Raw genomic sequence first — 280,516 nt, forward strand, 5'->3', positions numbered from 1 at the left:
CCGTGGATCAAAAAACAAAAAAAAAATCGGATTAGGTCAGTAGAAATATGAAAACCCATCACGCCCATCCTGAGGGTCACCTCACTCATATCAGTCAAGAGCTTGATTGGGAGTCTTTCATGAGGGGAATACGACACTTGCGTTGCCATGGTTACCAAAGAAACTACAGTGCCACTGATCACCTGATATAAGCAATTTGGAATGGCATCCCGGAGGATGAATACTGACATTTATGGGCCACTGCATCAAGTCACTCATTTTTTTTTAAGCATGACTGCTGCTTTGTAAATGAAAATTAAGAATCATGACAAAAGATTGGCTTCAATACGTCATGTTTTTTTTTTCTTTCCGGGAAGCGTCAGCTAAAGCGGCCTAAATCCAGCCGTTAACCTTTGAGATGCGCACCGTTCATCACTGCGGAAATGTGGGTGCGGCCCGCCAATGAATTAACAAGTGGTGGCAGCGTCTCGTCAGCCGGTGTCTTCCCTCAGCCTACTGCCAGGCTTGTCAAAAGATTGAGTCATCGCATTCTGACGGCGACGGCGGCGCTCGCTTAGTCTTGTCATGCGACACCTTTGGGGGAAGAAGTATTACACCGGCACTTTTGTCCAAACTAATGTGACATGAGGTTGGACACACAGCGTATGTTTTGGTTGATGGCAATGGCCGTCAAATCAAAGCCAAACCAAAAGACTGACTGGTTGTACCTTTGAAAGGGGAAGAAGTGCATATAGGAACAGAAAACTGAACTCATCTTCACTAATATCGTGCTTTCCCAGTAATTGCAGAGGGAAAACTAGAGTACCGGCTGCACTGGTAAGGTTGGTGAGAATTGGTGGGACAACAAATTAGTACCCTCCCATCTCTCCCACCATAAAAAAAAATACTGGAAGAAACTGCATACACAAAAATGAAACCCAAAAAGCCCAGACTACTCATGTTAGAGGAGATCACAGAGTGAGTGAATAGGTTTTAACTTGAAATCAAGGAGGACCAAACAAATTGCACGGTTGAGAGAAAGGAGCACTTTACAGGAACATAAAAGGAAAAAAAAAAACAGAAACCGGACTGGTGAAGTTAGAGTGGCTGGACACTGATTGAGTGACTTTCAACGTAATATCAAACAGGAGCGAACAAGAACGATGACGCATGTCGAGGATGAAAGGCAGAAACCCTCTACGCAGTCATCCTGGCCTGGTGAGATTAGAATTGCCGGAACACGAGTGAATAAAATTCAACTGAAATCAAAGTGGAGAGAATAATATTTTGAGGTTGAGGTCAAGGTAAGACCTCTAAAAAAGTGCTGGAATGGAGAGGTTTGAAGGTGTACGAGAAATTGGGAAAAAAAAAAAAACACAGTCCATCGTTAAATCAAAAATTACCTATAAAGATAAATGGACACGACCGAGGAGTGCATACAGGAACCATAAAAGCAAGCGAGGATCGACTGGTGAGGTCAAAATGGGTCAGAGTAACACTGAGCGAGACTAAACCTGACATTAAAAGGAGTGAACAAGATCGTAAAGTCAAGGATGAAGTGCATACAACAACATAAAAGCCACACACACAAAAAAAAGACGCTATTAGATGGGGTCGGATAAAGCGCAACGGAGATTGAACGTCTAATCAAAGAGGAGAGAACAAGATTGAACGATTGTACAGTTGAGGGAGGAAGGGGCGCATACGGGGGAACATAAAAGCTAAAAAGTGATTGCCAGTCACGGAGAAAGGCTAAATGACGCCCGATTCCCAGGATACTTTGGCTGCTCTCTTGGGAACATAAAGTTGTTGCTTGATATTGACAATTTCAGAGTCTCCTGAGGGGATTTTTTTTATTTTATTTTTTTGGCGGCGCAAGATGAGCACACAAGCCTCTCCAAGAACGACAGCCCATCCACACGTATCATCCTAGAACCGTCCCAGGCAATTAACATAAACGGGCTTAAACGGGAAATCAAAAGTATCCAAATGAGACTCAAGTGCACCAAAAAAATAAATAAATAAAATAAAGGAAAAAAAAAAATCCTGGCGGATGCCTTTGGAAGCAAAATCAGGGTGGAGGCGTTGTAGTCGGTAGCCAAAATGTTCAAAAGTAAGGCTGGAAATATTCCTGTTCGATTCATCCTGGAAATGAACACAAACGAGGCAGCTTTGGAAAAGGCACAAAGTGAGTTGAGTCCATTCGAATTCGCAGTCGGGCTTCATCAAAGAAAGCACAAGACGACACGAGAGGAGATGGGTAGCTTATGAGCTAGCTCGTCTTTCGTGAAACAATGCTTTCCAAAATCTATTTGGGAGAATGTTAAATCGGCAATTTTAATGCTGTTTGTTCCCATAAAAAATATTGATGTGTTCATTTTTGTCAGCATGACAAATCAAAACATCACAGAATTTTTATATAATATATAAAAAAAATATATATACAGTATATACAAGGGCGGCCCGGTAGTCCAGTGGTTAGCACGTCGGCTTCACAGTGCAGAGGTACCGGGTTCGATTCCAGCTCCGGCCTCCCTGTGTGGAGTTTGCATGTTCTCCCTGGGCCTGCGTGGGTTTTCTCCGGGTACCGGGTTCGATTCCAGCTCCGGCCTCCCTGTGTGGAGTTTGCACGTTCTCCCCGGGCCTGCGTGGGTTTTCTCCGGGTGCTCCGGTTTCCTCCCACATTCCAAAAATATGCATGGCAGGCTGATTGAACACTCTAAATTGTACCTAGGTGTGAGTGTGAGCATGGATGGTTGTTCGTCTGTGTGCCCTGCGATTGGCTGGCAACCGATTCAGGGTGTCCCCCGCCTACTGCCCAAAGACAGCTGGGATAGGCTACAGCACCCCCCGCGACCCTCGTGAGGATCAAGCGGCTCGGAAGATGAATGAATGAATGAAGGAATATCACAGAACATTTTATATAAGTTTGAAGGCGGATGTCCCGTTCCCTTGAGTGGGCGTTTTTTCTTGAGGAAAATACAAAGTACTAAAGTCCTAAATTGTGTGAAGATGTCGACGTTTGTACTCGCTGATAAATGTGGATGGGATGGAAGTAAACAAAAAAAAAAGAGTGGGCAATATAATTACAAGTAACAAAATTAGCACCCTGCATGAGCTTTGTCATTCTACTCACGCAAACTTATTGCGACCGCATGAATTGCTCTCAAAACCTCCTCACCGTTTATTCAGCTCGCCTATGTGCCGTCTGAAGCCGGCGAATCTTGCAACAAGCCGCCGGGTGATTATTCCAGCCGCAAATGGCGTCCGACTTGACGAGTAGCCCAAAAGGCGTTTCATATAGAGCGTAACCCCCCGGGGGGCCGCAGTTTGTCATAACACAAGGGGGTCGGGGCGGGGGGGGGGGGGGGTATTATGTATGATGCCTGCGCCGGGTGATGACATCACAATAGCGAGATGAAATATACGCCGCGATATGGCGAGCTGATTGCCGAGTGCTGCGAGGGGCTTTCATTAAAAACAGCATATCGCTCATAAAAAGATTAGAGCCGGACAGCTGTTCGCCGATAGCGCGGCGCTTCCTCACCGGGAGGCACACCTGACAAATAGAACGCAGCGCAAAGGCTTGTTTTGCACTCGGTGTCGTGTTTTCAAATATGTGAATTGTCACTGCCCGATGAAAAAAACCTGTCTCCAAATCGCAACATTATTTATCTGTGAAAGCTATTTGAAATGTAAGTAACCGAATTCTTTTCTCTCTCACTGCCGCATGGCACGGGCTCACTCTAGCTTTACGACACTTCTCAGATATTTGAGCTTAAATTGGTCGAATATGAACATTAAAAATAAATAATGCAGATCATTAGGAACAGAATTGTTTTGTTTTCTGGGAGGCCTGGGGTGGGGGGGGGGGCAAATTTACCAGGTTTCCAGCAGAGGGAGACTATTTGTTATTTTGATTGAGCGGCTGCGATGTGATAGGCATGTCACAAATAGGTTGCGGAAAAAGACTTTCACCCCAAATTTTAAGCAAGGCAACCGCACGGTAACAAATTTTTAAAAAAATATATTACACTGGCATTATATGTTAAATATCATGCACGTGCACCACTTTTTGCAAACGAACAAGCGCGGAAGAATAGAGGCGTTAAATATCGCGCGTGCCATTGCTAATTTGGCGGGGGGGGGGGGGGGGGGGGGCTCCGCGACGCGATTCAGCCTCTCTCTGAACATCAAAGGGAACACAGCATCAAAAATAAATAAAATAAAATAGTCCCATGCTGTCTGCAAGCACGTCACTCTCACTTGCTGGGGCGAATCTTGGCATGAAAGGAGAAATTTGCGCTCAAAACCAAGAAAGTGATATTCCTGGAGAAGCGTAGTGTTTGCTCAGTGAAATTGGAAATGAAAGCAGGCAGTCACAGATACACACACGCGCCCGCCGCGCACACACACGCACACACACACCCTTCCATTTAGCAAATTTCCAAGTGCAAATAAAGTGTAACATCTCCGGCGGAATGTGACATTTAAAACGTCAGAGTGGGTTAGAGCCGTGACGAGCACGTCAGATACGGATCCTCGTTTTGGTTTTCTTTGCCGTTTTCAACATCATTGCCGCCTTAGATCACGCACGGACGGGGCTCTTGTGCGATTGTTTTATAGCCGGTATGAAACAACTCATGCTCACGTCAACATTTGGAATGCGAGGGAAGGTGACACTTCGAATGGATGGAGCAATGGTTGCTTGTTGACAGCATTGTTTTAGTTGATGGGGGACCGGTAGAGTGGCAGGGGAAAGGTTGCGATCTCCCCAACATGGCGTAGAAAGAGCTTCTTTATATATATATATAAAATATATTCATTCATTCATTCATCTTCCGAGCCCGGGGAGAACATGCAAACTCCACACAGGGGAGGCTGGAGCTGGAATCAAACCCGGTACCCCTGCACTGTGAAGCCGACGTGCTAACCACTGGACTACCGGGCCGCCCTATAAAAAAAGAATATATATATATATATATATGTATGGGAGAAGGAGGTTGCACATAACAGCAGTGCACAATGGCTGGTGACCCTGAGAGAGGAGCACAGTAACCTCCCTGAACAGAACCCAGTTACCATAACAGTGGCAGATATACAGGAAAGAGTCTCAGATATGAAGAACTGGACAGCACCAGGCCCGGACATGGTCCACACCTACTGGCTAAAGAAACTCACAGCACTCCATGAGCGCCTAGCAGTACAAATGAACCAGCTGCTGAGGGATGGGACTCACCCAGAATGGCTAACCGAAGGGCGAACGATCCTGATCATGAAGGATCCCTCGAAGGGTGCAGCCCCATCCAACTATCGGCCAATAACCTGTCTCTACACAACATGGAAGCTCATGTCAGGCATCATTGCGGCTAAGATAAGTGGACACATGGATCAATACATGAACGAAGCGCAGAAGGGCATTGGTAGAGATACCAGAGGAGCCAAACATCAGCTCCTAGTCGACAGAACAGTCGCACAAGACTGCAGGTCCCGACGTACCAACCTGTGCACAGCTTGGATTGATTACAAGAAAGCCTATGACTCGATGCCACATACATGGAGCACTGAATGCTTGGAGTTGTATAAGGTGAACAGGACCCTAAGAGCTTTCGTTGCGAACTCGACGAGGATGTGGAAAACCACACTTGAAGCCAATGGCAAGCCACTTACCCAAGTGTCCATCAAATGTGGCATATACCAAGGTGATGCACTCTCCCCACTGCTGTTCTGCATAGGACTGAACCCCCTAAGCCAAGTAATCACCAAGACAGGCTATGGATACCGCCTCAGAAATGGAGCTACAATCAGTCACCTCTACATGGATGACATAAAGCTGTATGCTAAGAGTGAAAGGGACATAGATTCCCTAATCCACTCAACCAGGATCTACAGCAGCGACATCGGTATGTCATTCGGGCTTGAGAAATGTAGTCGGATGGTGACTAAGAGAGGAAAGGTAGCCCGCACTGAAGGGGTCTCACTCCCTGAAGGAACAATAGCAGACATTGAGGACAGCTACAAGTACCTTGGTATACCACAAGCCAATGGCAACCTCGAACTGGCAACAAGGAAAGCGGCTACGGCCAAATACCTCCAGCGAGTGAGGCAAGTCCTAAGAAGCCAGCTCAATGGCAAGAATAAGACCCGGGCAATAAACAGCTATGCCCTGCCAGTGATCAGATACCCTGCAGGAATAATAAGGTGGCTAAAGGAAGAGATTCAGACCACGGACGTTAAGACCCGAAAGCTCCTAACCATGCATGGAGGGTTCCATCCCAAATCCAGCACCCTGAGACTGTACGCAAGCCGAAAGGAAGGAGGCCGGGGACGAGTGAGTGTGAGAGCCACTGTCCAGGATGAAACATCCAAGCTCCATGAATACATCAAGGACAAGGCTCCAACGGATGACGTACTCAGAGAATGTCTCAAACAATGGGGAACAGAAGGTGAGGCGCTGGAAGAGGGACCATCATGGGAGGACAAGCCCCTACACGGGATGTACCACCGGACCATAACTGAAGTGGCTGATCTCAAGAAGTCCTATCAGTGGCTAGAGAGGGCTGGCCTGAAGGACAGCACAGAGGCACTCATCCTGGCTGCTCAGGAGCAGGCCTTGAGCACCAGAGCCATCAAGGCCCAGATATACCACACCAGACAAGACCCAAGGTGTAGGTTGTGCAAAGACGATCCAACACATAACTGCAGGGTGTAAGATGCTGGCAGGGAAAGCCTACATGGAACGCCATAACCAGGTGGCTGGCATAGTCTACCGAAACATCTGTGCGGAGTATGGACTGGAAACCCCAAGGTCAAAATGGGAAACACCTCCGAAGGTGGTGGAGAATGACAGAGCGAAGATCCTGTGGGACTTCCAGATCCAGACTGACAAGATGGTAATGGCGAACCAACCAGATATCGTGATCATAGATAAAGGGCAGAGGAAAGCCGTTGTAGTGGATGTAGCGGTCCCAAGTGTTGGAAACATCAGGAAGAAGGAACATGAGAAACTCGAGAAATACCAAGGGCTCAGAGAGGAGCTGGAGAGAGCCTGGAAGGTAAAGGTGACAGTCGTGCCTGTGGTGGTCGGAGCACTCGGGGCAGTGACCCCCAAACTAGATGAGTGGTTGCAACAGATCCCGGGAACAACATCGGACATCTCAATCCAGAAATGTGCAGTGCTGGGAACAGCAAGGATACTGCGCAGAACCCTCAAGCTTCCTGGCCTCTGGTAGAGGACCCGAGCTGAATGAGGGACGGACACCACCCGAGGGGTGAGATGAGGATTTTTTTTGATTTTATATATATATATATATATATATATATATATTATTTTTTTTTACAGAGAGTAAAAGTGCTTTCCTGTGGAGCTGCAAACCTAGAGCCTTGTTTCCGGTTTGCCTAAACAGGATTTATTTGCATGAAGAAAAAAAAAGGGCATTATGGAGGAAAAATTTGTTAGCATGTCTATGGCATTTCACATGTTAGCATTAAGCTCGTGGACTTTCATGAGATGAAATGACATGGTTTGGTTGAACATGTTATTATTCAATTAAGTTTGATTCCCTTTAATCTTACGGGTCATATTTAGATTCAACTTAAAAGTGGGGTGACAAACAGCTGGAAGCGCACGCTCTTATTTGGGGACGTGTGCAAAAGACCGCGCGAAAAAATGCCAGTGACCACTTTAAAAAGTGAGTCATAATTTATTCGTTTGAACGACTTGGCGTTAAATGATTCGGGAGGTGTAAAACGTTTTGATATGGTCGATCAGATTGTCACCTCTTCCTACTTCAAAGGCCATATGACTTTGAAGTCAAGATGGCGCCCGAGTAGGCAGCCGTCAGCAAGTGCTCTCATGAGCCTTGCTTTTTTTGTTGTTCTTGTGTTTCTTTTGTCACTTTGTGTTTGTTGTTACGTCGTGTGGACTTGATGTGGACCTTTTTCAGCATTTTTTGGCCACGACATTCATCAAGGAGGAGACTCTGTGCTTGGTGGTTGCGCCTTCTCGGCAGCATGGGTATACCAGCACTGTTTTTGACTGGAGGAATGTCGGCGCCATTTGACTGTCGTTGCTGGACAGTCCCGGGGCGCTTGTGTCTTGCGCCTGTAATGGGCAGCATTTTTCACAGCCCCGCTTTGTTCAGCGGAGAGATCGGTGCTGTTGAACGGTCTGCGGCTGGATGGATGGAGGTCTTGAGGAGCCGACGATGAGAAGAAAGGAGCGTTGGCGCGGAGTGCCGATGCGGATTTGGAGCTGGGAGTCGCGGCTTGGAGTTTGAAGCGGATTATGTGGGACAGGAGAAGTGAACTAATCTCTTTTCGTCAATGGACGCTACAGCTTCGTGTTTGCTTTCAAAACTTAGCTTGTAGCAGACGTGTGCACATTTTCAGCATGATGTCTCTGATCCACTGGTGAAAGGACACTTTGATCCTCTTCTCTTTCATCTATAACTGCTTCAGACAACAAAGTGTATGCGGAAAAGTGGTGAAGATTGCACGACTGTCTCTGTCCTATGTGTTGTCATTTTTGTTATTTTTTACTTCAAAATGGCGCCGCAAGAGTGGCTGCCTTTCCAGCAGCTCCTATTTTTTTGTTGTTCTACTTCTTCCTTTCATAACTTTGCTGCTGTGAATCTGGAATTTCTCCATTGCGAGACTAATAAAGGTTTTCTTAATATTGTCATTCTGAATTCAAACTGCACAGCTGTGATGACATTTGAGCGCAGTGCAGGGCCAAAGTTGCAGCCCACCCCGACTAGCCACAGAATTGCAAATTGAGCCGTTGAACCGACTGATTGGGAGCTGCCCGTTCCCCTTCAGACCTGACTATTAACGCTGGCAAAACTTGGAAATTGGCCCCGATTCAAAACTACCTGGAGACTTGACTTTGGAGAAAGTCAAGGACGTTTGTCTCAATGACAACTATTTTGAAGTTTGTCCGACAAGAAATTGCCCTATTAAGTGCTCCCCCTCCGACTGCACCGGTTTGATTTAGCTCATCTCATCGTCAGCTCTCTAAACTGTAACAATCTCCGCTATGAAGATAAAGCCAAACAGCATGGAGGAGGAAGGAAGAAAACAACCAAAATAAATTGCCTATGTAGATAAGCGGAGAACTGTCCGGAATTGAGAAGAACGATAAGGCGGCGGCGGCGCAGGCGGATAAAACGGGGGAGGACAGACGAGGAGCGACGTGACCATTACAGGTGCGCTCATCACAGAAGGGGGCATGTGTCGAGCGGGGAAGGAAGGGGAAGTCACGGCGGGAAGACAATGGCTTCGGACAGCCGCACAATAGCTTCATTAGGGTGGCTTCGCATTATCGGCCGGCGGGAGATAGAAGGGAAATATCAGAGCGGACACGCGTCGCCGATGCCCCCGGCGGCCGGGCCTGCCAAGTTGGCGAGCGGCTAATCTGATCACCCGGCCAAGGTGGCGGTGACGTGGAAACGTGACGCAGTCACGGCGGCGCTAACATCCAACTGCGAAAGCATCCAATCCCCGTCGAGCCGTCCGTCAACTAACGTACAGGACGTGCTCCGTGCTCCATCCCGAGAACAGATACAACACGACGGTCGTTGCTGTGACCTTCAGCTTGTCCTTATATACTGTACGTTCATAACTCTTTATAAAATCGGTTTCTTCAGTGCACACAGCTTGAGCTCTTCGTGTCACTCACTAAGTCACGCCCCTTAAAGGCACACTGGATAAGATAAACAACATCTTTCAATTAAATGCAATATGAACACAAAATGGATAAATCGCAGTACTATTTACAATTTTCCTTCACATCATTTAATTATTATTATTATCATGATTGTTATTTTTCATTCATCAGCCTGACAGCAGTCGGTAGGAACGAGCGTCGGTATCTCTCCTTCTTGCAGCGCGGGTGTAACAGTCTCTGGCTGAAGGAGCTACCAAGTGCTGTCAGGGCGGGCTGGAGGGGGTGGGAGGGACTGGCCATCATAGCTTTTAGCTTAGTTAGCATCCTTCTGTTGCCCACCTCCTCCAGAGTGTCAAGGGAGCAACCCTGGACAGAACTGGCCTTCCTGACCAGTCGCTCCAGTCTCTTTCTGTCCCGGGCTGAGATGCTGCCTGACCAGCAGACAATGCCATAATGGATGGCCGAGGCCACCACCCAGTTATAGAACGTCTTAAAGAGTGACCCCTGAATCCCAAAAGACCCAAAATAACCCTCGTGCGGCGATCCAGGACTGCTCAAAGCTCACGTCAAGCTGGTGGGCGCAGTTAAATGGCAACGTCTCAGGTCGATCCACTTAAAAGCGTCTTGGCACAGATGTGCGTGTTTAAGACAATGGCGTGAGAGCGAGTTTCAAATTGGGCTGAAGTGTGTGTGTGGGGGGGGGGGGGGCGGAAGAACCTCCTCGGCCGATTCATTCGTCAGCGTTTATCATCAAGACGTGGTAATGCGGTGCGGCTGTTGCCATTTACGCTGCATGTCGCGGGCCGTAGCCCGTCCGCTCCTTAAATGGAGCCGTCACAACGATACTTTGAAAGGATCACGCTAACCTCCATTTAACAATCTCTTCCTCAAATCCCGCAGGGCGGCGCTTTGATTATGCCCGCAATTAGCAATGTCACAAATTAAGCATTCAGGTTTGCTGTTTTCAAACCAATTAGCCCGCTCTCTTGCTAGGACTTGTTGATTAATTATAGATATTTAGTCGGAGAAAGGAGGCATTAATTATTAATCTAAATTGAATTACACAGCATAATTAAGCGCATCTATTTTGGGCGCGCTGTTGTCATTCCTTCCGTGCGGTCTTCCATTGTTTGTGACGGAACGGCGGCCATGATTTGAACTTGGCTGCTTTATGCGCTTTGCGGGAGTGCTATATAGTCCCAAATCTAAACCAAATCCAAAACAAGATCCTGAGGCTGGATTTCCACTGCCAGTGCCCAATTCCGATTAGATGCTTAGACACCACATTTTTGAGAATTTCGATTTTAACTACATTTCAAGTGACGCATACCGATATAGCCGTGTATATGCATTTTTTTTTTTAATTTACCACTTTTGTGACGGATAACGTCATAAATCAGAAATGTCTCCTGGACCATGCAGTGTGAATGCAGCCTTAGAAACCAAATGAGGACTTGTTTACTACAGTGCTATGAAGTAATGCAATGGGTGTTTACAGGTGACAACATTGAGTCCTTAAACAATATTTACGGCCGCGCCGGCGTCCTTGCACGCTTGACACGGCAGATTGACGGCGGAGGATTGAATTACTGCGTAAAAGGTCAGGAAAAATAACTAAATGCATCGTCGGTTACTTCAGCGCCTCATTAGCATTGACGGACAGCTTATTAAATATCAAGTTAGTGAGTGAAAGACGCCATAAAACTTTGACGGCTGTCGTGGCGTGTGGCTGTTGCCGGGCAGACTTGAAGTTATTGCCTGAACATCAAATCTGAAAAGGTTATCTAATTGTATACGAGTGATTATATAGTATAATGCCATTTGAATGTTGACTTTGTTTACCTGAGTTCTAAAGTAACAGTACCGGGTGCTTGAGTCCAATCATTGTCCACACTACCTACACCTCTGCTTAAGTCTTTCGCCACCACTGAAAAAAAAAAAAAACATTAATATTCCAACTTGGCGGTATGTTTCCATGCTATCAGCATGCGGGAGGGAACACATTTCCGCAGCTAAAGCGTGCGTCGATGAGCCAAGGAGATTAGCGTACTTATCATAATCACCATTTGCACGCGCGCGCAGTTTATATTGCTTTGGGTGAAGGCTTACAACGGCATCTTTTCTAATAAGCGAAGGTTCGGCGCAAATGGCGGCGGCTAATCGAATGCAAAATTCACTCGGGGTGCCTCGAGGAAACGCGGCATGGCGGGACTCCTTTATTTACCTAATAGATTTAACGCCGGTCGGGCTGAAAGGGAAGCATAAGCGCCAGGACAAAACATCGCATTAGACGAAGAAGAAACGGCGTGACCAAAAGTAGTTGCAAAAGACTTTGATCTGTTGTTTCTTTGCAAGCGCGTTAAATTATTTAGCATACCATCCAAAAACAATGAATACAATTGAGGGTGCAAGTACAGATGAACAGGCCTATCAACCTCTTTTTTTTTTTAAATGCGAAATGTTTAAATGATCAAACTTTGACACCATATCAGTTGACGTGGGCAAAAAACATTCTATTTTTATCGTTCTTGCTTCCGAACTGGGTTCATCCTTTGTCAAAGTTTTGTCAAAGCGCAAGGCTCAGGATTCAACCAAAATGGCTGCTTCAAAGCCAAATGGTCGAGTGGAGCGCCTTCTGAGTGAGCTTTGGGGGTTCATGCTCAGGACCCCGAAAGTACATTTGGCAACGATACACACCCTTGAGAAAATTGGTGAGTTTTAGGGCATGTTGAGTTTGGATTTGCCTCACATCGGTGGCTGGTACTTTTAATAAGGCCAGTCTGAAAATGCTTCATTTAAGGTTCAATGATTTTGTTGTTTACGATGATACTAGTGCAGCGTGTTATACCGGAGACAAATTCCTTGTGTGTTCTACATACTTGGCCAATAAAGATGATTCTGATTCTGAACCAGATACAGATTTATTTCTCCATTGTCTGTCGAACATCTTCCAATGGCACAAACTTGTTTTTTATTTTTTACAGTTACTTTAAAAAAGTGCTATGAGTGATGAGAGTGTTAAAATGTGACTGATGAGAAAATATTTTATTTTTGACCGAAAAACAAAAAAAAAACACCTTGCTTCCTCGATTATGTCTATTAGTGTCCTTTAAAAATGCAAGTAGCCTACTATTGAGTTTAATTACAATGTTCCACTTTTATACAGGAAGGATTATCACCGATGGATTTTCAATGGTGCTAATGGGGTGAAAAACGTGAAAAATGACCAAGTAAAAGGTCATTTTTGCACGAGTATTGAAATCAAATAATGGGGCACAATTAAGTTTCTTTCTCCCTAAAATGGTCACATATCAGCTGAAAAAGAAGCATATTTCCAAACGACTGGGGTTCTTTGGCGCCTGTTCCCGTCTTATGCAATCAAGTCATTGTGATTAAAGTCTTGGGTCGCAGTTGTCCACTGCGGGCTACTCAGGCTGAATTACTGGCACGCCATTGGGGCTATCAAGTGTGAATTAGCAATGAACTTTCACAAAACGTTATGATCCCAGCGTGAGTGGCGCATGGAAATGGACCGGGATATAAATACTATTCAAACCTTGTCACACATTTGAACATTTATGACCGTTTTAGTCACTCTAGTGTTCAGGTTCGACAATACTCGACATTATTTTTTGGCGTCTCCGGAATAAAAAGTGTACAAACCAAAGCCATGCCCAATGGCGTGAACGCCACCTGCCAATGCCTCGCACCCACCTCCGCCATAATTCATGACACCCACATGCGCGTGATCATTAATTCAGTCGCGATTGAAAGGAACCGTCCAAGACCTCTCTCGCACATGAGCGCATCTCATTTAAAATGTTACAACCTATATGAATTATGGGTATAAAAATGAATTAGCTTAAATTATGGTGACCGACCGGCAACACCCGCTATGAATTATTACTATGCATGAAAACGTTCTGGGATGAGACACCGCTATATTCCCCTCTCCCTGCCACGCCCACTTCCTCACTTCCAACTCTCCCAAAAAATAAACTGGCAAATAATACATTTAGCTTTCACTTAGCAACATGCAACTTAATAGCCATTGCAATTATGGGTAGACCGCGCACCCCCCCCCAAAAAAAAAAACGTTGAAAAAACATCAGCTATTTTGGTTTGAAATGGTCATGTTAGGTAGGTTACACGCAATTTTAGCGTCTATCACCCATCAGCGAATTAAAAAAAAATATTTGGGTGGGGGGTAACCGAGCAGATTAGAAGATGGACCAATCCATTGAAACAACTTCTTTATTTACTGGACAGACGAATCCTCACCAATGAGCAGAGGACTGGGACCTTGCCTACAGTAGCCAATATTTGCATATACTTGACATCGTTTGACGTATTGTGTGTGTGTGTGTGTGTGTGTGCGCGTGTGTGTGTGTGTGTGTGTGTGGGTGGGGGGGGAGGGGTTTTCAAAGTTGATTTTGTCACGGAGATTTTGTCTCATTGCTCACAAATACGAAGGCCTCAGCGTTTTTCATCACGGCCTGTCGATGAAGTTTGATGACTCGCAAGTAATGTCGTCGCAGGGCAAAGTCACAAAAGCACAAGTATGCAATCCGAAAGCCCTTACAGAGTTGCATCGAGCGCTAATAAAACAGAGGCGCCCCGGTACGGACAGCGGCGTAGACCTCATAGTGTCACCATGGGGCTCCTTATTATTATGAACATCATTCGTCTGGATGTCTGGCTCGCCGCGCAGATAGGCGAGGGTGACATGTTAATAAACGACCCAGGGTGCCTCTGTGGCACGGGCCCTCTTCCTCATCGCTGCCCTCAGCCACATCAGCGACACGAGCGCACATGTGCGCAGACACGTATACAACCATTCCCCCGGCGGCGGCGGGAGGCGGCGATTTGTTTTCCCCGTGAAGGTCCCCGGCGCTCGTCTATTGTTGTTTGCACTGAAGGGGACAAATCCAATTCATTGTGATGACAAGGAGGCTGCGATACGCTGGAGTAAGGAGAGGGAGCGGGGATGAGATACAAGGGAGGAGCCGCAACACCGGGGGGCAGGGGCATAAAAAAAGCCGGCGCGTTGCGGCGTCGACGTCCGTCTCTTGGGATGGGCGAAACTAATCGATGAGCTGATTGGGAACAAATAGTTGGCGATTCATTGGGAACTGCAAAATGGCGGCACTGGGAGATCCCTCAATGAGATCGCTGTCGATGACGTTGACCCCCCCCCGACACACACACACACACACACACAAAACATTACTCTGCTCAATGTGAGAGTCATTACAGAGCTTTCATGGGCAGAAACCTAATACACTGTGTTACTACAGAGAACAAAATTTAAAAAATAAATAAAATGCATGAGCGGGCTGCCCGGTAGTCCAGTGGTTAGCACGTCAGCTTCACAGTGCAGAGGTACCGGGTTCGATTCCAGCTCCGGCCTCCCTGTGTGGATTTTGCATGTTCTCCCCGGGCCTGCGTGGGTTTTCTCCGGGTGCTCCGGTTTCCCCCCACATTCCAAAAACATGCATGGCAGGCTGATTGAACACTCTAAATTGTCCCTAGGTGTGAGTGTGAGTGCGAATGGTTGTTCGTCTATGTGTGCCCTGCGATTGGCTGGCAACCGATTCAGGGTGTCCCCCGCCTACTGCCCGAAGACAGCTGGGATAGGCTCCAGCACCCCCCGCGACCCCAGTGAGGATCAAGCGGCTCGGAAGATGAATGAATGAATGAATGAAAATGCATGAGCTTGAGCCGAATAGAGGATACCGAATAAATACTAAACTTTTCAAAGATTGCCGTATTGGTATACGTTTGTCTATTTACCAACTACTTCCTGGTTCATAATAAGATAACCTTTATTTGTCCCACACTGGGGAAATTCAAAGACGTTCCATAGATGGCCAGTGACTAATTGACACCAACCCCCCCCCCCAAAAAAACTGTGTGCTAACAGTAAACCCCGCCCCCATAAACCCTGAATAAATAACTCATCTGTCTCTGCATCAAATCAGGCAATGACAAATGACGTCAATCTTTCTGCAATCAGATCCCAAGAAAGCAAAACGAGCCCACGCGAGCGCTCCTCTTCTCCGAGCAGTCGTCCGTGAACTTGCCGAACCAAGAAAGCGTGTGATGGAGAACACTTAGGCCCTCTCATCCATTTCACATTTGTTCCAATCAATTATTGAAGTCGACAGCCAATTACAAAGCAGGAGGATTTGAGCGCCGTCTCCAAAGGCTCGCATTAAAGGTCCGCCGGGCGGTGAAATAAGCGGTGCGATTAATTTACTGTTGGGCACGAGAGGTGTTTTTCATCCGTCCGTCAGCAAACAACCCACCCGCTATATGATTTCAAGTATTAAGATCAGAGAAATGGTGGGGGGGGGGGGGGGGGGGGTGGGTGCAGAGAGGTGGGGTGGTGTCGGGGCTCATCAGCCGGCGATAACAGGTTGAGCTGAAGTTTTAATTGTGTTTTGATCCCTGCGATTACATACAGCATTCTACTTCTTTAAAATCTGTAATTACCGCCTCCTTTGTCCCCCTAATTGGGCCGGCCGAGCGGCAGCGCATGAGAATGAGGATCATTGTAAAGATCTTTTGATGTATTTGCCGCCTTAATGAGTGAATATGGAGGAGTTTTCCCATCTCTGGGCTCAATTCAGCCCATCGTTTGTTCGTGTGGGATGATGGAAAGCTCATTTATTTGCTCCGTACAAATTCCCATTTATTATAAGAGCGGATATGAGCAAAGTCGATTTGCAGTGTGCGACTGTCCCCGAGTACGGCGGCATGAAGGAAGCACAGGTGCAGCGGATTGCCGCCGCTTTCATCCTCATATTTGCTTGAGGGCAAACGTTGCCATGGAAAACGGCACTCGCTTCGTGTTCCGGTCGCCGGACTAGAGCAACACGGAACAGAAGAAAATCTGAAACTATTAGCATTCGACGCAAGGTTGCCCTTATATGAAACGGAGCCGGCCGGCGTCTCATTATTTTTAAAATGCTCACAGTGAATCATTTATTGCGGGAGATGCATTGTCGAGGCGCCCGGGATGGATGAAAATTCAATGTCGGGAATATATTTTTCTTTAACACCCCACCGACTACACACACAAACACACACACACGCTTTAAACACATGAATATATACAGTGAAACTTATTAAAACGCGCTTGATGAAGGATTTCCGAGCACCTGTCCTCAGTGGTGCTGTCAAGAAGATGGGAGTAGCATCACTCGTTTGAAATAAAACCCACACAGGTCCAAAAATAAGACACACGCTTGCTTCAAGCTATTTGGCAAGAAGTTTACTGTCAAACCGACACGCGAGACAAAAGTCAACGTATGTGTACATCGTATATTTAAAAGTAAGACAGGCAAGCAGAATGTAGGATTATATTTTCTCTGCGGGATCAATCAGCTTCCCGCAGCCCACTGAGCGGCGAACGTCGATGAGGGCAGCGGATTGATTTTTTTCTTAGGGTTTATTTAAGGCCGAAAATGTTCACCTGCACTTTTTCTTTGAACAAGAAAAAAAAAAACCTGCCGGAGAATCTTTGCAACCTTGAATGAACCCCGGCGCAAGCATTCGGCCAGCGGGGAGACCCAAATTTGGTTGCTTTTTTTCATAGTCCTGATCAGAGTACGCATGTGTGTTGAAAGTCCAATTTTGCAACCCGACGAGTTTGAACCAGACAACCCTGCGTCGCATTTGTCCTCTGCGTCTCATGTACCGTTTCCGATCAGCAAGAAAGGATGCCGTCCCCATAACGCATGATGGGAAAGAGGAAGCAGGTGCGGGGGGATTATCCACCCCACCCTCCCGGCATGTTGAATAATTGCATCGACAACCTCGTCTTTCCACCCGCCCCGAGCTTGCTTAGCGAACCCACCCAACCCCTGCGAGGCTCTGCTAGCGACGGGTCGCATCCACCTGCCAAGCGCTAAACACGAGTCCATCCATCACGGCGGCACTTGACAAATACATTCCATAATAGAAGTTTATTTTTTATGGGAGGCAGAATCAGAGGCCTTCCCGTGCATACAAAAACGTGTCAACGTTATTTATGGGACCCGATGAGAGTCGCAGTATGTCATATCAAACTCCTATTTTGCCTTCCCTGACGCGGCGGCGTCGCCTGTCAATATGGACGCCGCCATCAATAATGTGGAACACCGGTCGAGATAAAAAAAAAAAAAACCTGCCATGTGGAGCGCCAGGCAGGCGGGAGGCGCGGAATAATGTCCTAGCGCAAGTGCGCTGATAATGGCATATAAGTAGTACACGGATAGCGCCGCACGTAAGCCGCCACCCTGATATTGCCTTAAGGACAGTTCTTACTGAAGTCCATCACTCAAATTCTAATGTAACGAAACACTACTTATTGATGCTTATTAAAGTACAGTTAAAAAAACAAAACAAAAAAACTACGAATTTAATTTTGTATTTTCAAACAAAGGGCGGCCCAGTGGACCAGTAGTTAGTGCGTCGACCTCACAGTGCAGAGGTACCGGGTTCAAATTCATCTTCAACCTCCCTGTGTGAAAATGAAGTTGGCTAGCTTAATGCTAACATATAATATGAAACGCCACAGATGGACTCACTGAATTTGACATGAATGTTAAGGCGCTCTGAAATATTCAAACGGAGAAGGAGAAGCAATCTTAAGCAATCTATCAAACTCATTCACACAGCTGACTAAACACCTTGTCCGGTATTTGTATTTCTTCGAAGTCAATTTCCCTTCGCGCGTGACAATGCGCCGCGCAAAGGTCTACTGGCCAATGAGCCCCAGGACAAACTTCTGCACGTCGGATTCGCACCACCACTGCAGCTGAACTGATTTAAAGTTCTTCAAAACAACATACATTCTACCTTGTATTAATACGTCAAATACATCAGTGTTGTCGGGGGGGGGGGGGGGGCCCTCCCGCCGACCTCTCTATTTACATTAATGAGACCACAGGGCAGAGCTTTCTTCAAATTAAATGGCCTTGGGCCCCCGCTTGACACCCAAGTGGTTGTTCCTCGAGAACATCTGTTAAAGCTCTGGTCTTGCTTACAGGGGAAGGGAGACACTCGGTCCAAAGCTCTTGTCAGATCCCATATGCGCGACTGCGGCGTGACCTTTCGAGTGAGCATACAGTACGTGCGTGTTATCACTCCTCTTAAAAAGTCGCTTACTGGCACCAGAGACTGGCGCTAGCCCACAGGCTGATGTCGGACCGCGGCCAGAATTCTTCAAGCTTGGATGTATTAGTCACGTCTTGGCACCCGAGCCCATAGTGCAAAATAAAGGCAATCGCTGCGATATGTTGAACGACGACAGGATTGGCCCAAAACGCTCTCCTTAAGGTTGTTGACGGCCGCGTGTCTTTCTATCAGTTGTCAAAGCCTCTGGTTGCAGATGTGGACTGTTTTCGCAGATGCATGACATAACTATACATATGGTTTTCAGTGTTGTTAACTGATTCCTTTGCGCTAAATATATCTTTTCGAATCACGGCCAAAAAGTTGATCATATCACAAAACATTTCCCCATATTTTTGTTGTGGGGTTGGGCAGACTTTCTTTTGTTTTTGCACATTATAATTGTAGCTCAGACATATGAAGGATAAGCGAGATTATTGTCACATGTAAAACAGAGCCGGTTGCGGCTAAGTGCTTTTCTTCTCCTCTTTGAACTCGTTTTGGAATTTTCAGGTCATCAGCGCCCTGTCAGTTGAAACCACTGCGATGAAAGTTTGCCGTTTTGTCGGAGCAGCTGGGCAACTTGGCGATCTTCCAGCGTCGACGGGAGAAGAACGCCTCGCGTGACTGTGATGCGCAGCTGACTCGCGGCCGTTATGAGTCACGTAGAATTCAGGAGGCCAATGTTTCCATGCAGGAGCTTGCTCCAACTACGCAGTGTTGCCAAACACGCCGACATCTGTCTGGAGGTGTCATTTATCGACATCAAATAGTCATGGACTACCTCACAAATCGGCCGCAGTACGTGAGATTGCAGAGCTGTGAGTCGGACCGGCTTCTCTGCAGCACTGGAGCGCCGCAGGGGACTGTTCTGGCTCCATTCCTGTTCATCCTCTACACCTCGGACTTCAGACTCGTCACTCCAAACTGCCACCTTCAGAAGTTCTCCAATGACTCTGCGATTGTTGGCCTCATTACAGAAGGGGACAATCGGGAGTACAGGGGACTGACAAAGGACTTTGTGGACTGGTGCCAGCAGAATCTCCTCCAGATCAACCCTAGGAAAACTAAGGAGTTGGTTGTGGATTTCTGCAGGAAAAAGTCCTCACCAGCATCGATGAACATCCAGGGTATGGACATAGAGAGGGTGACCTCCTACAAGTACCTTGGTGTTCTTCTGAACGACAAACTGGACTGGTCTACAAACACGGACACCCTAATTAGGAAAGGACAGAGCCGACTCTTCCTACTCAGGAAACTGAGGTCTTTTGGGGTTCAGGGGTCACTCCTTAAGACGTTCTATAACTCGGTGGTGACATTCTTGCTGCTGGAGGCTGTAAATTTCCCCAGTGTGGGACGAATAAAGGATATCTTATCTTATCTTAAATGAAGTTGACACAGTAATAAAGAATGACTCATTTCAAATAGTCTGTGTGTGTGTGTGTGTGTGTATTTTGAGTCAAAATGAAATTTCAGCGTGAACAAATGACATTCATGGCATTTTTTATTAACTTCCAATCGGGTCAAATTGAACTTACATTGTACGTATGGGGTAGGACTATGAGCCATTTATCGAGACGCGAAAGAAACACATCCAGACAATCGAGCTCGCATCGCTTTGGCGCTATGACAATGTTGCATCGCGGAGAGGGAAACTGCTGGGGATCATTTCATTGCCTTTACCCACTCAGGGCCCGAGTCCTGTCAGTCAACTTGACTGGCACGTCCTTTTCAGGGTAAAGAAAAACCCAAGCAAATGGGGTCCCCAGATAAAAGCTGACAAACCAATCAAAAAGAGACAGAAATTAGGCTGGCTGACTTGAGAAGTGCCAGTCACAGTGATTGACGGAGCTTTCGCAGGTGACTCCTTGCCAAGCGAGCGGTGGGAAATGTCTGCTTTAGATCATACTTCATGCAGAAAATGCAATTAGCGTTCGCCGCTGATTTCGCCGGTAGATTTCTGATTGGCTTACGTCGATCGAAAACGATGGAGCGGTGAGAAAAAAAACTGGGCCGGTTTCGACGGGGTTGCGGCTCTTGCTTTCTGGGCCACCTGTGTGTTAAAGCAGCTGTTTGGAGCTGAAAATCAAAACGAATGCCAGTCAATACAACGTGCAGTATATAAAAAAAATATACTATGTATTGCACATGTACATAATCCTTCACTCATGACAAAAAGGAGATCGACGGCATGACGAACCATCAACGCACAGAAATTGTTCCATCGACAACTATTGCCATCCCTCATTTCAACTAATGAAGTCACGCTCGGAGGAAGCTGAAGGACTCAAATGAAGCCAAAGACGTGCTGCTAATAGCAAGATAAATGTAAAAAAAAAACATCAAGTGACAAAACTTGACTGTTGGATTTTCTTCCCTAAAGCCTCACATAATGATCTGCAAATCCCATTAGAAGCATGGTGACAGAGCATGAACTCGGCTCGCTTTTATGTGTTTAATCCTCGCATCGGGACTTGAAAGCAACAAACCATCTGATGGCGAGATGGGCCCAATTGACTTCGACTCTGATTAGCCGCATGCGTCTGTAAAGGAGGTCGGGGTTTTTTTTTTTGCGTACAAACTCGAGCAGAAGGGATACGAACGCGCGGCTCGTCACGTCATCGCCGATGCCCCGAGCGTTGATGTGCCGTGCCAAGCGCCTCATTCATAACTTATGATACCAGCGGCGCTAATGGCGCCGGCGCTTTAGCCAAACAGAATGAAACGCGATGAGTAAAAGGAATGAGAGATGCGCGGCTGTCATTTGCGCGCCGCTTAACGACATGAAAGAGCAAATCAAATGTCGGGATTCCTTGACGGCGAGGCTAAGTGGATCCCCGGATTTAAAACAATCAATAAAGCGTCAATTACCGGGCACTCTTTGGAGCAAAAGACTGGCAGATGGGGGAATTTGCTTGATAAACAGTCTAACATTGAGCTTCTTAAACTGGTGTTTTTCTCTCAGAGAAATCATAGACATCAATTTGTACACACATACGGCGTGGCGTTGCTATCAACCGTCATTTAAACACGAACTAGACTTAAATCATTCACAACTTCTAAAAAACAGTCGCATTTGCGCTCAGGGCGGGGCAACGTTGTACTGTAACCGTGTTAAGTTTAGATTTAAACTCTGTCGCGCCTTACATTCAAACCCCAAAAATGCTTTGAGTACAAATTCGAATTTAGTACCATTGGCCTGCCAGTTTTGACAAGCTCTTTAGAAACTATTTACAGTGGTCACAGTTGGTTTAAAGTATGTCATGCTATAAAATATAGCAATAATTAAAAAAAAAAAAAGTTGACAAGAGTAGTATGGTGGATGGAGTTTGCCAAACGCAGGCTTCATTGTGCACACACACACACACACAAAGACCAAGAGTTAGCATAGTTAGCATCAAGTCACTGCACAGTTTCAAAGGAAATGTGAATGCCATCCAAACAAAGCTGTGACCTGTGTCCAAAAAAAGAAAAGAAAAAAAACGATCTAATCTCTGCGACAATTAAATCCAAGCTATTTCGCTGAGATACAAACACTATCCCTGGTGTCACACCATATGCATTTTATCAGTCGGACTAATGCTGGCAAAATCCCCGAGAAGACAATTGTCATCAGTATTTTATCAGGCCGCCCAGAGTAGAAAACGTCATCCATCAGCAGTATGCGGAAATCCGGCTGCCGACGCGGGACAAGCTCTGCTTTCATGGCAGGTGGAGGGCGCATACGAAACAGAAGAAAAGGAATTAAAAAAAAAAATCCGGCCAACGTCTACCTGTCAATCAATCGTCGGCGGGGACGCGAAGCTCTCCCGCTTGGGCGCTGACGGGAAGGAGCAGATTTGATCCGGGGTGGGATGCTTTGATGGCCATCATACGTCGCTTGCTTTTAAGCTGATGGCACACGCGTAGCAAAATGTGTCGCTATCTGTCCCGTTAATCTATGCCATTACGACTCATTTGCTAGCGACAATTGATTTTTTTTTTTTTTAAACTCATTCCCCAACTTTTAAAAGAACATTCGCTTCGAGCACGGAAGTGACCAATTGGACTCTTACCGACAGACTGTGTATTATTCAATCCACGTATTTCGCGTGTATTACACTTCATGGAAATATGTACAGTAAAAGTGGCGGGCTTATCACGAAGAAGTTCCGTTGTGCATTTCAAACCTCTTCAGAGAACAATATCCTTTGTTTCACCAAGTGGTGACAATGTCAATTTGCTCGTGAGCGTCGACCACGCCCTCTGGTGAAGCAGCGCTCCGTTTTGAAATCACAACAATATTATTCCACTTAAGCGCGCTTGGTTTGAGGCGTTTAAACATGAGATCTAAATGAAAGCCGACAAATTAATGAGCATGTTAATCATGGGATGTGTCCCCTTTGTCCTAAAGTTAAATTCGCTGCACGGGACACCAGTGCTCTGCGTGGGCTTGCTTGGGAAAGGGGGGGGGGGGATAAAAAGTGAGCTACTTCCCGGTTGCCCTGGGCAACAAAAATGTTAATTGGCCTTCTAATACACGATTTTGCTGGCCACAATCTGTAAATACTACTTCGCATCATGGCGATTAACCAAGCAGACGGACTTGTGCAACCACTCAACAATATTTCAACGCCAATCAGAGTGCTCATAACGCCATCGTGTCAGAAAATATTTTGAAATATTTCAAATGTGCACAGAAATATAGAAAATCAACATAAATACTTTTATCAAAATGCAAAAGGGTGACTATTACAGGTAAATAATACATTTGATTAAACAATCGGATTTCATTTTCTGTGAGACTGCGGAAACAGGCTGACATTCCCCCCCCCCCCCCCCGCTTCCTCTGTAAATTAATATTTAATTTAACAACTTTTGGCAATGACTTTAGTGGCACTTTAGCACTAAAAGTTTGAAAAGCGCCGAATTGTAATTGCTCCACGTTAAGCTGGTGGAATGGACGCAGACAGACATGCATTATTTTGACAGTAATGCACTAAAATGGCCTATCAACAGCAAACAAGCATCCGGACCGGCGCAGACAACCTATGTCAGTTATTGCCGTGCATTAGGACCTTAAAACGCTGCCAGAGTCGCATTAATCCATCTCATTGCATAAAATTTCCATTTGATTTGTATGCGGAATTTTAGATGACCGGCAGAGCGGCGGAAAAACCCTCATTATTTCATATTCAATCAATCACTCATCGGCGAGCGCCGCGGCGCGGTTTCATCCTGATTATGGAGATTGGCGTTAGCGATCGCGAACAGGCGCGGCGGCGCCCTCGCGCATGGCTGTTCTTGAGCGTCGCGCGCTTTCATGACTATTGACAAGCCGCATGATAATGTACTCGTGTCTCGTCTTGCAGTCAAACGCTGCGAGCGCCGCACGTGTTTGGCTGTGTACGGTGGGTCGTATGTTTGCGGATGTCACCGTGCGTAAATCGCGGGCTAGCTCGGAATCGGCGGGCTGTTGACGACGGGGTAATATTAGATTTGATTTAATTGAAATTGGCTTGGAAAAACAACAATGTCTACATCGGCGAAATGATCTTTTTAATGAATAATAAACATGTAACAATTGACATTTTACTCTGACGAGACTGAATTGTTCTAAAAATCGCTCAACATTGTTGTGACTTTCCATTTTGTCGGAATTTTGTGGGAGTGATCAGTGACTTCGACCGAGAACATTTTTAGATGTCATTTGAGCAAATCTGGTGTTTGATTGTTTCAAACGTGTAGCCCTTCAAATTGATCATTCGCAAACTTTTTCAGCTTCAAAAGGGTTGATGACATCTGCTGTACGGAATAAAAAGTGTGTTCTCGTCAGTTTAAATATTTTAAAGCAGATGGGAAAGGTGAAATTATATTTCAAAAATAGTTTGAACAAGCTCTGTTAATTGTGTGCAAGGAAAACAGCACCGTTCTTCAATATCCCCCCCACCGCTACCCCCTGCCCGATTTATCTCATTATACAGCCATTCTAAGAAAGGACCTTTTTAGCATTTGACTGCCGAATTCAGCTGTCACAAAACAGATGTGACGATGGACAGCCTCAAACTTTTTTTTCCAATTTCACTGTCAATTTCCTGGGAAATTACAGCGGCTTTTATGACACCACCGAGGGACACGCCACACGGCGAGATGGAAACGCCGTTCCCCGCTTTCGGACGCCAATTCCCACATCTCATAAGTGGACCCTGTCACTACCACTGACCCCCCGCGGAGTCAACTCAACGGAAGGCTCGGACGAGCGGATTGATCGACATTGGGCCGGTGGACTAGGAATGCGTCTTTAAAAGGAGATATCAAGGACGACTGCCCTTGAGCAAAACATTGCGACGTATGCAGCGCTGTGGAGTGGCCACGTCATTGTCTCCACATATTGCAACCGTTTTTTTTTTTTTTTTATGGGCTATAATGTGATGAAATGAAGTCCTATTCGTGTGCCCTGGAAATTGGATGGTTTTCCATGGCACACGAATGTTTTAGATTGACGGGGCCCTGTTTGAGGACACGTGGTGCATGCTAACGAGGTTATTCGGAACTGAGAGTTGGGCGTCCCGTTACTTTTGTCCATTCAGCGCACAGGAATAGCCTCGTGTTTCGCCCGTCGACATCAAAGTCCGTCTCAGTGGAGAGTGACGGGCGGCGGGTCACGGATGGTTAAGAGCCATCCGTCAAGGCCTCTTAATTCCTCCACCAAAACGAAATCTTTCCGTGTAAATATGTCAAAAGGGGAATGAAATTAGCATGCTCTCTTATTGACTGTGATACAATCTGAAAGGCAGCGCGGCGCATAATTACAGACTTGTCAGAGTTGTAAAAATTAGCTGCATTAACGCACGCGGAGCTTTTTTGTATGGCTTCATTTAGGTCCCGACGTCTTGCAGTCGGAGGCCGATGGCTGCACTTGAACGGTTCACGCTCTCGTGCGACGCCATCTTGTCAGCGGCGACGGAGACCACGAGCGTTTTTATCCCCTTCACGACACTGGGCAGCACGATGAACGGCCCACTGCACAAGGTTGGAGAGCAGCGTCGCAAAAGATGACAAAAGGATGACGAGCACACGACTCGCACTCGTCACTCTAGATCACGCTCTATTAGTTCAAATTTTTGAAGAAGCACTCTCTATATGCACCTAATGACTGCGCAAAGAAAAGCGGATATTGGACTGTTCTTGTTGGGGGCGTAAGTGAGGGTAAGGCTACACTCTGAAGGTCTCCCAGCATGCTACACATACCATAAAGGCGAAAGGCATGTCTTCGCTTTGTCACAGATGATCACATCCGTCCACAACAAGCCTCTTGCGCACCGTAGAGGTTCTTCCGGCGTATCGTCGGCAGTTTTAAGGCTAACATTTATTGAGTTTTTCATGACTATTGGCTGCTATTGTGCCATCTTTATCCCCCCTCATCCCCCTCCCTTATCCTCGTCTCAATTATCGTCTCGGTCACATGTCCCAATTTCCACTCATATCACATTTACATCAAGTCGATAATGCATCCCCCGGCACTAAATTATTTAGCGAACAACTCGAACTAGAAGAGGAGGTGATTCATATTTAAAACAGACACCTATTCTTAATGGCAGTTTCTGCTTAATCCTCGCGGAACGTACTCCACGCTCGCCTCCTGATACCGAGAGCAAGGTGGCAATGAGAAAAATAAATAAATCCTAATTTGTTTGTTTACCGATGAATGAAATTTCCCAATTGTCATTTATGGTTCATTCACATAAGACAAATACAGTCAAATTTCAGTTTTCGAACGTCTCTGTCCTCGACCAAATCGGTTTTCGACCAAAAATTTTGATTTTATTTTTTTTTATGCCTTGGATTACGACCGAAAATCAGTTCCCGACCAAACTGAGTGCACTTGAATGCGCCACTTGACTCCTCCGGCTTTCCTTACGCGAGGAAGTGACGTTTCCTCAGGTAGACGAGGAAGTGACGTTTACTCGTGTAGCGTTCTATTGTGAGCAGATGTGCTCAATAAATACTCTTAAAAAAAGAATGTGGTTTCGGTTTTTCAACAGCCTTCTGGAATGGTTTATGGTTGAAAACCGAGGTATGACTGTATATCCCATTTCCTAATCAAGAAACTGAAAAAGTGTCGATAAAGTGTATGTAACGTTAGTTCGTAAATGCTCAAATTTACACGTGGACAAGAGGTAAGCCCATTTTCCATGTTGGTCATCCAAACAGCAGCACTTAACATACACGCACACACACACACACACACACACACACACACACACACACACAGAGAGGCCTTTAGAATGAAAAACTTGTGAGGACTGGCCTAAATGTCCTCACTTGTCAAAAATGTCCTCACTACGTTGGTCTGATAATCACAGTGGTCCTCACAAGAATAGTCATACAGACACACACACACACACAAACACACACGCAAGCACGCACTGTACTATTGTAAGACATATGTTACGCTATGATATAATTCATTCAATACAATTCATTTCATGTGCTATTTTAAATACGGTTGTGCAGAGAAGCATGCTTTTGCACCTCCCGCCAAATAACGATATCACTTATCGGTTCACCATCGCCGCAAGTGCCATCTCAAAGACACTACCAAAAGGCTGTCCCCAGTGTTAGATTGCGCTCACTTCCACTCACACTCCACTAAACGCAATATGAGAACGAAGCCCTAGGTACACTTTCGCCTGACTTTAAAACAAATGATCGTATTAAGGCACAGGTTGTTTTATGAAACGAGCACAAAAGCTTCATTTTCTCAAACGGTAGCAACGTTCGTGAGGATGCCTCACCCTGCAGGAGTACCCCTCAGAGAATCGGCGTGCTTGTTTAATGAAGGGATCTCATTACGCCGGACACAAAGGATGCGGCCGAGAACTAAGACAGAAGACGTTAAAGCGGGCGGAAAAAAAAAAAAGTGTCGTCGATGGCTAGCCGCATTGCTAATGAAAGCGCTAATGGCGATTCCACTCTTGAGAAAAGTCGCCTCCCCGGGTTGTTGGAGTCGTAAAAAGGAGTTTTCTTCAAAACACACCATTTGTTTTCAATGGCTCCCAAGGGTGCTACGACACATAAAAACGCAAGTTTCTACGGACGGCAAAGCCCTTTTGTGTTACACCGTGCGGCCAGGTTTAAATGGTTCAAATGGAGGATGACGACTCTTTTGCAATTTCATTATTAATAGACGTTGCTATTACAAATTTGATGTGGGATTACAACGGTACAAAACGAATATGAACTTGACTTGTGTACGTACTCGCAGGACTTCGGGGAAGAACTTTTGTAATTCAGTTATGCCCTGATTTTCGTGAATAGTGTTCGGGGGACTTCATCGACTCAGACCTGATCTATTCTTTTGTTTTAACACTAAATGTGACTGTTACAGAGAACATTGGCAAAACATTGTTCATCATAAGCACTCTTGCTATATCAAGTGTGTTTTTTTTGCATCGTACGGGCAAGTCAGAATTTAGAGTTGCAATGCAATTTTGCACAATATACCGGGAGGCAAAAAGGCCAATTAGAAGAAATGCAGCAAAATTAACAGGAAGACCAAGTGCCCCTTCAGTGTAACACAGCGTTTTAATCCTCATAAGCTCTGACAAAATATCATTGTAAGCTCTAGTTGGAAGGGGTTTTCAGTCACTGATGCTAATTTCCGAGATCATCTTTGGTGTTTCACGATACGGCGTGATCAAGCTAGCGGACCTTATGGCGGTATATAGCTTGGTCGAACATCTTGGTGTATAAAACTGCTGGTATAATAAATAGTGTAGTGATGTTTTCATTAATCAATATATATCATTGTATTAATGACTATTGTGTTTAAAGTTTGTGTATTGCATAAATGCTTGAATAACATGTTTTTACTGAAACTCTTGAGACACATCCTGTTATTGCCGAAAACTCATGATTAAAAGCAGAAGTACATCTGCTGATAGTATGTGGAAAAAGTACAAAACAGGATGTTCTCATAAGATATGCCACTTGGTTACACAACAAGAGTAATGTGGCTGGGGGGAAGTGAGAATGGCCACTCACCCCCTCCCCAGCACACATTATAGAATAAAAGGAGGAGGACCGAGATCATTCGGTAGAGTCTGCTGCGGGTAGCGTACGGACGCCCAGCGAGTATCGAAGCTCACTCTGCTGAGGATGTTGGCTCTGCATCCCACTGGCATACGGTAAGAGTATATCATTTTTAGCTTCATACAACTTGTTTGAACTGTGTTATCATTTCTGTGTGGGACCAATAAAGTGCCTATTGTTGGTAGCCAGAAGTGTCTTGTCGTTATTTCTGAGTGCCTATCTCCGACGATCCTTTACAAAACTTGATATTCATTCAAATTGAGTATCAGAAGTGTTTCAAAACAACTGCGAAGATGAATTCTTGGTTCCATTATTGTAAATCAGAATTCCAGTCCGGGATGCGCGACAGAACGCACTGTTCATTAGAATTGTAGAGTTGTTCATCCTTCTCAGAACGCCACCTAAGTTGTCATATGTGACGATGAGCTTTATTAGACGACAAATTATTTGTCTTGCGATGTTTACGGCGACATGGTTATTTATTTCGCGCGGCATCCTGGCACCTTTGATCACTGACCGCGGAGCCCGCCAGACAGTGATCGGCGTTCCCACCGGGACGGCGGCTTCCATTAGACCCAACACAAACAGCTTAAGTGCGAACCAAAGTGGCGGTCTGTCTGCCGAACGACAGCGCGAGTGTGACGTGTCAAACAAAACGAGCTCGGCAACTTTTATCGGGCCATACGGCTTGCGGATGCTCAAATAAAGCAACGCGCCGTTGTCCGTTTTTGATGTGAACGTCAGCTTTGGGGAATAACACCGCTCAAGAACCTTCTTCCCTTCTGGAAAGCATAAAATGATGACACAAGCATCTACGTTTAATTTATTCCAGCGCGTGACAAAAAAAAAAAACATGCGTCAAAGTCAACAGCGGACTAATTAGGCGAGGACGCATTGACAACGATTTTATGTCGGTACTTCAACGTGCGAAAGCGATAAGTGATTAGTGACCGGCGTGTCTTAAAGACATTTGTCAAAAACAGGAAATGCACAGGAATGACTTATTGTCGTGTGAGAAAGGCCTCTTCCATTTATTTGCCCTTTACAACTGTGACAGAAAGCTGGAATAAACTATTTTTAAAAAGCCCCTCTCTGTTTCAGATGGCCGTCCCCCCCCCCCCAGATCCCTTCTCTCCCTCCTGTCTAATTACCACAGAGGTCTTTTTTCCACCCCCCGAAGCAGACCACATGCAACTCTAATTGCCTCCCTCATTAGTTATGTTTTCACACCGCCGCATAGGGGGGGGCAATAAATTTTATCACTTAATTTTGTCAGCCGTACTTCCACTGGCTGCATATTGATGTGTCCGTCGCTGCCGGGCCCAAGCCTCGGAGGAAAATTAATTGGCAAAGCGGTAAAAATTTATCAGCATATCACCAGATTAGGCGACAAATTGACGCAATGAGGGGAATCAATTTCGTGTCCGTCAATTGAGGGGGGGCGGACGAGACAACAGTGAGGACGAAGCGCGAGAGCGACTTGCACGGCAGGTGCGTTGATTTATGTTTTTATTTGGACAGCAGAAATAAATCATCCCGAGTTGCGAGTCCGCCGCAACCGCCCCTTCGACAGCCGCCCAAGTTTTTCAAATCGGCAGCAAAAGTGGCTGAATGCAGAACAAAGGTTGCTGCAAATCAATAAGAACAGAGTAAAAACACAAATGAGATTTTAAAAAAATATTTTAAAATAATGGCAACTTGTCAATGCATAAGTGAGTCTAAACAGCTGTTTGATTTCCTTCTTCTTGATATGTTTATGCTAAATGCTAACTGGCTAATGATAGCCTGCTAACTATAGGCTAATCCTTTTCGCCAACTTGCAAAAATCAGCATGCTAACTTCAGTAATTTTTGTAGATCTGTACTTTCTAGAAAAAAAAATTCAACATACATATTTAAAAGACTGAAAATTATTTATGGTCACTTTTGTTGTTCTTCTCTTCTTCGTGAGGGTTGAATGAAAGGGAAACAAAAAAAAAGTCTAAATGTGCAAATGCAGTCCATAATTTTCATGAGACACTAAAAGCATATTATCTCCAATTTTACAATAAATGAGTATATAAAAGTCAATGAGTATGTAATATGGAATATTCTGTTGTATTTTTGTAGTGTGTCAAGGACACAAAAGTGACGAATCATCACGAGCCTAGCAAGCAAGTTCATGTTTCAAAAGGAACGAGTCTTCCGTGAGACCCTGTCAGCACACGGCGGCTTTACATTTGAAGGTTGCGACCCACCTGCTGAGAAAGAATGTCCGTCTGGAACGCATGACCCCCCCCCCCCCCCCGTCCCCCTCCACACACACACACACACACACACACACACACACACACACACCCAAGCCGGCCCAACCCCCAAAGGTGTTTGTATTTCATGATTGGCATACATACTGTAGCGTTGACAGTCCGCCCCATCAAAAAGCACTACCTTGACCTCAACATGCTTTGTGAACAAATTGAGAACAAAATAGCCACAAAGTGTCAGCCCTTGGTGGCATCCACACTAGTGGGGCGGCCATTTTATAGTAGGGAGGTGGGGGGTTCGAAAAGGCTCGTCTGGAGGGGCGAGCGGGAGAATTGCTCGGGCGCCGCCACTGTCACGTTTGTATAAACAGCCATTGATTTTTCTGTCCAGTCCCGCCACCTCGGCCATTTATCCTCGGCGTCGTGGTCGGGGGAAAAATTCTGTTACAGTCCGTCCGGGCCCCGGGGGCCTGTGCGCGAGAATAGATTCCACCTGTAAATCGGGCAAGGGGAGCCGCGGCCACTTAACAAGGGTGGGCGGTGTCACCACAGGGCGGACGGGGGAGGTCACACTCGACGGGTAATGACACATGCTGGGGTGGGGGGGAGCAAAACCAGAATGAACAGATAACTTGCCAGCCATTGTTCCAGGAGGTTTTTGGTCTCGGTTTGTATGGTTGTGAGATCATACGAAAACAAATTACAGTAATGCCACACTACTCATGAGAGATCAGAAGTGAGATGTGTTGAAAAATGTTTATACTTGACTATTCAAATCGTTTAACAGGAATTATAAAAATGATCATTTGAACCTAAGGTTTGACTTGCACATGATTTGATTCTGAAAAAAATAAAATAAAATGCAAGGGTCAATGCACAAAACAGATGGCCAAGAGATTTCCTCACTGTTTTGCAAGAACAAAGTCCATCCAGTCATCAGTTTTCTGATCCACTGAGTGAAACCAGCAATTTTACCCCCATCGGGTGTCTGAACAAAGGCAGGATGTCATCACGGCATGGAATAATTCACTACTGTCCGGTCGTGTTGAAAGCAACTGTCCCTTGCCAAAAGTGTTTTATGATATGTCACTTAAGTCGCTGGCATTGGAATAGACCAAGTCTGAAAACACGTTTATAAACGTCTTTGGGAGTGAATGAGTTAAGCCGCTGGCATTGGACCAAGGATACCGTCCGTACAAGTCTTCAAAAACGTATCCCAATTGTGGCAAAATCCAACTTGACAATTAGATGACTCACTTGACTTTCTGGAACCGGACTTAAGTTGCCAGCTTAAGGATTTGGGACAGTCGGCTCGACCTACTTGATTTCTCATTCATAGAGAGCCCCCACCCCAAAAAAAAAATCTGTTGTCTTTTGCTTGCCAAAGTTTTGGAGCCTGATTTAACAGCCAAACGTGTACTTGAGAGGAAACATGCGCCGCCTTAACGGAGCGGCGCAGCAAGAAAGTGAACAACCTGTGTTAAGTTCCTCACGGAGGGTGACAGTAATGATAGCGTGTTAAGGTTAATTCGCGGAGGAACCAGAGCGCCGCCACTGCCGCCGAACGGGAAGGGAAGGTTTGAAAAGTACTTATAGCAAAAGTGGAGGAAACGGCAACGGTATAATGAAATCAGTCTGTGTTACCGACAAAGCACACCTACAAGCTTGACAGGAATGTTTTTTTTTTTTTTTTTGCTGATACTCCAACCTGCCCATGAGGCATATGTGCCAACAAATGAGGTGGGGAAAAAATTTCAGAACAGTAGGAGGAATGCAAAAGAGCTATTATAAGCAAACACTTGTTTTCGCCACTCGTTCCCTCGAGTTAACTGCATTTTGAGGAAAGCCATGCAATTTTAATGAACGCCAGCACGACCGCTTGTGCGTCGATGCTGCCCGCTAGCCCACAGTTTTGTTTTGTTTTTCGCGCAAAACATCGCCTTCTCTGTGATCAATATGTTAGCGCCTCGGAACGCTAAGATGGGCCTTAATGTTGTTTTAGCCGTTCCTTCAGCTCTGCCGTTGGGTCCTCTTTGATTGGGTTCATTTGCATATAATGTCTAGAAACCCGGAAATTTCTCATGTTCAAGGAACTTTGTACTCTCAAATTTTAAAAAACAACCAAAAAAAATGCTAGTTTTTGTCATTATCCGTAAACATCCATCCGTTTCCATCAATCACTCAACTATTTTAGAGGGCTGAGTCTAGCGCGAAGCGCAGTCTGCACAAGGGTGGAGTTTTTTTTCTTTTTGTTGTAGAGGGCCACTTGCGCCGTCGTGGGAGTAAACACGGCACTTGGAGATCACCTTCCACTCCGATTCTTTGTTTCTGTTTGAACCTTCCTCTGCGCATAGATGCGTCACAGCCAATTGTTTATCTTTATAACAGTTAGTCTCACGTTGAAAGGTATTAAATGTATAAAAACAAAAATCAGCGCCTCTAAAAAAAAGTCCCACACTTTTGGGCGATTTTAAAGAAGCCAATATCTGCAGATTGAATCTGCTCTGTTCTCAAACTTACTCAGCCAGTGATTTATCGCCTCGGTGTCCAATCTCAAGTTCGCATGCTGGACTAAATTGTCCAATGTGACTGTAATGAGCATTGCTATATCGCTAAACAGGATGACAGCGACAGGATAAGAAAGCAAGGAGAGGCCAGAGCAAAAAATATCCCTGGGCCGTGCGGCTCGCATTGCTAATTGCCTTGCCTTCCTCAAGAAAAAAAAAAAAGCCCCTGCTGCAGTAAATAATGAAATTTTAATTTCTGTTCTCACCACTGCATTTGGAATCGTACAGGACTTTTAAAGAAATGTGCCGAGTTGGACCTAAGTGTTGGTGATGGTGCGGCGGAAAACAATGAGACGGAGATAAGCTGAATATGTATCCAGCATCTATGAGTGGCGCAACAAAAATATGTTGATTGGGTATAAATATCAATAGTCAATAAGTCCAGTGGTCCCAATTTTCAATCATGCATGGAAATTTCAAATGATTTATTTTAGTCAGAATATGCATTGCAATAAAAACATACTTTTATTATTGAACAAAACACCCAGTACAAGTTGACCAAGTGTAGGCGGGGCCAAATGCAAAATATCGAGCTCTATGTTCATGCTACCGATTTCATCAAATTTTCTACATCCCACAGCAACAAATTAAATGATTTTAAACAGGTTTTAGAATCTGAAAGACATAAATATTATATTAAAGCAGTGGAATTATTTTTTCCAAACGCCACTACAAAATACTGTTTTATTTTATTAAGTGTAGTTTTTTAACACAAATTCCTGTACCAAAAAAAAAAAATATATATATATATATGTATATATATATATATATATATATAAAATGAAATGTTTTTGTGTCGATTTGAATAAATTTGACTATTTCAGTCATATAAACCACTTTCATTCCATACATTTTAATAAAATTGAAATGAAAAAACATGACTTATTTTTTTTAATATTTGAAATTGTCTTGAAAGGAAAATACCGCGTTGAATGAAAATAATTTTCCTGCCAACTTCCTCACAAATACATTTATTTCTTTGCAAAAAGTACATTGAAATCATACGTAGATTTATTTTGGATTTCACAGAAGGAGAATAAAAGATCACTGCCACTTACTGGATTTGGGATAAATTTGATTTATATAGTGCCAAGCTATGACTTTTAACGCCCCCAACCCCCTGGGTTGAACCGGCATAAACCATCAATAACTACTCGAAACAAAGATGCCAAGGAGCAAGCGAGGACAACGCCTGGCTCTTGCGTACAGTGGTGGCAAAATTTGAAAGAAAGCCTCATTTATCTAAATCCGGCGGCAAACACAATCAAATAAATCAACAGCGGGCGAATATAAAAATATTTGTGTTTCGGACAGATAATTAATGAGCACAGCTGCGCGAATTAAAAGCCATCTGAGTTCCATTAATCTTCCTTGTTGGGGAGTCATGTTCTTTCTCAAAATAAATAAATAAATTAAATAACGCCTCTTCCGACACAAATCTTCGTCCTTGGACTCATTTTTCAGGTGATCCGGAAGAGCGAACGCCATTAATAACTGCGCGCAAAGACTGGATAAAAATGATGACTTTTGTCGCCTTTGCGCAGTTGCCTTTGTGCCCCAGCTGTCCCGTTTTGTTCAGCAAAGTCTCAAAAAAACGTACGCGCAGAATGCTAACAAACTGGTATTTATTTATTTATTTTTTTGTCACGCACAGGACAGTTTGAACAAACAGTATGGACTTCACACACATTTTCGCCCATTTCCAACTCGGCACAATTCTTTGAAAGTCCTGTAATGACTTTTATATTTCTTCAACTTCACCTTTTGGAAACAAAACCACACACATTGCTTTCTAAAGCTAGGTTTACCATTTGTACGCTCTAAATAATTCACTAAACACACACACACACACACACACACACACAAGTCGACGCACAGTACATAAAAATTGCGGATGGTAATCACAGGGGCAGCGGCCGTTAAAGCCGTAATGTGGCTAATGTTTGCCTAATCAAAGTTTTATGGACGGCAATAAACTCAGAAACACGTCTTAATTAGCCTTTAATTTGAGACGTGATATTGGTGTAATCTCTCATTGGGAAGAGGCGAACAATAAGGTAACTACCCCCGGGGACTGTTATTGTCTTCCATATTAAAAAAAAACAAAAAACAATGTTTTTGCAATGAAAGAGTGGGGGGGGGGGCTTTGGGGGGGTGATGCCCGCAGCCCAATTAGCATCGGTAATTGTTATGATATAAACATTCATCATGCACAATTTTTTTTTGGTCCTGCTTCACATTTTAATTTCTGATAAGGTGCTAATTGCGTTAATGTTGTGACATTTACAATCAGAAGATAGGCGGGAGGTACCAATGGTCCGCTTTGTTGTGGAATTTATGAAGAGTGAGCCGCTCAAGTGTTTCATGTATCCTAATAATGATTCATTGGATGTGCAAATGGCAACGGGCACATGCTGAACCCCAAGACAAGAAAATGTCAGCGCGATGCGCAAGAGGTGGAGGATACGTCGGCGTATTCCCACCGTACAGTATTTAACATTAACCGTTTTCAACAGCACCACCCAGGCACTAAGGCAGACATTTTGAGCGACTCCATTAGCCGCAAAGGATTATTATTCTAATGTGAAAATGGAACTAATGGTGCGCCAGATGCTTTTTGCACAATTACCTGTGAAAACAAGTCTCGAGTCAAAGTCGCCAGTTATTATTTGGTCATTTTTCAGAGACCCTTCAAAATTGCCCAATTATCATCTATTAAGGCAAGGCCAAGCCTGTCAATCAAGCGCAGGCGCGTCGGGGCCCCCTGCCTTCAAACGTGTAATGGCTCTCAGAAGTTTTCATCCCGCTGAGGCGACGACGTGGCTAATAAAGTTTGTTTTTCTCCCGACGTTGGAATATCGATGACATGAGCAACGCGGCGACTGATTTAGCGTCACTTTAAAAGGTTGAGAAACATGATGTGCGTTGAAGAAATGAGAGCAGACCTCCACCAAGGCCGTGTGACTCACTGGATTAATATAAAAGGACGACGTTGCACGCGGCTCCCGTAGTTGTCAGGAATGCCCATGACAAGTCACACATGGCAAGCTTTTTTTTTTTTTAAAAGCCTTGGCTCCATCTGTTGGATCGGGTGAGTAACTGACCCACTTGGTGCCGATACCAGTCGACGATAGCCCATTTCCGAATGTTTGCACCAGGATACTTCCAGGTGGCAGAACGCGAGTGATTAACATCGATCAGAAGTAAAACAATGACTAAAACTTGTTTGCCAGTCCTTCAATGATCCCAAACCGATGTTAAAGCAACAGTTCATCATTACAGTAAATATATTTGCGGGACAAACCTAGCCACGCCCAATTTACAGATGGCTAACGGCTTAGCAATATATCGCTAAAGTTAATCCGAAACCATTTCCGACTAATAACGTAGCCATGTGCATTATTTCATGATTAAATCCATTCCCAGGTCTCTTAATAACATTTGCGACACTCTATTATTAAAATACCGCAAGGATCAATCATTTCCCTCAAGGTGGCTCTTTATTTTTTCCCAAGAATCATCGCCAAAATCAAAATCATAGAGCACGACATACATGATTTGGATGGATTATATGCAGCTTCATGAAAATATCACTTCATACGTAAACCTTGTGACGATGCTTCAACACCTCCTTCCTGCATTCCCTTCTTTGTTTTTCTCTCGCCATCCCTCCCCTCCCAGCCTCTGTCGAACACTATCCGGCTCGAGCGCCAGCATATGTCTGCAATCATTTCCTTCTAGTCGCCCCCACCTGCCACCCTCGTCCTTCCTCGCAGATTTCCTCCCCTTCCCCTCCCATGTACTCAGTTTCATCTCCCCGTGTCGGGACCAGAGTTACGACTGGTGCAGTTCTCAATCACGAGAGGCAAAACCCTGTCACAGGGAAGACTCAACCGAGGGGCGACCGTCGTCGGCACTCGCTTTTATCTGTCTCTTTCCTTTAACAAATTTGTTACAGTTAATAAGCACTCCCAAATGACCCCCCCTCACCCCCACCTTCCTTAATTAAGCACAGGCAGAATGTTGGGAAATATGATAATTAATGATGAGATAAACTCTCTCCCAAGGCCCTGTCATAAAAGTGTGACACCATGTTTGGCAGTTTGAAATCACGTTAAAACGCCAAAAGACACAAAATATTATTCGTATTATTCCCCCACGGTCATTTTTTTTTTTGATCAGGCAGGGGAGAACATAATTCTGCATTCACATTTCGGAAATAGTCGCTAAACAATGCCATGTTACGTTTTGTGAAACAAGAAGTGCTTTCACGGGAGACAAAGTGCTTACCACATTGGGGCGATGCTATACGCTAGTCCACAAGGTTACGAGTTAACTTGTTCGGCCAGCTGAATAATGAGTGACGCGGCTGCGCTGGACAAAAGTGGACAATCGTAAGCAAATAACAATCGTAAACATTGGAGAGGCTGCAGGCAATGATAGCCCCCCAATCATTGAGAACAAAGATTTACATTTTAAGACAATGTACTACGGAATTTTGCCAAGTAAAGTGAAGGGTCAGTCTTTTTTTTTTTTTTAACGTAGAACGAGAGACACACTTTGGGATAAAAACAACCATAATGTGAACAAAGGTTTACACTTGTACAAAAAAAAAAAAAAGTGCAGATAATCCACCTTGAAAGACTCCGCCTCAGCCCCGCTGTGTATACGTTGTCAATGCGTGACACCAGTCAGCTATCACTTACACAATACGTCACTTTGGCTGACACCACAATTATCATTAAAAAAAACACACACAGCAAAGTGGCAGTAAACTATTTTTATCGAGCGAGGCGTCCGCACGACTTGATGATGACAACTACATCTTTCCTCACTCTCCTCAAATTAAATCCACACTGATGACTTTGATATCCACCGAGTGAGTGTTTACATCCCTGCGGACCGAGTGGAAAATAAATAAAACCAAACGATCACACCGGCAAACAAACTAAGCGCAAATCTGACATATTTACCATAACGGCTGTGGTTGAACTTTGGTCCAAAGGAAAGGCATCCATAAAATCAAGTGTTTGTTGCGCGCTGCCGTTTGAAGCCAGATTTGTTTTTGCTCTTTAATGATTTCTCTCGTCTGATGATGATGGAAGCCGTGCTGACACCTTCTTTTGCTTCATCAAGTTCTGCTGCACAATTACATGAATTTACTTTCAATAAATTACCATCTTTGCATACATCAGTCAAATCACCCAGCTGAGGCCTTCGCAAACAATATGCATTATTAATTTCATTGTCAGTGTTTATTTGGTGAACTTGTACGCGACTTGGACAGCCCCGTTGCCTTGATGATGCATTAAAAAGCATCAGGGTCGGCTTTTAGCGGGGGATGACATGCTTCCGCGCATCACTCCGCACCCTGCTGAGGCCACGGGGCGAGGGGGGGGGGGGAACAAACGTGTGAAGCTCAATGAAAGGCCAATCAAATAGTCCAAAAACATGCATCACAAACTGTCCAACCCGAAACAAGGCAATCGGGAAGATCATGCGCATCACTGCGATTCCTGGTGAGTGGCTGCCCGCGTTGATCGAGTACGCTGCCCGTAAATGACTTTTGCCTGCCGAAAGTGCTTAACTGAAGAAGCGCATGCTACTCAGGAGAGGAAATAAAACAACGTTCGGTAGGAAAGGAGCAGTTTGTTGATAGCTGCCCCCCCCCCTCGGAAAGGAATTGAGCAGCATTTTGCACAAAAAAAGTGATGCACTGTGACTAATGGACCATCTAATAGTCCAGAGAAAAACACATTACCGTAAAGTTTGGACTGTAAGATGCAACTTCTTTCCCTCAGCGTTAAACGCTGCAACTTGAACCTTGATCTGGTTTATTTGCAGAATCTCCTGATCCTCAGAGCGTCATGTTCGTCTCTCATTTTCAGCTCTCTCTTTATTGTCGACGGAATCCATGCTCGAGTGTTAATCGGTCGCATTTTTCAATCAAATACTCCCATATTGACACCTTCAAATGGGTATTCAGATCCGCATCAAGTGCACACCCTCACCGGGAAAAGACTTGTTTCGACTGTCATGGTTTTGTCTCGTCGTAAATTATCAAGTGAGGCACAAAGTGCTCCTCTTCGGGTTGACCGCAGTGATCGAGAATTAAAACCCAAAGTGAGCAACAGGAAAAGTTCAGGGACAAGAACATCGAAACAGCCTCCCGAAGAGTGCAGCGTGCTAACGCCGGGAGCGACGCAGTTAGCGGAGACAAATCCGAGTGAGGAGGCGCCACGTGGCAGCCATCCGTATCGCCCTGAGGGCTCCCGGAGCGTGCCGCGGTGGCAGCTCTCATCTGCCAGCCGTCGATCATGACATATGACAGCTCGGAGGTGCGCACTCGCAGCTACGCCGTCAGTGAGGAGGCTGGAATTTTACATACAACAGAACAATAAGAAATACTTTGATGATGCGGATGAACAACTGAAGTACTGGCATGTAAGATCAAGAAAGAGTTTTCACAGTCATCAAGGTAACACACAGAAATGGGGTGTGAATACTGTCTTTAAGATAACTAGAAAACATCCGTTGAAAGAGGTTTTATTTTGAAAAGTACAGTATTTTCGGATACTTATATATTACACGAAGCTACTGTAACATAATGCGCAATTTTCGCATCTATACTGGACTTGTACTGAATTCAGAACACTAGAAAAATGGACTTCAAGATTCAATTAAAATGTATTGCGCGTGAGTTACTTTACCTTAAATGACAATGCATTCAAGTTCATTCACTCATCTTCCGTACCGCTTGATCCTCACTTGGGTCGCGGGGGGTGCTGGAGCCCCTCCCAGCCGTCTTTGGGCAGTAGGCGGGGGACACCCTGAATCGGTTGCCAGCCAATCGCAGGGCACACATAGACGAACAACCATCCACGCTCACACTCACACCTAGGGACAATTTGGAGTGTTCAATCAGCCTGCCATGAATATTTTTGGAATGTGGGAGGAAACCGGAGCACCCGGAGAAAACCCACGCAGGCCCGGGGAGAACATGCAAACTCCACACAGGGAGGCCGGAGCTGGAATCGAACCCGGTACCTCTGCACTGTGAAGCCGACGTGCTAACCACTGGACTACCGGGCCGCCATGCATTCAAGTTAAAGGGTTAAATTCAACTGAACTGGACTTGGGCAGTATTTTTTTTTTAGTTAAAAAAAAAACTCTGTTCTAGAACACGAACTTGTTAAAGCTGGCGTCCGCAGATAACATGATAGTCTAACATTGCACAGGGAACCTCTTTGCGACATTGAGTGTTACTATAAGTGCAAGTGCTGCTGCTTTGGTTAGCGATAACACTACGGCACAACCAGACCACCACTTCAGGGGGCGACCAGAATGCTCATTGCTGTTCAAGATAACCTTCTGCACATAACATAAAGATTTTTAATAATCTGCAGGAAGTCATTGGCAGAATGCAGTAAGAAAGACTTCACCAGTGATTATCGACATGCTTTGATAGTTGCTGCTGCTTTTGTTAGCAACAGCATTCCAGAGCGACAACAAACTGAAATACAAATACTGTACTGTAAAAGACCACCCCCCCCACCCTCCACATACACACCTTGAGCCACGCGTTAAGTCTCTCCGACTGTTTAAACCGTAGGTTTTTCTGTCTTGATGAGAACATTGCGGAGTGACCGTGCAGTAGTGTGGTGCTGCCATTTTGGTTAGGAGCATGCTCAATAGCCTGGCGGCTAATTGTCGGACAGCCAAAATTAGAGGAAATATTGAAAGTTTAGTTCATATTTGTTGTCTTTGTCATCACTTGCACTTTCAGAGGTCTGACATTTCACATTTGTGTGCAATGCAGCCTGGTTGTGATACATATTTGCAATTTTTTTGGACCACCTGCCGCTTCGAGGCCTCAGCTGGAGCTAACTCAACGTGAGGTTCCCATGTGGTCCATGTGATTGATTTTCTTTATGTTTCCATGTACTACGTGTCACACTTTCATTTTCCACACATGCTTGAGATGCCATCCTAAGGAAAAAAAAACAAACTCCACCCATCTCCCTGCCGGCCACCCCTCCATCACCCAGCCATCATTTCTTAGTGCCTCATTGCCCTTATGGTCTTTTTATGGTCCGTGGCAAGTCATCTGCCCATGTCTGTTCAAGAGAGAATAAGTCGATGAGTGTGTGGAGAGGGAGGGGGCAGTTAAGGACTGCATTAAGTCCCCCCCTCCCTCACAAAAAAAGCAAAAAACATCATGTCAAACTGCTGCTTGATGACCTCGGCCGCTGAAGCTTGCAGGAGTCTGACTGGGCATCCCCATCTACTGAATGCTGATCTATATGAAAACGTGATAGCCGATTATATATGACCCCCCGCCCCCTCTCAAAAGGCTTATTGAAGAAACTTTGAGAAGCAATTTTGGCAAACATCTGACAGACAGCTGGTAAAAAGAAAAAAAAAGTGACCACAAAGACCAACAGCCTACTCAAATATTTGGAATCCCATCGCCTGTTCTTTGGACGCTGTAAACAAACCGTTTGGCAGTCTCTTATTCAAAGTGTGCCTGCTAACGAACGAAGACTTTTCCAGCAATAAAAATAGAAACAAACAGCTCACTGACACATCATCTCCAATGTAGACACCGCACATACTCCATTTGTCAGCAACTTCAGCACTAATAAGAATCCCTTCAACTCCCTAACAAGCCTTTTGGATGGCTCCGATCACGGGATCTTACTCCGAAACCCCCCTTCTTCGTCTCCCGAGGACGTGCACCGGCGCAATGCGAGCAAAACATCTGACGGCATCCGGGTTGCTCTTGTTTTATAGAGGATGATGGCTTGGCTGCTGAAATGCAGGACCCAATTGGGACCGGGCCAGTCAGATCTGGTCAGACACGGTACGACCGGATGAAACGGCGCGTCCGAGGTCTGACGGCGCAGGTTCGCCTTGAAAAAGACAACATGGCGTGAGGCCTGCCAAGACGCAAGTACCCCTGGGTGCATTTAAACGAGCGGGGAAAATTATTTATTCAGCATGTTTATGGTTTATATTTGACTTATTTTACCACCATTTTACAGAGAAATCAGATTGTAATCCCAAAGGTGGGGAGCTTCATATCGCTGTGAAATTTCATGTCAGCGCCGATCACCTGTTAGAATGCTGAAAGTCTTGATTCAAGTTCTATTTCGCGAGCTTTTGGGATTCGGCAAATGTTTTTGGCATCACCAATGTAAAAAAAAAATTGGGGCTTGAACGGCAGCTATGAGAGTTGAGAAAACACAGCAGATTTTTTCACGGATGCAGCTAGTTCAGGGCCAATTTTGCAGGGCCAGCGTCCCAGGGCCAGTGAGGCACCGCATTGGGTGACAGCATCACCGAAAGACACCGGGCCCAAGATGGCCACTACAAATTTGTAGGGATGCACTCAAAAATTAAGTCGATTCGTCAAGTCCACACAACACAATCAATCAATGTATTAAAATTCACCAAATGAATTCTCATCAAACTAGAAGGTATGTTCTACAAAGTACAACATCGTGATACTGTACTGAATGTTTAGACACAGTCTCAAAGTGTCCACTATTAAGCGAGTAAATAACATACAGAAATAGAACATATGCAAATAAGGGTGACTACAAGGCGACTTGGCGATGCAGCAGCGATTCATCACGGCGGGCTGTGGTTTGCTCTCCTTAGATTCATCTAATGAAGCCCTCCGTATGCAAATGACATGCCCTTTTTGCTTGATTTCTCCTCATCCGTGCACCGTTAAAACGTGCGGTGGGAATATCGGAGCACGGCTGGGATAATGTATGTATGCAGGTCACAATGTATATTAAGTATAACACCGGCCATTGCTGCTGGCTCCTGATTACTCGTACACGACTGTGTCGTATGCGGCGAGATGTTTGCATCTGTATTGTATGTATTTGTCTCAGAACTCGAAAACAGTTTAAAAACAGCTGTTGACCTTCTAAAGGAACACTTGAAAGGGGATTCGGGACGCCATCAATGGGTCCGTTGCTGGTTTTGAACCTGCCTTTATAAAAATAAAACAAATATTACCCGCACTACAGCTAAATTCCCAAATAGTTCAAAGTATCCTCATTGGGAATGTGAAATTTGAGTATAAAATTCAAGCTTTGACTCAGAAAAAGTAACATGACTCAATAGAGACTGAAATTGACTAAACAGGCCATGCATTCCAACCCGCCGTGTAAATCACCTGCGGCATAAAATCAAACCAAACGATTTAATTGATGACACCGTTTTCTTTGGGGTGTTGCTGTTGAACTCCAGCCCTGGACTGTTGCTAGTTCGCGTACGTTTCAAACTGTTGAAATGCACCAAAACAAGCCTGTTCAATAGACTGCGGTTTGTCGCGTCATAAAAGTGAAACGACGAAAGTTGCTGTCGGAAAAATAAAAACAAAAAAAACAAAACATGAAAGCCAAGTCCGGGAAGAAGAACTTGGGGAGACGTAATTGGAATAATGTGCATACGTACAGCATTACATGACTGTAGCCCAAGCGTGGATAATGAAGACAGAGCTGAACAGTTGGACAACATATTGCCAGACAGCAGCCATTAGCCAGAAAGCGGCAAAAGCACATCGGGGGAAAACTCAAGGAGATGGAGAGGCAACGAGGAACGGCAGGAGGAAGAGGGGAGAGTCGGGCCGTGCCCGGCGTCACAATAAGCGGGGCCGACAAGCCGCGAGCGCGCCCCGTGCTCCGACACTAATTGCCCGTGAAAGGTGACCCGCGGTGAGGCGGAGGCGCTCAGCTCCGATCGGCCTCGCCGCGCGACGTGCGCGTTGATCGCACGCGACACCAGACAGCCGAGCCGTCACGCCGGCCACCAGCGCCACCCGCTCGACAGCCGGAACCCATCCGGCAGCGGGGAGGCGGGCCCACGCCGGGCAAGGAGAACGACCGACAGATGGAAAGTCAAAATGATTTTGCTTTGACTCTCTTACCTGACTTAAGTTTGGACTTGGAATGACGCGATGCCGCACTGCTTGGCCAGGACTATATTATGGAAGCGCTTTGGCTAGGAACAACAAAAGATGTCAACCGTCCTTGACCTCCCGAAATGGCACAACTCCCGACGATGCGGACGTCTAATAGATTTTTCTCACTGTGACTTTCAACATCTTCCAACAAAAACAAGCGGTGAGCTTTTGCTGTGGACAGTGACACAGACATGATCGATTTTGCTGTGAAAATAAACGGACGACAATGTGAAATTATATACTGAAAATCCCATAAAAATGCTACAATTGACCAAAGAAATGCTAGCCTCCCCATAAAAATGAAACATTTTGCCATGACCTTGCGGTACAGCCACAAAAATGCTTACATTTGCTATAAAAACTTCGTTTGTCACAACAATTCCATGTTCTCCCAATGCAAAGTTTTACCATTATTTTTTTTTTCATATTTTGCCAAGAAATGCAATACAATTTGCTCAAATAGTAATTTTGTCACGGCAATGACAATTTCCCTTGAATATTACATTTTTACACAAACGTTATATTAAAAAAAAAGCAAATCAATCTGCAACTAGGTTCTATTTTGCAAAAACCTCAACTAGATTCCCCCAAAACAAGTTCAACTCAACTGGATTTATAGAGCACTTTCAAACAGCCATTGCTGCATACAAAGTGCTATATGGCTGGAAATGATTTCAGCCATTGATGACACGCATGAGACTTTTGTAGAAATACAAACGTGTTGTATGGTGAAAGCTACCTCACACATATACATCAACTTGTTGGCTGCCTTTTTATTGATTTTTTTTTTGGGGGGGGGGGTGTCAGCGGGGGTCTTCTTTTAAGAGGTTGTGAACGTGAGGCCTGGATCTTTTTACATGCTGGAGCCAGACAGCTCGAGCCCTGTGACGGACTCCCGGTGGGATGGTGGTGGGGGTGGGGGGGAATCGAGTGGGACGCCGACGCACCCTCTTCCCAGAACATATTACAACGCGGTGGACATTAATAACTGCTACACTGGCATTGAAATCCGCCCCCCCCCCACACACACACACAAACACACACACGCAGACACACGTTTATTGAACGCTGTGAGTGTGTGTGTGTGTGTATGGATGGGTAGTTATTTAAAATACGGCGCTGACAAAGTAAAATACGTATTGCGCTAATGTATAAACAGTAAGTCTCAGGTGCCTGTGTGCATACTCTAATAACTAGAAAAGTGATTTTAGTTTGTGCTTAGCGCCACCCTTTGGCAGTGAACATTGTTGCACTTGATGACATAATTAACCGCCATTCATGTTGAGCTCCATGGGGATTGAGAACCATTTTTGTTGAGTGATTGAGGCTAAAATATACATTTACATTTCTAAATAGTACGATAGAAAAATAGTAGTGACTCAAAAAGACCTCTCCCTAGTAAAGTAAGAAAAAAACAAAAAATGGACGACATATGAGAATTTACTCAGGTGAATTTGAAAGTAGCAAATACGTTCATTAAAAAAAGCTGGAAATTACTTTTTTTTAACCACATGAAGAATTTCCAGACTATTTCTGATGAATCTTCAATGGAAAGGCTTACTTTCAAAAATAAGGACATTCTAATCAAACTCCAAATTTTTCAACGGCAATAGAGATGCTGTCCAAACCTCAAGCAGCATTTTTTTGTGCTTGAAAACCATCGACGACGAACTCAAAAATTTGTTTACTTCCTTCTTGCTGCTAACAAGCTTTCTAAAAAATAATTCCTTCATCTGGCTCAGAGTGATCATGGGCTTGCTCTGTCGGCCTCTCCAATTAAGAACTCAGATGGCAAATGCAGTGGCGGTGTTTTCCAAGTTGAAAAGTTCCTAGGCACCCCTTGCTCCCGGGCTCCCTGGAGACCAGCCGCCCACCCACTCCCCCCACCAAAAGATATCCCTTTGCGCATTTCAGCAAGACGACAAAAAAGTGGCAAGCGATAGTGCAGTTTATGACGCTAACACGGCGCAATTAGCATGTGGCCGGCGTTAGCGGGCTCTCATCGGGGCCCCGAGGGCTCCCTTCCTCGCTCTTTTAGCGGGCGCCTGACAGGCAACTGCTTGGCTTTCTAGTTAATTAAAGGGAAAAACACGGCCTTTGCTAAGCGCGCTGTCGCGCCCGGCCTGCATAATGGAACGTAATTAACTTTGCCCCGCGTCGTTACTTCACTTCAAAGGCTGGCTTCTGAGGCAGCCAGCGCCACGACTCGTGTTTATGCAGAAGGCGCGGACGTTATCGCTTCTGGTGCGGCATAGAGACCGATCCGTCGTGGATGCATCTGACGGTCGTCCCGAACTCGGACCCAAATACATTCAAGTTGGATGTCGACTGTGTACGAACATAGTAAATGCAAATTTGGGTTCACATACTAAAGTCTTGACTCGCGATTTGTTCGAAAAATGGCAGAGGCTTGCGGTACTTGTTTTAAACGTCCATGTTAAAGGATACCATCAATTTGTTCTGGGAATTTGGTTTTTCAGGATTGATTATAATGATCATAATTGCAATCTTTTGGCACTATGTCAAATGGTTGTCTATGGAAATCGTTGTACATCCCCGTACGATCCGACCCCGACGGCGTACGGGATCCAAACACGAGCCGAATGGCGGCCATCTGCAGTGGTGGCGGAGGGGCACCTCAGGTCACACTTGAGTGCACGTGGAGCGAACTCGGCCAGGCGAACGCGCACATTGGCCTTGTCGCGGTGGCTCCCTCCAAAATGAATTTGCATGCGTGCCAATTAGGCCGGAAGAAATGAGTGGCTGTTTGCGACATCGTGGTAAAGAGCTTCCCACATATCCCAATTCAAGAAGCTATCCTCAGTTTGGGTGTCCACGAGCCTCGGTGGACGGTAATGCGGCGGGGCGTGCCACATCGCAGCATGTCAAGAGATGCACCTTCGCTGTGTCGCATGTGATTTACTGCAGGTCGGACCACCTCGCAACCCCCCCCCCCCCCCCCGCCGCCGCCTCAAGCTTTGAGTGGATGCTTAGGTGAGAGGGTGGGGGTGCATATGCTCCGAGTCGAGATCCGTGTATAAACACTGTGTTTTCGATGTCTGTTTTTGCACACGGAGTTTCTGCCTAATAGCGCTTGTAAAAATAACAGCTCGGCCCCTTGTTATTGCTGCTGCGATGCGGCGCTGCCAAGAAAGCCGAGTTTGATGTCTGAGGCTGGCAGGCCACACTGTGGGCTCCGACAACAACCCAATACAAGCCTACAGGGTGGAGGGTGGGACAAGTGAGCCCTAGCATATGGACCCTACACAAACACACTCGCTATTAAATCCATGAAGCCCGTTTCTTTAAAGTCGCTACGGATGCGCAGCTCCAGAGGCCATTCTGTAGCGCCCTCGGTTACGTTTGTCACAGCCGATCGAAATGACGTTGGCCCGGCACAATTTTTTCAGCTGGCGAGCATAAAAGTGGGTCATGAGATCTCGCGAAATAAAAGGAAAATTGTTGATTCAACCAGGACGAACAACTCGCAGACAAGGTCGCGCTGGATTACGTGGTTTGCAACCTTTTGGCGACACCGGTCGCTGACTGAAATCGTACACATTTATGCTAACATTAGGAAATACATGATTAATTATTAACATTAAAAATATTTTATATTTATTTATTTTTTTTTGTTCAAGGGATAATTTTGTTGAAAGTTTTACACAAACTTAGTCACATTATAACATAGCAACATGTTTGGGAAACATTTTGAAATATTCCCCCCCCCCCCCAACAGTTAAAATCCGCAAATAAGTGGAGTACCCCAAAATGATTTGTGATTTCCTATGGATGCCACAAAAATATCAGCAAAGGAACATTTGCATCTAAACGATGTTCCTTACCTCACTTCAAATAGTTTTCTTGGCACCAAGATGCCACCTATTGGTGCACAAAAACAGTGCATGTGGCAATGCCAGAGAAATCATGTCTTCATGTAAATTTTGTCAGAAAGCGAAAGAAAAATGTGTCATGACTACAACGGGCAGCGGAGGCGCCGTTGATTCTGCCTCAACAGTTTTGTAGTCGAAAGAAGGACAAAATTACATCAACTATGCGTCTGATTTTGTACTAATTATCGTGCTTTCAATAAAATATTAAACACGTCCAGTCAATTATACAGAAAAATTTCTTCACCATTTTCTTATGCAACGGTGCGAGATGTCATCAAATGGCAGCCTGTTGGAAAGGTAACAAGACAAACGAAACAACCTCTGTTTTCAATTTTCTTTCGAAAACTTCTGAGGTATCTGACATCGTTTGAAAAGAAGAAGGGAGGAAAAAAAGGAAATCATCCAATTTGCAAAAAAAAAAAAAAAGTGAGAAAAAAATTGAAGCCCCTCCCCACCCACAATTATGAGTAATTACTACTTTGGCTCTCAACATGGTGGAATGATTTTGGTGCCTTTCACGGGGTCGTCTGGTTTAGCTCAACACAGACGTGAGAGTCTGCCTCGTGTTAGACTGCGGTGAAAGCCATCGTTTTGCAGAGATAAAAGCACTCCCCCCCCCCAAAAAAAATGAAAGACGTGGTGGTTGAGCGGGATGTGCAGGCGAGAAATCACAGATGCCGGTTTGGAGATGAAGAGCAGGTATTCATTCGCAGGAATGAAATGAATAGAATGGAGGGTGGCAGACTTTTCACTTTTTTTTTCTTTTTTTAAATTAACGAAGCCCACCGACAGACGTCGCGTGTGCAAAGAGTGGAAACAAGTGCTCTTACTAAAGTCTGCAATTATTCAGTCGAGTGTTACACACACTAAAAAACATGCAGCCTTGTCTGGATCGAACGTGTCTACAAGCTCCAGACAAGTTAGCTTGTGACTCGCTCGTTAGCAGCCGAGTGAAACTTCTCAATCTAAATGTCCCAGAACAATTGGAAATTTGAGCAAACATTTTTAAAAAACTAGTTAATCGTGATTTTAGACTGCAAACCCTTTTCTAGCTAGCTAGATAGTTTAGCGAGCTAGCTAGCTGCTATACATTGTAGAGACATTTTGGAGTGTCACGGCCAACTGTACCAGAACTATCACAGAGAAACACACGGACACGCACACAATATTCCATCTAACTTGCGCTGCCGTTTGTTTGATGGATCCCACTCACACATGACAACGCATTGATTTTGCCGTCTGTCTCTGAACTCCAGCATGGAGAAATCCATTAAGGCTTTCCAGCGAGTGACTGACAGGCCTTGACGGGCCGGCGTTCTCGGGCCCGCCCGCCTCACTGATTGGCAGCTCGACACTTAAACAAGCCCCTGTGCCCGCCGTAATAGTTTAAAACACTTTCAATTACCCGAGTCAAACAAATCCCAGGACGCGAGCGATACGACACCGCCCGCCGATGGTTTGCAACGTCTCGCTCTCGACATCCAAACAGGGTGGCGTAGGATGGAGCGAAAGACGATGATAGCTGCTCACGTCTCGAAACAATGACGCGGTGGGGGGTGAGTTGGCTGGGGGAAGAAGTGCATTTTGTTCACAAATAATGTCAAGTGTACAATTAGGGCAGTTATTTTATCAATTATGAAATTAATCGGTATTTGGAATTCAATATTTTCATGAAGACTTAAGACTGACTACGCAGCTGGATTTTAATGGTGGTCATTTTTATATATATTTTTGTTTGTTTTTTAGGTGGTACTTTGTGTAAAAGGTTTGAGAACGACAGAGAGGGTATCTTGTAAAAATAACATTCTTCTTATTGCTTATGCGGGTCAATACAAGCAGGCGCCACATTGGGCCGCGTCATGTAAAGTGACCCCCCACGCCCACTCCCGCCCCTCCAGAGCCATTGATTTGTGTCCCGGTGAGGACGCGACGGCCATTTAATCAAACATGGTTGCCGCGTCATGTCGGACACGGAGGAGCTTCTCTCGCACATCGATTGGTCACGCCGACCGGCTTCAAGGCCGAAGGGGCACTATGTGCACACATGCGGACAAGTAGCGCTAGCCCAACAGTGCAATTTGCTCAATAGCCTTCATTTTGCTCATTAGCATGAGGAAAATAAACATGGTCGGTCGGATCACGACTCAAGCTATCAGGAAACTGTCCAAGAGAGGCCACAGAGACAAACAATTCATACAGATTTAAGCGCCCTCTTTAGGCTGTACTTAGAATCGCATATTCAGTCCAGCACTGTACTGCAGTACAGTCAGATTTCTGTTCATACTTGCACACTGCAAAGTTTAAACTGTTGCTCCTTGACGGCAATGTGTGCCTTCATCAAAAATGCCAACGCCACAAAGGAGCATTAGGGCCACAGTAGAAAGACACAGTAAGAAGAAGAGTGGAATTATGACAAATGAAGAGAGTCATTTTGATGAGTACTTTTCCATTTAAAAGGCTTGAGTTACAAAGAAATATTGGTGATTTTGTTGAAAAAAATAAAGGTTAAAATCACAGGAGTGCATTTCGATTTGCAAAGGACAAGCTCCAAACGTTGAGAGAACAAATAAGTGACGGGGTGAGGGAAATTATTATTGAAAATATTTTCTTGAGATTAAAGTCACAATGAGTAACTACAGTATGCAGTATATATTCACATGTTTTTCGATTTTATGAAAAACAAATCTGATTATTTGGAGGTGAAGTCAAATTTAAGATGAAACTAAGGGTCGGGTGACAACACAGAATTTGAATCACAGCATGACAAAATTACCACACAAATATAAAAACTCATTTTAACTTTATTTTAGAGAGATAATATTGTTTTTCTTGAACTATTTCTTGTAAAATTATTACCCCCTCACACACACACAAACTTCATTTTGGTTAAATATTTTCTCTTCATATGCCTGTGGGTCACCACAGACGGCATTAAATAAATATGAATCATAGAACACATAGAAGCATCAAATACAAGCAAGTTATGATGTGACAAAACAAATTCATAAAATTAAGTACACTTTTATAAACGATTGAACTGATTTATCATGGGGGGCTAGCTTCAAAAAAGCTTTTCCTCTGGTTAAATATTTAAAGTTTATTCTTTGTAATTTTTCTTTATTTGTTTAATAAATTGTGTATTAATTGTTTTATGTTGAGAGGGAAGAAATGTCATCTGTGCTGTATGTTACACATACGTACAGCACATTTGACAATAAAGTTGTATTAAATTCAAAGTATACAACCGAGCCATGCTGTTTCTAAATCCTATTTCCAGATCTCCCGCTTTAAGAATGAAACATTTCTACATGATATTCCCTTGAATAAAAAAAGAAAATATATTCTTACCTAGTCCTGTTGCACTTTGCGGCGTGGAGAGTCAACCACGGGAACCGGAGTTCTCCATTTGGATCTGTCAATGTAAAAATTTAAAACAAAATTATTAAGTAAAAATATGTACATGTAAAAACAACTTTTAAAATGCTTTTATTCATTGGAATAGACCTCATGTTTTTGTCATGTACCCCCTCCCCCACACATACACAGTGTTTTACTGCTTCACTGTCAGGAATGAAGTACCGTCTTGTATTGGTCTTTAGAGGTGTGCTGGCCCCATCTGGTGGCATACTGCTGCATTACACTCTGCATCGTTGAGAAACGGTTTTGTGTCCTGCAAGCAGCAAGTCGAAAAAGACGTTATTTCGTGTATATATAATTTGCCGGTCGTAGTTTTGTGTTTTGTTGTGTGCACTGAATTTATGTTGTTACTTTAAATGGTATTTATCTTTTTTAATGCATGTCTGATGTGTACACTGTTTTTTTCAGTTCAATATTTGTTTAAATACGGTGGAAAAACAAAGTAATGTAAAATACATGTTTGATTGTAATTTTCTTTGACAAGTTTGACAAGAACGGCGTCAAAAAACGAGAAACTACATATCCTACACAAGTACTGCAGCGTCATCTAGCGACAAGAAACAAGAAAGCACTGCAACAGTTCCAAGTTTCTGGATTTCAATATGGAAATTAGAAATATCAACACACATTATACTGTATGAAATGCAATGAATGTAAAATTTTAAATAACACAACTATTAATATTACCTACTCATCCATGTACATTTGGCCCACAATTAAAGTATGAGCCTTAATGGAGACTTTTTTCTTTTCTGATTGATATAAAAAATGATTTAGTAGATATAAACACATAACGGGGTAGGACTAGATAAGTTTTTTACTTCATCCTACTCCCTTGAACATAATAACTGTGTTGAATGAAGACTGATCTCTTTCTTTTTACTTTTTTATCTACCTTATTTTCTGTCAAATATTACTGTGTTTTATGTTCAATACACAATAAACAAACAAAAACAAAACAAACAAACAATTCATAATATTAGGATGCATCAGCTTTCCTGTTAAAAAGTGGCATTTTAACTAAAATGAGCCGTAAGAATTCGTTCTACAACACAAAACGTATCAGGGCTTAACATTCAATAACGTCGTTCTTCGTTGAAACACAATGTTCGTTAGTTTTGGAGCCCCGAAAACAGAAGAACAAGACACCCGTCGGACATAAAATTAGCAGAATTTAGCAACACTTTGGAACACGACGAACACGTTGCACTTCACATTTGACCGACACAAAAAGAGAAAAATGAAATCTTCTCACCTTTCTTTAACCATTGTTGGGAGACGTCGTCGACAAGAAAAGTTGCTCCCTTTCAAACACAGGAAGAGACATCTTCAACCAGCGTCGAGGATTGCTGGGAAACCTTGTCGTCACGTCAAAATGACGACAGCAAATCCTGAATAACGTCGCTCTATTTTGGATATTCACAAATTCATAACTCTTTGTCATTGTCATAACCAAAGAAAGAGATTGAGATTACTGTAGTAATTTAAATGGAAGAAAAATGAAATAATGTCACAGCAATTAAACGAATGTTAAATTCGTCGATGCATGGGATAAAGAAAACTTGTATGTTCGCTATGAAACTTTTTCCAACTAAACGTTTTAGGATTTAGGTTAAAAACAAATACAAACAAACGATGAATAAATAAAATGTTGCATTTTAGGTGATAACATCTCCATAAACAGAACAGGCCAAAGTTTGGGGACTTTATCGCAAGGTGAGATAGCAACACTCTCTTTGGCCTCTCAAGTGTAAGTTTGTTTTATTTATAGTCAAACTTGAACTCAAGAGCAACTTTTTAAAGCAAGAACCAACCATCCCAGAACACAATGAAAAAGACATGTTAATTACCAAAGCGCAGTAGTCTTTTTTTAATGTTACATTGCATTGAAAATTTACATAATAGATTCAATACATTTTACAAATAATCTCATCATAAAAATAGATTTCTGTACAAAACATTTTGTTTAGTTAGGTATATATATATTTTTAACCATAATTTCTTCTTTTTTTAATTCTCAAACGGAATACTTCCAGTGTCCGTCGAGGGGGGCGAAGAAGGGCTTTAGTCTTCCAAATCAATCTTATTGCAGTCACCGACAAAAGCTTGTGGCAGGGGTTGAAAATGCCTTTGAAAGTGGAATAAGGATGTGTAGAAGGCAGAGTCCCCAAAAATGTTTGATTTTTGGTAGGCACTGTGTCAGACTCATTGTGAAAACTAAACGACTAAAACCACCACAACACAACAACTACGTACATACGACGACAATCACTCCAACCTGTCCAATTGAACATGGAAAAAACTGAAACGCCAACAAAACTTCCTTTGGGCAACATCCCCGCAAAAAAAAGAAAGAAAAAAAAGAAAAATAGACGTGTGGATCACTTTAAGGTCGACAACTAAGAGGAAAAAAAATCTGAAAAAATAAGGGTTGTGTTTCTTGAAATGCGTGGTTGGGGGGAGGGGGGGACAACAACAGAAAAACAACAATGTATTCCACGGGGCATCCAACTGTTTACGATAGAGGTCGTTAACAAAAGATCTGAGAGTGAGGAAAAATGTTAAATAATCTCAATTGAAACTCGACTCCTGGCCCAAGTTTTCAAATGTTAACTACATTTAAACAAACAGACCTGCACAAGAAGAAATGATGGACTGACTGAGCTCAGAACTGAAATATTTCACGGGGAATTTAAACATTTGCCCCCCCCCAAAAAAAAAATTCTCCAGGGACTATTCATTGGATTGCATCAATAGTGCCTTTCACACAAATTTCCCAGCAGACAAGAATATAGCGGTTGAGCCGTCATTTATCCACCAAAACACGGCCTAGCCATTTCCGAAATGCGTGCTCATTCAGCAAGTGCGGCTTTTTTTTTTTTTAAAGATAATTACAGTAGATGCGTGCTGATGTCTGGGCCACAGTGAAAAGGAGAGCAACAAGCTATCTTTTTGGCCATTGTGAAAGGGGCTCATCAGCAAATGCCATAGTGCCTTGCATCCTGAACGCTACAGGAGTCAGACCACAAAGAGGCGTAACACAAAAAAAGTGGTCTGTCGGATCATCCGCCCCCCCCACCCACCCCAAATCCAATGCTATAATCTGCTGCTAGAATTTACCGTTGCCCTTGCCGATTGGCAAATATATACCGACGCACAAAAATAGTGTTCACGAAGATGCTGCACCTTTTTTCATTGAGATAATTAGATACAGGGTGACGTCTGTGCGACGGTGACAAATGCTTTTAATGCAAAAGAGCATGGGCAGTGAGTCTGGGTGGTAAAAAGCCATCTTTGAAGGCCAGCGTGAAAATCGTAAACAAAAACCGTCGCACCTCACCACAAGCAGACCACAAAAAGCGATGAAAGTGTACGACTTCACATTCTACGAAGGAAGAAAAATTTAAAAAGAAATAAATGAGAAAGGGACATATATGTGGTCAACTGGATATCGCCCCCCCCCCCCCCCAACAACGAAAAAAACCCCACATGATCTGCTGCTATGGTCCATCCTGGCCTCGCGCCCGTGTCAAATACGAGCACAAAAATATAGGTGGTAACCACTCCCGAATATATATATTTCTATATATTCGCAATAGAATCACAGATCAGAAGATTCTGCAGTCGTAACAAATAAAGGAGGAAACACTCGCAGAGTGCAGGATCTCAGTGGAACCACGGTGGCGGCCCACGTTGGCAGGGCAGCAAAAACCCCGCTTCTGGTTCAGTACCGACGGGGGGGGGTGGCGGTGGTCCGTCCTAACCCTTCCCGTCAAAGTTCCCCGTTCTCCAGGGCAGACAGGAAGCATTTCCTGTCCGATGTGCTTTAGTGCCAGAGCCGGGAATAGCTTGTCTCTCTCGGTCTTAGTCCGCCTCGCATCGGAGTCCGTTTGGAATTCACTGTATCGGGGAACAGCTCCACATTTCAGGTTTGCTCTGATTAGCTACAAGGGGATTTGAAGATACTAACCCCCCCCCCCCCCCCCACCCCCTGCTTCTCTCGAGACGATTCGCTTAATCGACTTCCAGTTCAGTTCGGGGTTGTCTGCGTCTCTTCAGCCTTCCCGTCCACCGGAATGGGAACGAAGCGGTTTAAGCATTCCGTGTGTCAGCCTTCCTCCTCCTCTCATCTGGCTCAACCGGGGCCCGGGCTCCCCTTTTGACTTTAATCCGCCGTTCACTCAGGATTAAGGACGCAGTCTCCAGGGCTGCCCTCATCCCTTCTTTTGCTTATGATCCCCCCCACCCCCAACCCTCCCCGCTTGTGTTACAAAAAGTTTTGCTACTCTCTGCCAAGTGAGATTTCAGAACGGGCGGCCGAGACCAAAATGAATGCCGGGAACTGTTTTTCCCTTCCGGGTTTCCTGTCCGTCATTAATCCTCAGACCATGGTGCAGACGGTGTTAAGATTGGGGTCGAAGCGGACTGCCTTGCCCTCCACCGCCTTAGCGTTGGTGTTATACATGGGGTTTTCAAAGGCGGCCTGCCCGTTGTTGTTCTCGTGGACCGAACAGCCCGTGTATTGGGTCTTCGGTGTGGTCCTGTGTGACAAAAAAAGAAAAAGAAAATAATACGACAGAGCGGTAAGACTACTACAATACAATACAATACATGCTGATTTATATAGCGCTTTCACAACAGCGGCAGCTGTAACAAAGCGCTTTACAAAACAGTTAACATAAAGTAAAATAATAAACACAACACATAACATAAAACACGGACAGTCATGCAGTTCTAACCACTTTTCCATCACAGGCTTTGTTGTTTGAAGCAGTTTGAGATGAAAGAGGAGAGAATCAAAGTGTCCTTTTAACCAGTGGATCAGAGACGTCATGCTCAAAATGTGCACACGTCGGCTACAAGCTAAGTTTCAAAGTCAACAAGAAGCTGTAGCATCCAGTGACGAAAAAAGCGATTGGTTCACTTCTCCTGTCCCATGGAAATCCACTTCAATTCCAAGCGGCGACTCACGGTTCCAAATACGCATCGGCGCTCTTCGCCAACGCTCCTCTCTCCTCATCCTCAACTTCAGCGGCCATCCATCCAGCCGCACCAACGCCAACTGTCCAACAGCGCTGACATAGCCACTGAACAAATCGGGGTTGTGAAAAATGCTGCCCATTACTGGCGCAAAAAACACAAGCGCCCCAGGTCTGTCCAGCACCGACAGTCAATGGCGCCGACATTCCTCCCAATCAAAATCTGTGCTGGTACAGGCGTGCTGCCGAGAAGGCGCAACCACCAACCACAGATACTGCTCCTTTGACGAATGTCGTGGCCAAAAAGCGCTGAAAACAGTCCATATCAGGTCCACACAATGAAACAACAAACAACATGTGACAAAACAAAAGACAAAAACAGCAAAAAAGAACAAAAAAGCAAGGCTCTTGAAGAGCACTTGCCGAAGGCTGCCTACTCAGCGTCACTCCAAGTACTCACCGATACTGAGCACTGATACCTGTCATACTTTTGATAGATCATATTTCAAAGACCTTTGTTTGTAGAGATAGAAGCCAAAGCCGGTGAAGATGAGCGCGAAGAAAGGCACCAGGATCGCGATGGCCACCGAGCTGCTGTTGGTGCGCAACTGAGGCGGATGTGAATTCTGACTCTCCGACATGTTTAGACCTGCAAAGCAACCAGGAAGTTAGCCTCGGCCATCATCATCATCATCATCAAATCATTCGGCGAGAACAACTACCGAGTCGCTGCAGTCCAAACTGTCCGTAGTCTTTTCCCTGAATGAATCCCTGGAACACGTAACTGGAACCGTCGGGTTCGGCCGACACCTGCACGGGTGATTAACCGAATTCAAGATAAAGTGACAGATTTGCACGGTATGCACATGAAAAGGAATATGAAGATGACGATGAGTTAGAAAATATTTTTCAATTGTATTGGGATCACAGTTTGTGGTATGTTGACAGTTGAAACTATTGTCGAAACACAGCGAAGGGTTGCCGTGGATTTTATGTGATCCCGCCGATGCTTACGAATCCATCCATGGTCCACGAGTCTTCTACGATCTTGGCCGGAGAAATGGTGGAATCTTTGAGATGATTCCCCTGCTGCACGTAGTTGACGTGGTACATCAGCAGCAGCAGACGCGCTTCGGATGTCTTGTAAAGGCCTGGAAGAGGAGACGGACGTGTCACAGAAGAAGAAGAAGAACAGATGCGGGCTCTCTTTGTTTTACAATTATTACTTGGGGTATTTGTTTTAAGGTAATATGTTGAACAAGTACTCCAAACATTTCAGCCGCTTGTATCCGGGATCTCGTTCTTTCGGTCACGACCCATAGCTCGTGACCATAGGTGAGGGTTGGGACGTAGATCGACCGGTAAATTGAGAGCTTCGCCCTTTGGCTCAGGTCCTTCTTCTACGTCCCAACCCTCACCTGTGGTCACGAGCTATGGGTCGTGACCAAAAGAACGAGATCCCGGATACAAGCGGCTGAAATGAGTTTTCTCCGCAGGGTGTCCGGGCTCTCCCTTAGAGATAAGGTGAGAAGCTCAGTCATCCGGGAGGGGCTCAGAGTCGAGCCGCTTCTCCTCCACATCGAGAGGAGCCAGATGAGGTGGCTTGGGCATCTGACTCGGATGCCTCCTGAGCGCCTCCCCGGTGAGGTGTTCTGGTCACGTCCCACCGGGAGGAGACCCCGAGGAAGACCCAGGACATGCTGGAGAGACTATGTCACCCAGCTGGCCTGGGAACGACTCGGGATCCCCCGGGGAGAGCTGGAAGAAGTAGCTAGGGAGAGGGAAGTCTGGGCTTCCCTGCTAAAGCTGTTGCCCCCGCGACCCGGCCCCGGATAAGCGGTAGATGATGGATGGATGGATGGATGGATGGAAGTACTCCAAACATTTTAACAAATTAAATGTTATTGTCATGAATCACTGCTGTCTTTTAAAATGTATTTTATTCGATTGCCTGATAGCAGCAGCTCCATGTTGCCGTTGCTCAGGGTGACGTTGACTCTGCCCGTGCTGGCGTTGAAGCTGGTGATGCTCAGCGTCATGGGCTGCTTCCTGCCTCTGTAATTGTACGAGCCCTTCCAAATGTAGTTGGGGGCAAACACGTCATCTGGGACTGTGGGACAGAGAAGAAAAAAAAAATTCCGGTTTCCTCCCACATTCCAAAAACATGCATGGCAGGCTGATTGAACACTCTAAAATTGTCCCGAGGTGCGAGTGCGGGATCAGAAAATGGATGGATGGATGGATATCGGGCCGAATCTGCAGCTGCAGCCTCGCAAAAAGTAGCCCCGCGTGAACTCCAATAAATGCAGTTTGATGTGATGTAGATGTAAATCACTGGTCATTATGCGGCAGACGTCGCTGGTTGTTGGTGCTAAACGGAAACATTTGTTACAGCTGCGACTTCACATTTAAAAGTGTTTAGCTCCTCGCCAAAACGGTGACCTTTTGAGAAATTAATCCAACAAACATGGCGCGGTCACACTCCGTGCACAACCGCCGCTCTGCTGTCTTTTGGACTGCACCCACCAACAAGGAACCAGCACTAACCGTTCAGTTTGGGGCTTGGAGTTCCCGTTGCTGGCTTCACAGCTTTCTTCTTCTCGCCAGCTGCAAGCATATAAAGTATGTAAATCCACATTTGGCTCCGTTACAGGTGTGGTGGTGGTTGCCGACGACATAGAAATTGGTACCCAAAAAATGGCAGTGTAGCAGATGTAGGCTTAAATGTCCTCTCCGTGCAGGCAGCAGAAAATTTGAACTCACTGCTGGTCACGTGATTAGCACTAATTGCTGACTGAGTCTTTGGGGAAGGGTGAGTTGGAGGGGGTGTTGCGGGGGCTGAGGGTATGGGTTACTTCAGGCCACGCAATACAAACTGAATTCATGTCCGCACTAATTTTATCAATTTCAGGTCAACCACAGTTGAAATGAAAGTGAAAACGGTTGCCAGCACCACCGAGGTGAGGGCCAATTTCAAAATAAAAGCTTAACAAGGCATTGATGTGCATGTACAGCGTTACTTAGAATGCTTTTATTCTTTTACTTTGATTTAAATACGCATTTCATCCCATGGTCTCCTAATTTATTCAAATACATCATCATACAGTCCGTTTTTTTCCTGTTCTAATTTCGATGTATTCATTTATTTTACCTCGACATATCGGCATCTTTCCGGTCCAGGTGCCGTCACTCTTGCAAACCCTGTGTTCGGAACCCCCGGCAAGGAAGTAGCCGGGCTGGCAGCTGTACACCAGCGTGTAGCCAAAGCCCGCCAGGTCCATGCCCACCACGTCCACGTGGAGTGCGCTCTCGGGCTGCTTGCATGCGTGGGCTGTGGAAGGATGACAAAACCAAAAGGAAGTATGAGACCAAAAAAAAAAGAAATAATAATAACTAAGAATAAGGGTTTTCTCCGGGTGCTCCGGTTTCCTCCCACATTCCAAAAACATGCGTGGCAGGCTGATTGAACACTCTAAATTGTCCCTAGGTGTGAGTGTGAGTGCGAATGGTTGTTTGTTTCTGTGTGCCCTGCGATTGGCTGACAACCGATTCAGGGTATGCCCCGCCTACTGCCCGAAGACAGCTGGGATAGGCTCCAGCACGCCCCGCGACCCTCGTGAGGATCAAGCGGCTCGAAGATGATGAATGAATAATAATACTGGGTTCCTGAACATGCAGAGGACGGGACGGCATTGAATTGGACTCTTACGTATACACTCGGGTTGCGTCCCACTCCATCTCAGGTCCGGCTGGCAAGTTCTGGAGGAGGAGCCCTGGATAAGGTGACCCGGCTGGCACTGGAAGGACACCACGCTGCCCACCTGAGACACGACAAGACACAAGACCATTTTACACAAGGAAATTGCCGTATCACAGCCATAACATGATGTTCTACAGGGCAGAAAGTCACCCCCACGCCCCCAAAAAAACAAAACTGCACTCTTTTGTATGTGTGGCTCCCTCGTTTGTGTTAAGTAGCTGTTTGCAGGTTTCGAACTATTACCTATGCTAATTTCCGTTAGCCCGCCTATGGCATTTAATATGATTATGTTGCATTAAACAGACTTTGATGAGAAAAAAAAGAATGGATGTTTAAATATACACTATTTGATGTTCTTTCGTTTTTTTTATGTATCAGTTTGACAGTATTCCATAACTGGGAGTGAAGCAAGCAAGCTGTGTTGGTTACAGAGTCTTCATGTTATGTAGGCTCTGTAAATGGCGGTTGACTATATTACCTTGAATCCAAAAGTGCGGTTGAGGGATCCGTATCTGGGCGTTCCCGGGTTGTCACAGCTTGTCTTGGTCGGCTCTGCAAAAAGGACCGCAAGCGTTACTCCCTCGCTCCTCTCCACTTGGTCCCCGTTGTCTTGGCAACAGAGGCTGCGCTACGCGGGCACAGCAGCAGGGGGTAGCAGAGTTTTGTCGCAAAGCCTCGCGGCAAGATGAAGCAAGAGAGGGAGCTACGAGGTGCCGTACAAACCCTAAATAACATCTACCTCTCACGTTTATCAAAACCCTCTCACATAAAACACATTTTTAAAAATCGTGTCCAGCGAAAAACGCACTCACTAGAAAACAGACCACATTCAAAACCTCGCACAAACAAAATTCCTCCCTCTCACATTAAAACAACTTACAATCGCCATAAATTTCACCTCAACCTCCGACGCTCCAAAAAATGTAAAAACCAAAAACAATCACACTCACACCAATAACTCTCAAGAGCCAAAACCTCCACCACCACCACCTAAAAACTCTCTAGGGGAGAAAACGTCATTGACCTCTCACATTCACCCAAAAAAATCCTTTCATAACTCCCTTCATTTCTCTCTCCATCATTCTACTTAACATCTTCGACCCCATCATGCTGTTTTCTTCTTCCAAATCTCCACCGTTCGCCGACCCCCTTTTTTTCTACTCATTTCATTCTTCTCTCTTCCATTCTCCTCTTCCCTGCCATCCGTCCATTCTCGCTCCTCTGTCAACCCCTCCCTTTCCTCATTCACACATTTTCTTTCTTTTTCTCCTTCCCCATCTTCCCCTTTCCCTCTGGTCAAGTACTCCTGCCTTACATCATCCCAGCACAAAGATTGAAATTGTGTCTGGGTATGTTGAAATGTCATCAAGTTGTCCCAGCGTTCTACTTGGAGTCACCGATGAGAGTGCCGAAGAATGTATGTGTGTTATTAAAGCAACACTCGGGCATAATAATGAGTCAGCGCATACTTGACGCTGAAGCACCTACTAGCAAATCACGGTGGTGTCACAAGCATACTTCAGGGAAAAATGCATTACAAAAAACAACAAATGGGGATTCCTGTCCAAGTTTATGACCGTGGGCAGCTAAACCCAAGCTAAAAAAGCATAGGGGAGCCTCTTGCGATTCCGACTGCGTCAGAAACATGATGACTGCTCAGTGTGCAAAAAAGTCCCTCCTCATCAAAAACCAAAGCGGTGGCTAGTCTTTTATCCCACCGCCATCATTTCCAACATGCTTGTCTGGTCCTCCGTTACTATTCCTGATACGCCTGTGTGACTTTTGCTTTGATGAGCGGTGGCCAACTTAACTGGGAGCGAAAGTCTGCAAAATGCCACATGTGGGTGGCCTCTTCAATGCCCTGCTCGTTAAGGCAGAGGGGATAAGAGACAGCAGCGTTAGCTTGCACCTCCCCAAAGAGCAACAAACAAGTCGGAAAAAAGGATCTGCAGCCCAACATAAATAATGTCTCACAAACCCGCACAAGCATTCGGAAGTCACCTGAATACATTCGCAACAACAACGTGCGTCTTTGAATGTCACAATGATTTAAGTAAGACTAGAATGAAACGGCAGACTGCAAAGCAAACTCTGAAGAAAAAGAAAAGAAGACATGAATGAAAGCAGACCTTGTTTTCCTGTCTGATATTGTATTAGAACTTTGCTGTAAGATAAAGTAACATGTCTGTAATTAGGGGGGCGTCAGACAACTGTTTGTTCATGGGTGCATATATTACATCGCCTAAGGACAAATTGACACTTTTTTAACCAGCCAACAGGTTGTATTTGTCTCCTTGCATGCTGTTTGTTGATTTAAAAAAAGAAAAAAAATGAGAGATAATATATCGCTACATTCCTTCATTGTTTATCTTTGTGAAAAGTAATGATCATGGTTTCCACTTCAGATTTTTTTTTTAATTTAATTGTATTATTATTATTATTTTTTTTTACCTCATCCAAGAGAAAAAGAACAAAACAAAACTGTTTACCTATACAGCGGGGCTGTGTCCCACTCCAGCTGCCGTCACTTTGGCAGAGCCTGGTTGCCGCGCCGACCAGAAGGAACGGCGGCGAGCAGGAGAAAGTGACTTCCGATTGGTAGATGAAACTCCGGCCCTCGCGGGAACCACCCGCTGGGGTACCGGGGTCGCCGCAAAACTTGGCTGTAAGAAAACAAAACACAATTGGCGATGTGGACTCTGTCTGCATGGCAGGTGAAAGGCATCGTGGGTTGCGAGCTTACGTAAGCACTGCGGCAGCATCCCGCTCCAGCTTCCGTTGGCCACGCATGTGAGAACAGCCGGGAAGGACAGCTCGTAGCCTGGTGAGCAACTGTAGCTCACGCTGCTGCCCCACTCAAAGTCGCTGCCCTGCAGGACCCCGTTACTGACGGCGGGGGGAGTCAGGCACGTGACCGCTAGTCGGGATGGGTTGGGGAGGAAGAAGTACCCTTATGCTTCTCGATGCCACAAGTAGTATCGGTGAAATAATGTGCTCGTATTGTATTGTGAGTCTTTTTCAGTTCGGAATCTATGGTTTCCTTACAAAACATTGATGATCGGGCAATTGCCATCCCGTGTTAGGTCTGACATCATCAAAACCCATTTACAGTATCCTGTTGGCAAAATATCACGATAATCGCACTGGTCATTACCTGTGCATATGGGCATATTTCCGCTCCACGTCCCATTCTGAGTACACATCCTGGTGGGTGAGCCGTCCTCCTCCATCTTGTATCCGGGTTGACACTGGAAGGTCACGTTTTGGCCGATAGTGAAGTCTTCACCGTAGCGAAGGCCATTTGCCGGAAGTCCGGGATCGCCGCAGTTAATCACTTGGAAATGGCAGAAAAAAAAGATCAGGGCTACAGTTAGGTTTTGGAGTAAGGATAGGGTTGGGGTCTGGTCCATTCACACCGCCTGCGTTAGCATGGATCTCATTTCCTTTAGTGGCTTCAAGTCAAGTGATATCTGTGAGTGACAGAGGTCCTCTTGGGTCTCTCTTTGGAATCGCATTAACATTCTCTTGACTGTACCTGTCAAGTCCTGTCCTTCATAGCCTAATTGCTATTTGAAATTCCGCGAAAGCCGCCACCGGATGCGTACATGGCTATTAATAGATGTCCTGTCATCTTCTGCCTGGAAGTCGGGCGTGAGGATCCTTTTGTCCTATCAGAGGCCGTTTTGAGTCCGACTAAAATTTAGCCCCAAAAACAAAAAACAAAACCAAAAGTGAGTACCATATTTTCCACACTAAAAGGCGCAAGGGATTATGAGGCGCACCTTCAATGAATGGCCTATTTTGTAATTTTTTGGGGGTTCACCGCTTTATAAGACGCAATCTACAATGCATCCACTAGATGGAGCTGCGCTGAAGGAAATGCCAACTGAACGCTACACTACACCCTGATTGATGTCAGTACAACTTATTTAATCAAGCAGCTACACAGTTCACTTAAGTGTAGTGAGTCAGTGAAGAGCTGAATCAGTAAAACACGGGGTTACAAATTTGGAATCCAAGTATCAAACGCCTTACTGGTGCAGTTTGGCTGTATCCCCGACCAGGTCCCGTTGGCCAGACACAGCCTGGTGGCGGTGCCAGAGAGGAGGTACCCGTCCATGCAGGAGTAAATGACCGAGTGGGAGAAGGTGGTCCCGTCCAGGCGAAACACTCTGCCGTTGCTGGGAGTACCAGGATTACCGCACTGGATGGCTAGAAAATACACATATATAAAGTACAAATAGTTTCGATTTTTCAGGTATGCGTCAGTTAAAATGTAAGCATTTCTCTGAGCGCCTCCTCTTACGTTTACAGAAGGGCTGCATTCCCGACCAGGTCCCGTTGGGAAAGCACATCCTTTCGGCCGAGCCGATCATTTCGTAGCCCTCCGTGCAGCTGAAGAACACCTTGGAGCGGATGCGGAAATCCGTCTGTTCCCTCGAACCGTGGGACGGGATGCCCGGATCGCCGCAGGAGCCGGCCGTATCACCTGTGTGAGGGTTTGGAAGAAGAGAGAAAAGAAAAAAAAAATTCAGACCCTTCATATGAAAACATAGCACTCAAGTACACGTAACAAGTGTGTTTGCGATCGTACACTTGAACAGAGGCTGAAGAGTGTTTGTATGTGTGTGAAAGTGAGTGTGTGATCTTTGCTTTGTCCTTGGAGAACTGCACGGTCAGCAAATTGTGTGTGCGCAATGTCTCACACAAAGACACACAACGTATATGATACATCTTACTTTCATATTGCCGCTGCTTTACGACATATCACATATTGACAGCGCCAAAACGATTTGAGGCTCCAAACACAGCTGGCCAAAAGATATGATTTTCATTCCAACGTAGGTTTTTTTTTTTTAATTTTTATGGACTTATTTATTTATTTTTGCTTGAGTGCATTTTTGTTTGCTTTACGAGCGATACGGACGCAACGCTGCCAAGTTCATTTCCAGTAATCCATTATGCAAGCGCATTTTGCATGTGAGTAGACATTCTGTGTAAAATGAATGCGATACAGTCTAAATGATAGCTCTGAAATGTGGCCTTTGAGGTAAATTAAAATCAAAGGACTGTTCGGGACACTAAATTACAGTGCGGGGAGAAGAATGATTGAAAGTGCAACGTTATAATAGAACTTTCACGTGTTATAATAATATAATAATATGGTAGGGGTGGGAAAAAAAAGTCCTTGAGTAATTCGAGTATCTCGATATGAGAAAATGCTTGTGGATTTTTTTTTCTCCTCCCGTCTAGCATAGCATAGCAAAGATCATCCGGTATATCTTTATGGGCAAACATCACATCTTACTTTTTTTACAATTCGAGATGACCCTCTTAAAATGATGATTGTGTTTCTCAAAACTGTAAATTGATGATCTTAAAATTGCAGGTTCCCTTTTTTTTCCCAGATAATTACGCAGCTCACATTTCATCCATAAATACTGAAGATGGTAGAATGAGAAACCCTTCGAGGAGTTCACATCCTTCCAAGCGGCACTGGATGCCGACGTGTTGTACGCTCCCCTTTGGTGCGTTGCCGCTCCCCGAAATTTTTTTTGGAGGGTTTAGAACAGCTGAAACATCAAAACTAATTTCCGTTTTACTTTGGCCTTAAAAGCAAACAGACTTTTGTCAGAGAAAATCATATCGTTTGGTGGAACATTTTAACAAGTCTCTTTTGCTTTATGCGCCAGTAAAACGGTCAAGTTCAACTGGAAGCGGCGAAGGGTTCCGAGCAATCACACTTCACTTCTTATTTGGAGAACTGTGCAAGTGAGAGAGACCCCTCCCATTTCTTGAGCACAAGAGAGTGACAGCACGTGCTAAGGGATGCCCCGAAGGCATGTCTTTCAATTAATTGAAGTGTGTTTTTAATCAACAAATCCATACAATTCCTCTCCATCTATTGATCTGATGGACCCCGCGCTCTGTGTGTGTGTGTGCCTTTCATAATTTACCAGAGCAAAAGGGCATGGGGGCGCTCCACATCCCATTGAGCTGACACATCCTGGATGACTCCCCCTTGAGCTGCCTGCCACCCAGACAGGAGTATCGAACCGTCGAACCAAATGTAAACTTATCCCCGCTTAGCACGCCGTTCGGGGGAGAGCCAGGGTGGCCGCAGTCAACAACTGGGGAGGTGGAGAGAGAGAGAAAGAGAGAGAAAGAGAGAGAGTGTTGTAAAGACACTGATTGATGGAGCTTAAAAGGAAACAGATGGCTGTGGGACACTGAGGATAATGTTTCAATGACGGCAAGTGTCACCGCTTTGGCTTTTTTTTCTGACGCAAAGGCAATAAATTGACATGCTCTGTTTTCATTTTGATCTCTATTGAAAACAAAATGACTCGGGGTCACGCCGTGTTTGCCATTAGCGGCATGCGGCGTTTCCAAGGGGTCTTCAAAAATGCACTTTGGGGTAAAGTGCAATCCGGTTGATTGACTGTTGGCATAGTGAAATCTATAAAGTGCAACGGTACAAAAGCGAAAGGATTTGAGGGTGCCTTTATCTGCTTTCCATTTGAAAAATGTCAAACTCACGAGAATAAAGAAGGATGCCGTAACGCTGAGAAAACTGTTGAACGGTGGGATGATTTCCATCAAAAAGGAATTTGAGGATATACCGTCGTCTTCATGATAAAAACAAGATCAAATGAATATTTTGCAACTCCGTTAATACTTTGCTGAATAAAGTTGTGTGAGAAAAACATTTTTAAAAAAAGTTGAAATGTTACAAGAAGCCCTAATTACAAGATGAAAGGCAATTTTAGGAGAGGGGGGGAAAAAAAACAACAACCAAAAAAAAAAAAGCAAACACATCTTGGAGGGTAACAATCGCGCTATTTCGATAACCTTGACTGACTGGTGCTGTTTTGGTGCATCCCTCACCGATGCATTCTGGCAGCGGCTTGTCCCACTGCCCGGTGGGCTGACAACTCAGCACAGGCGAGCCGAACAGATCGTAGCCAGGGTTGCAGTCGTAGAACACCACCGTGCCAAAGGTGAAGTTGCCGTGCTCGATTTTGCTTTGGCGGATAGAGTTGGCCGGGATGCCGGGATCCGAGCAGTTGACCACTGCAGACGGACGGACACACGGACACACAAACGAAAGCATGTGTTATTTGGCATTAACCTGACAGGCTCCTCCCCCATCAACGTGTCTGAAAGAAACACGAGAAAGGCAAACAAATGCAATGGGGAGGTGGGTCCGTCATGCCATCTATTGGCTATCGCAAAGGATTTTCTTTCTTTGTGCATTTTGCGACCAATTGTTGCATGAAGATCGGTTAAGGATGGGGCCTACCACTTAAAAATGGGGCAAAATTGAAGTGAACATCAAAAGTTGTTTTTCATTGAGCATAAAGAATAAGCATCTGAGTGTTGTTATATTGCCTGTCTACATGTCTTGCACCGTCTCACGTGTTCAAATATTCGTTGTTTGAAGGGTTACATTACAATGCTACTTTTACTAGCCCATCTATGGCGTTTTGCAGTGTGTGCGTTAACATTGGGCTAAAAGACTTACATCAGACAAAGTGAAGTGGTTTCGTCAAATACCAAATGTGGAATTCACTTCAGTATGACATAACATTAAAAAAATGTTTGAAAAAATCTGCCAAACAGTTTTTGCTGGTTGTAAAGCTCGCTGTTGCCGTTAGCACTCCTATTGACAATTTCCAGGGTTCGGGCAGAACGATATACAATGACTTTGCTCCGAAGTACAGTTAGGAGTGAATACACTCAACTTTTCTCCCCACCTTTACACGTTGGGGGCGGGTGGCTCCACTGGCGGTTGGCCTGGCAGTGGGCGCGGGCCGGCCCCTCCATCTGGTAGCCCCGGTTGCACACGAAGCTGACCACGTCATTGAGGTTGAAGCCGTTCCCCACCGTGCGGCCGTAGATCGGGCTGCCCGGGTGGCCGCAACTGATGGCTGAAAGAAGGACAAAACGCATGGCGCCATTTTCTCTCATAATAGAATTCCCAAAATGTGCATGTTTTTAATTTCATCATGGATTGTGTGGATGTTACTTGTTGGACATTTTTTTTTCTTCCCCCATACAGAATGCGTTCAACGTAAGTCTTCCATAAGGTGCGTATATCTTACTTCCTAATGAAGCGAGCAACTGGCAGCGAGTGTGGTTATTCAAGAGACACGTTGATGATGCTTGTTCTAAATGTTTGTGCTTTCATTAAGCATGACTCCATTTCCTCCTTCTATTACGTGATTGGTTCCTCAGAGAGAGAAACTAATTATACGGCTTGAGGGACTGATGTCTGGAAGAGCATAAAAAAAAGAAAGAAAAGAAAGAAAGAAAGAAGGCTCACGTGGCGCCGATTCGTCAACATTCATCAGTACACAGCGGCAAAGGCCTCACGGGCAATTTACGGATGTCATTTCAGGAAATATTGTCCCACGCCATCCCCCCCAGTGATGGTTGTGAGTGTCCTGCTCTTCGGCGTGGCAATTATTCATCCCTTAGCTTGATTCAATGGGGCTGCTTTAAAAGTTTTAGCGCTGACGAGGCAGTTTTTGACATTCGCACGAGGAGACAGGTCGAGAAAGAAAGCGGAGGGGGATGATAGAACGGGGAAAGAAACGAGCGTGGAATGCTGATGAGGGAGGACATGAGGGAATGGGACGCATTTTTATTTTTTATTTTTTTAATTTGGGAGAATCACAAGTGTGCGCGTCCAAATTTCACCTAATGCCATCAGACACGCACGTGTGAATTTGTGTGCGCCACTAATCTTCCGTAATGAAGGGATCATTTGCCTTGCAGAAACAAATTCAAAAAACATGTTGCACCGAGAACAAATTCATTAAGTATTTCAAAAATCATATTTGCTTTTGGGTCAGCTCCCCGCAAAGTTGCAGCGGGGCTGACAAATTATGGAAAACCACGGTGGCCCTGAGTCCTGCCGACGGGGAAACATAACTAACATGTGCAACTCTATAAAAGCCACGGGAATTATTGTTATTTAAATTTTTTTAATGTTCCATTCTTCACACCAGTCCTAAGTTTATGGTGTGCAGTTTGAGAACCACTCCGGCGAACAGAGGATTCCTTTCACATCACAAGTCAACTAAGACTTTAGATCCGAGAGCAGCAACCGATTGATTTGAGTCTGTTTGCAGATTCAAGAGCGCGGCAAAAAAAAAACAAAAAAACAGGAAGTCGTTAGCACCAGTAAATGCCTTCTATGACAAGAGTATGCATTTTGATTGTGTGGCGCAGTGAGTGCATCAAGCGCCGCATAAGCATGTTCCTTATCCAGATGGAACATAATGTGATAACGAAGCCTCTGCAGACGCGGCGTATTGTATACATAGCCACGCGTTGTCTTAGGAGCTCGGTGGCGGTTTGGCTCAAAAGGTTGTCATGGAGACAGACCCTGATGAGATTCATCTTTTTTTTTGCTTACGTATGCAGATGGGAAGCTGCCCAGACCACTGGTTGTCCTGGAGACAAATCCGAACCGAAGAGCCTATGAGTCGGAAGCCGGGAAGGCACTGGTACACCACTGTGTCACGGTAACCGAAGTTCTCCCCGATCACTTGGCCGTTGACGATGCCCTCCGGGATGCCGCAGTGACCAGCTGCAGAAACAACACCATACACAAACACACACGCTGGGTAAAATCCAACTAAATTCAAGGCTTATTTGCCGTGACAGTAGGATACGGCGATTCTAGGCTACTGCGGCTTTAGAACACAGGCAGCGGGGCCGACGGACCATTCATTGGTTGAAAGTCCCTGAGGTGATCAACGTGGTAGTTTCTTGGTGACCCTAAGAATGAAAAAGAAGTACCGTATTTTTTTGCACTAAAAGGCGCACTGGATTATTAGGCGCACCATCAATGAATGGGCTATTAAAAAAAAATATTCATATCTTGCACGCACTGGACTATAAGGCGCAATCTAGAATGCATCCACAAGATAGAGCTACAGCCCTTTATTTGACTCGAAGCCTTCTGCTTTCATAAACTATTTGGGAATCTGCGAAAAAAACTCAATTATTTAGCAGTTTAAAAAGGCTCAGATGGTCAATTGGCCCGCAAGCACTTCTACAGATGCACCGCGGTTCTTTGTGTTGTTTCCAGGAGAAGAAGAAAAAAAAAAAGGGAGGCACACATATTCTTTTGAAGATGGGTTGCCTAATTGGATTGGGATTTTTGTCCTTTTCAACTCGCACTCTCCGACTCGATTCGCTCAGTTGCACGCAAGGCAGCTAATGAAAGACGATGAAACGCATTGTTTACAAAAGGGTTCTCAGAGTCAGATTCGATGATTGCGACATGTCAATTTGGCTGGTTGGGATTATTTGACATTTGTTGGGTCTGATCATAAATTCTTTTTGATTGTGATTAAACACGAGGGCACTGGGTACCTTGCAACACTCCAGAGCACAAAAAGAGGAATCGTATTGTATCTCGTATTACAGCTAGCTAGCTACTAGTATAGAATTTCCTTTTATTCAGTCTAAACGGTGGTGTGCTGACCCCACCAGGTGGTGAGTGAGATTGAAAGTGTCATGTCAGTTTGCCACAATAACAAAGAATTTGTCATATGAGTTGATCATAATTAAAAATCGAAAGGCGAAGTTTGATGTAATAACAAATCATTGGTATTGGGTTTTGATCATGATTAAACACCAGAGGGCTGGGATGGCAGTACGTCTGTCTAGACGTAAAAAAAAAAAAAGGGGGCGTGGAGAGGGGGGGAGATTGCACCTTGCAACACTGGAGTGCCACAAAGTTTCTGGAATATTCTTCGAAAGTCATGAAAAGTCATGCAAACGTCAACCTGACTTGAACACGGCCTCCAAATAAATATTTGATCCAGAGTCAAATCACGTAAAACACTTGCAAGTGGTATTTTCTTTTTCCCCTTCGCCTCTTGGAGTAGCTGGAACGAGCGTAAACCACCAAGGACAAAGGAGCGCTTTCCTTCGAGGAAAATTCAATTTCTTTTTTTTTTTTCCTCATTGATCTTAAGCTAAGTCTGTTTCGGAGAAAGAAAAAAAAACTGGTATTGAATCTAAATGCTGTTTACGTGGCACCGAACAGCTCTTGGGTGCCGTAACATCTGTCAGTGCCTGGCATTTATTTTGAAGGTGGAAGTTTGGTGGATTTACCCCAGGGGGTCCCTCTCAGCTACTTTTAATACCCGTCTTCATTTGACAGTCAAGAAACATCCAGCTTCCTCTCAAAACGGGCGAGCCTTCTCTGCTTGTGAAGTGATGCGCTAATTAGCGTTTACATCCACATACCTAAACAGCGCGACTCGGTTCCGCTCCACAGCCCCGATGACAGGCACTCCCTGACGGCCGAGCCCACCAGCATGAATCCGCCATCGCAAGCGAAAATAGCCGTCGCCCCGAAGGTCGTCTGTGTGCCGATCTTCTTGCCGCTGGGCGGGGACGGCAGCTCGCCGCAGGAGATGACTGACAAAGACAAGGCGCAGAAATAAGCAATGGCCGCAGGAAAAACGTCTTCCGGGGTGACTCAACCACCACCTCAACCGCAAAACCTAAAAGGTATTGACTCACTCTGACAGTGCGGCCTCTCGTTCTTCCAGCTCCACACGCCATTGGGGAGGCACTGAATGTGAGCGGGTCCTAAGCGGTAGTAGCCGGGGTCGCAGGTGAACACGATGCGGGTCCTGTACTCGTAGTGCGAGCCGTTCACGATCCTCCAGCGGCCGTGCTCCAGGGAGAAGGAGCCGATGCTGGGGCACACCACCACTGCACAACAGAGAAAGTCACAAACCAAAGTACGGTGACAAACGGCGGTAACGCCAAGAGGGTTTTTTTTCCGTTGCACCGACCCGAGCACCGCGGGATCTTGTTGTGGTTGCTCCACGTCCCGTCGGGCTGGCAGATGGCCGACGTCAGTTCTTTGCTGGAGAGCCTGTAGCCGTCGCTGCAGAAGTAGGAGACGCGCGTTCCCACCGAGTAGTCGGCTGTTACGACGCCGCCGTTCGCCGGCGCCTTGGGGGCTCCGCACGAGACAGCTTGGGGAGGACAGAAAGACGAGCGCACGTTACACACAGTGGTTCAAATGCGGACTTAATGCACCGTTGATGTCTTTCAAGCATGCCGGTTTGATGTCTTCTTTGCTTGGCTAAAAACAGATGGCACAGGACGACGAGAGTGAGTGAGTGCATCCTGCTCTCAGATCACTTCAACTGAGCGCTGCTATTCATGTTTCTACGTTGTTGATTTTTTTTTGTCTTTAAAATATTTTCTTGGCATTTAATTTGCAATCAATCGCATCGAATCAAGTACTGGTCCCGCAGTGTTCAGTTTTTAATTTTCCCTCGCACACACCTTGGCACGCGGGCACCGGCGAGTCCCAGCCATGGTGACCGAGCGGCGTGCGGCGGCAGGTGGCCGTGGCGTTGCCGACCAGGCGGTGTCCGCGGTCGCACGCCCAGCGTACCACGCTGTTGACGTGGCCGCCCGTCTGCGAAGAGATGGAGCCATGCAGCGGCGAGTCCGGCGTGGAGCAGTACAGCGCTGCACGGAACAATTCCAAAAAGGGACGAGTTGACGTCACGTGATGAGAACGACTTGAAGGAAAGCGGTTACTTCGAAACACCGTCAGCGGCTGTTAACAACCTCGAAGCTTATCATCATTAACACCGTAACAACTCTGCAATGACACGAACAGGCTAATTGTGTCAAGAACTTTGCTGGCCCGGTTTGATCATGTTGTACTTTTAAATAAGTCCCTTTGGGGTTTGTTGAACAGGAGTTTTATTTTCATGTACTTTATCAGGCGTAGCGTTGCTAAACAACTCGGTGCTAATCAGCATGTTTTTGTCACGTGCCACTTGTTAGCAATTAAAACTTCACCTCAGTGACTGTGTGCTTACGAACCTAAATCGAACCTTATATCAGCTTTGAAGCTTGCTCAGAGGCAGCTAACTTCATAAACAGATCGAGACGATAGTGGGGAAATAATTAAAGGGCGGGATTTGGAGTCCCTCCGCAGGTTGCATAGCCTGAAGTCTGCTGGAGGGCAGCTTACTTGTATTTGGAGAAAAGTTCACTCACGAATACAAACACCTGAACACAACGGTAACCTCAACCCGAAATAAGAACCTGAACCAAAACCTAAGAAATAACCCCAACTGAAACCCTGTAAGATACATTCTGATTTGTTCCTACATACATTACATTTGTGTGAAAATAACTGCTGGAAACTGCCATTATGTAGTACTCAACTGTAGCTCAATACGCGTCCCCCCCTCCCCCACTTTTCCACAGATTTTTGGGGGGCGTAGCTTAAAGCAGAGGCCCAGTGCACTTGGGCCTCGGCACGAGTTGTCCTTGCCGTGCTATTTCAGAACTTCAGCGGCATTGTTTGCATCAGCAGTTCTCCAGTCCAATGGTAACGCGCAGTGAGCTAGCTAGCTAGCTATGCCAACATCCCGAAAAAACATCTTCCCTTTGGACAGTCCGCTGGTGTGGCTGCTCTATAGGTCCAAATATATATATATATATATATATTTTATGATCCAACTATTTCAGTTCCAACTCATTATGCTCTGCTGTACTGCAAGAGTTACCAAGTGGGGACGTCACAAACATCTGCTCCAACTCTCCTCCATCACGAATAAGAGCATGAACTGAAAGGTCGGAGGAACTAACCAGGTCTCACTCTCATCATTTTCCCCCCTTCACTGTCAAAAAAATCCTTGACTAAAATTCCATTACATGAGAAAAGGGTCCTCAGCGGACAAAACATTCCAGTCCAACTGTCTAAAAAAAAAGTGGCGCCATCTGTGCTCCGCGGGATCCGCTTGGACAGAGAGCGGACCTTACACAGTGCATTCAACTGCTTGAGAGGCGGTCAGAAGTGAGGCTAATGTGCTCAAGTAATTTTTAATAGTCATATTCTGCATTTTTTTGCAGAGAGTTTTCTCACAAAATTACATTAAAAGTCTTTCAGGAGCCATTTTACAGCCCACACCTTCGCTTTGAGAACCGGTCGTCCTTCTGTCTGCCTCTCCGATAATCTTCCATGCAACGTGATAATGCTAATTAGTAGTAAAATAAAGTTGGGATACATACTTTGGTACTCACCAACATAGCGAATTCTGAAGCCTCTCTTGTTGGTGCCGTGGTCCGATGACCAGCGCACCAAGAACTGGTGCCCGGAGGTGGTGATGTTGAAGGGCGTCGGTAGGTCACCGCTCAGCGTGGCCAACGTTGGGTCGTTGGCGGATGGACCTGAGGTGTGGAAAACGGACGGGAAGGGTCTTGATCAACTTTGAGTGATGGGGTAATGAGAAATACACTCGTTGTTCATTTCAGCGATGGCTGCACGGTAAGACTTTCGTTCATATAATGTAGAGTAAAAGCAGCCATGTTTGCATTCTACGATGTTCTAACGCCAACTTTTTTTTTTTTTACCATCAAAAATTTCCAACACGTCAAACTCTCTCTCCGTGTGAAAGCTTTCAAAGGTGATGGTGACGTTGTAGCCCTTTTCCACGCTGATGCTCCACGAGCACATCTGCAGATTGGGATAGCTTTCGGGCCAACCGGGACTCAGGATGACACCCGACGAGTCGTATCGCACGTCGTGAGCGGGGCACTGAACTGAAGACGAAAGAAAAAGAGCATATTTGATTGAAATCTTCTCATAGGTGTGGCACGGCGTAGAATATTCCAAGCAGGGACCTTGGCACGTCGGCGGCGGCGCGTCCATCTGGAGCCGCTCTCCCAGGCGGCAGGTGAGAATATCGCTGCCGACCAATGAGAACCCAGGATGGCACCTGTACCTGATGATGTCACCTAAAAGCAATTAGGATGCAATGTTAAAGCAATGGACAAGGAAGCGATGGCATGAGGTGCATTTCACTTTTTTCAATTATACTAAACTGAGCATTGTTCTCTTTGATTTTCAGATTTTTCGATTACAAGTTGCGATTCCGCACCGCTATGGCCCGGCAAGTTATTTGTTCGTGTCCTTTGAAAATAAATCGTCTTCCGTGGTCTTCAGAGTGTCTCGTTTGCAGCGCGCTATCAAAGTGACATGTCCGGAGGCGGGAGAGGGGAAAAAAAAACAAAAAAAAAAATACGGACGGATAGGCGGACGACTCACCTATCTCCAACTCGCCGTCCTCCATCAGCATGTCAGCATTGGGCACCTCCGGAGGGGGCTGGCAGACCCTTAATTGGTAGGCTAGAAGATGGATGACACACAGGGCCGAAAAGGGGAGCAGCAGAGGAAAATGTATGAATGTAGAAGGCACTGCAGAGGTTAAAATGCACCATTTATTTTGCTTTATGCTTTACTTAACCCTCCGATTGAACTCCCTATTGCGCCTGTGGTTAGGTCAGTAAGGAAGCCGGAGCGGCCACACAAATACATTGCTTGTCTTGAATCGTAAAAAGCAACAGCCACCGGGCTGAGAGGCTGCAATCGATACGACTGCAAGACCATAGATCACTTAGTAACCCGGCTAGCGAGTGGCCCAGAGAGAAAATACAGAGAGGGAGAGCGCTGAGGGCTTTAAGTCAGGATGAAATTGACGATGAAAATAAAAAATCTGCCAATAAGTATCTGCTGCCCTTGTGCATATCTGAAGACTCAATTTTTTTTAATGAATGCACTGTGTGTTTGTGTGTGTGTGCGTGTATGTGCGTGTGTGTGTGTGCGTGTGTGTGTGTGCGTGTGTGCGTGTGTGTGTGTGTGTGTGTGTGCGTGTGTGTGCACGACATCCCTAAGAGAAGCAATTGATCTCACTGATCTCAAAAGCATTTTCATAGCCTGTTCGTTGTCTTGAACTGTCCTTGAAGAGCGAAGCGTTTTCATGTTTTTAAGGCGAGTCATCAAACTTCGCCGCCCTGCTCTGCCCACACGAACGATGAGAGAGGCTTCAGAACGATGAGCAATTCTGCCTCGCTCGTCTGTCTTGTGTACGTGGCTTGACATTTCGTAGCAGTCCAACAAAATCTCTTTTTCAAGTTAATTTTTGAAAGACACCAGACAATAGCCATACTGTCTGCTTCAAAATGGTGGGCTCTTTTTTGATGGTTTTTGTGGGTCTCCTCATGAGGGACTCAAAATGTCATGATGCCAAGTTAAATTGTCTTTGGTGCCTAAAATTTGGTAGCAGTCAGACAATCTTGAGGTCAAGGTAATGTCTCCTCCCTTTTAGTTTAGTCTTAAGGAAGTGATAGTCATGACGGTTCTAGTGTTACTGAGTGAAACAGGAATCAGGGGTTCAACATTTGATAACAGGCCGAACAAAAATCTAGGACAAGTTCACCTATGAAGGATCCTTAAAAATGGGCAATCATATACCAATATGACTGCTTCAAACAAAAATGGCAGTTTGTTCGGACATGGCCTACGGAGATTTGCTTGTTGGTCTGCTCATGATTGACACGTCGACCAGAAGTCAAGCCGGTTGTAAGAGGTGAATTATCAAGAATGTCGGGATTAATCACATTTTAGAGACAAAATTAAACTTTCCAGTCTCTGCTTCAACAATAAGGCACAGTTTGTACACCACACAAATTAAGTGGAGCATCACTTTTTTTGTGTACAGAACGCTAACAACCACTGTCCTATTTTTCAACCATCTGCAAGCTACTACAGTACACGACCACACACACAAAAAAAAACAATCACTCTAAACCTTCCAGCAGATGGGACTTTTTCTCGACAGTCACAACCTACCAAGATGATTCATTATGAGTCTGACATCTGTATAAAACAGTGTCGAAGAAAAAAAAACACAATTACATGGAGGAGCAATCACCACAAACCTCTGGAAATTGCTGTGAGGAGAGGACAGGAGATCATCATGTATATGTATGAGAGTGAGAGCGAGAGAGAAGGAGAGGCTGTGTGTGTGTGTGCGTGTCAGGAAAGTCACGAGAAATGATTGTGTCAAATTAAAAATTCCACCCCGAAAGGCATCTTTTGAGGAGGAAGAAAGAACCCCCTGCTCCCAGTGCAAAAAAAGCAACAAAAAAAAAAACCCGTCAACATATTAATCTCAGAGATAAATGTAATGGAATTCAAGAGATAAACTATAAGCTTTAAAATGATGTTCAATGTGGTCTTCAACTCGTTTTCTAGTCAATGATCAAGGTCATAGATATAGTCGGGATAACATTTACTGCCCCTTTTCTCGCTAGCTAGCTGTTGATTTGTTTAGCTAGCTCGCTAAATAAATAAACAAATAAATAAATAAATGAATAAATAATAGCTAGCTAGCTAAATAAATACATGAATAAATGAATGAATAAATCATTTTGATTTGGGCAGAACCATAAGAAGGAAGATGTAACTCTACTTGTTGTCTGTTAAATGGAGAGTCAAGGATATGGACATGTAAAAGTGGCACTCATGCGGCGAGTGCCACTACGGTAGATTTTCTTGTGCGCTGTCGTCCAGATAGGGGGTGTCGAGAGCTGGTTGGTTGGGAATCTGAGCTTTCTTGATGTTGATGTCAAGCCCCCAGGAGCAGGTGGGTTCTGACAAAAACATTCATGACATTTTGAAGGTTGGCTTCAAAGGGAGAAACTCGCGTGTTGTCATCCGAACGCTGGCGCTCCGTGATACGGGATGTGAGCGCCCTTGCTTTTTGTTCTGAACGTATTCGTATTGAAGAGCCGACCGTCAATCCTGCCCGGGAGCTGGTTTCCCTCAGGCAGGTTGGGGCTGTTCAGGTTGAGGACGATGGTGATGAAAACGGCCGACAGAGTCGGTGCAATAATAACACAGGCATGCTTGAAAGAAGTTTTGCCTTTGAAAAAGGGCTGCGGGATTTTTCAGTCTACTTTCGCTTGAATATTCGTGGTAAGAAGAAACATCTTTTACTCCTTCCCACTGAGCTACGCTACACTCTCAACTTTTATTCTTCCACATCCATGATTTGGTTTGTCAGAATGACTTTCACCTCAGGTGATGTCACATGACTCTTTTCACCAACCCAAGGCAACAATTGGTGACGCTCGACTTCAATTTCAACAATCAAAGGGGAGCCAGGTGGTCACATGACCCGGAATCAACTGTTTCCAGGCTCACACAGAAGCAAAGTGACGACTTATACGGAGCGTTGCAGAAAGAACAGAGTGTGCCTCACAGTCAAAAGAGGCAAAACACCCCGAGCACCACACTCAATATGTTGACTTTTCAGATTAAGAAAAAATAAAACGGCTATTGTACATCACGCACGTCGAGGCCACACAAATTGTCAGTCAAGGATGTAGCAACTCAAACAACAATTGTTTGAGAACATGTCAAATGTCGGGGGTTGATGAATTATGATTACAGAACCAATGTTGTGCCGTGATGGGAAGTCACAGCCATTGTCTACCTTTATATAGAGAACTTTCAGAAGAACGTGCTTTTATTGAGTTGACAACCGCATTGTGAATGAATAGATCTAGAAAAAAAAAATCATGATTAATGCCGAAGAGGGTTGTCTTAATGAAGTCAAATAGAATCACACGGGAGGGTTGATTTTTAAGACCGGTATGATGAATTCAGAATTACACATATTGTTTGTTGGACATTTTTGACTCAATGGAAAAGACGGACTTGGGAACAATCAGAAGAAAGGACAGTGCAAAAAATTTTATTCCAAGCAACGGTAATGCTCTGCTGTGGTGGAGATCGCGAGTAGAAATGCAGAGACGTAAGTAACATTTGTTTGAGGAACATTTCGAATGTAAGATGTAAGTCAAAGTAATGGCTGCCCAACTAGTTTTCGACTTTAATGAGTCGTAAAGGATATTATAAGTCTATACACAGTATGCGTGGAGGAGTAAGGCAAAGTTTGCTGCCACACAGACGCTCTGCGGTTACAAAAACAATTCATTTCACTTCTTGGCAACAGCTAGCAAACGGCGCAAGGAACACCTACCCAAGCGGGTTTCGATCTACTCTAACTTTAAATTGTTCTTTGTGCAGCCGTGCTTCAACCCTCTCAAGCACAACTGCGAGTGACCTAACGAGGATGAAGCTAAATAATCCACAACATCGACAACACCAAAACAGATCGCAGTCACGACTGACAACGTCGTCGCTTACCGTGGTAGCTCAAAACAAAGAAGCCAGCTCCGGAGAAGTCCGAGTGGAATTTGATGAGGATGATGTTGGAGGTGGAATAGACCGACTCCAGTGCTGTGTTGCCGCTGAATTGGCCAATCTGAGGAGACGACTGGTCCGGACCATCCCTTCAGTGAACACAGAAAAATCAGTTACAATTTGCTCCGTAACATCATCATAAAGCGTTGGGGCAGAGGACACCCGCATCCAAGTTATTGCACTCATTAAGTGGTCATTTGTTGTCAGGAAATGGGCAAGACATTAGAGTTGAAGAGGTTTGATGATATTTACGAGATAAAAGTTGGAAAGTGCTGCACCGCCTCGATAGATACAAAGTGCCCTTGTGTGGATGCCGCCAAAAACCATACGCGGGGACAAAGTTCAGGGACATTGTACTGTTGTTCTCCGACGGCATGAAATTGGTTTGTTTTGTCAAAATGTCGAATTGGCAGTTATTGAAGGCTGAAATCCAAATACAAACCCACTTGGAAGCGAGCATTTTTTTTTGGGGGGGGGGGGGGGGTGTCTCTCGATGACGCGGCGGTTCAAACAGAATTGGCAATCATGAACTTCCGTTTTTCGGAGGCTGTCTTTGAACGCCTCTCGAGTTGAACCAGAAGAGAAAAGGCACGGAGTATAAATATATATAAGTATAAATAAAGTGTACGCTTTGAAGAGCTGCAACATTTATCTATACTGTATGTGTACTGTATATATTTGTGGCTCTGGAGCCATCGGTGTCCGGGACGTGATTTTCCAGTGTAGCCTCAGTTAGCATGCAGGGAGTCATCTGTCAAACCACCAGGCCCTCTGCGGAACGCAACAAGCACCTGCCGACGGGCCGCGAGGACGAAATGGACTAAAACAGCGCGCAGTGTCCGTGATTTAAAAAGCGTCATCATGACATCCCACTTCCTTCTGCTATTTTCGGGGAAAAGCCATCCGTTTCCCTTTGATCCATATTAAGAATCCGGCCTGCTCAACCGGCCTGCGGATGCAGACCGTGAAGCGAAGACTCAGCAAATATGATCGCTCCCTGTATGAGACCAATTAACAGAGAAACTCGAGGGCTGGCATCTGGCTCACTACCTGAGGAGGGCCGCTGTGCAAATGGCACTCCCCCCCAAGCCGACGGCACTTCCCGCCGAGAGACAGTTTTGCCGCGGCAGGCGCGATGATGCGAGTGTCAGCGCCTTTCTCTTGATGTGATTTCAGCAATTTGGTTCACGCGTATGCAATTTCGCTCAGCTAACCGCTCACGGAAAGACAGAATGGCTAATTACAGGGCAGCGCGGGACACAAGTCAAATATTTTCAAAAGATTTGTTTAAAAATTCGGGATGTACACTCGCAGCCAGTGTCGAGTCCAGTGGCTCCGGCCTCCTTGAGTGGAGTTTGCATGTTCTTCCCGGGCCGGCGTGGGTTTTCTCCGGGTACTCCGGTTTCCTCCCACATTCTAAAAACATGCACGGCAGGCTGATTGAACACTCTAAATTGTCGCTAGGTGTGAGTGTGAGGGCAGATGGTTGTTCGTTTTTGTGTTCCCTGCGATTGGCTGGCAACCCGTTCAGGGTGTCCCCCGCCTCCTGCCTGAATGACAACTGGGATAGGCTCCAGCACCCACCGCGAACCTTGTGAGGATAAGTAGATCGTCGAATGAATGAAAAGGATGTCCACTCATGTCACAAAGTTCGGCATAGCGGGCGTTTTGGGTGAATTTTGATTAGTGAAGCAAGAGCGCCACAGTGTCATCAGCAGGTTGCAACAGAGCTACCAGGAGACTGGAAGAGTCAGTGAAAGGCATAAAAGTGGATATCCTCAGGAAATAAAAAACAAAACAACCGCGTTAGGGATTTGGCTTTTTCGCTTCTGCTACAGTACAAGATTGATAGTCGTCTTGTTTAAACCTGCACAATTTTTCTGGGATCGTCAGTCTTGGTTATGGCCTGGTTTTGAGTTGCACAACTCATATCAAGATTCAGGGCTAAATTTATGGGCGGACTTGTTTTAAGGTGTTAAGGCTTTTGGTGGGATTTGAGGATGTTCGTTCGAGCTGTGCCGCTTTGTGCTATTTATCTTGTTTTTCCGTTGCACAACTTTTGTTGGGATTATGGTGGCCACAGTCAAACTTTTGACATTTGTGGATGATGTGCAATTGTTTATTCGGGATGTGGGAAGTCGTGTGAGCTTTATGGCAGTCTTACTTTCAAGCTGGGCATCTTTTAAGGGATGCATGGCAGTCTTGTTTTAACCCGTGCAGCTTTTGTGTGATTTGCAGTAGGCTCACTTCAAAATGAAAAACGTACAGGAGATTTATGGTCATAATATTCACCATTGTTGTGGAATTTATGGTGGTCTCAAGTTACGTTACACCATTTGAGATTAACGGTACCGCTAGTTACAGTCTGATTTGAATTTTTGACATTTTTCTGAGCTTGTAGGTAGTTGTGTTTTGAAATGCATTTTTCTGGCGGGGAGATTTCTGAGAGATTTTAGAGATTTATGTTCGTCTCACTTTCGGCTGGGCATTTCTCATGGCATGCGCGGTCGTTTCTTTTTAAACTATGCGGCTTTTGTGAAATTTACAGGAGTCTGACATGAAGATGGATGACTTTGGGAGGACGTCACAGTTGTCATATGGAAGCTGTGCAACGCTCTTGCAATTTATGTTTGTCTTGTTTTACGTGTACTTCGGAAAGATTTATGGTAGCAGTGACTTTTGCGGAAGGTGCGCGAGTCTTATTTTACTGGATTCTTACTGCGAAATGTATCACTTTTGCAAGATTTATGGTCGTCCATTTTTTTTTTCAAGCTTTGTAACATTTCTGAGATTTATGGTTGTCGTACTTTAAGATGCAAACAGATCAGCAGAGGAAAAAAAAAAGCCATTTGGTGATGTTTTGGAACCGGACCTCTTTAAAATTGAAGTTACGCTCCAAAAAGCGTCAATAGCTGCGATGACACTATGAGGAAGGGCCACCTACCACACGGTGATGTAGTCATAAATGGGCTCCGTGCTCAGTACTGTGAAGTTGATGTAGATCCCGTGTCCGGGTGGGACCCTCACGCTCCACACGCAGTCCTGGAAGTTGGGGTATTCCTCAGGGTGACCGGGAGAGTAAATAGTTCCATTTAGTGAGGTGATGTTTCCACCACAAAGAGCTGTTAAGGATGATAATAGCAAACATTATGCACATTTTTAGTGTTATGACCACTGGGCAATACGCTTTACTAAACTTTTTAAGCCAAGCGGTGTCTTCAACCTCATCAACGTTTGTATTTATTTCCATTTTTTGCAGCTCCCCAATGGTGTTTAGCTGGATTATTAGTGTTGGTTTACCACCCCAAGAGGGAATAATGCACATTAAGGGACATACAGTAAAAGCAGAAGTCCTCAAAATTGCCACTCGAACGGTACTTGGATAAAAGTCCTAATAAAATAAGACTATAATAGCTTAGAGATATGTTTCTTCCACGGCAATTAACTGCAGTGGTATCACAACACTCTTTTTAGTGCCTTTTCGAATAAATCTTGTTTTCTTTTTTTGTTTTTTTTTGTAATGCTACAGGTCACACGTGCTCCCTCTAATTGCATTTGCCGTTATTTCTGCTATTATTGCGGCACGTATCCATATCAAACAGTCCTAATAAAAATTGCATTTGCCGGGTTCTGAATGGGAGTCGCTGTGCATATCAAACAGGTAGCACTGCATAGTGAGATAAAGCTAATTGAGCGGATATTAATTACAATATTATTGTCACAGCGTTTTATGTACTTATCTATTTAAAAAAAAAATGTAACCTGCACATCGAGGTAGCGGGTGATTCCAGTTACGGCTGAGTCCATGCAAACATGTCAGGGAAGCGTCCCCGATGAGGGAGTAGCCAGGAAGGCACTCGAAGGACACCGTCATGCCAACGCTGAAGTCGGTGCCAATCACGATGCCATTCTGGAACGGACGGGGGTCTGGGCAACTCTGGAGCTGATAGGCTGTTTAAAAAAAAAAAGTACTACAATGGCCGAGATGAAAACATTAATTACAAGTTACAGTCAAATAACCTGTTTGATTTCAATAACCATGCGACCGGTTTGGCTGCGGTTTTGAGCAACCGTTTTGGCTTTGATTACTTCGATATGCAACAAGAGAATAAGTCATAATATCGTGATTAAAAAATATAAATTTAGTGCGATTTGATAATGTGATTTTGATGAACTACTCCCAACTAAACTGTTTCATGTCTTCGAAAATAGATTTTTTTCTTCATATACACATATTTGGAATTGACACATTTATACTGTATTACATGTTTTCACATCTATAAATACTTGAATTTGTACTGTATCACACGTGGTAGCTGGCATCCATTTTATTGGAAATCGGAGCCACATTTTACCCTGGAAGGTGATGTGGAAGCCGGGCTTGTTCTGCGAGTAGTCACTGTGGAAAAAGAAGCTGGTCTGATGCGTGGTGCTGAACAAAGCCCTGGGAATGAGCGGACCGCTGAAGCGGTCGATGACTGAGCCCGTCTCCAGGCTACCGCTGCGTATTTCCAAGTAGTCGTGGATGGCTTCCGTGGAAAAGTTTACAAACTGCAGATGAATTCCTACGCAAATACGAAAACAAAACTTGATCAGATTGACTACGAGGCCCTGGGCATGTGTGGTATGGGGGATTAAAATAAATAAAGAGGCCACAAGTTTCTCACCGAAACCGACAGGTAAATTGACGGTCCAAGTGCAATCTAATCCACTGGGGTAATTGCCTGGGTAACCGGGGCTGAGGATCACACCGCTTACATCCGTCAGGGCCCCGCCACACTGAGCTGCAAGCGCACACGCGGAACACACAGTAAAAATAATAGCAGAAAGGACCTTTTGAGTTGTTGGGGGTTTTTTTGCATCTTTTTTTTGAATGGCAAATGAAGTCTTTAATGGATTCTTCGTCACACTCGCGCGCAAAAAAAAAAAAAAGTGAAGCGGCGCAATATCCAATCCAATTAATTTGCAGCGCAAGGTCAAAGATAAACATCCAATTTCGATGCATCAGTGGCAGCTCATGGGCAATCACGCTGACCAAGAGCACTTATTTCCCCTCGCAGCCTTTAAAATTCACTCACACTGAGAGCTAATCACGTCGCACATTGCTTCACGACTGCTGCTTGCATTATTCAAAAGTTGAAAATGGACATTCGAAACAACACGGACAACAAGCATGCTAACAACCTTTTCGCAACTGTAATGTGAATTGGGCAACCATGTTGGGGTGACTACGAACTGGAACGCTATTGATGCTAATGACCGATTTAGAGCAACGGAACCTGGGTGCAGGACTCGACTTAAAAAAAAGATATATTTCCCATCTTACTTTCAATAATAATAATAATAATAATAATAATAATAAATGACCTTCTCACTTGATGCTAATCATATTTTATATTATAAGAATGTTGAAATAAAAGATAATTTTATAGGAAAACAATTTTATGCAAATAAAGATATATTAAAAAAAACTAACAAAAAATAAATAAACTGATGCATTTTCACAAGCATGAAGACATAATTGATGAGGAAAAAAAAATCAAGTTTGTCCATAATTTGTAGATAGAAAAAAAGATGTTGAAACAGCACTGGATAAAATCCACATTTTACAAACTAATAAGATCTACCCGAATAAAGAACAGTTATTAGGACAATATCACGAGTAGTTATTTCCAACTAAAGGTCTCTATTTGATTTTTCTATTTATTATAGAAAATTTCCATTTTATCCATTTATATCTATCTATCTATTTATCTATATATATTTGATTTTTTTCTAGTCTATTCGACCCTACCCTATGGCATTCTCGCAGCATAGGACGGCAAGATGGCATCTGCTGTGGCCGGTACCGATGAAAACGTGTTACCTACCAAGACAAAGAGGGACCGGGTAGTTCCATCTGCGAACTGGTCCTGGCATGCACGTGATGTGAGCATTTCCCTACAACGATTAAACAAAAAAAAAAAAGAAGAAGAAATTAAGTTTGAAAGCGTAGCAAACCTGATTAATGGCATTTGGACATTTTCTCTCACCCACAGAGATGAGGTAGAGACATGTATTATTCATAGCAGAGTGGATGTAGTGACGTTTCTCTCTGATTCACTGTTTTAAGTACTTTTGCTTTGTGCAGCCGAGGGGATTAATAAAAGCGAGGGTGAGCTGAGACATTGAAAATATTTTTCCTTTTTTTTTTAAAATTAATACGGGGTCTAAATGTGCTCTTTTTTCTTGAGTAAAAAGCACACAGGCTCACCTGGAGAGAATAGCCTTGGAGAACTACACAAATACATCCAATAAAATTGTCTTATAAAACAGAGACATGAGGATGATATCTTTGTTTTACATAAAAAAATAAAAAAGTCGGCTATTTTACAAGAATGAATTTGAACTTTTGGGAGGATAATGTGAGAGAAACAAAAAGAAAAAAGTCAATGCGGACATACCTGAAGAGAATATCCTTGTTCACAGGAGAACTGCACGACGTCGCCCACCATAAAACGATCGCCCTGTCTTGTGCCAAAGTTTGGAGTCTGGGGCTCCGGACACGACTCCAGACCGATAGCTGAAAAAGGCATTTTGTGCACATAAAGTTGCTTAACTTTATATGACTAAAATTATTACATGAATATAAATTTAAAAAATCCAATAGTTGTTTTTGTTTCCATTTATGAAAATGAAGCATTCATTTTGCAAGAAAAAAAAATACATCAGTTCCTTTCCCTTTCCATTTATCACTTATGAGACATCATCCACCTCAACCAGCGTGAAGCAACAAATTTCATCTGTGGCTTTTGAATATCCGACTGTAAAAAATATGATGTGTCACTGTGATGGGCTACCTGTATATTCTAAATGAAAGCCGGCGGCGGATACACTGATGTCGGAGCTGAAACTGAGGTAGAGGTTGTTGGACGTGCTGTTGAGCAGTGGTGGGATGGTGGTGCCTGGGAGAAGGGGGGGGGGGGGGTAGGGGTAAGCATGAGAAAAAAAAAGACACCTGATCACACTGATGACAACCTGGCAGAAAAATAAACAACAACAAAGACATTCGCTCCTCCTTTGGAAGGAGATGCAAGGGTATCGCAAATTGTTGTTTCATTTGAGGCTGATGTTTTATTTGAACGTTGGCCTGACCTAGTTGCGAAGTAAAAAAAAAAAAAAAAAAACAACGTCTGAAGCCAAGCTGTCACAGTTCACCGTGTTTCTGCCTCGTGATGCCCTTTCATGTTACGGAACGCTAAGCTACTCAGTACGAAAATCTCACTGCTGCGCATCCGTGTTAATATTGCTCTGTGATATTTGGCAACCCATTTGACGATGTCAGTGCATTCCTGTTTTTTGTTACTATTGTTCTTGTAAACTGATGATTGGCTGGCGTGATTGAGGGGAATTAATTAGCCTCCCGCTGTTCCTTTTTCCATTCCACAGGAAAGCTCATTTATTATCACGACAGAGCATTATAAATATATAAAGATGTTTTTCCTTGCTGAATGAATAATGGATGACGCAATGATTAACGGTGTGAGTTTTACGCTAATTATTATTTTGCAAGGATTTCATGAAGAGTTGTACATTTGTGGTACTCTTGGCTGGCCAGATTAAAAAAAAAACAGTCAAATGTAGTTTTAAAATAAAATCAAGATGGAACTAAAAAAAAAATAATAATAAAGAAAATCTCCTGTAAAATCATGTACTTTGATTTGAAATGTCTAGATTACAGAAAAAAATTCACAAGAATAAAAAAAGGGATTTTATGTGAATAATCGATCTTTTTTCTTGTCCTATGGTTGCATTTTTATGGTGTGTTTTGTGAACAAATATGACGCGAATAAACTGAATGATCATGTCTGAAACTCATTACGTCCTCGCTTTTTCCCGCCCCTCCAATTTTCTGAGGCATCAAACAAGATTGCCCAGTTACATATTTATTACTCATCGTTAAAAATAACTACCGGTCGAGTCGATTCTATTGCATGGCCTAAACAAAGGCAACGTGCATTTGGTTTGTAGACAATCCAACTGCAACGTCATATGCGATGCTACCATTTTTTAAAGACTTGTGTTTCTTGTATTCCCTCAAAGGTCTCGAGCGAACATGAGCATGCCGGAATAAAATGTCTTACCGGAGTAGCTTCCCAGCCTCGGCGCATGGTTGTCCGCTCCATCGTAGAAATCCAAAGAGTCCCAGTTGTGCTCCGTGGCGAAACTCACAACCTGAACCTGAACAGAGAGAACGTTGGTCATAAATCTGTGAAAAATTGTCACAATATTACAAGATTGTAAGTTGCAATTTTACAAGATGTACTTCTGTTAAAAAAAAAGGGGGCGGGGCATCTTATCAAGTTCAAACCAAGTTGATGAAATAAACACTATTATTCTTTACTAAATCGAGATGGACAAAAAAATAGAATGAATAAATAACATGAAGAAAAAGTGGCATCGTGTCATGCAATTTGTGTCTGCCCAATACAACCTCTCTTGATTTGACACGCGTGGCAGTTTATCTCTGAAGTGCCTTGAGAGTGCTTCTGTTTGCCACACAATCGGCCGTTATCTCTTTCGTATGAGACGTTATCGGCTCGTGCTTGCTCACCGTCCGTCCCTCCCTCCATCTGTCCGTCATCCCGCCTAATAATCTCTTATCTCCTCTCGGCGTCCCTGCTTGCTCAGCTTTCGAAGTCAATGATACGCAAGGTCAGTTACCTGGATTCCGGCGCCTTCGGGGACCGACACCTTCCACACGCAGTTCTGGTTGTTGTCGTACGGTTCCGGGTAGCCGGGCGACAGGATGGTGCCGTGACGGGAGCTCAACACACCGCCGCAGGGAACTGAGAGGAGGATATTATTTTACGAGAATACAGTTGACCGAGTTACTACGACAAGTGCATTGCATTTTTTTTTTTGGGCTTGCTTAGTTACCAATACAAGTGGGCAAGCTGTCGTTCCACTGCGCCAGGTTGTCGGGCACACTCTCACAACGGATGGCGGAGGAGCCGTGCAAAATGTAGCCGGGGTTGCACTCAAACTGGACCATGGAGCCCACCGCAAAGTCGTTGCCCAGGCGGTGGCCGAAGCGCGGCTCTGGGACCGAGCTGCACTGAGTGGAGCTGGTCCGCGGCACGGCTGGTGACAATGACAGGGAGACAATGCTGCTTTTGACTGATTCGATTATCTGCAGTCATCATAACGTTAAGAAGACATTAGAATGTCATAGGAAGCGTGCTTTTTTTGGGGGGGGGGGGACAGACTGACCTTGGTAGACAAAGTGGAAGCCTTTTGCCGTTTCCGGTCCCACGGTCGTAAACTTCACGGTGATCTGATTGCCCGAACTCAGCGGTAGCGACTCTCCTGGAACGAGATAACGTTTCATTTGTTTCCAACGCCGACGCCCCCTCGGCCTCGCCACCACGACGCTTTCATCCATCGACATACTCATCCATCCGTCCTTACCGGAGTGGGACCCGGAGAGAGATGACAGCAGCGTGCTCTGCTGGGTGGGCCCGTCGTAGATCTCCACCACATCGTTTAGCGACGTCTGGAAAAGCACAAACTGGCCGAAGAGAACTGAAAGAGGGACGATGGGAAAGGGCAAGTGAACAGAGAAGGCCATCACGTTATTCTGTGGCCAAATCCAGAGGGATACAGTCAACCAGGATTCCTTTTTTTCCCCCTCAAGAAAAAGCAGTGATTTTAAGCAAAAGTTGCAATACGACAGTTAAAGACTCCAGAATAGATGTGGTAGCCCGTGAATCATACATCACAAGCCGTGTTGGCTCAATACAGCCATCAGGAGGCTTCGCGTCGGTTTTAAAATCAATCTGGGCTGCAGGAGCCGCTGGCACTTGGTGGTTAATTACCAGCTAACGTCTAAAAGGACAGCGCTTCTTCTCCGCCTTGGTATATGATGAAAGGTGTCGCAGTGGAATGCGAATCGCGCCCCGGACACCCATATAATTCGTCATCAGGCGCCGACAGGTATGGCAGCCTCGGTCACACGCTCCCTAGTATTATCCCTGTTTTTGTTATTTTCGTTTGTTTTTGGCGACCCTGAGCGGCTTACTTACACGAGGGAAAAGTTGCTGCGCATTGGGGAGTCTACGCTCGGTCTTTTTTCACCAGCACACGAAAATCCACAAGGTTTTTCGGAGCTAATCGCGAGCGGAGCGGCTGCGCTGTACGGAGCATGGAGACGCCGCCGGAGGAGGGGGAAGCGAGCCGGCGTGCTCGTCAAGCTCAGGCAGCGCGGATTTCGAACCCCGCTCCCATCGATCCATCTTGCTAATCTACGATCTCTGCCAAACAAGATGGACGAACTTATTCTCCTCACAAAGACCAACAAAACATTTGCACGTTCTGCTGCGCTCTGCTTCACTGAAACCTGGCTCAGTGACCGCCATCCAGATCCCGCGCTACATCTACCCGGCTTCCGCCTTCTCCGAGCCGACCGCGACACGGAGCTATCGGGGAAATCGAAGGGTGGTGGGATTTGCTTCTATATCAACGAAGAATGGTGCACTGATGTCACGAAGCTCGACGCACACTGCAGCCCGGACCTGGAGTCGCTGTCTTTAAACTGCAAGCCATTCTACTCGCCACGTGAGTTCACCTCCTTTTTACTAGTCGGTGTTTACATTGCGCCACAAGCTAACGCTAACACGGCGATACAAACGCTAGCCGAACAAGTAAACAAACTCGAACTAAAATACCCAGAGTCACCCCTGATCATTTTGGGCGATTTTAATAGAGCACATCTTAACCGTGAACTTCCCAGATATAAGCAGCACATAGACTGTTTCACCAGAGAAGGCAACATTCTAGATCACTGCTATACAACAATCAAAAATGCATACCGATCGGTCGCCCGCGCAGCATTGGGTCTTTCTGACCACAATTTAATCCACTTAATACCTACATACAGACAGAAACTCAAATGTGTTAAACCGGTTGTTAAGACTGTGAAAAAATGGACAGATGAAGCAAAGCTAGCTCTACAAGAATGCTTAGATTGCACTGATTGGGGCGTCTTTGAAACTTCAACGGGCACACTGGATGAATACACAGACACTGTAACATCATACATCAGTTTCTGTGAGGACATGTGTGTACCAACGAAGTCCTTCCGCTCGTTTAACAATAACAAGCCATGGTTTACTCCCAAACTCAGGCAACTCAGGAAAGAGAAAGAGGCCGCATTTAGAAGTGGAGATCGGGCACTGTACAAACATGCCCGAAACCAATTGACAAAGGAAATTAACATCGCAAAGAGAAGCTATGCAGAGAGGCTGAAAAACCAGTTCTCTGCTAACGACTCTGCATCTGTATGGAATGGCCTGAAAGCAATCACTAACTATAGAATGCCATCCCCCCAAACAGTGAACAATAAGGGTCTTGCTAATGAACTAAACATGTTTTTCTGCCGATTTGAAAAGGACACCCCCATTTCCCACACACACCCACCTCTACCAGAAACCACTCTACCTAGCCCCCCACCCTCTTTTTCTCCACTACAGATCCACGAACAGGACGTGAGACGGCTCTTCAAGCAGCAAAAGATCAAGAAAGCTCCGGGGCCCGACAAAGTGTCCCCCTCCTGCCTGAAAGTCTGCGCTGACCAGCTGGCTCCGGTCTTCACACAAATCTTCAACAGATCCCTGGAGCTGTGTGAGGTCCCATCCTGCTTCAAACAGTCTACCATCATCCCAGTTCCCAAGAAATCGGCAACATCGGAACTGAACGACTACAGGCCTGTCGCCCTGACGTCTGTGGTCATGAAGTCCTTTGAACGCCTTGTGCTGAATCACCTAAAGAACGTCACTGGTCCCCAGCTGGACCCTCTCCAGTTTGCCTACCGGGCAAACAGGTCTGTGGAAGACGCAGTCAACATAGGTCTGCACTACATCCTCGAGCACCTCGACAGCACAGGGACCTACGCAAGGATTCTGTTTGTGGATTTCAGCTCTGCGTTCAACACCATCATCCCGGAACTCCTCACCCCCAAACTACTCCACCTCGGTGTGTCCCCTACGATCTGCCAGTGGATCCTCAGCTTCCTGACGGGACGGACACAACAGGTGAGACTGGGAGCAACAACATCATCAATACGCACTACCAGCACTGGTGCCCCACAGGGATGTGTCCTCTCGCCTCTGCTCTTCTCTCTCTACACAAACGATTGCACCTCAACAGATCCAGCTGTCAAACTCATAAAGTTCGCAGACGACACCACGGTCATCGGTCTCATCAAAGACGGCGACGAGTCTGCGTACCGCCAACAAGTGGAGCAGCTGGAGCTTTGGTGCGGCCGACACAACCTCGGGCTGAACACGCTCAAAACTGTAGAGATGATCGTGGACTTCAGGAAACATTCTTCTCCTCAGTTGCCCCTCACACTATCCAACTGCCCTGTGTCAACCGTCGAGACCTTCAAGTTCCTGGGAATCACAGTCTCCCAGGACATGAAGTGGGAAGTCAACACCATCTCCATCCTGAAAAGGGCCCGGCAGCGGATGTACTTCCTGAGGCTGCTGAGGAAGCATGGCCTGCCACAGGAGGTGCTACGACAGTTCTACACTGCAGTCATCGAATCAATCCTGTGTTCTTCCATCACGGTTTGGTTTGGGGCCGCCACAAAAAAGGACAAAATCCGACTTCAACGGACAGTTAGGACGGCAGAAAAAATCGTTGGCACCGCCCTACCCACTCTTGAGGACTTGCACACTGCAAGAATCAAGACAAGGGCACGGAAAATCCTCCTGGATCCCCCGCACCCTGCCCACCACCTTTTCCAGCCACTCCCCTCAGGCAGACGCTACAGATCCATGCGCACCAAATCCAGTAGACACTTAAACAGCTTCTTCCCTCTAGCCATTAACTCCTTAAACAGTCACTGACGTAGTCACTCTTCTTGCACCACAAAATGGTACTTCAAAACTAGTGGTTACTCTAAAATGGTTCAATTATTTTGTTGTTTACGATGATACTAGTGCAGCGTGTTATACCGGAGACAAATTCCTTGTGTGTTCTACATACTTGGCCAATAAAGATGATTCTGATTCTGATTCTGATTCTGATACCCGGAAAAGCTCGTGCTGTATGTCGGCAGGGACATCCTTAATGATACTTGAGGAGGGCTGCAATGACATAGCGAGACTATTTTCTGTACGATGAACATGTGCTCTATGCGGATTTGGAACCTCAAAACCGAGCGTTTTAATACGTTTCAAATGGTTTAAAGCTTGTGAGAGGGACAAAATTATCGACAATATTTTGATATGGTCACTTTTTGAGGATTTTCACCTAAAGTGAGCGTGTCTTGAATGTATCCCCCCCCCCCCCCCCCTTGCAGTATACACATGAATTCCTGCAGCGGGAATCCATAAGAATTAAAGTCAAATCTGACTAAGACACATGCTCCGCTTTAATGGAGAAGCTTATTTCATGTTGGAATAATGCTGGCAAAGAGGAGGCGTTCAACCATCAGTTTCCCTTTTTTGTGAATCGCAAACCAAAACTAATCCTCCAAAAGACAGCTCATTTCCAAAAGAGAAGTTCCAAAAAAATTATGGGATATTGACTTTTTAAGTGCCTGTCTGTACATATTGTAAACCCAGGAGTACCTCATTTTGTTAGATTGCACAGATGAAAGTTTGTTACCAAATGATTTACTGATTATTTTAAATGCTTGCTGAAGCACAAGATGCAAAAATTACCTGAACTGCTTGCAGATGATAAAAAAAAAAAAAAAAGGGCTGACTGACCAAGGCTATATGTACGAGAAAAGTTAATGAACGTTTCCACTCATATTCAGTGTGGGATATCATCAAATAAAAAAATAACCTTCCAGAGCACAAATTGTAGACGTGTGTACATTTCTTTTTTCTTCTTTTTTTTTTTTTATGAGCACTGACAGCAACAACAAAAACACGCTGCTGCTGAGCGCGGGGGCGGATCTGGCCTTGAATATCCAGGCCGAGCAAATGCTAGCGTCAAAAGCGTCGTCACAGAGGCGATGCGACGAACAACGCTCGCTAAATGGAATGAGACGGGTGACCATTGATGGTCTTTGGGAAAGATGCTATTTATACACAGCGCCGGCGGGCACAATTGGACCCCGTCTCAAATAATTACTGGCTGCAAGTCAGAGTCGGTTAGCTAATATTCTGTCAGACAACATATTGCTAGCATGCGTGACATATATATACAGTATATATCTACCCAGTTTATAGTCGGATCCCAATCTACCAATCTAGGATTTTAACTAGCGATGCATGCCATAATATGGCAACAAAGCACTGTTTGTCCCCCCCCCCCCCCCCCCGCCCCCATGAGACAAGGTTATGACGTGACAAAATCATCAACAAATGAGCCCCAATCAGCAGCTGGTATGCTTGACATATTGTAAAGATTTTTTTGCAGTCACCATCTAATGCGGGCAGAGAATGGCGTGAAATAGAATCCACCGTGAAAAAAGTTCATCGGGGCTTGCAGCTTTAATTCCAAATATAATTAATCTCAATGGGGGCCGTTTGTCATGAACGCCAACCAGGTGCAGCTGTGGGGGGAATGTACAATATGGCAAGAACCTCAAGGGATTCCCATACAGTATTGTTGATGTGGGGTGAAGCCAACAAGTTGGCAGGACTGCATCAAACAATGCGCGCGTTGGCCCAATTAGCTGGAGATGGAATGGTCTATACGTGGCTCGAACAAAGGAGCCAAAATGGAAGAAAAAGGCTGCTACTCTTAACAGTCGTGCTGTAAAACAAAAGCTGACCGGATCAGAGAGAAACAAGCATCATCTTTCAGCCACTGCTTCACTGATGAATCCTGACCTGGAAGGAAATGACTGGACAGGCAGCATCTTTTGATCCAGCTCTTATATGCCCACGGCTTTTATCCTTGAAGGTTAAAACATTCAAAGGTTTGATCTTGGGAAGTCAAAAATGAACTCATTGAAATCAGGTTGAAAAGGGAAGAATTGTCATCACACAATTAATGAGTGCTTTTCACTCCAACAACCAAGGCTATGCAAAGTGTGCAATTTTCGTGTCTGTAACCTATTTGCTGTTTTCTTTGCCTAATCATCCTTATTAAATTGTACACAACTCACAAAAAGCCAAAGTAAATGCGCACACACTCATCAATCATCACGACAACGGGGAGCCGTTTTCGATTTTATCCGATTCGTGGAGCATTTTCTTGGAATTTTATCTCATACTCTGAATCGTTCAAGTTTGGGGCGTTTTGTGTGGACTGTTGTGTACAGTCAGTGGAGCGCTGTTTATTTTGTAAGCTACGATAGCTTTACGAAACATTGCTCTCATGAAGCATATATTAGACCATTTTATGGCTGATTCTGCACTCAGGTTTGTATTTGTACATACTGATCCGTCCACTTGCGCTGCCGTTATGTATCACATTTGGACCTTATCAATTGTAATTCAATTAAAGCTTCTCAGATGCTCACCAAATTCGCGCGGTACAGCTATGGAGTAGACGCAGGTTTGTCCGGTGGTGTAGTTTCGAGGGAAATTTGGAGATAAAACGGTTCCTTCTGATCCTGTGGAGCGACTTCCACAGGGGGCTGGAAACGGAAGGAATATGAGGTTATGGAAGAAGTTAACTTGAGCGGAAGAATCTTTTTGGTCAGTCTCTGACAGAAACGGCATTCCTACCCTGACAGCTCGGCAAAGCCCGGTTCCATCCAGGTCTGCCATCGTCTCCCATGCTGCAGGTTAGAGTAGAGTAACCCTGAGGACAAGATAAAACATTGAAGGCAAAAAAACCCCCAGACCTACTGATGATGATGATCCTTGAGCCAACTGATCATCAACCCATCAGATTCTCTATCCATCCATCCAACCAAGTACCTGCAGAACATATCCAGCCTCGCAGTAGAAGGTAACCGTGGAGCCCAGTTTATAGTCTGATCCCAGTCTGGTCCCGTTCAGCACCACTCCCGGGTCAAAGCAGGACTCCCTCAACTTAGCTGAATGGCAAGGAAGCAAGAGGTCAAAGGAATATTGACTTCTCAACATCCCCTCTGCCAGGATGATTAGCGGGTGCTTTCACCTTTGTATTCCAGGTGAAAGCCGGCATAGGACACAGAGCCGTCGCTTCTGAAGGCCAAATGCATGGTGTTGGAGCTGCTCTCGATCCTTTCAGGCAGTTTGCTGTCTTGGAAGCTGCCGATCAGGGGGCTGTTGCTGTCCGGACCGTCGTAGATGTACAGGAAGTCATAGTTGGGCTCAATGTTAAAACTGGCCAGTGGGCGGGGGGAGGATTTAGGAGAAGAGAGCTCAGGTTAGTGTATTATCGTTTCTCCCGTATAAATCTGACTGACTTTGCTGCTCTTTAAACTCTGGGGAAAAAACTTGCACTCTTGCTGGATTTGCACTCTCCCAAGGAAAGCCATAAAGTATGCCAATAAAACAAAAGATAAGTGAACTTTTCAAGAAAAAATAAATCGGTACCTGATGAATGCGAGCGACAGGACATAATCAGGATTGACGGCGATGAGCCAGTCGCAGTCCTTGGAGTGCGGGTAGGGATGCGGAAAGTTTGGGGATAGGATGAAGCCGCTGGAGCCGGTCAGGTTGCCTCCACAGGGAGCTGAATCACAGATAATCAATCAGCGTTTCCCTCGACATCTCCGCTTTGAAGGTAGGACTTCTCACCGATGCAGACAGGCGGGCTGGGCTGCCAGTAGTATCTGTTGTCCACTTGTATGCAGGTGATTTTGTCATCCCCCTGGAGCTCGTATCCCGGGTCGCACTGAAAGGACACCGAATCGCCCGGTTCCCGGCCGTCGCCGCTGCGGGTGCCGTTCATCGGCACCCCCGGATCCCTGCAGGCAGTTGCGACTGAGCCTGCACAAATCAATCGGGTGCATCAGTTCAAGCATGTGGACCTTGTTCAGACATCGATATTCTTCCTGTTGGGGATAAGCAAAGGGCTGGGGGATGATACGCCCACGAAGAAAAGGGGTCAAGCCCTTCGCGTCACTTGCGCTCTTTGCTAGTTGGTTCATTTCAGTTTTCCACCGCCTCAGAAACGCGCTTGAGGTGACGAGCCACCGGACTCGCTAACTGGATTTCCAGGTTCCACTCACTGGAAAACTGGATGGCGAATCCCGACTTGCTGATGTAAAAGTCGGTCTCGAATCGAACGGTGACGGTGTTCAGAGTGGAGTGGATGCCCTCAGGCAGCAGCGACCCGCTGAGCTCGGCCAGAGACATTTCATTGGTGGGAGGTCCGTCCCAAACCCGTAGCATGTCGTGGCTGGCCTCGGTGTCAAACGCCAGGAACTGAAGGCTTCAGAAAATGTAAGAAAAACAAAAACAAGGTACTGAAAACAGTATTCTGGACGAGACTGTTGTTCGCCACGGTCCTTTGTTACCTAACAATGTTTCCAGAGTCCACCTCGATGGTCCAGGTACAGCGGAGGTTGTTGTCATACGGAAACGGGTAACCGGGAGAAAGAATCCTCCCCGAAGACTCACTCTTGAAACGTCCGCCACACTCGGCTAACGCAAACAAAAATGGTGTCATATATCAGAATCGCAAAACATTATTTTGTCCCCTTTGTAGCCACCGTGAGATAAAATCATGACAATTCAGTAGAAATGTGCACAAATGTTTCCGCACATTCCGGTTGAACTGCACTTTTGCAATAAAAGCATCAAGGCCAATTATTAACAAATTACGTACAAACTGATTTTAAGTCACTCAAAATGATGTTGCTGGTTTTTATTTATTCAGTGCTTTTTTTTTTTACTTTGTGGCAAGAAAAATACTAATTTTCCTCCTGGTCGTTGTCTGACAAAATATAAATCGCCCCCGTTCAATCTTTCTCTCCCTTTCCGTTATATTTTCCCACCATTTCCATCCCATCTCCGCTTTCCCTCTTGTGCCTGTGTTTCTATATCCCGCCGGCATTCCTCCCTCACTGGAATATATTAGCTTGAATACGTGCAGCAATTTTAAGAGTCCGCTCCTTACTTTAAAATAAAATTAAAAAAAAGACATAGAAAGTAGAAAATCGAAGGTTTTGGGGGTGTTAAAGACAGAAAGGGGTAATAAAAAAGAAAAAAGACAAAAAAGCAATATAACCTGAAGATGGGAGGGGAGGGTGAGCAACAGTCAGAGTATGTGACTGCTAAAAAATAAAGTCAGAATATCGGCCCTCTGTTTTATGAGCGTTCCATTATTGATAGTGAGGAGGGACGGAGGCTTATTAAGCTGAATTTCAAATCAAGAGCGTTGAGGGCCGGCGGATGAAGGAAGAGAAAGGGTTCTTTAAACTTTTACGTTTGCTGTTCTGCTTATTGCAGCTATCCATCTGTTTTCGAGGCACTTCCCACTTGCTGTCTTCGCTGTAGAGCCCCGATTATTTTGTTTAGCCCAAAGAGATGAAACGACAATGCAAAACATGAAAGGAGACGACTAAATATCGATGCAGATGGATGAAATGTGAGACAAGTAAGTGCATGCACACTGCCAAAATCGATTTTTTTTGACTGCCTCGTGAATTAGGAACATGAAATGATATTGTGAACACTTAAACTTTAAAACATAATCAATTTCAATTGCATCAAACATGTGATGTCTTTTTTTTTTTTGTCATCCATAACAGGGATTATTGCGCAATCGCTGTATCATGGAAAATTGTGTTGATACAGTATTGGGTTTTTTTTGTTTGTTTATTGGGTACATAGCCATCACAATAATCACTGCATTACATATTTGTTCGTGTTGAAATTTGAGCTGAGGCTGTATAATTGGATGCAGGTTTTACATCTACATTGCCACGACACATGGATGTTTTCTTCTTGGTATCACTATTTAGTCCATGGGGGGGGGTAGGGGGGTGAATTAAAACATGCCATTATATTTTCATGGCATATTTCAAAAGCGAAGCCGTGAATTCAACAAAGCAGCCGCCCCTCCTTGAAAGCCTCGCGCTGCTTGGATGTAATTCCCATTGAGGTAAGTTGCATTCTTTTGTTTTTGTCAAAATGCCCAAAGGCTCCACTGAAAATGATGCTTGTGACCCGAGTCAGAGTAAGTGGGTTTCTCAAAGAAACAATTCGGCTTGAAGAGAGATAAATAAAACCATTATTTTCTCTCATTGTATTTGCTTTATCACAGGGGGGCGGGGGGGGGGGGGGGGGGGTTGCAAAGAAACAAATAGATCGGTTTGGGGAAAAAGGTTGATAAGATCTCTGGAATGAATCGGCTTTTTTAAAGTGGATGATAATATCCTGGGAAAACCACAAAGCTATCTGTAAATAAGACTCAGCTTAGTACCAATTCCACACATTGGGTCTTGGTGGCACTGATGCTATTCACCATGAATAAATGACTCGGAAGCAGAAAAAAAAAAGGGCCGCAAAGCACAAAATCCATCCGTACCGGAGATAAAGAGTTGCGTCAAATTGATCGCCATGGTAACGTACCGATACAGGAAGGAAGGGGGTTATCCCAGGCTCTCCTCTCGCCCGTCATGCACTTGACCGTGGTGGCCCCGTGCAGCGTGTAGCCGGGCTCGCATCGGTATGTGATGCTGCTGCCGGAGAAATGTCCTTGGTCGTTGACCTTGAAGCCAAACTGCGGCACGCCCGGGTCCTCGCAATGAGACAGCTCGAAACCTGCAATAGAGACACGCAGCGGACAGGGGAAAAAACAGCTTGAGTCTGGCTAACTTTCTTAGCTATCCTATTTTCAGTTCTCATCGGTATTTAATAAACAAGGCGGTGATACACGAGCAGTTCCACACCATTTTTCATTCAACGTCCTCGAGTCTGTCGGAGCTGTTTCCATGGTAATACGAACACGAGTCCCGTTTATTCGCTCGCAACCATTTCGCGAACAGGATATGAAGCGTTATATAAATAGTGTTTATCCTTGCGAGACCCAAGCCGGTATCTACGGCGTTACCCCGAAGATAAATTGCATCGGGAAGACAATATAATTTGAAAGAATTCAGGGGGGGTGTTCGGAGGGGGGGGGGGTGGAAGCGTTGGAACGGATAAATGTCTGATATATATTCAACACATCACGGAACGGTTGCATCCAAGTCAATCTCCAGACTTAAAACCAAAAGAGGATGCACTTCACACGTATAGGAACATTTTAGAGCGGGATATATGAAGGCATATACTGCTTAAATAATGTTCATCCCTGCAGGTACTCAAAGAGATCAAATATTGCCACAAACGCATTCACATGATACACCTCCGTTCCTCCAATTTTACTTACACAGTAAAATATACATCCTTCAGCCCTTAGATGTCCTTTCGGCACCTTGAGCCATTCTTCACCCCGAGAACCCCCGCCACCATCCCTCTGATCAACACGGTCCACGGCTGCCTTGCAATTTATGAGGCCGCACGACCCAGCTGTCGTACGTGATTCCCCGGGGTCATGCGCCGGATAGCAACGGATATGAAAGGAAACTGTTGCGAACTCACTTGAGTAGACCAATTTGAATCCTTCCCCCGTGGCTTCCGGGTCACTGTAAAACTCCAGCCACAGGTGATTGGAAGTGGAGATGAGAGTCAGGCCCAGCATGGACGTGCCGGTGAAGGCCCCCAGGACATGGGCCGTGTTGTCTTTGCCGTCGTGAATCTGATTTTAGATAAAAGCAGATGACAAGGTAAGGACAGATGACCGTTTTTATTTTTTGGGGAGATATGTGATCAGTGGGAGACGGAGTACATACCTTGAGTATGTCCCCCTGGGCCAGTTGAAACGTCCGGGCAGAAATGTTGATGCCTTTCCCAGCCTGAACCTGTTTAGCGGCACATACTTCAATGTCAGAGGCTAATGCTCAGATCCATGGGGAGAGACGGTGGGGAATAGGAAGAAGCTAGCTCCAAAGCTAATGCTAATAAAAGGCCAACCCGGAATAAGAAGAAGCTAGCTCCAAAGCTAATGGTAATAAAAGGCCAACCTACGTATGCCAGGTAGACCAATGCAGGTACAAATACAGTGACAGTCCTTATTCTATGTGTGTTGGGTATGTTTCTTTTAGTTTACGTTTATTTCATTGTACGTTCATTGCGTATCTTTTCTCTATACGAAGTGCTACAATGCTAATGCTTGTGTATTTAGTGGTTCTATGACAGCTGAGTTGTCATTTTTAGCTACTTGTTGTGCTAATTAGCACAACAAAATGCGGGCCCTCTTCATAAAGTAGTCGCCATTTACCTGGATGCTGTAGATACACTCGTGGTTGTTGTCATAGTTGAGTGGGTAGTTGGGCGAGAGCAGGATGCCTTCGTTGTTCATGACGGAGGAACCGCACTCGGCTTACGAAGGAAAAAAAAGACAAAAAAACAAAAAAACCCACAAATGTTCAAGTATATTACAATAATTTTCCAAAGTGAAGCAATATTTGGAGTTCAAAAGATGAAGTTGTTAACATTAGCAAACACATACACAACATTTGACAGCAAAAATAAGAGCTTCATTTTCGTGATAAACAAGCCACGTTTCATTCGCGTTAAAATGTAAATCGGTTTATGTGTGTCACTCTATGGTATCAATATGAACCCTTAAATGAATTTATGCTCTACCGTAATCGCTGAAAGCTGCCAAAACACTACTTTTGTCTAAATGAAGCTTCTCAACTCATTTGAACAGGTCCTCGGCACTCAGATGCCACCAGATGGTGCCAGAGCAAAACCATTATTACTTTGGCCCGACCACCAAACCATTTGGGAACGACGAACCACAAATACGCGGACGTGCACTCTATGAGATGATTTTTCAATCCATTTTCCTTTTCCAAGAAAACGCTGATCACCTTTCACCCCCATAAACGGTTGAACAGTCCTAATGTGAATTTGTGCACGGCTAATTTAATAACCGGGCTTAAGTGCTGTGTTGTCAGCAATCTACTACCCTCCATTGTGAGAAAATGAGACAGCCGTGCAATTCCAATGAGTAAATTACCTCCAGATTCCCACTTGATTGGGAAGCCACTCTCCACCCTGCATTAGCATGTCCCATGTGAATACACCATCTCCCAGACACCGCTGCGAAACCCCGCCTCCGTGTCGCTACTGGTGCAACAGTCGTATTACAGCTGTCATTGTGTCAATAAATCACATTGTGGCAGCTTTCCATTGAGCAAATTACCTCTCGGCCCCCGCCTCTCATGCTCTTTCTTCTCGCCCTCTTCATGAACAATGCGATTTTACCCTCACCTACTCCAATCACTCACTTTTCTTTTTTTTTTTCCTTCCATTTTCTAACCCATTTATCCACCTCCCGTTCCTTGCTAAACGGAAGATAACGTGGGGAGAATCACAAGGAACAATGGAGGGGAAAGGTGGAGTCAGTGAAACTTTAAATGCTTTATAAAAAGGCACCACTTCCCTCTGCTTGACCTACTTGGGAGCAACAAACACAGACAACCAAGGTAGATACACATCAGATTCTTATCCTACCCTCAATAAACAAACAAATAAATAAATAGTAATGGCTCTGGTCGTTATTGGTTCCCTTTAGTAAATGCTCAGTAAAATGCCAAGCAACAACAAAAAGCCCAAAGTTAGCAACGCGACAATGGAGGTGTGATTATTTGACTTAAGACGCGCAGCGATGCAACAGGAACTAAATATAGCGACGCATACACAAGACGGAGGGTGAAAACCAGCACGCAAGGCCGTCCGTCACTTTGCATGATGCATCGCAACTCACACGCTTCAAAATGACGCCGTGTTTCTTTGCTTTCTTTTGGCGACCACTATTTCATGACTCTTTTTTCTAGTCAATTAGTGAATTTTATCATGTGGATATTCACCAATGCATCATCCATCATTTGTTGATTTTGGTTTTTCATTTTGGGACATTATTCCAGTAGAACGGATGTATCGTTAGTGTATTCTGCAGTGATAAGTATTTTGCATACGTTAATCTGCTATCACTTCCACACACGCTTCCGTTTCAGGTGTTTGTTATGTGTAAGCACACATTTCCATTATGCTGATCCCTTGTCGAGTTTCATTTCATTCATTTTTTTTTCCCCCCAGCTTCGTCTCCAAGACAGCTTTCCGCGTGTGCGCGTTTGCCAGCGTATCTTCACTGATCTACAGCCAACATCCGCAATGTTTGCTCCGAGAACACGCTCTGTAATCCCTACCAATAGACATCTCGCTGATTGGGTCCCAAGGTTGAACGCCATAGCGGAATCCAGCCAAAAAAAAAGAAGCAAACAGACTCCGCCGCTACTGCGGAGGCGTGCAACAAGAATCACACACACATCGGTTTCCGTCCAGGAGATCCGTTGAGACGGGACTCTTTGGCTTCATTAAAATAGATGTGGAGTGATGTAAAGACGTCTGCTGCACTCACAAAGTCAAAAGTCCCAACGCGACACCCCATGAACAGCATCTTACTTTTTAGTTGGAGCCCTTTAAATCTGCATATTTTGGTTGCCTCCATGAATCTTGCCCAAGGCCAAGCGATGTGCCCGTAAACGGTCGGCCGTCTCCCGCAAATCAAACCAAGCTGAGAGGTGCATCGTTGTTCTTTTTCGATTATCCACTAAACGCTGCGCTTGCACTGCTAAGCGCATGCTTGTGGGGAAAAAAAAAAAATCGCACCGCTGAATCAGTTCAATCAAATCTAGCAAGTCCTGGTGTGAATACACAGAGCGTTCACACTAATGCTAATGTGCTTAAAACTATTATCACGCTCAATAGGAGCACCATGGCTAAGTGGAATCAAATTATCGAAAAACCAAATTACGCGGCTCGTTTGGAATGAGTATTTGCCATCCAAATATTTGATTCGATCAAAAATTCTTTTTTTAATGGCTTTCAATGCGGGTTTCCAGTCACTGTACCGGATGAGAATCAACCGTTGAACTGTCAAATGCGCGCACATACCGACACATCTCGGCAGAGGAGCGCTCCACATCCTTCGGCCGCCACCCAGGCAGATTAGCTCTGGCGCCCCCTCCAGGCGGTAGCCCATGTCGCAAGAGAACGACAGTGTGTCGCCAATGCCGAAGTTATAACCGTTTCTCCGACCGAAGCGCGGCGTCCCGGGATCCTCGCATGGCTCCAGCGTGTACTCTGTGGAAAGAGTCGGAATAGAACCCGGGTTTTAAACATGTTTTTTTTTTCCAAGCCCCACCGAGGTGGAAATCTAAATGTATCTTGAAGAGGTAGTGACTGGTGGTGTGTTATGTGACGTAGGAGAGTGTGAACTGTGGGTAACAGCACAAATGCGTTCCTTCTGTCTTCATTGTGATTCACATAACTATGATATTTTGCAATAGGTTAGTATTTAGCGAGCGGACTTTCATTTGACAAAATCATATAGATTAGTTCAACACTGATGTTTAAATATACAACCATTTTCTTCTTTTATGTTTGGTTTAATTCTCCTTTCGTGTGAATTTGACAGAAACCTTCCACTTGAAGCGAGCACGGCATCGCCTTTTAATAAGAGAACTGTGCACGCGAGAGTCTGTATCAAAGTGATATGTGATCATTTCTCAAGTTTCTTGGCAGTGTTAAGAGTGAGAAGAAGTGCTCAGGAATATTTTAAAAGTTTGTAATTGTGTAAAACGTGTAGGTGAGTAAAACCGTTTTACTTTATGTAGTTCTTGACATTGCATAATTTCACTCGACAGTTGAAAGGTAAAAAAAAAACAACAAAAAACCATTCCAAGCTGCACCGGGGATTTATGCAATACAAAAATGGATGTGTTCCATAATCTGGAAAGGAAAAAAAAAACATAATCCCACCATGTCTTGCGTTTGCTGTAACGCAACCGCAATATGTCGGGGAGGAATTCTACAATAGTAGAATTAAGAACCTTTCAGAGCGGCTTTATGTGAGAATATGCTCGCAAAAGGCGAGTCGGATGTTTTATGACACTATTCGAGAGCAGACATTTCGGCGTGCAATCGACGCCATCTGGCAGACAGGACAATTTCAAACTCCAACAGCAAAGCAAATGAAAAACACAAGAAGAAACACCAGTTGTGTTTGTTTTTTTAGGTTGTGTTAACATGAGCTGATTTTCCAAAGGTTTCAGGATGGCAACACCAAGTCACATAATTCATTCGTGCGGTACTTCAATGTGCTGTGAGAATTCACTCTGGAACTAATTAGACTGCATTTGGATCACGCTTCCGCGTTTGGCTGGCGACCAGTCAAAGGTGTAGCCCGCCTCACTTCCAAAGTTAGCTGGGATTGGCTCCAATTGACCTACGATCCAAATGAGTACAAACAATATTGAAAAAATGGATTGATGGACCAATCTAGATTTGAGCTACACTGTCATGTATTTTTGCCTTTCGTCTAACCACGAGGTTTTTGTTACAAACTGAGATTTTGACAGTGAAGTCCAACAGGTTTAAAGACAGTAAAGTGTGAAAAATGGAGATTGGGGTAGGGTGTGGGGGGTAAAGTCTGGGCTTGAAATATGCAACATTATTATCTCTAGCATTCCCAACAGAACATCCTAATACGTCATCTGGCCAGATTCTCCAATCAGCCGTCCCGTTTGTTTTCTTGTTAATTTTAATGCAGCCTGCAGACCCGCACCCCCCGCCCCCCCAACACATTTGGGTTGCCATATCGCCTCCAAGTCTCTTATGAGATATAGGTTGCTTGAAGGCACTCTGAGTCAGACCTCCATTTGTCTAAAATGACGCTTTACCGCCAACACGAACTTGCAACAGCAGGATATGCGGCTGTGTTGTGGCGAGGAGGTGTATTTTTAGCTCGCAATAGCTGTTCACTATTGTAAAAAAAAAATGTTCTCAACCTGAATGCCTGCCGTGGGCCAATCAATCAATATCATGCGGACTCAATTATACACTTTTTTTTTTCGTTCCTGAAAATAATCTAAGTCCTTCAACTTTAAATTGATTACAATTATTTAATGTGAAAGGAACATGTGTGCGTCAGCATTTATACCTACCAGCGAAAAGCTCGATATGAAGTCAGCTACTCTTTGGCATTTTCATTTAGGAAAAAACAGTACCACCGCTGTGCCATGAGAGATCGATAGGTGTGCCATGGGAAGGTACTTAATTTTCCTTAATTGGTGCAAATGTCATTTGCAACAAAAAATGGTTGTCTTTGTTCATCTATCTATGAAATCAACATCCCGTAGAGCACGGGTGACAAAGTCAAGGCTCGGGGGCCAGATCTGGCCCACCACACCATTTTATGTGGCCCGCGAAAGCAAATCAAGCATGTCAAGTTTCACCATGCGAGCTAAAGTCGGAACCAAAATTTCAAGTCGTCATATGTAATCCACAATAACAGTCAGCATTTTTTATTTCAGATTTTAAAATGAGCTATTCATCAATTTGTTGTGCGCCGTGTATGTAATATATAGAGGTGATTCAACATCTATGGTTTCCCAAAATTCATAACGGCCCTCCAAGGCAAACCTTAACTACAAAAACGAGTGTGTCACCCCTGCCGTAGAGTGACAGTAAAACAATCAAATGATCTTTCACTCGATGGCAGAAGGTACAATTCGCTTTTTTCCGAAAATCTCCAACCGCACCGCGTTATGAATGACGAGACTTGAACGAGAGATGGGGACGAGCCAATGCAAAAGTGGCGAAAGGGTATATTGAGAGACCGTACCGGTAAACGTTATGTTGAAGCCCTCGTAGGAAATGGAGAAGTCCGAGATGAACCGCAATTGGGCTTTGAAGTTGCCATAGAGACCGGCGTTGATGTTGCCAGGCAACTCATTGCCGGTCAGGCGGGCCAGGGGTTGCAGGAAACTCCCGTTCTCCGTGACCAGCAGGTAGTCGTGTTGGTCCTCCAAGTGGAACGAGTTGAACTGAAACTGAACGCCTGTCCGACGCACAGAGACAGCTTCTATCAAGTCGTTTCTTCGTACCGTTTCTGGCATATGCAAAACACTTGATTGACTCTTGCCTTTGCCGTGACTGACTTCCACAGTCCAGGTGCAATTGAGGGATGACGGGTAGCTGTCCGGGTAGCCGGGACTCAGGATGGTGCCCCAGGGGCCTCGGATGTCACCACCGCACAGAGCTGCACAGATGCAAGACTTGAAGTGAAAACACGCACGGGATGTCACAGATTTATTGGTAAAACAGCTGGCATACAACGCATTTTCATTGGCGGAGGGTTTGATTTACTCAACTGCAAATGGGATGAGGCGTCTATTGGGGCAAGGCCTTTATTTTAATGACCAACATCACAGTACAGATGGACACTTGAAAATTGGCAAACAGCGACACATGACTTTTACCAAATGTGCATAAGGTAGCATCGCATTGGAAGTTTATGGTGCGACAGAAATTGCTAGCGATGAGACAAACTCATACAGTACATACAAATACCGAGAGTGTTGAATAGGGGCGTTATGCTGAGAAACATATGGATTTTTATTTTTATTTTTTGGGAGTATGGCACACTGAAACTGAAGCAACGTATTTCCGGTTTATAGAACAATAAATACACAACTACGAATACAAGGCAAGTCAGTACCGTAGCGATGTAATTGTTACATGTCATTACGGGTTACAATCCATTTTATGGAGCTTTGATGTAGATTTCAAGGCAAAGCGGTTTTATTTGTGCATTTTACGAGGCGGAATGACCCCGAGGTGACCCGGCAAGTCATTCAGCCACACACATTGTTATGCATTCGGTGGCGCTACCGAGTTGAAACGAGGGGCCCTTCTAAAAAAGATGTGTTGCTCACATTATGCATACTAATGCAGCATATGGGCGCCGGCTCCATTGCGGCTCGCTCCAGTTGCTCCGCCTTACAGTCGGACTAGTCGCCTCATCATTCCCGTCGCAATAAAGCCCCACTGGAAATGCCATTAGCCTCAAAAACTGCAATGCCGGCAGAGAAGTTTGGCCGCCATCAGAGCTGTGCCATAAGGTCGGGAAGTAGCAGTTGAGAGGAGGTCCTTGGGGAGGGTCACAGACTATCGCAGACCTCCGGAAGACAGAGGCGCAAAATATCTGACCAGGATATTGAAAAAGCGCTTAGACTACAACAAAGCCGAAGCGTCTTCCAGCTCATTCATGCTTTTTTTTTTGTTGAGCAAACCATTTGCTGCTTAAAAACAAAAAAGTTGCAGCAAGTCGTGAGAATGAATTCACGTTGCAGAAAATGGCACACACCCAACACTTGTCCTCCGACACTCGCTCACATGCGCACATGGCACTGCAACGTTACTTATTTATACGTTGCAGCTAGGAAGCTCTGAATATTGAATGCCGAGCTGGGTAAGAAATTTGGATTCTGATTGTCTTGTGTTTTTTTTTTTCTTCCCCCCACTACTTTTCCCACCAGTTGGGCTTCAATATCTGCTGTCAGTTATGACGTCTATCCTCACTTTCTTTTCTCAGGCGAAACAAAAAAAAAAGGGGAAAAAAACCCCACTCAATATCGCATTAGCATCATGTCAAGACAAAGAGTCTTATTGCATCAATCAGCTTGCAGGGAACGTACTAGAGAGCCTGAAAGACATGTTTTCCAAACAAGGCATCGGGAACCTGCCTCATTTCCAGTAATAACAACAGAAAAGGAAAAAAAAAACAACCCACAACAGTAACAGGTTTCTAATAACTCGAGTTTTCTATTGCTACTCTGACTAAATGAGGAAATGTGTGTTGGTTACCGTCGCAAGTGGGTAAAGCGTGGCTCCACCAGTGGTTCTTCTCGCACACCAGGGGCTCCTCGTGGCTCAGCCTGTAGCCCGAATCGCAGCCGAATGACACCGTGGACCCAATGGAGAAGTCCTGTCCGTAGCGGATCCCGTTGACGGGGATGCCGGGGTCCAGGCACGAGTAGCTGTCTACCGTGACGCCTGGAACATAAAATAATCCCGGTGAACGCTGACAGAAGGTAACAAGGTTAGAAACGACGTCCGGTGGGTTACAGATGTCATTACAAATCGCCATTGTGAGGTCAGCCAAGGGCTTTTAGTTCAGTATATATTAGTGCTGTCGAACGATTAAAATATTTAATCGCGAGCAACTGTATAATTTCGTAGTTAACTCAGAATTAGCCACTATTAATCAATTAATTTTTATCTATTATAAATCTCCTTTGATTTCTTTCTCGTATTTTTCTTTGTTTTCTTTGTGCAAAATGTAAATATTTACTGAAACAACAATTTTGATTTTCAATTTTACATGAACATTTTTCATTCAGAGCAGTTATATCTTATATCTTATATATAAGATATATATATGAAAGACCTTATATAAGATATAAGGTCTTTGAATCTTGTGGATTTTACATATTGCATGTAGGTCTGGAACCTAACGCCCCCCCCCCCCCTTCCCGCAATCAACAGTGTTTGCGTATTTACTCTCATATAATATCTTGAAGCCAGCATTGGAGCGGCTGTTGTCGGTGGTGAACAGCAGGTAGAGGAAGTTGGTGCTGCTGAACAGGAACTGCGGCACCTGGGTGCCGTTGAAGGAGCCGACCAGTGGAGACAGGAGGTTGGGGCCGTCATGGATCTCCAGGAAGTCGTAACCCAGTTCTGTCTGGAATCTGTGGGGAATGATTTCGAGTGCCGTCAACAACTTTCGACATAGGGTATTGGGATCTATGGTGTTTTGAGGCATATATTTGCATCGCGTTGTTTTACACCACGCACCTGTCAAAGGTGACTTTGATGGATCGCCCGGGTTCTGACTCGATCACCCACTCGCAGCTGAGGGAATCCTTGTAATAACCGGGCCACCCGGGAGACAGAATCACCCCGGTGGGAGCTGAATAGTGTCCACCGCATGGAGCTGGAGGAGGGAAAGGGACAATGGCCATGAATTGTGAGGTCACCACAGCTGCTAGCCCAGTTGGGACATGCTCCCTATGAACTCCGCCAACTGTTGGAGACCACAGAAGAAAAAAAAAAAACCTCATTCTGATCCCTCCGGTGTTGGACCGATTTCCACGCAGCCTCTTCTGGATTTGAACAGAACTAGCCACCCACCCGAGTGGCAGCGAGGCAGCAGATGGACAGTGACAGAGTTGCTTTGTTTCGTAACGCTCATACTGGTGGGGGCGTGTGACGGATAGACCCAATCTGACTAAAGCCCAAATCCAAATATCCATCTCGGCATTGCCTGCAGCGAGCGATTTCAATCAAACTGCTCACTTTTCGGTTAGTTATGCAAGCGAGAAAAAGACACAACTTCAGTTAGTGAAAGGCAATGCTCATATTTAACGACACGAACCGAAATGAGCAGGTGACATCAACACAGCAGTTGAAGTGCTGGCAAATGGCATTGATTTAATTAGCAATAGTACACATTTAGATTAGACAAAACGGTTGCCAGGAAACCCTTCACGTGCTTCACAAAGAATGTACCATTTTGCTCGATAACATAAATGAATCAATATGTTGACAACAAATGAATTGGGGGTGAGGGGAATCACCATGGCAACAAAACAGGAGTTGAGAACATTCATTAAGTTCTCATCCCTTTCCAAATAATATTTTAAAATAAATAAATGTCAATTTTCCACCGCGAGTCGCTGAAGAAAATCTTTCAAGGGCAAACGATTTGGCGTCAACATTTTACCTTCACATTTGGGGATGGGCCCGCTCCACATGACCTTTCCTCTCTCCAGCTGGCAGGAGATGGTCTCGGTTCCTTGGGTTTTGATAAAGCCGTCTTCGCACACCACCGAAATGGAGCTACCCAGCTGGAAGCTGTCTCCGAAGCGGCGGGCGTTGATTGGAATGCCAGGGTCCGGGCACTCATTGTGGCCGAACGCTTTAGGGGTGAAAAGTTATAGGGGGACGCAGACAGAATTGAGATACCACAGTTATTGGACTGTGGATTGAAATGTAATTAGATGGTATAAAACTCGTATTTTACAGGCGTCTCCACTTTGATTAAATTTGGCCTCATGACTTGAAAGCATTGGCCTTGAAAAATATGTCCTCCCTTGTAATCTGTCTGTTCTATATTCGAGCTATAGTCCTTTTTAGGATTTTGCTCAAATGCCTACTCGCTTGCTTCGATGGACTCCGGCAAAGCAAATGGGGCCGCTGATAAAAGTCATGCAAGCGTGCCCGCCTTAGGGGGCATATGGTTCACTTCATCACATGAGAATCCCGTCCAGTCCTGACTGTAAAACTATCCCGACAAGGCGAGGAAAATGATGAATGAAATCAAATGCGTATGAGCTGGATATCCAAGACTGAACACGGGGAACAACTAGCATGTTTGGAACATAACTTCAGAGCCATAACAGCAAGAAGGTGGCAGTTTCTCATATTTCTGTCCTCAGAACAAAGAGCAGAAATCAGCAGTTTTTTTGACATACTACAAAAGTCTTTCAATGGACCGTGACAATTAAACTCGCAATTTGGCCACGCATGTTTTTCATTAGACTGTTGATCAAGACTGCCATCCTCAAATTGCGGCTGTCCCAACGTATGCCATTTTGAGGTTTCCAACTACCATACTGGCCCGAATATAAGATGGTATTTTTTGCATTGAAATAAGAAAAAGTGGGGGTCGTCTTATATTCGGGGTCTAGACGTTATACCCATTCACGACGCTAGATGGCGCCAGATATCGAAGCGAATGCTGAACTCGACTCCCCAGGCCAAAGCGAACCCCCATCACAAGAATAAAAAAGAAATTAGCATCAATATTCATCTTTGAGAAGGGAGAAGAAGTGCGACATACTGCTATAGGTGATGTTAAAGCCTCTCCCTGACATGGAGTGGTCTGCTTGGAACTCCAGCCTCAGCGTGTTGGTGTTGGACGTCAGGTGCGAGGGGCTCTCGGCTCCCGAGAACCTGCCGACCACGGCGGCGTCGCCCGTCTCGCCGTCCTTCACCGTGAGCGCGTCGTAGGGCGCCTCCAAGTCAAAGTCGTTGAACGCCAAGTGGATACGCGAGCCCGGCTCCGACTGGATGAGCCAAACGCAGTTCATGTTGTTGCCGTAGCCCTCCGGATAGTCAGGCGAGAGGACGGTTCCAGACGGAGCCGTGAAGTTGGACATGCAGGGGACTTTGCGGAAGTGAGGCGGGGAAGACACAAAGCGGCTTCCCGTTAAATATGCATGCGCACATCATTGCCGGTCATCATCTGCTCCGGGCCGGGGTAAACTCGGTCACCGTGGAGACCGGTCCGATTGAATGTTATCAGCGTCGTAGCACACAGCGAGAGTTGCGAAATACTCACATATGCATATAGGGATGTTCGCTGACCACTGGTTGTTGTCCTGGCAGGAGATGCTTTTCTCTCCAATCAGCTCAAACCCAAACTGGCACTCAAACCGCAGGATGCCACCGTTCAGGAAGCTGTCGCCCTCCCTTATTCCGTAGAGAGGCGTCCCGGGATCACCGCAGGTCTCCTTGTCTATTTCTGTCAAGATTGTTGACATTCTTGCATTAGGGCCAGTTAGTATTTCATGTTTGAAAGGGGACATATTAGCCAACAGTGACTTTTGTTTGACTTGTCGAGAAACAAGCTGTTTATTATTATTTTTTTTTTAATGCGGTGTCATTTCCTGGCGTTGGCATTTCCTAACTCCCATGATGAATAAGGTATCACTGTAATTGGATCTGTGCATTACCTGCTTACCGATCAACTGTGAAATTAAGCAATCTGCCCACTTCCAAAAATGTGTCTTGAATCAATCTGTTTTGCTCTTGTGCCCCGCCATGACGGCGTCGGTGGATTTTGCTTCTCACAGGGGACAATACGAAGGATGCACTGCCCCTTTTTAACGTTTTCTCTTTTTAACGAGATGGCACACCTCACATTCGTCAAGACGCGGTGTTGAAAAAGCACTTAGAGTGTGACTCACCCTTCGTCGTCTTTTGCCCAAGCAAGCGACAAGGCTGCTTGTTAAAAACGTCGCGCGTTTGTGTGAGAAATGTAACCTTCGCCAGGAATATGTCTTTTCAGTTTAAAAAAAAAATTGCCACAGAAATGTGGCCATTATTGACGATGAAGAGCGAAAGGGCTGAGAAAAAAAAAAAAAAACGATGTTTTTGCCAAAGGCAACATAGACCAAAGTCATTTCTAAATCCAATAAAGAAGGGGATATAGGGCCCATAAAAGCTGACCGGATTTTAGTCATTTTCTTGTTAACTTCCCAACTAATGCACGGGGGTACATTTATAATGCTAGCTGGGAGCACTAGTCAAACTGTTTGTGGACCATTAAGGTCTACGGGAAGCAACTGCAACATGAGATAAATTTGCTGTGGAAACGGTTGCTGAAAGGATCTGAGGGAACCGTCCAAGGGGAAAGAGGTGAAGTGAAAAACATTCCGTTGTGGAAGCGGATCAGAGGAACCGCTAGATCAGGGGTGTCCAAACTTTTACGGAATTTAATTATTTTTCTTTTTTTATGAACTTATTAAAAACACGAAAACCAATCAAGCGAGTAAGCAATTACACGTTGTTTTGAATTTGTTATTTTGAAAATCTGCTACGTCAAGGACTTGTTGTTAAAGCTGAGACGGCAAATAATATTGTAGTGACTCGCGGCCCTGCATGCCACTACAATAGATGCGCAGCTCCACTGAGCAGCAGCTGAATGTCACCCTCACATTTAGAACCAAAGCAACGTGCTGACTTTTTCGACGGTCACACTTCCAACATTGTTATTTTTTGTACGTTCCGCGGGCCATTAAAAAACAGTGGGCAGGCCATAAATGGCCCTTTGACTGAAGTTTGTACACCCTTGATCTATGTGCTAGATTTTCTAACCACTACGCTATAGTGTATTTTTTCATCAATCCATTTATTTTATTTATTATTATTTTTTTAGTAATGTCCTCATGAGAGATGTTTTTGGAACGTGGGCGGAAGCAAGACTCGAAGCCGTATCATGTCACCTGCACGGTAGACATACAACCAGCGACCAGCCTACAGCATATTTCCACGTCACATTCAATCCTATCACTCTCCCAGCGTTGAAAGAATTACGTCTGCGTTTGCTGCGTCAGACGAACGACTCTGGGTTTGAATCCATCACTTCCCACGCGGCGTTTCGAAAAGAATTAACGTCGTGAGCCTGGCGATAAGGTTAGACGGATCCCCGTTTGAGTCCGCGTGAAATGCCACCGTGTCGCCATCCGTCTTTAAAAAGTCGGCGGATGGCATTTGTGTGAATGTATTTGGGCTGGGATTCTTCTGCGTCACCATTCCTACTTTCACTATCATTTACAGGACATGGGGGAGGGGGTGATGTGCTTTTGCTGTATGTTCACTTTCCATGTGCGTTTTGTGATGTATTGCATTAATTTCCGCCATGCCACCCACCGTCTTTATGAGAGACGCCCACTCCACCAATCACGGCACCCAACGCACAAGAATGGAAAGGGAAAAAAAGGACTTTTGGAGGAATATTTATACAGTACGGCACACCCACGGCGTGGGTGTAGCGTGTATATACAGTATGCAAAAAAAAAAAAAAATGCATCTGGGGATTGTGCCAGCCGTTCGCCACTCATTTAATATTCCATCACGCCGGGCTGAGTTGTTCACGCGAATACAACATGCAATGCGTGCCAGTATAAATTGACACTTAAAGATCCAACAGGGAACGTAATGGATTTTGGGAGGATAATAAGATTTGGGCAAAGGGGGAACAGGAGAAAGAAGAAAAAAAATGGTGGTGGTGGGTGGGGGGGAGGGGGCATGCACAAGTTGCTTTTGTGACCATTGTGAAATTGATTTGGCTTCTGGGATGCTAAAAGCATCGCGTACCTGCGCACGCTGAGCTTTTACTCCATGCAATAAAATATCCGTTTTCCCTCGTCTCTTGTTGCTTTTACATGCTCCAAACAAAGGCCAGTATGCATTAAGAAATTAAGTTAAACAATCTATAGACCACTTTGATAGCCATTTTTTACATGGCCAGTGAAAAGCCGTGATTTACTTATACGAAAAAAAAAATCATATCCTGTTGACGCCGTTGTGATGAAGTAAGCGTTTGTCCTTCGCAGGTTACCTCTACATCACAAACACAGAAGCCCAACGGGAGACTTATCCACTGTAAAACAAGTGAAATTTATTGTGACGCCATGGCTGCATATTTTATAGTCATATTTCAGCATCTTTTGCTGTCCGCTAAGCGTGATTTTGAAGATATGCATAATTAGGGACCTTCGCTTACGGCACTTTTGGGGGCGCCCTGAAGGGACCCAAAAGCATTCACACAAAGTTGTTTTTCTTTGCATGTCTGTGTGTGTGTTTTACGAGTGACAAGCGGCTCTTAATGAGCTCAACAATGCTCATAAAAGATTTGTTGTCCTCCGAATTATACACCGAGTGCCAAATTAAATTAGAACTTGTCGGTCTCTCACAGACCGATCCTCCTTGTTATTAAAATGATACCACGGGGCATCATTTTTATTAGTTTGGACAAGTCAGCAATAACATTGACCTACCAAATTCTTCTTTCAAGAGGGATTTGGGAGCAACACGGTTGGGTCTATAGAATATCCGCCTACCCATCAAAAGCAAAATTGACAAGGAAGGAAATCTTTTAGGATTTGCCGATTCCTGAAAGTGTCTCTGTGAGCGAGCCATTCTGAATCTTGCCGTATTGTGACATCACAAGTCAGCTCATTTTTCAGAAGACATAACACGCTCACACAGTATTTACTGCCGATGAATTGGCGGATGGGCGGGGCCAAGATCTATTACTCGCAGAGTACTTGGAAACATGATCATATCAAAACTAAACAGAGCCACAGTGTTGTTGGATGTACCTCCCAAAACAGCCCACTCTATACAAGGACGGTCACCATAATCTGTTAAAAGACACATTGACATCTCTGGGGCTAAGATAAGAAATGACATGTTAACAGCAGATGAAGAACGTAAAACAAAAGCTCAGAAGAGATGGAATTGAGACGAGGAACTGATGGAGATAGAGGAACATCCCCAGGAATTACGGTGTCGTAATATGAGATTTTTATCTGTCCAAGATATGACATATTAACCAATTGAAAGAGGAATGTCACCTCAAACCCACGATAACAGTAGATGGATTTGTTTCACGACAAGATCGCTTTTTAATGCCATGAAGACTGCTGAAATCCTAGAGCGCAAATTCATGCATGTGCTCGTCAAGTCAAGTCAAGTCAACAGTATTTATAGAGCACTTTCAAACAGCCATCGCTGCATACAAAGTGCTGTACATGGAGCGATTTAACATATACAATAAACAGTAAGACGAATCAGTAATAAGTAATAAGTAATAAGGCGGTAGAAAGCACCAAGCAGTAAAACCAATAGCAAATCTAAGTCATGCTGAGTCAAACGCCAAAGAATACAAGTGAGTTTTGAGGAGGGATTTAAAGATGGGCAGCGAGGAGGCTTGCCGAATGTTCAGTGGGAGGTCATTCCAGAGAGATGGACCAGCAACAGAAAAGGCTCGATCCCCTCTGAGCCTCAGTTTAGTTCTTGGTACGTCTAGCAAAGACTGGTCCACAGACCTGAGGCGCCGGGCAGGGGTGTAGGGGCGTATGAGCTCAGAGAGGTAAGGTGGCGCGAGATTATTCAGAGATTTGAAAACAAAGAGGAGGATCTTAAAAATAATTCTAAAATGAATGGGGAGCCAGTGAAGGGATGCCAAAGTAGGAGTTATATGCTCCCTCTTACGAGTACCAGTCAAGAGGCGAGCAGCGGCATTCTGTACCAGCTGAAGGCGCTTGATGGAGGACTGGCTGACTCCAAAGTACAGGGCGTTGCAGTAATCGAGCCGGGATGTGACAAAGGCATGAATTACTGTCTCAAAGTGTTCATGTGAGAGGAGAGGTTTTATTTTGGCCAGCTGTCTAAGGTGAAAGAAGCTGGATTTAACAACGGCACCAATTTGCCGTATATGTCTCTCGTCGGCGCAATTCTATAGGTAGCTGAGGAGCTCTATACAGAATGAACTGTGGTAAGGATCCATATTTCAAATTCTACACGTAGGACTGTGCAGGCCGAGTGACGGATGGGTGGATTCATAGTCCAGGCACAAAGTCACTGAATCTTTAATGCAAATTTTATGTCAATAATGTTGCAGCGTAGCCTCAAATCTATAGCGAGGGGTGTGTGTGTGTGTGTGTAGCTGGCAGCGGAAACCAAGTGTTGCCAGGTGGGTGAACTTTGCTTTAATAATAGATGAAAGGAAACAAGAGGAAGAAAAGAAGGGAGGAAAATCAGACAGAGAGAGTGAAAGCGAGAGAAGCAGGAATAAAACTATCAAGGGAAGAGGGGCAGGTTGCTTACTGGACGACAACAGAGCACAGGACAAAACAAAAAAAAAACGCAAAGACGAATACTGGTGAGGCCATATCCTTAAGGGGATTTTGTACTTTAAAGGTTCTTCATTCAAGGAGATGGAAATTGGAGAGCTTGTGTACTTGAGGATGCACATTTGACCGCAGGTACTGTGAGATGAAAGAAGCATAATATATGAAAAGTGACGCATTGTACTTGTAAGGTTGCCTACGTGGAAGACCGTCTACTTGTGCCGCTGTCCGTGCATGTCGATATGTACTCATAGGATTTATTTATGGACGTTTTTGACGTCGTCTCCTTGCGAACATGCGTACTTACCTTTGTAGTTGATCTTAAAGCCGATGGATCCGACGCTCTCGTCCGACTGCAAGTGGAGCCACATCTGGTGGGTCATGCTGACAATCAGGTCAGGTACGAAGCTACCCGACAGACTGCGACACAGCAAAGACATGATACTTTCACTCTTAAGATTATTTCCTCGACGGTAATGAGACGATCATCGCTGCTCGTAATCGCCTTTCCGGTGCGGGATATGAAGCGATAATGGTACTTACACCTGCAGGATGGTGGTAGGATCCCCCACCTCGCCTCCGTCCCCGATGGTCAGCGTGTCGTAGGCGATCTCCAAGTCGAACTCCTCAAAGTTAATCTGGATGACCTGGTAGGAAACAAGAAACCATATACAACGGTAGGATCGGATTTCTTCATATGTCAACCACACGTGGACGACCCCTCGTGTTTAGCTCGGACTTGAAGCTTCAGGAAATTGAAAATCAACCACTTGTTCCTCAAGGCAATCATGTTCTTTTGAGCCATGGTTAGAAAAAAAAAAAGCATTTAGCGTAAGACGTATTCAAAAATAAAGCACAAGATGTCACAGAATTAAAAAAAAAACAACAGCCCAAGGTGTATTGCAAATGTGACTACTCCAAAGAGTTCATGAATGCATCAAGGTGAGGAGAAGCACAAAGCTAGAGAGACTCTGATCGGAAATTATTCAACGAACGCTTTCTGTTTCATGTGAGACCATAGAGAGACAAGAAGAGGAAACCGGAGAAGGAGAAAGATGACGGTCACCAGGGAGAGGCAGGGTGAAGGAGGGGGGAAGCGGGGGTCTAATAATGAGCACATCTTTGATGCTCGCCGAGAACTGTGTAAGAATATTTCAAACTTGAGTTCACCCTCGGGGAAGAGATCGAAGGGGTGCCTTTTGCTCTTCCTCTATGTTGCTGGAAGGGAATTGTTTTTTGTTCCAGATTTCCAGATTCAATATCCCGTTTGTGGACTTCACAAGCCCTCTCCCCGGCTTAAATCTGCCGTTAAAGAGTGGCGATATTGACGTGACCTGAATGACAACAAACAGTGCAACCTGAGCGTTCCCGATGCTCATTTGCCTCGTTAATGGCGATACGCGCCTTTCACAAATCAATGGATTGTCAGTCTTTTGCACACGTTTTCACCTGGCTCATGCATTTTAAAAACTCCCGTGGGAAAGAAAAAGAAGTGAAATAAACTTCTCTATGTTCGATTTTAAACTCCAGAATATAGTGACATGGCGAAGGATGTCTGTTACTTGAAACATAGCGTGCAAGAAGAACCTCCGGCAATGAGTAGTCTGAAGATATTAAAAGTCTAATTCAAATCGACTGGCCTTGACTTAAACAAGAGCAACCGCCCCCCCCCCCCCCCGCTCCCCCCGAGCAGAATTCACTCAGAATTGGAATATAACTTGCGGGGGAAAAAAACAAAAGCTTATAAAATGAGCCAGGTGATGCTGACCGGAGTCTAAATGAACGATTGAGATCCTAACCAAGAGCTGCCTCCTGATCACATACATCATTGTTCAATCGTATTTGGAACACGTCGACAAAATAATCTTGGGCAATGAGCCACATGCTGCAGCATCAAGTCGAGCGACATTAAACAAGAGGTGCCCCCCTGATCACAAACATGAATCAAGTGTGATGAAATAATGTCACGTCTTTGTTCATCGTAGTTGCTTGTTCTTGCAATCCTAGTGCAGCCTCGACTACACCGGAGACAAATTCCTTGTGTGTTCAACATACTTGGCCAATAAAAAATGATTCTAAATAGGGTCCCTTCTGCAATTGCTCACTCACACTTGCAACATAGCGTGTAAGAAGAACCTCGGGCTGTGAACCACATGCTGCATCATCAAGGCAAATATGTGTGTGAGACGTTTGCGACATTGCGAATGACAGCTTCAAAAAGATGCTCCGTTTTGGGTTGTGCTGCACAACGCGCACCGCAAATGAGTCTTCCCTAATTGCTACAAGGCTGCAAATTCAAATCAAGTTGGAAAGGGAAACCGAAGCCTCCAAGAACCTTTGGCGCGAGCATTTGGTGTGATGGAGGCGTGGCCAAAAAGCAACACCTTATTATTCGCACAGCATGAAACATGGCAAGAACGCAACCACAGTGCACCCGAAAGGCAGGCGGGTTCAACAGGGAGGCCGTGAAGTATGGAGCTCAGAATTCCTTCCGGTGTAAAGTGGGTGTACATATTTCTCCTCCTCTTCTAATTGGTCGCCGGCCATCCTAGCATCCGTCTCTCGCTCCGCCGTCCTCGCTGCCGCCGGTCCGTCACCCGCCTCCGCTTCGACCGTTCTAATTGGCCGCATGCACCCTTGCTTCTCACCAATCCGTCTGCGGACGCTGACCAATGAGCCGGCAGAATTGGATTTCTGCATGACGAAGCGCCGCCTTTGCTCGTGACAGCAAAAAAAAAAAAAAAAAAAAAAGGTGGATTTCGAATCAGTGATGTAAAGCGGGCATAGGAATACAGTGAACTGATAACTTTTTTTTTAACAGTAGCAAATCTAAGTTCACAGCTGGGTACCTTCAGTGTAGTACCACATTGCGCCACAACATGTCAGGCAGCACTGACGACTTTTTAGAAAAGGTGTCATTAACTCTTTCTTTGAGCACTCACCGCCACCAATGTCATTCAGTGAATATTCAACACGGCGGCTGCGAGGCCGAGCCTCGCCGCCTTCCGACGTCGACGGCCGCCGGGGGCGTATGAGAAGAGCGAAAAAAAAAAAAAAGAAAATGAAAAGCCGAGCGACGGAGAGCGGGAGATGGAGGTGGGAGGATGAAGAAGAATGAAGAGGAAGGAGGCAGCACTGCTAACGGCCTTACTGCTCCGCCATCCCCAAGGTTAAATGAGAAGAGGGGCAATGAATTGGCTCTAAAGGCTCATTCCGCTCAAACTAAATGAAGCAATAACGTCAGAGAGCCATAGAAGGCCATTAACACTTAACCCTAGCCGAGGGAAGAGAGAAAGAGGGGGACGGAAAGAAACCAGAGAGGACAAGTCAGCATGAAGAAACATGCCGGTCCTCATCGTCAGAGATGGTCGCACCAGTGGAACACCCTTCGCTTCCTCCCCACGTAATTTGATCGTTTCAGGCTCCTAATGAAGAAACCGAGGAGAATTCAGAAGGGACAATTTCCAGGCCCGGTCGGTGTCACGACCACCGTTTTTTCTCTTCTTCTCCTTCGTCTTATGTTCATGCTCATTTTTTATTTCCTTCTCAGTAGATCCAATATTCTCCACAAGCTGCTCCTTCTTTACCCATCAGTGTGCTCATTAAGAGCAAGCCATCGCATACCCGCTTCCAGCTATTAAATTTATCTCAAGTTGGATTACCACATTTCAGAGAAAAAAAACCCAAAAAGTTCTGTAATATATAGTTTTGTCACTGTAGTTCCATACTTTAAAAAATTAGAATTATCATAATCGGAAGCAATAGTAGCCGATGCAATGCGAGGACGGAAAAACTAGCTCATCACAGGGCCTGCGGGGCGTGGCTTTCCAGAGGTGAATCTACAATCTGATTGGCTAAAAGAACCAGCGATTTTTGTAGTGTATGCGTGAGTGTGTTGTCGCCACATGCACTGTAATATTCATTCATTCATTCATTCATTCATTCATTCATTCATTCATCTTCCTAACCGCTTGATCCTCACTAGGGTCGCGGGGGGTGCTGGAGCCTATCCCAGCTGTCTCCAGGCAGTAGGCGGGGGACACCCTGAATCGGTTGCCAGCCAATCGCAGGGCACACAGAGACGAACAACCATCCACGCTCACACTCACACCTAGGGACAATTTAGAGTGTTCAATCAGCCTGCCACGCATGTTTTTGGAATGTGGGAGGAAACCGGAGCACCCGGAGAAAACCCACGCAGGCCCGGGGAGAACATGCAAACTCCACACAAGGAGGCCGGAGCTGGAATCGAACCCGGTACCTCTGCACTGTGTAGCCGACGAGCTAACCACTGTTCTACCGGGCCGCCCGCACTGTAATATATAGTACATAATTCCGAAAGGAACGAACTATAAACTATGAAACTGTCATTATTTTTTTCGTTTGTTTCATCCCCCCCAAAAAAATCTCCACAACAAAAATCATGGAAAAAAAAAAGCAAAAAGGTGATTCATAAGAAATCACAAAATCATCACATTAGGTGTTTTTCATCTTATCTTTTGTAACAAATGGTTAAAAAGTACAAACCGGATCTGGGTGACTGTGCTTGAACTCACGTTAAAAGTTACTGTATTGTTTCCGAACTTGAATAATGTACGACGTGCCGGATAAGTCTCCCTTCCATTTGAAAGACTAATGCTCTGTGGCGTTAAAAGCTTTCCGGATTCTTCTGCGAATTGAACTCCGGCGGGAAAGCGATGACACTTGACTGACGGCAGTGATACAAAATCCATGAGCAATATGGTCCATTTACATATTGCGATTTAAAACGATGAATCTTTCTTTCACGTGCCAATTCACGCGAGTCTCATATGAATGCAAGAAAAGATAAAAAGTGCGAGGATGTAAAAAAAAAAGAAAAAAAGAAATGAAGAAAGAAGGATATTAGGAGTGAAATTAAAGGATTTGTCACTCACGTGTCATCCTTTATCGTCGGCTGCTTCGAGGATTGTATTAAAATGTCTCCATTTTTATTGTCATTCACGCACGGAAATACAATGACAACTCGTGATTTAACTATTAGGCAAGTTACGGCTGCCTTTTTTTTTATGGTGCAAATTTCCATCTTTTCTTTTTTAAAACAAGCCTACCATATACTGTATCACTCACGAGTTGAAGTTAGAATAAAACTACCACAAATAAATTAAAATCGGGATGACTAATACAGGATCGTACAAACTGAACATACGACGACTGCCTATCGCCCAATGGTTAATACATTTAAAATAAGACAATCCCAAAAAGATGAAGCTCAATCCTCGAAAAGTTGCAAAGATGACCAAAAATATTGAACAAGTCGCCGAGGTTAAAACAAAACCCACCACAAATCTCAATAAAAGAGGCGCAAGGTAGAATAAGAACACCAAGACAATAGCGCTCTAAATCCTGCAAACATTGCCCAAGTTAAAATCAGACTACTGGAAATCGCCTAGAAGATGCCGAAATCGAAATTTAATGAACATTCATCTGGAATTAAGGACTATGAAGCACAGTCGCTAGCACCCAGGTCAAATGAGAGATGTATTTAGAAAGTTGCTTTTACGCTCCAGAGAAAGTGCGTTACGAATGCGTGCGCGTATGAATGCGCGCGCGTGTGTGTCTTCTAAAGCGATTGCGTGTCTGATGCAACAATGACACAGCTGCGCGCATTCCACGAATAGCAACGATATTCCCTTCCAGGCAGCTATGCGAGGCCGAGCAATCACAGAGCCGGACTCGATGTCTATAATCACCGCATCGTACTCGACAAACATTATCAAAGGACATAAAATATGCTGGTATGTGCATTAAAGTTACAGTAGATGTTAACTTGGACGGACTAGCATTGTGTTTCTGCATCGGTAGAGCTCAGTGTATAATGAAGAGTTGCACAAAGACTGCCATGAATCTTCCAAAGGTTCAATCGGTTTGACCATAAATCCCACAAAACGTGTGCAAGTTAGAATAAGTCTCCAGAAAGTGACCGTTGAAAATGAGACGTTCATAAAGCCACCAAAATATACGCAGGTTTCAAAGACTACTAAATAACTCAGAAAAGATGCAGGTAAAAACAAGCACCTCCAAAACTTTACACGGGTTCAAATAAGACCAACATTCATCTTCTCAGAGTTGTTTTGGAGACATGACCGATGCAAAAACTTCCATTTGAATGCCCAGTTAGGTTTTTTTTTACTTCTTAATGTATTGTAGTGGTATCCAATCAGGACTCAATATCAGCAAATACTTAAAAATCAATAACTCAGACTCGGGCATTAAAGTGTGATTGGGACATTCCTATCCACAACAATTGCACAGGTTAAAAGGAGACAGCTGTCAATCTTACACAATAAGCAAAGTTTAAGACGAGCGTATTATTATGATGATGGTGATGATTATTTTTTTTAATGAAGCGACCCTAAATCTCATATGTTAAAATTAAACTACACTAAATCACCTCAATGTTGTACAGTTAAAAAGAAAAAAAAAAGACTATTGTAAAGCCCTCAAACGTTGCACAGGATAAAATAGGAGTACCATAAATCCTCCGAAAGACAACCACAAAACTCCCCAGGTGTGCAGGCTAAAATATGACTTCTATAAATCCCCCTCTCAATTAACGTTAAAATAAGATTAACCGTAGATCCTCCACAAAGTTACACTAGAATGAGACAATATCACACCACCACCACCGCAAATATTCACAGGCTAAAATAATCTGATTTAAAAAAAAAAATGCAAGGACAAGAAGATATTTTCAGTAAATAAAGGGACACTTGCCTTATTAGGGTTTGAAGCCGTGATGATCCAAACACACTGCGCGTTGCTCTCATACTGTATCGGGAAGTTGGGCGAGGTGAAGGTCCCCGACGGTCCCTGAAGGTTACTGCCGCACGTTTTGACTGTGGAAATAGAACAATGGTAGACACTCAAACTTTTATCTGGCTGAATATTGCAGAGCACACAAACGGAGGGGGGGTCAAGTAGAAACCATCGAGACAGTCACCGACATACAGTATCTCCCGATAGTTCCACTTAATTAGAGACTTTCGGCTGCTGAATACCACAGGATTAGCCAGAGTCGCAGTATTGACTCATCGAGATGCCCTCAGATGGAGAGTCAAACGACTTACAGACCAAGTAGTCGAGCGACAATTAGGGACTCGTGTCTAGCGCATTGAGAAGTGTACCACCTTATAGTGGGAGTCTTCAGAGTCTTCTGTTGGAGTACTTTTTGCCTGGCAAAAAATGTTTGGGTGATGATACCAACTGCTACATTAGCGTAATTGCTAGCTAACTAGCCACTGACTGGTTAGCTTGCCTGCCTCACAGTTCTGACGTTCTGGGTTCAACTCGAGGCAGCCTTCTTTGCTTAAAAACAAACAAACAAACAAACAAACAAAAACAGCATAGACCAGCACGGTTTTGTATTTTCAAGTTGAGCTACGAGTGGTTTTACTAATGTCACTCGCAAGACCAGCTATGTTTGTTTCTTTTGTTAGTAGGGTTCCTAGATAGAGTTTGCATGTTTGTTTATGGCTTCCTGTCAAGTCTGTCCCAAATTGTGCGTCAGGTTCTGTAAAGACACAAAATGTTCAGAGCTATGAATGTGATTGAAAAGACTGTGGCATTGGCTCAAGCACGCCCACGAGCCTCATAAGGATAAAGCGGATCAGCTAATGAATGGATGGATGGACGTGCTAGCAATTGGCCGGCGACCAGTTATGAGTGAAGTGCCTCTTACCTAAAGTCAAGTAAAATAGGCTCCAGATCACATGCAACCCCCGAACAAGTGTAAATGAAAACGGTTGAATGGACAGACTGCATTAGTGGATGAATTCATTTCATCATTCAACGTTATGGCACAATAATTTCAACGTTTTAATTCACAGCCGTATGACATAATAAACTAGTCTGAAAATGACACACACTAGTCGTTAACGCAACAAATAAACCCTCATTTAGGCGGCGTATACTGTGACAATCAAGAAGCGCAGCTCACTACGTCCTTGGTTCGTCCCGCGCCGCGTCGGGAGGTAATTTTCTGCTTGGTTTGAAGCGGCGCTTGTTCCTTAATTAGTTCGTTCGCCTGGCGCACGGCTAGTGGAACAGGCACCACGAAAAAAAAAAAGGACATTGTTGCCATGGGGGGGGGGGGGGCTTGTAGTCATATATTGTGATTTATATGATACAGCAAGAGCAAAAGTTAAAAAAAAAAAAAAACTACAATAATTCAACCTGCCCAAAAGAAGAGGGCAACCAGTTGTTTTGGGGAATTTCAAATCTCACACTTGTTTCGCATTTGTCTGACTTTGTTTCAGTCATATATTTCTCTACTTTATTGACCAGCAGAACCTTTGACCCGTGTTGGTCAAATGTTTATTTAAAGTGAGTTTTGGAGTAATTTCTATCTGGCAACAAGTAGCTATGCATTGAAATTTAAAAAAAATAAATAAATACAAAAATAGCACAAACAAATAAACTGGCAAAAATTTGCAAATAATAGACGCTCATTCTAATAGCTTTCAGAAAATTATTCAATGTCAAACCACAGGTATATTTTTTAATTCAGAAATATTTTAAGAATTGCAAAAACCTTTACTGTAAAATACCAGAAGTTACAATCAAATTAACATGGGTTTGCTTAATTTTATTTTGGCGGAAACATTATTATTAAAAAAAATTCAACAACTGATAACTGATTAAAAACATATGCAAAAAAAAATCTTAGATAATTTTTTTCTTCTTTTGAAGCTGTGTAACAATAAAAGCCTCATACATAAGACTGAAATGCCAAATGTTTTTACATGCACAGTTTTCGAATAAAGAAAGTGTTTTTAATAAAAATATATAAAATACATAGGTACACATCAAGAATAATAACATAAGTTAAGGTCGTAAAATTAGCTGTGGGTATAAATACAGTATGTTGAATACAGTAAATTGTTGTTTGGCATCCCACCACCTTTTGACAATTGAGGAGAGAGAGAGAGAGAGAGAGAAAAAAAGAGTCCACAGAATCAACCCACGGGGTGTTTTGTGCCAGTATGTGCGTGCATGAAGTGGCCTCCGTGCCAAATAAGAGACCCATTCAGACGATCGATGGCACCCCGATGTGTCGCGGTGACCCTAAGTCCCGCAGCTTCTTCTCAACTGGCCCCTGACTGATTGTTCTTCTCATACGCAATGCATCTTCTCTAGACCTTCTCCTGCGTTTGCCTCGCCACAATCCGTACACCTGCACGGGCATGTATTTGAGGGTGCGGAAGTGTGTAGGCCTATTTGTACGCCGGCCCGTGTGTGTTTACGCACGTGTGTGACTGCGCATCTGCATGTGACAAAGTATGCATGTGTGCACTTTGACAGCTTAATCAGGGCGGCCTGAATGGATGGCTACACCACCGGTGTGCCGTAATGTAACTGGGCACTGTGCTGCCATAGCAACGGCATGAAAAGAATCACCGCTCTTTCATCTTTGTCTATCAGCCTGTATACGCATTTTTTTTAGATTAAAAAAAAAACACGTTTTTAGATGTAAACATTTATTTGCATTGCATTCGAAAATTAGATGCTAATTATTCACATTTTATGGTTAATTGAAAAATGGAAGGGTCACTGCATGCTTAACAACTTATTGGGTTGAAATTTACAGTTGGGCCATGGAACAGTCAGCTAGCGGCTAGGCTAGACAATGCGAGGCAATGCGCAGACCTGCAAAAGAAGTTCAGGAAACAATGGAGAGAGAAAGCTCATTGGGGGCATATTACAATTCAATATTTTTTTTGTTTTGCGGTTTCGAATGGTGTCTTGTGTGCACTCCAGGTGGGAAAATATGGATGCTATCAATCTATTGTTTATGACAATATCTCAAGTTGTTGAAAGAAAAAAAACCCAACTACAAACGATGGCAGTTTAAAGTGTATAGATGAATATAAAATTTTTGCTGCACCGTTTCTGCCATCATGGTGGAAGGACTTTAAATTTGAACATAGGGTACACGTTATTAAGGACAGAAATGTTTGATTCTATGCTGCCATTTTTTGGTCCTCTCAGGGATTTTCTCCATGCTAGCGGAGAATATATTATTTGCCAAGTGTGCCTCTCAAGGTCCGCATCGTCTCAGCGGGGGGTTCCGGCCTTCGAGGTTAGTAAGTGGTCCTTGAACCTCCAAACCCCTCACCAATCTATTTAATTCAAGTGCTGCAGAGGAACACCAAGGATGCACAACAGGCTTCCTGGGCAAGAACTAGTCACAGAGCTGATTGGGAATCAAGGTTGGTTAGACTCCTGGTCCCAAATGGTGAATCTGTACGTCACGAGGACGATCGATGATTCTGAATTTGGGTGGCTTTGAACTAACGTGTCTTGAAGCAAGTCAAGCAAAATGGACTAATTTGACTGGAGCGTTCAAAAAGCTACCGCGACTTAATAGATGCGCGATGACGTTTGTGTGACGGCACCAATTGCGTCCGACATCAGAGGCATGACAGGTAATTAAAGTGAATGCATTATTTAAGGGCGAACTATCTCATTTCGAGGACATGATAAGTAAAAGCCCGGCAGGTATGCTCATTTCATTTTGAGAAAAAAAAAGCCTTGGAGGGCATCTTTTATTTTTAGGACACACCAAAAAAGAAAAAAGAAATGTCGAGTGAGTCTAACATAGCGGTCTATGTCAGTCGGAGCTTTTTCTTGTTGAACATGAAAAATGGGTTTCAGATTTTTAGGAGAAACACGTTCAGTGGTTTTAGGATGTCAGATTTCGGGGGGGGGGGTGGATAAATGGATAAACAGTTTGAATCAATCAATAAATTTAATGACTTTGCGTGAAAGGATTTTTTTTCCCTCCTAAAAAGAAGACAAATGCAAGACCAACGTATACTGAAAGGGACAGTTTTGCAGCTCGTCTATCTTTTTTCTTTTTTCTCGACGCTAGGTACTCCCAAATGAGGCCTTTGAAGCAGCCCATCGACGTCAGTAGGTACGGACCAATAGGCTCATTGATTACGTCATTAAGCTGGCAAAGGGGCCCCAACGGCCGACTGTAAATGGCTCCCATGCCCACCAAAAACGCGTCTAAAGAGAGAGTGATTCACTTATTTATTTATTTAACACGTTTACAATGAGGCATCCTTCATTGAGGCTCGAGGTTGAAGGAGATCGAAGTGTATTCACACACGCACACACACACACACACACACACACACACACACACCCACACACACAGACATCCACATACAGCTTTGGTTCACTGGCCTTGCCATCTGTCCATTCGTCAACAGGCCACATTTGCTCCCTTTGTCTGTCTGGCTCTAAAAAGTGGAGTCGGAGCAGACATGAGAACGATCTGCCTGGTTTATCTTCGTCGAGTTGTAGAACTACTGAATAATCATGTGCTGTTCTCTTAACCATCGAATTTGGTTTGCTTGTGTGACAAAAAGCACACATGTTCAGTGCGCGCTGGCTTTATTAGCATGTTTGGACGTGATGAGGGTATCGAGTGATTTTTCCAGATGCTTTCCTGACAGATTGCACCTTTTGAGTGGCGGTAACGCACACGAATTTGCATTAGCATTTTGAAATATGGTTTTCGAGATTTCCCGCCACTAAACATTCTCTGATATGTGTGCATAGCTGATGAGACATTTACATTCACCGAAGTCCGCCGTGATGCTACGTGTGCTGACAGTGTAATCCACCCACAATCCCCCCCCCCCCCACACACACACACATGCAGTCGTGTTTGCAGCAACTTAAAATTGCCAAAAGGAATTATGAGCGTTTGCGGTATAATGGAGTAGTTGGCGAGGCTGCTCGATTCTTCGGGTGGAGGCTTAATCTCGACAAGCCCGGTTGCTCGATGTATTAGCCAATCACAAAGGGTCTATTCGCATCACACCTGCATTTTTTTTTTTTTTTTTTTTTTTTTTAGATTTCCAATGTCGGATCTTAAAGTTTCCACCCGTGGGATGTGGGGGCAGGGGGGGGGGGGCATGACAAGCAGAGTGCACTCAATATTCCATCCTCAGCTGGAGGGCTTTGTTTGCAAATGTTGACACTTAGAAAGGGTTGAGCTCGCCCTGTAGTTCAAATACCTGGAAAATCTCATTTTTCTTCGAAGCGTTAACAACAACACTGTCCTTCAAGCAACGCTGGCAGACTCGCATCTTCAGAACCATCCGCAAGACTTTAGATTGCTCAGTGCTTTGTAAAAATAAAAAGATCCACAAGGAGAGGAACCAGTGGTATCAGTTTGGGAAAAAATATTAAATTGACCAAACTTGGATATTGTTTATACTAGATTACATGTTCATGTTTTATTTTTTTTACATCTATAAATGCTCATACCTTATGTGCATCCTCGTTGGCGTTATTGAAAATCGGTACAACAGTTGGATCTCTATTCCATATATGGCATAAATATGATAACACAAAGTGCATATTATAACGTGAAGGAGTATAGCTGCTTAACATTATATGCGGTTAAGCGTTACCAAGAGTATATTATTCCCGCGGTGTACATCGCGAGGCGAGGCCAAGCACATAATGGCCTTGTTACTAAGCAACAACTGCCAGAGCGGCACGGAGCACTTTGTCATGTCAAACAAAGTCGCCCGCTGTGCAGTTGCTCATAATGCAGCTGCTTTATTGCAAACAAATCACGGTTACGCCAACATTCTTAAATTTGGTGGCTTCTCCGGAGGGAGGGGCGCTCAACCGGTCGTCACGCCCGAGACTTAATGGCAGGCGTTGAAACGCTCATTATTTTATCTTTGGTGATGATGATTCCCTAACAGGCGTTAACCATCTTAAATTGCCAATCGTAAGGAATCGAGAAGTCTAATGTCTCTAATAATGACTTGGATGATAAGGTTGATTGTTGTGGACCTATCCGAAACCGAGGGGGCTCGTCATATCTTAAACGTTGAGTTTGGTTTGGGCTTGTCAAGAGATTGAAAGTCAGCCCACATGAGTCAGACCGGTTCAAGGTTACATGACATTGGTCGTGATCAAATTAAATGTCTAATTGCAGTCTGATACACAAATTACTACGACATATTTTCCCTTATTTTGTTTTTGTTTTGTTTTTTGTCTGAGCGTAACTTAGCACGAAAGTGAACATTGTATGATTGCAATGAGTTCCCCACTATTACCTTATCCATATTTGGGCTTCATTTCTGACATTGTGTGCAAAAGAGAAAGGGTGCGCCATCACTATCGATAATTTGAAAACAAAATGTTTGCAATTAATTTATTTTAAAAACATATAACACTTTTAAAATGTTTAAACAAAAATATGTTTTAAGTCCGTGTCCAGGTCTCGGAAAGAAGGCGGGGTGCCAACTCTGCTGGGATGTTTGCCCATTTTAATTTCTAACATGTGACAGGCGGACGACGTCAAAACATTGTCAAAGTCCTCCTGCTATAGCTGCCCAACGAAAAAGCACATATTTTTTTTTTTTTACCTTTACAGACAGGCCTGTGGTCACTCCAGGCCGCGAAGACCTCAGCCACTCGCTGGCAGCTGATGCTCTTGCTGCCTTGGAGGACGTAGTCTTCGTCACAGCTAAATTGCACCACTCCGCCGATGCTGAGCGAAAAACGAAAAAAGACAAGTTAAGCGAAAAAGAATAACTGCGCTTTAGCCGACATAGCCAATGAGTGACGGCTTGTGTGAGAGAGTACCTGAAGTCGTTGCCATGGCGTTTACCGTTCTCCGGCTCTCCTGGGTCAGGGCAGGAGTTTGACGCATGTCGCACACCACCTTCATTTACTGCAAGGACACACGGACAAGCGGGGGACACACATCAAGCGTTGGGAAGCGGCTAGCTTAAAAATACAGTTATGAGGGGTAACGTTTCATGCACTGACAAGCAGGTGGGCGAAAACCCCCCAAAGGTGATTGAAAAATAAATCACTGTGATAAATGACGATCTTACAAATGGTTTTGCCATCCATGGCTTGGCAGCAAAGATGGGTTAAGAGCTGATATTTTCTGTATTTTCTTATTTCAGAAATGAAACACAAACTATTATTACTCGCCATTACGAGTCGTCTTGACAACGCAAAGCCAGGCTAACATGCATCACAGTAGAGGGCTGTGCAAGTATCATCTGCCTGAGATTGGACTGTCAGATTGCAATCATAATTAATTTGTGACTAATGAACCACAAGTAGCTCCTACCTAATTTTTTAGCTTTGGCTAAAGTCTGTATTCTACCGAGTACTAGCTCTGATTCGGTTTTACAATAATATGGGCATGAATCAAAACTAACACTGCCTGAAACAAAACAAAACAAAAGGTAAGCCACAAAGTACACCAACAGGTGGCTTACTGCTGAAAAATTAAACTCAACATCCTTAAAGATTGAGCAAAAACAATCATCCGTCTGGAGAATAGGATCTCCGCGTCGAGGCGAGAATGAGAGATTAAAGTGCAAAACGTGTTTTATTTCCCCCCCCCCCCCCCCTATCTTAAACCTTTGGAATATCATTGAAGAAAACTACTGGAATATCATTGTGTGAATAAATAATAACCCCGTGGTGTGTTGTGTTTGCGATGTAGTACGCCAACACACGTTCTCCCTTCAGGAGAGTTCTAAAAATGTTGGGAAGGGAAAGATGTTGGCCTAATTATACACTTGAAGATCATACAAATGACTTGTTGAAAATAACAATACCTAATGAGGCCCTAAATCTGCTAAAATAGGGCACCATTGAACTGAAGATAAATTAGTCATGGCGTTATGCATTGTATTATATAATCCAGTAGATTATTATTCACGGAATCCGTTTTCGTCATCGGATTCAGTCCGGCTTGTCCTCTGGTACCCTGCGGCTTTGGGACGCAACCCCTGAAGATGCAAGGGCCCCCCCCCCCGTCAAAGCGAATCCAGCGTGCGTGTCTGTCTGATACGTTGCTATTTAGGTAATACCAATGACATTCCAATCAGACGCACTTTTGTGTTGGCATTGTGACGAGTTTGCTAATTTGGCGGATACATGGTCCATGTTCCAAATCCATTGCGGCAGTGACATGACCATGACAAGCAGGCGTCAAGCTGTTTTTAGTTGACGTCTGATTTGGTGTGGCCAGAAAACAAACGCTGCAGTGTAAACTCAGCAGGTGGCGGTGGATGCGTGCGTGTTGTTTCGCCAAAAGGCTAGTTTGTTGCTTTGCTGGAGCGAATAATTTGACCATCTGGACTAATCGAACGGTGCACCCCAGCTTGTGGGCACATAAACGGCGTCGCGGCGTCGCAAGTAGTAAACGCGCGGGTTTACGTATCCATTCAGGTTGGTACTGAATGAGTTAATATGTTTCGAGAATACCACAGTTTTCATGCAGGTCATATTATATGATTTTGTTGTATTTATCTGTCACACCTTCAAGGCCGGTCCCTGAAAATATTGTCTGACATTAAACCGATCCGTGGGGCAAAAAACAATTAGGCGAAAAAGCGCTGGCAAGCACACTCTTGTTAGCATCCTCTTGTATTCAAGCATCTGGAAAGATGAGCACGTCGTCGGAAGTGTGTCACGCGCTGTCCACGCATGACCGCGGAACACAAAATGAGTGTCGATGAAGTGAAAGGACGTCATCATGATTACAAAAATATGTCTCAAAAGAGCATATCTGTGGAAGAGAGTAGGGTGTTGTTTAAATGGAGGAGTCAGAACTTGGTCCATGCTCATTTCAGACCTCCAAGCGTTCATATTTACTGATTTTCAGTTTCAAGTGAGTGATTAACGTCCATTATGACTTGTGTAAGGATTTGGCCTCTGACCGCCCAGCAGGAACGGAAGTACATTGTCATTGGAGGAGCCCCTGTCAGTCGTACTTTGGGAACAAAGATGATGCAGTAAAGGAGGAAGCGAGCAAGAAGCATGGGGGCAAGTTTAAAAAAAAAATAGAAAAAAAAGCAGCAAATGAAGGCTTAACGAGCCGGGGAAAAATTGATCATGCTCATGATTAGAAGAAGACGTGCATAAACTGAGACACAATCATTCAAATTCTGTACACAAAGAACAAAACACTATTCCAGGCAAAATAAGTCACAAAAGGACTTTCAACACGTTTATGCTCCAGAAAAATAGGGCTCAGATAAGCCGCCACAAAAATTGGATTGATCTGAGGCATTAAAGTGTTGAAAAGCCGTTTTTTAAAAGAGGCAAAAAGCAGGCAAAAGAAAGAAAGAGACCTGAAAAAGCGAGGCCATCAGCACACGTTAGTTCATTAGCCACAGTGACATTAAGATGGGAACTCACAGAGTGAAAACTTGCCGCCGGTGTCTTTGCCAGGGAACAATTTAACGCCCCGCGACTTAAAATCAACTGAGCGCTTCACTGCAGAAGAGAACAAAACACAGAGAGAGAAGAAAGAAATCAGAACAGACTGGATAAAGAGGCGTGAATAAGAATCATAATAATAAAGCAAGAGACAAGCGAGGAATAATGGGGGTGGGGGGCGTGTAAGGGGGGGCGATCGTCACCACTCGCAAAGCCGAGAGCGGGAAGAGCGGCAAACTCAGCAGATGAAAAATAAACATCAATTTCAGGTCAGGGTGTCCTGTCGCCGCACTCTCGGAACAACAAATGCGGGTCAAGAAAATTGGCAGTTGTGCTGGGTTAGCTCCACGAGCAAAGATTTGATGATTGGGTCAAAACAAAAAAACAAACAAACAAACAAAAAAAAATCCCCCGTTAATCCTCGTCAAGCCCAGCCGGAAAAAGATGCTGCATAAAAAGACGATTTCCAAGAATGAGGTTAAAAGGTCAATTTTAGGATTTGGTGTCGAGAGGTGTGGCACAGTATTTGATTTCAAGTTATTGCTTCCCTGTTCGGTTATCTTAACAAAACCAACCAGTGAGAATAAAATATTTCTTCCACTCCATTGCTTTGCCAACATGTGATGCATACCACAAAAAAAAAAGAAGCCAATGACGCGTCCGGCACGACGAGCTACTATTTGGGTTCGCCAAAAGGCAACAAGAAAATATGGCAGCGTTAAGTCAGCGCCCTCGCCTCGCGTCCATCTCTAAACGAGTCAAATTTATATCCGCCTAAATGAACTCATTGCTTGTGTTTAGTGCACGTCTTAAAACCTGCGTGACTATGCATCAAAGTTAAACATCCCCGCGGGGATTTTCTCGCGGCAGACGGAGGGCCAGATGTATTGAACTCAGCCATACGTATCGACTTAAGCGCTCGATTTGAAACAAAGAAATGAACAAAACTGGACTGAATTTGAGGAAACGTCACTTTTAATGCAGGACTTGGCGAGACACTTTGACCAAGAAGCAGAAGTTTGAATCAAGAAGTTTATTAGCTCGATGCTAATAAACAGCTAGCGTAATCACTAGCAGACACCCCCTGAAATGTTTGGATTTCGAGGAAGGACACACGACTCGACCAAGATAGCATTTGTGTTTCATACTGTAAATCACGAGCACACTATTGCAGCATTCCTACATCCTCAAAAGACGCCAGTGATTAATTTTTTTCAGATCCCTCCATGAATTTGCATCCGGCCGCACGCCGCCATTTGTGTTCGAATGTGCATCAGCGTCTCGTCTTTTAAGTCTGTCTAACGGGTTTAGGCACGGATGATTTAAGCAAGGTTAAAGTTGGTGTTTTTTTTAAAAACGGGATGTTTACAGGTAGAACGAGAACGTCGCTGGGATCTCTCCCAAGTTTTTAGTTCCGCTGGCAACGTTAAAATATCACGTTCACTGATGTTAATGTTGTTGAATACTGCCCAAATAACACGTTTTTACTTTTGAATTTGCATGGCAGCTTTTATCGCAAAGATTTATAGGGGATATCGAGTCCAGGTCTCACGGTCATAAATCTACATTGGGAGTACCGGGACAATATAAAACGTAGCCATCGAACGTCATTACGTAGAAGGTCAGAGCGAGTGTGTCATTTACACACACGACGATCATCACAATGGTGAGTTCGATTTTGAATCATGTGTTTGTATTTGATCTACGGCCGTCGGGAAACACGTTTACGTGGTTTGCCCACATGTGTGTCATTCTACGGGACACCCCGCCCCCTTTGTTGACTTTCAGGGGAGACCGCTGCCAAGATGCTGTGCTTGGTATCAAATGAGGCCAAGCTAAGGTTTGCAACCATGAAGCAAGACTGGGAGCAAAAGGACCTTAAGGTTGCTTGAATCTAAATATATGGAATCCCAAACACTAGGTCCACACTTTGACTCAGGCTGGTGGTTTCAGTCCAGGTCTTGCAGTCAAAAAGCGAGCACGAGGACTCTTACGGCTTGGTCCTCGGACTGATGTCAAAGACTCTTGCCGGTAGAACTAACAGTCCCAGGGCCGTACCAGGCCAGCCTTCACATACTATTGCAATTCCTCGAGCCTCTCCAGCTCCCTGACATGTGTGACTCACCCACTTGCTCCGCTAGTATGAATAACTCCGGCCAGCGGTAATGACGAAAGTTGACCTATTTCGAGGGAACCTGAACTGTAAAATGTGTGTCACCATTTATTATTGCGAGCCTGTTGACAACTTCCAGCAGCGTACTGCTATTCCGGCTTTAATGGAATTCATGTCCCTTTATTCCCTTTACCGGTGGGAATGCGTAAGAGCCGCAGCCGCCGCCACAGCCTCCGAATAATGCATCTTCATACACCGTCGATGGTGCATTCGCTTCGATGTGATCCGTACATGAATAAAAGATCAAACCTGCGCCCTAATTAACCCACACTTAATAGCTTTTTAAAAATTTTATTTTAACCCTCCTTTTGTGTAATTGAGGCCTCAAACGGGAATACACGAACATCCGAGCGAGGCAAAAAGAACCATAGGTTAGAAAATCACCCTCATTAAAGGTCTTTGAAATCATATTGGTGACATGGTGATCGGTAAAAACTGAAATGGTCTCCTTTTATATTCTACACCACTAATGGACCTGCCTGGAAATCTCTCTTAGCGTGTTAGCATGAATAATAAATAATAATAATGAATAAATAAAAAATGTTGTTTAGCATGAGCAAGTGACCAAATACAGTCGTTAAATCCAATGATTTTAAAAATGACTTCATCAATATGTCTAATTATGAGTTATTTATGGTAGATTCATTAATTATGTTGATATTATCTGAAAGGATCGCACTTATCAGTATATCATTATTTACGATGACGACTCTCAAAATAGAATCAAATGGAATAAATATAAAATTCATTTTCTAATGATTTTTTTCCTTCCTCAAATGCATGTGACTAATAATAAGGATGAGCTTATTATATATATATATATATATATATATATATATATATATATATATATATTTTAATAGATAAATGCAGTTCATGCCCGCTACTTTCATTTCTTCCCCATGACCAGCGGGACCTGTTTTCATGCTTTCTCTTCTCCAGCCTGACACATGAGCACCCCAGGCCAAAGGACATGGAAGCACCACATGCAACTTGCGCCATGCCCCCGTGCCTTCTGTAGCATGTGACATGCGCGTCAAGAACCCCCTGTGCACACATTATTAAGGCTGTCCGAATGGAGACTATTATTCAAAGCCTTATAGATGGAATCGTAATTGACAAGGCCAAGGCCTAAGAGCACATCATTCCCTTTGCTTATTTGATGAAATGGTGGCTGTGCAAGGTACACTGCATGATCCTCGAGGCTATTGACTTATTCATGACTGGGAAAAAAAATAGATACAGTATATCCATCGTAATCTTACACACATTTAATACGAGGATCACTATTATTTTTGTGCGCATGTTTTTTCTAAATATTGCATTGCGCTTGTATTTTAAAATATATTTTCTACTCTGATAGGGAGCTGTGAGCAGTGGGCAAACATGCTTGCGTAATGTCCTCTCATCAATTAAGCATTGAATGTGACAAGTCGACTAATGCTATTTTGAGTTCTGGGCCCTTTGGCTGCAAGCTATTCGACACACTGGAAAAACCATCTATCGCACTCCTACACGCACACATATGCTCATTAGACAATAGTGGACAACAGCGGGGCAAATATTAAGACAAAGACAAGCTTGCCTGGCTGAATGTCATCCTTTCCCAACTCTTGTCTAATTCACAGCTTCGCAATTTGCAGAGCAGGAGGCACAGTTAGATGGATATGCGAGCCAATTGGCTGACCTCCTGTGGCTCAACACACACACAAACACACACACACACACACACACACACTAACAGAGAGTCACGCAAAGAAAGTCTGACCATCTACTTGGCAGTACCAAAGCCTCCCTGGGAGGTCTTAGAGTGAGTGACTTAGGGAAAGTGACGCCTGCCTGCCAAATTACATTTGCTCATGTTGTCTCTCCGGGCAGCGGGGAGTGGGGCGGTGGGGTGGGGTGGGGGGGGTGGGGTGGGGGGGATACAATCGTTTTGATGCTGTGTTGCTAAACTGAAATAACCTCCACTATTAGCACGGAGAGACCGAAGTGCGAGGCAGTGGAAATTTAGACACTTTCCAAGTAACTCTGAACAATTATGTTTGTATATCTCCTCGAAAGCACATTCAGGCAACTCATGGTGTTTCCCTCTCAGGAAGTGGCCTTATAATCAATAAGGTTAATATTTTTGCAGCTGGAATGACTGACAGCTCTCGTTAGGGAACTAGCGGCTGATTAATCAAGGAACTATTTCCAACCGCAAACCTTCATTAACAACCCTGATTAACCTTTTAAAACTGAATTAGGCCATCAATCAGGATCAATTAAACCGACCCGAGGAGAGGCGGCCAGATTGTCAGTCAGCCAATCGGGAGGGAGGCACAGATATACAAAGTATACATCAATTAAAATAGGACAAAAGATGAATAAAATAAACTCAATAAGTTACAAAGAATGTTATTCAGTCTGCCATTTTTGTCTTGTGGTGTCATCAAATTAAATAAAATCATTATTCAGCACTTTATTTTGGATTTAAATCATTAGCAGTATCACCGATGGCTGAATGAAATTAATTAAAAACTGACAGATACGAAAGACACCATGTGTGTTTATAATCAACCATATAAGATATTGGGGAATCAGGATCAATTAAAAAATGATAAGAAATTACTTTCAATTGAGACCATCTGGGCACAAATGAGTGTGTGGAAAAAAAAAAAGTTTGTATATTCCCACATCTGTAACGTGTTAGCCACGAACTACCAAAGCCACGAATGGATATTAATAATAGACATATCACAGGTGATGGAGGTTGGCGGGCTGTAAATATAAAAGAGGGATTTAAGACGTCTCTACTGATGCACTGTTTGTCTCACTTTTTATGAAAAAAAAATGATCTTGAAAAATTAATTGGGATTACTTTATAATAGAATTGTTGGATGCCGACATATCTACGACCACACAGACCTTGATGATCCTGCATGTTCTTCTCTATGCCTCGTCGAATACATTCAAGACAATGTGTTCACATGGGCAAAGAAAATATATATAATAATAATAATGCCCACCCATTCCCAACATTTATTTCAGAAGCAGTCTAACATCTTGTTGAACTCCGGCGACCGCATGAATGGGCAACTTGATCACCACGACACCTTGTACTACTAAATTCATAATAGGGTTGTGCCAATTGTGGGGGGTGGTGGGTTGTTCAGACTCATGTGCTCACTCACCTTGATAGTGTGCGCTAAAACCACGGTAGCGGTGGTTGTTGTCGGTGACAAAATGCAGCCGCAGCCAGTTCTTGTTGCTGACAATGGGCGAAGGCACATTGCTGCCCGACAACCTGCGACACACAAAAAAACCCACATATTTTGGTACTATTGCCATAAACACAGAGGAACACACTCAAAATCACTTTGCTTTTTCACCCATCTGAAAACCGAGAACAAAGAAGTGAGGACTGGAACCAGAGGAATACTTTTCATTTTACTACTAAACATTAATTAATTGCAGCATATTGGAAGTTTGGGGGAGTGATCAAATCACATGAACTATTTTATTCCACAAGACGTATTTGTACGTCTTTTTAAAATTAGGCCCCGCCTACCAAGGACGTATTTGTACGTCAAAGTCTTTTTTTTTTTGTGTCATAGAGAGGAGGAGGGTCTGATGCAATCTGTGAATGAGAATAAGAGGTTTGCATTGTAAATCATGTAAAAAAGCGACCAGTAGGTGGCAGTGGTGCCTCACGTGCTCGGAATGCATGCTTTTACAAAAAGCTCTTTTTCTCCGTTTTCGCCCAGGAATCGCCATTTTCATGAAACTTTGCCATTTTGTAATGCCGATTGCTGAAGAATGGAAAAAGATAGGAACACATTTTTTTTCTGCTGAAAGAAGAGAGTCCAAACTTTATTTTGGTAGGCTCCATGTTTATATAGTATTAGAACCAAATTTTCTGTGGGCCTTGCAAGATCAGTCAAAATCCAGTAAAATGGATTGAATGAGTTAAAAAAAAGGTTTTGCCAGATCTCTTTATTGTGGATTTCCACTTATGGTCTGGAATGCACATCCTGCAGAGAATCCCTGTTTAAAAAGGTTTTCTACAGTTAACTTAAAACCAGGAAATGATCTACATGCTGTTCAAGAATTCAAGATTGAATGATTTGATCACAATCTGGTAAATCCCAGATTAGAGTACATGGAGAGCCTCGATTGCCTGATATGCGAGGCTCTCCTGCCGTGAAAAGAACCGATTATTATGATTAGCATCATTATTCCGATCATTATTTTTATGATGATACGCAGTACGCTCAGATTGTCTCAATGGCACTTAATGAAGGAGCGGATGATCATTTGTATTCATAGTTCTTGCACGGTTTTACCCGGCAGCTGCACGCTTGGGAGGATTTGACCCAGCAAATATCAAAGCGGCGAGTGTCGTTAGCGGTCCAGCTAACGCCACCCCCGCAACTACCGACACTTAATGCAAATAAAGATGATTTAGAGCTGAATCCACATGAGGGAAATGTGAATTTTCCACACAGCGGGTGGTTATGGACCGCTACTATATTGTTAGCTAGTAGTATGTCAAGTGGACGGGACGGCCTTCCTTTGAGCTGCTCTTAACCTTCATTATGTGTCGGTATCAAAAAGCACAATCGCAGGAATAAATGGACACCCTGCACAGTAGCCTTACAACAAGACAATGGCACCTGTCATCTATTTACGGCGTATAAAACTGTATTTTTTGCTATGATAACGTTTATAGGGCTGCCACATGTTAATGTACGCCATACATTACATACATGGTTGTGGATTTCTGCAGGAAAAAAGTCCTCACCAGCACCGATGAACATCCAGGGTATGGACATAGAGAGGGTGACCTACTACATGTACCTTGGTGTTCTTCTGAACGACAAACTGGACTGGTGTGCAAACACGGACACCCTGATTAGGAAAGGACAGAGCCGACTCTTCCTACTCAGGAAACTGAGGTCTTCTGGGGTTCAGGGGTCACTCCTTAAGACGTTCTATAACTGGGTGGTGGCCTCGGCCATCCATTATGGCATTGTCTGCTGGTCAGGCAGCATCTCAGCCCGGGACAGAAAGGGACTGGAGCGACTGGTCAGGAAGGCCAGTTCTGTCCAGGGTTGCTCCCTTGACACTCTGGAGGAGGTGGGCAACAGAAGGATGCTAACTAAGCTAAAAGCTATGATGGCCAGTCCCTCCCAGCCCCTCCAGCCCGCCCTGACAGCACTTGGTAGCTCCTTCAGCCAGAGACTGTAACACCCGCGCTGCAAGAAGGAGAGATACCGACGCTCGTTCCTACCGACTGCTGTCAGGCTGATGAATAAAAAATAACAATCATGATAATAATAATAATTAAATGATGTGAAGGAAAATTGTAAATAGTACTGCGATTCATCCATTTTGTGTTAATATTGCATTTAATTGAAAGATGTTTGTTGTTTTTTTCTCTTTCTTCTTTCTACATACATTCTTGCTGCTGGAGGCTGTAAATTTCCCCAGTGTGGGACGAATAAAGGGTATCTTATCTTATCTTATCTTATAAACCATAATGCAGGCTGTACAATTTCTGACTTCAAATTTGTTAAAGCAAGCATTAAAAAAAAGATATTTTTTTTTTTAATCACTGTATTGAGTTAAAAATGTCAGCAAAATGACTGTGAAGGCACACTGGCTTTGCACCAATAGTGCATTAGCATGCACACTTCTCTTTGGTGTGTTAGCTTTATGTTGGTCTTTTTTATAAATGTGACGGGTGGCCAGAAGATGAAGTCTGGATTCAAAATGGGACTCATGGCTTCACTTTGGCAGTGGTGTCATTACTTGCAGCGCATCATTAAAAGTTCTGCTGTGTGCATTTTTTTAAGCGCTTGTAATATTGAAAGAGGAATTAAAGCATAAATCTATCGCGGTGGCGACTCATCGTGTCGAGTGCATAAAGTTGCGGTGTGACCGTATAATTGGGGTGGAAAGGGGAGTGAAAAAAAGCTGGTGAGAGGGACAGAAGCGAGCAAAAATAAATAAATAGTCACTGATAAGTAAGGAAAGAAAAACGGACTAATCAAACCTAACTGAAGCTAAGCTAAATGAACCGAGCTTGAACCCGAGGTAACGAAACAACTCTAATTGAAGAAAAGCGAACCAAAACGAGCAACCTACTCACAGAAGCCGCGGTAAAGACACTAAAATGATGCTCCCGGGAAGCTTAATTAACCAAACAAAGTGGAAATATGAGACAGAAGATTCCAAAAGTAACTGAAGCGTAAAATGTAGCTGAAATCAAATGAAAGATGAATAAACGTGAAATTCCTTCAATTCGGCTGATTCATTTTTAAGTGAAATTAAGATTGCCCAACTTGGACAGAAGCAAAGAGATATTGCTTTCTTATTGACCATTTCTGTTTGATTTGAGAAATCCTCCGAAATCCTCACGAGGCAAAGCTCTAAAAGCGAACAAGAGCAGGCCCGACCTAAGTGGAGTCGTTTTCATTTCCGCCATGAGGACAAAAGTATTATTAAATCATTAATCTGTGCTCATGGCTTGCGTTTGCGGCGACGCACTCTCCCTTGGTACCGCGACGGCTATTAAAGCACTTCGGGGGTATCACCGAAGACGTGCTTCGCGATGTCTCCGAAGGCAAAGGCGGACTACACGATTTCCATACTAGGACTTCAACATATTAAAAATAAAAGACACGAGCAACCCACGACACACCGTTAAGCGACTCTTGTTGAGACAAGAGAACTCAAAACATTGCAACGGAACTCAGTGAGGAGGCCGACATGAAAGCCTTGACAAAGACTATGAGGGACTTGTCAGCTTTTTCAGTCATTGGACTGCTTCCCCTGTCAATCATTAAATATTCACTTCTGATTGGCCACGTTGTCCACCAGTCGGCCAAAACTACACGGAACACGTGTAGCATGTGTGTCTGCACTGTGGGTACACTCATCAGACAGTCGGGGGGGTGCTATTTAATCAGGCAATCTGTCTTAATAGTCTCCGCTAATTAAGACAGGTGGGAACTGGAAACTACCATACACACACACACACACACACACACGCACACACACACACGCACAAGTATACACACGCCATGAAGTATGCCGCTGGGCTGAACGCAGCATAGGTGGAACCGTCATCAATCAGTTTGCACAGACAGCAGATGGATATGTGTGTGTGTGTGTGTCATTCGTTATCAATCTCAAGTGGGCAGAGGGTAATCAGCGCTCACAACGGGACCACTACCCCCCCCCCGCCCCCTTCCGTTATCTCATCTAACTGTGCCCCCCTCCCCGCCATCTCGGGAAAGACAAAGATGACAAAACACACACGAGCTTGCATTAAAGCGGACGATGTAAGCATAAATCGGAACAAGCCGAGTGAGAATGAATTTGCACGCTGCGGAGATAAAACTCGACTCAACTCTACTAAATTTATAGAGCACTTTAAGACAACCATCGCTAGTGTATACAAACACCCAAGTGGCGTGTGCCTGCGTGGCCTGTTTCACGCAGAGATTGTGAAAAGCGGGCGTTCCGTGGCCGGACCTTGCCTCAGTCTGCAAAAGGGACTTTTTGGTATGGCCTATATTATTTTCTAATGAGAATTATTAAGAGTGCGAATATGCTAACAGATGCTACATAGCAATTTGCGATGCGCAGCAAAACGTCGATTCAAAATAGCCGGTCCTTGTACACGTAGCAGGTCACCAATCTGAATAGATAAAGTCTTTGCAGATGCATAAAGATCTGACATATTGCCCCGTTGCCGGAAGCAATCAATCAAATGTGAAGACGCCAACACCCGGTGTGAGTTTACAAAAACATATCATATTTATTCATTCATTCATTCATCTTCCGTACCGCTTGATCCTCACTAGGGTCGCGGGGGGTGCTGGAGCCCATCCCAGCCGTCTCCGGGCAGTAGGCGGGGGACACCCTGAATCGGTTGCCAGCCAATCGCAGGGCACACATAGACGAACAACCATCCACGCTCACACTCACACCTCGGGACAATTTAGAGTGTTCAATCAGCCTGCCATGCATATTTTTGGAATGTGGGAGGAAACCGGAGCACCCGGAGAAAACCCACGCAGGCCCGGGGAGAACATGCAAACTCCACACAGGGAGGCCGGAGCTGGAATCGAACCCTGTACCTCTGCACTGTGAAGCCGACGTGCTAACCACTGGACTACCGGGCCGCCTATATCATATTTAATACTGTAAAAATATGATCCATCAATGAATCGGTTTTATACTCAAAACTTTGGAAACACACGATGGTAGAAATTATCGCATGTTTGGCGTTCTCAAGGGGTCAGCAAGATGGGTTTATTTATTTATTTTTGAATAACTATTTTAATGAAATAATTACTCCACTGAGACGCATCCAAATGGATGCAAGAGACCCATTAAAATTGTTTTGGCAAGCCACTAAAAAGAAGCATCCAAGTACATACAGACATTTTATTTCCACGATATCTCATATTGCAGTACAGAGACCAATTTGGCAATTTTAGCTTCTTTTTTTTTTTTTTTTTAACAGCTATTGCAAAACTGGTTTCAGGTCATAGGAGTTGATTTTAATTAGTGAGCATCTTGCTTTTATCAATTTTTTATTAAATATTGCTTGAGGATGTATACATACAATGCCAATATTGAATAAGGCTTAGAATAAAGTTTATTTGAGGGTGGGCTGCACATACACATGCTTGAAGGGCACAAGTTACAAATAATGTAAGAGCTCCAATATTACTTGAAAGCCACTATAGGGGGTCCTTGCTTTCAAATGAAAACCAGGAAGTCCGGTGAGGATGGAGAGTGGTTTTCTGTCCCATGTGAGACCTTAATTCTTATACTGTTCGTTTTGAGCTGCTGGTCAAACTAAAAACTTTTGTTTGTCAGGCCCGCCATCAACTGAGGACAGTGGGCCATATATATTTTTAAAGTTTATATTGTAATTCTTAATTAATTTATTAATGTTTGGAGCATCTGTCCTCCATGATTTGCAGAAAATAACACGCCCCAGTTGCGATGAGCATTGGTCCCAATTCCCGCAAATAGATCCTTTCAAATCATTGTCGCAAAACAGAGATCACAATAGTGATTTACAGTATTCTTTCTGATTGTAAATTTCCCCATTGTGGGACAAATAAAGGATATCTTATCTTATGCATTATTATTCCACTGAGACGCTTGTCAAAAACAACAAAAAGTTGTGCCATAGTAGGACTGACCTATTTTGTTTTATTTCCCTTGCCGGTGTGTTTTGATTGCCATTTTCTTTGCATACACAACAACAATCAAATCAGCATACACTAATCTAATTATACACCTGACTTTGATTCTTTCCATTTTTTTCTAATGAGCAATTTGATTAAGCTGCCCCCCCCCCCCCACTCCCAGTCATTTTTTCAACGCACGATTTCAACGCAATTCTGCATAGCAGGTGTTTATGGCCGTGTTGGCCTATAGGCAATATGTCAAGCCTTCCGATAGTTGCGTCGTGTTTACACAGCTTTCCAGATTAATATCTGATCCTGAAAGACAGTAGCCCGAGTAGAATATGGGTCGCGTTTTGCAGCCATTCTGTGCCTAATTTCACACGTGCTAATCCTGTACGGAAAATACATTCGAATCGCTCGGCATCGGATTAGCGCTTAATTGCTTACACGCTGGTGATCTAATTGCAGTATCCTTGCGTTCGGAGTTTCTTGCCCGCTCACGTCCTTTCAACTGGAGCTAGGTCCCTGGGGACCCCAATTGCGCACCCCAACCCGGCAACGTATCACCTCCTGCATTACTACATAATAGCCTCCTCGATTGCCTTCTCGGCAAGGCAGAAGGTGGGTTTGGGAAATGTGAAGGTCGTTGGGAGCCCCGAACTCTCCGGGGGAAATAATCGCAGTCGGAGCTTGTTTACAGTCATTTGGCCAATAGTCCGCGAATGGATTCCCAAGAGACTCCGCGAATGGCTGATGTTTTGCAAGGGCTCATTTTTAGGGGTGAGAGGAGACTACAAAACAACTTCAATGGCAGTTCGCAAGCTATATTGCACATGTTGAACAAAACATTGGGTATCACTGCAATTGTACTTCATTACACAATCACCCCAAAATACTAAATTATTATCGATGCCTGCAAATGTTTCACACCTTTCCCGACTGTCACCGCAGTCCGACTGTCACCGCAGTCCATTTCTGTTGTTGTTTGTCCTGTCTCGTCTTTAGCAGGTAAAAATAAAAATGCATGTGTTTTGTCACATAAAAGTCACTTGCCGAGTGGTTTCTTGAGTTTGGTTTATTTCGTGATCATGCTTTTTACTCAAGAATAATTGAATTTTAAATGATCATCATCTGATCTGTTCCAGCTTCATTGAGGGGGGAAAAAAAAAACTCAAAGCTAAGCAAACCTTTGTAAGGCAAGACCATATGGTTGTTTCAAATTAAACAAACAAACAAAAAAAAGCTTTGTTTTACGTTTAGTTTGACAGTATTCTTCAACTGTGGCAATCAACTGCTTGAAACATATTTTTCAAGAAAAATGTATTTTGTATTCCCAAAAGTATTCGATCCGTTTCTTTTTATGATGGCGAGTGAAATAATTAGCAATTAGCATTCCGGAGCAACCAACTACCTCTGGCACTTCTTCTGTCGCCCGCCGTCAATCCGACTCCCCGATGCCCGACTTGTCACCAAAACTACTCTGGCTTCAGCTACAACCTGTCACTGCTCATTTCTAGGGATGTTAATAACAAATCTCATAAATAAAAATATATATGATGGAAGGCCGACGCGTGGTGAGACAGCGGCGTCACACGCAAGGCGATGGGCTGTCAAGTAGACACGCATAAAGATCACTAAACAGCGGGCTGCTTCCTGACAGATAACAGATAGACGGGACGCGGTTTCAAGGGCAACTGAATGCAAAACAACAAAACGCAACACTTTCACTTCTGCGTGTCCGTTTATGCGCGAGTGTGTGCGTAATGTTAGGCTAGGATTACAGGCACTTAGCTCATATTGATATACTCCTCTCGCAGGCGCAAACACCCCTTCTCTGCATACTGATTAGACAAGCGTGAGAGGGAGGCTGCCAGATCAAGTGCGTGGATGTAAATAGGCCGTTTGTGTGTGCAAAAAGACTGCTGTTGTCCGATAAACACCGAACTCTCGCAGCCGGTCACGGTATTAGCGGCGGTGGCCATTAGCTCTGCCTGTTAATTGCCGGCGGAAAAATCAGCACATTTGAGCTTCTGCCTTCTTCTTCCCCTGCAATTTGCTAGTGGAAATCGGTAAACAAGGAGCTAGGCGGCAACAAACTGACACAGTTTCGATCAAAAGCCAGTGACGACGACAAAAGGTCGTGCGTTTGAATCCTGCAGCCTAATCTAACGGCAAAAAACAAACAAACAAACAAAACAAAACCGTCCTGTAAACACGAGTGAAGAATATTCTGCACTAACAACCATGCATTATTTGCAAAGCACAGTCTAATATAAAAGTGTCGCTTCGGTGCCATCTTGTGACATCTTTGTGCCAAGGAACTATGTTGAAGTTGAAGGAGCAGCTTCATTTCGTCAGCCTGATCTAATGAAAAAGTAGTGCTCTGTAACCACATTTTGGTATTGCTAGAGGGTGGGAGATTTATCACAGTCATTTGATCAACATCTGATCGATTAGGGCTGTATTCTTAGAGTTGTACACGGGGTTCAAATTGGGTAGTAATTAGGAAAAAAAAAGCTGTTTAAGATATCTTTGATTCTGAAGGACGCCCGGCAATAGCCACAACCAAACGGCAGACTCAATGTGACTTTTCTGGCATGGGTTCTTGAGACTTTTTTTTTGGGTGGGGGGGGCCTGCTCATAATAACCATGTCTGCGTGATTTCATGTCGTTGAATTGCTTTTTTTTTTTTCCTTCAGAAGTCTGGGCTGGTTAATGGGAAGAGCAGCGTCAACAAAGCCTCTTGGCAACATGAGGCCTCAGCAGTTTTTACAGGGGACACACAGGACAAACATCCAACTAATTGTAGTGTGTGTGCACGGCAGCCACACCAAAGATTCTTTTACACGATAGTGGCACTTGCTTACACGCTTCTGACTAACGTGGACCCTTCTTATTTATTCCGTGCATGCAAATACTTCAACAGAAAGTATATAAATAAATATAAATTATGAAATATAAATGTAAGCATCTTAAAACTGGGCGAGTGGGGACGAGCCACATGCTGCTTCACAGAGTCTAAAGACAAAAATGCATTATTTGCTCGACCCCCGGGGAGCAACCGGCAGCAAATGGCCTTTGTGTATTGTCAGTTGGTTGACTGATCATATTTCATCGCCCCCAACTGCTTATCGATTTTGGGCAAATTAGGATATTGATCAGGCATTGCGGTAGCCAATCTGGATTTAATCACAGCGCGGGCTGTTTGTAATTGATCTGAGGGCATGGGAAGATAATGGGGCTGACATCGTAGCATTCATGTGCAGGTAAACGTTAGTCATGTGCATCGCTCCTTTGTGAACAGTGCGGCTCGTTGTTCTTGGCAGGTTGCCAAAGCAACAAGTGGCTGTGATGCATCTTTTAGACAATCAAGAGTCCTGAGGAAGAGACGCAGTGGAAAATGCGAAAATAGTGGTCGAATGAGGAATCCAAGTTGAATGTGAAGAACACAAAATCACGACCATATTCCATCAATTAAAGCCTTCCAGCTCATAGACGCCGGAGCTTAAGACAAACTAATGACTCCCTAAAATAATCACAGCCGGAAAAGAAACAACAGTATGCCGAGAAGAGGAGGAATATAATTTGAATACGAAGACATGATGAAGAGAAATGTCTACCTTATGTCTTTACAAAGAGACTGCAAACCACAACAGAGCAATTACAGTCCATTTGAACTTTGCTGTTACCCAAGACGGCTGCACCAAAGCAGAAGAAAATAGTATCTCAGATGAATTAAATAGTGGATAATTTCTTTAAGTTCCTTTTGTAGTTGTACGTTATGCGCTGTCGATCACAAAAAAAAAAAACAATTTTGATCCATTAAGATTCAATTGCTGAAACAATTTGAACTAACCAAAATCGCAGCAACTGCAGAAGCACGCAAAGCCTTTCAGAAGCAGGTAGTCTTTACCACAATTTGAGAACGTGTTCATCCTTTCCCCGGGGAGCCAACAGACTGTTTTGTTTTGCCGAGTCTCGCCATTATTGCAGTTGGTAACCCGTAATAATATCGTCACATCGTCTCCCGCCCCCTGACTCCTATTTGACAAATATAGTACTTTGCTGGTTTTCACCTTCTGTGACCACTGTCGAAACATCTACTTAATTGAAGCCTTTCGATCTGTCTGTATTTTGTTGTCGAAAAAAATCGGGTTGCGCACATAAATGTGTTGACATTTTATTATTAAAAAGACAGAAGTGACTCAGGCTAAACAGCAGACGCGATGTGTTGATATCTCCGGGAAAGCCTTGTTAGTTTACTCCCGACGCAAAATTCACATCTCAACTGAGCCCCCGTCTGGAATTGGGTTGAAAAGTTCATATTTGCTAAATAAATGTGACGGGGCGGGGAATGGGGGGGTTCAGTTCTGAGCCGTAGTCCATCCAGCCAGATGGGTGTGGACTTTGAAACGTTGTTGGCGTCACTTCTGTTTTGTTTTAATTCAAGTAGGCCCCCCCCTTATTGCAAATCCACATTTTGTAGAGTACCGGTATATCTGAGTCATCTAATGAGATCAGAAGCTCTCAAAACGAGTTTGAGTTATAGTTCTATGGCGAGTCATTAGACTTCACGACCGTGCAGGCTCTGAACACAGCCCACAATAAAGAAAACAAAACCTTTGCAATTTAGTGTGGCGTATATCTGTGGTTTAAACTTGGTCTTGGTCTCTGAAGGACCCCTGAAAATGGCCTAATTGACCCCTGAAAGGGATGCTTCAAACCAAAACAACTTTGGGGGCTGATTTTTTTCAAAGAACCATTTTTGGCGAATGATTTCTTGAGGCGTTTTTTTTTTTGATAAAAATGCCGACCAATCGCATCCATTTCAAACTGTCAACAAGGCTGTGTGACACACAAAAAACTCAACAAAAAAAAAAAAAACATGGCTCATTCAACATCTTACTGTCAAATATCCAAACATTGACCACAACTCTGAGAGCAACAGTATAAGAGACCACTCACCAGATGGTTGGGGGCTCTGATCCCTCCACTTCCAGGTAGTCATACTTCTCCTCGGTGTGGAAGTCTGTAAAGACGACAGAGATGGTGTCTCCGGGTTCGGCCAATAGGATCCAAGTACAGTCGGCCTGGTTACCATAGTTGCCGGGGTAACCGGGACTGGTCACCACCCCACTGCCGCCCCGCACAGTGCCCCCACATGTGTCCTCAGCTGTCAATCAAATCAGAGTGACAAATAGAAAAACCTGGGTTAGGGAGAGGAGGGTCTGACAGGTGGACTTATTTCGTTTTTTCCACCCCCCATTTCTTTTTAGACTGGTGGGTCAATTCGGAAAAAATGGAATGGGAAATGGATTTCCTCTACACCGAGCAGGCAAGACAGCCTAACGCCCCCGCCTTTTCCCTCCCAATACATGCGGACTCTTACTTCACACGTATTATAGCTACGAAGTTAGAAATGGGTTTGCCAATTGTTGTTAATGAACATTTTGTCAAAGAAAAGTAGCATTTAAAAAAAAAAATTTGGAGTGAGGTTGTGTGTGTGTGTGGGTGGGGGACGGGGGGGTTAGGCTGTAGTTCCTGTGGTCAACACCCAAATAACATTTGAATCTCTCTCTCGCTCTCCTCAATAGGCAACTCGCAAGGATTGCAACTATTGACTGATTTGCTACGTAACAGATAAAGACACATGGATCGGCGCTGTGCAAACGGCATAAATTATGAACATAATTTATACAGAGGACAGGGTTGGGGGGGGGGCAACGTTGGATGACATTGAACCATTTGGCTTCACTGGGGCATCAGATGTTATAGTTAGCAACATCTGCTTAAATTGGTGCCCCAGTGGAGGAAAAAAACAAAGATACAATGTCAAAAACCATGTTCAACTGTGAATATAAATTATACGCGTATAATTTATAGCTATACACATTAGGGAGGTAACTCAGGTATAGACAAAACATTCTTCATTTTCATCCAAATTAGCAAACAAGAACCATGACCGAACCTCAAAACTATCAATAACAGAAACATGACAAACAAACAAACAAACAAAACAGCAGAAAAAAGCAACAGCAAACAAACGAACATGACGATCGCAAAGAGCAACAATGACCTGACAATGAGTGGTCGGGCTGGGAGTCCTTTTAAACAATTGATAATTACATAACGACCAACAGGTGTGCAGCTGCAGGGGGGGGAGTCCTTCAGTGCCACCTGTTGGTCCCAAACCAAATCATGACACACTGATGGGTGAGTTGACAGAAAGGGCGCGACAGAAACCCTCAAGGCAGCCGCAGGGGGTGGCAAAGCCATGCCCCCCCCCAAAAAAAATAAATAATACAAAAATAAAATCTGCATAAACACAATAAATAGATCAGAAGCACACACTCGCACAGCAGACAGGAAGTACAGCATGTGAGCCAAGAATAGACACGGGGATCACAGGAACAGGTCGGAAAAAACAAAACAAGATGTGGGATGAAAAAAAAGAGCAAATGAAAGGCAGGATTTAAGCATTCGTTTCCAGTCTTGGCTTGAATCAAATGTATTGAAGACGTGCTGCAATATAAAGTAACAAATGTTAAATGTTGGGAAAATGCGTCTGTCGTTCCCGAGACATACTGTTGCCTTGCTATTTACGAACCACCATAAATCCGTTTGTTTTGCTAGCCTGCGGGCTATTTTTCACACCCGTATCGCCACCGATTGTCAAAATGAAATTTCTTTCGGACTCTGATGACAAAAGTGTTCAGTTTCTCTGGGACCATATGGCCTGCAGACAAATACCAGACTGAGGCTCGGTGGTTGGGGAGCCCTGTAGTACTCGTCAGGTATAACCTTAAGATGGCAGCGTTCAGTAAAAATAAATAAATGTGTTCCGTCAATGAGGAAAAGGTCAGGATTGTAATTACGGTATTATTTTTAAGGCGAGATCGAGACAGAACAGCTCACTTCATCCATGTGCAGCATTGTTACCACCAGGATAGTCCAGCGCTTAAAAACACATTGGATGGACTTTTATGAGCCATTTTCACACCTCTCGGCTTGAAGTCACCCGCAATGGCTGTGTGTCAGTGGGAAAGCAACCTGGCAAATTTGCAGAAGGTGAGAAAGTGTCTGACACCGGCAGCAACTCCCGTTGCATTCTGTGTGGACACCACCACCACGGTTTGTTGTATTAGGAAACATCCCCGTCGGTATTTTGGTCTCACAACCAGGGAGGGTGCATGAAAGGAGGTGGGACTGGGACTTTACCACTGTTTTTTTCATGTCAGAGGCTAATGGAGAGTTCATCTCTCAGCAATTTTTTTTTTTTGGGGGGGGGGGCTCTGGCTGCACTTTAGCAATGCACTCGGACTGCACACGGCAACCTGGAGAGGTCGAGCTTGTGTTTCAGCACCTGAGCACTGACCCACAAGATGGAGTTGTGTGTGTGTGGGCATCATTTCACATCACATCAGTGAGCTCCACTTTCGCCCTTTTCTCCAGCAGCCGTACCAGCCGTCCAGCCTCCCCGACCAACGCTGCCCTAACTTGTCTTCTGGCCGTAGAACACTGGGTGGGAATCATCGATCGCAACATTGTAGCTGGAGTGATTTTATTTTTTTAAACATGCTTAATTAGGCGCTGGTTTTCTGGATAGAGAGCAATTCAAAGGAGCACGGGAGTCGATTCTCCAAAACTCATGAGTGCATCTCCGTCAACAGTCTTTGAGTTCTTCGAGAGAACGTCCATTTGAAATCAGTCGCTAACCAAAACAGCAGCAGCTACCGGAACGCAGTCAGTCTGACAGAGAAAACTAAATTGTCGAGGATGTAAACGTGTTTTCCTGAGCATTGTTATGCCATCTAGTAGACACTACCATGGTTGCATGCGAACAATCTCGAGGTCAAGGCAGAGGAAGCAGCACAACGTCCATTGAACTGAATCCCCCAAAAATTGACAAAAAATGTTCCATTTCTTTACAGGCGTCTGTGCAAATACAGCAAAGATTGCTATTTTTCTAGGCTGTATTTTACGGCATTTCTCCATCATCCCTTTCATTTGGTTTTCAAACCCTCGTTTTCACCGCTCATTTCGTTTAATATGATTCCGACAACGAGCTTGCATGACAAACGCGAACCTGGTGACCAATGAACAACAATGAATCCCCGTGGAAATCTCCACACACGTGTTTTCTTCCCATCCGCTCCCCTCTTACGAGGCATTGGGGGGGCTTTGATCTCCGCATCTTCGCCTGCTCATCCCCTGCCTGCGTTTACCATAAACCTCACACTGCGCCGTCATCAATATCCCAGCCATCGGCGTATTCCTTCTTTCTCCCTCTCTGTCGCGCTGCGTGTTTACTGAACATCTCCTCCTCTTTGCTCTTCTTGCCGCTGATTGCTTTGAATACTTTTTTTTTTCTTCTCTACTCCTCACCACAACCGCTATAACTCCATCTCCCGTTGGCATCGCTCATACGGTGAAATTGCAGATAAGCCCCGGCAACACACATTCACAAAACACAGCGGGTTCAATCAGCCAATGTCGGCGTGAAGGGATTACTGCCCATCGATATCAAATGTTTGTTTGTTTGTTTTTTCCTCTTCTACCAACTTCAGGCTGCATCCATCCTTCCACCACTGTTCTCTTATCTACATCGACCCACCCATCAATCAACCTCTCCATCTTATAATGTGCGGTACCGCTCCACGTATAGCCATCAGTCTAGACCAGTACCACTCACCCCTGAGTCATCCAGGGAAGAATTAAATGAACTCCATATATGCGAAGGAGCAGTGTATTTCACCCTAACAGCCCTTTTTATTTTTCTTCTTCACCTGACATAAAAATGCAATGTAACTCGTCACTCCCACCCCAACCGCAGACGAGTAAACACCGCAAACGCCTCCAGACACAATTTGTCAAAAGAACCCTCCACCCCCTCCCATGTCATTTCACTCTCCGCTATTTTCAGTAATAAAGCTTAATGGGTCATTCTTCAACAGTGATTCCTTGAAGTGCCCATCACGACTTCCAGGAAAGACGTCTGTCTCACTTTCCCCCATCAGGGGGTGATCCGTTTCCACTTGGATTGATACTGCGCAAGGAACCTGATGCCATCTGACACCATCTGGCCTTCTCTGCCCCTTCCCGACAAACCACCACCCCCAAAATAGCACATATATGTAATAGCCATGAAATAGAAATATGGTTTAAACTCATCATGATACGCAATTATAGTCAAACCTCAGTTTTTGAACGTCTCTGTTTTCAACCAAAAATTTCAAGTTTTTTTATAACTCGGATGACGACCCGAATTTCGGTTCTCGAACAAACTGAGCGCACTTAAATGCGTCATTTGACTCTTCTCGCCTTCCTTACACGAGGAACTGACGCTTCCTCATGTAGCGTTCTATTGTGAACAGACGTGTTCAATAAAGTTGTTTTTTTTAAAGAGTGTGGTTTCGGTTTTTGAACAGCCTTCTGGAACGGATTATGGTTGAAAACCGAGGTATGACTGTATTTCGATCCATGTTCACCAATTCTGTGGCTTGTACTTTGAGAACTCCCCGGAGGGATTTCACTCAAATTATTTTTTACTTTACGTGTTAGCAAGCTAGTGAACTTTTATTCGACAAAATCACTCTACTCACTGTACTATGTCCTTCTGTATCCAGGTATTATTGTCCAGTATATGTCTTGTAGCTGGCGAGATTTATATATAACTACATTTAATCTGGTCCGTCTGTGTTTCACCTTTCACACGTTCAAAAAGCAGCACACCGATCGTCGTCCCTCGCTCGGCAGCTATATATATCATCAGAAAAATTGGCAGCATCTCTGCCGCGCGCAAACAGTCGGCGCGGTGACCTTCAGCACCGCCCACCATCTGTCCACAAATCAAGAAGCAGCTGCTGTCTGCCACTCAACTAACTCGCCCGACATTTAGCCCAATTAGAGCAGAAGAGCGATGGAACGCTCCATCATACAGCGACGTCAATGATGGATGGCGTTTTTAATTCCGACAGTGTGCGCGCATTTGACCCCTGATTACATTCAATTTCCAAGTCCGATAAAATCCGCATGATATTATGCCGCTATGTTCTCCCCCACCCAAACTATTGATACTGTTTAACGCCCCTTAGTTGTGCGTAATAGTCCACAGTTCCTACAGTTCAAGGTAAGCTAAATTGTAATTCCGTGATTAACATCTCACAACAAGACAGCACCGTTTGTCAGAACCTTTTTCGTTACAGGCCGGCATGATCCCCTTGAGTAAATGAGCCAACGGGAGCGACTGCGGTTGGAAAAAAAAAAATCAATTTGCGTGTCTCCCAACGCTTCATTTCTCTCCGCGTCGTTGATCGAATGGCATCCCTGCTGCTTTGGATATTATCTTCGCCAAGAAGAGCGATAAGAGGCGGGGTGGAAGTTAAGGGTAAACAAAGCAAGGGAGACAAGACAGCGTCTGTCTAAATCCGGATGGGGATCAAGATGAATGGGTGAAGTGCTTCCCCGTTTTTCTCATTTGGGCCTTGCGTGCCAAGAATTTATAAATGATCAAGCCCCACGACCTGCTCGTATGCCTTGCTATTACCCACACACGTTTAAGATGTATTTGTGTGTGTGTGTGTGTTCAGGTGGGGGGGGGGGGAGAGAGAGAGCGACCCTCGTTATCGGTGAGTGTTAAATGTCATCTGTGGAATCTTAAACAAATAGCGACGTGCCGGGAGTTGAATGCTTCAGAGCCTCAGACAGAATAGGAACCACTAATCTGCAATCGCATTCAGACGTTCTTCCTTCCCCCAGAAAGCATCTGCACATGTGATTTTGTCCTAATTCAATCATTCAAAAATATATTGAATTGTTTCAAAAATGTTGGTTTGCAAAATACATAGATAATTAGCTTTTGGGTTATGCATTCTTGATTAAATGATCAGCTGTTGATATTGTTTAAAAGATAAATTGTGAAAAATAAGGGGGAGGGATTGTTTTTGTTTTCCTCTAGTACTTTTATTTTATTTTTATTTTTTTTCTCGTGTTGCTTTTTTTTTTTTTTAAACAACCACCGGAACGTTTCAATTATTTATTTTCATGTAGAATAGATTTCGTTTAAGGTTTTGTTTTTAATTATTATTTAATTTGGTTCGTTTTCTTTTGCTCTTTTTGGGGTAGTTAGTTGTAGTTGATTAATACCGGAGCAACGAAATTGTAGTTTCACGGTAAGTTATCTCAACTGTGAGTGCGAATGCTTATTCGCGGCACTCACAAGGAAAAACGGTTCGGACAATGGATGAATGGATGTATTATTCTACTTTTTTTTTCTTGGTTGAGATAGTTTGCACATACATTTTTAATAAAGCTCTGCAATATTGGACCTCTTCAATCAGAGGCGTTCAGTGTCCGAGTGAGTGAAGCTTATAATAAAAGACAAATCACACAGAACACAACGTTAATCACCACATGACACATTATGGGTTGTTACAAGTAACGTCCCCGGGGTCCCATTAACTTTTAACGGGCGTGAAGAAGAAGGAGAAGAAAGCTTTTGTTGCATCTAAAAAGGTCACACGCGACAAGAAAGCGCTTAGGTTAAAAAAATAAAATAAAATAAAATAAATCAAAACGGCGCGCTGTGAGAAGTGTCACTCCCGTTTCCGACGTGAGAATTCTTAGCAGATTGGTGTCAGCTCGTAGAGCCGCCTTTAATAAGAGGCTGTCACAAAGGATTTGACAGATAAATTCCACAGCTTTCACAACTTAAAGGAAAGGAGAGACAACTTTTAATTGTCTAAACCTTTACATTTCTTTGGAGGCTAGCTATGGTTTATACAGGCTGTAAAGTGTCATTAAAACACAATAAGCCTGCATATAATGTCCTATTTTATTTCATCGGTGTTTCCATTAAGACGCTGGTAAAAGTCACGATGTGAAATGATTCATCTGTGGCTGTTAAGGCATACCACTAAAATATACCGCAAAAAATAAATACATAAATAAAGGGAATGCTTAAACAGCAAAATGTAACTCCAAGTGTTCCTTTTTTTTGCATTTTACTTCTTCGAAACAACAGTGGAACTGGCAACGCCGCACTTAAGCACCAGGGCAAGTCCTTCGACAAACAACAATGGCAAAATCGCATCAACGTTTTCACCATTGGACTTTCATTATGGCGGCTTTTCCGACAAGGCGTACCAGAAGGACATCTTGTAATCCTGACAAGACTGGGATGAAACGCCACCAGAAGACGGACAGAAGAAAGAGTCATCAGTGACTCCAAACAAAAACAAGGTCGCCATTAATACGTCTTGTTCACGGGCAGGACTAAAAAGAAGGGGAAGTGACAGACAACCAAAGCTTGCGATATTGCAGCTTAGATTTTTTTTTTTAATTGTTTTTTTTTTTGGGTCGCTTTTTGACAGGTTTATTGAACCTGACCTATATAGCAGGAAGAAAACAAACCTCTATCATTTTCCTGACTGTATATTTTTTAAAACAGCCTGTCAACCACCAAATAAGATATGATTTGAGCTAGCTAGCTAGCTAGCTGGATGGATAGCTACCTAGCTAGTTACCAAGCTAGCTAGCTAGATGTATAGATAAATAGACAGATGGATAGATAGATGGATGCCCGACGCTAACTTTGCACAAGCGATATAGCAGAAGCTATATGACAAGAAGAGAAGAGAGGGGATGATGACTGATGATTTCAAGAGCGCGGGGGGCTTGAGGCAAGGCAAAAACAATTAGAAGTCAGAGTGGAAGCGGGTGGGCAGACGGGCCACCGGAGGGTGAACGGGAAGCAAGACGGATGGATATTGGATAGAGACAAAGAAACTCAAGACGGTGATGGAGGGGCGGGAGGATTATTGAGAAAACAAAGGGGAGATGGCAAGACAGATAAATAACAGAGATGCAAATAAAAACAATGAAGGGTGGAAGATTGTTTGACGAGGTAAATTGAAGATAGGAATCCCAGATGGTGTGTGCTGAGCTGGCTTGTTTGTTTACTTGCAGCATGCTTGTTCACAATCCGCAATTGACATAACGGATGAGAAGGCTAATAAGACGTCTGACAAAGAAAGCGACGACTTAACCCAAGCACGACAGCTGCATATCTTGGTTTATGCAAACCCATGATTGACATTGTTTAAAAAAAAAATCTCCATCATTTTTAAGAGTGATGCCGCAGTTTATGGGGCAAGGAGCTATTTTATATTTGATATCTTAAGTTTGAGTTCTGAATTGAGTTTTCTTGGTATTCACCGTGAGGAAGATGTAGATTATCATGGTACGCATTTCAGCGCATGTGCTTTCATAACTAACATCACCGGACGTCGTCCCTCAGGACACTGGGACACAACATTTCGCCTTCGGAAATGAATGCAAAAATTGAAAACGCAAGAAAAAAAAAATGAACGCCTACGGATACTTTGCGCAATCTAACAAGCAAACAAAAATGGTGTCGCAAATATGACCAACAGCTTTTATGAGGTTATTGACCCAATCCTTGGGAAATAACCTTAGAGGAACTGTCATGAAATCAGAACAATAAATGATGCAATCATGCTGTCAGACTGTGATCCTTGAGTGCTCCATTTGAGCTGCAATTTGTAGCCCTCACTTCATCTCCTATTCATGTTTCTGAGTCATGACTGAAAGGCGAATTGCATTCATCTTGGTTTTCATATTTTTTTGAATTGTCTCCTTTTCCCTGCAACCTCGCACGTGTTGCGGGCGGTGGCGATTTGGGACTCATTTTCAACATGGTCCTGCGCGCAGTGATCCGTTAGCCTGTTAGCAGCTAGGCAGGCGCGCGCGTCTGCGAGTTAGTTTTTGAATTATTGATGACGCCAAAGCGGCCCGCTTTGGGGGTGAGAAATGCAACACTACTCACACTTCTAATATTCAATACATGTACGTTTAAAATATTTATGGCCTGCAAGAGGTCAACATCTTTTGACGGCCCGCAAACGGACAGGAGGCAGCTATGTTTAATAAGGTAACATGTTTCATCACCACAGCATGCATTTAAAGAGTTGGAAAACTACAGTATTGCCACAAGCTATGGATCAACGGTGTACAGCGTGAAGGATTTACTCAACTGCACGTGGCGCCTTTATTTGCAAAATACATATTAGGAAACGCATGAAAAAAACTGTGGTGGCCCGGTAGTCCAGTGGTTAGCATGTCGGCTTCACAGTGCAGAGGTACCGGGTTCGATTCCAGCTCCGGCCTCCCTGTGTGGAGTCTGCATGTTCTCCCCGTGCCTGCGTGGGTTTTCTCCGGGTGCTCCGGTTTCCTCCCACATTCCAAAAACATGCGTGGCAGGCTGATTGAACACTCCAAATTGTCCCTCGGTGTGAGTGTGAGTGGTTGTTCGTCTATGTGTGCCCTGCGATTGGCTGGCAACCGATTCAGGGTGTCCCCCGCCTACAGCCCGGAGACAGCTGGGATAGGCTCCAGCACCCCCCGCGACCCTAGTGAGGATCAAGCGGCTCGGAAGATGAATGAATGAATGAATGAATGAATGAATGAATGAATGAATGAATGAATGAATGAATGAATGAATGAATGAATGAATGAATGAATGAATGAAAAAACTGCATTCGGGTGTCAAACTTTGTGGGCGTGTTTACGCAATGTCACTTGTGTACAGCTTCCCTTGAGGGTATGAGGGTAGAGATAATGCTCGACACCGACTATTTCCTGAAAAAAAACAACAACAACCCAAAAACCAATATGCTGTATCTCAACATCTCGATGCCACGCCTAGGTGGACAGCTTGATTGCCTTCCTTACTGTTGGTGAGCAACTCATGCGTGTCTACTTGCGATCGACAAACAAGACGGTAACCTCCAACGGCGCGTTTATTGTTCTCGTGTCACATCGTATCACGTGGCGTGTTGCTGTGTGTTCATGCTCGTTGATCTCACGTCCAATCCATATAAAGATTGCGTGCATAGGCATTGAGTCCCCTCGGGGAACGTACATAAGTGCGATTACTTTTATACCGCGTGCGTTGCTGGTCCATGGGAAATGAATATAAATTACTTGAACATATGTGAAAAGGCCACTTGTGCGGCACTTGATCCCTTCCTGTTCGAGGATGGAAGGAGCAATGAGAAAATAAACACAGTAGCACTCAAATGCCTCAACGGGTGATATCAGACGTGTCCATGTGGGAATTTAGTAGAAAATCATAGAAAAATAGGTGTCTTGTCACAACAGATTGGACGGAAATATAAAGGCTCCCTTGAAAATGACATTTTACCCCCAAACTCCCAGCTCAGACCAAAACCTGCCAAGTACCAAACTCATTTTTGTCGTGGTCCACATTGTAGTTACGGTTTCCCTTAGAGGACCGTTATGACTGTGAATTTTGTGAAACCATATAAATGTTTAACCCCCTCCACATGTGACAAACACAGTGACCAACAAATCGATAGATAACTAGTTTTGAAATCAGAAGTCAAGAATAATTTGGTTGTTCAACCATTTGCATTTTTACATTACTTGTGACAATTTGAAATTTTGGTTCAGTATTTAGCAAGCATCTTGGGAGCTGACATGCTTGAATTGCTTTCGCGGGCCACATAAAATGACGTGGCGGATCTCACTTTTTGGATCGCACATTTTTCGCTAATCTCACCTTAACCCGAACAGTCACCCCAATTTTACCAAAAACCAAATACCTACACCAAACCTTGGCTCAATCCCGAAACGTTCACCCTAACTACACACACACACTCACGAACCGCAAGGAGGCCGCCTGCGCATCTCTTGTGTAATGCATCCTACTAAATTTCCATGTAATCGGCATCTGTATAGCACACAAGCAACATGTCGTCTCACCGTGTCGGGTTGTCTTGTTATACTAAAAGTGCATTATGCATGCTGAGGTCGTGCCTCAACAGTGGTCTCTGCAAGAAACACCACACCCCACTCCTCAGAAAAACAAAAATCATATTGCCATGACAACTGGGGATAGAGCAGCCAATCAGATGGGGCCCACCTCCCCCCGGGGAGGGGAAAAGTCTGTGTGGTAAACAAACATAAGTTGACCATTACGCACAAACAAAGATGCATTGAGGTATATTTTTGTGTTAGTGTACACCGCATCCTATGCTTCCTATCAGTCTCACATGCACAAAAAGGATATACATTAAAAAAGAAAAAAAAAACTAGATCACCTTTAACCTATGGTGGTGGCATGACCTGCATCACAGAAAGTTGTTTTTTGTGGTCAGCAGTAACTGCAACTATCAGAGCCATTGAGATGCATCTATTTTTTCGTTGATTCGGGTCTCAACATTTTACAGTTGGGGTGGGGGCATGCTATGACTACATCTCGGCGCATGCAAAGGAGTGATTCAAAAGCAATACATTTTGCGCATGGAGAGACTAGACATTGTGCACGGGGAGACTAGACAATGTACCGTTGTACCATGACGTGATTAAAAAATATAGAATTAAAAAAAAAAGAGGTTCCCTGTTCTGTCTGAAGTACTCATTGAAGAAGTCTCCATTAGCTAAAGATCACCGAGCAGCCTACGCTCCCCTCGATCCAATTAGCTTAACTAAAATTTCCTTTAGTCCTGACAAAGAAAATCTAATTCAGCCCTTTAGATATCTCACTTGGTAATGCTAAAATTTGACTTAAAACAGAGTCAAACGTGTGGAATAGTGCAAGTTCTCATGTGGAAGAGTGATCAAGTTTTCCACTGTCAGTAGTCCCCAATGGCACGCCCTAATGACCATTCGCCCGCCATTCCTCTACCCTCCATCTTTCGATGTACAAATTCCGTCCCTTCCTCACCTTGCTTCCACTGTCAGATTAAACTGTCTATCCTGCTCTCCCCCCTAGAAATCCCCCGTTACACACCACCTCAGGCTGTGTGTGTGTGTGGTGTGTGTGTATGTGAATGTGTGTGTTGTGTTGGCAGGCCAGACACGCTTAGTGAGCATTAAACTGTCACACGTTTTAAAAAGCACGGAGGTGTGCTGCAGGGGTGGCAGCCATGTCGCGAGTAAGAAAAAGGTCATTATCAGGTCTTTGCCAAAGCTGGGATGCATTTCTATCACTTAAGTGTATGAAAATGTGCAGGTGATCACCGTATTTTCTGCACTATAAAGTCGCACCTTCAATAAATGGACTAATTTTAAACAGTTTTCATAATTAGGGCTCACTGCATTATAAGGCGCACAGAATAAAAACGGCAAAAGCGGGTGCGGTTGGGTTATGCATCCACTAGATGGAGCTATGCTCAAGGAATACAATATAATTAAGAACGGCTTTATATATATAGAGAGAGAGAGCTTTCACAGCTGCAGCAGCTGTTAACAAAAAAGCATTTCAAATACCATGTCCAAGAAATCTGAATATTGATCTTAAATCTATAAGGCGCATTGGATTATAAGGCGCACTGTCAACTTTTGAGAAAATGGACAACTGACTCCATCTTTCCCGTTTTCTATGTTCGGATGATCGAGATAGATAGATGGAGCACATCACATGAAGGACATGAGGATAGATCAAAATTTCATCGGATCTCATGTCCTTGTGATTAGAATTCTATGGCCAGGCAAACGGCCATAGAATTTCCATACTCAAAATTGGTTCCTCTGATCTTGGCCCTTACAAAAAAAAAAAAAAATCTCATCTTAAACCTTGCTCTTAACCCCTCTCCTTCCTCCGAATCCCAATTCTTGCACCTGAAAATGTCCTAATCCTCACAACATCGCCATGTTGTCATTGTAACTGCATCCACACATTTGCATTCGCACCGGACACGCACAATGAGATTGAACATCCTGAATCATTTAATGGCTAAATGAGTCCCTGCTGACTCCAGCAGTGCTACTCTACTCCGCTTGAGCTTGCGTGAGAGCGATGCTGTGTGTTAGAGCGTGAATGAAAACTTTCGGCGTGCGAGCGTGCGTTGTGTCCGCATTGTGCGTCCCGGCTGCAGCGTCAGCATCCCATCGCGGGGAAGGAGCCATCGCAGTAAACACATTTTTTTAATCCAATCACATTAGAGTTAAGTAAAGCACACCTGACATAAGCCTTCTGCTCACGCCGCCACCGCCGCACAATGGAGTCGACTGAGGTTTGCCAAAAAACTATCCCCACCCACCTCCCACCCCCTCACTGACAGTGGTGTCATAATGACTTTTCTAGATTCATTTTTACTTCATGGGGGAATTAATTGAAAGGTCGGAACAAATTGCAGGTCGGCCAGATATGTTCGACTTCCAAGGGCCCGACATAATAACGCACAACCAAGGGCTTAATCTCATTTTACTCCCTCCTTCGTACAGCACCCGCTATGACGGTAATGAGAGACGAGAGAACATTAAAGGGGATGAGCTAAGAAGTGGATTGCGAGTGTATGTGGGACGAGGTGTGTGTGTGTGTCGAAGTTGTGGAGTAGAAAGCATAGAGCAGGTCTGCAGGAGCGAGATAAGACCACTTCAAGTGTCACGACAAGACACTACATTGATCTGCGGGACGACGAGGCGAGAAGACGGAGAGGAGGGGCGGGAGGGTAGGAAGCGAGTGTGATTAGTGTGAATAATGGACTTCTAAACACAATTCCACGTGCACTTAAAATGTTCTTATATATGAACTGGGCTCACTATCTACCTGAGGAGTCACTAGCCAAAGGAGTCACTATACCATATTGTTTATGCTAAGTGAGAGGCCTTTATTAATATTCAACGACGGGGAGAGGATATTACAATTTATGTCGCGTTAAACCGGAATTGAAAATCAGATAAAAGGGACGACTGAGGAGAAAAGCAGTAAAATGGAAAGAACTGAGGCAGACAGCGGGGTGGGGTGTGGGGGGTGGGTGGGGGTATAACATCACAGAGCTCGTCAAAACATAATGGACACGTCATGAGACGCTTTTGCACTTAACTTCTCAAGGGGGCTACATAATACCTATTTTTAATGTCTTCAAAGCAGTGATCGGCACCTTAAATGCTGGTGGGGCCACCGTTTTTTTTTTGTTTTTAAATCAGTGCTCCAGAGGAAAACACGCACTTCTGCAGCAGAAGAACCACACACACACACACAAAAAAAAACCAATTCTGATTTTCCTCAAAAATCTGGAAGGGGCAGCGGGTTGTGAGTGTCCATTTTGATATACAAGTTGCGTGAAAGGAAATCCAGCTTCCACACAACATCTCATTAGCACCCGCCGCCATGGCAACCGGCATCAGAGACTTTCCAGAGCAGCCGGCCTTTGTGGACTGTAGAAAGTGACTAATGAGAGTCCTATAGCAGACATTAAGAGTATAACAGGGACTGATTCTTATCAGCTCAGCCAAACGTTTAGAACATTTGGGGACAGTCATTTGAAGGTTTAAATCTTGAAAAACTCATTTCATGGCATGGGATTTTTAGAACAAAGTGGCTCCTGTCTTGGAAGTACAGATATGTATATCCGGTGTAGGGGGGGAAAAAAAACCAAAATGAAAGACATTTTTATTCCTTATTTGGCTTCAATGTGTCATTTTTCGGACTTTCCGCGGTAGTATTGGATGTCCCGCATAAAAAGCATGTTTGAGATATTTATTCAACTGGTTTATTTATTCTCAAGTTGCAAGAGTCACGACTCGAATTTGGTGTATGAGAAATTTTTGAAAAAAGGCTGCAGGCCGCTGCCCCGCATTCGCGGTCATAGCTTAACCCCTTTTAGCCTCGTTGACAAGAGTGACAGAGACATTACTAATCCGCCGATGACAAGTGGCTTTTCCTGCCTCCCAGCATCCCCCCTGTCCTGCTCAATCGCCATGCAGACTGACTTGACGTTGGTGGAAAATACGTCAATACCGAGAGGATGTGTCGATACTAAAATTAAATTCTATTAATTTGGAGTTCGTTATCCAAAAAGGAATTCATGTCTCATGGGATGTTGTTGGACGCTAATCCACCTCTGCTGCATGATGTGTCCAAGCTTTGAACCTTTATGCATCTTAACACGATTCAAAATATGCATTTGGGGTGCAGTTATAACTTTTGTCCACTTGGGGTTGCCACACTCACGCTCTACAATGTAATAACTGTGACTTTGAGCGTGTGTGGCTTTAAAAGATGGGGTTGTATATGTATGTGTGTGTACACACACACCCACACACACACTGTATATGTATAAAACGTTAAAAAAATTACGAGTGAACATTATTGGACAAAACCCCGAATGTCCTCTTCGACACTGCTCAGCCACAACTAGGTTTCTTCAATTACAAAACACGTAATCCTCCTCTTGGTACTCGTTTGTCAAGTTCAAGCCGTTCAGCCCCCAGCGACGTCTCCATTTACAATTCTTTGATCATGTTGGCACGCCACTCCCTCAGCCGCAACCGTTCCGGACCCCCCGCTATCGGCGTGAAACCACCGAGACTCGCACTGCGTCTCCATGATTGACACCCGCTGTGTTCTTCGGATGAATGGGAGCAATTAACGGTCTCGTTTCGAAGATAGACGGGGCATAAGGGGGAGGTAATAAACGAGAGCATGAATCGGTTCCACGCTGCGATTCTTTCTCGAAAACCACGTTGGAGTCGCGTTTATGTCAAGGGGCTGTCTGGTGACTCATCGTCAGTATTTGGTTTGATGCCTCTCAGTCATCAACAGTCATTTTTAATCACATTCTAATGAGGTTGTGTTTGTGTACGACAGTCGTTTTGAGTTGGGAAAACTCGGTAGTGAGGTGGCACAGCATGAGTCCAAGAAGAGCTGACTTCTTTTTTTTTTTTGTTTGGAGTCGTCGACTCATGCATTTGATCCAAAATAACACCTCATGAATGTAGAGATATTTTGTGCGCACGGATTACTTCACATACCTTCATAACACCGGCCTCTATTTTGTGCAGGCTACGTTTATATAAGGGAACAGTTTCTCGTCAACAAGCGTTCAGTTAGAGCAAAAGTTTTGCTTGTTAACAAATCAAAGGTTGTGTGTTGTATTGTTAAAAAAAAGTTCCTTGACCGTGTATCAAAACAACACACTTAACCACATTTTGACAACCAAAGGCATGTACAAAAGACAAATAAAGGGTATTTGGTTGAAATGTGGTGTACTTAAACACAAATGACTTGGTGTGCCATGATGATGGAAGACCACAACAAGAACACGAGATCCCCTCGCCCACTCACACACACATCAAAGGACACGCGCTCACATGCATGTGAAAGCCCCTCCGCCCCCAATCAATTCATTCAATGAAGCCAGAGTAGCACATATATACACAAGCAATCGGGGCGACGTTGTGTACCTCGGCAGACGGGAGCGGGGAAGTCCCACACGGCCGTGTTGCCGGCATTGAGCACGCAGGTGAGCGTGGCGTGGCCGTCCAGGACGTAGCCGGACACACAGCTGTAGCGCACGCTGTCCCCCACGGCGAAGCGCCCGCCGCCACTGAGCACTGCTTTGGGCGGGACGCCGGGGTTCCCACAAGATGTACTGTGGAGTTCTGCGGGTACAGACAATGAAAAGGGGGGAGTCCATTTAACCGGGGGGCGAAACATCGCTGCAGCAGTAAATATTTATGGTGATGGATGAGCATCATCTATCCCTATCAGAGCGCATATACATTTCAATTAGAAAGCGGTTGATGGCTGCAATGGAACCCCGGAGGAGCGCAAAACTGGTCTTAAGATTTTGCGGATTTAACGGCTGGTTCCAATTTAACTCAACAAAGAAAAAGACAAAGCAAACTCCATTATTATTATCGTACTGGCCCGAATATAAGACGGTGTTTTTTGCATTGAAATAAGACGTCGTCTTATATTCGGGGTCTAGGCGTAATACCCATTCACGACGCCGGGTGGCGCCAGATATCATTGAAGCGAATGCTGAACTTGACTCCCCTGGCCAAAGCGAACCCCTGCCACAAAGAATAAAAATAGCGGTAGCACAAAGAAGAAAAATAAAAAAAAATAGTGGTAAGAAAGAAAAGAGAAGCAATTAGTCAAGTAAGCAGCAATTTATCTCGTCTGTTCTGACGAGCACCGTGCACAAGGCCCTGCGGGGAAGTGAGACTTTCACATTCTGCCAAAAGGAGACAAGGCCCGTGAAGACGAGCAGATGTTCGCCTCCGTGTGCCGCAGTCACTGCCAGCACAGACCACCGTGTCCCGCGAGAGCATGTGTGTGCTCTCCGGTCATGGCGGCCAGATGCCAAGAAATGTTCGGAAAGTTTTTTTTTCTTTAAAATTCAGACGCCGAGGAAAGCACAGTCGCTGGGACGGAACAGACTGGTCTTCCCAACTCCTTGACAAGTTTTTCAGGCTCTGTCAAGGTGCAGGATATTTTGAAAGCAAATGGTCTCCCGGGAGCGGGCGCCATTTTCAAAAGCAGAATCCCCGGGCGGGAGTCAAAGATGTCAGATGTCATCGAGATGGGAAACTGGGGAAGGGAGGCCTAAAACGGTTGCCAGCGAGAAGACTCAATGTTCAGCAGCATGGGACGAATTTTCACGTGTTTTATGATGACTCATCAAATTTGTATTTCCCATGCTTTTATCGCACTTTGAGTTGCATTTCCATATAGGAAAAGTGTGAAACAAATCAAATTTGATTGATTGATTAAGAAATTCCACATCACAGAATGCATCCAAATCAGATGCAAATGATCAGTTGGAGTCATGCTGCATTCAAAGTTACGGACGATTCTAAATCAAGATGCATTTACTGGTGCCTATGTTGCTGGCGGATGTGTATACCTGCACTGGAGAGAGAGCGCGGGCAGGGGGGTGGGGGGGGGGTTGCTATGAGCCATAAAGCAGGAGGCTGATGGGAGAACGGGGATTGGCTCTCCTCTTACAATTTCAGCGTGATTGATACAACGATGAAAGTGTGCGGATAGATAGGATTTAAGGGGGGTGGGCGGTGGGGAGCGGCGGAGTGACGATTGAGGGGGGTGACTGGGAAGGAGACAGATTGGTTGTTTTGGGGGAAGAAAGAAGGACGCTCGGTGACCTCTGAAGCTCTTGAGCGTCCAACTTGAACTTCTGAGCGAAGCGCTCAAAAGCAGACAGCATCGCTTTCACGCAAACGTGCTGCAACGAGCGAGGGGGGGGGCGGGGGGTGGGGGGGGACACCGGAGCCAACGTGAGCTTCCTCACTTCTCGTGCGAGCCAGGTTCATTTGCTTCAGTCACTTCGGGTGGCCCGCACGGCTAAGAATAGCACATTGCGTTGCCGCGAGCAATTTTAGCAAGTATTCTTCCCAGTCGCCAGGTGAGAAATTTTGATTTGAAATCAAGCTGCGTAAATTGTGAAAATGTACCTCCAAAATCAAGTTACCCCACCCATTTAAACTGGAACAACAGCTTATTGTGTTCATCGCAAAGACTCGTTAATTCTATACTAATTTTAATAGAGTCGTAGCTATTCTAATGAGGACTCGTTGCCTTAAATGAATGCATGATTTGTTCTTTGCTATTGATGTCGATGGTTAACTATGAAACAGATGCTTAATTACATGGTAATAGATGTAAGTACAGGGACCCCCGCCGAGGAGCCGGTGGGCGGTGACAATTGATTGCCATCGTGCAAATGAACAAATTCTACATCGCTCATTTAACTCGGAGATGCCTCGCTATGGTTGCCGGGGCGACGCTCATCGCTCGCCCAATACGTCCCCCCAAAAAGCTTCCTCGATATGAATAGCATCCATTACTCGGTTAATGAGGGCCGCCGCGCTTAAAACTTTTTGGGGAAAGGAGAAAACGAGGACGTAATTGACTTAATGGCGGGATAAATTTCCCTCCAAACGAGTTTCGGCTCCGGAGAAACCAGTCAAAAACAGAAAGCAAATGAACATACTTTGATGTACGGTAATTAGTTTGGTTTGAGTTTCTCTGTGGATTCTTTCGGCGGGAATGCCTTCGCTAACGACCCCTCGTCGACCCCCCCTTAGCTCAAAACATACACGCGCAGGGGTCATCCATCCTTGGACCAGTGATTGGATGTCGGGTTGTGAACTGCTGGCCTATCGATTTTGTACCCGGCGGTGTTGGGTGACGGGACGCTTGCGGTGGTTTGTCGTGCTTTTGGAGACATATGTAATACGACGCGAACAGTTGCCACATTTTTTTTTAGCAATTTTTGTTTTTTTGTCTCAACAAGTTTGAATTTAGAGTTGCGTCTAAGAAGAAACACCAGAAGAAGAGACAGGAAAAAAAACGCATGTATTGCTGTATTCTATGTTTGCATGCATTGTAGTTCGGACGTGCCGGTACAGTGTAAACACCCCACCAAAATATCAATCGCTTAAAAATCTCTGTATATATATTGTATCCTGAAAGTAAAGCCATCTTTGACATTCCTGTCGGACTTTGCGGCCATTTCATAGTTCCATCACAACACTTTATTCGGTCGCCAGCAGCCACGCTAGACTTTCTTGCGGGTTTACTGCAGCGCGCCCTCAATTATTTATCCTCACCTTTTCTTCCTCCCTAATTACTCGCTGCGTCTTTCTATCACTGCCTCGCGCCAACCTCACCCTCCCGCGCACACCTCCGGTCCGCCACAACCATCATTTGGTCTCAGTCGCTTCATTACAAGCTGCTGCTTTTATGGCCCATCTGTAGACTGATCTGCATTCGTCACACACACGTAGATACGGAGTGGGCCGGGATGCACTCATCTAACCCCCCCAGCGCACACGCTCACACGAGCGTTTACCTGGGCTTTTATTTCTCCCTCGTTAGCAATTAAAGCTACGGGTTAAAATCAACAAATAAAAGTTAAAAGAATGGCGGAAGAAAAGTAAGAACGGCGCCCGTGCTATTAACTCATTCAGTACCAGCCAATTCTGGACCAAGTCTGAAAAGACGTTTAAAAACGTCTTTGGGAGTGAATGAGTTAACAGGTTTTAATAAGATGGATGACATAAAGAAAAAAAGAATTGAATGACTTGGGAAGTGTTTATTTTTTTTCTCCCACCTCTGTCAGCACCCTCTTGGATTAAAGAGGAACCGACTTTGTTTATTTATTTTTTTTCTTCCCTCCTCAACGGAACAGCTCAAAGAACGCATGAAAGATCCATTTAACGTGTGACGGATGAATCCAGCGGAAAATCCATTCGAAAGCATTTTCCATAAAATCCATCAGATTTGAAGGAATATTCAAATGAAGAGCATTCATCTCCTCAGCTGTTCTTAGACTCTTTTCTTTTTTTTACACACACACAAAAAAAAGTTTGTAGTCCATTACTGTCATAAATTGCTTAAGATCGCTCCTACTTGATAGTTGTCAAAATGCACGACAACAAGCGGTTAAATCCCACTTTCATTTGATTTAACAAAGGGGGCAGTCTCACTTGATTTACATTGCAGGCAAGCGACTCGAAAGTGGTGCTTGCATATGATCATTATTCATTTGACATGCAAGCAAGCCAACTTCCTATTGGCCGATAGCAGTCTCTCTCTCCTTCTCTTACACACACACACACACTCACGCACGCACCCACTAGGGTTCAATGTATTTTCATGCATTGAAATAAAATAACACAGCAAATATTTGTAGTCAATCTATGAAAATACAATGAAGCCAAAGCCGCCCAAAAAAATCTGTATTTAAAAATGTCAGCAGTATATGCAACTTTATTTTTTTCCTCGGGGGGGGGGGGGGGGCAAATGTTTAATGTTCATCCTCCAAAGCCCTCAAAGAATTCAATTCTATTCACAATTCCGGCACACATTTCCACTCCAGAGGACCGTCCTCCCCAAGAAGCTTCACTGCCTTCTCTCATCCCACCATGCACGCAAGTTCAAAGTAGCCCTCACTTTGAAATGCTTCCCAAACCACCTGGCCCCCCACCTACTGTTCAAAACTACTGCGTTACTCGAGGTGTACGAATCCTTTACAGTACCGGTAATATTGAGAGCTTTACATTTTCTTTTTGGTTCAAGGTACGAGTTCCCCAAATGGAAATGTGAGGTAGAGTAGTTTGTGGCAGGAAATGTAAATTCCTTGCAGCTCAGTCTCAAGGCAGCAGACTTTGTGAAGTACAGTAAAGCAATGGGGACACACACACACACACACACACACACACACACACACACACACACACACACACACACGCACACACACGCACACACACACACACACACACACACACACACACACACACACACACTTATCCACTGTCAATGGCAACAGCCAACATTTCAATACCAAGGTAACCTTGTGGAAAACAGTGAAAGGGTCTTATGTGTTGCCGCATGCTTGGAATACGGCGTCATCGGATGCAAATCTATCGCTGAAAACTATTCAAAATGAATCTTTTTATTCCCCTTTTTGACATAAGAAGAAAACTAGTCCATCAACCTTAAGCCAGATATCAATAATATTGAATAAATGCTCACAGGGCTTTCCGTAAGCGACATCTTTCCCGCCTTCACCTTGGCGTGAATTCAAATGAGCTTGTGCGCTTCTGTGAATATCAGGCTCCTGTATTAATTAAAAGACGAGTATGCTAATTGGCCCGATCAATAACGGGTCGTTAAGCCCAGAGGGAGGGAGCTGGCGACCAATAGGAACCGACGACGTGCGCGACACATGCACACGCACGCACTTTGAAACGAGCGCCATCCGGAAAGGTGGCGTCGCCTCACGTTGAGAGGGCAGAGGCAGACGGGGGGGGGGGGGGGGGGGCGGGTCGTTAAGCCCAGAGGGAGGGAGCTGGCGACCAATAGGAACCGGCGACGTGCGCGACACATGCACACGCACGCACTTTGAAACGAGCGCCATCCGGAAAGGTGGCGTCGCCTCACGTTGAGAGGGCAGAGGCAGACGGGGGGGGGGGGTCAGCAAAGGCAGACCGAAAAGCTACGGTATGTCCCTAAAACGGAATCAATATCCATTAATAGACCGAACAGCTCAGAGAAGCGGACAGGCTGAGAGAAAGAGATTCCCAAAAGATCAGATGCCGCATTTGACATTGAACAGGGCTGAGTAAATGAATGCGGCTCTTGGGAGCTGATCAATAGCATACGACGCTTCTGCGCTCGCCGCACACGCGTGCGCACTCTTTGCTTTTGTATTCCCAACATCTTCCTCGATTTCGTGTCGGGGTTCCATCAGCCACTGTCACTATGATGTTCAGTGCCGTGGAGATGTTATGCCGCGCCTCAACCTTGGCCCAAGTAAGCCTCTGATCCCTCCGCACAGTTGCTTATCACAATTCCATTGGGAAACATCACAATCACCACCCGTCGTGACTACAGGCCCCCCACGCCCCCCCTCCCCAATGTTTCCCAACTTGTAACAGACATTTTCGACTCTATAACTTTTTCCTGAAATGGGAAATGGACTTTTCACTTGTATGGCGCTTTTCTACCTATGGTACTCAAAGCGCTTCACCCTCATTTACCTCCTGATGGCGCAGCATCAGAAGCAATGGGCGGGAGGGGGGGGGGGGGTGGAGGCACTTCAGCATGGCCACATTGGCCGGGGAATTGAACCCCCAACCTCTCTGTTTGGAGATGGCGATTCTACCACCGACACCCTCCAAATTCTCCTCCTCCCAAGAACTGCCGACTTGGAAAGGTTCTCTCTGCTTGATGTGAATGCAGTAATGAACATTGACGGCTCTAGGAGTCACTGGAGGATGTTTTATTTTATTTTTTTTAACCCCTCCCTTTCAGCAGCCACTTTCAGACGGATATTTGACTTGTTCTCCAAGAAAGGGACAGCGTGTGTGGTGACAGCAGGGTGGAGGCCTGTGCAAGGTTAATGCTGCTCAGTGATCTATGAATCATTAAGCAGTACGCCATGTACACATTAGCGCCCGTAGAGACACGCCCAGCATGTGTGCGAGGCTTCGCAGAAGTCTGTTCGACTCTGGTGAAGAGTTTATTCAAAGTTCGAGTATTGGGGTTTACCAATTGGGGACGATGGCCTATCAACCATGACATATTATTCAACAATAATAAAAGTCGTAGTTTAAAACGAAATAAATAAGCGCCGTATTTTCAAGTCATGAAGTCAAGATGGCGCCCGAGTAGGCAGCCGTCAGCAAGCGCTCTCATGAGCCTTGCTTTTTTTGTTGTTCTTGTGTTTCTTTTGTCACTTTGTGTTTGTTGTTACGTCGTGTGGACTTGATGTGGACCTTTTTCAGCATTTTTTGGCCACGACATTCATCAAGGAGGAGACTCTGTGCTTGGTGGTTGCGCCTTCTCGGCAGCATGGGTATACCAGCACTGTTTTTGACTGGAGGAATGTCGGCGCCATTTGACTGTCGTTGCTGGACAGTCCCGGGGCGCTTGTGTCTTGCGCCTGTAATGGGCAGCATTTTTCAGAGCCCCGCTTTGTTCAGCGGAGAGATCGGTGCTGTTGAACGGTCTGCGGCTGGATGGATGGAGGTCTTGAGGAGCCGACGATGAGAAGAAAGGAGCGTTGGCGCGGAGTGCCGATGCGGATTTGGAGCTGGGAGTCGCGGCTTGGAGTTTGAAGCGGATTATGTGGGACAGGAGAAGTGAACTAATCTCTTTTCGTCAATGGACGCTACAGCTTCGTGTTTGCTTTCAAAACTTTGCTTGTAGCAGACGTGTGCACATTTTTCAGCATGATGTCTCTGATCCACTGGTGAAAGGACACTTTGATCCTCTCCTCTTTCATCTATAACTGCTTCAGACAACAAAGTGTATGCAGAAAAGTGGTGTAGATTGCACGACTGTCTCTGTCCTATGTGTTGTCTTGTGTTATTTTTGTTATTTTTGACTTCAAAATGGCGCCGCGAGAGTGGCTGCCTTTCCAGCAGCTCCTATTTTTTTGTTGTTCTACTTCTTTCTTTCATAACTTTGCTGCTGTGAATCTGGAATTTCTCCGTTGCGAGACTAATAAAGGTTTTCTTAATCTTAATCTTAATTTTGCAGTTACTAGGATACTCGTGTTCTTTGCGTGACGATAGTTGTGTTCGTCGGAAGACCTCGCCTATCGTTTTCCTCTCCTTGATTTTACCCCGTCGCTCTCTATTAGTAATAGAGGCAGCCATTTGAGGAAATATGGTGTATCTGCGCTAACGCCCTCAGTGCACATGTTGCTTCGCTAGCTTTAGGATGTGCATGCCAATCGGCGTGGAGTATCTAATAGGCATGCTTACTGCAGCGTAACTTATCGAATCTCCCGTCACGGCAACCCTCTCTGGGAGAGCTGAGTGACAAATACAAGCTTGCATGCAAGCACATGATCGGTAACATTTATAAAACATTCCAGTCATAGGTCAAAATTACAAGCATACTGTATTATTTGTGTGATATTATGAATGGCTGGACCCCCCCCCCCCCCCCCCGTCCCCCACCCACAGCAGTGAAAGAGGTCAGCGGGTGGAAAAGAATGACTGAGAAATGTCAACATTGTGGCATTTAAGTGGGATCATAAAAATAGACTCGAGTCTAAATGCGAGCATTCAAGTTATGAGGTCGTCCATAACTTGACCCATCCATCAAATCGTTCAGTCACAATTTTTATTCACAATAAAGCCGGTTCTCGAGTTTGAGTATCTGGGGTGGAAAAAAAAAATACTTTTTTTCCCCCCCCTGCCTCGGGTACCCGTTTCTTTATTTATATATCTATTTTGTGTACCCTGTGCTGCAACTAGTATTCATGCTGTGCTGTAACAGTAAAATAACACCGCCGACACGGTGAAAAGGCCAACTCCGACATAAGTTCAGAGTGAGACTGTAAGCTTGTGTAACAGACAGGCCTGAATTTACGATCAATTCATCATGTTCAAGTTGGTTACGATTCCTTCACAAAATATCGTGAGCGTCATTCAGATGAGGTCAATATATCACATCAGATTCCTTTTGTGCTGCCTGCTAGAATCTAATTAAAATACCAAAGTGTCACACCGACAACGGATTTTCGGGGACATATTTCTCGGCGAGCACAAATTATTTTTTTGGTCGTTTCACTGGACGCGACACGTCAAGGCGAGATCCATTTACCACAATGACACTCTGACGTCATCCCACTGATACGCCGACATGCTATCATTACACCGCTACGAAATCAAACTACTGAATCTATCATAGATATTATTGGGGATATGCATTTTTCATCATTTTAAACAGTTCACGTCTCAAAATCAGAAAAAAAAATGACAGCAACTTTTCACCGTTTTATTGCCTTGCTAAAACGACCCTCGCACACCGACGAGTAAATACATCGCCAGATTAGCTTCTCTTGTTAGCCGACTGTACAGCATCATATGCCCTAATTTTACATGAAAACTGATTTAATACTTTATTTTGAAAATATGGGACAGTTAGTTTAAATGAGTACGATCTCATTTGTAAACAGCACTAAGAATGATAATCTCTCTTTTTCGGATCAGATGTTACGCAATTGATCAAACTCTGCTCGTGTATGAGAATTAATCAACCTAAAACATTGCCTGTACAGTTCAAGTTTAGCGATCGTGAAACTCAAGAGTCCAAACGTACATAAATTCCATGGGAATTGCGTTTCTGTGGTGTCACTTTAACATGTACTTTCCACTTGAGCAGATTAACATGGGGGATATGCGACATACATGCATTTCCGTTACGGACGCACACCTCTGCATTCCCATCCAAGGCTTTACACTCCCCGTTTTGTCTCCAGGGACTGTGCTGACATTTTCTCCCTCATTTGAAATGCATGACCCGAGCCACACTCGCCTATATGTGCACAGCCTCATGCGGATTTGCCGGTGCGCTGCATGTAACAGTGGGGGGAAATAAGAGATGGGGGGAAAAAAAGAGATAATAATAGAATAGATGTGAAACAAGACATGCGATAAAACTGCTAGTGTGAGATATGTATGTCATTGTAGTGAGGAAAGGGAGCAGCCACTTTGTCTGTGGGGAACGCAGGCTGTTACAAAGAGTCAGCCTCCAGTTGTGGCAGAACACGTCATCAAGTTAAGCCGATAACTGCCACACTCACAAAAAACAACATTCATTCAACAAAATTTCCTTGATTGACTTTGGGGAAAGTGATTTGAATATTCAAGGAACTATGTTGAAGTGAGGAGCTGTATTTAGAACAGTGGTGTCAAACATACCGCCCGCGGGCCGGAACCGGCCCGCAAGGAGGTTCAATCAGGCCCGCAGGATAATTTAAAAATGCACAAAAGAGACAGAATTAATATTTTTAATAAGGTGCAATTTATTGAGTTCATCTGATCTGTTTTAATCAGAGAAAAAGATGTTTTGTAAAAGATATGTTCATTAAATTTCAACATTTTCCTAATGTTCTTGTGCTTCCTTATACCAAAACAAAGGAAGGACATATTGTTTTGGTTATTTCCAGCATAGTATGGTATCATTTTAATGGTCCGGCCCACTTGATATCTACCGAGGCCGTATGTGGCCCACCATGTGAAATGAGTTTGACACCCCTGATTTAGAAAATAGGCGATACTGTATTTGGACGAAAGTTAGTGTTAAAAATTCAAATGAAAATATCGTCGATAGAGTTAGTTATGGTGTCGTGATGTGTGAGAGGCCGTACCAAAACCGAAATTAATGGAGAAAACAAGCTGTGTCGTGGCTGTTTTTTGCCTCCCTTCTCAGTGAAAAGGCAACATCCATTATGTGACTCAGTGTCTGTCGGTACACACTCAAGCGGTGTCACCGCAACTGAGAAGGCGCCTTGATCACACGCACAAGAGGAGCATGATACAACACTTAAAAAAAAAAGGTATGCTTTTAAGCCTTGGCGATATTACGAGGTGAGGCTGGCCTTTCAGCCAGCAAATCGACATCCTGGTGGTGAGTTGGCAGACCATCTATCTCCTCAAGGAAAGTTAAAGCAAAGGGTTGTTTTAAGATAATGATATTATAATAATAATTGATTAATATTAAATTGTCCCTAGGTGTGAGTGTGAGTGTGAGTGCGAATGGTTGTTCGTTTCTGTGTGCCCTGCGATTGGCTGGCAACCGATTCAGGGTGTCCCCCGCCTACTGCCCGATGACAGCTGGGATAGGCTCCAGCACCCCCCGCGACCCTAGTGAGGATCAAGCGGCTCGGAAGATGAATGAATGAATGAATGAATAATATTAAATCAACCCACCTGCGATATTACAGACGCGCAAAAAAACCCAAAAAACCATTACCGGTACTCAACTTTCAATTAAAATGTCCTTTTTAGAGTTACTTCATCTATTTTATTGAGTTCTAAAACATTCAACTTAAAAAAAATAAAAATAAAAAAAAATAGAGCGGCCATAAATTTCGGAGCGATTTGCAGAGTCCCTTCACAAAACAAAAAAAAAAACAATGATGGAGGAGTTCAGAAGATCCTAAGATGCTCAGAGATGATCTTACGTTTTATTAAAAGACCAAACGCCCAGATAAGGTGTGCTTAAAACAAATACGGCGAAGGACAGCGGAAACGGAAAGAATATATATATTTTTTATTATTCAACATGGCATGCGTGTGCGGGATCATCAGCGATTCCTTCTCATCAGCACAATGTCAAACCGCCTGTGACATGATGCTAAATAATAAATCACTCCCTTCACCCTCCCCTCACTCACTCACTCACTCACTCACAGACGCATACATACAAATACGGTGCGCATGTGTGCCGCCCCATGAATTAATGATGGTCTGGCGGTCTTCACAAGAACAAGCGGGGAGGGGGTGGGGGGGGGCTCGTGTGTAGCTATCCCACAATGAAATCAAAGCAAGGAATTGACAAATCTCTCATTCTCAATCCCCAAAAGGAAAATGGAAGAATCTCAGAAAACACAACATGACCGCACTCTGCGCTGGGTAACGAGTGCCTGAGGCGTTCCCAAACCAGGTGGGAAGCGCTCAGGTAGGAGTCCGGAAAATCTCCACTGACAATGTCAGCGTTGGGCCATGACCTGAATGACTTTCCGGGCAAATGAAAAAAAAAAAAAATCATTTTGGAGCCCATGCAGGCTTTCAATCGATTCAATTGTCGGTCAGCTAGTTCAGAAATGGTCTTGAACAGGCTTCATCTGCACAGTTTTTGAAACCAACCTTTTTTTTTTAATCAACCACAAGATGGAGGACTGCTACTTTGGACAATCCCCCCCCCCCTCACCCCCCCCAAAAAAGAGAAATGCTTTGTCTCTCCCCCTACATCTCAAACAGAGAGTCTTCAGTAAGTGGGTTCAACTTGAAAATGTCCCACTTTCTGGGTGACACCGTGACACTTTTACCGCCCCGACTCGATCGCTCGCAAAGCGGCGCCCGGTCTTGACAGCCGTTTGCTGCGGAGAAGGAATTAAAGTGTCAACTGGTGACAAGCTGAAAAGTGAACGTCAAATTTCTCCAGAACTTTTCTTAGGAGTCCTTCAAAGACGGTGGACCGGGAATAAAAAAAGAAATATTGGAACCCTCGCATGATGCTCCGATGGAAGATCGGCAATGTGAATCGGTTTATTACCGGTACTTGCGTCGAACCAAACTATTTTGCTACAGCATCGTTCGCTTCCTTCACGACGCGATTCTTTTTTTCAGACGTTGCTTTGCTACTCTTGTCAGACATTATCATAATCTCGCCGTTTCTTTTTCGGGATTTGGTGCGGAAATTAGCTGTCACATCCTATGCACCGACTCTGTGCCTCAATTCGAGTTTTTTTTTTGGGGGGGGGAGCATGCGTCAGTGGGTTGTAAAATGTGTGCGTCTTTCAGATTTTGTTTTATCACCCTGCATCTTTTTTTTTTTTTCTCAGCACATTGCATCCAGAACATCACCACGGAAACAACTTGTGCGCCCATCCAGCAGTGTTACTACACACACATACACGCGCGCACACACACACACACACACACACACACACACCAATGCGCGTTCTACCTTCGTAGATGAGCTTGAAGCCGTGTGCAGAGACGGCAAAGTCGCTCGTCAGTCTCAAAGAAAAGACATTCCCAGTGCTAGTGACCGGAGGAGGCACCTGGAACCCTGTTAACCTGCGGAGGAAAAAATAAACACATGAATACTCCAAACACATCAACAACACTCTCACATCATTTCTGAGTGGACTCATACTTGGTCATCAAAAGCTATGAAAACGCAAAGTAAACTTGTGTTGCATCCGTTTTAATGAGCGGGTTTTATGAATGCAATCGACTGTGATCAACGAATCATTGTCATCAAAAAATATCTGAACTCAACTTCATCTGTATAATGCTTTGTTCAACAGCACCAGCGTTAACAAAGCGCTATAAACAAAATATAAAATAATAGCTAGGAAAAAAATATGGTACATAAATAATTACCGGTGCAATTAACGTCAAGCGATTTTTTTTTCCTATCATGTCGAAATGACTGTAAATGGCGTTGAAAGACAAGAGCTGCGCACACAAATTGCCTTCCGGGAAATCATCTTGCTGTTTATACTCGGCCGTTTTGATTACACCACTCTGTGTGTTTGAACCTCGTGGCCTGGCCTCTGAGGTACGACAAAAACAACTTTCCATTACTTGAAAATACATTTTAAAAAAAGGAGGGAAGGGGGTGGGTGGCGAGGAACGCCGGTAGCAATAAAAGCCACAAGTGGATTCTTTTAAATAAATCATGCCGCAAGATTAAATCCCATCGAGTTTTGAAACTGTAGTTTTGCTTGATATACAAACAGGAAAACAACAAAGGTGACGCAGCACTGTTAGATGTTCTGAGAGCGTCCTTTTTTTTTCTCCCCCCCCACCAGGACCGTTGATTGATTATAGAGTGATTATTTTTGCAGCTAGGAAAAAATGAAGTTTAAACACCCTATAATGTGTGTGTGGATGTTTCATATCACATTTACCAAAACTACGTTATACGCAGTTTATTTCATGTTGTGCTATAACACGCACGAAGGTGCACGGGGTATTTACGCTATGACATGCGAGTTCACGAAATGCTACGCTGTGTAATGTTACTGTACTGCACATGTGTTATGATGTACTGGACTCTACTTTATGGTGTGAATTGAATCCGGGTCGCGCCATGCGATGCAATGTGGCGATCTTATTTTACGCTCTTATTTCATATCGTGCTGTGCTACGTCGTACTGTACATCCGTGACATTTCATTTTATGCTCGACGATGCTACATTCAAGTATTTTATGCCATGCGATGTTAAAATGCAGATAGGAACAACCTGTGCAGAAGACGGTGTCGTTTCTCACAGGAGAACATAAATGTTTGTGTGTGTGTGTGTGTGTGTGTGTGTGTGTGTGTGTGTGTGTGTGTGTGTGTGTGTGTGTGTGCAACTCTGAGATGACTCGGTCGTGAAAGTGAGGGTTAAAACCATTTTTTTAACACGACACCAGGAAGCCGTACGGATGGCATGCTTTGATGCAGCTTTTTGTCAGGCAGCAGAGTTCACATGACCTCAGAAGCTAACTACTAATGTGTGAGCATAAACGGATAATTACACGTGTTACTATTTATTTTGTTGTTGTTGTTGTTGATAGAAAATAAGGCATTTATTCACGTTTGATGAACACCTCTGCAGCCCAACACCAACTCATTGGAACTTTTTTTCATCTATGGGGGGGAATGAGGGAGCAGGAGTGTGGTGGGGGGTGGTATTATTGGAGATTTTGGAGTTTGGAGATTTACAATTACTCATGACATTTACACTCATTTCTGTGATGTCATTTTCATCTGCAGCCAATTGTGGCAGATGTATCTTTTTGTGAACGACATTATCACGAAAGTCCATCTCATCCCGACATCTTCCCTATCATTTCCCCATCGCCTCACAGTAATTAACTAGCTCCACAGACACACACGCTACCCTCGTTACGGTCATTAATGGTGTTTTTTTTTTTTTGCCCCACACTTATTTTATTTTATTTATTTTTTTTATCTGACAAACGTCTGCTTCTGTTATTTCAGCACGTTTCATCATGCGGCATCTCGTTAGCATTCCTATCATCATCAGATAAACTCTGTTTGACACAAGCGCTTGCGCACACACCGAGGAGGAGATAAGGTCCAGAGGTCATAATTGTTCAAGTTGGCTGGTGAGTCAAGGCCAAGCAAATTCATTTTCTCTCTTTTCTCCCATGTTCACCACTGAGGACGTTCACTCCGTTTCATCTTTATTCTATGCGCGAGGGACTGAGGAAAAGCAACGGATCCCTCCTCATTATCAGCTCAAAACAAACATGATTGATTAGTTATTCTCGAAAGAAATGCAATACCATCAATGCTTTCTTTTCTCTGTACATCTTGATCTTTTTTTTCTCCCGGTTGGACAAACTTCAGGGTCTGCACTGGTCTGTGTGACATGAATATGCCAAACATTAGATCTGTGCAGGTGACACACTCCCCAAAGATGCTCTAACAGTCCACAGACATGGTGGACATCCCACAACACCGCAGATGATTGGCAGAAATACCAGCGGCCAATCTTTTGCCCCGTTCAAGCCTACCGATTCGCGATTTAGGAGTGATTCCTCCCACCCAGGATGCGAAGCGCTCCGACGGGTGGGGGGGTTGAACAGCAGATTAACCTCGCTGTCAGCCCCAGAGGTTGAGAGGGGAACACGCTGTGACTCAGACTGACAAGTAGTGATGCAAGCTAAACACCAATGCGGCATTTTTTTTTCTAATCCAGCAAAGCGTTTCATATGCATCATCAATTGCACTTTTGCTGTGCGCTCAGCTTCGATAGCAAACAGGTGCCACATTTTTACCACTTGACCCCACCTCCCCCTCCGGGATCTTGGCGACATGCCTCCGTGGGCAAACTCGATTTTCCTGGGGGCATTTTTCAACAACATCTGTAAACAGCGGTCCCGCACTATTTAATAATAAATCATGTGTACATCCGTCTTCCCACACACACACACACACAGACACACACCCCGCCCTCCTCTCTCTTTTAGACACTTCGATAGATAGTGACTGCTGACCCCCCCACTCCCTGAGCTAAAGCTTGTTTAGGCTTCTGGCTATCCCATCACTTACTATTACACTTGACGGTCATGGGGAAGAACATGCAGTGAAAGGGACACACACACACACACACACATGGAAGAGGGGCAAACACAAATGGATGTGCATGCTGGTGCGATCAGTCTCTCGCACGCACACACACACACACACACACACACACACACACACACAGACCTGTGTTGTGCAGATAGGCAGAGACAGATTGCACGCCTCCACTGGCATTCAAAGGGGAGGTGTCAGGGCTGACAATGACTTAAAGGTACAGTCGTTAGAGAGATATATGGGCCGGAGGGGACCGGTGTGTGTGTGTGTGGGGGGGGGGGGTTGGCCGCAGATTAGATGTGGTGCTGAGAAAAGGAGGGAGCGCGTAAAAAAAGAAGAAATATGATGGCGAGGGATTAAACGCATGCGTCAAGCACACGTGGGAGGTCACAAACTTGACAGTGGTTAAGGATGATGTCACAAGAGCGGACTTCCTGAGAATTATGTGAGAAATTGTACAAAATGTTGGTCAGGAAGAGAGTGCTGGCTGACACCGCTGTCAAACAACACACACATATAGACCAAAAATTGGATTGTTGTTTTCCCAAATAGAATGACAGGCTTGGAAATACATTATTTCGATTCAACGCAAAGAAGTTTGCTTTCATGGAAGAGCGCAAATGAGAAACCAAGGGGGGGGGGGGCTACAGCAGGTCTTTCCTTTTGTATTTTGGGACAATTTGTCCTGTTCAATAAATGGCTGAAAGTGCATCGGTGACTGCAATTCTTCTTGCTCACAAACAAGCGCATTCGCGAACCTTTTTTTTCCTCCGCTTGACTCGAGCTGTGTCGTATCTGAAGCTCACTTCAGTACTTGCTCGCAACACAAAGTAAAAAGTCGACCAAGTGACACTCCTAAGTCAAGGTAGCCACCGTACCATTAATTACATTGCAAAGCATCAAAGTCTGAACTGTTCTGATCAAATTTCATGTTGTGCCTTCCCACAAAATCCTCAATGGGGGAAAAAAAAAATCTCAAATAAAATCCGATGCGGTCGTGTCTCTTGTAATCCTTTGTGTTGGCGTCTGTCTGCAGTTCAGTGTGCATCACCCGTGGTAGTAATTACCGCTTTGACTTGTTGACGACAACATAGTGGCACAAAACATCAGGCCCACCCATGCACATATGCAAATGCACACACTCGAAGGCCCTTTTACACACCTCAACACATGACTCGGATGCACATCCCAAAGAATAGTGACACGTGAGGGTTTGTGGGATATCTTAAAAGCTAACACGAAATCCAAGTTCCAAACTGCATTCCAATCTAAAATGCCCCATGGAAATGTAAACATCGACCTTGGATATGGCAGACAGCTTTAATCAGGAAGGTGGCCATATATATTCCCCGGGCTTGGCATCATGAATCACTTTTACATGGGATGTCCTTCCAAGACCAGTTTCAGGCGGCGGCATGGCGCAAAGTGGAGCAAATCCGAGCGGACGCTTTTACAACGTTCAGCGTGATGAATGGCCGCACCGCTGCCACCGTAGCTCGCACTACATTCCGGCACAACGGAACACCTGTGAACGTGGTCTTGGTGCTTTTTCAATACAGAAACAGATTCCAAGGAGGGTTCAATCCAGCCTGCAGTGGTGGGAAGTAACCAGGTTTGATTATACTTGAACAGTGATTCTGTCCACCTGATACAGAGGTTTAGACAACAAAGCCTGTTTGTCTTGATCAAGAATTTGGGAGACGTGTCGATCCTAACCAGATTCACCCCAAAGTCTATAGAAGCCATGTGCGATGTGTAATTTTGGTTTGAAGTGGGCTATTTTTGTGTCACGTTGGCCGATTCCAAAGGTCCTTCAAAAGTAACCGTGTCCTTAATGTTTTGTCAGATTGGAGTTTGGAACATGGATACAAGACAGATGGAGGACGCTTGACTGCCAACGGTTTCATTACGGGTGAGGGGTGAGGAAAAGTGGTCGGTCCTCGCCATAAAACACAAAACTAATCCCGCCGCCAGATCAGAGCTTGACCATCCATCTTGTGTGCATGATCAAGGTCCCACCTTTGAAACACATGAAGAATGCCTGGCATGACTATAAAGATCCAAGAACTCCACTCTGATTTTTTTTTCAAACTGTATTTTGAACATTAGGTCCCCTGTCACTGCTTAAAAAAAAAAGCAACGTCAATGCTATTTTCTACTATTCAAAATATGCACTGAGTGGTTGCCAAAATATTTGTCATGGGATTATTTTGTATTATTGAGGCACGGGCGTGCTTGAGACAAGGCATTCGGGGAACATTCTGTCATCTGGTTTTAATTTTTAAAAACACGAGTCTGGCATCCGCTGCTGCATCATAATACGCATATAATCAAGCTCAATGGTTATTATGAAACCATCGCACGCGTGCACGCACGGCAAATCACAAAAGGATGGCAATGCTCGAGTGAGGAAAAAAAGTCTATAATGGTCAAGTGACAGACGGTGATGAATTGATACGTCGACAAAGGCGCCGCGTCTGTGCGTTAAGGTCACTAGACTCTCTTTTAATTGAATTCTTGTATTTGGGTCTGCGAGGATAATGGAGCGAAGCACTGGAGCAGAGAGGTACACGCATTGTTCTCGTTCTACGCCCCCCCCCCCGGATCCGAAAGTCTGCTCCATTGGCCGCCCGTTCCTGCCGTGACAGCGTTTGAACGTCATTAGGCCACCGACACAAAATCTTTAAACGCAGCCGTCCTCGTAAATATGTGTGCACACCTGAGCGATTAACGATGCTTTAATAGCGATGTTTAACGGGAAAAAAAAATTCTCCTGAATAATGACTCCATTATTTGGGAGCCTCAGCTTTTCCTGGACTTAGAAGCATTTGGTTAAAAGAAGTGACTGCAATTAGAAAAGAAACTAAGGTGCAAAATCGTGTTATTGACAAATTTTGCAAGCGGGCATCACGAATACAGACATGACATCTATTCCATGTGACAAAAATAAGTGAATGACAAATGCGATGGAGTACTGCACTGCCTAATACAACATCATACTGTTTACCAAGACCATAATATCATGAGACACTGAGCGATTATACGATAAGCCAGCCATTATCATCTATGGAACAAAAGCAGGGAATTACAGAGGAACTTTGGGGACGATACAATGTCCCAACACTGCGATTTTGCGATAATGACGTATTGTGGCCAAAGCATCTGTCAATCACAGAGAAACCTGTACTGCACTTTCTGTTTACGGTGTTGAGAGCAATTCTGAAATGCAATTCATATCTTGCGGAAGAAATTGGTATGGTACAGCATTGCATATCTATGGAACGTAACAAATGCAATCTCAAACAACATGAATGCAACGACTGATAAATCTGGCAGTTCATATCAAGTCAAATTGGGACTTGAAAAGAAAGAAAAAGGGACTGTTATGGAGAAATACTGCCAACCAAGAAGAAGTCAGGCTATTTGGGGCAAAACAAATACGTGGCACAGCTCCCTTTAACCATGAATGCATAAAACATCGTGGCGTGACCACATCACATCAGATAGGAACAAAAATTTGCATGAAATAGGCCATTCCTAGATGACCGAACATCATCTTTAATATTGCATAAACATACAGCAAGACCCCACTAGTTATGACAGAGTGGCTGCTGAAGTTTTGGTTGCCAAAGGGAGTTGAAATCGCCTCAAATAATTAGAATGTGTAGCTCATGTCTGTATACACTTTCCTCAAAAGGTGTTTTTTTGTCCTCACTGGACTAATAGTAGCACATGAGCTATTTGGGGAAACTAAGATATACAAAATGGTCACAAAAATAAGCAGGAATCAAACTCTGAAAAACGACACGCCGCTATCGAGTTCCGCGAAGATCAAATCAGCATCAAGGCAAAAAAAATAATGACAAAAAAAAAAAAAACAGCCAAAGTGCAAAGCGCATACAGCCGGACGCCTCTTCTGACGTGTCACACTGACAGAACAATTTCATTTTCAGTTCCGTTTGAATTATCACATCTGCTGTGATTAAAAAAGAAGCAATGGGAAACCACAACAGGCAGGAAGACAAATCAATCACAGAATGTTGAGGTCGATTTGCTGTTGCCGTCTTACTTTTTATTTTATTTTTTTTCAAGAAAAAGTACAAAGTGTGCGTCCTCAGCTAACCTAAGAATCCAATTCCAAAAGCATGGAACAGAACCATTGAATAGATTCCTAAGTCAAGATGGTGGACAGTCGAGCATGTCGCAACCCTCCCGTTGGATTGAGTCACCCCGCGTTTGTGAGTCACGCTCGGAGGAAAGAATTCCAACGACATCAATGCGGGAGAACCTTTAGCCTCAAGACGGTGGTCTTTCAATAACGAGACAGGCGCGTCGATCCCTGCCCACGCGGCTCAATGCTAAGCATCCAGTGGGAAGCTGGGTAGGCGTGAGGCTCAAGAAAGGAACGCTGAATGGAGAGAAAAAAAATGACTTCCCTGTTTCCAAAAAATGTGGGATGATACAATTTTTCACCGTCCTGCTATTCTTTTAAAAAAATAAAGCAACAGTGATAGAACCTTGCGGTTCATAAATTTAACACACAGTTGTTCAGGCAAACATTCAAGTAGTCCTGGATTGTTTTGATTAGTTGTCCATTTTGAGTCCGCTATGCTGTCGGACGTTAATGTAAAATTAAATGAATGCATTTTTAAGTTAATTGAAGTCACAGGTGTCAAAGTCAAGGTGCGGGGGCCAGATCCGGCCCGCCACGTCATATTGTGTGGCCAACGGGAGCAAATCATGTGTCAACTTTCATGGTCCTTGATGAAACCTGTTCTGAAATGTCAAATTGTCACGGGTAATAAATAACGTTGAGAGAGAGGGCATCGGCCCTCCAAGGGAAGACGGAACTCCGAAGTGGCCCGCGACAAAAAATGAGTTTGATACCCCTGATTTAAGTGAACCCCCTAACCCACCCAATCCCTGTTGTGTTGAAAGCAATTGTCATCTTCGTGTAATCTTCTCCGGCCTTTAACCAAACGCCATTCTCAGTTTTGGTCCTTGTCGCCTGTTCGTCTCAATCCGATCCCCACTTGCGATTGTCGGAAGGCGTGCCAAACATCCGCTCTGATCCCTCCAGTAAGGAGGAGGGTCGATGCCAGCTCTGTGGCTCATCAAACTGATCCCTCCCCCAGGGAAAGCGCTCGCCTGACACCTGGGTGACGACCCGCAAGGAGGTTGTGAGTATGGAGAGGCTAATGGGCAGTTTGAGGGGATTACCAGTTTAGCCGCTGGGATTACTGGAAGGCTACACACACACATACAAATGCACACACGAAAGACACACTGGGGAGTGTATTTACCAGACTGGGAAAGTCATCCGAGACATATTGGCTCACTGACTCTCAGTGGCCGGCAATCCAAAACAATTCCGCTTAAATCGTCAAAAGCCGCTAGGATCTTGTAACACAGCTGCTCTGATGTTTCCTGTCAGAGAGACGTCGAACTTCACAAGTGTTTGCTCGTTCCTCCCTCCATTACGTAAAGTCGCCAATACATATTTATGAAAAGCAGAAGATTGAAGACTTATCTTTGTCCTTCGGAAGGTACCGTGAGCACTGCTCTTAAAAGCCGCCATACACGATTCAGTTGTGAGGAACGTTATGCGCCGTTATTAGAGAAAAATCATTCCGAATGCAAGCCTTTTTGTTGTTGTTGTTTTTTTTTTACAATCCTAACGCTTCGCTGTAGCTCACACGCTGGTCAGAAAAATACAAGGAGCACAAAAACCATTGTGTGAATATCATTAAATTTATTTTACGTCATTTACATTTTTATAGATTCATTTTCAACATGCCAACAAAGTTGGCACAACCCCCCTCTTGCCCCCCCCCCCACTCCAATATCCACTGCTCCATTTTATTTTCTAATCATTTAATTGCAACGCATATAACGTGCACGGTATGTATAAAACCTCTGGAGATAACGAAACCCATTTCAAAACTAATTCCTCATAATTCATAATACAACCTCAATAATTATCAAGAGGTTAATCGCTGAGTTTGCATGAAGACTTGTTTTACGCTCCAAACAATAGATTTGTCATTTTTGTCAAGTTATGTCACAAGTAAAAGATTGATTGTGGCAAAGTAGGAAAACCAAAAGACAATGCCAGCCGAGAATCCGTTTTTAATAAACATCAAAACCGACGACACAACGGTAGATGAATTTGGACTCTTTCATTGAATTTTGCACAGCTTTCTTTTGAGATTACAATTGTAATCTGCGGTTGAAAGGAACGGGTGGACGGTTATCGGCAGTGAACAAATGACGTTGACAATATGAGTTGAAACAGACCCGATCGCTGAAGTCATATTTGAGAAGAGAGATGAAGGAGTCCATTACAGGTTCCGACAGAGACGGACTATGCACAGGATGCGAGAAGATAATGGACACCAAGTGATAAGCTCCACGCGCACAATGTATCAAGAAACCTGTGACGGCAAGCTTCACGCTCAAAGAAAACATTTCGTGTCAAAAGTAATTTTCTAAATGTCTCTTAGCAGCTTCCAAACGTCCCTTGAAAGCTTTTAGCTTTTTTTTTTCTCCGCCCCTCTTTAAATATAGCCAGCTGCATCTTCCTGTGTGTGCGCCAGTTCCAACATATCAACCATAATGCTGACCGAGACAAATGTCCTGAGTTCACCTTTGAATGATTTTTTTTTTAACCTGAAGTCTTGTGTATGAAATGTGCTATAACCCGTCAATAAAGTTGCACTATTCTATTTTTAATGCCCCCCCTCCCATTATTGATTTATATTTAGTATTTCTCATCAAACTATTGCATATCTTGTCTGATTGGCTCGGAGTGGTTGGTCAACCTAATAGAGACAGTTTAAAAAAAAAAAGTACATTATTATAATATTAATACATCAGATTTACAAGCGCCTTTCATAACACTCAAGGACACTCATTCATTCATTCATCTTCCGAGCCGCTTGATCCTCACTAGGGTCGCGGGGGGTGCTGGAGCCTATCCCAGCTGTCTTCGGGCAGTAGGCGGGGGACACCCTGAATCGGTTGCCAGCCAATCGCAGGGCACACAGAAACGAACAACCATTCGCACTCACACTCACACCTAGGGACAATTTAGAGTGTTCAATCAGCCTGCCACGCATGTTTTTGGAATGTGGGAGGAAACCGGAGCACCCGGAGAAAACCCACGCAGGCCCGGGGAGAACATGCAAACTCCACACAGGGAGGCCGGAGCTGGAATCGAACCCGGTACCTCTGCACTGTGAAGCCGACGTGCTAACCACTGGACTACCGGGTCGCCCACTCAAGGACACTATACAACCAAAATTATTATTTTGATTTTATTATCAAAGTCACCAAACGCTACCACTGATTTGTGGGTTTCGCACTCCTCGACAAAGGAACAATGTCGGTCAAATGAGCGCCGCAAAATAAATAAATAAAGAAAGAAAAATTAAATAAAGCAGCCTCTTATCTCTTGCCTTACATCCATGATCCCTATGGGCAACGTTATGTGGATCTTAAAGTTCACATACACAAACACAAAAGAGTTGCACGACCTCACACACACACACGCACACCTCTGAAGCACAGAACGGATGCGGCAAGAGAAGAATTATGACAACCTCAGGGGTAAACACACCTCCATTGGAACTCCACACATTCGTGGACAGCTACATCCACACCCCATGCAGTCCCCCGTCCCCCCCCGACAAATATATTGTGCCATCATCAAAAGTGTTTTCATGATCTTTGTACTTGTACGCCGAAGTTCCCCGTGTTTATCCTGACGAATGTGTTTTTTTTTCCCTTTTGTACTGTATTGTGTCTATGTGAGCGGCCCCTGTGTGTCCTCCTGCAGAGGAAAATAAGAGAGTGCCTTATTGAGTGTAAAGGGGCATTGTAGAAGATACACATACGACAAAGCGGGTCAGGACCGTAACACACACACACGCACAGCCGCTTGTAATACAAATACGTTGTGTTGTTTGAAGGCAGCTTTTCGTGCAGTCTAATGAGAACCCCTCCCCCCCCTTTTATTTTTTAAGTTGCATAATGCTGAGCAAAATTTGACATGGCACGGGCAAAGAAAACATCTCGGCAATTTAGTGCCACCCATCTGTTCAAGATTCCTGCTTTCAATTCGGGCTCATTTATGCAGATTGCCGAGTAGGAGTTTGTCGAAGTACAAACCTTGACAATGGCAGCTACGAAGCAAAAAAAAAAAAAAAGGCCGACTTCCTGTTAGATTTCAGGCAGGGCCCTTGAAACGTGTTTTGATTGTGAGCAAGCTTCAAATAAGCAGCGAAGCGCAACCCTGTCACACTGAGCGAGTGCAGTGTGAAAAGGGTCTCGCACTCAAAGAACAAGATAGTAAATGGGCAAGCCGAGCCGGAGTCAAAGCTCCTTGCTGCCACGCCGAAGAGAAGAATAGGACAAAAAACCTCCACGTTTCATGCGATAATAAAGACAAAGTGAGCATTACGATGTTCGTAAAGGTGGAGCCGTCTGCACTCGTAATGGATCTCATTAGACTGTGGCATCGGAAGCGCCAAACAATACAGACGAGTGAAATCAAAACAAACCACAAACATTATATTCCCATTCGGAGTCCAATGAGTGAAAAGGCTGGTGGTAAATCACGTGAGACAAGCAGCCTAAACTCTGCTCACCTTCCTCACCCCAAATGCAATAACTCCTATTGCTCTCTCTCTCTTTTTTTTTTTTTTTTTTTTGGGAGATGCAAAATGGAAGTACAGCCAGCGCAACGCAAATAAAGACACACATCGCGACATCTTAACTTAGTAGGTGAGTGCAGAGACATCTTCGCCCTCTCCTCTCAACAACAATCTCATCTTTACCCCCCCCCCCAAGTAACCTTGTCATTTACCTCGCTGACCCATCCAAAGATGGATGCCCCACACTCCAGCATATATAGCCTTGAATTGATTGGTTTTTTTTTTCTCAGGGCTTCTAAGTTCCTTTGTTTTGGGGGATTTTTTTTTTCCCCTCAACTGACCTCAATTGTACTCCTCATAGCTCGGCGGATAGCATAACATCATATTGATTTTACAGAGTGGCTCACAGCGGCAATCATGACCTCACGACAAACAGAAGTGCACTTTTAAAACCGAGTGACACAGTTAAAACGACGACAAAATGCTTCCCGCGGTAAACTCTCAGGGTGAATTATTTAAAAGTAGACATTTGCTGCGGTGCCGAGTCAAGTCAACGAATTTTTTTGCAAAGCAACGGACTTTTCACACATAATCAGCAAACAACTTCAAGACGCCTTAAAGACTGTAAACTCGGGGTGTACAAATCGAGGATGTGGCCACTTTTTTTTCCACCACTGCAAAAACAGTTCAATTTAGAGAAAAATAATATACTGAGCAGCAATATGACCAAAAGAAAGGGGGGGGGGATATTTAGGATATACTATTTACTATATAATTTAGGTCCTAAATTATCCTAAATTTTAGGATTACTAAATCCACCCCAGCTCATTTCCATAATACAAACCAAAATAGATAAATTTAAAACAATATATTTAATGTGCTAACGACTATACAGTGTGCTGCCCAGAAAAAGTGAAAAATGAATTCCCTGAGGAAATGACCGTCATGGTTCACCAGTTTTCTGGGTTTTGTCATGTATGTGATGTTGGCAAACCAAGCCTTTATGCCGGGGGTTGGCAACCCGTGGCTCAAGAGCCACATGCTGATATTTAGCGCCCCCTAGTCGGTCTTGGGGGACCTTTTTCAAAAATGTTTGATAATGGAAAAAGATGGGTGAGGGAAATATACTTTTTTTTGTTTTAATATGGTTTCTATAAGAGGACAAACATGACAAACATTATTAATGTTTTCCAATGCTGTAAAAATGTGTCGAATAAATATGACATTTAAACATGTCGTCAACGAGGATTTGTGTTATAGCCTGCGACACATGTTTCTATTAGCAGGATGTCAGTCGGGGGGCTGTTGTATAGAAAAAATAAAATAACGGCAAAGAATAGGAATCCGAAAGAAGCCTTTTTAAACGGTGCACGTGGGCTACGATAGTTTAGCACGCTTCGAAAGTGTGTCCCCGTGCCTTGTTCATCTAAGCGGCCGTTATGGGCGTTACTCATTACGGCGTGCGTGTCTAAGTGTGTGCGTATGTTCGCGTGTGCGGTAACGGGTCGATCGCGGCAGGTTGGTTGCAAGCCATGCCTTGCTGAAAAGCAAAATTGACTTAGCAGTACGCTCGCCACATGTGTACAACGCTCGAGGTACCAGACGCTATAAACACATTTCCAAAGATTTCAGCCCGAGAGAGCGGCAGATCGAAGCCAATCAGACGCCTAAACACAACGCACGGTTTGCATTGAACCCCGAGAGTACGCTAGTGTATTAAATTTGTTCTCGCGCAAAAATAAATATGGCCAGCACGCACGCACACACGCTCACACACAATCTGATGAAACATTCACACAGCCGACATGCTCACAGGTGTTTTGCTTGACCGACTCTTCACTTATAATCTATATAAAAAAAATGTGGGGGGTAGGGGATGAACAAGCATTGAAGAAAAATTATTTTTGTTCACTTTAAATGGGATGGAAGAATGTGTTTGAATTTATTTTTTTTTCATTTGAAATATTAAAATATGTTACGTTTCCCCAACGTACCAAATGTGAACTAAACAACATTATGTTTTACCGAGTGAGAGTGCCAAAATGCGTTTTTTTGTTTGTTTTTTTGCCTCTATTTGACAGCGGGTAAGACAAATCTGAGCTTGCATTCTAATTTCGAGCCACACCGAATTGGGGCCGTGTTGTTTGTGTTTTTCAGGCCAAAAGTTTTCCCAATGATCATTTTCTTACAGACCCCTACCATAGTTATTTAGTATGCAGTTAAATGACAGGTCACCACTCAAATCGAAAAACAACCAGAAAGACATCCGTTGCACAGTACAAGTCAAGGCAGGAGGAGGTAAAAAAAAACAAAAAAAAACAAACAAATGTAGGAAACCGTATGCAAATGTGTCAGATTGAATTAGCATGAAAGCTGAGAGGAAGCGTCATCCCGTCTGTCAGTCCCATGAGGGGCTCGTACTGTAAGAAGAACTTTTCCCAGAGTCGCATGAATACATGCAAGGCTAACTTGCCGTCACTTTTCAAACTTGTACAAAAAAAAAATAAAAATCAGCACATAAACAAACATAACGAGGCTGAATTGTCTCGTCCTTGAATCAGTGTTTGCCATCCAAAGTGGCTGAATGCTGCTGGCCAAGCAGACTTTTCGCACAACACCAGCGGCTGTCAGTGGGCCAACTTGGAACTGCTCGATGGAACATGCGGCACAAGCCAGGTGCCCTTTAATTAATGATGAAAAACTTGTCATTAGAACAAATTGTGAGGATTGAAGTACTTAACTCATCAATAGATGGAGCGCTGATTAGGAAAGCTTGGAGTGTCTCTATGAAACATGAACCGACAAAGGTTCGACTTGTTTCATAAATATGCCTCCACGAGTACTCGATACCTTATAACAACCAAAAGTTGACCTGCTGACAGCCGCTGGTGCTGTGCGAAAAGTATCGGGCCGATACCCGTACCTGGTATCGGTACTTGGCCAACCTCTCACGATACTAAACAATAAAACCGTGCCCTCATTGGGGTCATAGGTTAGCTTGTGCCTTTCGAAGCAGAGCTCGAGTACACCGTGGACTGTACAGGTAACCCGTCTGTTCATGTAAATAGGTTTCTTCCACATTTAGTTAAACTACTAAACCATGTATGCATGCATATAAGATACAAGAGGATTATATGACATTGGCGCTCATCTGTATATTACACAGTGAGCCCCATGAGTACTTTTGCACCGATTCGTCATTGTGCTTTTTTGTTTAAAAAGCGGTGCATTTCAGTGTAGAAATCAAATAGCTTTCGATGGATTTCCTTTATGCGGCAAAGCGCAATTATTATTTTTTTTTCCTTTCAAAGCTCACATTAAACACTCCATTAAGTGATCAACAAGGCCCAGAAGAAATCATTTGCGCAGTAAAAGACGCACATACTGACTTTACATTGTTGACACGGTTTGCGATGGCAATGTGGAAGAATAGCGTTCGTGTCGCATGCAGTCGCTCGCTCGGTTAAGCAGGGAAACGCGAGTCAACCCAGGACGTCTCTTACTTTTGCTTTATCTCCTCCCTGGGCGTTACAAAACCAAATCCCACGTTTGCCGGGTTTTTTTTGGCGGCTTCACACGGTATTTGAACAATGAAAGCATTTTGGTTTGAGAATGCCGATTGCATCAGGCTTCTAACGGATGCGAGCCAAAGCGTCCCATGGTGAGAGGACTGCTTTCCAGCAACTATCAGGAGGACTCATTTGCATCTCTTGATGACCTAAATCGCTTCCCCCTCATCTCGGAACCACATCTTGCCTAATCTCATTAAACAAGTCGGACCTTTGCGTGAACCCAGTAGACTGCTCATTCGGGCTGACTCGTGTTGACAATGTAGCTCCAGATGTATTTCCCCGAGGCGGGAACGCAAAGGTGTTAGCATAACTTGGGCGAACCAACTTTTTACCAACCCAAAAAAAATAAAAAGTCCTCGATTAACATCTCGTCTACATTTGTAGTTTTTGACGTTGGCGTAACCTGCCAATGAACTCTGTTTTGAACACAAATCTGTGCATTTCCCGGGTCACAATGCTGGCATCCGCATTCTTTTGCCAGACGGGGTCGAATTAGGCAATGTTTTGAGATATTTGTTGATGACATCACAGTAGCAACAACAGTTTAGAGTTTTTTGAATTAGGTCCATTTTCTTCACTGTATATAGAATTGTAATCTCTATGCGGAGACCAAAAATTTCAAGCAGGAATGATGGGTTGGCCTACCTGGTCCTGAAGTTGGCCGGGTGCGGGTGTCCGTCGTACAAGGACAAAAAGTCATATTCCTCTTCGATGGCGAAGGACAGGAAGATGAGCTGGATTCGGCTGCCTTCCTCCCCAACGATGACCCAGGTGCAGTTGGCCCCGTTGGGGTAGCCGTAGGGGAACCCCGGCGATTCGATGCTGCCGTTTCGGCCCTTCAGTGTACCGCCGCAAGTGTAGATAAAACCTGCAGGGGAGACCCAAAGAACTCTTTTAGTTTCTGCCACGAAATTGAAAATGCTCAGAATGGAAACATGAATGCGAGTTTGCATTCTGACAAAAGTGCAAGAACCAATTCTGGCATGCCATTTTTTTTTTTGAACGCTCACTTTAAAAATAACACAAATAATAACTGATCGCCTTTAAACATACACGTTTCGAACTTTCAAAGGATTTCAACAGAGGCAGAGCCGCTGAGTGAACTTTGGAGTCGTCTGCCAGTTTTGTACTTGAAACTGGCAGACGTTTAAAGTGAGGCTTATATCAATTCACTCAGACGCTCTTTTTGAAGACCGTACATGTTTTTTTTCTGAGAGATGTTCACTGTATTTAATTGTCACAGTGATCAAATAAATGCTTTCGATTGGACCTTATTTGGGTGTATTTTAGTTGGACGTGCTCAAAGATTGAGCATTTGAATTCATTTACCCTAAATGACAAATTTTCTAGGATCATTGGGACACACAAAATTTTGTGCATGAGTTCTAGAGACGTTGTTAAGATAGACCCATGTCCAAACCACTGAATGTTGAAATTGAAATTAGTTATTCTGGCATCAGGGCTTACTATTTTTTTTCATTTGAGTGAGTTTTGAGTGAATTTTCATCTGAAGAAAAACAAACATGGATTCCGGGAGGGTCTTTGTGCCACCTTGTGCTCTGGCCCTAATAACATCGAAAAGTGGAAAGGATCAGAATTTACTTGTCTTTTTTTTTAACCGTCCTTTTCTACTCGCAACGCTTGGGGAGACTCACTGACAAGTCCATCAGGGCTTCATCAGAACTTAATAAATTAGGGGATGTCTTGGTATGAGCTGATGTGGAGTCATTAAATCGCATCAGAGGGTGAATAGCAAACAGACGGACTGGAAGGAAAACAGAGATAAGGATTTTTTCCCCCCCATTCACCGCTCACAGACAATAGTCACCATTGTAGAAGGTGGAGAAAAAAAAATGTAAAAGTCATCAGTCAGTGAGAAGAGAGGTGGGTCGCGGCAAAGAGAGAGAGAGAGAGAGAGAGAGAGAGAGAAAATAAAGAGTCCCCATGGGTAAAAGAGATTTCTAATTATGCTGACTGCCAGACCGAAACTGACAGCTCTCCTCAACACACACACACACACACACACACACAAACAGGACAAACCAAAATAAAAGGCATACAAGCACAGCTACAAATAACCGCACCAACCGTCTAATCATTCCGGGGCGTCCTCGACCATTTGACCCCATCACTCATCGCGTCGTTTCTTCATTCCGCCATCGCTAACCTCAATCGACCTTGTTTTCTAACACTCAAATGAAATACAAACATGAACCGACCCCAAGGAATGTAATACATATATACATACATATAGCCACGCATACACACAAATAAATTGAGACAAATATGCGTGGCAGCGAGTCCAGCCAAGCTGGAAAATTCGAAAGTGTAATGACAAACAGATCCCAGTAGATGGTGGCATTGTATCAGCACAGCTTTTGAGTAGAAGGTAAAGACTGAAGACTGTTCGCCAAACAAGCTAAAATAAGTACACCTCCCCCATCAAGTTAAATCTGACGTAGTCGACCTTGGTCTAACAGATAACTGCAGAGTGTGTCCAAACTAGTTTTGCCTGGAGGATTTACACAAAGACACTAATTGGCAAACTGTCAGAGACTTGTGGAAGAAATTGGGTAGGCAGGTGCAAATGTATGCAACAGAGCTAATGAGGGATGGTAAGGCTTTGCCGGAAAAGAGCATGCCCACTCAGCAAAGACGAAGAAGGGGGGGAAAAAAATGATGAAAAGCCACTTTAAGACTGAAATCTTGCTCTTGCTGCTGAATGGAGGGGATTTAATGATTTATCCACAGTACCAAAGCCATCTGGAAAAGCTCAGATAGCGACAAAGTATACAAAGTTGAAGAGCCCCGATTTGGAGAAAGACACTTTGTTTTTAAAAATAATAACATCTTGAGTGTAGGATTCCCGCTCATATGTGTGCATTTTATTTCATGAAACCCCGACTACGGATGGTATGATAAAGAATGGCTTGTCCATTGCACATGGCCAACCTTCAGTGAAGTGCTGTGCCACCCTTACTACAGTATTTACAAAAAAAAATAAAATAAAATCTGGCAACGCCCCTGCATGGGTGCAGTCTTTATTGAAAGCTCACCTTTTTCTTCTTTTTTTTAGATTGAACAAAAGCAAAAGAGAGTGTCAAAAGCCAAAGCAGGAGAAAAAAAGGAGCGCCAACGTGGGACTGAACCTGTTTGAAATGTCCCCCCTTGGGACACACAAAGCAACCGTCAAACCAAGAATTAGATCGGTCCAAACAAACCCGTGGTCTAGACTATACCCTGGAGTGGTGGAGGCTAAATGAGGGAAATAAGAGAGAGAGGGAACACACCAGGCTGAAAATCAATTTCTAGGACTGTCAGTCAACAGCGGCCGAGATGTGGATGTGAATAAAAATGAGGGGCAAGGTGTAAAAAAAAAAAAAAAAAAAAAAAAAAAAACAGCACATGGAAGGGTATAGTGGCACAAAGTAGATAGATCCAGGGAAGTTGAAATTGAGAATCAGGACTGCAGCTGTGTCGGAGAAAGAAAGAAATTTCACCAGCAAATACACGGCGGGTATGTTGTAGCAAAAAAAAAAAATGATTTCGTGGAAGTTCAACATTGAAAAGAATATACTCACAATTGGACGGAAAATTCATAGGTGTCAAACTCGGGTCCTGGAGGGGCGCTGATTCAAATGATCAAGCAAGCTCTGCGGAAGCCTGACATTGAACCTGTTCATTGTTGCAGCAGGGAGACTTGCAGGACAGCGGCCCTGCAGGCCCTGAGTTTGACACCTATGGTTCCGAAATGTTGGAGGTGAAATGCGAAAGCAAAGTAACAAACGCGTTGAGACAATAATTTACTCAATAGCTAAACTAAAACACAAATCAGGCATTCTGTATGACTGGTAATATTAGGCATCAGCCTTCATTAGCATATTATACAGCTAGTCTGTCTAATTGCACATTGTGTATTGAAAAGATATCCTAATTGAGTTCAATTACCAATTAGGGCTAATGGGCACCAGGCACCAAAATCTCATATGCACTCATGATTTGAATAACAATAAGCCATAATATGTGTGCTTTTATCAGCATGCCGGCCTTGTCGGTAATGGCGGCTGGCAAATCAGATGCTCATAGGCGTTGTCTGAAGGGGGTTGGGGACGCTATTGATTACTCGAGTGTCATCAACGCCGACTTGCTAATGAGACCCAATGCACACAAACAAATAAACATACAAATGAGCCTTTCTGTTTTATTCTGTAGGTAAGATGTTTTGAGCTTGTTACCGGGGAAACTTGTTTAAATCGATGTCGCCATGGTAACATACGAATTCGATTGGCTAGTGGCTCATCATATATACTATATACAATAATGATATCAATATATAATATAATGATCAATGACAGAATACATTTTGAAAGATGGATGAACGTGAAGTAAAAAATAAAAAAAATGCATTTGCCTTTTTTTGGGGGTCGCAAGGGACGGATGGGCGCTTTTTACAGAGCTCTGCCATTTTGAGCTAATTTAATAAGAACGATGACAATTGAACAACTTTTTTAAAAAAAACATATTCTCTGGCCAATTTGACCCATTTTCGTTCAAAACAGACAAAAAGTCTTAAATGAAGTATTAAGTGGACTAGCCAAGCGAGCAGATGCCAAGTTGAGACGCTGCGTGACTCCATCAAAGCACAAACTTCCTTTTGACGAGTTTTCTTAACATGGAATCTCCTAACATCTTTTTCAGCCGGGGGAGGACAAGTTAGCGGGCATTCCTTCATCGGCATCTGTGGGAGCTTCAAGTGGAGGCTGACGTACGGTGCATCCAAGTGTTTATTTACCCCAAAAATCGCACTTTCAAAGAAGCAAAGGTATTAAAAACCACCATCTTCCCCTCCCGTTCGTCTCTATATTTTTAATGGCAAGCGACGCTGCTTTAATTACACACACACACACACACATTCAATATGCTGTTCGGAGACAGAGCCTTGCTTAAAAAACAAAAGCAGGCTCCATTAGGAGCTGAACAGTCATTAGATATCCAACAATCCCGCTGCCCTAAATATGCTGAATCAAGACAGCTTTTTTTTCTCCCCTCTTTCTATTTTGCACCGGGAAGGATTTAATGATTGCATGGCTCCAAATCATATTTTGTCTCGATTAATTTTTTAAGACGGCCATCAGCAGAACAGACGTCAACAAAAAGGCTACGGGGGTTGAGACGTCGCGAAAATAGCATTTGTATGTTCACGTGTGGAGGCAGCATTTCATCGGCACAAGCCATTGAATGTGAAGTATCGCTATGTGAGGTAGTGGAATTAAGACATAACAATTTCAAAACCACTCCATTGCAAACACGCTTGCGGAAATGGACAGCTCAGAAAAGATTTACTAGGTTGTGTAATTTCACACTTGATTAGATGGGTTCAATTCCAGACACCCAACTATTTGAATACAAGGAATTAAAAAGTCAATTTTCCATAATATGCCCCCTCTAAGGCTAACACACACTCATGGACCGAATCACCATGACAACCTTGGCAGCCCGATTCCAAAAAGCAGGCATGTGACCTCATAAACTTCCTCCTGTTGTAAATGTCGCGATTTCGCGGCATCTCAATTAAAGTGCACATTTTTATCCCGTGTTTTAAGCTCTTGTAAAGTGGCTTTGAGTAAAATGAAAAGCGCTTTCAAAATAAATATTATTATTATTAATATATCTCATCTGGATAATTTTGAACGAGCAAACAAAATAAAAATGCAGACGACACAAAATGGATCTTATGGTTGATTTTCTATTTTTTTTCCTCAAAAAAAAAAACAAGAAAAAAAAATCTCCCAACAGATATTATGAACACCCAATACACAGAGCAAGGTTGCCAAGACAAATTATTGGATTCCCTTCCTGTTCTTGCTTTTTTCTGTGCTTTGAATAAAAAAAGTGAGGAAAAGCTGGCTGTCGAATACGCCCGCACTCAGCATGCATTATGCTCAGCGGGAAGGAAGCAAACTTCATAAAGTGAAGCACTTTGCGGGGCAATATTGAATTTAGCCTCCCCCCCAAAGAAGCTCCCGTCGAATATTCAGATGATAATTTGTTAGAGCGTTGAAGTCTGTGATTCCATTCCCACATTTTCCGATGAATATGTATTGCGCTTTACATTTCAAATTAATTTGGCCAATACGCCCTCCAAGCGAAGTATAGCTTGAAGAGTTAAAAGTTGGTTTTCCGTCACCAAGACTACCAAGTTCAGATAACTTTCAAAGGCCACGATTTTCAGAAACGCTGGGTTCGACTCAACAAACCTCAACGTCATGCTCCTGTAGTGACTCCGAGTGTCGAAGGTAAAAATAATAATATCTTTCCCGTCCGAGATCGATGATGTCAAAGTCTTCTCCCGTCTGTGTAACGAGCTTCCGACGGCCAGAGGTAACTCAATCGGATCCCGTCCGGCGAATTGTTCATTTTCATTACCGCTCCCCCAGACACATCAAGCGTGTCCGTGTCATAACTAATTGGCGGGACATGCTTGTCTTCGGGGCTCAGCTTCTTATGGATTAATCATCACCTTGAAAGAACCCATTGCCGGCTTCTAGTCGGTCATCAGTCACCGTAGCGGTGCGCTTTTGTGCGCGCATACGAGTACTGATAAATCAATGGCTGCCATTGGAGTAAAAATGACACAACAATTAATTATGTCGACGCTTTAGATCCAAAAAAACACGATCGCTAATTAATCATAGCTTACATTTTTATTATTTTTTTGGGGGGGTGGGGCGTTGAGTGTTCATTATGGCTGTCCGTAATTTATCAGCGACTCTAGATAAGCCTCTCAAGACCTCGACCATTTGACACAAGGAAGAAAAAAAAAGAGAGTAAGTGGCCCTAAGTGTCATTATTTCAGGTCACAGATAATATTCTTCATAAATGGATATGAAATATTTACTGCCGTGCGCACTTGAACTCTGTTGCTAACCAAAACAGAAACACCCAACCAAAAGCGTGAACAAAGTTCAAGTGGGAGGATTTACTCGATGGGGTAAATTGAGTTCCCAGCACAGTATTGAAGAGAATCTTACCAGAGTTTTAAAAGGTTAAGGCAAATTAAGATGACAACCCCCCCCCCCCCCCACTAACCCTTTATACACACACACACAAACACACACACACACATTCATACAGAGTCCTGTACTTGTGGCACAGTGAATACTAAGTAAAAAGGCCGACAAAGTGAGGACCACCCTTTCTGCTTGAAATAAAATTCACATAATTTGTAAACATTTCTTTGAAAAAAAAAAAAACAGCTAATTATTTCTAACAGTGGCTCTTCATAGAGCAGCAAGGGGATTTGTCATTTATGCTTAACCTTTGGGAATCATTTTGGTCCAGTCCCAAATTTTGACAGTGGCTGCATTAGAGAGCAAAAAGTGTGTGAAATTCTGGCGAAAAATTCTCAACATGGACCCATTTGGGAACCTTTGGGGAAAAGCAGAGGGTACCTTTTTTATATACTTTGGAGTTGATTTAGAGGGTGTCAAAGCGAGGAATAACCAAAACGTCCTCACTTTGGAGAAATGTCCTCACTCGGTTAAAAACTCATGCCGGTCCTCACAATATCGCAAGTACAAGGACACACACAAACACACACACACGCGCAATCTGCAAGCATACGTAGTATCTGCATTGGAAAAAATAAGTGAGAGGTTAAAACACCGCCATCAACAGAAACTAAATCGCCATAATACATGTGGATTGTTTATTTTTGGAGTGTGTTTGAGTCCATTATAACTATCATAACTGTTTGAGCATCCAATCTGGCAAGAGCTCAGACTTTTTTGGGGAAACCATTTCCAGACCTTTCTTCCATCTACTTTTCAGCTCGTCGCCAGCTTTTCGTGCAGCAGAACTTGATATTAAATCACAGTGAGGTTTAAAGAAAAAAAAAGTCAGAAATGGATCACGCAGAGTGCAACCTAATTATGCTTTTCACTTCCAATACAGCATGGTGATGATTTGGGTATGTAAATTGAAAGAAATTGCAAGAAAATGCACTACCAGATGAGAGATCATTCTTTGTTTGCTAGCACACTCTTTCGTTTGCACATTAATGAATGTGTCTTTTAAACCGCGGAAAAATATGAAGTACAAAGGAGCTTAACAAAGACAATCCCGTTTGTTCGGTTTTGTGCTCAGCAAGTCTTAAATGTAACGATAAGGTCACACCGTTTTGCTTTTACAAGTGTTGAGGCGCGTTACCTTGATAAATGTCAAGTGGCTTGACTTATTGTCGGGACAAATGTCACCTCAGCATGCAAACATCCTGCACTGGAACTAAAACACAGAGTTGCAAATCAGGGCGTGCTGGGACATGAGGGATTTTGTTCACTCGTAACCTTTGTCACAAGTCGCCAAGTGGCCTGTTGTGTGGGTGGGTGAGAATCTTTTTTAAGAAACAATAAGGTGATTACCGGGCGCATTTGGAGGAGGCGTGTTGTGTTTCAAAGTACCTCCGAGAGCCACTTTTAGCGGATCAACTCTGGAGTTGTCACAGCATAAATACATAATTTCATGTCATTAATATGCAGGCGGAAGTGTTTGTTCTAATTATAGTTTAAAACAAACACAATTAAAAGAAACAAAAAACAACGTGGTTTTAGATTTCAGAACAGTGCTTCAATCATGATTTCTTATTTACACGGTGTCAAACAAGAGTGCTGCCATCTTATGGTTGACAGAGGAATTATACTCAAAATAAACAGAATGGAGTTATTTTAACATTTCATTATATATATAAAGTTTTTTTAAACAATTATAAACTCGCTGAATGGTTTATTTGCTACAGAAATGACAAAGAAATACAGTAGCATTTCAATCCAGGAGTAAAATTGGAGGTTCCAAAAAAAAAGCCAGAGTGCCATTTCAGGACCATGGACAGCAACTCCGTTGATTCACTCGAGTCTGCTGCTATTCTGACGCAACCACAAGTAAATCAAAAGTGTGATTCATGCAATATTAAACAATTGCAAATAACAAAACAAGAAAAACTTGGAAATCCCAAGCCGTCACTTTGTGAAGACCAACTAATGCAAATTTTAAAACGCGGGACACTTTTGCTCGGCTGGCGGCCCGAATTGAGCAAAATTCTGTCGCTTTGTGGGATTTCCCCTCCCCATCTGAAACCCCCATTCAGTAAAACATTGATGCCGTTCATCATTCATGAAATAATGAACGACTGCAAGGATGGTAAATGCAGGCGGAAGACGCCTAGCCTGTCAGCGTCAATTTTTTTTGGTTTTGTTTTAGATTGTTTTTGCCACAATGCATTGCACAGACAAGCGTGAGATGACATGCTTTCAGACAATAAAGGCCAAAAATCGCAACATTTGGGTTTGATTTGGATGTTTGCGGTTCTCTGTGTTCTGCTCGCAATTGAACTTTTAGCCACACGCAGGCCGCCGCCACTTCATCAACAATTTAAAGGACTTGTACTTACAAGCACAGTGAAGGAAACAACAGCTCTTCGGATGCGGTTTGCAGAATGAAAACTACAGAATAGGATCAGAAAAAAAAACACGCAGGAAAATGCCAACGACTTCATTAAACTGTAAAGTATGGCGAGATGAATGTTTTTTTATGTGGGCGTAAAAAGCGGAGGGAAATGAAGTTGTGGAGGCTTTTGGTTGGAAAGTAGCAACAGTATAACATTAAAACGTTGTCTACAATATAGGAAGTGTTTTTTGTTTGTTTGTTCGTTTTTAATGGTCCTGTTTCAAAGTTTAAAATGACTGTTCCCACCGTAAACCATTCTAGCAGCAAATCCATTTCATGTTAATTGAGTCAAATCGTTTTCACGTTGATATTCCATTTCAACAGCCACCTGTTTAGCCAGGCGATTATTTATTGATTTAGTCAAATATTCACTCATCTTTTGTTTTTAATTTTCAATGGTTCAATAATTACTTCAGATTTATACCACAACCCGCTTTGGTGCAAATGAATTGTACATTTACACCATCTCCATCCTGAAAAGGGCCCGGCAGCGGATGTACTTCCTGAGGCTCAAGACAAGGACACGGAAAATCCTCCTGGATCCCCGCGCACCCTGCCCACCACCTTTTTCAGCCACTCCCCTCAGGAAGACGCTACAGATCCATGCGCACCAAATCCAGTAGACACTTAAACAGCTTCTTCCCTCTAGCCATTAACTCCTTAAACAGTCACTGACGTAGTCACTCTTCTTGCACCACAAAATGGTACTACAAAACTACTGGTTACTCTAAAATGGTTCAATGATTTTGTTGTTTACGATGATACTAGTGCAGTGTGTTATTCCGGAGACAAATTCCTTGTGTGTTCTACATACTTGGCCAATAAAGATGATTCTGATTCTGATTCCGATTCTGATTTACTTTCTTTCAACATTCATTCCTCGTATTCAATACGCCTCCATAACATTGCTCAGGCACAATTAAATCAACCACTTTCCAATGTAATGTATGACACTAATTCTGGCCTTGAATTTTAATTAACCTAAATTAAGTTGCGCACAAAATAGGAGTCGGAAACCTCATAACATTGTCAATCATCTGCTTGCGTGGATTCCACAGGACATGAAAGTGATGCTAGGTCCTTTTCGCCTGCTTCCATTTCCCTCCCCAATCTGCCCGTTTCAAATCGAGCCGACTGTTTTTCAACTTGTTGTAAGACACCCATGACTTCCGGGCGTTTCCAATTTGACGTCCAAAGGCGTAAATCTCCGCTTCGTGCGCATTTGAGAAGGCCAAAGTGTGCTGGTGGGGCGGGGTCGGGGTGCCGCTGCCGATATTGGCAATGCGGCACCTTGCCAATCTCATTAACTTAGCACACAGCGGGCAGCCTGCCCGTCGATGCGTGTCCGTGCGTGTGCACGCGAGCCTGTCTGAGTGGGCCAGCGTCAGGGCCAGTAAATGCCACCACTCAGTGTGATGGTTGCAATAATTGTATTAAGGGGAGAGCTAGAGAGGAGGAGAAACAAGTCGGGGATGCGAGGAGAGAAATTTATGGAAAGTGACAAGTGTGTGTGTGGAAAGATTTTTTTTTTCTTTTTTTCCAAAGCGGCAAGACATGCAACATGCATGTTAACGCGCAAACCAAACAGAAGGCCTTGGCTGGTTGCTAATTACCACGTCGCAACACTTGTTGCTGACTGATAACATGAAATGCAGCTGACTTGAGAAGCGAAAGAAATGCACACCTCCAACAATGTCATGAGCGTGTGAGGTAGAAACGAGCAATAGAGAGGTTAATGAGAGAGCTGCGATGTAATTAGGGGCTTGATGTCCGCTGTCCAAATCATTACAACATCCAGACGGTGTCATAATGTTGCATTTCTGCTTGAGTTGAGTTCAATACAAAGGCAACCGATTTAAATTCACCATTTTTGAGTCGCCAACTGTTGCTGATTCACTTCAACGCCAAGGTAGTCCATTTATTTCATGATCCACAGAGCTGACCTACGCTGCATTATTTGCTACGGTACATTAGTTACATTATTTGGGTGACATCCTAGTAGCGCAAGAGTATATATATATATATATATATATATATATATATATATATATATATATATAATTTTTTTTTACAACTAGGTAAAAGCTGGAAAAGGAAAAAAAAAATGCTAATGTATGCGGGCGTTCCTTTCAATGTAAACTGAGTGGGGAGGCTGTCCACAGGTCCCGTGACCTTTTATTTCACAGAAAAAAAAGAATAAAAAAACGGTCAAGGGAACGAGACGTCACGTCGGCGAGAGAGAAAAAGGTTACTTGGTGAAAACTGTCGTCAGTTTCGTGGGAGCGGAAAAAAAAAGGAGCATTTGTAAGAAGTGAGCCTGAGCCTCATCCGCATATCTGTTCTTTCATAGCCTTCATCAGCACTTCCTCCCTCGCCGCAATCCATCATATTCACCTCCACTTTGTTTCCTCATCCTTCCTTCCTCTTGCATTTTAAATGCCTTCAATGAAAACTTGCACGGCGCCGCGCACTGACCGTGATGTCTTACAGGACGGGATGATGGGATGATTATTTGTTTAATGACTCCATTTGCATCCTTAACTTAATCACCTTCAGAAAGCCCACCTGCGGAGAACACCTGTTCCGAGTGCGCCGAGCATCCTGCCGAGCCCTGGCCCAAAAGATGCTGCTTGTTCAGCCGGAATTAAAACCTCCAAGAGCCCTTTTGCAGAGGTATTTCACTCTATTATCCGTGTCAAAATCTTGCCTAATCAAGAAGTATTGCTCATAGGAGCAAAATTACATTTTCTGGATTAGGTTGGGGGGGAGGGGGGTATTATGATGATCTAATTTGTTTTCAAATGTTCTAAACTCATGTTTCCATGGAACCGAAGTTGGATCAAAAACCAAAAAGATGAGAGAGTGCAGAGAAACTAATAAGGAAGACAAACATGTACGCATTCAATATTGTGGCCTGTCTACTTTTTTTTTTTTTAAGTCAGCACATACTGCAAGATTATCTTGGAAGCATTTATCCATCCATCCATCCATTTTCTGAACCGCTTAATCCTCACGAGGGTCGCGGGGGGTGCTGGAGCCGTCTTCGGGCAGTAGGCAGGGGACACCCTGAAATGGTTGCCAGCCAATCGCAGGGCACACAGAGACGAACAACCATCCACGCTCACACTCACACCTAGGGACAATTTAGAGTGTTCAATCAGCCTGCCACGCATGTTTTTGGAATGTGGGAGGAAACCGGAGCACCCGGAGAAAACCCACGCAAGCCCTGGGAGAACATGCAAACTCCACACAGGGAGGCCGGAGCTGGAATCAAACCCGGTACCTCTGCACTGTGAAGCCGACGTGCTAACCACTGGACTACCGGGCCGCCCTGGAAGCATTTAAAACATGTTAAAATTCGGGACGACGGGATGGTTTAAATTCATGATTTTTCAAAACTATTTCCGAATGCTTTTGAATTGCGACGCTGCTCTTCGATCAGGGGCTATAATTTCACATTATCCAGGTAATGTTGCCGAAACATTAAAAACAAAATGGGGTGCACGGTAGCAGCTAATAATAAAAACGCACGTGGGAATAACAGCTCGCAAACTTTGGCCGAGAGCCATTTCAATGTGTTTCAAGTCTAAATACCCCACTGAAACGTCTACAGACAGAAGTACTATTTAGCTGTAAGTACTATTTAAAAAAATAAAATGAAATTAAACAACCACAAATAGTAATGAGATAACATTCCGACACCGGGCGTGTGTGCCCCCTTTTAGGAGCTAATGCTAATGAAGGTCTCTCATGAAAACTGTTCAACTTTTCCACTGATGCCAATTAGCCCAAGCCTTTGGAAAACAAGATAATGGGATTATTTGTTTCAGTGATGTCAACCACACAATGTGTAACAAGAGGTTTAGAGAAACAAGGAGCTAAGGGATTAAACATCAAAAATTGTTTTGGTGATTTTTGTTTATTATTATTTTGGTGCTCCACATAGACAAAGTATGATTGATAGTATATCATCAGTGACCGAGTATAATTTTTCATTTTCCAGGTATTCGTATCGGGCCGATGATGGCCTTATTTTAAGGTATCGAGTAATCACGGAGGCTGCCGATACCAGCCACCAATACTTAAGGCAAAAAAAAAAAAGACATCGAATCTGACATCGAAAATGTTCTCCGCAGCTGTTGGCGCAGTCATCTGCGTCAGAAAGATCTTTGCTCACAATTTTTGTCATTGTGTTTCACGAAACGTTAACACAATGACAAAAAAGTGATATTGAACATTATCATTTTTTTTTTTTTACAAACTGCACGACATTTTGTATGAAAACCATCATTCCGTGACATTGGATGGCACAGCGGAAGAACGCAAAGCAAATTTTCGTCATTTTCACAAGAGCATTTGAGGTCGACGCCAATAAAGTCAATGAAGTGAGGGGGCTTCTAATTCAGATATGCATTCATTACGCAGCCATTTCAATTACATGCGAGGACACGGCGGAACAGGCAGAATTACGCTGCGTGATGAGCATATATTCAAACAGAGACTTAATGTAATTATCAGATAAGGTGTGAGAGCGAGTTTGGATTCACACGAGCAGCTTTAATTTCCGACTCCTCACATAGAGATAGAGACCCACCCTCACACATACACACTCACACGGGCGCGCGCGCACACACGCACGTTTCGCAAGTAGCTACATGACTGGAGAGCACATGCTATGTTGCCCGCAGCGGCAGGAGGTGCTGGACTTGCAAATGGCAGCAATTGACAGAGTAAAGACAGGCCGACTGCAGGTAAATAAGAGAGCCAACATGAAGAAGAGACGGCTGACGGTTTCAAGATTGAGCTCTTTGAGCCCACCAGCGAGCATAAAAGAAGCGCACGGATAGCGTGAGGCGGACAAAACGGGAGGCAGGGGAGTGATATGGACGCCGACATCAATTACTGCCGGCTCAAAGAGCCTCAGATGTTCCCGAAAGACCAACAGGTGACCGAGGTCCATCCGTCCATCCATTAACTGAACCAAGCCTTCTTATTCTTGGAAACGGTGCAACATGGAAGCGCACATCAGGAAATATTGGTGATCAAGCATTTCTGCTCGAAGGCAATCACACCCCCAATCGGGGTCGGTGCAAAATGTCTTTCACAGAGAAATACCACAGACGAATTTCCACATTTTTTTTTCAAGCAAAGCAGGATCATAGCACAACTCGCTAAGCTCCGCCTACTACCTCTAAAGGGTTAGGGTGACTTATTAATGGGATGACTATGTCGCCTTCATGGCCCGTCTGCGCCGATTATCCTGAAAGGCGGAAACAAGCTGGTTTTTTTACAAGCATTGTGAAAGGTTCTTATGATGGTAAAAGAGGGAAAACCGTCACGAGCATCGAACCAGAAACTTGCCTTAGAGTATTTGGGAATTGCAGTGGTGAAAGGCATACAGGCGCTACTTCGTAAAATTATGTGGAAGCGAGAGTAAGTCGGGATTCGGCGTAATATCGATTTGCTTTTTGAAAAAAAACGAGCCGGGATGGGATATTGCGGTGACAGCGTGAGTGTTGGGCACTCATTGCGGATGACATGCGATTCATTTTCACTTGCTGAAATCGAACAGATTTGATTGAGCAAAAATCAAAGTATGGCCGGTCGTGAACCTCCTTTAAATGTAACTTGTTCAATCGAACAGAAATCGTTTTGGGCCGGGTCATTTCACCCTAAATTTATTTTGCGTATTCATTCGGTCTATTCTCACGCGACGCAAATTTTCAAAGCTTGAAATAACATCACCACAACTCAAGCATCTTCCAAAATCCCGAGCACCCGCCTGCGTTAAACCTGAACACGTCGCCCGCAAAAACATCACCGCAAATCAGAGGACGTCTCGCCTCGAGGGGGGTGGTTGAGGGTTTATTTATCTGTTTCACTCCTAACCGCCGTGCGACAGAGAAGAAAGACGTGGTCGTGGTGGAAGGACCCGGATCAGATTGCGGAGCACATAGATGCCGAAATGACGCAAGGTGGAAAAAGGGAACACGGAGGAGGACAAAGATGGAACTGATTATTGGAACGTTTGTGCGGTGGCCTCTTGAGATTGCGCACAATGACTTAAATTCTATTTGAAACAAAATCGGATTTAATCTGACTCACAGGCACTCGTGCTTGAGTGTGTGTGTGTAGTGTATAAGAGGGTAATGTCAAAAATGCTTTTCGGGGGATGGGACGGGGGGGCTTCACTGAAAAGAGCTCAGACGCTCATCTGTATGCACATGTTTTGATTTTATACATTTGACAGGTTGCCATATCTCGTCACCGATTGATCCTGCCAGATATGCGCGACACACACAATGCTGCAGCATGTATACAAAAGGGTTTGATTTTGTTTTTGTTTTTTTATTCGCCGGGAAGACACGTGCGCAAGGAGACGCGCTCGCGGCGCTATCCTGTGGAACGAGTCACAACAATGTGGCAGAGCTGACAGCTCGCGTTAAAACCACAAGGCCTCGCAAAGACCATGTTTTGTGTGTTTCTTCACAAGAGTGCGTAATGTTTGTGTGTCTTTCGCATCAGTGTGAGTCACTCCTACGGCTAAATGTCAAGGGTTAGCATCAAGTCAATGTCTTGAGAGGTGCCCAAAGCTATTTTTGGCTAGCAATTTCAACCTGGGGTATTTTTTTTAATGTATATTCTATTTACTCATTATTTCAACTACAGAAACCACCAGATGCCATTTTTCTCGACCGATTATCCACATTTGGGTCGCCTACACCCGTCAAGGCAAACAACCACTCAATGTGTCACTATTTATGCTAACGCTCGACGTTATTGCGTATGTTGACAGAGGAAACGCGCAATTAAATGCTACAGTCAGGTGAGGAAAAAAAATCATAACATAAAACATCTAAGGCCAGAAGTACGAGAGGCGAACACCTAATTTCGCTGATTGAACTGTATTTGTTTCCCCCCAAACGGTTGATCGTAAAAAGGCCTCCAATGGAGACAAAAAATTAAAAAAAATAGCCTCGCTCGTACAACAGGCTGAAGTGAACATTAAAATGATCAATCCTGTTAAAACAACAAAAACACGTTAGAAATGTTCAGGGACCACATTGTGGGCTAATTTATAACAAGCTTCATTTCATTAGCGATTCAGTCAGCGGTGTAATTAATAATCAGCATTGTGGTATTAATTGGAAGGCGCTGTGAAGGCCTTTTAAGCAAACTAAGTGTGAGTGGTCCTCTGATTGCTTTTGTTCGCAGGCAGAGTGCTGAAGTTGACGTATGTTGGTTCACATTGGGATGACGATTTAAAAAGGTTTCATTGACAACAAAAAAAATGAAAGAGTGACAATGGCAATTGGACTATTTTCCAGCAACTGTCAAAAGAAATGGATTGCTTGCAATCATGCCCTGTCACTAACTGGTTCCAACACTGACAAAAGATTCCATTAGATTGGTCTTCTTGCTAAGTGTCCAATGGGGTTGCTCTAAATGATGCCCCAGCATCCAATCGGATGGCTCTAAATCAGGGGTGTCCAAACTTTTTGCCAAGGGGGCCAGATTTTATGTGGTAAAATGTCGGGGGGCGACCTTGGCTGACATTCTTTACATTAAACAACAATATTGTTCAACAAATTTTAGTAAGCCAGACTGTTTCACATTTCCATTTTTATTTTAATTTCAACAATCTTAAGAATTTCTTTTGGTTCATTTGAAACAGGTATATCACATGCAACTGCTTATTCACTTGACTTTTTCTTAAACAGAAGTCTCCTGAGTGCAAATTGATTGATTTGAAACATAAAATGTATCACCATGACTTTTCAATAGTCACAAAACCTTTGACTCGAACAACATGGAAATGAACAAGCAATACACATATCCACAACTGCAAGGATCATTTGAAATATGACATATCAGTCAATATAAACACGGAGTGATGTCTTGTTAACTCGTGAGTGATGCCCTCTAGTGTCTAAATGCTATTACTCATTTAGTGAATGCTATTACTCATTTAGCCACTAGAGGGAAGCAGTACTCTATGAAACATCACTCACCAGTCTACGAGACCTCAGTCAATGCAACACGTTGTTCCATTGCGCCCAACCTGCGGGCCAGACAGCACTGATTTTATGACAGGGGCGGAGGGCCGGATGAAATTTGACCGCGGGCCGGATTTGGCCCCCGGGCCGGACTTTGGACATGCCTGCTCTAAATGATGACCGCGGGCCTTCAAGCTCTTGAATCAGCATTGCATGATAGAACTTGCAAAATATCCAATCAGATAGCGCCAAATGATATTCAGATCACTCAACGTCATCACATCCACTGCTCACATTTTGCCGTGCGGCTGCACATTTTTTCACTCTGCGGTGAGAACTCACTTTTTGCACTACTTTGACTAAATTCTTCTAAATTCTTGCAAAAAAAACGACCATTCAATTAATAAAGGGGTGCTTCATGATTCACTTGGCAATTATCACAGAACATGCTGCTGACATTTTCCCAGTTGAGTCAGTCCCTCACGCCAACTGCAACCAAACATTCCACCTCCTGTCAACATGATCCCTGGACAGCCAGTGACATTTTGCCATCTAATTAAGACACCTTACAAGTGTGGCGGATGTTGCACGAAGACCAACTGTCGACTTGTTCTCCGTCGAAGATCCTGTCTTGTCACGACTACTCTTATTTCCCCCCGTCCCCTTCCTATTCCTTTATCGCTCTCCTAGGCCCATTTCCTGTCGTGCCTTTCTTTCATGAATAGTAATGGACTCTTGTACATTTGAAGTTGGTGTAAAAGCTTAATCAGGACAGGGGGTTGACAAATCAGCACTGGCATCAGAAAGTCACAGTCACAAACTGATGGACTGGGGTTGGGGCGGCGGGGGCACTCCCTTTAATCGGAAGAGATGGATTCCTTCACTTTGGAAGGACCGACTCTTGTCAGATGTTTCAAAGATTATCCTGAGCAATTAGAAAGCGGCAGATCTTCAACTGCGATTGGACGCCTTGATCCGATTTTTAAGGGACGTGTTCCGACATCATTGTTTGTGTACAGAACCTGAAGCAACCCGCGTGTCATTCTTGCATCGACTGGAGAGATCGCATCTGCCCATTTATGCTCCAGTCACATCGGTAAATACTCCATTTGGAACAGAAACTTGGTAAAGCGGTGGTATATTAAGATATTTTGTGATGTTTTCTTTAATCAATGTATATCTTTTCAGTGAAAAACTCTTGAACCTGCTTTGAGATGATTGCATGACTTGGTAACTTGCTTGCCTAAGCACTTCAGAGATGGACTCTTGAGCCTGCTTTGACGACTTCAGAGATAACTCTGACGACTTCAGAGATAAACTCTTGAGCCTGCTTTGACGACTTCATAGTCTGCTTTGCTTGAATTGTCGAAACTTGATTGTGATCAATGCCACTTGGTTACACAACAAACAGTGTGGCATAGGGAGAGATGAGAATGGCCACTCACCCCTCCCGATGCACACACTTTAGAGGATAAAAGGAGGGGAGCGATGCTCCTCAGTAGAGTCTGCTGCGGGTAGCCCAGCGAGTATCGAAGCTCACTCTGATGAGGATGTTGGCTCTCCATCCTACTGGCATACAGTAAGAGTATATCACCTTAGGCCTCATACAACTTGTTTGAACTGTGTTATCATTTCTGTGTGGGACCAATAAAGTGCCTATTGTTGGTAGCCAGAAGTGTCTTGTCGTTATTTCTGAGTGCCTATCTCCGACGATCCTTTATAAAACTTGATATTCATTCAAATTGAGTATCAGAAGTGTTTCAAAACAAGTGGGCTGTTATCAGATGGTAGTATCTTCTTTATGTAATATAATAAATAGAAGTCGTCTGAAAAGTGAGGTAAATAAGCCCAATTTGGTGCTTGTCCCAGGCCCGGATAAATAGGGAGGGCTGGAGTCCGGAAGGGCACCCGTACAAAAATTCATCCATAAACTCCGCATTCAATTTATGACATTATCATATGCAGTTTTGTTTTGTTTTTTTAAAAATTAAAAATAGGGCTGCACATTCGACAAAAAAATATTTTATGGGACGGGTCCATTTGTCCAAACATTCTGAACGATTGCTATAGTAACACCACCTAACACATATCACCAAAAAAAAAAAAAAAGTAGAGATGCATGAAATAAAGAGCGTCTGGTCTCAATTTACTCACAACATGACGTGTACAGTGTGAAATCTGAGCCTGTTCAATTGAAAACAAAGCTGATGTCGGAATTGACAGAGAGAATTTTTGCTCCGATCGAGTGAAATTCCCGACAGCAAACAAGTAAAGACTGAATCAACATCAACAATGTACACATGTGCAATGTACATGTTTTTTTTTTTTTTTTTTGTCTAGCTAATTCTACAAATCCCGAAACTGGCAAGTAAAGTCCCTCACCATGCGCTGAAGTAATACCCCCACTTCTGGTGACAAAATGGGGATGACGGCGAAAGTGTTACGTCTTCGGGTAGCGCAGTGGGACTTTTCGCAAACGTCACCAGATAAAGACTTGGCAAACATCGACCGTCTTTATTTTAGTTTTTTTTTTTGTTTGTTTGTTTGTTTAACTGTTGCTCTGTGAGCTACCTCGGCTTTTGCAAACTTGGCTGCGGAAGGCACGGCAGCTGCCAGCGAATTTGACAGCCCGACAAGGTTCTAGCAAAATGTGGCGTCTGTGCGACACGGGCGCTCTTGGCAGCATTATCGTCGGCAGATTTAAGAGACGATACACCTGCTGTGTTGACGATGGGGTTTTTCCACGCATGGATTGTTATGCAGTTTTAAGTCAATAACACAAGCGCGGCACTTGCACAATTGAAGGAGATTCAACAATAAATTCTGCCGTGACTAGCTCAAATATTAGCATGCGCGCAAAACCACAGTTGTGCAAGTTCGGGAACTTTTGGAACTGAGGAATTTGAAATGATGCAATATTGTTGTGGCCAGTGAGTGTAAATAAGTCCACGGCAGACCTCGTTGACTGCAGACGCTCTCTTTTATGAACCAGTCAATTCACATATGCTCCTCCGAGGACTCCGCCATCTTTTTCCGCGTTTCCATTCAATCCTAATTGAATTGAATCCCTCCTATTTAATTCCGCTACTCTCCAGAGTCCTCTTTTCTTCTCACGTTGCCACGGCCCCTCTCCCTGCCTAACCCCCCCCCCCCCCCCCCAAAACCTTAGATTTACCCTTCGGCTAGATTTCATCCTCTTTTTCCAATCTCGCCGTCCTTTCAATCTCTTCCCCTGAATCTCCAAGAGTGGCAGCGAGAGGGGGAAGATGAAGAGAAATTAACAGAGCTAAGAGGAATCGAAACGCTTTATGAGGTGACTAACGGAAGGAACGGCGGAGGTAAATGAAGTAGAAAGTGGGGGCAGACGTTTTCCGAGGCATGGTTCCAGATTGAAAACAAGAGGTGGGCGATGAAGAGTGGTGGTTAAACTAATGAAGAGAGTGAACGGAACGGACAAGATGATGGAACTGGACAACGAAACGAGTTGAGATGCTGATGCGTGAGCGTCCCCCCCAGCATCAGCGTCCATTTCTCTCGGTTACATCGAGCAGGATAACGCGGAAGGTACACAGCTCCTCGGGAAAGCCACATTTTCACACCGGTGTGAAATCAACGCGCGCTTTCTTTTCTTTCTCCTCGCACATTTCGAACTGCCTTGACTTTTGCGGCGTCCGCAATACGCTCAAGATAATCTCGTACTTTGCTGGCTCATTACAAGCCGACCGCATGTCGGCCGATCCCTAAGCCGCCGCTGAGGCAAAACGACACCCCCGGTGATTGGACAACAAGCCGAGTATTTAATTAAGACTCTCGCCCATTGGCCGCTTCCCATTCCCTCGGGCAGGGAGGCAGGCAAACCGGTCCCCCTTTGCACTCTGTGTAATAAATGAATTACCAGAAAAGCAATCGTCCCGCTTGAAGACATGGCGCTAATTTTGCATTCTCACCCGTAGATTTTTTTCTTGAAGTGCTGCATTTGATGGGATGTATATTTTTTTTTTCCCACGCGGAATGGGAGTGAATGAGTTGCGTCCGTGAGAAAGCGTCAAAAGAACCTTCGTATCATACGACGAACGCGATTAGGAGTCGCTGTAGGAGCGCTGGCTGTCTTCCGAGTGATTGTGCAGCGGCGTTGATGAAGCCTGAGGAGTAAAGGCACGGAGGGGGATGGGGGGGTAGGGTAAAAGGGGGCGCGCTCGTCCTTCATCATTACGATTACAACCGCACTCACTGACACACGAACACTCCAAGGCGCGCGCAACCTTTTCTTTTATTTTCTTTACAGTTTCCCCGCATCCAGATTTGATTGTTATTGCCTTGATTGCAGTTTATTTTATCCCCCCTCCTGTAGTTTTTACTACTCGAAGTAGGGCATCCTCGCTCTCTCTCTCCCTCGCTCTATTCCTGAAACACATACGCACGCCTGCGCCTCAAGCGCGACACAAAGTACACCTGGTGAGAGTGACGCAGATATGGCGTAAGAAAAGACAAAATGCAAAGGGGGGGAGGGGGGGGGACTGAAACGGAAAATGGTTCGCCCAAAAATTAAGGACAGGGAGAAAAGATATTGAGGCTCCCAAGAACACATGACAAACATGATTCATGAAGATCTAGTCACAGTTACGCATGCAGAAAATACGTAAGTCGCCGAGCATTAGCTGCAAGGTGCTAATAGCACCACCTAGCAAGCAGCAGTGAAGGGGCAAGCGCGGCGAAACGTGAATCAAGGTCACGGGTGACGCAAGCAAGCCTCGCTAAGCAGCAATTGTGGAAGAAAGCTAGACTAAGGATTCTGGAACACAACTGGAGTAATTGGGCAAACAAAAACCAAAGCGTGAGGGTGGGAGCAACAGACTGCAAAGAGGTGTGTGTTTGTGTGGTAGTCACGAAAACAAGTTGAACAAAAACCAACGGATCTTCATTGGATGTGATGGGTGGCTTGATTGAGGGGAGAGACTAGTCGGTGGACGGAGGGACGGGTAAAAAGATGCATTGGCTGGGGGACGGATGAGTTGCTTTGGAACAGGACGGTTTTTCTAATGCCGCGATGAAAAGTGCCTGTTTGAATGCGGAATTTTTAAAAAACAGGCAACTTTATTGCTTCGGTTACAATTTTTGCGGCCACTTAGAAGTGACACGTGTGTATTCAAACACACCAAAAATAGCACATTGCCAAGACACACACTAGTTACATGAAAGGAAAAGCACTCGTGGTCAGCGAAAAACATTGACCCTCTGGAAGTGGTTGCTATCTCAAGTGTGTGGGAATGTGCGTGTGTGTGTGTATGTGTGTGTGTGTGCGTGCATCACGTAAAACTAGGCTAGTTGATACCTGAGGGTTCAACACAAAGACATGCGCGCACACGCATACGATGCGGGGAAACGAATCGTTGTTCCGGCCAGGCTACAGAGGTCCTTTATCGAGTATAACCCTGATTTGGTTTTGTATGGCTGCAGGCTCACCGTGTGCTGCAGCTCCAGCAATTGAGATATGTCAAAGGTCACGCATGCTGTTCATCCAAAATATGATCTTATATATTACAGATAACGCTTGTGGACAGTTTATGGCTATTTAAGGCCTTCATTTTCAATCAATCCATTCAATGGCTTTGAATGCTTTTGATTGATCAGCGGAAACCTACCGTATTTTCCGCACTATAAGGAGCTTTTGGAGTATAAGAATCATATAAACCTTTACAATTGTAACATCTACCAAGTAAAGATTAATGAATATATTTTTTTTTGCTAAATTGTTTTGCTTAACTATGCTAAACGTTGACCTCCACAGTATTTCAACTTTAGGCAAATATGAACCAAAATTAAAGGTCAAACTGCCTACAGTTAAGAATCTGTTTAAAATTCTATAAAAATATGCCCCCTGTACCTACACACAAACTTTATTGATAAAATCCAAATAAACTATTGCCTTGGGTGGATAGGCATTCACAGAAAAGCAAAGTATAAATAATCATTGTGCATTAACCTTCTATCCTCGCATCTTGGAGACTTTGAATGTCCTCCAGGACCCCCAATCTTCATCGCAAACACACCAAACGGATGTTGACAAAAATGCACGGCTAAGGAAAATACACCTGCCATTTGCACCACATAAACGTACATCCCGGCCAGGATGAAGATGTTTGCGATGGTTCTCGCTGTGTCCATCTCTCAGCTGGACTTTCCACTTTTTAAACTTGACCAAAGTCACTTCAACAAAACATTTGGGCTTGCACATGCACACTCCCTGGTTGCCTTTTTTTCGGCCTCCTGCAACACACTGATAAGAACCATTATGTCTCCCCCTCTGCCTCTCTATTATTGTCGTTTTTTTTTTTGCTTGTTCTCTATTTCGCCCCATTTCCCATGTACGACCTTTGTTCACCCTCCCTCCACTCCTTGTCATGTCACAATGAATCGCACTTTTTCCGCGGATTCATAATCATCCCGTTGCAGATTCATTCACGTAGAGTTGCAATTGTTTTTCACCGATTCTTCTGCATTTCAACACATCTAAACACTGGCTGAAAATGATGTCCTTAACTTTAACGTGGACACACTTTTGCAATTTTTTTGGTCATTCAAAAGTTTAGGAAAATTACATTTACGCGTAGATTTTGTGTGATTAATTTCAAGAAGACAGTAAATTTGCACTGTTATCCGGCACTGCCGACTTGTCATTTCTTTATTTGTTGTCCAAGAAAAAGATGAAACTAAAAATCTTGACAAAAACGTGACGGGTAATTCGACATCTCGGGCTGACTCGAGTTTTATTCAATGCACACCCCCCAGGCTGAATCAAGCAACACAGCATGACTGTTTGGATGCGAATGATTCCACATCATCTTCAAAGCTGTTTGCGCTGCCATGAGTCATCGTGCGCGGCGAGCGATTCTGCCTGCATGGACCAGTTAAAGTGTCATCCCGTCACAGCCGAGCCATCTCACAAATGGACAGTAACCAGTTTGACCACATCGGAATGATCTTGAGCCAAAAAAAGCTGAAAGCCCGACAGGCTTTTTAGCGCCGCCACCATGAGCGACTGATTGAGACGCCGAAGGAACGGCGGGGCGCAATAACAGCTCCGCTTCATTTTGGGGCTTTTCTGAAAAGCTCCGGGTGGCTTAGCGACTCCAAAGACGCGAGCAACAAAAAGTCACGTTGCCCTACAGTTGCCGAGCGTAGTCAGGAGGGAGGGAATGGTGAAAAGCAAAGTGCACAGGGTTCAATATGTGGTCCATTTAAGGCTCTACTTGTACGTAACAAAAGGCAACAGGGCGGAGTGCGCGGGGGTCGTCTGGTTACCAAAATGGTACGTTGCTATGGCGGCAACGAGCCATACAGTCGATCGCCAACCAATGCTGACGCAGCAGCAAAGAGAATTAAAAGTACTTTTGGGCCACAAAACTGAAACATTCAAAAACTTCAAGCAAGGCGGTAACATTCGGAATGGTACAGAAGCAAATTAAGTTCCCACACGTAGCCAAAAACTAACACAGTGCAGCTCAGATTTTTTTACCTCGAGATGCGATACGGTTTGTGTTATGACATCAACAGTCAACAAAAGATCAAGACCCAACGGATCTGAGCCGTCTGCCGAAAGCCATGTTGACGCGCTTCTCGTATCAAAACGGCAAAATCCTCAATGTCTCGCGCAAGGCCTTTTTTTTTTTTTTTTTTAAGGTCAGCCAGACATGTCACTCATTCAAGCAGCCAAACACTATCCCCAAGTCATACTCCATTCCATCTTCTCCTTAACACGGAGGGACGGGCCTTTCGAAAAGCCCCTTTTCTCCTCCGGCCGTTAAGAGACAATCTGCTAATTGCTGCGATAAAGGGCTTAGCCAAGGGATCACTAGACATTAGCAGTGCTCCGTGCACAGATACCGGGTTGCAGGTGCCGAGGATTCTTTACAGCTGTCAGAAATCGAGCCATCGCTGGGGAGCTTTCGATATCTTACAAGTAGAACTCAAACTACTCGTGATGAAGGAAAACAACAACAACAACAAAATAATAATACAGTCAGTCCAGGTTGCTACTGGGGGGGTAATGGGATGGCAATGGGGTGTTTTTAGCGTACTGTACTTGGCCACTGCGGAGTTGGTTTAACGTGGTCCGAGTGACCATTTCGAAAATGTACATGTGCGTCATATAGCTGTGTAAAGAAACAAAAAAAATGGGCATTGATTGTTGTCAGTTTGCAACAGCACCTCTTGCTAATTGATGGGATATAAAAAAGAAGGCTCGTAAAAATTAGAGGTTGGAAATTTTCATGCCATGTCCGTAATATATTCATTCATTCATTCATCTTCCGAGCCACTTGATCCTCACTAGGGTCGCGGGGGGTGCTGGAGCCTATCCCAGCTGTCTTCGGGTAGTAGGCGGGGGACACCCTGAAATGGTTGCCAGCCAATCGCAGGGCACACAGAGACGAATAACCATCCACGCTCACAATCACACCTGGGGACAATTTAGAGCGTCCAATAAGCCTGCCATGCATGTGTTTGGAATGTGGGAGGAAACCGGAGCACCCGGAAAAAACCCACGCAGGCCCGGGGAGAACATGCAAACTCCACACAGGGAGGCCGGGGCTGGAATCGATCCCGGTACCTCTGCACTGTGAAGCCGACGTGCTAACCACTGGACTACCGGGCCGCCTCCGTAATATAAGTCATGAGTTATTCACACAGACAGTTTGGCGCAGTGAGTGGTTTCCATATGTCGAGATGGCTAAATGTGATTCATTACATGTATGGATTATTAAACAAGGAAAATCTTTGCCGACAGCAATCAATAGTTATTTTCAAGGTTACCGGCATTTAAAGCAGTAACGGGGAAAAGTCAGGGCCAATTAAAAATAAATAAATAAATAAAATAAAAGGCTGTTTAAATCTGTTTCGTCGGAATTCCAGAGATGAATGGAATGATGGATCAGTTTAAGCATCTGAACAAGACACTGAAAGAAAGCTTTCCTGCGCTCTCCCTCAATACATGCGCAAAAACTCAATGGAATAAAAGTTCAGGGTCGCCCAGTGTCTGAGGACTGTTGAAAGGCATTTTGTGTTGGCGATCGCTAAGTGGAGTGGGACTAGAAAAGGCCAGGAAAGTAAGAGCGTCATAAAAAGTACAATATTTCAGCTGAAAATAACTTTTGAAAGGCAAGAGAGTGCACAATTAGAAGAAGAAAAAAAAACAACAACAAAAGGTCGATGCTAGCCATGAGGCAAATCCCAGAAGTGGCCGCTTCTCGACCAGGTAGTATTTTAACTTGAAATTCAAAGTCATACACGACTGTAAAGACCAAAGTCCCAAATCTATTTTACAAGGTATCCTAACACAGCAATTGTTTGCAGTTCCTTGGAACAAATACCGATATTTACATTGACACGGAAAAAGAATTCAACTTCACCACTGTGTGCGTGCGACACGAGAGCAACACGTTAGCCATACAGTTGCGTTGAGTACGTTTAATATCATCTACCAGACTTGACTTGCTTACTGCAATTTTAGTTTATTTATTTCATACACAAAAGTCCAGTTTTCCACATACGAATTAAATTTTGTGGATGATTTTTCTACTCTTAAAAAAAACAACAACAAAAAAAAAACAATTTACAGAATGACTCAGGCTTTTTGGACACAATTGCTTTTTTGTTTTGGGCAACGCTTCTAATTCAGCACTTTTAAGTCTCCAGTGACATTGCTCAAGCTTGAAAAATGGTGCGGAGTGGTGTTTTGTTTGGTTTTGTTTGTTTTTTTTTTGGTGGGTTTTCATTGACTTAGGTTATTGTTATTGTGTTGTGTCAAACTTGGACCCGAGCGGCAATTAAATAGCTTTCGTGTGGAAAGGAACGAAAGGAATTACTAAAACAGTACGAGAGAGAGAAACCGCAAGGGAAGACGGAATAGAATGGAGGGGGAAAAATAAGCGCGTGTCGCCACAATGGAGAGATTTAAAATGATGACATGGCACTGGGAGCGACTGGGGAGTTCCATATTTCCCTCCGTGATATTCCGACGGTTGTGGGAATCAAACTGGCTGCCCGACAGCCACTCAGCCGTCGCAGCCGTGACGCCCCGTGGGCACGCGGAGTAATTGAGTGGGGGAAAAAAAAAACGAACGCCGCTTGTTTGACATATAAATCAAGGCGCCGTGACGACACTGTTATAGACACACATATAAATAGCCAGCTTTTGAGAACACGAAAAGAATTATCTCTCGACTGGCCGTGTACTTAGGAATACATTTCGTTATCTTTTTTTTTTAATATGTATGCCGTTTAAAAGTCAAATGAAAAGTATGTGTAGCATATAGGATAAAAGGCGACTGTGCATGTAGAAGTCATGTAGCGCGTTCATATCCCCGCTGATTTACGTGACCTTTCAAGACAGACTTCGAGAAGCTTGTAAGGTCAACCAAGGCAATCCAGATAAACTCAATGTTACATGTTTCTTAGTTTTTTGTTTTTTTTTTTAGACACACACATATACACAAGCACATGAACACACGCACACTGACTTGAGCTGCGTGGCAGGGGTGGCCTTTCACCTGCCGAGTAACAGCGCTTTGACTTCTTTTTTTGGTCGCCAGCCCCACATGTTTGTCACTTTGTTGCCAGACAGGATTCTTTGCTTTCCTCGGAAATATGTTTTGCCATTGATGTACCGGCTTTGAAAGACACGAGAAAATTGGTGCGCATTATTGGATTGTCAGTTACGGAAAAAACAAACATCTCAACCGGTCATAATTACGCTCCATTTGCCGTTTTGTTTGTCTTGTTTCATCTTCGCTAGTTTCATCCATCTTCTTTATGGACTGCATTATGAGAAAAAAAAAAACAACAACCAAAAAAACAAGGGGAAAGCTCTTAATTGGGGGTGTCTCGAGTCGAGCTTAGGAGCCATATGTGGTCCACAGCTTGCATTTTTATCTCGGTCATGTTCGGCTCAACAATTGATGATCCTCTGGAGTGCATTAAACGAAAACAAACAGATTCACAAGGAAAGCTTTCACTCAAATTTACAGATATTAACACCGGAGGTTTAATCACTTCAAAACGGATACGGCCAACTTCATAAAACTAATGCGCTCTGGCTCTCATGGTAAAAAAAAAACAAAAAAAAATTTTTTTAAACTAACCAATGTCAAATATGAGAGCATTAAATTGACTTCTGTAATGAGGAGTGACAGTTAAGGTGACAGCAGCCCAACCCGACACAAGGTTCTGCCTTCATAAATATTGAACTCCATACGATAATTGGTCTGGATAATCTTTGGAGAAAAAAAAAAAAAGAAAAAAGAAAATTGGAATTGATTTCAATGCATGTGTGCCGTGGTTAGTCATTCTGCTTTTTGGAGGTCTGGCTAAGTCAATTGTGAGAAACATTGTAACAAAGCAAGTCTAACATGCTTTCTAGTTTGAGCGATAAATAAACATTTGTCCAGGCCAAGTGTCCCACTTGGGTACTTCGTGTCTTTGGGCTTCCTGACTCTCCTTCCTTCTGTCAGCTCGAGCGCACCAGCTAACTGTAATCATGAGGTTTTCAAGTTAATTAGCAAGGCGCACCCAGCTGTTTCATTCCCGCAAGACAAAAGGGCTCACACACACACACACACACACACACACACGCGCACACACACACACACACACACATTTACCTGGGTGAGTCTGGTGTTAATAAAAAAAAAAGAAATATTAGCTCTGCTTCAGTTATAATTAACGGGAGATTTTCCATTTGTCTTGCTCAACCGAAATAAACCAGTCGAGTGAGGGCCTATATTACTGAAACACATGTAATTTTTTCACGGACAATAAACACAAATGCCTGTGCCTGATAAAAACGCACTCCTGTGAGTGAACGGAAGATGGTCACATCGTCACATGTCGCATTGTAGCTACCGCCTCACCCCAAGTCAGCTGGGATAATCATGAATCATGACTTTAGCACAACAAAATCATCAAGCTACTACAATGTAAACAAGGATTTCACTTGGGAACTCGGCATTTGTTAAAAAAAAAAAAAAGATCAAATATGAAGACATCACAACAAAATGTGGCACCTCTGTATTCATGCTGGGAGGTTAATTCACAATTTTGCCAACAACTAACTCTTTGTGTGAATTTAATAAAGTCCCAGAGCAACAATTAACACATTTGGAGCTATTTTCTTCAACAATGACTCGCTAGTGACACATTTTGCAAGCCCCCCTCCCCCCCCCCCCCCACCCATCACCATCCCCAATCCCCGCATCTTCACTGTATGCAATTTTCTCTGCCAGCGACATCGCTGGCTGCATCTAGTCACATCCAGGACCCAAACTGACGTCAACTCTAGCAATTGGGAAGCACACAGGAAGCATTTCATTCACTGAAATGTCCCCCAAATTGTGTTCTGTTAAGATGAAGACGATGAGATCCAGCATGGGGTCTATTGAGAAGTACCTTTAATGAAATTGCTTCTAAGCAAGAGCACCGGGGGACAATCAAACTAATAAAGTATCTTGGGGGGGGGGGGGGGGGGGGTTATCGCTTTTCAGTAGGTGTCATTACTGTGCATGGCAATCACTTTTAGGTCAGGCGGGGGGATAAATGCAGAAAATAGGGTGCTTGTAAACAAAAAGCCAGGAAGATGTGTGAATTTACAAAACCAACTCATTGCGCTTAGCTACCTTACTTTGAAATTGTGACTGGCAGCAAGCCGATCTGCATTTTTCAGTGTTGTAACGAAACAGTGTGGGGCTAATTTCCATAACACTCAACTCAATTCAACTGCATTTATAGAGCCCTTTAAAACAACCACCGCACTGTACACAAAGTGCTGTACATGGAGCAAAAATATTTCATGACAACAAACAAACAAATTCATAAAGACTGTAGAAAGCACAAAAACAGTCCAACTGAAAATCGAGTCTCATGCTGACTCTCATGCTGAGTCAAAAGCCAAAATTGAGTTATAAGGCGAGTTTTAAACATGGGCAGCGAAGGGACTTGCCAAACATTCAGCGGGAGCTCATTCCAAAGAGAAGGACCAGAAAAGGAAAAGGCTCGATCCCCTGTGAGCTCAGTTCTCGGAACCGCAAATAGTGTTTGGTCCTCAGACCTAAGACACCGGGCAGGTGTGTTAGGATGGAGGAGCTCAGAGAGCTAACTTGGGGAACCAATATTTTATTTCTCTTTCTGCACATTTAAAAAAAAAAACATCAAAAGTAAAAGTGAGTGGCGTTAAAGTGTGCAGAAGTAGAAGATGTGACCCAGGTGACACTAGCCGAGTCCGGTGCGCCGCGTGCTTCAATGGTTTCCAAGTCCGACTCAAAGTCTTTTATTTGGTCCAACCCACCCCCACCCTCCTTATCTCCCCATCGTCTTTTGATCTGGCAAAGTAATTTGAGCTGAGCCGCAAGCAGGTATTGGGGATTGTGACGAGCAGATGCAGCAGGGTTTTTATTTCCTCTATGTTGTGTTTGGGAATAAACAGTAAATTACCTCCGCCAGATTGTGGTCACCACACGAAAGTGGCTTTGACATTTAGTATTTTGTGATATATCCGGGGATGAATTTGTACCTTTTAATGCGTCAAGTGGAATAATGTTTTTTGTTTTTTTTTTTTTTGCAGCAAAGTCAACCGATGCCATTTGATAAAGAGAAACACTCATTTCAGATAAAGACTGCTATATTAGCCACTAGCTAGCTTTCTACTTCCTGTTTTGTTTTATTTCCATCCATTCCCTCTCAACCAGAGTCACTATTGACTGACTTTTTTTTTCTCAACAAAAGTAAAATATTGCCAGGACATTTAAACTTTTGATGACGACAACAGTATGGACTCGTTTGGATGCGCTGACAGCCTTCGAAGTACAACTCTATGTACCGTACCAATTACCAAATGAATTTGTACCTTTTAATGCGTCAAGTGGAATAATGTACTTTTTTTTTGCAGCAAAGTCAACCGATACCATTTGATAAAGAGAAACACTAATTTCAGATAAAGACTGCTATATTAGCCACTAGCTAGCTTGCTACTTCCTGTTGTATTTTATTTCCATCTATTCCCTCTCAACCAGAGTCACTATTGACTGACTTTTTTTTTCTCTCAACAAAAGTAAAATATTGCCAGGACATTTAAACCTTTGATGATGACAACAGTATGGACTCGTTTGGATGCCGCTGACAGCCTTCGAAATACAACTCTATGTGCCGTACCAATTACCAAATGAAAGAACAAACCGGCTTGAGGATGGAGCAGTTTGATTGGAGCTTTATAATAAACAGAAGGGAGAGTAAATCTTTTGGCTTGCATTCAAATCGAATGAGACTTTTTTTATGCCTTTGTGGGGGTTTTGTTCGCACACAATCCCATCAAACGTGAAGGAACACTGGCACTGAGAGGAACACGACGAAAAAGTGCAAGGCGGGGGTAAGCTTTGCCAACAACGTAAACACATTCCAATGATAATTGTTTGTGCGAGGAAACAAACCCAGAGGCACAAATTGTGATGTAAAAAGCCCACCATGTGCTGTCAAACAATTAGCTTAGACTCCCACGTAAAAGCGCTAGGACACAATGCGTGTGAAATGAGCAAACAGGAGTAAGGGTGTTGTCGTGCTATTGGTTGGAGTCACGTCGTGAAAGCATCTGCTCACTGTCTGACCCGCTAACCCACAAGCGAGCAGGTGAGGGGGGAGGGCGAACATGAAGGGTGACAACATTGTGGGTGGGGGAGTGGGTGGGGGAAGCCGGAAAGTAGTTTTTAGGACATCCGTGGACACAAACAAACAACAAGAACGCCATTTAGGTCATAATTAAGCGGCTGTTCATTTATGATAATAAATGTAATTGTCTGACCTTCTGGGTGTTATTTCAGCCTATTTTGCAGCCCGATACGATACATTTTGCTCACTCCAATGATGATGTCAGATCTTCCCAAATATGTTGCACGGCATTAAAAGTTGAATGGCTATGTAGTATTTTGTCCTGTTTTAATCATGTTTTTGGTGAGTTGACTGTCAGCAATAGAAATGGCTGGTTGGGCAAGTACAAAAAGTCAATCCGCATGATGCAGTAATACAGGTATTAGTATTTAAGAAATGAACATTATTTATATTTATACAACCCTCATCTCATAGAATATGGAAACCTGAGAGTGTGATACATGCGACCATTTTATTCAAGGGCTGCCAATACAATTATTTGCAGTTTGGTTTTAATGTTATTATAAAAGGACTATTTATCCCTGTGCAGTGTCCTGACTTAGATGCACTGAATGCCATCCAAAAGATGACAGAGGGGATGTTAGGTAAGAAGGTGACAGCAGCAGCCTCAAGCTGTGAGCTGAGTGCACCTCCAAACGGCCTGACGGGGCCTGCGGGGGACATGATGAAGCATGCACATGCACACCCATATTTTTTATATATATATATCACACACACATACACGTATCTTCCATTTGAAATGTATTTGGAGTGAACCAGACGTACTTTAAATGGTGGCATGGGCCGACTTCAATTAATAAGATTTTGAAAGGGATTAGTTTATTCTGAAAACAGCCATATCTCAGTCTCAGAGGGTGTGCACACTTGTGCAACCACACCATTAGTTATTTAGGTTTTCTTATCCTCGGAAAAGACCTTTTTAAAAAAAAATGGTTGAACAGCGATGTGCTTTTAGTTCTACTGCAGTTGAAACAAAACCGATACAGAATGGTGAGCTTGTAGAATTATATAAAGGCAAACACTGTTAGGTGGCACACGGGCCACGGATAAAAACATGACGGTTTTCTGCGGATCTGAATTTCAACTGCATTTCTCTCATTACAGTCCACTTGCATCGGATCAGGGGGGCCGGTCAGCCACTAAATCTAAATAGGGCGATGGGCATGATGATTTTTCAAGTAGGCGCATCAGTTAGATGCGTTTCGGACCTTGCAATATTCGCGAAAGCTATGAAAAGTTACTTGCATCTTGATTTTTTTGGAGGTAGTTTGCTGACAAACCAGCAAAATTTACAACAGAGCAAATTAGAATTTTTGTTTTCTTCATGCTACATTCACATGAACCGTTTTCATAACTGAATGAGGCATCGTTTCAAGGGTGGATTGTCTTGTACAAACTAATGTACCTTCCCAACCAGCCTGGAGAAAAAGGGAAGCGCGCAATCATTAAAACCGGGACGGTCTTATTCAATGACACCCTGACTCCGGCTGTCAGCGGCGAGCCAACCTTTGACCGACGCCGCCCTTCATTCATCAATCCATCTCTATCTCCTCTTCTTTTTTAACATGCATCGCCACGGTCAAGCAAATACCCCCGATTTGAAGCTTTGTTTCTACTTGGTGAGGAATGCGAAATACCTTCGTAATGCGTACGCACGCAGCCGCGCACAAAGCAAAAGGAGGCACCAGCTGGATATGAAACTGTCTATGTTAATTTCCCATCACAGAGTCAGTGTTTGTCGCCTGTCCCCTATGCATGCGCGTGCAAGTTTGCGGTCACGCCCTGAGGGATGTGCCATCTGGACGTGACCTGAATATTGTTTTTAGTATATTTATGGCGCGCGCATGGCAGAGAGACAAGACGTTCACGTCATGTCTACCTCGTTTGAAATAATGGCAAGGCTATGGAAGACTGGCAGATGAGGCTAGTGGCGTGCATGTTTGCGCGAAATCTCACCTGCGATAAGATTTTTCAAAGTTTCATACTGCATGATTACATTTGTTCGTTAACCACACCTCTGCTGTGCTGCCCGACCTACCGTTAGCAAACACATTTGACACCAATTGTACTCAGGACAACACTGCGTGGCAAAAGGTCCTAGGAGGAAACCATACAAAAAGAAAAAAATGCGCTGAATTGTGGTGTGAAATTGAGTTTGCATGTCTACCATGTGGAGAACCACAAACAAAGGCTCAAGAAGCCATTGCTTAAAAAAAAAAACAGGGAGTCTGCCGCAGTTTTCTCCGCAGGGTGTCCGGGCTCTCCCTTAGAGATAAGGTGAGAAGCTCAGTCATCCGGGAGGGGCTCAGAGTCGAGCCGCTTCTCCTCCACATCGAGAGGAGCCAGATGAGGTGGCTTGGGCATCTGATTCGGATGCCTCCTGAGCGCCTCCAAGGTGAGGTGTTCCGGTCATGTCCCACCGGGAGGAGACCCAGAGGAAGACCCAGGACACGCTGGAGAGACTATGTCACCCAGCTTGCCTGGGACCGACTCGGGATCCCCCGGGGAGAGCTGGAAGAAGTAGCTAGGGAGAGGGAAGTCTGGGCTTCCCTGCTAAAGCTGTTGCCCCCGCGACCCGGCCCCGGATAAGCGGTAGATGATGGATGGATGGAGGGAGTCTGCCATTTTGGTTTGAAGTAGCCATTGTAGGTTCATGCAGGCCATTGTTCCGTCTCCTTTCGAGATGAACTCGCCCAAAAGATTTGGTCAAATTGAGTTGTGTTTCCACAAAAATTGATGTAAATGATGTATAAGGTGTGTCAGAATGATGATGATACATGCTACAGTTGAATTCAAAAATGTGTTTTCTGACGTGTTAAAGCCCTGCCGCAAGAGCAACGAATTCACTGGAGGAATAATAAACAGCGTCTCCAAAAGGGGCTTTGTCATTGTGTCTTCAATGAACAAGGAAACCTTTTTTGTAGGGGGGACAAAGTCAGATAGTGAGCATCCATCTTCCAAACTGACAAAGAAAAAGACAACATGAGGGGAGCGAAAATGGATGCTGTGGCTTTAAAAGGAAATCGAATGGACTGACTCCAGGTGCCACGCTCTCTCATTACAAATATCAAAAGAAGCCATCATCCAAAGAATCTTGAGGTCCAATTTTTTTTTTTTTTTCGGAGGCTACGGGGCTAATTGAATTTAGATCTCTATCTGGCAAGATCAGAAAATTACGTGCACGTGGTCATGTGGAATATATCACTTTAGAAAAAAAATGTTTTCCATCAGAAATGTCTTACACATGAAAGTAAGACTGAGAATGAACAGATTCATTTCAGAAATGCAGAATAATTTTTGAACGCAAGACCGAGCCATAAGAAACCACTTTTTTTTCGAATCCACTCGCAGTGGTATCGACAGAAACTACACCTTCAGGTCACCTTCAAGTTGTCACCTTCTTTCAAAACAAATGTTACTCAAAACACGTTCAAGGTTATTTATTAAATCGAAATCTTTGGATGGGGTGCCAATCCAATGGATTCCAATATCTACTGATGACGATTTCAGCCCCCTCAGAACAACTAACCTGGTATTATTATTGATGATTCAATTTAAAACCGCACAGTTGCACACTCAAGCCCACCTCATCGAACCAGCACATCTTTTCAATGTTCAAAAGATCTTTAAAATCGATGGTAATTGAATCGAATTCTTCAGGATGGAAGCGAGGAGCCTCAGAGCTTACTCAGTCACCATTTCCAATCGACCCCTTTCGAACCCTCTTTCATATATCAACTTCCAACTGTAAAGACAGTATTCATCCGTGTATAAGCAAAGAAGAGCCCTCTTGATGTGTTTCAAGAGTATCCATCGCGAGCATTGAGGCAGTCGTTAATATCACGAATGCCTCCTCGCTGGTCGCGACATTCACACTCCGGTCTATTACGCAGCCCTCCTTCAGGCACGCTGCCTCACGATCCCCCCCCCAATCCCCCTCCCTGCGCAATGGCTCTCTCTCCCTCCTCGGCACGGCGTCATCATTTACAGTATATGATCACCCTCTTGGAGAGAGCCCGCTATAAAGCACGGAATTGAATGCATGCTGATGCGCGTGCCAAAGTGTGTATTGCAAGAACATAAAAAGTATGGCCACATTTTTTGCATTGGTGTCCACAACGGAATATAAATCCATTCATCCATCGAAGTTATTACACCCGCCGGCCCAAACCAATTAAAAAAAAAGGTCAATTATTAGCAATGGCATGCTAACGGTGGACAACGCTAAATGATTCATCAGCGGGCGTCAATCAATTGTCAATATCCGGTGATAGCTTTCAAAAAAGCCGGGTCGAGGGAGGCTTCGTTGCGTTTGACAGCCCGTCCAATTTAAAATCGAGGACTTGCATCCAATTACGCGACCGCGCATGACGGCGACGTTGGATTCGGGGTACATTTGCAAAAAAACGAAGCGTAACATTTTCACGCCTCGAAAAACTAATTTGGAATCACGGGTGTGAACTCCTCGGTCACATGGCGGAGACAAATCGTCTGGAGATAATCTGGATGAACAATCAGAGCTGAATGATCCTATGTGACCATTTTTGGGGGTGCTTTGGACTAGCGCAGAATACGTTAAAGGAGTGTAGGCGGTGAAAGATGTGCGAGTTGACTTGCTGGTGTGCAAGTGCAATGTAGCGTTGTGGAAATTAAGCCTCTGGAGGGGTAGGGGGTGGAGAAGGCGGCAAGCTGAGAGGGGAAATCGTTTTTTTTTTTTAAAAAAGGATAAAATCCTGTCTCTGTTCACAAGCACCTCCTTTGCAAACAATAATTAAGAAATTCACTTGTGGCCGAGTGATCCGAATTGAAATACTTGAAACAGGATTAACAGAACAAGGCCCAAAAAAATGCAGCTACTAAGTCAAATCACTTTGGAAATGATTCAAAATTAATACCTTTTCGTCTTCGCCGAATTAATTTTTTAGTCGTTCACTTTTGTTATGTTGTATTATTTACCATACTTAGCAGGCATACTTCATTATCATCACAAACAAAGTCATTTTGTTTGTTCGTTTGTTCATGAGGAAAAGTTCTGTAAAACATTTAGCCGTCCTTTTATCTTTATTCATTCATTCATCTTCCGAACCGCTTGATCCTCACTAGGGTCGCGGTGGGTGCTGGAGCCTATCCCAGCCGTCTTTGGGCAGTAGGCGGGGGACACCCTGAATCAGTTGCCAGCCAATCGCAGGGCACACAGAGACAAACAACCATCCACGCTCACACTCACACCTAGGGACAATTTAGAGCGTTCAATCAGCCTGCCACGCATGTTTTTGGAATGTGGGAGGAAACCGGAGCACCCGGAGAAAACCCACGCAGGCCCGGGGAGAACATGCAAACTCCACACAGGGAGGCCGGAGCTGGAATCGAACCCGGTACCTCTGCACTGTGAAGCCCACGTGCTAACCACTGGACTACCGGGCCGCCTCCTTTTATCTTTATTGCTCGCAATATTATATTAACGTGAAGACTGCATATTCTCAGTTGAAATATTTTATGGATATTTTCTGACAGGTGTGAAAGAAGGTCTTATCTGTCCACACCGCTTCCTACGATTATGCTGTATCGGCCGTCCCAACAAAGGAGGATGTCAGTGGTCTTAACTGGTTTTACCCGGTCAATGTGTAAGTCACAGCACTTTCGGAAAAAAAAAAACAAAAAACATTTGACCCAGAATCAGACAAAATCACTCAGACGCTTTCTACGAACCGCATGTATTGCCAACTGAGAAGAAAAGCCGAGTATCCAGGCAGTGGGCCGTTAGCGATAACGGCGTACATTTTGGTTCCGATCCAATTTAGGATTGTTTAGCCTTGGGGGAGCGTCTGCATGAGTGCCCCCCCATTGTGGCTCAAAAGAGAATTGCACCGCCTTTCCATTCCATTCATTAACTCCTGCCGTAAAATGTCCTATGAGCCACGGTGTCCTCAAAATGTCAGCAAATGTCATCAAGTATCAAGACGCTTTTCATTATTTACCTCGTTTTTGTTCAGCATCTTAATGAGATTCATTTGCTTGGCTGCTTCACCAACTTCTCTAGTTAAATGTGACATTTTATTCATCTTATTACGAGTCTGCCGCAAGCTTTTTGTTTTGCTTCCTCTTTCCGGTCCGCTTTGGAGGTTTGTGAGGAGCATGATAGCAGTACCCGCAGGCCCATACACAGTTACGAATTTGATCGAGCGCAATTGAGGAAAACCCGTCCGATCTTTGCTCTGCCTTGCAAGTCTAGACCTGACCTAGGAACCTTCAGTTTTTTTTAAAACATTGATATAGAAGTCCTACAAAGCATTGAAGAAATCTACAAAAGAAGAAAAAAACAAAAGGAGAACGTCTAATCATAGCCAAGACCGGCTGAAATTTTTACAAATGTGTCAAAACTAAGCTGAAAGGAGATGCGCATTTGATTTTTAATTTTCATGCAGGAGTTGGAGTACCAACTTAACCTGTTGCGTCACTGGCGGCGGGCAAATTGAGCAGTTGTAAAGCTTCTGTGAAGGACGTTGACTTGTGCCTGGACATGGATGAAATACTCTTGCCGCAAACAACCCACGACCCTCATTTTCCCTCGCCTCGGTCTCTCTAAAGTCTGCCAAGGAAAGCTCAAGACGTTTTTGGAGAACCCTCAAAATTAAGCATCATATCAAGATACGGTCACGCTATTGCGCCAAATTCAAGGAGTCGTGGTCTTATTTCAAAAACTCTTTCCGACAGCTGTCGTCGAGCTTTGGCCTCCCGACTTTCGAGCACCTGTGCATATTTTGCTCTTTTACCAAAGGCAATTTCCATCTACTCTCCACACAACCGTGCTCCAGTTGGCTGTGACAGTGACACACACTCCTCGGCGGCCTCCAGCCTTGAGCTAGCCACTTCCTGCATATGCTCCTCCCCTCCACCGCTTTTTTCACCCTCTCCTGGCAAGTTCTCAGTCGAGCCAAGGTGCCAATCCATTCTTCTATCCCCCGCAACCGCTCTGCATCTTCCTCATGATGCTGTGACAAGTTTGGCCGATCAAAACCAAAAGATGTGACGCCGCGCAGTCAACATTTGAACATTACACTCCACTTGGGAGAAGAAAAGTGGAGGACAGAAGGCTCAGGGGGGAAAAAGTGTAAGGAGGGGGGGGGGGGCAGCACCGCGTTCATTATGTAACAAATTTAAAATGAAATAGGTTGAGCTTTATCTATGGGAGGGAAAATGCTGCGTAAGGAAGTCTGGGAGATGACTGCTATAAACAACACACACACACACACACACACACACACACACAGAATTTGGAATAATCAGCTCACGTTCACGCTGCCACAGCCCGAGAGCTACCGCAAGAATATTTATTGGCTACTGGCTCAATGGCCGTATTGAAGTCAAAGCTAGGAGGGGGGGGGGGGGGGGGGGGGGAGGCAGAAAAAACGAGCAAAAAAAGAAGCGGCAGCAGCTACGGCTCAATAGCTCTTCCTAACACTCTATGCATACACATCAAAGTAGCAAAGAAAGAGGATGGTGGCGATGTGAGGCGGGAGGGAGGGGGTGGGGGGGGGGGGGGTCGGATGCTCAACCAGTGCCACAACCCCGCATGTGCGTGCGTCCGTTCCTAGCCGTACCTTGCGCGTGCGTGCAGAGCAAGACGAGGGCGACGATCCACAGGAAACAGCGCGCCATCATCCCTCCGTCGGTCATGCTCATTTGTCGTCCGCCAACAACCCCCCCTCCTCCTCCTCCTCCTCCTCCTTCCATCAGACGGCGTTCCTTGCCGCTAGTGCGGGCTCCGACGCATCCTCTACGGCAAGGTGAGCGCGAGCCCTCTGAGCTCTTCTCACCGGGCCGCATGCTGCTTCACATCCAGAACACGGGAAAGGAGGGGCGGAGGGCGGTAGAGATGGGAAAGGAGAGAGGATAGGGGGATGAGGGTGGCGGGGGTGCGCGAGTTTTCTCCTTCCTCCTCCTCCTCCTCCGTCTAACATAGAGCAAATAAATCCATCATATGGCGCTCGACGGTGAGAGGAGAAGTGACTTGTGAATCAGCCAGCAATGTTGAGGTCGACTTGGCATGTCAAATCCACATTTTTCCTCCTCTGGGATGCAGCCAAGCATTCTCGTGTCCCACAAAAAATAAAAAAGAATAGATCCTTTTTCTGTGTCTCTAACCCCCTCGCAGCCTCTTCTACTCTTTTCTCTTGAAGTGCGGATGCTGGAATTGTTGCATCTTTCTCCCCGTGGTGGCACAAAACCATCAGCCTCGCTCTTGGTCTCTTCCTAAAAATAAACTTGCCGTGTTGTGTTCAAGCTGTCCCCCCCCCCCCCCCTCTGGATTGAAATACAAAGGAAAAGAAGCCCCTCTAGTCTCGAAGCAGAGGAGATGCACCCCGGTCCATCCTTCTGCCGCGTCTTCCTCTTGCGAGTGAGGCGGGGAGAGCCTGACTGGTGCGAGATGTTGCCTTCGAGTGCTCCTCGGAAGCTCTCGCGTCGTAAGTCACGAGCGTCAGTCGCACGCGAGTCACCGCCCGAGCGGCTCCGTGATTAAAACTGCTCCGGCGCGAGGTGGTGGCGGGGGTGGGGGGAACACTGGCTCACACGAATCCTTCCACTACCCTCCACCTTCGCTGATGGTCTCGTTGGACTGAAGTCAATAGAGGAAGGAGTTTGGGGGGGGCGGGGGGGGGGGGGCAAATGAAGCTCTCCAGCCTCATGCGTGGGTGTGACTACTGGTCAGGGGATGGGCCATTGGGAGTGATGCAAATGGTACAAGAAAAAGTCTGAAGGAGGGGGGGGGGCAAACACCTAAAGAGACAATGATGGTGGTGGTCATGGTGGACCCCAAAAAGGAGGCAGGGGGGAGGAGCAGGGGGGAGGAGCAGGGTGAACTTGAAGAATTGTATTAAAACACAGAGAAAAATCAATCCTAAACAAACAAAATCCTGAAAACAAAAAGAATCCAAAGTAGCAAACAAAACCAAGACTGAAGCAAAAACTAACCATGACCGAAACATGACAGTAGCAAACACACAAAGAATGACACGACACCGGGTGGTTGTGCCGGGAGTCCCTTTAAAGCAATAATTGCATAACGACCAACAGGTGTGCAGCTGCAGGGGGAGCCCTACAGTGCCACCTGTTGGTCACAAACTGAATCATGACATGGTGGAATTACACTAGATTGCACAATTGCTAATGTGGACAACAATCAACAGGTCGTCCAACCTGTTCGTTTTTCTTTCGCATTATCCGAATTGACAAAAAAAATCTCGGCGAAGGTGATTGACAAAAAATTGCTATTTGTTGCAACGGCAAACAGTGTTCAAAGGATGTGCTTTATAATCTCCAGTTTTTGTATTATTCTGATAACCATCAATAAGAACATACTGTAAATTAGCAGTGACCATTTTTGCACCAACATTTACGGGGTTGCTCCAAAATGCCTCCTAGCACCCTTTTCTTTGTCATTTATAGAAGAAAAAAAGGGGTGTGGGGGGGTTCAAAAACACCTAATGTTGGTATGACTCGCGGGGTAACTTTCAGAATGATTTTTTTTTCGTTTGTTTTTAAACGACATTGTTGTTTGTGTAAGCGTCTTTTTCGTGCACATCAATTTTGCATTTCAGCCCGCGATGAGGCCGTCACATCATAATCCATCATTCAGTCATCTGTTTCTCGCTGCATGGCATGAGGTGGTCCCGCAAGGTCACCACACACCGGCGGCGTACTGATATACTGATATTTTGAACCCAATGTCTTGCCCCCCCTCCCTCCAGGTCTTGCTTTTGAGTGAGTAAGACTTTGGAGAGTGAATTAAACAGAGCCTTCTGGGCAATGATGGGAGTTTAAATGACAGGGATTAAAGACTGCATTATCCACAGAACTGTGCTCCTTCATGACAGGAACAAGAATTGAAAAGAGCGAATTGCTTTTCGGTTATTTGGCTGAAAGGTGTTCTCATACACATTTTTTAAAGACTACTTACAGTTTAGCAACTGCGTTAGGTTCGTGTTCAATTACGTCGCATTATTCTAAAATTCCTCCGCGTTTTTAATTAGCATCTGTACCTGGACCGAAAAGCAAAGAAGGTAGCTGAAGGATGACTGAATCAACCTGTAAACTGAATCCAGACGGACAAATAGAATATTTTCCAGGCATCATTGGTTAAACCAATCAAGTTAGCAGTCAATTTCTCACCTTGGTGTAATCGGTTTAGCGATAAATTACTGATGCTGCCGCTTTTGATTCATTCATTTATGCGGTAATACAATATGCGTTTAGTGTAATCTATGCATGCATGCTACATTGACTGATTCAAATTAGGAGAATTTCAACAAGGAATATTCAAGCAAGTGTAACAACGCAAGTCTGTGTGTTTGTGTGTGTGTATTGGATTCATGGACGCAAATAAATGTGTGAGTGGGTGACTGCATGTGAGTGCAGGGCTTGATGAAGCTCTCTCCTGCCATCTACAGGCGCACTCCCTCGACATTCTCCTGCCTCGATCTCTCTGGCAACAACCTTTTCTTAGCACTCACTTCACAATATGTCTTTGGCTTTATCATGTTCGTAGTGTCTTTGTCCGGCGCCTACATGCGCAATTATGGATTTTTCCTTCTAGAAGATTTGCCGGCCCTTCTACGCCAATCAGCCATGTGTGAGGTTCACATCCAAAGAGAGAGAGGGAGAGAGAGAGAGAGAAGGGAGGGCTGGAAGGTTGCAGACAGGAGCTCGGGTGAGGAATATCTGATGAGTCGAGGAATGGGGAGGAGGTAGGCAGGGAGAAATGAGGCAATTAAAACAAAATGGAGGAGAAGAATGAATGAGAGCAAGCGGACGGACATGAGGGTTTGTATTTGAGGGGATCCGGAGGCAAAAGATGTAACCGCTCTGATAAAGGTCTTCATGGCGGCTGCAGTACTGTCTGTACATGCTTGTACATCGGGTATGTTTCAAGTTCTGCTGCTGACAGAAGCTGTTAGCTTGCAGAGTGCTTACACCACTGCATCAAATGAGCTGAAATTTATGAACTCTACTCTTCCGACAGACCATTTATTTGCCGCCATTAGAGTTGCAATTGCTCCGGTACTCGCAATCAGCTTTGGGTTGATAGATTCCCCTTCCATCCAAACAACTAATCGGCTTTGAAGCGGTCAAGATGCAACGCTTTATTTGTGACCGCTTTTAAGTAGATGCCATTTGCCCCATCTGTGTTGGTCATGGGTGGATTCAGCTGACTGATGTGATCGCCATAGGCTCGGTTCCCGTTACAGAGTTCACTGAACATGTCACAAAGGCTGCCATAGTCTCTGTGATATTGGTTAGATTTAAAAATAATAATAATAATTAATAATTTTTGGAATTTAGATTTCTCATATATATATATATATTATATATATATATATAGGGGGGCCCGGTAGACCAGTGGTTAGCACGTCGGCTTCACAGTGCAGAAGTACCGGGTTCGATTCCAGCTCCGGCCTCCCTGTGTGGAGTTTGCATGTTCTCCCCGGGCCTGCGTGGGTTTTCTACGGGTGCTCCGGTTTCCTCCCACATTCCAAAAACATGCGTGGCCGGCTGATTGAACACTCTAAATTGTCCCTAGGTGTGAGTGTGAGTGCGAATGGTTGTTCGTTTCTGTGTGCCCTGCGATTGGCTGGCAACCGATTCAGGGTGTCCCCCGCCTACTGCCCGAAGACAGCTGGGATAGGCTCCAGCACCACCCGCGACCCTAGTGAGGATCAAGCGGCTCGGAAGATGAATGAATGAATGAATATATATTATATATATATATATATATATATTTTTTTTTTACAACATGAACCAATTTAATCTTGTTTGCCTAGGCAAATATTTATGTTTGTGTCAAAAACCAATTGAGACACCCTGTTGGAGAGAAAACGAATGGATTGAAAATGTAGAAATGATTTTAATCCCCCGGTTCTCCTGATTTGCCACATACATTGAATCGCATAATCTAGAGGAACATGGTTGCCAAAAGTTTTTGTGCACAAAGTTCCACCGTGGAGACGAATGAAACATGATCCTCAATAAGAGGATGGGGAAAACATTCAGGAAAAAAAGCAAATGTGAAATGGCGGCGGCGGAAGGTGTTTAAAACCTGCCGCTTCTCTTGACAACCGGTGGAGGCAAAATGGGAAGGAAGGTTTGTTTTGTTGTTTTCAAACGGCATTCCAAAAATTATCTTGACACGGGAAGAGAAAGAGGCCGCCTAGCTGTTAGAGACGATGCGCTTCAGGTGTGAGTGCTGTCTCTGCTTAGCCACCCACTCAAGCAAGCCGTGCTTTAAATACACAAGACACAAAGACTCAGCCAGTGGGGGACTGGGGACTGCTTAAAAAAATAAAATAAAATAAAATAAAATAAAAGCGACCTGGACTCTTTGCTTTGCATCCATCCATGTTTCTAGCACATGTCCCCATAAGGGACAAAAGCCTATCCCAGCTGACTTCACCCTGGCCTGGTCGGTCAATCACACAGCACAAAGCTAGACAACCCATTCGCATTCCCAATCACGGGAAAGAAGGGTCTTTAGTTCACCAAACATGCTTTTGGAATGTCAAAGGAAGCCAGAATACATGCTGCGGGATTTCATCAGGAATTGTATTTACCATTTTGTAAACGGCAACAATCACGCTCACGCTCTCCAACAAAAACACACAACGAGGCAGACAGTGTTTGTTCGTCCCCAGCTGCCTGTTTACAACCACTGTCGCTGGCGGGGAGGGTACATCCACAGACAGATTGTTGGGGCGTGTGCGTGTGACTGTGTGTGTCTGTCGATGTGGAGAGGCTCATTGCACAAAGAGAGGCAACGTCATTGACTTTTCAACAAGATGCCGACGGCTACCGCCAACACACACACACACACACACACACACAAACGCGCGCGTTTGACTGATAGCTTTCACCCGTCAAGACAATATCACCGGTCGAGCATGATAAAAGATACACAGGCGCCATTTGATGAGGTGGAGGGGAGGGATGTCATTACGCTCAATATCCTGAATATAAATGGATGACGGCGGCCCGGTAGTCCAGTGGTTAAGCTAAATACTAATAATAAAAAACGAGGACGAGTTATATGGGCTGCTTTTCTGGTTGAGCAAAACGAATAATTATTGAAGTAACATTTAGCGAGGCGGCCCGATAGTCCAGTGGTTAGCACGTCGGCTTCACAGTGCAGAGGTACCGGGTTCGATTCCAGCTCCGGCCTCCCTGTGTGGAGTTTGCATGTTCTCCCCGGGCCTGCGTGGGTTTTCTACGGGTGCTCCGGTTTCCCCCCACATTCCAAAAACATGCGCGGCAGGCTGATTGAACACCCTAAACTGTCCCTAGGTGTGAGTGTGAGCACGGATGGTTGTTCGTCTCTGTGTGCCCTGTGATTGGCTGGCAACCGATTCAGGGTGTCCCCCGCCTACTGCCCGATGACTGCTGGGATAGGCTCCAGCACCCCCCGCGACCCTAGTGAGGATCAAGCGGTTCGGAAGATGGATGGATGGATAAATGGATGATATAAGGTGCCGTTGGGAGAAGAATTGTTTCAAGTCGGTTTTAGTCGCATCGTGGCTGCACTCCACCCTTGATTATCTTGAATCTTTATGATATATTTCTCTTATCTTGGGAGGATACGGCAAAAAAAAAGTACTGGATTCAATCAGAATTGTTTTAAATTCCGAAGATTTGAAGTGGAAATATACAGGCCTGGAAGTTACACGCGTACAGTGAGCAATCCAGCTAAACTGGACAATCTGTTGGAGAGGGGGGGCGCATCCCTCAAGTCATGCTTTCTGTCTCTAATTGGCTAGTTTATTAAACACGCCACGCCGTGGCAAGTTAAAGAAATAATAAATTGTAATTCAATTAGAGGCGTCTGAGATGGGGCCAGAGAGGGATGATGACTTTCCAAAAGCTCATTTAAATAACATTGTAGAGTGAGGTCAAAAGTGTTTTTAATGACTGCACAACTCTACCTCATGTTTTTTGCGCCTGTAATGGGCAGCATTTTTCACAACCCCGTTGTATTCGGTGGATATGTCGGTGCTGTGGGACAGTCGCCGTTGTTGCGACTGGATGAATGGCTGCTGAAGTTGAGGATGAGGAGAGAGGAGCGTCGGCGTAGAGCGTATTTGGAACCGAGAGTCGCCGCTTGGAATTGAAATGGATTTTCATGGAACAGGAGAAGTGAACCAATTTCTTTTTTTTTTCGTCAATGGATGCTCCAGCTTCTTGTTGACTTTGAAACTTAGCTTGTAGCCGACGTGTGCACATTTTGAGCATCTCTGATGGTTAAAGGACACTTTGATTCTGTCCTCTTTCATCTCAAACTGCTTCAAACAACAAAGCGTGTGACGGAAAAGTGGTTAGGACTGTACGACTGTCCGTGTTTTATGTTATGTGTTGTGTTTATTATTTTACTTTATGTTAACTGTTTTGTTAAGCGCTTTGTTACAGCTGCCGCTGTTGTGAAAGCGCTATAGAAATCAGCATGTATGTACCCCGTATGTATTTTTAAGAAGTTACACTGTGGTGCGTGTGGATGTAGTTTAACCTCCCGTAGCTGAGTTTGTGGCGTTTCTTTTCTTTTCTTGTTATTTTTTTTTTCGACAAACTGGTTAAGAGTGAATCACCATTGCATATGCCGGCCGCATCTCAAGTGCACTGTCCACTGCAAATTTTGACATTTCAGCTGAAATGCAAAAAAAAAAAGATCTGTATGATGTCACCGCGAGAGCTCTCCAATGTGACACAGGAAAGACAAGAAACATGACAAATATCTGCTCTTGAAAGATTTGCATCTTTTAAGATTTCAAATGTTTGATCTACTTCACACTTTTCCTTGCAAGGATGTCGTCTTGTTTTTCATATGCTAATTCTGAAATCAAGCTTAAAGCCTGCGTGATATTTCGGCTTCTTGTGTTTTCAAAATGTGTGTTTGAATTAAATCGGTGCCTGCAATCCCACTGGGGGGGGAGGTAAGTGTGTTTCTCGTAATTTTCAATAAAGGGGTGACAAAATGTTGGTGTATCCATTCTAGACTGAATGATTACAGCGTTCTCTGAGTTTCTCTCTATTTTAGTCTGTCCCTTCCAATCCTGTTTATCACACTTTACTTTTAAGTCTCACATATTGCCCGCGGGAGCAAAGTGTTTTTTATTTTTTTTTCTTCTTTCTTATCCTCAATCACAAGTGGAGGAGAGATAAGGGCGAAAAGACTTGGAGGAGCAGACCCTCTCCAATGGATTTGGTGGGTTTCCAGTCTAAGGGTTCAACCACTTCAGCCAAGAAATAATTTATAGCGGTTCATCTACATCTCACCCCTTTGGTAGCAGTAAACCGTTAATCCAGCTCCGACGCTCGAGCTGTCTGCCGCAGCCTCGTAAATAAGAAGTGTTTGTGAATGTGGGAGGAGAAGCAAGTGTGTGTGTGTGTGTGTGTGTGTGTGTGGGTCTAATTTGTTACCTTCAATTTGATGAAGAGAACATTGAGGCCCAACTTATTCAAAAACATCAAATGAAGGTGAGAAGACGACTCCTGCGGCTCTAAACCACCGCTAATGACAATTACCGCAATAAAAATATTGATGCAGTAATACTCCTCTGAGTCAAAGAATAAGCATCATAAAATATACCGCAGTGTCACCCGCCATAGAGCAGAAAATGACGACGTGGGAATAGCGAAGGCTCATTGGAAATCAAAGATAATTGATTGTAGAAATGTGCGTCCGTGTCAAAGCTCGACTCAGTCGGCGGGCAGATTCCAAAGGCCTTGGAGAACACTGTTCTTTGCCGTATCATTTAATGAATGGGAAACGGCCAGCGGGAGGTCAAAAGGTCAGCAGGCGCAGGATTAACAAGATGCAACCTTACTTGCAGACCACGGTCAACAGACTATCCTACTTAAAGGCAGCTGCCATTCCATTTGTAGCTTTGAAAGTCGGACCTCAGTCCAATCTCTTCTTCGTCGGCAGGAAGAAAGAGGCAGTCGGTTTAAAAGATCAGTTTAGGGAAAACCAAACTCAAAATGACATCTTAACTCGGTTGCAATTCAGCTAAAACGGTGAAGGCAAAGTGTCTCAGGGAGCCAAGATCTGAATTAGCGGTAAGAGACACAATAATAATAATAATAATGGTGCCAAAGGCCGGCATTACAAAATGGCAACATTTCATGGAAATGGCGATTCCTGGGCAAAAAAACGGAGAAAAGAGCTTTTTGTAAAAGCATGCATTTCAATCACGTGAGGCACCACTGCCACCTACTGGTCGCTTTTTACATGCTTTACAATGCAAACGGCTTATTCTCGTTCACAGATTGCACACAGACTAAAAAAAGACTTGGACGTACAAGTACGTCCTTGGTAGGCGGGGCCTAATTTGTGGAATGAAACAGTTCATAATCCTTTTCTGCCGACTCATCAATTCAAGTCAAATGTGTACAGAAGTGTAATCCTATACCCCCCCCCCTGCGGAGAAGCGATCGAAGATGGAGTACGTCAAGGGAACTGTACTGATGACGCACAGACAAACCCTCCCGATGTTAAACCGCGCCTACTCTGGGAGAAATCTGCACGACAAAGACAAGATTTTATCTCCACTGTTCCTTTCCTCGGGTAGCTGTTTTTGAAGCGCGATTGTGCCACGAGGCACATGCAGAGAACCTCTGACCCAGCCTTGACAGACTGAACAAAGCAGTTGCCAGTATTTGAAGGGAGGGCAAGGGTTGGTACACCAGAGAGGCTAATGTTGAATCCAACACTTCAAGCAGCTCTTCTGCTCAGTTCTTAGCCCTGAAGATTATATCGGGCTCCATGAAAGTACACAAGAGATTTTAAAGCCAGACGGCCAGCTTTCCTCGCGGATACTTTAGTTCTCGCGATTTAGGCCCGGCTTAAATGGATATTACACTGGTTTAGCTTTCAAGCCCACTTGTAACAAACTTTTTGTTACGAGGATTTTATTGTTCTGACTATTCTATCTGCATCACACTTGCATTGAGAGTCATTGATACAGCAAACTTTTGTAGATGAAAGATTTTGAGGGGGGCAATACCCCTTCAGAAAGACAAATGGCGACAAAATGGTGATAACACTTTCCAACAGAGGGAAACCCTCACAGGGGAGGAAGTTAATTTCCCTTGTCTATGCCTTCCAAAATCATTTAAATTCATAGTCGAGAAATCAATTATATTTTACAATTCGATATTGCATTTGGGGGACAGAAGAGATGTTGTTATTCGTAGAATTCGATCCCACGCAACCTTGCGGAACACCGCAAGACCGAGCGGCCGTATGAGCCGGCGCTCCAACTAAAAGTCCAGCAAGCAAAGTGGACGGCGAGGAAAAGACAGGAGAAAGTTGAAATAAACCCCTTTGAAATTCATGCACAGCTGTGGCTGCTGATGAATACATCATGTGACAGCTGACAGGAAGTGGTGATGTGATTGACGCCTGGGAAAGTGAGCAGGCTTTCCTGGCTCGCCTGAAGTAGAATACAATTCTGATGTTATTTTGGGACGGCTCTACAGCAACGCTTTTATTTTCCCGACGGAGAATGTCCTTTTTCCATCTGGGCTAAATTAATTAAAGTCATTATATTTCCATAGAATTGCACTATTTATTTATTTTTTAGCGCTCAACCATCACCTCTTATCCAAAGTGGTCATGGAGAAGGTCTAGTTTTCTGTAGCTAAGAATTATACCTAAACAAGTATCAGGAGCGTGCAAATCTTTGGTGAAGTTGCTCATTTTCTGTAAAGGGGCAAATGGTGGTTGGTTTCCGTCATGGCCTCCACTGATTCCTGTGGCTTTAAAGGAAGGCATATTGCTACCTTGACCTTGACCGGATTTTAAGTCCAAAGATAAAAGCCTGATCTGAGGATGATAAATGACCACTTCAACCAATGACAGAATGATAAATTGAAAACCTTTAGCGTCGTCGTGTTCACATACAAAACAATGTCGCCTAACACATCAACTCCTTGCTGGCAAGTAATTACAGAGCGAATAAAACGGCATACAATGTGTGCAGTACAACAACGTTCATAGATGGCTGCGATGAAGCACTGACAAGAGTGTTGGCATTATTCTCTGGTATGGAGAACGAGTCGACTTTGCCTAAAATGCCACTATTAGCATAGTCCGGTCAAATCAAACGGCAGACAGCTGGAGGCTTTGCGCTAAAGCAGGCATGCGGGCCAGTTTCAGACACGTTCACTAAATGAATGGGAGAAACGTGGTTCAGATGAGCTTGGTCGGTTTTAAAGATGTTCATGCAAATGAATGAGTGAGTGTGCTACAAAGGGGAATTCTAATCATGATGTCCCTACAGCACAGTTGAACTATTGAATGATTAATCATTCATACCTGTTCCACTGTCTGCAAAGCAGAGTAATTGCGCCTTTGTGCCGCAATCTAGTTCATCGAAAAATCCTTCTCATTTAGATTTTTTTTTAAAGCGACAACCTGGTGTTGTTCCGGTTGCTCCTTTACATGGTCACATTTTAGTACGCAAATATTTGGAAACAGGACTGAAAGTTGAGGACTTTGACAAAGTTATGTTTTGGTTGACGTCTGAACACTGGAAATGATCGACTGGTTCAAAAAAAGAAATAAATCAGGAGGACTGGCGGTCTGCCGCAAGCATGTTCATTTGTCACGATGCTGTGATAGCATTTGCTTCTCTGGTTATGTGCACACACTACATGACCACAAAAATGTAAGACGAACTTGCTTGTTGGAAATGTGTACACGCACGTGAATTTGTGTGTGTATTGCAAATATAAATTGTAATTGTGATGTTTTAGCCTATTTTCGACCACACTATGAATGATGCATAGATGGTTGACAGAAAACCTAACTGCAAGAATCTGGTCCAGATTAGAGTGCTGAGAAAAAAAAAAACAGATTGGGGGGAGAAATTGTAAAACTGTTCTGTTTTTGTTCGAGTCACAACCTGGTGCTGTTTTTGAGTTGAGTTTCCGTTTGTCATCATTCTGACATACTCCCGCCCAAGTACGGTTTGCAGGTTTTAAAATCGTTGCGCGTGTGGCGATTTGGGGATGTGCGAAACCTTTCCAATTTTATTCAGTCGGGTTATTGCAGCCAGAGAAATTGCAGTGCCTTGACATGGATGCCAAAACAAAGATGGCTATTCTCGACAGCGGCAATCAAAGGCTCGGGTCGATTGTGAAAGAACGCATCAATGCCCGTCCACCTTAAAGGTTTGGAAAGTCGATGCGATGAGGGATCAACTGTTAAGCAGTCCACGCTTATTCACGGGGAAAAATTCCACCAGGCCTCGTTTCCAATGCGCACATTCAGAGACTAATTAAAGACCACGCACCTGCAGCAAAGTCCTTCCATACGAAGTTGCCCCGAATACCCACAGAGCATTTGAATCATGCCAATCAAAGGCAAATCAAGCAACACACGTATACAAAGTTACGTTACAAAATGATCCATCTCGCAGTATGCAACAGGACGTACTGGGCGGCAGGCTGGGAAAGTTATACGTTTTTCCGTTGGCTCCTGGATTGTTCTGAATAAAACATCACTTAGTTTCCGCGTGCGCACAAGTTGCGTGTGTGCGTGCGATGGTTTGAAATGCAGTGCTGTTGACTGTGAGGGAGAGTGCGATGCAACACTGTTGAAAGTCACGTCCGCTGGATGATTGTCACCACAAACGCAGCCAAGGTGATGGCAAGACACTGTACAAAGCGTGTCAGAAAAGTTACAGGGGCGAGTGTGGCAAAAGTCATTTCAAATCCGAGCTCTATATTTTCCCCTTTGGAACGATGTCCACCCCCGTGTGTCTTAAGGATTCTTTGAGCATCCACTGCAGTTCCACGGGGCGTATAGCATAGTTCTGCCAGAGTGGTTGTTTCCTAACACAGAGGTTGGTGGTTTGATCCCCCGGCTATAGGGACTTAGTGAGAGACTAAGAGTCTTAGATACGAAAACTCGCAGTTGCTCCTGATGCTGCATCATCAGTAGGTTAAAAGAGGGAACGGTCTGAAGCACTTTTAGGACGAGGTAGAAAAGCGCTACACAAGTGAGAGACCATGAAAGCCAATTGCCGTCACTTTCATTTAAGAACCACAAGGCTGGATGGTCCTTTTGAGCAGATGGAAGATACATTTCCATTGAAAAGTGTCTGCGGGTCGGTACTTGCCTTGACTGCATTGTGAGTCGTGTGGCAATGTGTCGGTTGTTCCGCTTCTACTAGCCGAGACTAATGGCTCTTGAAAATTAAATGATGGTTCTATAACATAGAGCCATTCAAGATATAAACCCAAATTCCAATGAGGTTGGGAAGTTGCGTTAAACTAATGAGAACAGAATACACTGATTTGAAAGACATTTTCAATTGCTCAGTCATTCGCAGGCATCAAATGAAGCAATATGACAAGACATCCGTTAGCCCTCAAACGTGTGATACCGCAAAGTCCGTCGCTTTTGGTGCCCAAACCCACCAACATTTTAACCTTTGAAACTTCTTATTTCAAACAATCCGGCTGCCCCGAATCTATGCTGCACTGAATTTAAAGGCGGTCTTTGCTATGCAGGAAGCGGAATGGATTACATATGGCAAGAGTACGGCGGGGTCCAGATGTAAGAGGTGCAGAATACCCTGCAGCCTATTTACTTTTTCTTTTTTTTTTTCCTCCATCTTCCTTTTTTTTTGTAATGGGCCATGTAGAAGTTGAAAGTGATGACATGCTGCAAGCGGTGGCAAATTGTTACCCTGTGCGGTTATGAAGTGTGCAACAGGAGCTCTGAGAGGCAATTGGAGTTGCTGATTGTATACATAGCTGATGGCTTCTGTGGTCCTGAGTTTTAATCTTGGCGTGCATAAGCCATAAAAGAGGATGAAATATGTTCACGAGGCACACAAATCTGTGGTTCGGGAACTAACAGAGGCCAGTCATTGCTTTCCCAAAACATGCTATTTTCAATCACACATGCAAGGTGCCTAGCGGTAAATGTCGATCTGAGATGACACACCCGTGAGGGCAAACGGCAAAATACCACACTCGTCCCTTGCTTTGTGTGTCTTGAAAAGTTAACTATGCATTACTCGCTGACCGACTGCAGTGAAAATTAGCATTAGTGTCAAATCAAAATTGCCTAGTATAGCATATGGCATACTAAGTGTACATTTTACACTTTGAATCGTCAAAATTGTTCTCTCAAGTGCTCTTTCATCAATCAATGACTGTTTTTTTTTCTTTCAAAGTGGTCAAATGTTTCAGCCTTTTAAGACCGGTAAACGCCTGCCTGAAATATATTTCCATTTAGAAAAGGGGCTAGTATCTGCGGTTAGGCAAACTCAAGACGCGACGGTCCGCACACAGCCATCGGCTGTTAATGGCTGCCTCCAACTGAACTTTGTTGCTCACCAAAACGGCACCACCAAACATTCATTTCAGGATTTCGATTTACCGCATGTTGTCAATGAGTTTGCATTAGTAAAAATTATCTTAAGAAGACATCTAAAACAATGTTCCCACAACTATATATGGCTCACTCACATTGACATTAATGTTAGCAGCTAAGCTAACCAGCTAACCTTTGCTGTTTGACACACAAGGTGAGCAGACAAATATGAGTGTTTGAAAAGAAGAACAGGCATTGCGAGTGTGGTTAGAAAAAAAAACGGGTTTGGGAGGGGGATATTCACTGAAATGGATTTTTATCGGTTCCACTCTGTCGACATGCAACATCCTCGGAGTAAGCTGCTCCCAGCTGAGAGCAATTTCAGCACACTTATCTTGAAAGGTTTTTTTTTCTATGTGTGTGTGCATGCGCACGCAACTCAGATTAACATTTGGTGGGGGATAAAAAGTGAAGGGTAAACTTCGAAAGGAGAGAGAAGGTAAAGGGACAGAAAATGGATTAAAGCAGTCACTGTTCCGTCTTAAGGAAGGAAGAAAAAAGGCTTGTCGTCTCAAGGCGTTTACATGTGCAATGTTCTATCGCGTCCTTGCAGCACCTTCCATCTTTGTGCAAGTGTTCAGTCTTGCTGCAGGGCTGGCAGCGTCACAACGGCGAGCCCGAACGGGGCCGGTTGCTCTGAAATTTGGAGAGAGCCTGAGCTTTGCTGGCAACGCTTAAGCAAAGAAGGTTAGCAAATTTCAAGGCTGTGGCCGGGCGATGTCCTTCACCGTTCTTTTGGTGGCAACGCTGCCAACCTGCCGCCAGGCTATCACTCCTGGCGCCGTCTAGAATGGCCTCCCGTCCTGCAGCGACATCAGCAGCAGCGTTTCTGGGTGCCAGATTGGCGAGTGTCCAGATATATTTTGTATGCCTAACCCCCTGCCATCCCCCGCCCCCCACACACACATCCTTGCCTTTAAAGCCAGGCTGCAGACAGCAAGTGAAGCACTTAGTAGTTGGCATTTACCAAGCTAAATAAAAGAAGCAATTTTCAGAAAACGCGGCAAAAAATGAGTTGCTCACCTCCTGTGTAAAATGGTGGTTCAAAACAAAAATGATGCCTTAACCACTAAGCCATTGCTATCACACTGTTCATCTTTCACGGCTTTGCTGTTTCACAGATTTTTTTCCCCCCCACACAGTTTCTTTTTTTAAAGTACATTGTGTATCTGTGATTGGCTAAGGGTTTGTAGATTAATTTGTGATTAATTAATCACAAATCCTGCAGTCGGTTATGACTGCTACTATAGTTAGCTTTAGTCACCGCGGTCAATACTAGTGTCGGTTGAACTCATCACTGTCCACGTCAGAGTTGGCATGTTGGCATAGCCACACCCATTCGGTTTCATCTTTCTGAAAAGCCAATTTGATGACGACCGCTGAACAGATTTGATTGAAATCAACTTACGGTGAACCTCTATCGACCATTTGCGATTTTGTTCAGAATGCAGCTCAGGCTTTTCTTCACGGCGGCACAACTCATTTCATTTGTGACGTTTCTTCAGCAGAGCAAATTTCAACTTGGAACAGTGGATAACGACGGTGGCAAGAAAAGAAAAGGGGAAAAAAAAGGCTTGAAGCAGCATTTACGACGAGACGGCTCGACGTGTGCTGAATCTTTTTGGCGTTGGGAAGGAGCGCAAGCTGACATTTTCATGTCACTCTAACCGAGTAAGCTGGGAAGATTTTGCACTTTTTGTCCAAATGCGAAGACCTCGTCAGCTTTGCACCAACTCAAAGTCAATTTGAACCAAAGCATCAAGTTGGTGGGTTGATGAACTTTATATGAATTAGACCACATCTCTTACTGTGGCGGGATATCATAGTTTGACTGCTACATTCCGCTCAATCATCTTTCTTTTATTTGGATGTCCATACAAAAAATGGCAGATTATTATTTTTTTTCAAATGTCAAAACCAATCACATTTTTGCAGTGCTTTCAGCCTACAAACGCCATCTGCCCTTCCGGCCATCCGGTGTCAAAATGGCATGGGAGGAAACAGTGTGGCCGACTAAAAAGCCCTACGGTTCAAGCATCCAACTCTTGTTCATGGTTTGCAGACATCCACGGTGTCGAAAACTGACCGACTCCAGCGGGCTGACAATGCAAGGGCACGACTGCCGGCAAAAAAAGGCAGAGCAGGTGCAGCAGGAGTGGGCCCCGCTGCTACGTGGTCATCGCACAAGATCGTCCGGTTAGTTTTTGCTCGCCATGAGTGATTCTGTGCCATGGAGAAGGCAGAATGCCAGTATCCTCTTTCGACACAGAAACTGGCCGACGGGTCGAAATGTCTGCCGGCACGCACGCATCCACATACACACTGACTGTATGCGGCGCGCGCACGCGTAAAGCCCACCGATGAGGTCTGCCAACTCACATCTGTAAAACTTTTCATGACCGCAGGCTGTTATAAGGAAAGGGGGGGGGGGGGAGAAAGATAGGCAGAGAGATAATCAGGAATGAAACTCACAAACACACAACACACAAGCCCAGAAAGCCTTCTAATAAACCTTTACGAGTAAAAGCAGAAAGCTGTTGTGAAACGATGGAAGACTCGACGGGAAAAGGCAGAGAGACAGAGGTAAGACGCAGTGGAATCCATCAACCCCCGCCTAACCCAAAATCTTAAAAGCCGTCTTTTAATTAAGATGACTTAAATTTCCTCACCTGACCGGTCAAGTGTTCTGTGGTCAAGAATGTTGTGCAGCAAAATAATACCGTACTTTTGCACAGGGAAGACTTTGCGGCTAATATTGCAAAAAAAAAAAATCTTTAAAAAGTTGCATTACAGGCACAATTCTGCCCAATCGGGGTTGGGGGAGGGGGGGGGGGGGTGTGGCTGCGTGGAAATCCAGAGTTCAGCTATCCAACGCGGAGAGCAGTTCCTAAATGTCAGACCAGCCCCCGCAGGGCTTAGCTTCCTGGTCGTAGAGGATTATGGGAAAAATGTCAAGGAGAGTCTGAGGTACTGACGAGAGCAAACGAGGGCAAGATTGAGGGAGAAATGGCGCACTGGGGAGGGAGAATTAAACGGGAAGATAAAGAGCCAGACACTGCGAGAATGGCTTTTAAGGTAACCAAGTGGCGGCGCGCACGCAGAGGGGTGCGTTATTCAACAAAACTGTGCATTACGTGCTTGTCGTATTATTTCCAAATTGGGACCAAACGGCCAGGAAGCAGACAATGTGAATTGACGTGATACCGCCTCCGTCCCTCACTCTCTCCGCACACCACCGCTATCCTTGTTCCCAGTCTCGTCACTTCCCGTATTGACTACTGCAACTCACTCCTCTTCGGTGTCCATCAAAAATTCCTCCATTAACTTCAAGTTGTTCAGAATTCAGCAGCCCGGATCATCACGAGAACCCCCTCCTTCCATCATATCACCCCCATCCTCCGACAGCTCCACTGGCTTCCTGTCAAACTTAGAATCAACTTCAAAATACTTCTCTATACATTCAAAGCCATCCATAACCTTGTGCCCCCCTATCTGTCAGATCTTCAAATCTCCATTCCCTCTCGCTCACTCAGGTCCTCATCCTCCCTCCACCTTTTTCTAACCTCTGCCCGTCTCAGTACAATGGGGTGCAGAGCCTTCAGTCGCTCTGCCCCCAAACTCTGGAACTCACTTCATCCCAACATTCGTAGTATTGACTCTCTTTCCTTATTCAAAACCCAGCTCAAAACCCACCTATTCAGACTTGCCTACCCGCCTTAAATCTTTCTTTCTTTATTTATTATTTTATCTGTGTTTGACTATTGCGGCCCGGTAGCCCAGTGGTTAGCACGTCGGCTTCACAGTGCAGGGGTACCGGGTTCGATTCCAGCTCCGGCCTCCCTGTGTGGAGTTTGCATGTTCTCCCCGGGCCTGCGTGGGTTTTCTCCGGGTGCTCCGGTTTCCTCCCACATTCCAAAAACATGCGTGGCAGGCTGATTGAACACTCTAAATTGTCCCTAGGTGTGAGTGTGAGCGTGGATGGTTGTTCGTCTCTGTGTGCCCTGCGATTGGCTGGCAACTGATCCAGGGTGTCCCCCGCCTACTGCCCGAAGATGGCTGGGATAGGCTCCAGCACCCCCCGCGACCCTAGTGAGGACTAAGCGGTTCAGAAAATGGATGGATGGATGGATGGATGTTTTACTATTGGTCTTGGCTGTACAGTGTCCTTGTGTGTTGTGAAAGGCGCTTACAAATGTGATGTATTATTATTATTATTACTATGTCGCAATTTCATTTCCAATTCTAGTCTTCATCATCCTACTTTTGAAATACAAGGTTGATGACATTTCATTTGGTTTAATTGCTTCAACAACAATCTGTTCCACTACACTGGTTGTCTGTCCAAGCAAACCGAGGCATTGCGTTGGACTGTCGTCTCCGTGCCTTCGACGTCGGCTGCCGCGCTCAATACAAACACGCGGATGACATCAAATACGACGGCGTGTGATTGGCACCTTGTAATAAAGCGAACAGCTCTAGTTTTACAGTCCTGTACGCCCGACCGCATTCCGCACTGCTCAGAATTCACTCATCTTTATTAGCACATGAAGACCCCACAGTGGGCTGGTCAAACGTTGATTTCCCAGTCTGAGTCTGGGAGATTTATAAGGGGGGGGGGGGGGGGGTATTACCATTCAACCCGCAGATTGGAGAAGTGATCCTGCCCTCTGGCTGTTTTCCCTGATCGATGCCCAAAGTTGATCGGGCTCAGTGCGATGAATGTCAATGTTTATTGGGGAGGGTAGCCCCCCCCCCCCCGACTCAAACACGGCCTCTATTTCAATGCTCATTTTCACGCCGCTTTTACTTCGGAGCTCAACCGTGACGCACCAATTGCCAATTTATCCCGCTGAGACACTAATGCATAGCATGCAAACAATTTTGAAATGTACTTTAAGCAAGACAGGAAAATGCAGTAGCATCTGGTGCACTACCTCATTAAAAATTTGTCCATTTGTAAATATAAAAATATATAAAACGCGCTGCGTAAAATATTTGATGGTCACATTCGAACAAATCCTCTACAGATTGTGTTCAATGTAAGCATTTTTGATCCCCGTCTACTTGTACGTTTTCCCCGTGTTTTATTATTTTTTTAATCATTTCAAATCATGTACGGCGTATTACAACTTTTATATGGGTAAAAAAAAAATTGTGAACCAATCTCACAAAGACCATTTTGGCTGAAATCCAGATCGTCTCACCTGCTGGTAGCCAACGACAATGCTGTCGTCGATCGCTGCTATTGTCACGGCAAAGCAGCAAATAAAGTAGTTTTTTTTTTCCATTGCTGCGTACGGTAAGATTGATAAAGCATGACGTGCACATGCGCGGTAAGCTGTTGTACGTTTTTTATTTATTTATTTTTGCTTTGTAAGGGGAATCGTAATCATTTATAAGGGCAGCTATTAGCCGAGGTTGACAGGTATGATTTTTCAAAACAAGATTATGCCGGGTTAAAAATCTTTCATGTGTTTTTTTCGGGTGGTTAAATCACACGTTATATACAATCATGACAATGTTTTTCTAATGTTAAATTTTCATTGGTTGTCAGGAAAAAAAAAAGAGTTAAAGTATAATAAATGAGCCCTGTGTTTAGACCCCCCTGAAAAATATTTGCTTTCCGTGCCTGCTAAGGTGTTTTTGGAAAGACAATCCCAATGTCATTTCCACCAGATGACTTCTGTGTGTTTGTGCGGAAAAAAAAAGCAGCCTGTTTGCAACTCCGTTGTGTTTGTTTGTGTGTGTGTGTGTGTGTGTGTGAGGTGGAGAGTGAAGCCCGCCAGAGAAAACCCAGAAAGAAAAACACTTCAACGACAAATTCGCTTCTTGCTAGTTCACTCGCTCTTTCTTGCCCCCTCAGCCGCCTCACGCCAAAGAGTGCCTGAGAGTCTACGTTGCCGGATGAAGACCGCGTGCATGCGCGCGTATGTGGAATTAGTTTCTGACAGCACGTGCTTGAGCACGTCCTCCTGGTTTCACAGAGATCAAGCCGACCACCTTCTCCTGTTGCATACAAACCAAACACGAAACACTGAGGCGGTGAAAATAATACCGTTTGGAAATTTGAGTGGGGAAAGAAAAAAAACTAATCTCACAGACACACACACCATCAGGAGGCAAGTCGATTTTTCCTGAACTTGATGCATTTATTGGATATTCGCTTGGATCTGCTTACTAACCTAGTCCTGCGAAATAAAGGGTGAAATTACGACTAAATAAATACTACTTATCACTGCACCGACATACAGTAAGCAACTGAAGTGAATCATTCCCTTATATTAACTTTGGTTGAATAAAATCCAATGTGAATGAGACCCCTAACATAAATCACTTATTTCACCAGCAAAAAGAATACATAGAGTTAATCCAATTGCATCGCGTGATGAAAAATCCATTTCAGTAAACTACTGGCGTGAGAACGGATTTGTGGGTGATCAGACTGTAAGAGAGACTAAATTGCTGCAGGGAGTTTACAAGGTTCCCAACATTAGACATTTCAAGGTGACAAACGCTGCATAATCAGCTCATTTTCACAGCGGCGCGCACGTCGTGCTTTACCACCATGTTTGATTTGCAGAATGGTGTTTTTTTTTTAATCCAAATATTACATCCATCCATCCATTTTTCGAACCGCTTGATCTTCACTAGGGTCGCGGGGGGTGCTGGAGCCTATCCCAGCCGTCTTTGGGCAGTAGGCGGGGGACACCCTGAATCGGTTGCCAGCCAATCAGAGGCCGGAGCTGGAATCGAACCCGGTACCTCAGCACTGTGAAGCCCACGTGCTAACCACTGGACTACCGGGCCGCCCTCCAAATATTACAATAATAACAATTATTATGGCGCAATAGTTGGTGAGTGAAAGAAATGTGGGTCGCGTCGCATCCATCGGAACTGACCTGCAGTGTTGCAACGTCGCCGACTGAGAGAGGCAAAGAGGCTTGTGTTGGTGGTGTAGACGGCGGCTCCCAATCGACTCGCACGGGATTTCGGTTCACTCAGGGAGTCTTCTACCTGGAGCTGATGGTGTAGCTGAGGTTTTCAAATTAGAGGAGAAAAACGGTTATGGATAGTGCTGTGACAGTCACGGTAATTTTTTTTTATCAGACAATGGTCTCCTTTTTATTTTTATTTATTTTATTTTTTTGGGAGTGGGGGTTGAAGAAAACAACTCTTCTTCATCTGAGCTGTCACTGCTTCTTTGTGACGCGTCTAAAAAAAAAACCAGCTGACCAGGTCAGGAAACCTTCAAAATAAGGTTCCGAACCGGTCGAGGCTGTAAACCAGGGGTCTTCGATTGCAATTGTTTGACCCGTCCAAGCGACACACCGCTGTTACGGGATGCCGTGTGCTTGTTTGTCCCCGTGTGACTTTCAGACACCTTTTTTTTTTGTATCCCCCACAGCTATTGTCTTGCTTCTCTCAACTGAAGCCAATTAGCTTCGCTGCTTGGCTGCTTCGGTAAAATATAAAGACACAATGATGCACGCTATAGCATTTTGCATTCAGCCCTTTCGACGGGGAGAACGTTTAAGAAGTAATGTCTAGGAAAAAGAGAGTTTGAAAGCGTGGCAAGGAAACGGCACAGTCGTCTGTTGCTAAGTTACAGTATATAACATTTGTGCCCCGGCACCACCGTGGTAATTAGTTCCGTATCGCCTTCCTTGGAAGATACAACGGGGAAGATGACAAAGTGCCAAACTACATGGCGAGTAAGGAGTCCAAGTGAAACAAATCCTCATAAACATTATTTTCAATAGGTGGTGAAGAGTGATGACCATAATAGAGTTGAAACATAAGTTACCATAATAGATTTCTTAGTGTTTGAATAGGGCTTCTTATGGTTTGCAAATTGGAAAACGTGAATTGATTAGTTCGGTAAATGCAGTGCTCAAAGCATTCGGGTAACAATGAGTGGCAAAGGTTCTCACCAGGTAAGTTTGCAGTTGGGATTTCAGCTTGCTCAACTCCATGTCCAGCCTTCAACGGTTTTCCTCCTCCTCCTCCTCCAACCTGCAAGATTAAAAAGCGGATATGCATGTGAGCAAAATGCTGCGTGTCGCCGGCCACATTGCATACAAGCTAAAGTGACAAAGTTAGCCGAGCTACTTCCTATGATAAAAATGCTTTAAGTTCCCAAGCACCCAAATTTCCGTAGAAGCTGGCACACATGTTGCTAACGTCAGACCATCTCCTTTGAGAGAAGAAAAAAAATCGCCGGTGTTTCGTTGTATTTCTTTCCGTGGCCGTCATTTTCATGCTAGCCACTACCAAGTGTCGACTGTCCGAATCCTTCGCTAGACAAAAACGAACTAATTCAGGCTTACTGTGTGGGCCGAGACTCTAAGATAAACATTGAATCTGCAGACAGACATATTCTTCTTCTTTTCTTTATTTCGCTTTCGTTAACTGTAGCCAAACCGGCGTTTCTAAACGTTATCCCCCCCACCTATTGGTTGGGAGTGTAGATTAGTAAAAAGGCGCCAAATTGAGGTTTTTCTCCAATTACTGTATCATTGTCATTAGTCTTGGGTTTAGGTCAATATTATACTTTTATATTATATTTTATATTAATATTATACAGTGCATTCGACATTGGAAATAAGATTGCAAGTGGTCTGTATGAGTAATTCACAATTTGGTTTGAATTTAAAGAAAATATTCCAATGCACTTCCAGTTTTGCAGTACTTTTAGGTTTTTTTTGTTTTTAAATCAGTGATCATTTTTGTTATTTATTCTCCTTTTCTTTGCGTCTTGTATTGTATTGTCCTTTGACTCGATGAGCAATTTACGTTTTTCTTTGTTCCATGCGTCCTTCAATGTACTTCTCAGTCTTGCATTTTTGTAAATATATTTTTTCCCAAAGCCTCTCATCTCTATGCCTGTGGAATCCTCGTTCTGTTCGAAAACTTTCCGGACACCTGACCTATGCATGAGGGTGAAAAAGGGGGAAATCCATGAGTGAGTAAGAGTGAGAGTGTGTATGCAAGAGAGATATTTCTGTGACCTTCTGCCCGGTGAAGCACCATCTGACAAAGAAATGAGCTGCAATGGAGTGATGTGGCAAAGACTGTTAATGAGAAAGTAGTAGGATGGAGGAAGAAGTGGGGAGGGAGGAAGGTGAGGTTGCGTTGGCAACGGATTTTTGACGTTCATCCAAGTGACAACACCCAGCTTCATCTCCGGAAAACAAGAAGCGCTGGATAGAAACGTTACCTATGTGGACCATGTGTCTTTGGAAGTTCACTTTTTTCATTCTAAATCTGAACGGTTTCATGGAAAAAGTTCAAGTTTTATATGAATGGCAAGCATATGCGACAGTTCTTGTGCTACGAATAAAAAAAAATTTATTTTTTTTTTTAAAAAAGAAGCATTTTCCCCAAAAATAAATACAAAGGGGCGGCCCGGTAGTCCAGTGGTTAGCACGTCGGCTTCACAGTGCAGAGGTACCGGGTTCGATTCCAGCTCCAGAGTTTGCATGTTCTCCCCGGGCCTGGGTGGGTTTTCTCCGGGTGCTCCGGTTTCCTCCCACATTCCAAAAATATGCATGGCAGGCTGATTGAACACTCTAAATTGTCCCCAGGTGTGAATGTGAGCGTGGATGGTTGTTCGTCTATGTGTGCCCTGCGATTGGCTGGCAACCGATTCAGGGTGTCCCCCCCTACTGCCCAGAGACTGCTGGGATGGGCTCCAGCACCCCCCGCGACCCTAGTGAGGATCAAGCGGTATGGAAGATGAATGAATGAATAAATACAAAGGAGCTTAAAAAAAAAAAACTCTGGTCCGACCCATCAACATTTTCTGTCAGTTTGCTTTTCCAGTTCTGGTTAATATCCAACATGTTAAAAAAAAAGCCCAAGAAAATGCAAAAGGCCTTCATCATTTTCATAATACGGTTCAGGCGACGTAATACAATCGCGACTAACTGATGCCACACACGCACAGTGGCAATAGGAGGACGTCTCAACGTCTCATCCTTTTCTCAACCCCGTCACATAGCAGCGCCGCGACCGAGGCTGTCCCCCCCACCCCCCCGATGTACAGAAATCGATAAAGGTCAACAATTTCCTCTCTTTGTCGCGTGCGCCGGATCTATGTCAACGGAGCTTCTTCATATGTGTCTGCCATGGCGTGATCTTTCTATTCCTCTTCCAAGCGGTACCGACCTTTTTGGAAAGGCCACACTGTGACACGGCCCACATGCTCAAAACGCTCTCGGACACCCCAAAGACACACACACACACACACACACGCTCGTGCACAAATGCACACAACGTGGCTGGGCCTCAAACACCGCGGGGCGGGTGGAAGAGGCTTCCAAAAATCCCGCTAACCTTTGTCGAGTTTGCAGCCCATAAACTAGTCCACAATGACAAAGCGATGCGTTATTATAAGGCGATAAACAAAGCGAATGGAACGGGCTCTTCCTCGGTGGCACCTTTTGTTCTATACAACAGCGGGACTGTCAGGAAATATCATGTGACGGTTCCTCCATTTCACTCTGAATCATCGCACGTGATCATGGAACGAAAACGTACAACACGCAATGGATGGAAATGGCAGGTGTAAATAAATAACATCCATTGTGTTGGCATGCATAACACATGACAAAATGCATCCATAAAACATGACAAATTGCATTGAGACAACCGAGGACTTTTTGTCATCACATGTCACGCAGAAAAACAGGCGACGGGTGCTTTCGGGCAACAAGATACTCATAGAAAATGTTTTTTATTATTTATTTTTTTGTTATTTTTTTATGGGTTGTTGCGGATACTTCAGTTCGTTAGTTTGTGCTGCCATATTCTACAATAATCCAACTTGAAATAGTGCTCTTGCACTTTTCGCTGGTAATAAGACTTCAACCGAAGAGATACAGTCAAAGCAAGGACGTGCGATCGGCGTAAGCAAGTAAGGCAGTGTCGCCCCCTGTTGGCCATTATCTGCATGTGAACAGAAAAAAAAATACGTTAAATTACGTTCCATTTTAGTTCTGTGGTCGGAGCTTTAAACCGTTTTGTTTTTGGGGGGTTTTTTTCGGTTTAAGAACACGCATGCAGTACAGTACAGTACATGGAGGCAGTCTTTCTGATTGGCCAGAAAAGACAAAAACTCAAGCAAGTCATGGCTGGTTGAGGACGTACAGATTTAGCCGCCATCTTGAAGGACCATCTCTTCCATTTAACTTGGATTGGCGCAACTGTGCTGGGAAATGACGCAGCACATTCTTTACAGATTTTGACACCGTTTGTCTTGTATTTGGCATGCGGTTATGATACCAGACAGACACCTATGCGATTTTATAATCGGGGCGTTCATAACAAATGAAATATGAAAGGGAAGGGAGCGAATGCTTTTGCGGCAGGCACATTTGCATGTGGCTCTTGGCACGTCACGCTACATTTCAGGTCGTCTCCTCTCAAATCCCGCCAACCTCCTCTTGTCTCTTAATGATGGATTAGACTTCTCATGGTATGACCGCTCAGCCAGCCCTAATCCGCGCACGGTTTGAGCTGTGAAAGGCAGACCAAGGCCAGAAGCAGGCAGCGGCAGAGGTGTTGGGCAGAGGCCAGAACTATGCTCGTATACATGTATCGAAAGCTGCTAACCGCGATGAAGGGGGCCATTTGTCTTGGATACCCACTTCCGATTGGGGCTCATTTGGGCTAATGTCCGAATAGGAGTACTTTAAAATTGGTGCCCTTGATCATGCCCAAAATGGCAGCTTCAAAACAAGCCGACAGACTTCCTGTTCCATTTTGGCCATGGGTTCTTAAAGTTTTTCCACGCATTCCGTCATGATAAACTTATCGGTGAAGTTAGTATGGATTGGTGAAATTGTGTCAGGAACAAATAATTAATAATAATAATAATACTTCATAAAGTTAAAAAAAAAACATTTGACAAAATCGAACTCCTAAAAAAATTGCTCTAAAATCGAGTGCCTTCTATGGTATTGAAGACCCACAAAAGTTGATTCACTAATAATTGAATTGATTCGACGAGGGCCATTATGATATACGTACATGAAAGACGGCAATAAAAACAAAAGAGCCCTTTCAAACATTCCACAAGGTGGATGGTTTACTGTGAAGGTCTGGATGATTGCAATTATGGTCTCATAAATGAGAGCCATAAAAAAAGTGTGTTTTATGAAGTTGAGTAGTATGAAGTGGAGTTGATCTTCGACATTTCACAAAGGCTGAAAAAAAACCTCTCATTTCCTCCACCTTTTGGGTGCATTTCCATCACAATTAGTTTGAGGTAAATGAAAAATCTAATTTTGTGAGGTTTGCACTTTGACATTGCTCAAATACCGCAGTCGCACAACAGGACGAATGGCAATGTAGAAATACACATAAGTGAAATAATTTTTCAGTGTTACGTTGCTCCGTGAAGCAGGCTGCAGGGCTACCGTTTCGGACAACATCTTGGGGGAGTTCATCTTTGAAAGGACCCAGGTAAACGTCAAAAGGAAAAGTGGCTGAACTATGGGCTGTCACTCGACCTGCAATCACAATAAACTAACATTGACGACCTGTCAGACTGAAAAAGTATCGATTGCGCTGGTGTACCTAATAATGTGGCCCATAAGCACGTAGGTCAACATTACTAGACCGTAAATGTTCTTTGGTGCACTCAGTCTTCATGAAAATGGAGCAGAATAATTAAACTATGAAATCTGATAAGCGGCCGAACATTTGTGCACACATGCGTCCGTTGATAGGTCTCTGAAACGCTGCTGAAATATAACATTTGGATTTTGACTCATGTTATCCAGGACGTGACTTACGTTATAAAGCGCCACCTCTCTCCATTCCGTTTCGATTTCATAGAGAAGCTCCTCTATTTGCGTTAGCCATCGGAGGACTGCCGCCGCAATTAAAAATCCATTTTTCATGATTCCTAATCATTTCGGGGAGTTTTATAATATCTCAAACACTCGGCGCAGCTTTATCCAAATTGGGTTTTAATGAGTGGACTCACACTCTAATGCTCATCAAAGCCAAACCGCGGTCTTTTTTTTAATTAGTTTGGTTCATTGTTACAGGAGCACCGCATGATGTTTATTTATTCAACTTTGGATTCGATTAAACAATGTTACTGATGTTAGAATACATCAAGTCAAATCAGTGTCTAAAATGTTATCGTCATTGTCTTTTTTGTTGGTGAAATGCCAGGAAGCCTGGGAAGATTTCATATCATGGAAGATCATCTCAAATAATTTGCTGGAAACTAGTTTTCAATACGGGGTAAGAATCAACCCCTAATACACCTGTGTCAAAGTCAAGGCCCGGGGGCCAGATCTGGCCCGCCACATCATTTTACGTGGCCCGCGAAAGCAAATCAAGCATGTCAAGTTCCATGATGCTTGCTCCAGTCTGAACCAAAATGTCAAATTGTCATGTACGATCCACAATAACAGTTATTATTCTTGACTTCTGATTTTAAAACTAGTCATTCATCAATTTGTTGTGCGCCGTACGTGTAATATGTAGAGGGCATTAAACATTGATATAGTTTGACACCCGTGCCTTAAAATCACCCAAGAGACTGTTTAGGTGCCTTGGTTGGTGCTGCTGTTTTGGTCAGCGAAAGCATTTCCATGTCCTCTGTTTTGTATACGACACCGTCTGTGAACCAAACCGAGAATTACACGTACTACCTGATGTTTTGTTTTTGTTTTTTTTCTGACGGGGAAAAGGGAGGCGGCTATTTGCGGAAAGGTATTTATTTGTCTTGAGCATTATTCCATTTGACAGTAACCATGATCCCGTGCACTTTGAATTGAAGTTCCTGCACCGTGCTTCTCATCTCAGACAACCATCTGTCAAAACTAATAAATTCCTTTTCGCCTGCCACCATCGCCAAGCGCGCTTCTTGCTGCCTCGGTCTTCTGCGTGCATGTGCGTGCGTGGTGCTGACCGCTTTTTATTGCTAAGAGAGAAGAATGAATTGGCCCCGGGGGACAAATAAAGATTTACAGCAGGCCCCGGTGTACCGAGGCAGGCACAGGTGAAGCGATGGGAAGGCAATCTATTGTCCAGTGAGCACCGAGTGGTCTTTAACGTTCCGCGCCAAGCTGGCCGAGCGGTTGCCCTGGTAACAGCACAAAACTAAAAACACCAGAAATACTTCAGCTGCGGCACCCTAAGCCCCGGACAACATGTCGGACTACCGTTCAGCAAATCAGCGTGGGTGTATGTGCAATCTAGCATGTTCACAACATCATTTTGAGGCTCGCCAAGCCAAAAAAAAATAGCAGCAACCTCATATATGGCACAGTGCTGTGAAATGAGATAATGAACCGTTAAAAAAAACCAAAAAAAGACTTTTTGAGAGCCGCAGCCGTGCGAGTTGGCTGACACATTAGCATTCTGCTGCAAAATAACTTCCTTGTAATTACACTGGTGTTGGTTTTTCATTTCACACATCTTGTTTACCATTGCTGCACCCCAACAGGTGCTTAAACAAGCCCTAAATGGACGCAAGACCTCCGCCAAGGCTTAAAAAAAAATGCTTGCTTAAAAATCTGACTTTGAATCAACCAGGTTTAACGCATCGCTAAATGTTCCATCCATCCATTTTCCGAACCGCTTGATCCTCACTAGGGTCGCGGGGGGTGCTGGAGCCTATCCCAGCCGTCTTTGGGCAGTAGGCGGGGGACACCCTGAATCGGTTGCCAGCCAATCACAGGGCACACAGAAACGAACAACCATCCACGCTCACACTCACACCTAGGGAGAATTTAGGGTGTTCAATCAGCCTGCCACGCATGTTTTTGGAATGTGGGAGGAAACCGGAGCACCCGGAGAAAACCCACGCAGGCCCGGGGAGAACATGCAAACTCCACACAGGGAGGCCGGAGCTGGAATCGAACCCGGTACCTCTGCACTGTGAAGCCGACGTGCTAACCACTGGACTATCGGGCCGCCTCGCTAAATGTTACTTCAATAATTATTTGTTTTGCTCAACCAGAAAAGCAGCCCATATAACTCGTCCTCATTTTTTATGATTAGTATTTAGCTTACTACACCTCCGCAGTGCACTGAACTTTTTTTTCCGTGCGCGTCACTGACAATGACAATGGGAATTGCCAATGTGCGTCCGTTACAGGTTTGTTTCGTGACAGAAAAGGGGAAAAACTCCGGCGGCAATTAGCTTGCAGGTCGTGACTGCATGTGCTCCGGAACACAATTAACAATCACCGCGTCAACTCAACAGCACGTGGCAGATAATAATGCTTTTGATCACTGAAAGCCCCGCTACTAAAACCCTCAAATTAAAAGCTTTAACCTGATAATTAGCAGCATGTAGCCCCGCTAAGCTCCCCTCACAGTCCTTGTCAGTTCAACTTTGGAACAAAGGAGGCATTCCGGAGGACAAACAATCAGGCAAGCGCACACTTTGTTGCTTATTGGATGCACAACAGCTTTGACAAAGTCGTCGAACTCACTCTGCCGAGATGCGACGTTGCTCGCGGGGATTTAAGCAGCTTAAGCGCTCGTTCTGTGATTGATGTCCATATTAAGCAAGGCGCTTTGGAAAATGAAGTGCATCCCATAAATGCCGACTTCAGCAATAGTGGGGGTCAGTGTTTTTGATTTAGGGTCTTGTCTTTTTGGTCATTGATGTTGCATCTTCCGCGTCGGTACGACTCCTATTAGCCAATAAAAAAAGCATTCTTTGACGTACATTCATGCACAACACACAGCAAACAGAGGAGGGGTTGTGCTAAGCACAGAGGAATACATTTTAGAAAATACAGAAATGCTTCAGCAGCAAAGTAGACGGCGCGAATTCATCGCTGGAAAGACGATTTCACTGTACACAAGGCGCAATCAAGAATGGCCAACAAAAGGGAACACCGTGAATTTTTGCAACGTTTGGTGTATCTCATTTGCCTGCAATTTCTCTGCATTTTGACAGCAAAGACTAAACATGACAACATGCTGCCAGCCTCGTAATGTGAAAATGAGCCGAAAGCAAACTCGCACTGCATGTATTACCCGCCCACTGTAAAAAAGCTAAAAAAAAAAGAAGATACTCTATTTCTGTGCAAAGGAGTGCAACTTTTCTCACCTTTAATGGCATGTGTTTCATTTAGTGCTTTGTTACAGCTGCAGCTGTTGTGAAGACCCTATAGAAATAGCCACGTTAATTACCGCCTCCCAGCACCGCGGGGGGTTTTATGTTTGCGCGTCGACACCATAGTGTAGAGAGGTACCGGAGGGCCTAGATTGATCATCTTGCAAATGGGCTGCTTTCGCCACCTTATCAATCTTATTTCGGGATTGCTCAAAATAGGAGGGTTTAAAGTCCTGTGAAGGGGAGAGAATGAAAAAGCAGAAGCAAGACGGAAGTCGTGGAAGGTGACAATGCCGCTGAGTCCGCACGTGAGGAGGGGAGAAGATGATATGACACGTACTGTATGTCAGTGGCGTAAATTGAATGCTGCAGAGCCCAAAATGCGGAACTGAAGGAAAAGAGCGGATGGAAGGGGAGACGCAAGGTCGCACGTGCCGGGTTCTCTGGTGTCATGTGTCAATGTGGAGGTGTCGGGGAGAAGAGAGGTGTGATAGGAAAGGAGGAAATGTCATATGCAAATAAAGCATTGTAATACACCTTAATGAAAATATCCGCAAAGGCTGGAAAACAGGGATGGAATTTTAATGTTCAATCACTTAAAATTATTTGTTGAAAATATAGAGGGACACTTTTTTTTTTTTTTAAACAACTGGAAGGGAGAAGAAAAAAAAGCCAGCGCGCTATGACATTAAAGTCAACTAAGTTTGGACTTGTCTGAGAACAGACGAAAAGGAGAATAGAAAAAAATAAAAACATTAAAACAAATGACTGTTGAAAAATCTGGGCTATGGCAGAGGTTGACTGCACACAAACTTGTCTTGCTATTTTTTTGCACAAACGCTCCAATTCTGGCCTCCTTTCTCCGTCTCCCTGCACGTTAGAACTCATTTTCAAGTTCATCTACTACTAGGTTGCATCATTGTGTCCAAATCTATAAATAAGTCTTCGATATGCCAAAAATAAAGAATAGCACGGGAATACAAGTCGACCGCGCATCATCAACTCAATTTGCGTCAAATGACTTGCAAGAGGTTGCATGCACTGAAGACAATTAAGGTGCTGATCGTGTAGCGTCGGTTCACGCGGAGGACACTCCATGGGGGAGACTGGGGGGGAGACGAAGGACAAAGCCGCTGACCCTCCGCGAATCTCACCCCTCTCATCGTCTGCATTAAATGTTAAACAACATACATTAGTAAAGATGGCTGAATGATCATGAGCATGATGAAGGTGCGGAATCATGGCCGGCAGGGCTGAAAGTTTCTTTTTTGGCGGGGGGAGAGAATTAAATGTCACAGTTATAAATACTCGAAGCTCCTTGGATGCATTTTCATCAAGTGTTAGGCCAAATATTGCAGTTACAGCTTCATAAAAAAAGATTATTATGGAGAAATGCAGCGATAATGTGATAACTGAGGATTTTTATTTTTTTTTTTGCTGCTCCAAAAATGAATATGGATGTACACAAGATTTTGGAACGACCGCATGTCTCCATCGGAATGCTAATTGTTATTAACGATGCCATTCCGCATAAAATCAGCCGTAGCCTCTTGAGGCCTGGGCCCAAATTTACATTCCCCCAATTTCTGTTGACACAGCTGCTGCTCTGCCTTCATTGCTGGGAAATCTGCGGGTGATGATTCCGCAAAAAATGTAATAAGACTCCTAACTTGTACGCATAGATTTTTAAAAATTTTTTTTCCAAACTGCAGTTGTGGTTGGCTACAGAGTTCAAACGGTGTTCCACAGGTATCCCTTCTCTGGCCCTTACAAAGGAATGTATAAAGTCTATGAAGGTACAGTGTGATTGGTTAAATGACACATTTGGGCTTACATACCTGTTTATAAACACTTTGGCCAGTTTTGCCACTTTTTCAGCATTGCAGCTGGCACGGAGACTCCATTACACCAAACTACATATATCTACCCATTTGTCTTAACACTTGTCGGTGGTGCAGATGAAATCCCCGCTTTGCCATTATCTCCACTGGGCCTTTTTGTTGCCGCGCTTGCCGATATGAAACGAATTGTGTGGCGCGGCGCAAATGACTTCCTCCGCGCTGAAATAGGCCACATTTTCCCTGATAGTTTCCCATCACTCGTTTCAGCTGGAACCATCTCTCCTTGTTTTTTTATGCCGGCACTACACTCAGTCCGTGATCGTTCATCTCGATATCTAACTTTCGCACGACTCGTTTTCCAGTTTACACCCCACCCTTCCTTCACATCAGATCTACCAGAGTAATACTTGCTTTCTGTATGTCATCACTTGCCTCTTGCTTCTTTCTTCCTGTCATCATCCGACACTTTAGACAACCCGTCGTCACGAAAGTGCAGCGTAAATCACATCTCAACAACTCGCCGTATCAGCTCCTAAGAATATGGCATTTGGAATCTAACTTGTTATTCATCGTTGTACCATATGCCACTCAAGAAGACATGAGGTTGCCATCCTTCTGAAAAACTCCTACCCGAATATACACTGAAAAGTCATTAAATTTGTAGTGGGCATGGAACGGAGACTTGTGGAACACCAACACACATATATAGAAATATGGGATGGAGAACACGTTCCTAAAAGTCCTGCTTTAAAAAAAGAATAAATGTAATCACTGCTGGGGTATACACTCTAAATACATTAAATGAGTTATGGGCATACAATAGATACCTGTGGAACACCTATTATATATACAGAAACACGTTTTTATAAACCCTTTTTTTTAAAATCATTTGAGCTCGCTTATTCCTCTATCCTCCCTCTTGTCCAGAATTGTTTCAGTCTGAATATACTTGGTCTCGGATAACTGCGCAACAAGTCTTCTTTCAATTATGATATAGAGAAGATGATTTATCAGGACACAAGCACATATTTCTGCTATATGCAAATGGCGTGTCATCCAATCTAGTGCGGAATTCAATAAGAAGACTGCATTGCCCATCTCTCATGAAAGATCATACGTCAATCATGGCCTTGCGAAAAGACAATTGTGCCCACGCAAGCGCACACATAAACACACACACTGTATACATGTACTGGGTGACCCGGGGGTGAACCAGAGCTGATTGCAGTCATCTGTCTGTTAACTACATTTTCTATAGGAAAATGACATTGTGATAAATGAAAGATGGAGGGTGCAAGAAAAAAAATAATGCTACGCACGGGGTTCGGAAGAGAACAACGGAGCATGAGGGAAGAAAGAGCAAGAGTGGCGACAGATAATCAGAAAAAGGAAGTTGCGGAGAAACGGGAGATGAAAGAAGGTGGGAGGAGAGAAAAAAAAGATAATCATCCCACTTTCCATTGACCTCTGAGGTGAACCCCTTGTGGTGGCGCAATTAGAGACAGAGTGACTGGTGGCAGGAAAATTGTCCAATGAGGATGACAAAGCGAGGAGATAGTGGTGGTTCTCATTTGGGAAGTGCACACTTTTTTATACCCAAACACATCTTAGGTCACCTTATCGACCCCTGTGTAGTCACGAAGCCTTCACGGGAACAGGGTGCACGTCCCGGCAAAACGATGCAGTACACGACGTCACCCTCAGATTCTCTCCGATGACTGACTTCGAGACTTCAAAGAAGAAGTGGGATTTCGAAGTGTGCTTTTTGAAACCATTTTCAAATGGCTGTGGGTCGGATGTGAGGCATATACGCTCTTCACGGTATCACTTGGTGCAACAGCTCTCCGAGGTGTGATCACTCCTCTTTAACTGCCGACTGATGAGCAGATCTAATTTGATGCAGGTGTTAGTTTGGGGCATGGAAATTTGATTCCATATGTTTTCTTCAGATTTGAATAATTGCATATTTTTTCCGCCTTCTGCTTGGTCTAAAACCGGACCACATTATTTATTACGGATGAAGTGATCCACCCCTGCCCCCCCCAAAAAATGCACCAGCAGCGTACAGATTCCTACAGCAAAGACTAACAGCCCAGGCAAAACGTACCATACCTCCTCCCTGACCGAGACTGCTGTTCCCCCCAGTTAAGAAGTGTGACTTCAACATACTTATTTGACACCAATGACTACTTTCCTATGAGTCAGGGCCTTGACCAATTTTATGGCATCTTTGGGGATGATAAAAGAGCCCAGAAACGTGATCGAGACCATTTTTCAGAAAAGAGCCGGGGACTAGTTCCACGGAAAGACAAAAAATGCAAATAGGTCCAAATTTGTGATCTGCGAATAGGCAGGAATTCACCGCACAGGTGTGACGATACCCCTGAAACCACAGGTGAGGATGCAAACTGGTTTTGACTGTCTCCCCCCCAACATGACAGAGGTACTAATATGCTATAATGAGCCCCAAGGTCTCAAAATATTCACATTTTGGGCCAAAAGCATTGCTATGTTCGAGGCCACCTGACTGCCAGGACGACAAGACTAAATCCGCCCCCTTTGGGTCTCTGGATGACACTAATATGCTTTAATGAGTCTGCAACACAAAATGTGCTCATCAAAATTTTGGAAGAGTAGAGCAGTCTTTACGGTCTTCATTCAGGCCGATTTGGTCTTACAAAAGATGAGCGCTTGTTCCTCAATATCCAAATTAATCTTGCGGGGGTTCAGGATGTCATTTTAAATGCCGCTAAAGTACGTCAGCGCAGGATTGAAGAGAGATTTCCATTTCGGCAGGCGGAACGCCGTTTCTGTTTCTGGTGATGCTGTTCCACTTCAGTCCTGTAGATGGCGGCATTGGTCATTACAAAGTGAATTCCAAATTTCACTCAATCGTTTTTAATTTTTGTTTTTTTTTACTGCAGCACCATCTGCTGGATCTGGTGGGTCACTGCTCCACTTTGCCCCAATTCTAAGAGACTATAAGGACCAAGCATGACAAGTGCCCGACATGCACCTTGATCGAGATTTACACCAAATTTTACGGTTTTCAAAACACGAGCAAACGATGCCCCCACATATATGTTTAATATTTGGTCCAGTGCCCTCCGTATCAGTGTCAAGGTCGTACGCACTTTGCCGTCTTCTAAGCTAGCTCCTTTATAGTTAATCACGCATAAGCACTCGCCAAAACAAGTCATGTGAGGACATCTTGTTGTCTCACGTTGCACAGATGAAGCAATCAACATTGTTGCTCGTGATAGGCCGCTCGAGGGAATAGACGGCGTCTATTATTGAACGCGCGACGCATTTGAGTGTCGTGCCGCATGTGCGTCGTCTTCGAGAACCGCAATTTCCTTTTAGGAGGAAAATGTATAATTCACGTGGAGATGCGGCGATGCGACATGATCCTTTTGGCGAGCAAAGGAGCAACTCGGGACTTTTGTTGTCGAAAGCAAAATGACAAAAGTGGAGATGCAATACAGCGAGCAATTGTACAGCAAAAAAAAACTTTGATCATGAAAATGTCATTTTGACTTCATATTGATTCGAAAGAACTTCAGTGTCGCTGGACACCTTTGATCTAAATTTACAGTCGACAGAAATGGCACTGAAATTTGAGGGTTTGGATTCAAAAGAACCGTTTTAAGACATCACACTCATATTTCATGAAAACAAACAAATGTAGCAAGTAATTTGTTTGTAGTTTGAAGGGTTATATAGTACCATTATTTTTTCCATTAACATCTTGACCTAGCCTGACAGTGCGCCGCACAAAATATTTATCTATAATTATTCAGTTCAATGTATTTTCACTTTCAGAATGAAATCAGGGGCGGCCCGGTAGTGCAGTGGTTAGCACATCGGCTTCACAGTGCAGAGGTACCGGGTTCGATTCCAGCTCCGGCCTCCCTGTGTGGAGTTTGCATGTTCTCCCCGGGCCTGCGTGGGTTTTCTCCGGGTGCTCCGGTTTCCTCCCACATTCCAAAAACATGCGTGGCAGGCTGATTGAACACTCTAAATTGTCCCTAGGTGTGAGCGTGGATGGTTGTTCGTCTCTGTGTGCCCTGCGATTGGCTGGCAACCGATTCAGGGTGTCCCCCGCCTACTGCCCGGAGACAGCTGGGATAGGCTCCAGCACCACCCGCGACCCTAGTGAGGATCAAGCGGTTCGGAAGATGAATGAATGAATTATTAGGGTTCAGTTCAATGTATTTTCACTTTCAGAATGAAATCATACAATTTTGAGGCCATTTAAAAGTTGTACATCCACTAAAAATGTTTTAAAACCTTTCGAGAAAAGAATCAAAGCATCGGTTGCATCAGACTTAAGAAATCATCAAAAAAAAGTCTTGCTCGTCAAGTTAAAAAAAATAATAGCTTGTGTAAAAACATGTTTTAAATTGTTGGATGATCAACATGCTTCAAATGTTTCAAATGCGACATTTCAAGTAAGGATTCGTACAAATCATATTCAGCCATGAACTAAATAAAGCTAGTGCATTGTTTTTTTTTTTTGGAGAGGAAGTCTGAAGTTACTTTGTGGTTAATTTGCCCCCCCATCCTCCCAACACACACACACACACACACACACACACACACACACACACACACACACACACACAGCCGAGAGTGTAATAACGCGGCCATCAGCACAGCAGCGGACGGGATGGCCTCATGCATACGCATGATTACGCTGCGCTGAGGAAGTCGCCATTAAACAAACAGCGGCCGGCGAGGCGCTGTGATGGCTCAGCTCTTGAAGGGGATGGAGGGGGGGGGAGAGATGAGGTGATTATGATGCAGCGCGGGCAACAAATGGATATTGTGCGCATCATTCCGTTAGATGACGGAGGCGCCGCCGCTTAATATTTACCCAAATGCTTGATTGATAGACACGTTGAATTATTCAACAAGCGACGCCCAGAGAACAGGCGCTCGATGGCCTCCTTGCAAATGTTCAGACGGGTGTTTCAAAAAGATATGGCCGATTGCTTGGCGGCGGCAGGACCTCCAGGAAAACAGCCGAATGTCTCGTTACACGGTACAACAAAGGCTCCCTGCTCAAAATCGACACCTGCTTTTTCCACACACGAGAAATCAACACCCATGGCATCGTTCACACACACGCCATTAAAATCTGAACCGCTGAGCCATTTTGAACTCTGTTGCCAATCCAAACGGTGGCACCGACCGAGACTGGAGACTTACAGCATCATGCCAACAACTTCCTGGGCCGCATGAAAGATGAAATTAAGCTCCACTGTTATGAACGCGCGCCTATGTTGGGAACGCCCCGCGGAGTTGCGAACGAGCCGCAATGTCTCCAACGCCACGTCGTGCCGGCAACAGCGTGCAGTTTGGCAAACACCCGGCAGTTTGGTGAAGGCGTCGCGAATGCCACATGCCGTTGCCAACACTGCATCGATATCAATGTCATTTCATCCTAAAAAAATGGATTTCATAAATTTAAGGACCTTCCTCCCTATGAGATGCCTCCTCCTCCATCTGCAGTTGAGTAAGTAAACACACTCGGCTCTACTATTTATGGAAATACAATTCTAAAATTTCTCACAGCCGAGACATCAATTACAGTTTATGCTGCGTCATCAGAAGTGACTGGAAATTGTTTCTTTGTCCTTCTGAGTGTGCGCACGAGCGTGTGTGTCAGCTCGGGCTCTATTTTCTGCTTATGGTGACTGTGCAGCCAAGCGTGTAGTTACCTTGGCAAAGACCAAAAGCATTCGAAAGTCTTTTTTTACTTAAAGGGAAGCGAGGCTATCAGAATGCACATTCAGCGCCATTTATCCCTTCAGTGATAGTGAAGGCCGCCAAGTCGATACGGCGGGAGGACGCGGACTCGCTCTTGTGTTTTCATGCTCTTGAAAGTGCAAACTGAAAGGGATCTCAAGATTCATTGCAGATTATTTTTCTCACACACACAAAATAGTAAGTGAAACTGCAGTTTCAAGGCACCATTGTTCACACATTAGGACTTTCAATGACTATTTGGGGCCGCTTTGCTCCACAGGGTCGAGCCGCTGAAACAATTTCTCATTTTCTTTCGTCAAGAGACAAAAACAAAAATCTTAAAAGGAGCATGAGCCTGGAAAAGATGGCAACAAACCCATTTATTTATTTATTTTAAACGAAAAGGCGAAACCATGTGGAGCAAGGCCTTTGATGCAACGTAACCTGCAATTCTCATTCTGATTCTTATTTGACCTCTCGACACAAAGAGCTTGAAATTGATCCGAAAATAACCGGCGGCGGGAGCGTGACATCATTTCAAAGGGAGGAAACTCAGGCGTCACAGGTCATGACCCAGCCAACGCCGCCTCTCTGTTCCTACACCTCGCAACTTTGCTCCCTCCTCGGTAAATGCCAGGATGGAGGCCTCGGGTTCAGACGAGCTAATGAGCGCGGGTCAATTAAGAGGAGCAGTTACAAGGGAGGAGGTGATCGTGCGGACAAGCCTCCGCGGGACAGCTCATAAATTAATGAGACCTCGGTGAAAGTGAGGTGAGCGCGTGGAGTATCCGTCTTTGGCCGCAAGGATCACTTTTGATGTAGCTTGTAAGATGTTGGCCAGTTATGCTGCGGCTTTTAAAACAATCATTTTTTTTTGTTAATGGGTTTTTAGAATTTAAAACAGTCATGCTGGTCACGTTTTCATCTAACGAGTCACGAAATCTAACATGGTAGCCTGATTAAATTACGAGACCGACCTAACGCATGACTCCGTGTCAAAATGAATTTGGCATAACAGTCGTTTGTCAAATCTTTATCGACAGAGAAGGCAATAGCGGAATGCAGAAGTCAATGACGCTCACTTTGTCGTCATCGGTCCATCTCGTCTACGTCACTAACGCCCCACAAATGTTACATTTCGGACCTCATTATCGCTGCTGACTGAAAAAGACAAAAAAAAAAAAACAGGGCAATCTGCAGGCTGACGATCCCTGACATAATTAATATTTTCCATTTAAGCCCCTTTTAATTGCTCCGACAGTTCCGCCGCTCAGGTGCCCGATACGCGGCCGAAGCCTCGCGCGGTCGGCTTACGAAGGATTTGATTTCAAGAAGCGTCGCGTCTCTGTGTCGGATTTATTTGACGCGACACTACATTGGCAAGGTGTTGCAAATTCCTTCCCGGAATGCAAGAGCAGAGCGCGCTTAAATCCGGATGACATATACAAGGAAGGAGGTGAGCGGCGGAGCGTCCTTGTGCATTACGGCTCCCTCGGATGCTCCATATTTAATGAGGGCAGGGAAAAAGGGAAGGAAAAAAAGGCCACGAGGGCTGCTCCTGCTTGTTTTCCACAGTTGGGAGCGAGGCAGGGGAGACGATTGAAGGCAGATTTTTATGTGTTGCGGTGGCGGCAGGATGTGCATGCGCAACCCGTGATTATGCGTCAGCTCCTGCGTCCTCCAGGGGAAGCCGGATGTGGGTTACGGGTTGGGGGCTGCACTTGGGGATCGTTAAGGCAACTAATGCGTTTATTATTGTCAATGATGCACACGCGCACACTTGAGGCGGGATGGAGTTTGGAGAATGAAAGGCCACTTTCGGGAGATGGCACTGTGGCACAGGCGAAAAATGAAATGAAGAAAATGGAATGGAAAAAAAATATGAAAAACGGGGATATTCGAGAAATGAATTATTTTTAAATTCGAAAATAATTTCGGCAAAAAAAAAGTACAATTGAGATGCGGTGGGGGAAAAATACAAAAAGATAATGCAAAGGAGATGAATCTTACAGTTCCAAAAAAAAATAAAAGAAAAAAAAAGAAATTGAAAATCGAAACCCCTAACAATTAAAATTTCATCTTAAAAAGAAGCGAAAACTTTTCAATATTTGAAATCAGTGCTCAAAGGGGGCGGAGCCTGGAGAGGACCATTGGGTTTCCAGGGGGGGGGTAGGCATGGTCTAGCAGTGATTGGCAGCAGCAAACAACCTAGTACATCTCTATATGACAACAAGCGATGCTAAGTCAAGGAACCAAACACTGTGCTCTTAAGTCACTAACCTGAAAATCCAGATAAAAACGTTCACAAACGCTACTATTTATACACCAACTCGGGACTGAGGCGTTTGTCTGCGTCAAGATTACCGAAGTGATTTATCAGGATTCCCTGCTCGTCCAATCCAGAGGACAGAAAGCCAAATTCACATGCAGTGCAGTGCTTAACCTGCAGATGGCGCCACACAGATAGCTTTTGCACCACAGTCAAGATTTCAACAAAACTCCTGTATATTTACTAAAATGTAAAATATAATGACCAGAACAAGCAGAAAGCATTAGCAGACATTCGTTTATACAGTTTATCGGACCCAAAAAGTTGATTTAGGGGCGAGTACCCCTTTAAAATAACATTTGAACAAAAAATAGGACATTTAATTTCATATTGCGCAGCCAGTCGTAGTTGCAACCGTGACCTACAGCATGCCCGTTCAGTGTTCTCTCCCGACAGCCGTGCGTCAATTCTGTTGGATCAATTCTGTCTCGTAACAAGATCCTAAGCAAGAAATTCTGCCGGAAATTCCTCCCCACCCGTGTAATGAAATCAAAGCCAAAGCGCCGAGTATGCTTTGGCGGAAGGGAAAACGGCAGCACGGCCACTTGGGCGGTCGCCGACGAGTGACGGGCATCGGCAAGTAAACACGGGTCAAGTGCGCCATGTCACGGCCATTAGGTCAGGCTGCCGATTTGAATGGTCGCCTAACGGCGGCGCTGCGCCGGCACATTTTGCAGTATCGGATGCGACCAACGGAGCGGCATCAATAATCTTCCATGTCAGCAAGAACACGAGTGATTTATGACATGAGCCAGCCCGAGAACATTTGAGCTTTTCATTCAAGATGCGCACTGCCAATTAGTTGCCAGGACCACATGTGCTTAGTAGCGTGCCAAGCTAGCCGAAAAGCCCTGATGCGACTCCAAAAAATGTGGGCTTCTTTTTGTCGATATCTTTGTAAAATGTTGGTTGAAGACTTTTATTTGTACGATTTCATACTTTTTTTTTTTTACAACTAAATTACTGGCAATCTACTTTTGACAAAGCTTTAAATGAGTCCCCAAAAACATTTCCTCCAAAATTTGCTGATTTTTTTTGTGTGTGTTTTTGCGTGTATTTTTTTTGGGGGGGGGGGGGTTAAATACCATTTCCTTACATTAGACAATGCTATGGCCTGACTAGCTGAAGCACTACCCCATATTTCAGTACAGTTCATTGGGTGGCTCATAGCACAAGATGCCGCTAAAATACTTGATCTACTTGCCATGGTTTTGGCATGAACAAAAAACTGTTAAAAATAAATCAACTAATTTTATTTTAAATTTTTAAAAAATGTTCAGACGCAAAATCACAAATATACACGGAATCATCCATTTCCCAAGATTTCCTTCAAAATTAGCTGACCTTTTGTCAGCTATGCTACGACCACGCTAGGCTAACAAGCAGCTGGGACTGATATTCCACTGACACACGAGCACGCTCTTGAGTGCGTCAGTGATCTAATCAAGTCTCGCCGTTGACAGCCACATGAAATGAGGGAAACTCATCGGAAGTTGCATGCAACAAACCAAAAGAGAACTCCTCCCCTCATCAGCCATCAGCAGCACCGTCACTCCACTGGCGTCCGAACATTCAATCAAACTCTAGCGGTGACATCCATTAATTATGAAACAAGCACAATGGCAATGTGGAGCTATAAATGCTAAAATATCAATTTAATGTGGCTGTAGAGCACAAGGACACACACACAAACACACACACACACACACACACAGGACACGCACCCACTCCAGCTTTTGATCTATATGATGTTGGTAATACAAATAGATTTTCAATTAGTGACACATTAGGAGGAGAATAGATCCATCATATATCAGATGAGAGCCAGATGAGGCCCTCTTGTTCAATAGCATGTGCCAATAATCCAAATGAGAGCAGCACTTACTCAACTGCAAATAGGGGGCGAAGTTTATTTCAAATATTTAGTACATTATAAAAATGTTACGGCAAGTCCGAATTTAGAGCTGTGCAGTCCCACGGTGCGCTACAAAAATGCTAAAAAGAGAAGCAGTGGCCGCTTTCATCCTTCCCAGCTCTCCTCGCTTCAACAGATCCCGATTCAAATGATCAGCTCATCGCGGAGCTCTGCAGCAGCCTGCTAATGATGCTGATCATTTGCAATCTGGTGTATTGCAGTAGGGAGAGCTGGGCAAACATGCAAGAAAGTGGCCCCCCGAGAACCAGAGTTTGAGAACCCCCCGCCCCGGCTGAAAGGATGATCGATTAGGTGTCCGCCCATCGCAGATCTTTTTAATGGGCTTTGAGACCAGGGATATTTGTTTTTTTTCTAAAGGCAGAGAAGCTCGACTTAACTCACAGTGCTCCCTTGTCGAGTCACGGAGGGGCGCACGAATGGATCCGTCAGTCAGAGACAATTCAACGTTTTTTTAAAGGACGAAAAGGGTCCACGTTGGCCGATGTCATGGTATGGCAAAACCAGTGGGACAAACTACATTATTATGCCACACCGAAGAAAAATCAGGAGGTGCTTTGCTTTCAATCACGTGCTCATTCTAATTACACTGACTCAAACATTTGGACAGTTTAAAATAACCGTCCAATGAATAACTTAAATAACTAATTAACGATTCCCTTCAACACAAATGGAATAGCTTCTTGATGCTGCTTATTAATTTGCCGCGTGATCATAATTACACTCACATCCATCGGTCCTGTGATGACCTCTGCGTAAAGACACCGGGCTGCTTAGTATTCCAGTCTGACATCCTCTACCCGTGCTAAGTCATCTCACATACATACAAATGTTACCCTGCTGCCTCTTAATTTGACTCCAGGCGTGAGTTAATAAACTCTAATCAATGCTCATATAATAAACACACAGATCAATTGATAATGCTTAACGTGAGATTGAGATGGCTCCAGCTACGCTATTTGTCAAAGTTCCTGACTCGCGGGGGGGAGGGTGTGTGTGATATAAGGACACTAAAGTATGCTTTTCTTTTCAGTTAGCTTAGCATGGAGCACGTATTTCCACATTAGCATGGCCTGGATGAAAATATGTGCATTAGTGTTTGCCGTTTTGGTGTTTTTTTCCTACAAAATATGGGGAACAAAAGATTCACATGGAGCATGAAAGTCATCCATCCATCCATTACCTGAGCTGCTTCTCTTCGTGAGCGGCGCGGGCATGCTGGAGCCAATCCCAGATGACGTCCAGAAGTAGCCTGGGGATACACCCTGAACTGGTTGCCAGGCCATCACACCTAGGGACAATATGGCAAATATGAACGTAGCATGCAAACAAGGACAAATACAAGTTTCTTTCCCAAGTTATCTTAGCCTGTCAAAGTAATTTGAATCAAACCAATCGTTTCATCACACTTGAGGTATGTCACATTGTAGGAGATTCATTCATTTAGTTACAAGAATGCAGATTTTTTTTTTTGTACTTTATGATCAAAGTATTACTCAAATAAATGAATACAATTGTGACCATCTCAACAATTTCTCACTGCAAAATCCAAAGTTTAATATCTCCAATCTAGGCTAAACATCCCCATGTGTAAATCTAGTTAAGACATTCTTCGCTTCTTCTTTCACATCCTCTTTTTGCAGTCGTGTTGTCAGAAAGACAAATGTTCCTCTTTGCAGATAAATTTGCCAAAATGAGTGTTCTCCATTTCATTGCTTTTCTCATTTTTTAAAAAGCCAGTTATTGCACAGTTGTTTTAAGAACGAAGGCCAAGTCAAATTCCCCTTTTAAATGGCCAGATATACATTCATATATTTATTTTTAAAGACTACTTTTGGCAGTGGTTGAAGAAATTTTGCTGTTAAATTGTCAAGTCCTACCAGCAGATAACTTGCTTAAATTAAGTCAAGTGTTTCTTATGTCAGTTGAGGGGTTGAAAAACAGCGAACCCCTCAACTTACACTTATTTCAACAGCAGTCATGTCACAAAAACAATCATTTGTTACAGCTGCAGCTGTTGTGAAAGCACAATATAAATCAGCATGTATTGTATTGTATTTCCACACATACCAAAATAATCTGAGGGTCGTTTATTTTCATTAAAACAGTCTCGTTCCCTTTCTGAGCAGTAACGCTTGTCTCTGTTCCATCTTGATTGCACAAGCGATTGCAGCTGTTCGTTTTTTTTTGTTTTCCTGAAAACTCAGGTATGAGTTGCCCTGCCCTGCTCAGTGCTGCCCTCTTGTGCTTAATCCAGTCATCTGATTTGTTTCCCATCCATCCATCTCCCAATTCTTTTCTGTTTACCTCCCACATATAGCTGAGCATGAACAAAACAAAACAGCTCCGTGCGGATTTATCCATACTTTTTAGTGAATTAGGAAGTAACCTGCGAGCTCACAGACATATATGCAAAAGCATTTCCGTTAGCAGAGCATGCCGAAAAACAACTAACGCACTTTCGTGTTGATTTTTTTTACCAATTTCAACAGTTCAACCTAAATAGAAATTCGAGCAATGCTGTTGGGCGTGTTTGTGTTTTTATGTGGACCTTAGCTTAATATGTTGTGTGACAACAATTTTGTTCATTCAAGCTTGCCTTGTGACACAGTACAGTTGATACAAAAGCAGATGACAAAAAAATCGGGAGACGACAAGAGATTTTCAGTATATTTGTTACTTTTATTAATTATCATTATCAATCTTTTTTTCAAGTTTAGCTGCGTAACAAACTTTTTCTTGGCCATCCAATCACCCAATGTCATTAAAATCCACATTTTGCAATCCTAACAAATAGCGTACAGAAAGATAATAAAATAAAATAAGACACGACAGAAAACTACCTTTAAAAAACAGACAGAACAGTCCCGTTTTACATTAAAAGGGAATCGAAACAAAAACTCTACTGGAAAAAAAATGTTTGATTAAATGTACATTTGCCCATGCATGGTTTGGACCAAACTGGCCATTTTTTTAAGCTCCCTTCTTGAACATGATCGTACCGTCCGGTTGCATGCTAAGCTATGTTTGTGTTGTCCCTTCGCAATGAGATAAAGCTCCAACACGAAGTTTTTTTAGAAACGCACGAAGCTAAAACACTAGAAGGCGTGTAAACATTGACGTGAAATGCCATTCATGTGAATTTTATTGACGCGGAATTACGAAAACGAAATTCGAACATTGTTCAAAACTGCGCCCCCCCCCCAAAAAAAACACTTTTGCAATCGTTTGAAATCGGACGCCAACTCCCAGGGGCTCCCAAAAAGGGCAGAGTCAAAGAACAAGAGTGCATGGTCTGACAAAAGATGGAAAAAAAGCCCTCCAGTCATTCCCCATCACTTCATTTCTTTTGCTACATTTCCAAAATGTAAACATGACCGTTTTGACGAGCCGCAAAAAAAAAACACATTCACTTCCCACAGTTGAAATTATTGTTATTGGAGTTTAAAATAAGGTAATTTTTTGTCATTTTTTACATGATGGGAGTTTGCGTTTTAGTATTAATTTGATTTTTTATTTATAAAGGCGAACTTTGGAATCAAGCTATTTTTGTAGACCATGTGACCTCTAAGCAGCAGGCACAGTACGAGCTCATCTTGGTCTTGCCAGCTTTATTTACAATTTAAGTATGATTTCGTACGAAAAGTAAAACCTATTTCAGCATTTATTCATTGTCCTCGATATCCAGTTTAAGGTCCGTGTACTAGTTCGTGCTTTGTCCTCACTAGTTAAAAAAAAAGTACACAAGTAGAACGACAATGGCTTACTAATGACATTTTTCCCCCACAGTTGGTGCCAATTTCACAAAACTTCTTGACAGCGTTTATGTGTTTAATTGATTTGAGAATTCAAAGTTGATAAATTGGAAAGACTCACAAAATGTGGACATCCATTCGGATGCGGCCGGATGCACATTGCAGGTCGATTCATGCGTTCGGTGAATATAAACAGTCATATCGTGTCACTTGATATCGGCATCCTGTTGGAATTTGGCACTTTGGACCGGCGCAAATCCAGCCAAAGTGACAAAAACTGAGTAGAAAAAAAAAAGCATGAGCAGGCACTAGACGGGATTTCATTCACGGATAGAAAAATATCATTCTAAGGCTTATTCCTTCATTTTAGTCCTCAAGTGTTTTTTGTTGTTTGTTTTTAAAGTAAGGCAGCAAGGCAGGTTACGGGTTTCTTCCCCCCTTACCTGGTTATGTCATGACTATGTATGTAAACAGTTGAGAAGTACAAAAATAGTTTGATGTTAAATAACCGTGACAAGAGTAACGAAAATGCAAGAAAATAGATAGCAGGTGGGAGGGGTACATTTCCTGTGAAGTGATTGCACAGTAAAATGTACCAGTAAGACTACTGATGAGGTGACCTGGAGCACACTGCCTACTGGTTAGAACCCAAACCTCAAAACATTTAAAAGTTGCCCCTCGGCCCCCCATAAAAAAAAAAAAAATTCAGGATGAGAACTAGATTGAGGGTCCTCGGTTTACGCTAGTCCTGATTTATGACGGTGTGCAATGAACTCGTTTCTGCGGCGGCATCACACTCAGTGTCATTTGACGGTTTTGTACGAATGTCTTTTTCATACAAATATCGACTGTAAATGATGACTTTACCACTGCGCTGGAATTGGCGAGTGATTGGTGACAATTCCAAGGAAAATGGTGTCGAGTAAAATTTGTGATTTTTAGGACAGAAAGTAAACGCTTTCCCACAGGCGTAGTCGAAAAGTCATCCGAGTCATGGAATCCATTGAAAATGTTGATGAACATAAAAGACGCAACTGTAGCCTCAAGCACAGAAGCCATAGTGGGATTCCGAGGCCTTCTCAGGCCAGCCTGGAGACAGAGGTCGTCGTCTCTCCGGCGTGTCCCGGGTCATCCCTGGGGGGTCTCCTCTCGGTGGGACATGCCCGGAATACCTCGCTAGGCTGGCATCCTAATCCGATGCCAAACTCCCACGCGGCCTTCAAGGACCCTGGCGAGAGTGTGGAGCTGGTCCACGGCTTCGACCGCACGGGACGCGGTC

At 44.2% G+C, this 280,516-nt stretch overlaps 1 protein-coding gene across 6 annotated transcripts; it reads right to left on the reverse strand.

Moving 5' to 3' along the window:
• Nucleotides 1-53,756: 53,756 nt before the first annotated feature.
• On the reverse strand, nucleotides 53,757-234,723 carry csmd3b (CUB and Sushi multiple domains 3b). Of its 6 annotated transcripts, XM_052070278.1 has the most exons (73): nucleotides 233,710-234,723; nucleotides 194,547-194,769; nucleotides 178,538-178,650; nucleotides 165,982-166,179; nucleotides 149,846-149,920; nucleotides 149,713-149,776; nucleotides 138,724-138,836; nucleotides 133,354-133,431; nucleotides 130,771-130,858; nucleotides 130,551-130,675; nucleotides 123,865-123,986; nucleotides 117,652-117,755; nucleotides 117,416-117,528; nucleotides 112,029-112,211; nucleotides 111,528-111,854; nucleotides 110,409-110,603; nucleotides 109,481-109,619; nucleotides 109,187-109,374; nucleotides 108,491-108,679; nucleotides 106,767-106,883; nucleotides 106,467-106,682; nucleotides 103,736-103,924; nucleotides 101,049-101,149; nucleotides 100,561-100,629; nucleotides 100,310-100,466; nucleotides 99,296-99,487; nucleotides 97,237-97,363; nucleotides 96,949-97,151; nucleotides 96,515-96,706; nucleotides 96,311-96,449; nucleotides 95,910-96,097; nucleotides 95,708-95,826; nucleotides 95,513-95,588; nucleotides 95,305-95,421; nucleotides 89,289-89,402; nucleotides 89,091-89,186; nucleotides 88,758-88,961; nucleotides 88,542-88,666; nucleotides 87,962-88,058; nucleotides 86,678-86,782; nucleotides 86,282-86,400; nucleotides 85,709-85,778; nucleotides 84,506-84,622; nucleotides 84,194-84,403; nucleotides 83,601-83,789; nucleotides 82,783-82,960; nucleotides 79,782-79,927; nucleotides 75,834-75,914; nucleotides 75,410-75,523; nucleotides 75,140-75,328; nucleotides 74,798-74,956; nucleotides 73,049-73,237; nucleotides 72,547-72,732; nucleotides 72,269-72,463; nucleotides 71,990-72,163; nucleotides 70,143-70,316; nucleotides 68,476-68,649; nucleotides 67,607-67,792; nucleotides 66,676-66,849; nucleotides 65,025-65,207; nucleotides 64,754-64,930; nucleotides 63,873-64,052; nucleotides 63,462-63,635; nucleotides 63,208-63,381; nucleotides 61,197-61,270; nucleotides 60,668-60,779; nucleotides 60,110-60,289; nucleotides 59,506-59,565; nucleotides 58,910-59,068; nucleotides 57,973-58,109; nucleotides 57,681-57,768; nucleotides 57,472-57,607; nucleotides 53,757-56,520 (listed from the first exon to the last, which is right to left on the reverse strand). In XM_052070278.1, exons 1-73 carry the CDS (start codon nucleotides 233,933-233,935, stop codon nucleotides 56,361-56,363), a joined length of 10,824 nt encoding a protein of 3,607 aa, XP_051926238.1. In that variant the 5' UTR covers nucleotides 233,936-234,723; the 3' UTR covers nucleotides 53,757-56,360. The 6 variants fall into 6 exon arrangements, with proteins under 6 accessions (XP_051926238.1, XP_051926237.1, XP_051926236.1 ...); XM_052070277.1 differs by having other exon boundaries at nucleotides 74,810-74,956; nucleotides 149,713-149,920; XM_052070276.1 differs by having other exon boundaries at nucleotides 149,713-149,920.
• Nucleotides 234,724-280,516: the final 45,793 nt, after the last annotated feature.

Source organism: Hippocampus zosterae, chromosome 7 (assembly GCF_025434085.1).
Source record: "Hippocampus zosterae strain Florida chromosome 7, ASM2543408v3, whole genome shotgun sequence".
In the NCBI taxonomy this organism is placed as follows: domain Eukaryota; kingdom Metazoa; phylum Chordata; class Actinopteri; order Syngnathiformes; family Syngnathidae; genus Hippocampus; species Hippocampus zosterae.

Bases quoted from the DNA above. Each gene is read 5' to 3' on its own strand.
- csmd3b (XM_052070276.1), bottom strand. From the start codon at position 233,935: ATGCGGCCCGGTGAGAAGAGCTCAGAGGGCTCGCGCTCACCTTGCCGT. The intron at 101,150-103,735 runs GTATGTGCGCGC...TTCCTTCGTAAG, and splicing joins TCCTCTGCCGAGATGTGTCG to CCGAGTGCGGTTCCTCCGTC. The intron at 97,364-99,295 runs GTACGTTACCAT...TGTTTGCGTTAG, and splicing joins CCCCCTTCCTTCCTGTATCG to CCGAGTGTGGCGGACGTTTC.